This window comes from Mirounga angustirostris, unplaced genomic scaffold (genome assembly GCF_029215605.1).
Source record: "Mirounga angustirostris isolate CCGP_5_RB_7025 unplaced genomic scaffold, mMirAng1.0.hap1 SCAF_3, whole genome shotgun sequence".
Lineage (NCBI taxonomy): Eukaryota > Metazoa > Chordata > Mammalia > Carnivora > Phocidae > Mirounga > Mirounga angustirostris.
This window is the reverse complement of record NW_026991711.1, coordinates 49,461,035-49,749,392: the sequence shown is the minus strand read 5'-3', so window position 1 is coordinate 49,749,392 and position 288,358 is coordinate 49,461,035. Positions and strand designations below refer to the sequence as shown.

The 288,358-nt window shown below is 36.5% G+C and overlaps 1 long non-coding RNA gene across 1 annotated transcript; it reads right to left on the bottom strand.

The window, feature by feature from the left end:
- Window positions 1-150,159: 150,159 nt before the first annotated feature.
- LOC135363833 (uncharacterized) lies at window positions 150,160-278,009 on the bottom strand. The gene is made up of 3 exons (XR_010409983.1): window positions 277,817-278,009; window positions 269,516-269,638; window positions 150,160-150,471 (listed from the first exon to the last, which is right to left on the bottom strand). It is a non-coding gene; the product is annotated as an uncharacterized LOC135363833 (long non-coding RNA).
- Window positions 278,010-288,358: the final 10,349 nt, after the last annotated feature.

Below are 288,358 nucleotides of genomic sequence, written 5' to 3'. Positions count from 1 at the left end.
CAATATCTTTAATCATTTAAATCATAGAGATATGCCATGGCTATAAAGCCGTTTTTGTGTGGTTTTAAATTTAGCAGTGATTGTTGCTGAGCTCTAGGAAGAGAACTCCTTTCCTTGTCTAATTTAGAACACTAACCATAGTTAGGAAACAGAACTGTGGTACAAGTAAAGATCAGGTGGTTGAGAACAATTCGGGGAAGTCCAGAACTTACAGATATGTTCTGTGTAGTGTACAGTTCACTGCAAAGTGTGAAGTTCTTTACTGTGAATCACCGTAGGATCATCTAAAAAAAAAAAGAGAGAGTCTAAAGCAAGCCAGATTATAGAGCATAAATATGTATTCATTAGTTTGACACATCTAAACTACTGACCTTCTACCAGCACCTGGTTATGCCTGGTTACATTTTATGATGTGATTCAATTCACCTTGGAAACAGCTTAAACCCATTGCTCTATAGATACGCTGCAAAACTCACTTGTCCACGCTCTATGAGGACATATGTGTGTAAATGCTAAGCCTCTAGTTCCTCAGAACTTTGGCAGCACAACAGTGTGATAGACTGGCCGTCTGTGGAGTGAGATTCCCACATCTGTTACTCTCACTTCTTGCTGTGTGACCTTGGGCAAGTTACTTAACCTCTTTTTGCTTCAGTTTCATTGCCCATAAAAAGGTTATAAGGACATTAAAATTTATATGTTATGTAAGTCATATATATATATATATATATATAGTAACATACTATATATATATAGTAACATACTATATATGTATATATATATATATAGTAAATTTAATGTTTGCAAAGTACTTAGTATAACGCTTGACCCATAATGAATATTCAAGTCTGTAAAATAAGTAAGATTACCACCATAATGAGACAGTACAGCTCTTAAGGCTCTTAAAAATGGAAGTACAAGAAACAACAACAGGCATACACACACAAACATGACTATCAGGCAATCTTGTTTTGTGTTTCAGAAGATACTAAGTCAGGGTTCTCATTGGATCTATCTGAGCTTTTGTGCATAACAATGAATTATTCTGCCTCTGTAGTCAATAATGTTCAAGAGTGTATCTTCTTTCTCAACTATGCATTGCACTACAGTTAGCCAGGCTTTGACACTTCCTGCACTGGGCTCCTATGAGGTAATCTATCTGGGGCCTTCCCAGAAGATTCATTAAGTTGTATTGAACGTGTCTGCTTGCCTCATGGGCAGGGCAAGGAATACCAAACACAAAACACCTGTGCTCTCAAGTTAGCACCAATTCTGTTTCTTTAGCCAATTCAAGGTTTCATTTATTATTTATAACATGCTGAATGTGTTGGGACCTAATTATTTCTGAAAGTTCCGCATCCCTCACTCCATGTCATGTCAGTTGCAGCTGGCTGGAATCTTATCTATTCTTAGATTCGAATTTAAAGCAGAATATTCTCTGTGGATAGCCCTTGCCTCCTGAACGTGCTCCCCTCAGTAATCTATCAAAAGTGCAAATATGAGAGTGTTTAGGTCATGATTTATGATGTCCTCAATCTTCGCAAAATTTGATTAATTTTCGTCATCTTTTTCTAGGACAGAAGACAATAGTGTATTTAATATCATGCAATACTATTACGTTGCAAAAAGGTTGAGTTAATATATGCACACTAATCATTTATTTTGAAGTGAATGATATAATAGTGAAACATTAATAATCAAAGTGGTGTTTACATGTCAAAAAAGAGTGTACCTGCTCAGATATATATTCCATCAACAAGATTTTCTCAGCATCTACTATTGAAGACAGTGTTTCAAAAATATATATTCAGAGGGCAATTCAAAACCAGAAACATCCGTAAGCTCTTTAGGAATGCAGCTACCTGGCCCAGTGTAGACCCATTGATTCAGAATCTCTAGAGCTAAGGCCTAGAAATTGAAATTTTAACAAACACCGTAGGTGATTCCAATGTTTAAAACTCTCTGGTTGTCAAATATGAAAGTGTTCATTTTTCCAACTTCTCTAGTTCTTCAGGTATTTCAGGCAGCTGCTGGCCAGGCAGGGTGTGACTGGCAGACAGGACAGAACGGCTTCAATCTACATGTGTGTATTAATTTATCATCCCTACTACTTGCCAGTTTCACTGCTGGTCTCTTTGCTAGGACCTGAGAACACCACAGGGAGCGCAGACACAGGTTTTGCTCAGGGTTTGACTTGAAGTTCCCGGACGGCTGCCAGAGGAACTGAGGATGCAGGGACTCTCTCTTGGCAACTGGCACAGCATACCCCAGAGAGTACGGCTGGCCCAGATTCAGTAGTAAAACTGAGAAGAATAGCTCTTTATTTTTATCTCACTCCCTTACTTTAATTGGCTGAATGTGTCACACCTATGGCTTGGCGACACCGATGGCTTGATAAGCTCTGGTGACTTGAACTACTGAATTTCTCTGGTTTCCACTTGATGGAGAAGCAGCACTAGATCTCCAACTACTCTTCCTTTCTCTCTGCTGGTGTTTTCTATCTCCATCCTCTCCATGAAGCTATTTCTTGAAGTGTTGTTCTCAACTCCCTTCCCTCTCTCTACTCCCTGTTGAGGAGCATCAGTCTCTTTTCCATGGCTTCGACTGACAACTCCATGTTGGTGATGCACAAATGTTTATGTTTAGCTCTAATCACTTTAGAACTGAGACCCACTTTTCACTACCATCAACATTGTCACCTCCATACCCAATTGTAGCCTCACATTCTGCAAATCTGGAATAGAATGTATTCCCTTACCTCAAAAAGGAAAAAAAAATCCGGTCATAAATTTGGCCTTTTCCATCAATGGATTCTGTCTCCATCCTTCTCATTCTACAGTTTAGAAGTAGTAAACAACTTTGGCTTCTTTAGTCCCAAATTAATCACCAAACTGGGTTACTGCTATTTACAACAATTCTTTATAGAAATCTCAGGAAGCCTGGGACCTTTTGGACATAGTAAGTATTTAACTCTACAGTAGATAATACAGTATAGTGATTATAAACCAGACTTTGAAACAAGAGAAACTGGTTTGAATTCTGCAACACTATATGCTGCAGAAACACTGATATTAGTTAACCTTTTGAAACTTCCATTTTTCTTACCAATATGAATTTATTTATTCAACAAATATGGAGAACCTTGTAAGTTGCATTACTGTACTAGAATCTTAGTGTACTATGTTGGACAACATCTCTTCACTCATGGGGAATATAGATGAGTACTTTATTGTGATGAAAAGAAGTAATATATTTAAAACACTTGGCACACAAAGTAAATTCTCTGAAAATATTAATTCTCTTTCCCCTAAAATCTGTTTTCTGACCTTTGGCTAACATCTCATATTTCTGTGGGCACTGCAGGTTTTGTTTGTTCTTTCCTCATTAAAGCTGCCATACATAACTCACTTTACCTCTTTGGCTTCCCTCCATCAAGACGGAATACAAAGTGGGATGTAGTTGTCCCATGTTCTCTGATTCTTGCTTTCCTCAGAAGATTTGTCAATCCCTTTTCATTTTATTTTTCCTGGAGGTCCATTAGAAAAATCTTACTTAGTGGAGTGATATGGTCAAATTTACAAGATAGATTTTTGTGATTTTTTTCCCCCCATATGAATGGTGGGTGAAGAAGATAAGAATGGCTTCCAGGTTTCCTTCTTGGTTGACTGGTTTGATAGACATGCCACCAACTGAGATTAATATAAGAGTAAGAAAAAGGAAAGGGGACATAATTGTACATTTATTTGGAATTACTAACTTTGAGGTTCTTGAGGAACCTTTAGGTGAAGAGTTTAGTGGAAATTCAGATAAACAAATACGAAGCTTGGGAGAGAGCCCTAGGACTGCAGATAAAGCTTTGGGATATACCAACTTGAAGTTGGTAGTCAAAACTTTGGTAGTAGATGTTAATTTGTTTTAAAATATTATGAATTATGCACTGATCGTATACTAGGCATTGTGCTTGGAGCTAAGGCTTAAAAATTGAATAAAACTTGGGGTGCATGGGTGGTTCAGTCAGTTGAGCATCCAGCTCTTGATTTTGGCTCAGTTCATGATCTCAGGGTTGTGAGATCCAGCCCCACGTTGGGCTCTGCGCTTGGCATGGAGCCTGTTGAGGATTTTCTCTCTCCCTCCCTCTGCCCCTTCCCTCTCCCTCTCTAAAAAAAAAAATAAAATAAAATTGAATAAAATTCATATTGCCCCTGCCCTAAAGGAGCTAATACTCTGTCAAAGATAAAAAAAATCAAGTAAATATCAATCAGAGAAAGACAAGTATCATATGATCTCACTGATACGAGGAATTCTTAATCTCAGGAAACAAACTGAAGATTGCTGGAGTGGTGGGGGGGTGGGAGGGATGGGGTGGCTGGGTGATGGACACTGGGGAGGGTATGTGCTATGGTGAGTGCTGTGAATTGTGTAAGACTGATGAATCACAGACCTGTACCTCTGAAACAAATAATACATTATATGTTAAAAAAAATAGGAAGGGAAAAATGAAGGGGGAGAAATCGGAGGGGGAGATGAACCATGAGAGACGATGAACTCTGAGAAACAAACTGAGCGTTTTAGAGGAGAGGAGTGTGGGGGGATGGGTTAGCCCGGTGATGGGTATTAAGTAGGGCACGTATTGAATGGAGCACTGGGTGTTATATGCAAACAATGAATCATGGAACACTACATCAAAAACTAATGATGTAATGTATGGTGATTAACATAACATAATAAAATTTAAAAAATCAAGTAAATATAAATTGGGGAAATGTATGCATTGTGATAAAAAAATGCTTTATTCCATTTAAATTGGATGAATAGACAGAAATCCAGTGTACTTGAGTGAGAACAGGAGGGACCAGAGAAATTTGGATTTCAGGCAAAAACAATGAGAATCATTGAAAAGTTTTTAGTTTTTAACTCTTATGGGACATAGTGACTCCCAAAGGACTGACACATTGATCTTGTTATCATATCGGTAGGCAAAAGGCAAGAATGGTGCCCCAACTTCATTCTTGAGCTCTAGAAGCACATTTCCTGCGGGTGACTTTAGCAAACCATGGGGTAGGTATAGTATATGGGAAAAAAAATTGAGCCTAGGTAATTTAAAGTAATTAATAGTCAAGTACTACTACCAAGACTTCTGATCTTTATTTCAGTGATTTTAAATGCAGTATGGATTACCTTTACTTCTCTGGAAAATGTCCTGATTCCTGTGCATTTCAGTGTTTTATGTTTATCTTTCCATACCGACAAAAGCTTCCTTCACCAGAGTATCCGTGCTGGAATTTTCCAACACAGTGATCAGTTACCAAGGGATGTTCTTTCTGAACTCAGGTCTTTTGTAACAAAGGTTGTTGTAAAGATAAAGCTTGAACTTCAGCAGCCAAGGCAGAGCTTTCTGGCAGAAAATATTTCAGAATATGATTTTCAAAATTCAATATCATAGGTACTAATGACCCAAAGGTTGGGAGTGTAATTAATTATATGGACATGGATGAATCTTGAGCATAAGGTGGGGCACATCAGTTCAGGATGCCGTAAACTGAGATACAAAATCATCAGCAGTTTAAGTGAAAATCAATAATTTCAACAGAAACAATAGCAATAATATTATCTTCAAGGAACTGTATTCATGCAAATATAGTAATTGTAGCAAATAGAAATGGCATGTTTAGTATGTTCTATCACTATTAGACACTTTATATGAATTTCCCTCAAATAGATACTACTGTCATCTCCATTCTATATATTAAAAAAAAAATCTGAGAGTGAGCAGGTAATCTTCTCCTAGTTCACATGGCTTGAAAGCGGTAGGTCTAGGATTTGAATCACAGCTGCCCGGGTTCTGTGGTTTTGTGTATGTAAAAAATACTGTTGAAATGTAACACAAAAAATGGTGTTTGTCTTTATATTTTAATTATTGTCAGCTATTAAAATTCAGAGAACCACCAGATTGAAATAACTAGAGCTTTTTTTTTTACTTTAACCATCAAAACAATTTTTATATTTATGTGTACAAAGATTTATAAGATGTAAAAGGTGACTGTAGCCTGAGAACATAGGACAATATTTTTTATCTTCAAATACAGTCACAACTGTTGTTCAGTTATAAGTACTAAATAATCCCTTATCTTAAAAAACGACTCTCCATGTTCAAGGACACAAAATTATTATGTCCATATTGTCTACAATTTTAGATTGATTTCCTGTCATTATATTGTTGGCTTAGTTTATAATGGGTTGCATGAGTTAGTAAGTGTGACACCTGCTTGATTTGGTGTAGGGGAAAAAAGAGCTCTCTGATAAAAGTATACTACTAAGAAAAAAATCCAATAGTATAGTAAACTTTTCACATCAAAAGGATATAAGGAACCTAAAGTACTTAATGACTTAAATAGACACATTACCCATGCATTAGAAAAACCTTTATTTATAACTTTATTTAAATAATGAAAGCAGATGTATCAAAAAACTGTAGTAAGAGCCCAGAGGGAAAATATTCCATTTGCTGCCTGTTACTAAATTTGTGTGACTTCTCCAGAATGTGAGATAATATACTTAAATGTTGGTTTGTACACATATTTTAAGCATGTTTTATTGTATTAATATTTTTTAATTGGAAGTTTTTTTATGGCATCGGAAAGGAGAAAAGGAACTTTTTAAATTATTATTTAGCCACAGTTAATTTTATCAATTCTATTTTATTAGAGAAAATAATTACTAACATTTATTGAGTGTTTCCCCTAGGCCATTGCTTTACATGGATGAAATCGTTTAACATTCACAATGACTTTATGAAATAGGTGTTATGATTAAGTCATTATGTAACGAGGAAACTAAGAAACAGAGAGCCTAGGGAACTTGCCCAAATTCATATATTTAGTAAGTGATTGAGTTGAAATCTGGATCTAGTCTACTTGTTTTCTGAGCCAGATATTATAACTACATTAAACTGAAATAGATCTATCTCCATCCATCATCAGGGGCTGATGGAAGCTTTCTTTGGAGAGGCATATTTAAGTAATACAAGGACAATCCTATTTTAAACAATAAGCACATATGTGTATGTAGTGATGCTCTTATTACATTCTAAGATATGGACCACTGATAAAGTATTTTCTTTTTCTACTTTGAAAGAATTCTACTTAATTCTAATAAATGAAGAGTTCTTCAGGGTTGGTGTATTCTTCAGTTCTTATCTGCCCAGAGGCTAGACCCCAATCTGTTTGTCAAAGTTAACTCCAGGGAGTAGGATCGTAGGGGTGACAAAAGTGGAGGAGAACTTTACATGATGATGCTTTTATCGTGTACCATTTACTTTTTTGTAGTAACCATTTTGACTTTTGTAGTTAAAACAAAGGAAAGGTAAAAATTCCAGGCAGAGCCTACAGAGAGTGCCGCAGATGGAAGTTTTATTTCATGGATGGGAAAGCCGATGCTAAGAGGAGGTTGGTAAATTGATCAGGACCATCTAACCCCAAAGTCCATGCTGTTCCTAAGACCATAAAAGTGAGCAAATAATATAAGCTTAGAAATTCAGCCTTGGACTCCACTAGCTGCATAACTTGTATCAGAATCTACAGTTCCACCAGAATTTCTGGCATAAGTTTTTACAAGGCAGGAACTCTGTCATATTTACCTCCATCCTCCCGCAATATACGGCCTACAGCTAGAATTCAGTAGCTACTGAACTTGAATGAATTAAACAGAGTATTTGTATTTATCTTCAAGGCGACATACGGCTCTCCTCCTGGACATGTATTTGGAGATTTCTTGGCTCCATCTCACAGTCTCAGGTCAGGAATCAGATTTTTCCTGAAAAAAGAAATAGAGCAATCAATAACCTGTTTTTCAACACTCAGTTAAATGAGGAATTTTAATAAACATCCGGAAAACCACGTTCGAAATTGGTGGCAAGGAGAACAGTGTTCTCCTGTGGCACCTGGGATTCTCCATAGGAACTTCTAAAGGTGTCAGATGTCTCAGAGCATGATTTCTTCTGCTTGCTTTTCTCTCTTACCTCATCTCCTTTAGCTCTCCATTTATCTCCATTGCTTATCTGTGAGTCTCAATATGAGTAGAAAAATTTAAAAAAAGGAATGAGGATTACCATGAGGCATAAAATACTCTAGTTCCCTTTCCCTATATACATATCTGAGCATTGACAGTAACTGAAAGTGTCTCAGGCTTAAGGCATATGGCATATTAATTCTCTCAGTGTGACTGAACATCGGAACAATGTTTCTTTCTTAAATAACTGCATATGAAAGAAAAGAAAATGCAATTCAAACAAACAGGAAAATTCACAATCTGTTAATAATGATCTTCAAGAAATACTTTAGCAGCCATGGCAATTCCCACCCTGAAACTAACTTGAAAACACAGTGGTTTCATTCACTGTGTAAGGAAATTTAAATTGTATCATTTTTAAAACTGCCTAAGCATCCTAGTTTTCCCATAATTATCTTCCTCTTTCAATATCCATTATCTTTGTATGCCTAGGGTTTATTCTTAAAGAACCAAGCTTATAGCCATAAAAATAGAAATGCGTTTTTAGTAACTGTTGCCATTTTACTAAAAATATATTTGGATCTATAAGATTTCACAATTTCAGTACTCTTTCCCAATACCAAATGCCTTGAATTTCCTACAGTTGAGCAATGGAATAGTTTTGCATTGCTTTTCTAATTAAAGTGTAGAAAGTTAATAGCTTTGGACATCTCTGCAAAATGAGTAAATGTGTACCTCTGTCTTGACATTTCCTCCAGCATTGATTTGAAAACACTAAATGCATTTTATATTTGAGGAACCGGAGCACAAAAATCCACCTGGTAATTGTTTTCCATTGATATTCCCTTGGTGAGTTTGCATTTATAGGATAAGAATTGGCATTTATAATTCAGAGCCAGTCAAATTATAGAATTTGTAAACTGCAGCTCTTTATTTTTATTGGGATAACCTCACAAAGTGATTGGATGGTTTTGTACAGCCTACTCACTTATCTCTTATTTCAAAATTAATTAAAGAACTAACAATAATTTTGTCTATACAACAGAAGAGGAGAAATTTCTTGAGCAATTCACTTAAAACATGTCTTAGAAAACTTATTTTGATACTGTAGGACCAGAGCTGCACTAAGAAATCAACTTTACACTAAATATTTTAACAGAGAATAGGGTTCAGGTCTGGTCAGCAGGAGGGCTCCCCAGATTTGCGGTGAACTTAGGAACTTTTGACTTCACATAGGTGTGGAAAACATGAATAATGCCCTTACTATTGATTATATGCCAGGAGGAAAAAAGTCAGGGTAGTGCATCTTAGGAATGAGATTAAGCTGTGGCATAGGTCAAACTGTGGATAAATGAAATATCAGTTCAACAGTAACATACCTTCCTTGCCCAAGGCTCAGAGTCCAGACCAGTCCTGAGGGGTTCTGAAACCAGGGAAGTGCACACTGCATCCGTGTCTCATCACTTTCTATAAATTATAATTGATATATAGACAAACCCAAGTTAAAAGGAACATGATGATCATTTACCCTTAATGAAAAGAGAAGTTCTAAAAGGCCAGGACAAAATGGTAGTTAGCAAAGGATAATTACCGTAAACTTTGCTTTGATATTCTGGTTGTTGATAGTGTGCAATCGTTGGGATCCTCTCTTTTTCTTTTCCTTTCTATGTGAGTCAAATAAGATGGGTTCCAAAAGATGGGATTGGAATAATTACTCCATTTAATAAATGAACATAAAATGTATACAGTACAGGATTCTAGAGTGAGAATTGATGGGCTCTCTCCCAAGAAGTTTTATCCACTCCATTGACTGTGATGTCTACATAGTTGGTAACCGTCAATCTTAATCTTCAGCCTTGACACTTTATTCTGAGATTAGACTCTCAACATACACAAAATAAAGTGCATTACTTTCCATCTTCTCTTTCTCTTGTCATTCTGTTTCCCATATTGGCATCACCATCTATTTGTCCTTCTAAGCTAGGAGAATCAGTTGTTCTTCATTTTGTGCTATTATACCCCCTTGATCCTCCACAGTGATTGGAAGGAAGGCATATTTATGATAAGTCTCTGACTTCTCCTTTTCTTCTTGATTGCTATTGCTATACTCTGTGTTCTCACTGTCTTTATCACAGAGCATTGCACTTATCTCCAAACCACATAAGAAATAAGAGCCGACAACAAGGATAATGAGACTGTTTCTCATAAAATAATTATTTTTGGTTTTATTCAAGTATAATTAACATACAGTATTATTAGTTTTAGGTGTACAATATGATTCAACAATTCCATACCTTTCTCAGTTCTCAAAATAAGTACACTTTTAATCCCTGTTATCTTTTTGGCCCATCCCCCCACCCACCTCCCCTCTAGCACCACCAGTTATCCGTATTTAAGAGTCAGGTTTTTTGTTTCTTTTTTTTTTTTTCCTTTATTTGTTCATCTGTTTTGTTTCTTAAATTCCACATATGAGTGAAATCATATGGCATTTGTCTTTCTCTGACTTATTTCACTTAGCATTATATCCTCTAGGTCCATCCATGTTGTAACAAATGGCAAGATATTCTTTTTATGGCTGAGAAACATTCCAGTGTGTGTGTGTGTGTGTGTGTGTGTGTGTGTGTATCTCTTCATCTATTGATGGACATTTGTGTTGTTTTCATATCTTGGCTGTTGTAAATAAGGCTGCAATAAACATAGGGGTGCATATATCTTTTCAAAATTAGTGTTTTCATTTTCTTTGAGTAAATACCCAGTAGTGGAATTACTGGATCATACGATAATTCTATTTTTAAATTTTTTCCTTTGGTACAATAACTCTTTGTTCAGTGTAGAGAGAAAAGGAGACTTGAGGCAAGGATATGACTCAATAACTGGTTTCACCTGTCAGAATCCCCTTTACAACTGGAAATTCTATCAAGTCAATCAATGGAAGTGTTTTTTATTTATTTGTTTAATTTGATGTTGCTCAGAATGATTTTGTTTTGTGACTTCAATTTAAGGATATTTAAAACAGAGGCTACTTCAGATTCTGATCACTCTTTACACCAAGGTCTCCTGGAGGACATCTAGCTATCTTTCTTCGCATGAGTGGGCAGAGGGCTGATAAGGACATTCCCCAGCCTATCAGAACATAATAACAGTGATTATGGGAGTTAAATACTTAGAGGGTTCTCTGTGCTATCAGACACTCTGCTAAGGGGCTTTACACAGACTATCACAATTCATCCTCCCAGTAACCCTATGAGGTGGGTAATAGTATTATTCTCATTTTACAGACAAAGAAATTGATTTTCAGAGAAAATAATTAGATTATCCAAGGTCTCACAACTGGTAAATCTTAGCGATCCAGATTTGAATGCAGGCTGATTCCACAAATACCTTCTGTGGGTACAGTGGACAGCCATTATGGAATCATCTGCCTGAGTTCTAATTCTTCAGAATCTATAGGACTGGGGCTAATTTATTAAGTTCTTTGTGCATTGGTTTTCTCATCTATAACATGAGGTTAATAATATGTCCCTTATAGGGTTGGTATAAAGTTTAAATTCGTTAACATACATTTTGTATCAAAAATTAAGCCTAGTAAAAGTGGTATACACATTAAGTTTTTTTTATTTTTTATTTTACTGTCTACTCCCATCTATCCCATATTTGTTAAGTAGGACATTGAGAGTAGATTTGGATACATTTAGCTTTTAGAACCTCTGTCTACTATTTGCCTGAATCAGGGGAGCAGGCATAGTACTGGGGTAAAGGAATTGACCCTGTTATTTCCCAAGTTAGATTAAGTTGTGTAAAAATCACAAGATTTTAAAAGTTATTCTTTGTGGTTCACTGATTTAAAGATGCCCTTTGAATGGTTTACAGAATTCTCAGGGCAGGAACAGGAGCCCAAGACTAGAAAAACTACCCTTGGGAAATCTGACACTAATAATTATTACCAGAGTGTCTATGAGTGATCATGTGCATTCCAAGTACACATAGGAAGACTAGAGATTTTGAATTCTTTAGGTCAAACTTGTGGCATGTAATCACATGTTTTAAAGCAAAATGAAAATCATATCCAAAAACCACAGCAAAGAAAAATTGACATATTTATTAATTAGAGTTCTAGCCAAGTAATAGATCATATGCTCACTGAAACACAACCTTCATATTGTTTCTGGTTTGGGCATGTGAATGTTTTACTTTCTGTGTCCAAGTTAAAATTTTCTTAGGTTTTTTTTTTTTTTTTTTTTTTTTTATAAAAAGGAAGCATTATACACAATATGCACTTTTACTTCAGGTGATAATAAAAGTACATCTTTCACAAATGATTTAACTAGTTAAAGGAGGTAAAAACTGATCCCAATTAATGAATTGTCTCATTATTTTTTACTGTGGTCTTTAGCTGTGACAATTAGAGAAGACCCAATAAAACAGTGAAAGTCAATCAAATTATCTCTGCTCATTTAATTTTTTTGAAGTAGTTCATACATCTGCAAGCTTTAGTATACAAAAGCATTGCATTTATAGGATTGGTTCATTTTATTTATTTATTTTTTTTTTTTTTAAAGAATTTATTTATTTGACAGAGAGAGACACAGCGAGAGAGGGAACACAAGCAGGGGGAGAGGGAGAAGCAGGCTTCCCACTGAGCAGGGAGCCCAATGCGGGGCTTGATCCCAGGACCCTGGGATCATGACCTGACCAGAAGGCAGACGCTTAACCGACTGAGCCACCCAGGTGCCCCAGGATTGGTTCATTTTAAATGGATGTTAAAAACACTTGACAGTGAAAAGAATGTCATCCTGGGAGCCAGGAGACCTGAATTTTCTTCCTCTATTAATTGGTCATGAATGTCACTTAGTCTCTCCAGACCTCATTTTCCTCATTAGGAAATGGGCACAGTGCCTGGATAGCTCTTCCTAGGATTTACTAACTAATTCTTCAAGTTTTAGCTTAAGTATCACTTTTCTCATTTAAATCCTATTGTTAAACTTCTAATTTCATGTGTAATTTCCTTTGAGGTATTTAACGTCAGTTCAATTTAATTATGTAATTATTTATTTACTATCTATTCCACTAATGGACTGTAAGCTCCATATGATGGTAAGAACTATGTCCCTCTTCTATAGCATTATTGCACATAGTAGGCTCAATTAATATAAGGGTTATAATCAGGGACAGTAAACCTAAATATCCTCAGTCTGAATGTAAGACAGCTTAGTGCCTAGGAACTAGGTAAACTGGGGAGTGTCTGCCCCATATAAAGTTATTAAAATTTTAAGAATGCTACTCATGCCAAACAAAATCCTCATAGGGCCAAGATTTTCTGACTTCCAAGAGTAGGTCATTCAAACACCCAAGTGCCAATAAGAGAAAAGAAAACAAAATAAAACAAGAGCTTATGAGATGTGTTCTATCAGACAATTAAGAAAATCTTTCTGTAACGTGTTTCTTATTGCTCTCCTTTGGATAATCAGTTCTTTTTTTCGGTAATCGCAATTGCTTCTCCATGGAACCATTTTTTATGAACTTGACCTTATATTGCTACCTCAAAGTATTCTTATATCCCCATCAGTAACTATATATAAAGGATCTCTAAGCTAAATAAGGTTAATAAAATAACCTAACTTTTAATTGGCTGTGGGATCTCTTTTAATAATGAACTCTTATGCATTTAAACCTGCAGCTCTGTTTACAGCTTGTTTTGCTTTTAAGATGTCTATCTCCTTTCAAAGTGAGGTGTAGCTGTATGGATAAAAATGGTGCTTCTCGAAGAGATGGAATTGTCCTTTTTATTTCTTCAGTTTCTTATTACAGACTCGTGTACTCACTGTATACTGTGGATACACAGTATTATTGACCAAAATTGCAGTACTTTTAACCTTACTCTCAAATGCCCTTCAGTAAGAAAATTTAAGGAACATGAAAGGTAAATTAAAACTATGAACAGAAAACTAAAACTGGAAAATATTTATCAAAAGAAAAAAAAAACTAGACAAAAAGAAATTAGTTGTTCAATGCCCTGGACTGTGAAAACCCTTCATTTCTCATTCCAAGCGTGGAGATAGCATATGAAAGTGTAAGTCTGAACCTGTAAATAATCTTCTTCAAGCTAAAGATATTCTTTAAGTACAACATTAGATTCCTTAGATAAAACATTTGTTTCTGCCATGCATAATTAAAATGATTATGGAAATAGAAATGCATTAATCTAGAATAAATCGTTTATTTATTTTTTTTTTACAACCTTGATCCAATCATAGAGAACTCAGTGCATCATTAGTACCTGTTCCCATGACTATTAGAAAAAGTATGGACCCATTACCAATCTTGTCAATGAAAGAATACAAAAGAATATAGTATATAGCTTAATCTTATGCTGCACATAGGGTTTTTTTCTGTACTTTATGTTACCATAAACATAATTGTCATTAATAAAAATCTTGCCACTTGCAAAAAAGATGTAGGGAAATTCTGCAGATCATAATTCAAAATAAAGAAAATGCTTTTTGTGAGAGAGAATATCCTTAAAGATTAGAACTAAACATAAAATGAAATATCTAAATAAGACACAAATACCTAGTTTCAAAATGTATATTAAAAACTCTGAGGTCAAAATATTTTTTAAGCAATTTCTTATATTCTAATTTTAAGAAATAACTCTCAGACATAACAGAACTTTCTAGATTTACCTAAACATTTGAGAAACATTTAGGTTTTTCTAGATATAGAAATAGAGTTTTATCTAAATGTAGATTTATCATATAAATACAGTGAGGAGAAAATAATGCCACAAATGCAGAATTCTTTATCTCTGTCTTACACATTTAGTGGTAAATATTTACATTATAAACTTCATAATTTTTTTAGGAGTAGATTTCGAGCTAATACTTCCTTGGACATTGACCTTACTCTATTGAATAATTAAATGCTAAGCAAAATTCTTTTGAGAAAAGAACTTTTAAAAATTATTTTTTAGAAATAATCCTGAATTCAAACTGCTCTAAAAACTGAAGTCTAATAAAAAGCTTTCCATACAACCCACACAACAAACTATTCCATAAGGTGTTAAAGAAACTTTTTATTTCTAAATTGTGTTAAATGCATATCTTTAATTAAGTCTTCAGTGATTTTTTTTTTTTTAGTTTTATTATTTAAATTCAATTAGCCAAGGTATAGTACATCATTGGTTTTTGATACAATGTTCCGTGATTCATCAGTTCGGTATAATACCCAGTGCTCATTGCATCACGTGCCCTCCTTAATGACCATCACCCAGTTACCCTATCCCCCAACCACCTCCCTTTCTGCAACCCTCAGTTTGTTTCCTGGAGTCAAAAGTCTTATATGGTTTGTCTCCCTCTCTGATTTGTTCCCATTCAGTTTTTCCCCCCTACCCTTATTGTCCTCTGCACTATTAATTATGTTCCATATATGAGTAGTTGTGATCTTTAAGGTGAAATAAAATCTGAGGCACCTGGGTGGCTCAGTCGTTAAGCGTCTGCCTTCGGCTCAGGTCATGATCCCAGGGTCCTGGGATCGAGCCCAGCATCAGGCTCCCCGCTCAGTGGGAAGCCTTCTTCTCCCTCTCCCACTCCCCCTGCTTGTGTTCCTTCTCTTGCTTTATCTCTCTCTCTCAAATAAATAAATAAAATCTTAAAAAAAAAATCAGCACATTATGTTGTTATTGGCCCACACAATCTCTGAATTACTAGTATCAATTATTGGAATCTGACCTTCCAAATCTTTGTTTTCCATTGTAAAAGAACATTGCAAATATTTCAACATACCAAAAAAAAAAAAAAAAAAGAAAGAAAAACATCAACAATATGATAATGCATAATTTCAAGCTTCATATATATTTAATTTTGTTATAAAATCATTATTAATAATTTGACCATTGACACATCTAAAATTTAGAAATATCCCATATTTAGCATCTCTAAATTGAAAATTATTTTTTAGAAATAATTCTGAAGTCAAACTGCTCTAAAACTGAAATCTAATAAAAAACATTCCATACAACCCACACAACAAACTATTCCATAAGGTGTTAAAGAAACTATTTTATTTAAACATATTATCTCATATTCAGCTCATTGTATTTTGACTTATTTCACTTAGCATAATATCCTCCAGTTCCATCCATGTTGATTAAAATGGTAGGTATTCATCCTTTCTGATGGCTGAGTAATATTCCATTGTATATGTGAAACACATCTTATTTATCCATTCATCTGTTGAAGGACATCTCAGCTCCTTCCACAGTTTGGCTATTATTATAATATGTTTGATAAACACCAAAGGAGATGAAGGAAACAGAGAACATTGAAAGAAAGAGGAGCAGGGAAGAAAGTGGACACTATTAAAAGAAGAAAGTTTTCATTATTATGAAGTGAAACATTATTAGGAAAAACAGGTCCCTCGTAATCTTTCATTTATTTACTGTCCTACCTTAGTCACATATCCACTATACCCTTTTCTTTCCGGGACAATGAGAATAATTTTGCCAATTATCTCATAGAAATGTTTCTGTGTATCTAGCTATTATCTATCTACGCATGTTCTTTTCTGGAGTTACATTTCTCAGAGAGGAAATTATCTAAAATCAATCCCTGTGTCATTCTTGAATAAAGTCTAACAATAAATCTGATTCACAACTTTGTTAGTGTAACCTTGACTAGTGAGTGTGCAACTATACAAGCAGGAAAAGTTTCTCCCTGGGGTCACAATTCCTCATTCTGCATGTCTTTCTGCCCTAAGCTGTTCTCCATGAAGTTGGTTTGTAAGATCTCCCAAGCAATGCTATGTTGGTCCCCATTAAAAACCATGCTTTCATTTCCATTGACTGTCATTAAATAATCCCAAGATAATTCAGTGGAGAAGCAAATAACTATCAATATTAATCTGTTATTCTCCTAGATGATTCTGCATTTTAAAAGAGAATTTGTTTTAACCACTGTAAATATTTTTTATTAAAATTTGAAATGCATAGGCATTGTATAAGAAATATATATACTTAGATAGGAGCCCTTCTGGAAATTTACAGATCATATAAATGTACTTACCTTATATAAAAGTACTTACTAATCTATGGACAAGTTCAGTCATATTGGGCCAAATATCACTTCCACTTTAATGACTAAATCAGATTGCTTTCTCCTCCTTGCCTGCTGTTTCTCACCACTGGAACTAGAACATTCATTCTGTCTTCAAATCATTTCTCCTATCAAGTTTTATTGTATGTTTTATTTTTCAGTTCTAAATGATTTTTGCCACTTCTTGGAAGAGACCATGTCTGTTTGCCCACTGTTGTATCTCACACAATAGATGAAGATAATAGGCGCTCAGTAAATGTCTCTTAAATGAGTGGATGGTGCATAATTAGATCTCAGTGATGAAGGAATTCTAGAGCTATATCAAATAACCTTCCTTTGGTCAATAAAATTATGTTTTGATATGGGCAAAAGAAATAGCAGTTCAAGGATTTACATAATGAAAGACACAAAGTTGAAGTCAATTGACATTGGCATCCTGTGAGGTTAACAGAAGAAATAAATATCTAAAAATGAGTAAGTAACCAGTATAAACAGAAATGTCAAAAATCCAGACTGATTCTCAACCATTCAGTGACTAATATTTTCTGCCTTGATGCAAATAAAAATTAGTCTTTGAAAACTCTGGAGATAAGCACTAAAATGACATGTAATAGTTGATCATTTTAATTCAGACATGGCATGTACTAGTCTTAGACATCTCCTGATTGAATACCTTTATTCTTTCCAGTGACTTGATTTCTACCACAGGTATTTTTTTTTTCCCTCACGTCATTGCCGACTCACCTATTTCCATACACAAATTAACTAGCCAGTGTATGCCACTGCATTTCCAATCTCACAGAATCCTAGGTGGTATTATTGTGATTCCTTTCTCTACCTCAGACATTGTGAAAGGCATTAGTTGTAAAGTATTGTTGAGTTGACAGGTCTGGAGTTGCTGCTGACATTGTAGAAAAAGACTTCCCCAAAGGTTAAAACCTACGTTTTATCAAAGAAAACAGCAATGAAAGATTTGAACTATTGTGTCTTGAGTTTTGGCTGGCTGAGATACTCTACTGAATCACTTAATCCTTTTAATACCTGCCTATTTTAGCTTTTATATAAGCATCTGCTCATACAAAGCCTGCATCAAACTCCAAATCCAGGAACTATTAGAACTGCTTGTAAGACTGATGGACTGTTCTGTGAGCTGTGAAAAGATTGAGAAAATGAGGGAATCAGTATCATTGAAGCCCAGGAGGTGCAAGCACTTAGTTACCCGGTCTCAGCCTTCTTGCTTCTAACTTATTGGATTTCTTCTAATACCAGACTGTTTCTAACACCTAAGAACAAAATGGTGTCAGGAAAGCAGATACGTTGATGTAATTATTTTTGTTAAGCTGCTAGGCCTATTGATTGAGACTATCATAGGAAAAATACTATAGTGACTGTTGTGCCACATGATTTTGAAATCAGTTACCGTTGAGTTCATGTCTCATGTGACAAATCTAATGGAAAGAGATTGATCTGTTTAGAGCAAGGTAAGTACTTACTATTAAGATTTGATTTTGTTATGCTCTGAGTAGGATAAATGAGGAAGAATAGAGGCAAGTCATTCTGGTATTGCTTTCCCTCTCAAGCCTTGGGCAGCAATGGAAAATACCAGCAACTCCCTCCCACTCCCATTCCCGCAAGGAAATGAGAAACTGAGAGAGGTAAAGAGGATTGAGTCAGTAAATAAAAAATCTTTTTCCTACTGAATAGAAGGAGAAAATATAATCTAAAGGGCAATGCAAAAAAAGTCATCAATGCAAATTCAGTTTTTTTATTCATTAAAAAACTATGCAGCTCAAATTTTAAACATTTGATTCAATACACACACACACCACTATACACCACACACCAAACAAAGACCCCATCATCAGTGCATCTTGCTAGACTCCAGAGGATTATTATAGGGAATTCATTGAGAAACTATGATTAAATAAATACCCAGTACTTCATTCTTTCCTGTATATAGGTTTTCACAAATTTAAATCTGGGAATATGAAAACAGACATTGGCAGGTGAAGTCAGCAGCTCATGTCTAGGTAAATAAATTCTGTGGATAATCTGTTTTAGAAGTAAAGGACTAAGTGTTAGTGTAAAAATGTACCTCTCATGTTGTATAATTTACACTCTCTGCCCTCAAAAGTGTTAGTACCTAGTGAATGTCATTTAAAATTTAGAAACATTACCGTATTTTTATGGAGCTGTGACTTAAATACTTTATTTTCCTTTCTTGGTATCTTTTAATGATTCACTATTATTACCTTTCTATTCTGTGTTCCTATTAATGGTTCCCATGATACTAGACTGCTTAAATCTTCAGAACATTTAGAAAGAATATGAGTGATATACTTATCCTTTTTGGTTATCCCTGTATTCTACTCTAACAAGTTTTATGTAAGCAAGAATTTCTGTACTGTATTTCCTTATCTAGAGAATGGTATGTGTCTCTGCTAAATTTTTCAGAATTTTTTTTTGAGAGAACCATATTCAGATATTGTTGTGTAAGCATGACAAAAATATGTGGAACAGAAATGTGAGGAGTCTGCTACCCACCATATTTTCTTCTAACTCATAGAGTAGTAAAAACTCTTGATTAGAAGAACTGAATAAAATATCAAGTATAAATGCTTGCAAGTACCCCCATCATTTATTTCTTCATGAATAAGCCAAGGAGACATTCCCTACCAATATATAAGAAAGGGCATCAAGCCACACATATAAAATGAAAATCTTGCCATTTTGAAAAGACTGTATACTGGATAATGCAAATACGATTTGGATATTCATTAGGAATCCATGAGCCATGAAAAGTCAAATAGCCACAAATGATACATTCCGAAATAAAAGTAGACATTGCTCTATAAGAAAAAAATATGGAAACATTAGGTGAAAGTGAGTAGTGGTAACCAGTTAACCTAAGATGAATACAGGTTTACCTGCAAATGAAATGTGACAATGTCTGAGGCTTTCCTCTGGTGTTCCAGAAAAGATAAAAATGAAATAATCTTCCTTCAACTTAAGTGCCACATACTCACAGTAGACTGGATAATAGAAGTGTATTGAGACTTATTATTCTCAATAAAGATAATGTCAAACTGGATGGCCATTTAAGCATGAAAGTGATAGATAAAGGAGATTTTTTTTTTAAGTTTAAAGGTTTTTTTTTTTTCTAAATTTAAAATCCTTTTTAAAAAAATTATTTTTAAATTAAAAAAGTATTCCATGTTCTAATGACAGCACAAAAAAAGTAAATTCAAATGGAAGGGTTAGTGAGTGATCTCTGAATGATGCTGTGTTCATATTTCAAAGTGTGTTGACTGGCAGTGCTCTGTATTTCTTTAGTCAGACTCTGATTTCTCAGAAAGAACAAAGACACAGTGCTCTCTCCTCCTGTCTAATTGTATTTCCCAAATTTCCCCCTAAATTTGCAATGTATAAATATTGATTGAACTAACCCATTACAAGTGAGTATCTTTTTAATGGGTAAAACATTTTTAGCATGAACAATACTATATTAGTTAAAATACTTATCCTGTCTATAGGGAAGGAGATTTAAGAATTAAAGACAATTTGTATGTGTATGTGTGTGTGTGAGAGAGCGACAGAGACAAGAAAATGTGTCTGTGTATCCTGGGGAAATTTCTGCAAAGGTTTTGTGTTAGTGTGAGAGCATTCACAATGCTTACAGCTTTCTGAGATATTGGCCCAGACTAAAATGATTAAAGTCGTCTCAGGTTTCCAGTGAAAACAGATTGTATTTCAATGCTAGGCTAGACCTTTCTCTATATCTTTATAGCTTTTACGATCAAACAGATGACTTACTTTTCCCCCTACATTTGAATTTTAAAAAACTCTAAGAACCATGATTCTCGTATACCAGAATCTCATAATTCCCTTTAAAAATTGCCCAAATGTTCTCCGTAACATAGAGAGGGGATGAGGCTATGGATCAGACATCTGGAAAAGATGCTTTGTGCTAGGAAGAGGGGCTTGCTTGGGTTTGTTATAGTGGCTCATCCCCGGAGGGTCTTAAAGTAGGATAGGCAATATTTATCTGGACTAGTTGGGGTGTAGTTTCTTTCAAATATAAGAAGAGGCCCATAACTCAAGCTCTAGACCCAAAGAGCTATTAATACAGCACTGCACAATGATAATTATGATGATACCTTATACAATAGGGTGTTTACAGTGGCTCTGATCTCTGCAAAATCTCTTTGTTCACCATTATCAACAGTATCCTAGTCACCCAAATTAGTACCCCTACATCATTATTGATGCTTCCCTTTCCCTGATTCCCCACATTTTCCAAAATGTCTCTGGAATCTTTTACTTTCCATTTCTACTAGCATTGGCTTTGTTCAGCTCTAATCTCTCTCACAGAGAATTGTATTAAACTGTGACTGCTCTTGCAGACCCAGATCTCTACCTTTGTGTGTATGCTCTACAGCCATGAGATCTAATATTCTAAAATGCAATTCTAATCTCTGCGGTGGCCTAGCAAGTCATGGGTGAGGAGGACTCCTGACAGCTTTCAGGGAACTCCACACTCTTCACTCTTCACTGATCCAATCCAAGGCCCTCACAATCTGGATTCATTTTCTCTGCCCCACCCCTTTCTTTTTCAGTATACCAGTGGTAACACATAATTCAATGCCTAATGATACTCACCTAACAGTATAATTGGAAATGAACATAACCTGCATTTCTGATTAAAATGGGGCTCCTGGCATGCACCTCTTTCCTTAGATAGATGAGCCTTGAATCATTCATTATCTCAAAGAAATGTGTGTTGTGTCAGTCAGTGAGCTCAGCATTACTGGTGCAATGGAATGGTCCCAATTAAGGTGAGCAGGGGGAAGACATTCAGCCAGTGGCACAAGGTGAGCTATTGATATCAGATTAAGTTGGCAGAAGAGAGGCAGCTGGACTTAGTAGTGTGATGGAACAGAGGCAGGGAGCTAGCGGGGAGACACAACATAGATGTGGGCAAGAAGGAAGTTAAGTAGTAGCTCACACTTAGGGTTCAGGGTTTAGAATTAGTGCTCCTCAGTTATTCAACAGGTGGACTACGCCCGACTTTAGGTGGAGGAAAATGCATATTCAGTAATCAGCTTTATACACTTCCTTTGCTGATGAGTTTGGTTTTTATCTTGAATTACACATGCAGAGGGCACCGTGATCTGTTCACTACACCAGTTCTCAAATGGTCTTAACCTTCACCTTGTTAGAACTTCAGCACAAGTTCTCAGACCAGGGATGTTGGAAGGTCAATGATGCAGACTGACTGAAAAAGAGCTAATTAAATTATATCAGCAAAGGTCAGGATTTAACTAGTTGAGCTGAAGACAGTGGTTAGACAGTCCAGTTATGGAAATTTGAGGACTGGGCAAATAGAGTCTTGCAAGACTTAAAGAAGACTGTACCTATCAATGTTTAAGAACTATGAAGGGTCTGGGAATGTAATGTACCTACAAGCTAACTGTTTAGTCAGTCACAGTTTTATGGATGCTGGCAAACACAAGAAGGCTCCTGGGTCAGAGACAAAGGATTTCATTACTCCCAGTGATAGCAATAGTGAACTTGTGCCAGTTCACTGAGCCCTAGCTCCCTCAGAACAACACAAAGAAGGCCAGGTGACACCTGTTTACACAGTAGGTTGAGCTAAAGGAGTGAAGCCATGAGTTTAGGGAACCCAAAAACTATTAATGTGCAATAAGCCCACCTGGCCATTCTTCTGGAGGGAGACACTGTTCTGCCTTCCAAGGCTATTTGTTATACAATCGTAATTGGAAAGACAGTCTGGAACAAAGGCTGTCAGTGTCTTTGCTCACAAGATGTGAGCAAGAGTTACAGACCCACGGAAAATTGATTCCCAGCTATCAGCTGATTCAAGCCTTTGTTTTACTATTTAGGAAACTGAGGCTCTGGAAGGTTAAGTGATGCTTCAGGGAAACACAATCAGTTGATATCAGATTTTAAGTTAGACCTACATGCTTGGGTCTCAAATCAATTGAATAGCAAATCCCATTATAGCTGATCAAAGATTCCTCCAGTTTCTCTCACATAGTTCCCGTATCAGATGCATAATAGACATATTTTAAATTTTGAAAAGTAATGATGATTGATATTCACTGCTCCTTTCTTGTTCTTGTTATGGTTTTACTAATGCCATTTCATTAGCATTTACTAATGCTCCTTTCTTGTTCTTGTTATGGTTTTACTAATGCCATTGTCTAGAGTATTTTGCAAGAGATGATTCAAATTGGGCCACTTCTTCCCCAGTAGATTCAGAGATGTACACAGATTTCTCCTCCATAGGAAGGACATAGTTATTTATACAATGGCCTTTTCTGTCATGACATCGGGAACATTACCTGGTGATATTACACCACACAGGAGGATCCCTTAGAAGAGCTTCAGGCACCAATGGCAGTGAACCTCTCGGGTGGTAGATGGTGAGCAGCCCTTTGAATCATATAAAGAATGTAGTGATCTTTGGCAATTAACATCTCAAAATCATACTCTTTATCTGTAAAAGGAGCTGTCCATACCTCCTCAAAGTGTTACTGTCAGAATTAAATAGAATGAATTTACAAAAATTCACCAGAGACTGTGTTCTGAAAATTGTGAGCAGTTGTATACTTCATAAAAGCTGTCTTTAATGACAATCATGAGAACAGTAAGCTGATCAATGTGTCAGAGGTGACATACTATTTTTCATAAGATAAAATTTCTTATTGTGTGAAATTCAAAGAAAAAAATAATAAAAAAATACAGAAAAAACAAAACCAAGGTCATAGCAAGACAGTTTTTAAAAAGTTACATTTTTCACACCCAAACTCATTCTTATGGAAAACAACTGACTTCCAAAATAAACTTTTATTTTTGTAGAATAGAGGGTATATTTTATTAACTTGTCACTAATTTGCAATTTTCTCAAAATGTTGAATTTATAATGACTTAAAGGTGTTTTCTTCCTTTCATTAAAATTGCTGTTTTCTATTTCTGCCATTTATATGATGTTTTTCCAATTCCGTTATTGTTCAGTTAGTCACTGTACAAATGGAGTGTTTTAAAAATTCATATTTGTATGAACCATGTTAAATATATTCAAAAGTTGTGACTTATATTTAATTGATGTTAGCATAAAATTGGAAAACTATTAGAATTTAGAGTCAAATTATATCTATGGCATTACAAGATTATATTACCATCCTTCCTAAAGCCCAGATTTTTCCTGTTATTTTCACTAATGATTCTTTTATTCTTCCAATCACCCAGGTTTTGGCCTCAATTGTGGCTCTTTATCCCTTTCTCTCTTGCCCCCTTATATAGCCAGGGTTCACATCATTTCCATTATTCTTTATTTAGTCAACTTCATTTACTAATGTGGAAACTGAGGCCCTGGGATGTTATGACCCATTAGGGTTATCGAAAGAGATTGTATCATGTTTGGGACTACTGCTTCTTACCAATGTGTTCTGGCCTCCATATCTCTAATCCCGACTGCCCATCTTCATTCTCTGTCTACTCTGATCCATTCTGCATGTCACTACCCCATCCTAAAGTGCATATGTTGTCCTAGTCAAACACCATGAAAGGATTCCTGTGATTTACTAAACAAATTCATATGTATTAGCATAAAATTCAAGGACTTCTATGCCCTGGTCTCAGTATACCTTTGCAACTCTTTTTCCATCTTTTCTGTAATATAGCTCCATGCTTTTGTGCAACCTGACAACTTGACATTACCTGTACTTTCCCATCTCTGAGATGCTATTCTCTTGGCATGAAATGCTCCTCTACTTTATATCGAGCTGTCAAAATTCTACCAATACTTTAGGATCAGCTCAGAGTCTTATTTGAATCTTCAATTATGTTCTCTCATTTCCCTGAGACTTTCCATAACATTTTTGCATCGATCTTCTTGCAATGAATCACTTCTGCCTTCAACTGTATTTACATGTGCTCTTGTTATAGTCTATCACCCAATGATTCAAAAAAAAAAATTAGAGCCCAGATTATTTTGATTTTCCATTGATTCATACTATGCTGATAGATATAAGAAGTTTCTTCATTAAGTTTTCAGGAACATTTTTTTCTCTGAAATTAGTCCTCTCAAGTCTGATGTTAGATTGCCCTTTTTCCTCACCTTTCTTTGTGTATGTTTGCACGCTGCAATAGGAATGAGCGCAGCTCAGAAACCCATTCTATAGGAGGTGTTTCTTATCTACCCCAAGTGTCTGAAGAAAACATCCTTACAAAGAAAGCATAAATAATATAAAATAACAGAATCATCTGTGGGACACATTTCACAAGAAACCTGAGCACCAAACTTCAAAGGGTCACATCGAGTCAAAACAAAACAAAACAAAAATCACAAACTAAATGAGAAACTGATCACAAGCAGTATCAGTAACGGTATGGGTAACAGAAGTTGATTTGTAGTCTCTAAAACTCCACTAAGGAAATTCAGAAAAATCTCATCCCAAAAAGGGCACTATAGCTAGAAGGCACAGGTAAGTGTTGGGTGACAGAAAAATCATGGTCTGAGTCTTGAGGGAGGTTGACAGAGACCGAACACCTCAGCCTACTACTGGCTCCTTACAACTCATCATCTGCATGCACAGGACCATGTTAAAGTCACCTCTGAACATCCAAAATATTAATTTAAGTCTGCACATCTATTACAAATAATTTATAGCTGTCATCGGTGTTAGATTTGGTGGTAATTTCCCATCTCCACTTCCTAGGACATTGGAAAAAGCCACAGCCATGAGTAACAGGATAATCCCTGATCTGGTTCTCACTAAGGTTTTCTTCCTTTGTCCTTGGATATGTGTGATGTGCTGATCCTATTTTGTGGCTCACATCGGTCTGCAATTCACTCTAATTCATACCAAAGCTGGTGTGAGAGAAGAGAATTCACACATTATAATCCAATGTACATTACACTGCATTTCATCCAAAGCAAGTCAGATCTGAATTAAGATTTTCCTTAACCTATGTTCTGTAAGAGTTGGTTCCACTCCTGTTTGTTTATGCAAAAATCCATGAAAACACAGGAAGTGATTCCTTTGAACCAACAAATCGTGTGTGCATGTGTGTATGGTGTGCCTGTGTAGGAAGTACATGTGTGGAGTATTGTGGGAAAACAAGTTTTATTCTGGGAGCTACCTGGAAAAGTATTCTTCATTTGACAAAAGCCCTTTATCCCATAGTTATATCCTGTGAGCAAATGTAACCCCCAGGGGACACAAGTGCAGATTTTTTTTTTTTAAGATTTTAATTATTTATAAATTTGAGACAGGCAATTGGAGAGGGAGAGGGAGAAGCAGACTCCCTGATGATCAGGGAGCCCAATACGGGGCTCCAGGGCTCAATCCCAGGACCCTAGGATCATGACCTGAGCTTGATCCCACGACCCCAGGATCATGACTTGAGCTTAATCCCAGGACCCCAAGATCATGACCTGAGCAGAAAGCAGATGCTTAACTGACTGAGCCACCCAGGTGCACCACACAAGTGTAGATTAAATTGTTCACTGCTGCTTTGTCTTTGGTTCTTTGCTCCGTAGTTATAATTTGGGATCACATATAACTGTTCTCTGAATTGCTATAGCCCCTCAAGTATCCATGTCTCCATAATAATGACGCTTTCCTTTGTAACTGCTAAACTGAACTTTCAAATTGAGGCAAGACATTAGCATAAAAAAGATTAAAAGAATTCACTGAGTAATGTTTTCCATCACTTTGAACAATGTCAGCCCTATTCAGAATGCAGGCAGGAGCAATGAAGAACAGAGATAGGGTTAGCGTGGGAAACTGAGGCAGAACTTGATGTCTTTTACTTTATTATTTCCTACAGTATTTTACACTTTCCTGCTCTGCATTGTCTCAATTTTCAGATCATGTTTGGCGCTGGCACATCAACTAGATAAGTCTTGCAGCAGTACATTGCCCTTTTCTTGATTTGTTTGACCTACTACATTTCCTCTCTTAAGCTCCTGACAAATAGGCTACAGAATAAGAATTAAGAAGATGAAGGATTTCTACAGATCCTAGTTATTGATATTATTTAACGGTGTGCTTCCTTAAGCATGTTTGTAGGAGTCATAAACAGAACCTCTGTATTAAACATATTTTCACATTTCAAACGATTCTTAGCATTTATGTCATTCATGTTGTTTTTCCTCCACGTTTATGCCATTTAATCAGTCACAGAAGAAGTAGTGGGTGGTTAATAAGTTATTTACAGGAAAAGTGAGGCAAATAAGAATTGATGAAAGACATTTAACTGACATCACTAAAGAGAACCTGACAAAACTTAACTACTCAATAGTTTTAATAGTCATCAACTTCATACACTGTTACAGTTTATTATTTGATAAATATAATTCATTTTATTCTCTGCAATGTTTTAAAACTTTCTAGTAGAAACTTTCACCAAGGAATTTGAGACTGTATTTCATCTTGCACTACTTATATTTTCAAATATATTTTGTGCAATAAATCTGACATCTTCAGTAGAGGTTGGCTAGGATGGCATATAATTTATCATCCAAACTGGGACACTGTTGAGAGTGTGAGGGGACACCATTAATATCATCCTGGGATAAGTAGTGTAAAACCAAACTGCCCTGGGAAAACCACAATTTGCAGATATCCTAAGGTTGCATCAATGAATCAGAAGTAGAAAAAGGTCAAATTTACTTGACCTTCGACCTCTTATGGAAGAGAGTGCAACCAAAAAAAAAAAAAAAAGAGAGAGGGAGGGAGAAAATAGGGTCTAGAGACTAAGTTATTTGGTTAAAATCTTGACTCTTCCAGATAGTAGGTGGGTGACATTGCTCAAGTTATCTCCTATTTTAAACATTTAAATGTCTCCCTTTTAAAGTACAGCCTGGTGATGGTGTTAAGGAGGGCACGTACTGAATGGAGCACTGGGTGTTATATGCAAACAATGAATCCTGGAATACTACATCAGAAACTAATGATGTAATGTATGGTGATTAACATAACATAATAAAATTTAAAAAGTACAGTATCCCACACATACTGCACTGTATTAGAATAATTGAATACACTAGATTTCAATCCCCTAGAGCAGTGCTGTCCAGTCCATTTGCTACTAGCTACACGTGGCTTTTTTTTTCATGTGACTTTTTAAATGTAAATTTGAAATAATCACTATTAAATAAAATTCAATTCCTCAGTTTCTCCAGCCACATTTAAGTATTGAATGGCCACTTGTAGATAGTGGCTACTACATGAGGCAGTATGGATTAGGAGATTTCCGTCATTGCCAAAAGTTCTATTGCCAACACAGTGAGGGGCAGAATCATCATTACTTCTTGCCTAGACTCCTTCAAATCTTAAATAATTAATGTACATTCACTTTGGCGTCCTTGGATCTATTTTCCAGCAGCTAGAAGATTCTTTCAAAAGGTAGACCTTGTCAGTTCACTCACCTATCAAAATCATTTAATGGTGTTCTTTGTCTCTGCCAGGCCCAGGGTTGTCTACCTCCTCTATTCCTCCCAATTCTTACTTTTGAACCAGGTCCCCTTCTGCTTCGTGCTTCTAGCTCCATTGACCTTGTTTTACTCCTTGCATCTGACACACTCCCTCCTTCCGTGGGTCCTTTGCCCCTGTTGTTCTCACTGCCGTGAATGCTCTTCTTTCTGATACAACCTTGTACATCCTCCTCCAAGTCAGCTCAAGTGTCACTTCATAGGGGAATCTTCCCAGATCTCTCTGATATATTAAATCTCCCCTGGTAACTTTTAAACATCAAGAGTAATAATCTGTGAGTGAATGTTAATTCATCCTTGTATTTGAATTTCTTGCACAGTGCTTCCATAGGGGAGGCATTTGTGGAACAAGGCAAAGACCTGAAGCCTCCAGTAGCTCTACCAGTGTCACTGTAAAAAGCTACGGTACTTACTATAGAAAGAGAACAAAATCGATCAGAACACTGGGATCGATCTCCAGAGGTCATCAGTTTTCCTCTACTGTCTCATGTTGTCTCTGTTTTATATGAACTAGAATTTATTAATAGAATTTTTTTTATGTAAATGTGGACTAGAAGCCTGAGTTCCAACTGCCAATTATTTTGATAGTTAATATAATAACCAATTATTAATTCACACTACTTGCTGTAGGGAAGCTGTTGTGAAATGTCCATCTTCTGAGAGTTGAAATACAGTCCTGGTCCCAGGAGACCAAGTCCTTTTTGGGTTATTTGATCTGCTACCAAAAGAAACATTGCTCTGTTTCCCCCTCAGGGCTTCTGTCAGGCCAGTATTTTAATATGCTTGACATTTTTGACTTTACAGTTAATGTTTAAAAGAAATTGTAAATTAAATGTAAATGATTAATGGTGTTCAGCTTTATAATTGTATATTTTATTTACAAGTGACTTTTAAAATATTTTTCAACAGGATTTCGATGATCAGCTTAATAATTCATCAGTGTGTTTTATGTCCAGTAGTACTGGCTGTGAGGTTGTAATCGACAGAATAAAAAGTCCATTAAAGAATGAAATCACATGGAAATCAATACTTTGCTAAAAATATTTATCCATATATTCTTTAGAAGGAAGACATATGAAACTGTAAAAATTAAAGTAAATATAACTAAAATAAGTGACTACTACTTAGATATAATTGAACTATTGAAGGTTTCCATTGGGCATTATGTTTTCCCTCCTAAATGCTTATTAACATTTTCAATAATAGAACCTTTCAGTCTGAAATAAATATGCAGAATCCCTAAATACATGTACGTGGTAATGAGATTTCTTTATTATAAATATGTTGCTTTCTGCCTTTCATTTTCTCTTTTGCTGTCATTCTGCCTCCTTATTAGTAATTTTAGGTTTGATACGCATAAATAAGAAAAAGCTCTCCTTTGTTTCTCTCTTTAGTGTCATTGGCAGCTAGTGTCGCCTTAAAAGTTCTTCTGGGCCTTCCAAGATGCATAATAATGCTAATGCTAATATTAGGCTTCCATTTAGAGAGAACTTACTAAGCACTTTTGCGTACACTTTTATAGAAACATTATGAGGCATATATCATTATTTCTCTTTTAGAAGAGGCAACTGAGGCTTATAGAGATAAGGTAGCCTTGTATTAAGTCACATTAATGGTAAGAGACAAAGGCAAGATTGGGGCCTAGGTGATCTTGATTTTCATTAAATATTAGATATTAAGCTATACTGCTCAGTAAGTGATACTACCTAGTCTCACCATATTCTGGTGAGGGAAATTCAATTTCTATATTGTGTCTGTTTTTACTTATACTTAAGATATTTTATCATACAACTGTTGTTAAGATTTAGTAGGGCTATACTCCTGAGACTTGCTCAATGATGAATCATCAAAGAAAACTTAGGGAAAGTTCTTTGCTTTATTATCTCTATGCTCTGGCAATGAACCTCACTTCACTGTGGAGGATGGTTAATAGCACAGTGAGGTGAGATATCCTAGGTTTGAATCTTCGGTCTACTACTTATTTTCAAAACCCTAGGGGGAATGTTCTGCCCTGATTTTTCTGTTTTTAAAATGGGAATAATAATTATACTTATAGGATTGTAGCAAAGATTATATGTACAATTCTTTTTTTTTTTTTTAAGATTTTATTTATTTATTTGACAGAGAGAGCGAGCACAAGTAGGCAGAGTGGCAGGCAGAGGGAGAGGGAGAAGCAGGCTCTCCACCGAGCAGGGAGCCGGACGTGGGGCTCGATCCCAGGACCCCAGGACCATGACCTGAGCCAAAGGCAGCCACTCAACCGACTGAGCCATGCAGGCGCCCCTATATGTACAATTCTTTGAAGAGCGCCTGGTTCATACTTATCTTGATAAATACTGCGTACCATTACTATTATTGGGTTCATAAAAATCCTGATAACTGTTCCTATAAATAAGTGAATAGTTTAGAAATAAGAATAGGAGTGATAAAATTTTTCTTGGACCCACACTCAATGAAAAGCAATATATTGGCATTTAAGTATGAGGGTAAGTCCTGGTTATCTGTATTTTAACGAACTCCCTACATGATCTTAATTAGATCCAAGCTTGTGAATGTTTAGGCCTATGAAATATTTCAGGGGAGGTCAATTAATAGAAGACATAAGAACCTCCAGGAAAAAGAGAAACTGGGTAAATCAGAAAGGAGAAACTTAGAAGTCAGGTCATACATTTCTGGGGCTAATACAAAAGATGCATCTTCCATGTCGGGTGCGAGGAGTACTGTTGGTAAGGCTCTGGTAGGTCTTTCGAGCAGGAGGCCTACCCAGTTGGTCTGCTAGCTGTGTAACCAAAGCCCTGTGCATTGGCAAATGTTACTTCCCCAACCTGCATGCTTGCTTCAGAAAGTAAAAATATATATGTATATCAGGTCCCCCCTAATTTAAATAATTTGCTTGGCAAACCACCTTAAACCAGTTTAAGCTCATATCTGAAGATTCTCAAAGTAAGAAACAGAACATCAATTTTGTACTCACCAAGAGCATTCAGAGAAAACTGACTTAGGGCATCCATGCCAAATTGTTAATAAACAGATGGTGACCAAAAATACCGCTACTTCCCAAATAAAATAAGACTATGAAAATTTCTCACATTTTCCTCTGATGGCCAACCTCTCAAAATTTCCTCTCTTTGTTATTAGATTGATAGAACCCTAGAGTTAATAAGTTAATAGACTCTCAGAAATAATCCTAGAATCTCAGTATTTTCTAGAGTAAGAATGGTGACCCAGTAACTCTAAGTACTTTTGTTCCTATCTCTACATCTTTGCCTCTTTCATTAAAACAAAGGCATTCTTCCTGAGCCCAGCATTCTATATTTCTGTCTTCTCTGTCTGATTTTTTCTTCAGAAGGAAGAGACAAAGAGCAAATGTGTTTTGGTAAAACTTTCTTATTTATATCCCTTTAAGCCAGTCGTCTTTCACGAATTCATCTTTTTGTTTAGATTCCTCCTTGACTATTTGTCTTTCCATAGCTTCCTGAGGACACACTTACCTCTTAACTTGTGATCCGAATCAGTGATGTTATTCTCTATATTTCCAATAGCCACTCAGCTCTCCCCTTGATCTGTGCTTTTGAGAGAGCTCCTTTGTTTTAGATAGTGCTGCTTCCTCTTATTCTGCTCACCAATTTGTTAATGCATGCATCCCACCAGCTGGCAAAAAAAAAAGTCTTTGCCCAATGCATTAAACATTATGATATTTTGCCCTTTGACCCACCTTGTCCTTTAGCTACTCCTTTAATCCATCTCTGCACATCCAGGCTGATGCTTAAGGGCTCTCAAGATTCATAACAACATCTTGTGCTTGGGCACCCTATTTATTTACAATATGCTTTCAGCACATCCATATAAAATAGGCAAATAGCTCACTCCAGAACCACTTCTCATAATTTAGCTTCACCTTTATGTCCGCCTGTCTGTACTCAGTGGAGGTCTATCTTTTTCCCATTTAGCCTTTCTCCTGTCTGTGGGTCTCTAAGAGAGATATGTAGCCTGGCTCAGCTGCCACCATTCTAGTTGTAAAAATTCACACATCTGCTAGTTCGTCTCTCTCTCTTGGCCTTTTGCAAAGATGTACTTCGTAGAAAGTGTATTTTCTAATAGATATGTGCCAAGTTTTTTAGCAACGGTTAAAAAAATTATCTTCTGATTGCGTTTCCTCAGCAAATCATATGTTACCCTATTTCTAAAGTTTTCTAAAAGATTAAATGAAAAAAATCATTTTTAATATATGAGGCACTTTGTAAAAGTTATCAGAAGGATCTGTAAATTATTTCCGTTGATTGTGATTTAGACCATTTTGAGGTGAGCAGAGATTCTTACGTCCATTGTGTGCCAGCGGATTTGAGACCATTATCTCCATTTTATTAAGGAGGCAGTTAAGTAGTTTATCTGTAACCACACAGTTAGCAAGTTGTGGAGCAAGAAAAACCTAGGAGGCAGGGTTCTGACTCCGGTCCAAAAGATCAGGCACATAACAATTGTAAAAACAACAACAAACAACAACAACAACAAACTCAGGTGCGATATAATACATTTGTATCGTTTCTTCCACATCTTTCTAAAACTGCATTACAGTTGGGAGATATAAACATCTTTGAGGTACCCATTGCACCCACCTCTCCACAACTCTCACCATGGCTTTGCACTTCCCCTAATGCAGGTTTTGACAGGATAAAAGGTTACAGTTCAGCTGGACTCTGAAGCGTAAGCAAGAGTTCATTAGATACGAACAGAAATAAGGAAAGAATCTTCCAGGCAGACGTAACAGAAGTACCAAGGCACCACTAGGAGAGGCATTATGAAACATGTTTATCCTTCCAAAGCCAAAATCCATCAACAGAGGATGAGTCTGCCCTAAAGGAAAACTTACTTGCTAACTTCTGAAAACTCATATGGCATAATATTGTAGCCACAGAAGGATCCGATCTGTGCTTCCTCTTATGACTTATTGGCCATGTGAACAGATGGAAGCAGGGACAACTAATTTTTAAGTGCTGCTTTTAGTCTTTTTTCTGGGAAATATCCAAATCAGACATTCATTTTAGAATATACTAAAGCTCCCAATTTTAGAGGGCTTCATAAATTATAAAGAAGTTTACATAAATAATGTCACTGGATCCTTATCATAATCCTATGAATGATACTACTGTTCTTACTTACTTTGAGGTTTGGACAGGAAGGATTTGAAATTTTGAGCTATCCAATGATTTGCTTAAGATCGCAGAAGTAGAGGTTCAGAGTTGGGCCTAGAAAATAGATATTTGGACTCCCTGTCTGGCGTTCTGAAAATAAGCCAGTTCGTGACATTTCTTAGATGTAAAATTTCTTGGAGGTAAAAGATAAACAAAAGATAATCAGGAAAAGAAAACAGCTATGACAACTGTAAAAGGTCACTTTGTTTTCGCTAACCCAAGATTGTTTATTCTCACACATATTAGCATTTGTGGCCACTCTTCCTTTGTTTTTTTTCTGTTGGCATCTCCCCGCTTTCTCCTCTGGGTACCTAATCACGCCCAACTGGTCCTCCAGAGCCTTGGCTCTCCTGCTATTTTTTTCAACCTGGTTTCTTCCCCACTGAACGCCAGCCGGTGACTGCAGACCACCCAGGACATTTATCCCTGCCCCACTAAAGTGCACATCCTCATTGTTCTTCTTGGACCCTGAATCTGTGTATCCTCTGAGGGCTCACCTTGGCAGGGTGGCCCTACATCCTGGTTTGTCTGAGAAAATCACTAATAATGCCTGTTATACTAGCGTAGGTGAAAATGGCGCCCCCTTTCAGAAACTTTCAATTGTTTTGAAGGCTTTCAAAACACATATGGTCACCCCACTCCAGATAATTGGATAAATGAATTTGTGCTCTTGTGAGAATATAGGATGGTATCAAATAAATGCTCTTTTAATAGCCCACAGGTAAGTGTATTTGATGCATTTTAAAACTGAAAGTGAAAATAAAAATTGCCATATGTAACTTCAAGATTTTAACTTATAGGACAGATATTAATAATGTTCTTTCAAATTATATCTAGAGAAGAACATTTTTTTTTTTTAAATTAGAACGGTTCCCAAATTTTCAAATAAAGTCTGTTCTCAGATGAAACACTTTCTTCACTTGGCCTCTGAGAAATAGCATGCTACTTGTTTTCCATTTACTGTATTTTATGAACATTCTTTGTTTTCTGCTTTTTTTCTGGGTATTCCTCTGATTTCTTTGAAAATATTGGATCAGGTGCTCTACGAAGCAGTCCTGGGAGGTTTTTCTTTGTCTGTGTGGACTCCTAATACGATCTCATTCAGTCCTGTGGTTGTGTAACAACCTTATGCCAGTAACTCCTTCTTAATTTCAAAGTTTGAGACCCAGTTGCCTATAATATTTCGATTTTCATTTAATAGATTTATTTACAACAAACATTTCACACAAGAAACATTTTTTTCAGCTGCTAATAATGCAAAGAAAGCACTGCTCTGTGTGTGACCACAGGGAGTAAGACAGGGCCCTTACACTCACGGTGTTTCCATTCCAGGGTACTCACAAGGGTCTCAAATATGTCCAGAACTAGAACCCTTGAGTTCCCCTTCCCTTCTCCCCCCTACATAAACACAAACCTGCCTGCCCCCAAGGGTCCCCTATTTCAAGATAGAACCCCACAATTTACCCAGTTGCTCAGAAACATTGGAATCATTCCTGACTTCTCTCCTTTTCTTGTATTTCAAATTCCATCAGTTTGACACTTAACATATAGTCTTTTTTTTATTATTTTATGTTAATCACCATACATTACATCATTAGTTTTTGATGTAGTGTTCCATGATTCATTGTTTGCGGAGACGCTTAACATATAGTCTTAATCTCAGCGCTCCTCATAACATTCCTCCTTGCCACTCTAGACCAAGCCACCACCATTGACCACTTGGAGTTTGGCCATAGCCCCTTTATTGTCCAACTTGCTACCATTGACATCTCTTACAATGTATTCTCCCAATAGCACCCATAGTTATCTTATTAAACATGAGCCAGATCCATTCACCACTCAGACCCCTTCCCAACAGTGTTCCATAAAACCTAAATAGAATAAACTATGACCCCCTTCCCATGCCTGTAGCACACTATGCAATATAGCCATGACCTCTATAACCTCTCCTACTACTCAGACCTTTTCTCATTTTTCTCCAGTTATGCTGCCTTTCTGACTGACTATTCCTTGAACATACCAAACGTAGTCTAACCTTGCAGTCAATACATTTATTTCTTCTCAGTCTAGAAGGCTCATCCCCTGGGTTTTCGCATGGCTCACAGCTTTTCTTAATTAAGGTCACTGCAGATGTTACCTCCACAAAGAAACCGTCTCTGATTACCTGGCCTAGAGTATCTTCTCACTCCCTTACCTCCTCTCTATCTATTCCCATATACTATTTAACTTTGTTCCTAAACTATTGTAAATATTTTACATCTATATTTTTTATCTTGATTTCCCAGCACTCTGCTAGAAAGTTGCCACCATAATGGAAGAAACTGTAGTGCTCACTGTTTTCTCTTCAGCCCTGGAAAACTGTAGGCCATGCAGTAGAAATACCAAGTAAGATATGATGAATGAATAAATGAATTAATTCAAGAAATCTTAATAATCTCTGCATCACAGGACTTTACACAGAGGTGGCTCTGACATGAAATAAAACCCCAAGCTTGATGACAAATGAACATGCAGACAATTTCAGAGTGTCTTCCGATGCTTTCTTGTCTTAAATGACAGGGAAGGGCAGTTTTGTGGTGTGGAAGCTATATAAGATTACATTATGATTTCAAATTTTGTGACCTGAAGAAGTTACTTGACTCTCTCTACCTGAATTTCCTCAAAAGTTGTACCTATCTCACAGAGCAATTATGAGAATTACATGATATAATATGCCTAACATGCTTAGAACAGTGCTTGGCACATTGTAGATGGGCACTACATTTTTTTCATTCATTCTTCCTTTTTTTTTTTTTTTTAATTCATTCCTCATGGTAGTTAGCAAGTGATGTACCAGAGTTTGCGGTATCCTCCTGCCCCGCCATTGATCTTGAGTGACACTTGCTAGATGAGTCAAAATGTTTTGCTGGTCTGTGTTATCACTGGCTCAAATGCCATGCAGTTGTTTTCTGTGGGGAGATAATGTGTGGGCACTGTTCTACTCCTGTGGATATAGTGCACGGTATGGCTTTAATCCTGAATGGTCCACAGTCCTCCTGTTCCCAGTGGAAACGAGACAGTGCTAAGTGCTAGGTATGCTGTGATGTGCTCAATGAATCCCTGATGATCAAATGGGATTAGTCACAGTCTTTTTCTGCCTCCAGATATACAAACAGATGCAGAGAGGCTCACCATATGAGATTTGTGGCTTCATTCTCTTATTAATCTCTTGCTATTCTCTGTCATTTTCCCCTCTCACCTTTTGAATTTGGAGGCTTGAAATTGCCAGTTCAGCTGCTTTGGAGCAGGTGGATTAGTGGCGGTTTTATGGAACATGTGGATAACAGGGGTTTTGTTTGGAGAATGTTTAGATCTGTCTAAAAGAGGGATTGTGGCTGCTTTTACTACAGCTGCTTCTCTTCTCCATTTAACTCCAGACACCTCAGGAAGAAGCAGTAGGGAATAATAACAAATTACTTTATTCTTTTTATGTCAAACAGCAAGATTTTATAACAAACTAACTGAACTCCACCCTCTCCCGTCCCATCTCGGGGGGGGGGGGAAGGAAACTTGATGAATTCTGATGAGTATTTTCATCATAGATGTAAAGCTTTTAGTCAGAATTTCCACAGCCATCATTTGGAATTAAGCCATCATCTGTTTCTACTGCTAATAGAGCACTAACAGTGGTGGGAACATTAAAAAGTGGAAAATATGTGGGGGCGCCTGGGTGGCTCAGTCAGTTAAGTGTCTGACTCTTGGTTTCATCTCAGGTCATGATTTCCCTCTGTCCCTCGCCCCTCTCACATGCGCTCTTTCTCTTTCTCTCTCTCTCTCTCTCAAATAGTTTGTAAAAATGGAGAATATGTGGAGCAAATGGAGACTTCACATGTCAGTGCCAGTGGTGAGGCCAGAATGGGGTGAAGCTCTGCTGAGTTCCCATTCATCAACTTCCATGTACTAGGAGGAGAAGAGTCACCATGAGAATGCAGCTTATCATTCATCCTACTACTTTCCTACCAGAAGACTGGAGGACAGTGACAGCTCCAGGGAAGACCACTTTATAGAAAGTGGTAAAGATTTTTAGGGCCAACTTTCTACCCCAGAAGGTATGAAGATCCCAAACCATTTTTTCCATCAATAATAGGGAGCAAAATTATTATAATAACAGACTGAAATGAGTCAGTCTAACTAGGTGTGGTTCACCAGACCAAGAGCTTTTCATAGAACAAGATTATGTCTTTTATTTCAGTACCTTCAATACCTAGGATGTCATCAGTAAAGGTTTACTGAATGAATGAAGGAGGGAATGAGTGAATGAATGAATGTATGTATATATGTTCTGGTTTCAGCCCTGGCTGTAACTCCTTGTGATCTTGAAATCTGTTCATTCTTCTCCAAGTCCACTGCTGTGATTCTAGTTCAGGCCACCATCATCTCTCACCTGGATTTCTCCCCCGGCTTTATAACTAGGAACTAACCCTTTCAGTTTTAATCTCATACTTCTGCCTGAATCCCTGTTCCTTTTTCTGTACTGCAGACAAAATTACATTTTTTAAAATGAGAATTCTATCAGGACACTTCCCCACTTAGAACAGTCCAGTGGCTTTTTATCTCTCTTGGTTTTAAAGTCTAGATTTTAGTTTGTACATTTGGCTTGTACTGCCCAACATAATGCAGCCCTGCTAAATCAACAGCATTATCTCTCCCCACCACATCTGCATTCTGTGATCCAGCCATACGAAAAAACCTTAATGCACAGATTTTAAGACACATATTTTTTTTTTCACATTTTAATATACCCAATATGATGAATCTCGGTCAATTGCAGTATTTTCCCTTTCATTTTGATACACAAAATTATGATTTAGTTTATATTTGATGTCAACCTAGATTTAATAGATGAGATAGTACTTTCATCCTCAGCTCTAAATTCTGGCTCTTGCCATTTATAGGCAAACTCCCAGAGTACCTACCTGGTTAACATTCTTCTAGAGGAATGTCCCTTGGTTTTTATTGTCCCAGCTTCATAGAACATATATATCTCTTAATACAGTGTTTTTCAGTGAATGTTTATTTAAGACAAAAAATATATTTCTGTCCCCAAAGTTCAATGAAATGTTTTTTAACAAATGACTTGCAGGAAAATTCTTGAGTTATAATCCAAACACAGCTGCTAGAATGCCAGAGTAACTTTTATACAAACTGAGAAGTGTGCCAAATGTCACAAAGGGTATGTGCTCCTTGGAGACTGCTGCCAGGAAGAGATGTATGTAGCACAGTGTCTTCTCAGTGTGAACAATTCTGTGTCATTGTATGCCTGTCCTGAATGTGTTTCCACAGAGGCTTTCCTGTTTACCCCATAGTCTTGCATAGATTTTGCGATAGCATTGAAGTATGTCATGGAGAAGCAAAGGGATTGAGAAAGGTGATGAAAATAGAAGATGTTACCGACATATACAAAACTGTGTGAATAACATGAACTAGCGTACTGAAACCACCTTCACTGGTGATGAGAAAGTTCTCAACATTTTACAATGTAAAATGATTGTTTTATGATGTAGTCATATCTCTTTGCTTTAGTTCTATTTTAGGAAATTGCTTGAGGATTTTGGGTTGAGATGTGAAATAGATTCTTCAGTATCCTTTTGAAATAGTAGAGAGCCCTCCCTTTATCATGACCTCATCTTGTAGGCACATAGGTGACTTGCTTTGGCCAATGGGATGATGGTAAGTGCATGGCAAGCAGAGGCCTAAATGTGCTTGTCTATTGTTTTTTGGTTTGTTTTTTATGTTCTGTATACTACAAGGGTATTTTGGCATCTTAGAAGGCTTTTTGACTGGGGTGAGACAGCCCCTCTCCGAGTTAGCCAATTCTTAGAGAAAGCAAAGAGCTCAGCCTGAAGCAGGCCTTTGATATGTAAACTAACCAACCTAGAGGGTATAACCTTTATCTAGCCCCTACTACCAAAAAGGCAGTATTCCTCTGCCATGATCATCCCAGGGCTCTGTAGCAGGCAACTAGAGACCTGTCCTATAGCTTAGAGCCAGGCAAAATATTCAAATAGCCAATCCGAAACTATCTACCCAGCTCTGCCTCAGTTTTCTCTTGCTCTTGCTTTCTGCCTCCTGACCACCCTCAGGTTCCCCCTTGTGGCCCTGCAATTGCATGCTGCGCTTCCTATTTCTAGGACCTGTGATATAATAAACCTTTGTTTTCTTGACTCTGTCCTCTGTCCCCTCTTGTGAGCACACCTTACTTACCATCACATAAAAGAATACAGGGCAGCTTGTAGGGTTGGGCTTGGTCTCCTGCGCCACTGCCCTTCTTCCTGAAAAGATTATGCTTCCAGTAGAGCTGATGTTCTAAGAGCAACAGGACCATGGTGCAGTCTGGGAGTGAACCCACAGCTTGAACCAAGCCCCGTCCATCGAAGCCCAGACTAGCAAACCCCAGTTTATGTTTCGATGTGTGTAAGAAATAAATGCATATGTTTGTAAGCTAATAGGTTTGGGGATGGAGTATTACGCGCAGTTGTTGTGGAATAGTAGCTGATTGCTCACTGTGTAAAATATCATTTAATAAAGTAAGAGAGGCTGTTGGTTAGAAAGTTTTGTTCAGAGCATCCAGTTTTTGGAAAGAGCTGCTGATATTAAGCAGAAGATAGACCAAATCATCTCACATTCTTGCTACCAGTCTGAGTGACTGTAACTTATCTTTTATTTGTATATTTATCTCCCAATCACTTGACCTGGGCTAAGGGCTCTTTGCCTATGGCACCTTGTGTTCTCCTGTAGTATAGCAAATGTTAATCTAGCTGTTATCTAAACTATTTACTAGAATCTCACATACTTGGAGGATAGGAACGATTTGCATTCCCACCACTTAACATGATGCCTAGCACATAATAAACTCTTAAAAATTACTTGCTGAAACAAAATTAATTACCTCAATTCTGTCTCCAAAGAATATGTGACTTTATTTTCATGGCCACAGAATCCTTTTATTTATTTTTTTTTTGTAAATGATAGAGTAGGTCTAAATTATCTCTGAGATACAGTAACACATGTACATGTGCTAAGTTTAAAAAACATCATTTATGTAACCATAAAGCTTATATAAATTTATATAAACTTTTATCAGAAAGTGATAAAACCTGAAATAAAAGTAAGATTCTTACAATAAGATTAATCTCATATTTAGCTGTATTTTCTTGCTTCGACTATTATATATGTGTGTATACCCTTTTCTTACATTCATTTTCACTAATCATGAATTTTTATATCATTAAAATCTCATTCTACACATATGTTTGTATCTTAGGTTTCATTTAGATTCTATCATGTTCTCATTTAAGTAGAATGCTTAGTTTGTTGAATTTCAATTTCAAAAAAATGATAGTTTTTAATATTATGGATTTTTCCACACATTGAAGCTTTGGCTGTATCCCATTAGTCTTGGCTTGTAGTATTTTTTCTATTTCTTTTTTTTATAAATTTGTTCATCTGTTTATTAATTTAACAGATTAAGCACTCATACTGTTCCAGTGTGCTCAGCACTCTTTTAAGCACTGGAATTCCGGCCATGGGTGAGAGAGAGAAAGGTGTTATCTTAAAATAACACGGTTGGTAGAATCTGTACGCTACATGATGAACTATAGCTGGAACAAGAAAACTAGGCCTCTGTGTAAACATTCATTCCACCTTTCTTTTCGTCTCAAGCAAAATTTACTTGAGCTCCCACCTGCTGGTTTGAAGAACTATGTCTGGGTATTAAAGAAGTTTTCCTAGGTTCCTAAGGCACAGGTTCTAATGAACAGGTATTAAATTATTTTCCCAGGGACCTCCACAAGAAGCCATTTACTGCTGTGGTCAGTTGGCCTCTCAAAGCAATTTACGTTATCAAACCAGAACACTTAACATTGGAGTTGAAAAGAAAATGGTCACTTAACAGCATTTTATCCAAGAACAATGCATACTTTCCTTTCTTTACATCTCTGTAACTCGAGAGCTCCCTCAAATTGCTTTCACAAAAGTGAATTTAAGTCACAATTTGAAGAATAACTGCCTGCGACTTTAAAATGGCAGTTTTTTTGAAACTTTTCCTATTATTTAAAAAAAAATCTTCAAGAAACAGATGCTAGGCAAACACCACATTGTAATAGTTTAGATTTCTTCTTTGAACTGTAGTTATTTTGGAGCCTATGTGTTTTGGTTTTGTTTTAATAAAAAATAATATATTAAATATATATTTATATAATTATATAATATATTAAAATATATTTCACTGTGGAAAGCAAAGGTCTGGTATATGGATAAATATTTTTAATGTTCTATAGATGCTTAAAAATTTGCAGGTGGGGTAAAATCAGTATCCACCTGTGAATTCATATGTGAGGTAGACATTATAGACAGGAAAGCTAGATCATCAGCATGTGTTTAATGATGTGTGTGTTCAAGTATTTGGGGGAGTAGTATACTGATGTTTTTAATTTAGTTTGAAATGTACTTAATAATTAGATTGAGTAATGGGATGATAGAAGGATAGATAGATGAGTAGATATGCGATAAAGCAACTGAGCAAAAGTCAGTCAGTGAAAAATTCAGGTTGTGGGTTTATGAGTATTCACTTTAAAATTTATTTTAAAATTCTTTCCATTTTACAGTATATTTGAATTTTTAATAATAAAATTTTGGAAAGATGGTTTAGAGAAGTAGATAGCAACTTCTGGTAGCAAGTGAAGGGGAAGGTAGTAAATTAGTATACAGATCCTTGAATTAGAAGCCAAGTATCCTACTCTTTTGTTTCAGTTTGGCCCTTGGATGAATCACCTCAGTTCTCTGGGTCTCAGTTTCTACATCTACATTTAACAATAGAGTCTCAATAAATACTTGTTGAGTTAATGTTTAATAGATTAATCTGAAAATGGAAATGGAGAGATTAGATGACCTCTCTGGTTTCTTCCAGGTTTTCACTCATATGACAAATTTTTCCTGAGTGTATATCAGTTCACACATTTCTACGATGATTTAAAATATTTTAGCAATTTATGGGGTATAATTATGTACATTCTTTCAGTAGTGTATACCTTTAACTGATGAACTAAAATTTATATTTACAAATGAATGATAGCTCAGAAGTAGACCCCTGGAAAAGGCACATCAGTATAAATCAGTTTAGTAAGAAAGTCAGTGTCAAATATAGCAAGAGAGTTACACTATTCTTTTCAATGTTCCCCCCCCCAATTTAAAATGTGTAAATAAATGTACATATGCTTACTAAAGTTTAGAGTTTGGATCTAATAGTAATTACTTTGAAAGACTGTTCCATTCCATGCAACACATTTCTGTGCCAAAATGTAAGCATCCCTATTACTAATTGAAGTATAATTTGTTAAAATACCCCTCATAATTTATCTAGTTTGAGTGGCAGCGACATAGCAGTGGATAATGAATAAATATCAAGCACCTCCTTTGTTAACAGCTATGTTCTTATTTACTGAGATTCAAGGTGTGTAGAAGAAAGAGACAATTGTAACATGACACCCACAAATAGTAATAACATTATCTTTGGTATTGAACTAATGATAACCAAAAAAATTCCATTTTTATCAGGCACCCAGGGTGCACAATAAAATATTCATTTACCTTACACTGCATATAAAGCTGTTTCTTTCAACACTTTGTTTCTTATATAGGATTCTGTAATGTGGTTCCCATTGGTACATTAAGCACCAATGTAATTACTATCCTCATGTACAGCCATCTAAATTAAATACCATTAAATAAAATGTTCTCATAAATACTGTATATCCTTATAGAACTATTATCTACATTTTCTCAAAATACTGAGCTCAATTGGTCCATTGAAATTAGTGTTGTGTTCTCACAATAATGTGGGTAAGCCTAAGGCTTCATCCAGGAGGAAGAGAGCCTTATGGCTCTGAATTCACTGGAATACACATGATATCTTTGGGACTACTGTCTCAGAACCATGCTTCTTAGACCCTGCTCGCTTCCCTTTGTGCATCTTTTTTATAGTTACTTCTGTGAATCACTTTCAGCCATGATTCTTTTGGAGAGCTGGACTTTTAAAAGTATCTGTATAGACTTAGTATTTTCTCTGAGATACAGGCATTTAGCAAGATTGCCAATGCTTAGGAAATTTCTATAAATGAGCCATGACATTGACTTAGCACAATGATTCCCAAATTTGTGTGCACATTAGAATCCTCTGGGAACCTTTAAAAATGTTCCAAATCTTGGGATGCCTGGGTGGATCAGTTGGTTAAGCGTCGGACTCTTGATTTCAGCTCAGGTCATGATCTTGGGGTTGTGAGATCGAGCCTTGTGTCTGGCTCTGTGCTCAGCAGAGAGTCTGCTTGAGATTCTCTCCCTCTCCCTCTCTCTCTCTCCCTCTGCCCCTCCCCCCACTCACTCGCACTCTCTCTGTCTCCGATAAATAAATAAAATCTTTTAAAAAACTGTTCCAAATCTTAGGACGTACCCCAAACCAATTGAATCACGGTATCTAGGGATATGCCAAAATCATGAGCCTTTTTTTGAAGTTCCCCAGGTTATTCCAATATGTAGGCAAATTTGGGAATAATCAGTCTAGCAGTAATGATTCAAAATCTAAAGAAAATATGTATTCATCCATGGACAGACACTTAGGCTGTTTCCATATCTCGATGAATGGATAAAGAAAATGTGATACAGAGAAATGATAAAGAAAATGTTACATATAATGGAATATTATACATCCTTTCAAAAGAAGGAAATCCTGCCATTTGCAACAACAACTTGAATGAACCTGGAGGACATTATGCTAAGTGAAATAAGCCAGATAAAGACAAATACTACATGGTATCAGTTATATGTGAAACTGTCAAAAAAAAAAAAAAAAGCAAACTTCTAGAAGTTGAGAGTAGAAAAGTGGTTGCCAGGGGCTGGGAGATGGGAGAAAGAGGGAGAGTTGGCAAAAAGGTCCAAACTTTCTCTTATATGATGAATAAAGTCTGAGGATCTAATGTATAACATGGTGCCTATAGTTGATAACATTATATTTTATAATTGAACTTCGCTAAGAGAGTAGAATTTAAATGTTCCCAACAAGGACAAAAAATAAATATGTAAGGTGATGGATGTGTTAATTAACTCAATGGGGGAAATACTTTGACAATGCATATGTTTACCAAATCATCACATTGTACACTTCACATATTTTACAATTTTATTTTTCAATTATACCTTAGTAAAGCTGAAAAAAATGGATGGAAGGAAGGAGAGAAGTAAGGAAGATGTGTAAGGAGGAAGAGAGGGAAAAAAGGAAAAAAGAAAAAAATGCTATGGAGATTGAATGGTCCAAAGTTGAGTTTTTCTGTTTTTAAGAGGAAACATTTAAGGATAATATGACATTATAACTGTTAAGTCAGTCTTTTCTTCTGTAGATAAAAGTTTAAAGTTAAGTACATTTGAAGATAACTACCTTCACCTAGAAGGTTTAATTGCTTAGCAATATTCATCAAACTACATATATATATATGTAGCGATTTGGGCATTACTTCTGAAAGTAACAAGCTGTAAGATATGAATAATGGTTTTAGTAGGTATTTTGTAAAGATCATGTTGGGAAACTTTAATATGTGTATGTATATAAAATCATACTAAGACTTATCCCAAAACAGGGAAATTGACCATAAGAATTTGTAGATTATGTGTGTGTGTGTATATATATATGTATATATATATATATATACATATATATATACACATACGTGCAATTTTTTTTTTAAGATTTTATTTATTTGAGAGAGAGAGAATGAGAGACAGAGAGCATGAGAGGAAGGAGGGTCAGAGGGAGAAGCAGACTCCCTGCCAAGCAGGGAGCCCGATGTGGGACTCGATCCCGGGACCCCAGGATCATGACCTGAGCCGAAGGCAGTTGCTTAACCAACTGAGCCACCCAGGCGCCCCGTCATACGTGCAATTTTTTAAGATTTATTTATTTATTTGAGAGAGAGAGAGAGAGATTGAGAGCATAGAGCCTGATGTGAGGCTCATCCCAGGGCCCTGAGATCATGACCTGAGTCGAAATCAAGAGTCGGGACACTTAACTGACTGAAGCACCCAGGTGCCCCAGATTATGTATTTTAATAAAAGCAAAGAAAGAAGGCATGAAATTTTACTTTGTAGCATGAATCTTCGTGATTTAGTCAGGTAGGGGTCAAATTACACACAAAGAGTTATGCTGATTTTTGGAATTCAATCAGATTTTCCCTGTATAACTACGTTACTATGCAGAGCAAAGATATCACGTGGTTTATGTTCAATAGATTTTCTGATTATAATAAAGATACAGGACATATTTCTGGGTAATTTGATTCAGGCTCAGACTGGAAGTTGGAGGTTAAGCACATTCTAACCCTAATGCTGGTGCTCCCAATGTTCAGGCTCAGTTGTAGTTGTCATCCCCACCATCACATTTTTCCTTTCTTTGGTTTATTATATCCTGGTAACGTTAAGTCCTATCAGGGGGAAAAATATTTAAAGGGTGTAATTTTCTACAAGAATGTAAATTATATGGTTATTGTTTTGAATATTATTATTCAAACATCCAGAATGTTTAGTGCTGGGACATGAGGGAAAAAAAGGAAAAACTTTCATACCTAAGTTCTAGGAGAATTTAGGAATTCTAGAAGTGTGTAAATGAATATTTACAGGGACTGAGAAGATGATAATATTGTGCAGTTGGTCGGAATATAGTGAAATGCTCATGAATTTTTAATACAGGCATTTGCCCATATTATAGGTTCAAAGGAAACACTGGGCATATCAAAGTTTTACGTATTCACCTGATTGCCAAAGAAAATAAAAGTTATATCTTGATTGTGAATATTCTTGAATTGAGTGTAGATCAGGTAACTCTGTAAACGTCTTTGTTGGCTTAGTCTTGGCATATGTTCTCAAAAACTACCAATTTTTTTTAACTTAATGACTCACAGAATTATAGAAATTGGGTCTTTGAAGTTTCAAGGACCTTAAGGAGGAGTAAAATAACAGAGATCCTACCTCTTGGTTGTCTTAGGACAGACAGATGTTTTAGAACTTTCAGAGGTACTAACTGAAGGCATATCCATTCGCTGATTTAAGGGATTAGGTTGAAATTTTGATATTTTGCTTCCCTCCTCTATAGATAAACAAAAAGCAAAAACAGTAATTTCAGTCACCTCTCACTTGAACAAAAAGGAGTCAATATGTTTATATTAGCACTTAAGAATCTTGCCTGTAGGGGCGCCTTGGTGGCTCAGTTGGTTAAACATCCCAGTCTTGATTTCAGCTCAGGTCATGATCTTAGGGTTGTGAGATTGAGCCCTCAGTTGGGCTCTGCGCTGGGCAGGGAGTCTGCTTGAGATACTGTCCCTCCCTCTGCACCTCCCCCCGCCCCCGCCAACACACACACACACACACACATGAATCTTGCCTACATATGTTTTGTTTTGCACATTTAAAGTATTTTAAAATTACTCAACATTTTTAAAAATTAAAATTTTCACAATATTTAAAAAGTATTTTTAAATTTAAAATTGGGAGATTTTACCCAGGTATCCTGATTTCTGGTTTATCATGAGAAAGCCGCTGAGCCACTGCTGCTGGGCCTTCAGTCCTACAATGCGGTATTTGATTGGACCTAAGCAGCTACTACCCCCAATAGCTGAGCACATATTACCCAGTTTGGCATAGGGTCTGCCTGGCTTATCTCACTCATATACATGAACCGTCTGTCTCCTTAAACACACTTGAGTGTTTATTCACTGGAATTTGTACATAAAATTGTTATACAGGTAAATAAGGTGTGAATCAAAAATAGTGGTAAGTTCAGACACCCAGGATTCTAAATGACATCGCATTCTTTTTTTTCCACTCGCTGCAGAGTTGGCAGTGTTATAGTATCTGGCCTTTGGAATGTAGGCAAAAACAAAAATACTTCAGATGCTGGATGGAAAATATCTGTAAATCCCTAGCTGATGCCTCCAGTGCTGCCTTTGTTTGATTGGATTTATGGTTTTCTGAATTTTAGAACTATCACACAAGATGAAGGCTGTTCCCAAACTCATTGGTCTGTCCGAGCTGGTGATACAACTGCACCTTCAATTCCTCGTTAGCTAGCGAGGAGGAGAACTGGCGACAAAATCAGCTGGTGGATGGATGAATATTGTCAGAGAAATTTCAGAATTAGCTACTGCACTAAAATATGCAATGGTATTTGTATTTGACTTTCCCCTTGGTCTGCTGATGATTTCAGATGCTCCTATGATGGACAGCTCTCTGTGAGCTCAGATACACCTTTGTTCAGATGAACAGTGAGTCTGTTCCTTTCTTCCTCCCAAATTATTTGACTCTGACCCCCTGGCCCATGCAAAAGCCCAGCCTGAAATAGGAGTTAATGCCACCAAAGACAACCTTCAACCAATGAGCCTGTGGACCAGTGGACAAATACTCTAATGTCCTGTCCTTTAGGAGACAAGAAGACAAGGGATGGATTAGATTTTCTTTCCTTGAAAGTTCTACAAAATAGTCAAAAACACATACAAAAGGAAAGATTATATCCATATATCCACAGTCAGGTAGCAAGGGCATTTTATTCACTTGAAAATTAGTAGCATGCTATATATTACTAGGAAGAATGGTGCCAAGAGATAAAGTTGATGGGTATCATTTCCTTATTCAGTTTAGTGTACAGCAGGCAAAGTGGTATCTCTTTTTCTCTTTTTCTTTCTTTTTTTTTTTAAGATTTTATTTATTTATTTGACAGAGAGAGACAGCAAGGGAGGGAACACAAGCAGGGGGAGTGGGAGAGGGAGAAGCAGGCTTCCCACTGAGCAGGGAGCCGGATGCAGGACTGTCTCCTGGGACTCCAGGACCATGACCTGAGCAGAAGGCAGGCACTTAACGACTAAGCCACCCAGGCGCCCCATTTTCATTTTTTTTTTTTTTAAAGGGAGACAGAAATAGAAAACCACAGAGAGGAGAGAGACAAACATATGGAAGGAAAGGCCAAAGAAAGGATATGGCAAAGAGCAAAGAGACACAAACTGTACCTGACAGTTACATCTGGAGTGACATGGAAACATGTATGATAATTTAGGCAAAAATAACTTCCTGATTAGCCCAACATTTTAGAGCTTCAGTAGCATTTATTTGGAAGTAAAATTTCTCCCCTTTTTCAACCTTAAAGGGGGAAATGTGACACTGTTTTACTTTCATATATAGGATATATCCTCAGCTCCAAGAGTATGCCTGGCATGTTTCACTAGTTCTTCAATAAATTTATGCTGAATAATGACTGAATGATGTTTCGAGACCCTGAGTGAGATGCTCTGTTAATTGGTTAGTTCTTCAGAGTGTTTGGCCACTATTTATTATTTTTTCCCCGATCTATTTTCCCGGATCTATTTATTAATTGCTTTCTATCCCAAGTGAATGATGTGACGCTGATTTTGCTTTAGCCTCATCTCCCTGACAACTGAATTCAAATGAGAAATTACTGCTTCAGGGGCCCGGGAATGATATTTCTAATAAACTTGCCACCATTATTCATTAAATGAACAAAACACTTGCATTTTTAAATATACATTTCAATTTTAGTACTTGACCAATATCAGACTAAACAGAACCAACCTATTGATCCCATTTACTTACAGGTCCAACTAAGAAATTTGGCCTGGCTTCAAAATTGGGAACATTGGCTCAAATTTCAATAAATAATAAAAGTGAACGTCACTCAGTTGGTGTTCTTATTCTTCATGCTCCTTATTTAATTTTTTTAAGTTAAGTGTTTGATGTACCTTATGCATGTGGTTAAGTGCTGGGATGTACAGACAGGTGAGACACAGTCTCTCCCCATGCGGTAGACATCATCATCCCTTATGATCATGCAGTATTTGAGTTTCTTTTGTATGTTTGGGAATGTTTCGCCATAAAGATCTTGTTGAGAGTAAGAGATCGTTCCCTATGATAAAAGCTCGGCATGCCAGATTCATGCTGTTTCAGACTTCCTTGTAACAGAGACTCAAGCATGTGATCTAGTTTCTGCCAATCAGTGACATTTGTGCTGATTTTGACCCAGAAGCTAATGATACCAGAAAAGGGGACCATAGACCTCTCTTCCAAGGGAGAGCAGAAGTAGTGAAGTCTACAGAATCAAATTCCCCTGTATTAGTGGCAATAAAGAAACCCCTAATTCCTTGTGATTGGTAATCAAGGGTAGCTCTAATTTTTTTTAATAGATGAATTCTGCACATGGTTTTGGAAGTCGAATCTGATTCCATACATTCCACTGATGATTCCATAGATCCCCTATTAATTTATCTAGCTACATAGCATCTTTTTAAAAAATTCCTTTTCTACTTCTGTTATCCCAAATGCAATTATTGATTACAACTAAGAAGTCTGATACACATACATACACACACTCCTTTGAACATAGTACCATAAGACAGACACGGGCCTATTGTGATTTTGGTTATATTGATACATTCTTGATAATAATAATAGTTCTCTTTTTAAGATTTTATTTATGTATTTGTCAGAGAGAGAGAGAGAGAGAGCACAGGCATAGGGAGTAGCAGCAAGGAGCCCGATGCGGGACTCGATCCCAGGACCCTGGGCTCATGACCTGAGCCGAAGGCAGATGCTTAGCCAACTGAGCCACCCAGGCGTCCCAATAATAATAGTTCTTATGATGAATAACCCACCAATAAAGATCAGGAAACTAACATTTATTGAAAACCTACCATGTGCTTGACGTCACACTTACTAGTATTTTGCCTCATTTACTGGACTATAAATTGGATAGCTGCAAAAAAATTCTGATTTGTCTTTTTCTACTAAAGGATATTATAAAATTAAAATGAGAATATGCATGTAGTATGCACAACACAGTTCCTGGCATGTAGTGGATGTTCAATAAATGCCAGTTCCTTATAATTTCATATATTAGTATGTTTTCAAAGCAGTTCTCATGTTGATTTTATAGGGAGCATGATGGTAACAGAAATGTGAGGTAGACCTAACTTAAACTAGGATCCAAAAGATTTCATTTGAAAATGGGGAGATTATGCATTGAAAAAATGTACAGATATAGGTCATTTTATAATTAAAATTCAGAATCTCATAAAAATAATAGATTTGTGTGCCTTATTTTAATAAGGAAGCATTTTTTTCAACTTTACTACATATAAATTTTGTTTAAACAGTGTCAAGCCCAGGCTTCTCCGTTAAATTTAAACTCACATATATATATATAGCTGTCTTGTTTAACTCATTCCACTTAGTGAGTATAGACCCATGTGTTACTTTCCTAAGGCTACTGTAAGAAAGTATGACACTGGGTGACTTGAACAACAGAAATCTATTGCCTCACAGTTCTGGAAGCTACAAAAATGAGATCGAGGTGTTGGCAGGGTTGGTTTATTCTGAGGGTTGAGAGAGAGAATTTGTTCCATGTTCCCCTCCTAGCTTCTTATAGTTTGCCTGAAATCATGGATGCATCATACTGATTTCTGTCTTTATCTTTACATGGTGTTCTCCCTGTGTGAGTGCCTATGTGTCTAAATTTCCCCGTTTTATAAGAACACAGTTACCTTGGGCTGGGGCCCACCCATCTTAAGCCGATCATCTACAAAGACACTATTTCCAAATAAAGTCACATTCATGAGTACTGAGGGTTAGGACTTCAACAACTTTAAAAAAAAAAACTTTGATTCCAGTATAATTCACATGCAGTGTTATATTAGTTTCAGGTGTATAATACAGTGATTCAACACTTCTATATTATTACTCCGTGTTCATTATGATAGGTGTACCCTTAATCCCTTTCACCTATTTCACTCATCCCCCTTTGGTAATCATCAGTTCTCTATATCTAAGAGTCTGTTTTTGGTTTCTTTCTTTTTTATTGTTCTTCCTTTGTTTTGTTTCTTAAATTCTACATGAGTGAAATCATACGGTATTTGTCTTTCACTGACTTATTTCACTTAGCATTATACACTCTAGATCCACCCATGTTGTTGCCAAATGGCAAGATTTCATTCTTTTTTATGGCTCGGTAATACACACACACACACACCACTTTGTCTTTATCCATTCATCTTTGGATGGACACTTGAGTTGCTTCCATAATTTGGTGATTCTAAATAATACTGCAGTAAACATAAGAGTGCCCATATCTTTTCAAATTAGTGTTTTTGTATACTTTGTGTAAATACCCAATACTGAAATTTCTGGATCAAATGCTATTTCTGTTTTTAACTTTTTTTTTTTTTAAGATTTTTTTTATTGTTTATTTGACTGAGGGAGACACAGTGAGAGAGGGAACACAAGCAGGCGGGGGAGTGGGAGAGGGAGAAGCAGGCTTCCCACTGAGCAGAGAGCCCGATGCGGGGCTCGATCCTAGGACCCTGAGATCATGACCTGAGCCAAAGGCAGACGCTTAACGACTGAGCCACCCAGGTGCCCCTGTTTTTAACTTTTTAAGAAACCTCCAAACTGTTTTCCACAGTGGCTGCACCAGTTTCATTCCCACCAACTGTGCACGAGGGTTCCTTTTTCTCCATATTCTTGCCAACACTTATTTCTTGTGTTTTTCATTTTACCCATTCTGACAGGTATGAGGTGATATCTCATTGTGGTTTTGTTGATTTGCATTTCTCTGATAATTAGTGATGTTGAGCATCTTTTCATGTGTCTCTTGGTTGTCTCTATGTCTTTGGAGAAATATCTGCTTATGTCTTTTTTTTTTTTTTAAGATTTTATTTATTTGACAGAGAGACACACAGTGAGAGAGGGAACACAAGCAGGGGGAGTGGGAGAGGGAGAAATAGGTTCCCGCTGAGCAGGGAGCCCGATGCGGGGCTCGATCCCAGGACCCTGGGATCGTGACCTGAGCCGAAGGCAGACACTTAATGGATGAGCCACCCAGTGCCCCTGCTCATATCTTCTGCCCATTTTTTAATTAGGTTGTATTTGTGGTATTGAGTTGTTTCAGTTCTTTATAGATTTTGGGTACTATTTGTTGGCTATGTCATTTGAAGATATCTTTTCCTATTCAGTTGGTTGTCTTTTTGTTTTGTTGATTGTTTCCTTTGTTTGGGCAGAAGTTTTTATTTTGATGTAGTCCCAATAGCTTGTTTTTGCTTTTGTTTTCCTTGCCTCGGCAGACCTAGCCACAGGAGTGTTGTTATGGCCTGTCAGAAAAATTACTGCTTCTGCTCTCATCTAGGATTTTTATGGTTTCAGGTCTCACGCTTAGGTCTTTAATCCATTTTGAGATTATTTTTGTGTATGGTCTAAGAAAGTGATCCAGTTTCTTTCTTTCTTTCTTTCTTTTTTTTTTTTTTTGGCATGTAGCTGTCCAGTTTTCCCAACACCATTTATTGAAGAGACTGTCTTTTTCCCATTGCATATTCTTGCTTTCATTGTTGAAGATTAATTAACCATATAATCCTGGGTTTATTTCTGGGTTTTCTATTCTATTCCATTGATCTATGTATCTATTTTTGTGCTAGTACCACACTGTTTTGATTACTATGGCTTTGTAGTGTATCTTGAAATCTAGAATTATGATACCTCCAGCTTTGTTCTTCTTTTTCAAGATAGCTTTGGCTATTTGTCTTTTGTGGCTCCATAGGAATTTTAGGGTTGTTCTAGTTCTGTGGAAATTGCTGTTGGCATTTTGATAATGCTTGCATTAAATCTGTGGATTGCTTTTGGTAGTATGGGTATTTTAACAATACTTGTTCTCCTAATCCATGAGTATGGAATATCTTTCCAACTGACTGTGTCATCTTCAATTTCTTTAATCAGTGTTTTATAGTTTTCAGAGTACAGGTCTTTCACCTCTTTGGTCAAGTTTTTCCTAGGTATTCTATTATTTTTGGTGAAATTATAAATGGAACTGTTAATTTCCCTTTCTGCTGCTTCATAATTGGTGTATAGAAATACAAGAGATTTCTCTATATTTTGTATTCTGCAACCTTACCCAATTTGTTCAAAAGTTCTAATTGTTTTTTGGTGGAGTCTTTAGGTTTTCTATGTATTGTCTCATGTTATCTACAAATAATGAAAGTTTTTTTTTCTTCTTACCCTCTTGGATGACTTTTAATTCTTTCTCTTGTCTGATTGCTGTGGCTAGGACTTCCACAACTATGTGGAATTAAAGTGGGGAGAGAGCCCATCCTCATATTGTTCTTGATCTTAGGAGAAAACCTTTCAGTTTTTTACCATTGAGTATAATGTAACCTGTGGGTTTTTCATGTATGGCCTTTAATATGTTGAGATATGTTCCCTCTAAACCTACTTTGTTGAGGATTTTAATCATGAATGGATGTTGTACTTTGTGAAATGCTTTTTCTGCATCTATTGAAATAATCATGTTTTTTTATCCTTTCTCTGGTTGAGGTGATCTATCACATTGATTGATTTGTGATTATTGAACTACCCTTCCATCCCAGGAATAAATCACACTTGATAGTGTTGAGTGATTTTTTTTTTTTTAAGATTTCATTTATTTATTTGACAGAGAGAGACACAGCGAGAGAGGGAACACAAGCAAGGGGAGTGGGAGAAGGAGAAGCAGGCTTCCCGCAGAACAGAGAGCTTGATGCGGGGCTCCGGGCCTTGATCTCAGGACCCTGGGATCATGACCTGAGCCAAAGGCAGATGCTTAATGACTGAGCCACCCAGGTGCCCCTGAATGATTGTTTTTTATTGTATTGTTGGATTCAGTTTGCTAATATTGTGTTGAGGATTTTTGCATCTGTGTTCATCACAGATATTGGCCTGTAGTTCTTTTTTTCTATTATCTTTATCTCATTTTGATATCAGGGTAATGATATCAAATTACCTCATAGAATGGCCTCATAGAATGAATTTGGAAGCTTTCCTTCCTCTTCTCCTTTTTAAAATAGTTTGAGAATGATAGGTAGTAACTTTTCTTTTAAGTGTTTGATAGGATTCACCTGTCACGCCATCTGGTCCTGGACTTTTGTTTGTTGGGAGCTTTTTGATTATGGATGCAATTTCATTGCTGACAATTGGTCTGTTCAAATTTTCTATTTCTTCCATATTCAGATTTGGGAGGTTATATGTTTCTAGGAATTTTTCTATTTCTTCTAAGTTGTCCAATTTGTTGGCAGTAATTTTTCCTAATACTCTCCTATAATTTTTTTGTATTTCTCTAGTGCTGGTTGTTATTTCTCCTCTTTCATTTCTTATTTTTGTTTATTGAGTCTTCTTTTTTTAATGAGTCTGGCTAAAAGTTTATCAATTTTGTAGATCTTTTTAAAGAACCAGCTCCTGTTTTCATTGATCTGTTCTATTCTGTTTTTAGTTTATATTTCATCTATTTCCACTCTAATATTTATTATTTCCTGCCTTTTGCTGGGGTTGGGTTTTCTTTGTTCTTCCCAGTTCCTTATGTATAAAGTTACATTGTTCATTTGAGATCTTTCTTGATTCTTGAGGTAGGCCTGTATTGCTATAAACTTCCCTCTTAGAACTGCTTTTGGTACATACCAAAGATTTTGGACTATTCTGTTTTCATTCTCATTTGTCTCCATGTATTTTTTTATTTCCTCTTTTATTTCTTGTTTGATCCATTCATTGTTTTGTAGCATGTAATTTTATCCTCCATATATTTGTGTTCTTTCCAGATTTTTTCTTGTGGTTGATTTCTAGTTTCATAGTGTTGTGGTTGGAAAAGATGCATGGTATGACTTCAGTTTTGTTTTGTTTTGTTCTTTTAATTGTTGAGACTTGTACTGTGGCCTAACATGCGATCTATTCTGGAGACTATTCCATATGCATTTGAAGAGAATGTGTATTCCTCTGTTTTAGAATGGAGTGTTCTGAAAATATCTGTTACATCCATCTGGTTCAATGTGTCATTCAAAGTCACTGTTTCCTTATTGATTTTCTATATAGATGATCTATCCATTGATGTAAGTGGGGTGTTAAAGTCCCCTACTGTTACTGTATTCCTATCAATTACTTCATATTTGTTATTAGCTGGTTTATATATTTGGGTGTTCCATGGTTGGGTATATAAATATTTATGATTGTTGTATCTTCCTATTGAATTGCTCCCATTGTGATTATGTAGCGTTCTTCTTTGTCTCTTGTGACAGCCTGTTTCAAACTCTCTTCCATCTGATATAAATATTGGTACCCCATCTTTCTTTTCACTTCCATATGAATGATAAATATTTTTCCATCCCTTCACTTTCAATCTGCATGTGTCTTTAGGTATGAAATGAGTCTTTTGTAGGCAGCACATAGATGGGTCTTACTTTTTTATCCATTCAGTCACCCTATGTCTTTTGATTGGAACATTTAGTCCATTTACAGTCAAAGTAATTATTGGTAAGTAATGTATTTATTGCCACTTCGTTACTTGTTTTATGGTTGTTTTTGTAGTTCTTCTCTGTTCCTTTCTTCTCTTGCTCTCTTCTCTCATGGTTTTCTGGCATTCTTTAGTGGTATACTCAGATTCCATTCTCATTATTTTTTGCATGGGTATTACCAGTTTTTGATTTCATAAGTTGGTATATAATATCTTATGCATATAGCACTCTATATTAAATTGATGGTAGCTTAAGTTTATATTCATTCTAAAAGCACTAAATTTTTCTCCCCCCTCCATACACGTTTTAGGAATATGGTGTCATACTTTGCATCCTTTTATTTTGGGAATACCTTAACTGATTTTCATACATATATTTAATTTTACTGCTTTTGTGCTTCCTACTTTTCTTATTCCTGCTTACAGAGTCCCCTTTAACATTTCTTATAAGGCTGATTTAGTGGTGATGCATTCCTTTAACTTTTGTTTGCCTGGGAAGCTCTTTATCTTTCATTCTGTTCTGAATGATAGTCTTGTTGAATGGAGTATTGATGGTTACAATTTTTTTTTTCTCTTAGCACTTCCAATATATCCTGCCACTCTCTTCTGGCCTTCAACGTTTCTGCTGAAAAATCAGCTGATGGGGGGTGCCTGGGTGGCTCAGTCGTTAAGCGTCTGCCTTCAGCTTAGGTCATGATCCCAGGGTCCTGGGATCGAGCTCCACATCAGGATCCCTGCTCCGCGGGAGGCCTGCTTCTCCCTCTCCCACTCCCCCTGCTTGTGTTCCCTCTCTCGCTGTGTCTCTGTCAAATAAATAAATAAAATCTTAACAACAACAAAAAAATCAGCTGATAGGCATATGGGTTTCCCTTGTATGTAGTTGCTTTCTCTTCTCTTGCTGTTTTTAAATTCTTTATCACTACATTTTGCCATTTTAATACTATGTGTCTTGGTGTGGACCTACTTGAGTTAATTTTGTTGGGGGCTCTCTGTGCCTTCTAGAGCTGGATTTCTATTTCCTTCCCCAGATTTGGGAAGTTTACAGCTTGCATTTCTTCAAATAAATTTTCTGCCCCATTTTCTCTCTCTTCTCCTTCTGAGTTCACAATAATGTGAATGTTATTACACTTGATGGTATTGCTGCATTCCCTAGGTCTGTTCTCGTTTTTTTATTCTTTTTTTCTCTCTGTTATTCAGTGTGATTGTTTTTCATTACTCTGTCCTCCAGGTTGCTGATCTGTTCTTTGTTTCCTCTAGTCTAATGTTTATTCCATCTAGTGTATTTTTAATTTCAGTCATTGAGTTCATCTCTGATTGGTTCCTTTTTTTGTTTTCTGTCTCTGTGTTGAGAGTCTCACTGAGGTCCCCCAGTCTTTTCTCAAGTACACTGAGTACCTTTATGACCATCACCTTAAATTCTCTCTCAGACATATTACTTATCTCTGTGTTCATTTCGGTCTCTTGCTGTGATTCTCTCCTGTTCTTTCATTTGGGACATATTCCTCTGTCTCCTCACTTGTCAGCTCTCTAAGCCTGTTTCTGTGTGTTAGCAAAGTCAGCTACGTCTCCTACTCTCGCAAGTAGTGGCCTTATGAAGAAGAAGCCCTGTAGTGCCCTGCAGTGCAGTGTCCCCTCTTTACCAGGACCTGGCATTTCAGGTGCATCTCCTATGCGTGTTGTGTGTCCCCTACTGTTGTGGCTGGGCCACATTAGTCCAGTCTCCTGCAGTGGCTCTCTTTGCCTTTTGTGGGTGGGGTTTGGTGCCTGTGTGGTTAGTGGGCCGGTCTGGGACCTCTTTGGCCTTTAGTTGAGTCAGAGCAGATGTTTCCCAGAGCTACAGTTGCATCCAACTGCAGGGCACTCTCCCTGTGTTGTCCCCTGGGAAGCTGTCACTGGCAGGTGGGGCCTGCAATCACGGTGTGTGTCCTTACCACCACCCTGGGGCGGGAGTCACTTTGTAGCGGTGGTGGCCCTTCTTGGAGCTACTCGCACACTGCCAGGCTTGTAGTACAACTTTAGAGGGACTGCTGTGGAGGGTGGTCGGAAGAAGAATGGGGTTGGGGGGCAGGGACACCCGGGGGCCTGCAGCTACCTGGGAAAACTCCATCTCGGCCTGGTTAGAGAGGGCAGGCTCACAAAAGAGTACTGGGGCCTGGTGTGCTTTTAGCAAGCTACATGCAGAATGTTTGTGCTGTGCCAATTCCTTCAGGTGTCCATGTGTCTAGGCTTGGGGATGGGGGAGGGAGATGGCACCTGCCAGCGCTTTTGTTGTTGAAGTCTCCCAGAGAGCTCTACCCCTCTAGCAATGGATCTGAGATTCGTAGAATCTCCTTCTACCTCAGAGGCTTTTCAAGCTATTGTTTCTATGTCGTATACCCCCAGGGCTGTCTACACTAGGCTCCTATTGCCTTTATGATCATGTCAGAAGAAGGATCATTTTCTTCAGGACCAAAATTGTGGAAAGTGAAACCATAGATGAGGGCAGGGGGGAGCTACTGTGGCAACTTCTGCATATATGCAGTCATTAATTTTGCTTTCAAATGTAGAAGTTCCCCTTGGAAGAAAGTCACTACCTTACCCATTATCATTAATCATGTTGTGAATATATGTATTCAGAATATATATCCTGATAGAATATATATATTTTTGTTTCAGTATTCATAAGTAAAAATTTCTGCATAAAACTAATACTTACTAGGAGAAAAATGTACAAGGCTAAATAATCTAAGCAATCTAGATTGTTTTTAAAACTTCTTTCAAATACCTTATTTAAATGTAAATTAAATAAACTCTATTAATTGAGAGCTAAAAGAAAAATCAGCCTAAAATCAGAAAAAAAGCCATGCTAAGGAACATATACTCTGAATCAATATTCTAAATTTCTTTTTTAAAAAGTGATAATTTTATTTTTCATGTATATGCTTTTCTCTATTCAAAAAGTGTGAAAAGTCAGTGGGATTTTGCAGTCTTAAAAGAGTAAATAGACTGAGAATTGTAATAGCACATGTAAAGAATGAGTCACTTCTTGCTAAGAGTGGGAATGTCAACCCAATATCTGGGCCACCCAGCAGTGACAAGTTTTTAAAATAAAATGCAAGTTTGCAATTATAATTTTTAAATATAAAAAGAAATTATAGATTCATAATTATTTTATATAGACCTATTTTCTTCCTTTGAAGACTTCTAGGATTTATTAAAAATCTGAACCTATATTCTCATCCTCTCTGAGGAATTGCAGAACAAAAGTGGCAATTCTAATTTATACCTAGCAAGAGTGAGCACACAAAAGGGAACAGCTCATCCAAACTCAGGTGAGATCATTGCCTGAAGCTTGAATAGAAAGCCTGGGGTTTCTTATTAGCTAGTTCCTCATTTCTAGTCCCACCTTTAATCACATGTCGTTTTATGAAACCATTATATAGTGACTACAAAAGCTCTGTTAATATATGCAAATTAGAACAGAATTGCCCTTACGTCAATAAACCTGGTTAATTTGGGTGAGAATATTTAATATGACTGTCATTATTTCAAATAATACAACTTACTATTTACAGGTATAATAGCAGCTGATAACGATTTTGTTTTTATTTCTTTTCCCCTCCCCAGTAAAAGTGGTTCTCATCCTAGGTCTCCATGTGTATAAGCATTTGGTAGAAGATTTATATCTGGTTAGAGAAGTATATTTTTCCACCAAAAGGACTAGTTTACCTTCCTTAAAATAGCTCTCAGAATCTCCTTTTCAATTCTGCCCTTAAAAAAAAAAAATCTGACCACTTTTAATGCTACTAATATCCTTGAGCCTTAAGGAATCTACTTTAAGGAATCCACTGTAATGCTACAGGCTGTGGGAAAAGTCATTCCTGGAATCTGAAAGCCAGCTCACTACATTAACCATTTGAGTGGTAGGCAGGTAGGCATTTCTCCTGCACTCTTCAGAAATTTGACATAAGGGAAAAATGAACTTACCCCATCACAGAAACTGTTGTCAAGAGAATATCAAGGACCTACGATATGGTCCACAAATTTGCTGTAGTTGTATGATGCAGAAGAGCTCATCTGCTTTCTGCTGATCTGGAATCAGGAAGGCTGGGTCCCAACAGAAGGATCCTTTCATAGGGAGGTGAAAAGCCACCAAGATGTGCAACAAGCAACCAGTTATATGCTATTTTAGTAGGAACTGATAACTCTAAAAATCACCCTTTTTTTTTTCAGAAAAATCAGATCTTGATTAATTTGTAAAATTGCATACTATAATTGAATCTTCTATGCAGTTTGTGTTCAATATGTTTATGTTAGAACATTATGGGTTGCTAAATTTTATAAAAGAATGTCTATAAATGGGCATATTCACAAAAAATGCTGTTTTTGCCTTCAGTGACACTTCTTATATTTTCAGACTTATATTGCGGCTTGTTGTTAACAACAAAAAACATTGTGCTATAAAGAAGGAAACATTGTGACACACAGTTGTCTTCATTCCCATTCCCATAATCCTCCTATGACAATATAATTGCTGTTTAGTTAATAAGCCTAAGTACCAGTGATGAATGTAAGTTTATGTATGGCATATTGATGATAATATCTGAGTCGGATAAGCTGCCAAATGAGAGGCAACGAAAAAGAAATATTGCAGTCCAAATTGCATTTCAAATAACTATTTTTCTCTCTGTGCAATCAAAATTGTATAGTGTACAGTTATTTCCATAAACACCCATTGGTGCTGTGGAATGAAAATAATAACTTCATGGGATTCACAGCAGATGCTGGTAACATAAACTTACACACCTGCGGTGAATAGGATTTAGTAATTTCTCCATGATTAAGGAAATGTATGCTTACTGTTCTGCAATTGCAATGGGTTGTTTATCTTTTGTATTAGACTTGTAATTAATCATCAAGGCATGAACTGCTTGATGCCAGGTAGATTTAACATTCTGTGATGTAGGTTCGGGTTAGATACAGAATGCGTTGTACCATAAATGAAACACATAAAGCGCTCTCCAATTTTTCTTTGTTTGCCAGCCACGTGTTGGGTAAATGAGATGTAGCAAAAGCGAGAGTCTAAATCAGCAGTGAAAAGTGGGCCTTTCTTAGTTCAAGCTCAGTGGTAGATCTTCCTTTCTTGCACTTGTAAAGTTCTAATAGATCTATTTTGCCACTCTTAGTGAAAGGAGGAAATGGGTTTCTGCTAATGTAAGTGGGTAAAGTACACTTTAAACAATAACAAGATATTAAAGAAAACATTGTCACAGTCTGTATGAGGACAGGATCAAGCTGCAGCAATTCAGGTGTCCGCTAAGCAAGCCAAAGCTCTTAGCTAACTCTAGTAAAAGGTTCTAAGCAGAGTCTTCATGACGCGGAAGATGTGTATAAAGGACACTCTACCTCCTGGTAATATCAAAAGAAGTGAAGAGAGCTAAGCAGAACCATTAAAGTCTATAGATTGCTCGGAGTGTCCTGTTGTGAATAAGAATGACGACACACCTTAGAACTGTATGTAAAAGATGAAGCTTTCTTTTTCCAAACTTGTTATTCATAGATTATTTTGTAAACTAACCTTAGTATTATACTTTCACCATGTAGCATGTGCTGGAGTGGCTTAATCTGTTTGCATCAATATTTTAATAATTTGCATGGGTAAGGACTCTTTTCAGGAAGGTTTTAAAGACTAACAGTAGGTTCAATCCCTCAGAGCTTTGTATTGAGCTTTTTATTGACCAAGGAAATCACTGGAAGGTAAAAGAAAACTGACCTGTTCTGTCAGATAGCAGTAAGTAATTTAGAAATCTGAAACAGTAAAAAAAAGAAAAAAGGGAGGGGGTCATGAAAAGCATGTATAAAATAAACTTTCCCAATTTTACAACCATTTTATATGACTACATTAAGTTATCAATTCAGTCAAAAGATTGGATTTGTTGACAATGTGATAAAAGAATAGTGATATTCTAAAAACATCTGAAATAAAACAGTTTTTATAAAAAGCTATTCAAGATTCTTTTTAAAAGGAATGATTACATTTTAATCACTGCATTTTAAAACTATGGCTAACTATGGTTCATAGGCCAAAGCAGCGACTGCCTGTTTTTGTAAATAAAGTTTTACTGCTACGCAGCCAAGCCTGTTGGTTTTATTGTCTATGGCTGCTTGTGAGTTACAGTAATGGCAGAGTTCAGTAATAGTGACAGTTGGCCCACAAAGCCAAAAATATTTACTATCTGTTCTTTTACAGAAAAAAAATTTACCAACTCCTGGATAAATCCTTTGAATTTTACTTTTTAGTGGTCACTTCAATTGTGGGAAATGGCAACAGACCCAAATACAAAACAATTTCTAAATTTTGGTGGATTGTTGATTTAGGACTAGAATCGCCTTTATAAAATCAGAGAAAGTATTTTTTTTTAAATCCTTTTATTTAAATGATGTTAGTTCAGAATGTAACATTCTTTCTAACCCACAGAAAATCTAATGGGAAGTGTTGATTTAAAAAAATTAATTGAGTAACCTTATTATAAAACATATCCTCAGCCAGTGCCTTTTCATAGTCTAAGATGTTGAGTTGCAATTTTTAGGCAGTTTTTCCATACAGCAGACTTGTTTACAATTGACTAGCCCTAGGATAGTACTAAATTATTCCAACAATGCACACCTTTGGGGCTAGTAAAAAACCTTCTTGGGGAAAAAAAACAAAACAAAAACAAGCAAGGGCACATAAAAGTAACTTTTTCTTCTGGAAGGTTCTTCAAGTACATAAGCCTCATAGGCATAGGTAAACGAGAATTACTAGAAAAATAATAGGTAATGGTAGGAGATCCAAATAGAGGTAAAGAATAATCATGCTCATACTTTTTAATAAATATATCCCAACAATGACATCAAGTATCATGAACATCTGAAAAGGAAAGCCAATCAAAAAATATCTGTCGAGCAACCTGTGTCTGCTGGCCTAGATGTGTATTTTATTGCGTATTTAGAAAATAAATAAGCAAGCTTGTTTTGGAGAATTTGTGATGACCAAAATGTTCCCTAAAAACTGCAGGGCTACTTAACCATTCATTTTTACAGACAGTGGGTATGGTGAAAATGACTTTCTGAAAAAACAGCCCACAATGCATATTTAACATCTTAAAATGCTCTATCAGCTGCTTAGAACTCTGAGATGTCGGAGGTGTGTGTAACTGCCTCTCATTTAATAAATTGTCATTTTTTTTTCTAAAAAGAATCTAAAGTTAAATTTGTTCTTGCCTTTCTCCTGCCTCCCTAGTTCCTTGTGCCCCTGTCATTCACAGTACATGCTTTCTGCCCTCCCACTCTCTAGTTATCTGCCTGACTTGAAATTATATCAGAAACAATAGAGGAAAAAAAAAATCTAAGTTGTGTTTCAAAACTATATAATGAGGCAGTTTACTCCATAGGGATAGTCAGGATGTTTTTATTTTCCCCTCTGTATAACATTTGTAATCTCTGCTAGCTCTTGTTGGTATAGAGTTTTCTATAATCTTTTCTGGTTCAATATTTGAGGATTCTCAAAATGAATTGTACTTTCTTGTAGCAAATAAGCATTTCTAAAGGTCTGTGACTTCTGCTCCGAGTCTGGGTATACAGCAAGTAGCAGATGGAATTTTCACTCTGATAACTGTGAAGAACTACTCTCCACATAAAAATAACAGTGCAGATGAGATGTCCATTTCCAGATATGCTTCAGCCATGTTGGGAGTATAATACCCACAACTCTCTATTCTTAACGTACCCAGGTTTTAGAAGTTGTAACCAATGTACCAGGTAAAATGCAGGAAGTAGATGTTGTTTTATTAATGTGGACTCATATGAATGAGAGATTGCATCCTCTGGATAATTTGCTAATCATTTAAGTTAAAAAAAATCTAATAGTGTATTCTTCCTTTTATATCAGTGTTTCTTTGTCAATGATGATGCAGAGAAATTCAGAGAAGCTGAATTTAAAACAATATATATGTTTCTGGCGGTCTTACCATGTGCTACTTAAAAGTGAATACCAAATTACAATTGAGACACATAGCGGTGATTCCTCTTCTTTGGAAAGCCCATTTTAGAGCTTGGTCAAGGTTAAGGACAGCCATGTGGAAGAGTAATGAGAAGCATGGGCTCTGGAGATAAAATGATTGCAAAGTTTAAATAAAATAATGTTTGTAAGTACTTAGTGCAGTGCATGGCACATAGTAAATCCCCACAGTAGTGAAAATTACCTGTTGTTTTCTTATTACTACCCCTCCTCTACCTCCTCCTAATTTTTACTGTAGTGCATGATGAAGTTCGTTTTGAGGGAGCATATTAGAACCAGAATATTTGTCTTCTCCAACTTCACTATCTTGTTTGCACTTGGGAATTTTCCATGTATCCGATTTATACATAGTCCAAACTAATGTCTAATGACCCAGTGTACCAGATGATACCTCATTCCCTGACTTTTGTGGTTATAAATTACATATATTATATATTATATATAATAGATATAATTGGGATTAGTAAGATCTAAAGCATTGTATTTCAGGAAGTATGGGAAAGTGAGTATAGAGGTTAACATTAATTTAAGTAGTTACTTTTCCATTCTACATATAACTATATCTGCAGGCAAAGACATTAGATTCACTACCTGTAGTTACCCCTTAAGAAAGGGGGTTCCAGTTATGTACACCGGATTAATTGTCCAGTATAGTTTAGTGAGCAGGTAGGACTCTCAGTCCATAAAATGTGTAAATAATATGACTTTGCAATTTAGTTACTATTTTAAAACCCTAAAACTTAAGGATAAGTTAAATTTCATTCTGTTAAGAGTTCCCTTTTTTCAAAAGGTTGTGGCTAATTTCCAGGCGCTTACCTAGCGCCAAGTCTTTGTTGGGGGTGGGAGGGCTCTTGAATCACCTGTCCATTCAGGAATCAGCTAATGCCATTATGATCCATCATCTTCTATTGCCTCAAAAATCAAAGTTCTCTTTCAAAGTGTTCCCTGTTCCTCTCTGCATAGTATCTCAGGAGCTGGAGCGCTCTCCAGTAATTCTGTGCAGTGTTCTAAAACTACCAAAGGATTTGCCCTTTTGACATATGTGTAAAAGCTAGACGCATAGTGTTCATTTTCTGGTTTTCAACCTCTTGCATACCTCCCTTTTAGAGGAACCTGACACCTGATCAATTGTTTCTTTTAAGTGTGAGGGAAGAAAAGAGAAAATACCACATGGGGACAAAATTTAATATTTCAGACATTGTCTGTACACAGGAATTTGTGCACAATAGCCCCTGGGCCACATTCCCAGACCCTCCACCTTATCTGTCTAAGGCATTAGGGGTTTGAAGATCCAAGCCACAAATATGGTAATACATGAAGGGGTCACCTTTATGAAGCGAAGACCCCTCTGTATTCACTAGGATAGAGCCGTGGGGCTTTACTTATGATCTCTCCATAGTTGTGCAGAATTTTCCTCTCATGCAGAAGCTCTAAATGGAGAAGAGAAGTATGTAGAAAGAACCCAAATGTCCAAGATTCCGAAGGTAGCATTTTCATTGGCAGAACTTATGCACTGAATTTTTTGTGAGTTTTATTTGTTTGTACTTCTTTTAGTCTAGCAAACAAGAAGGGTTGAGAATATGAAAAATAGGTCTCTTTTATTGTGTTATATGTGTGTCTAAACATTTGAAATTGTACAGATAAGTCATGGAAAGGAATTCAACATGAAATGGAAACTTCTTGACTACTCTTAAATGGGCCAGTTTATAAGGTGATCTTATGAATCTAAACCTATAGCTATATCTAAATTCTAATCCCTTTAAATCATCCTTAGTTATATTGAGTTTCAGGCTGAAACACTGTTGGTAAGCATTCTGACGTGTCCAGGTATCAGAAAAATCCTTGAGGTAGGAAATTTGCAAGAATATGACAAGGAAGTTGGAATGCTACAGATCTTCTTTTTTTTAAATTTTTTTATTGTTATGTTAATCACCATACATTACATCATTCGTTTTAGATGTAGTGTTCCATGATTCATTGTTTGTGCATAACACCCAGTGCTCCATTCAGAATGTGCCCTCTTTAATACCCATCACCAGGCTAACCCATCCTCCCACCCCCCTCCCCTCTAGATCCCTCAGTTTGTTGTTCAGAGTCCATCATCTCTCATGGTTCGTCTACCCCTCCGATTCCCCCCCTTCATTCTTCCCCTCCTGCTATCTTCTTCTTTTGTTTTTTCCTTAACATATGTTGCATTATTTGTTTCAGAGGTACAGATCTGAGATTCAACAGTCTTGCACAATTCACAGTGCTTACCAGAGCACATACCCTCCCCAGTGTCTGTCACCTGGTCACCCCATCCCTCCCACCCCACCCCCCACTCCAGCAACCCTCAGTTTGTTTCCTGAGATTAAGAATTCCTCATATCAGTGAGGTCATATAATACATGTCTTTCTCTGTTTGACTTATTTCACTCAGCATAGTACCCTCCAGTTCTATCCATGTCATTGCAAATGGCAAGATCTCATTCCTTTTGATGGCTGCATAATATTCCATTGTATATATATACCACCTCTTCTTTATCCATTCATCTGTCGATGGACATCTTGGCTCTTTCCACAGTTTGGCTATTGTGGACATTGCTGCTGTAAACATTGGGGTGCACGTACCCCTTCGGATCTCTACTTTTGTATCGTTGGGGTAAATACCCAGTAGTGCAATTGCTGGATCATATGGTAGCTCTATTTTCAACTTTTTGAGGAACCTCCGTACTGTTTTCCAGAGTGGCTGCACCAGCTTGCATTCCCACCAACAGTGGAGGAGGGTTCCCCTTTCTCTGCATCCCCGCCAACATCTGTCGTTTCCTGACTTGTTAATTTTAGCCATTCTGACTGGTGTGAGGTGGTATCTCATTGAGGTTTTGATTTGGATTTCTCTGACGCCAAGCGATGTTGAGCACTTTTTCATGTGTCTGTTGGCCATTTGGATGTCTTCTTTAGAAAAATGTCTGTTTGTGTCTTCTGCCCATTTCTTGATTGGATTCTTTGTTCTTTGGGTGTTGAGTTTGATAAGTTCTTTATAGATTTTGGATACTATCCCTTTATCTGATATGTCATTTGCAAATATCTTCTCCCATTCTGTCTGTTGTCTTTTGGTTTTGCTGACTGTTTCTTTTGCAGATCTTCTATTTTATCCTCCTCACCTTTAAATTTGTTTTTAATAAAGCATGTCATTGGCTAACGTGAAGGAAGCTGTGGGTCTGATATCTACCCATACTTCAACATACATACCTCAGATTAAACACACAGAGGCTATAATCGATATTTCCCATAGTTAGGTGATATCCAAGAGATTATTTATTCATCTCACATCTCATGTTTATAGGCCATGTTCTCCTCTGACTTGAAGGCATGACTTTCAAGTGCTAGCACTCACCTTACCCATGACCAAAACACCCCATTATTAGACTGATTTCTTCGGCTGACTTTCCACTTGCCAAGCCTCATTTCTCATTTTTATCCTACAACATAAGTCATTTAGAGCATATTGGACTGTTCAACAGACATTTGTCAGAAGTTCTAAGCAGAAGGTTTGAAATATTTCTGTATAATATACCTTACTATTTTTGTTCTCTGATAAAGGAAAAAGAAGACCTATAAATACCTGCATTGCTTTACTCCTATTCATCCCCTCCCCAATCTTGATATATATTTCCTCTGTACTTCTCCTTTTGTAAAATTTCAGAAAAGAAAAAATCAAGGAAATAAAACATAGAAACATGAAGGAAGGGCACCTGCATATCTTAGTCGGTTGGGCATTGCTTGGTTTCGGATCAGATCACGATCTCATGGGTTGTGAGATCAAGCCCCATAGGGGCTGCACATTCAGCAGGGAGTCTGCTTGAAGATTCTCTCCCTCTGCAACCCCCTCCCCCCACCTCACAGGTGCTCTCCATGTCATAAATACGTAAATTAAAAAAAAAAAAGAAAGAAACATGAAGGAGTAAAAGATACACAGATCATGAGTCCCCAGGATTGCTTGCTCTGGGCCTATGGGAAGTGGTGTGGGAAGGAAAACATGATTAATCACAATTTAATAGGGAGATGAATCATATTATAATTAAATTCTGAGCATCAAATACTGGTGAAGTATTAAATGCAAAATTAATTGGGAAAGTGGGTTGTATCTACTAAAATCAAGCTTACCATGATTTTTTCTTAGAGCACGATTACTCTGATGCTTTATAGGGACATCATGGAAATGCAAATAAGTTGTTTTACGGATTTTAACCAAATTGTACGTTTTTATTTTGAGGCTCAAAAGAATTGATTCAATTAAGCTAACAGATTGACAGAAACAGATACCATGTGACAAGATGGCATATATTTAAAAATTAAGAACAGCTACTTATTTTGTTTTTACATATTATTTACTTTTGGTCTGGGCACTGAGAGAGTTCATAAAAATCCTGACAACACTGGCTTTGTAAATACATCTTCTAAAGGGGATTATTCACTCTCCAGTCTTACATCTGTCACTCTGATAGAATACAAAAGGACTGTGCAGGTTTGGGCAGCTTGTTATGTTTACTGTCACCAATATCCAAATGTGTGAATATAAAAAAGTTAATGTTTTAGAAAACAGTTTGTTGTTGTTCTTTTATAGTATGCATGCATTTTTATATCAATCTGTTTCAGAATAAACCATATTTCATCCAGAAATGGTATACTTCAAAGACTATGGTGTTGGTCAATGCATGTATTTCATTTTGTTGTATTAAGACCTAACATTAAGCAAAAAAATCTGCAAAACATTTTTGTTTTATGTTATTTGCATGACTAGGCACTTATTCTTATTAAAATAAGAAAGAAGAATGCATCACATATTTTAAAATACGAGTCATTATATATTTGCATTTTAATGCAAATACACAATGATTGAGGGTACGTAATTGAAATCACTTCTGTAACAATTGAAATACTTAATTATACTGTTGGTTCCACATGCAGGTATAATTATATTAAAGTCTATTTCTTTCCTTTTGGCTTTTATTTGCTTGTAAAAAATCATGGGCACGTTTGATAATATTCAGTTGTTTTGGTTATTAAGTTCTACTGACTAAAGATTGTTCATCAAAGTCATATTAAATATAAAGAACTTTTAAAAGTTAGCCCTGGAGATGTAGTAAATTTTTAGGCATTTCCTATTCAACATTCAAATAGAAAATCTGTTCACTTTTTAAATAAAAAATGAGAGAAAAAATGGAATTCAGCCTCCAATGGGAGCCTGCTTTCTATGAAGAAAAGGTATTGATTTTATCATGGTCTTATGAACAATGTCAAGTTGTAATTAAGTATTTGCCGAATAACTTTCATAGGGTGATTTTGCAGGCCTGGGGATCACAGAGACCATAACCTTCCTAACAGTATCCAGACCTGCAATTAACACCTGCTTCTGAATCAGAAACAAACTAAACCCTAATGGTCTCAAACATATAGATGAAATTATCTTTTCATCTATAGGCTTATTAATTCAGTACTAGCATAAGATTTTCACATTTGATTTGCATCGTGCACTGATTGTGTTAATTGGTACACTGGAATAACCCCTGGTGACTGGCCCTCTATCAAGTGATTTTACAGCTTGCTTAATCAAACTCCATCCTATATTCCCACTCTCCCCTCATGGCTACCACACTCATGTAGATCAGTCCACACATTAACTCACATAGCTTTTATTATTCATTCCACACATGTCTGCTTAATATACATTTTGCTTTCAAACTGATGTCTTCCAAATTTCCCAGAGAGGGTCATTTTCTCCCCAATTGGTAAAACATTATTTTTTTATTAATTTGAGGGATTATTATGAGAATCCAATGAGAAAATTTTAGTAATACTGTTCCACCAATTTTATAAAGGCCTAAAAATGTTCAAAGCATTGTAAGCTTTAGTTATTTTTTAAATGGAGAGGTCATGGCCTCTGACTAGATAAGGGTTTTCTCCAGTTCCCAGGGAAAAGAGATTGCAAGTGCACTCCAGGAATACTGCTTTGTTTTGGTCTATAATTCTGAGTACCTGTGTGGCTTATTTTCTTGGCATTCTGGGCTGAACAGTCCATGAACTTCAGGAACACATGTTGCCCTTAGCTTAAGTCTAGACTATGAACAGACCCACATAGATTGTTCTTAGTCTCCTTTCCCCTGAATGTTACCCTGTTCACACTTGGTCAATTAAAGTGGGAGGAACCCCTATGCCATATTACCTCACTTCCAAGAAGAAAACATTCAGTGGGAAAAAGCAGGGAATGGGGGTGATTTTAAACACTTGGTTCCTTTTGAAAAATTTATCATTATTATAATAGAACTGGAGATGGGGATATCAGATTCTCAGGATAGGATAGGAAAGGTGTCAATTGTAAAAGTTTAAAAATGTTCCTTAGATTTTTATATATTTTCCGTCCATCCCCTTTCCACTCTATACCCACTGAGGAGCATAGATACAGAAAATAGCCATCTAGGAGAGGATCTTGCCAAACTCGTTGAAAACCCTACATCCTTCAGCATAGCGTTTTTAAGATGAAAAAGGGCTAAACAAATGTTATAAAAATGAGATGGTTTTCTAAGTTTGTTTTTATTTTTATTTTTTAAGATTTTATTTATTTATTTGAGACAGAGAGAATGAGAGACAGAGAGCATGAGAGGGAGGAGGGTCAGAGGGAGAAGCAGACTCCCCGCCGAGCAGGGAGCCCGATGCGGGACTTGATCCCGGGACTCCAGGATCATGACCTGAGCCGAAGGCAGTCGCTTAACCAGCTGAGCCACCCAGGCGCCCCTAAGTTTGTTTTTTAAAAAGATCATATTAGGGCACCTGGGTGGCTCAGTTGGTTGGGTGTCTGACTCTTGGTTTTGGCTCAGGTCATGATCTCATGGGTTGTGAGATCCGGCCCTCTGTGGGGCTCTGCGCTCAGTGGGGAGTCTGCTGGAGAGTCTCTCCTTCTGCCCCTCCCACTACTCGTGCACATGCATGCTCTCTCTCTGTCCAAAATAAATAAATCTTTAAAAAATATATGTATAATATTGATGAAAATATAAATAATCCACCTAATTTACAGTTGCCAAACATGTAGGACAACTGTATGCAGTTGTATGCAGACCCAAAAGAAGAAAAGTGTCAAATTAGATATCAAAGAAAATATAATTTATGATTTATGACTACACAGGATTAGTGTTGTGCAAATATTTAAGACATAAGGCTCTGGAATACACATACTTGGCTTTAAATTCTAGCTCCACCATTACCCAGCTGTCTGATAAAGGACAACATTATTAACCTCCCCAAATCTCAGTTTCCTCACCTGTCAAATGAAATATTATTAGTTCTTACTCCCACAGAAAAGTTTAATGAGGTGATAAAAATATGGAACCTAGAACAAGACTGGGTTCAAAAAGATGTTAGTTTTCTTTCAATTAGTTCATGTGGAACTAGAGTCATATTTTAGCCTGTTATTTATCTGTCATATTTAGCCTATGTGCATTTTTTCAAAAATATATGTCATTTGTAAATTAATCTTAGTATTTCTAATGTACATGTTGAATGTTCTAGGCAGTAGTCTAATAAATGGCATGAATAAAGTATTGTTGATAAATGACCACACACTATGGGAATAGGGAAAATAGAAAAGGAATGCAACCTTTACATTCTGATAGAAAAAAATATCTTTTCTAAAAAGGTAGTATGAGATAAATTTAGAACACATATAAACATATATTATGTTAGTTAGTCAATGCTTACTGAGTTCCTAAAAGCACGGAACGCTTTTCTAGATGTAATGAGAGATAATAAAATGTATTAAAGGCACCAATCCTTGAAAAACAGTTTCTTATCATTTGGGGAAGATAAGATAGTAATTTTCGATTTTCCAGGCTGACTATTCAATTCTGCTTCACACTCCATTTGATGACAGTGAATGCATCACCTCTCAGACAGATGTAAACAGCTAGCAACATGGCAGAGTAATTAAGAGCAGGCCCTTGAAATAAAATGTCTGAATCTGAATCTTGGCTCTGCAACTTACTAGCTTTGAAAACTTTGGCCTCTATGTTTGTGTTTGTTAAATGGGGATAAAAATTAATACTCATCTCATAGGGTTATTCACAGGATTAGAGAGATGATCTTTGCTAAGGGGGTAGGTAGCATACAGTGAGCATATAATAAATGCCAAAATTAACCTAGCTGACTTGTCACCTTAAGGTTTCTATTTTCATGCCTTCACTGAGCTTCATCAGTCATTGAAAGAGTGCTTCTCACTTCTACTAGACTAGATTAAATGAAGATCTGGGTTTTGTCAATAGTGTGCTTAATTAAGCAGACCAGATAACAGTATCAATAAGCACTTGAAAGAAACCTTGTTATGGATAAACTTGAGGATAGCTAATATGGAATGTAGGGAAATGACTAAGTATGTGCTGGGCTCTTTCAGAAGATTATCTCAAGTGCATGGCCACTGTCTCATTGAACTCTGATGGTTCAATTATAGAATCTTTTTTTTTTCAAGTTACAGTATCTTTCGATAGGCTTTTACAACTCCTTTGTACTGTTCTGCACAATTTGGATCCCAGTTTGTGAATGTACCAGAAGTTCATCGGCAAATCAGTTGTTTGGAATTCAGAAGACATTTTTCAGCAGGAACAATGTTGTGAATGGTAGTTCTCAGTCCAGCCCAGGGGATTCAGATCTCAACTGGAGACTAGTATTATGTCAGACTACGCTTGACTGCCATTTATAACACTCACTTTACATTTCTAGTTAGTATGCTAGAAACAAATATGCCTGCCTGCAGCAGTGATTCACTCTGCACAACGGGACAGGCACACTGGTTGTTCTAGGTTACCAATGAATTACTTGTTAACTCCTCATTTCTGCATAAGATAATTTGCCTCTTTATTTCTGTACATTTGCCGAAGAGGACATTTGAATAATACAGGCTCATAGTTGGAAGAGAGTTTATATTCCTTCTAGTCCACATCATCAGATACGAACTCAACTCTTATTTTTCCTCTCTCACCTTCTCTGCCTCTTAAGCAGGTTTAGAGGAAGAGGTGAGGAGGGCGGTATATCCAGCAGAGGGGTGTGGTAGGTTGTCCTGCAGAGCGAGGGTCTTCAGGTCAATGACAACATTTTTGCGGATGCCCTCGCCTCTGCTCTCTGAGCCTCGAAAGGCTGCTAAAATTTTAGTTACTGTTTCCATAACTGTCAGTGACATTTGTCATATCAGTCCCCTCTCCAGATAGAGCACTGCTCTCCTTCCCATTCAAATATCTTTCCTCATCCCTGAGAAAAATATCACCTTTTTAAAATTCTATCTGAATGGGTGATTAATTTCATCATTGTCTTCTCTATGGGTGTAAGCATTTCCAGGATGTCAGTTTACAATTAAGATGGGGGGAAAAAAAAACCCAAATGTAAAAGTCTATAGCAGTGTCAAAATTGGATAGTTTCTTAATGGCAATTAGAATACTTTTCAAATTTTTGTTATTTTTGCTTTAAAACACACACATAGCAGAAATACTGTACACATTTCATTAGATTGTGCTTTTTTAAATGCTGCATTTCATGAAGCTTTAAAATGGATTTGGTATCAACATACTAAAGACTCCCACACTAAGCAGTACCAAGGTATCTGCTGTCATAACTGTGGCATGGAGACTTACCCCTAAAAATATCTCACACAAAAGTGGGGGAGACATTTACAGACAGCTTTGTCACTTAGACATAATCTCATAATACCTAGTCCTCGCTGCTGTGCTCATTATAAAATGATGCCCAAAATTTAGGGAGACTAGATTTCTTCAGTTAAATGCTTAACATCTATGGATGCGCTAGCTTTGGTGTTACTTTAACTTCTCTTTGTAGAGCATTGTGATCTAGTGACTTCCTCTTAGCTTTCTGCTTTTAAATGTTTGTTCTTGCACTTTGGCTTCATATTGTTTATCAGCAACAAAGGCAGCTTAGTGCCAAATGTGTAATACATTACCCAATACACTTTAGCTTTTATAAACTAAAGAATCAATGCAGCTGCATCATTCCACCTTTGACTTGCTGTGTTCAACAGAAATAATGTGTGTAAAATGGTATCACATAATGAAACTGCTTCTACCATTTTGACAACAGCCACAGTGCTCTGGACAAAGCAAGGTGATTAGTGATCTTGCTTACTCCTTAACTTCCCTCTGTTCTCCCCCAAAGTGGCCAAGTTGTGGGTAGGTAGTACCAGGTACCCCCAGTCAGCACTATTCTCTCTCCTCACTATATCCCAGATTTCTGTCCTTTTCCATCCCCAATTCCAGACTTTATCCTTTCACCTGTGCTCAGAGTTTTGCCTTCATATTTTGAAATAAGATGACACAGAAGAAGCAATGAGAATGTGCCCCGGAGAGAGCTCTCTCAAAATGCTATTCTTTCTCTTCATTTACCTCCAATTTTTCTTTCCTTCCCTTGTTCCAAATTAAGTGCATCCTTGTTCTCTACTGTTCAGGTAAGATAAAACAGCCAATAAAAAATAACAGTTACCTAACATTTGTCTTGACCCTGCTTCCTTCTACTGTCAGTTTCACATGGGGTGGTGTGGGTAGGAGAGTGGAGAAGGAAGAGTAGAGGGCTTAAAAGCTGGAGGGGAGAAATGGGCAGAGATTTCTGAAGGGGATTTTGGAGACCAGAAATCCTGGTTGAAAAAATGCCTGATAGAGTGGATTTTTATTTGTGACATGAAGACCAGTGCTGATTTTTGCTCCCAGGTTGATCCAGGGGAAGAAAAAAGGCTACCCTTGAAGCCAAGCCACATTGATTTAGAATCAGAAACTTAATCCAATATAAAGCCCATTAAAATACTTCCTCCAGATGCCGCTCTTTCTTCTTTCATTTCTGCCACCATTCACAAGAGTTCTATGAGCCTAGCCTCTTTACCAGCCTAAATTTATCACTATTCCTTTCAATTCTACCACAAAATTAATCTTCCTGAAACACTACTTAGAGGACACTCCTCTAGTCAAACATCCTGGAAGCAGGGAGATTTGGCTGCCCCCTGCTTAAGTTTGAAGTGTAATATTATTAGCCTGTCAATGAAAGACTATAATATATCCTTGACCCTCAGTCATTTATCCAACGGTTCTCCATTAGTTATCTTCTGCTACAAAAAGACTGAGCATTTTATCTAACTGAATATGGTTAAAGATGTTTCCAGACCATATTGATTTGCCAACAGGGACTTGTTAAGAAGTAGAATCCAAGTCATTGAAATAAATTCCTTTCCAAGTGAGCATTCTGTTCTTCTGTAATACCATTTATATCCTCTACATATCCACTAACCAGTCAAGTGTTAGCACAAATTGCATTAATGAAATTTCTTTCCTATTTAAAGAAATAAAAAAATAATATATTCTATATTCCAATGGCTCCTTCTTCTTGGCCAGTGGTTCTGAAAATGTGGTACCCAAAGCATCACTTGGGAACTTGTGAAAAATGCTACTTCTGAGGCCTTACCTAGAACCTAGAATTAGAATCTCTGGTGGTGAAGTTCAGACATCTGTGTTTTAACAAGTAATCAACCTGATTCTGATTATGCTAAACTTTGAGGGCCACTACTCCAATGCCTACTAGTTCAGAGCTCGTTTTTCAAAATAAAGTAAGATATGGTATAAAAAAACGACTTTTCTGGATCATACCTACTACAGAAAAAGTGAGCCTGAGTTACTAGTGTCTATTAAGAATATGAGACACTTGGGTGCCTGGGTGGCTCAGTCGGTTAAGCGTCTGCCTTCGGCTCAGGTCATGATCCCAGGGTCCTGGGATCGAGCCCCACATTGGGCTCCTTGCTCAGCGGGGAGCCTGCTTCTCCTTCTACCCCTCCTCCGCACTTGTGTGCTCTCTTTCTGTCAAATAAAATTAAAAAAAAGAAAATATAAGACACTGGTGTGCCTGGGTGGCTTAGTTGACTAAGTGTCTACCTTTGGCTCAGGTCATGATCTGGTGGTCCTGGAATTGAGCTCCATGTCAGTGGTCTCCCTGCTCAGTGGGGAGTCTGTTTCTCCCTCACCTCTGCACCTCCCCTCTTGCACGCGCTCTCTCTCTTTCTCAGATAAAATCTTTAAAAAAGAAAGAATATGAGACACTATCTGAAATTTCTGGAAAGTGAACCCCACACAACCTAGACTTTCCAAATAGATAAATCATATACACATCTAAAAATTCAGCATCACCATTCTTTTCCAGGTGTGGTTTGAAGAGCCTTACATGTATTAACTCCTTCAATCATCAAAATAAACAAATGAGAAAAGCAATGCCTGTATAGTTTAGGTAAAATAACAAACATTACAAAGCTAGTTGGGAAAAAGCAGGAATTTGAATCAGGTAATATAATATTCCATGCTTTTAACCACTACTTTGTGTTACCTATTAAGTAAATGTCCTCTGCCTAGCGTTATTTTATTTTCAAAAATAATTGTATCATAATCAGAATTTTAAACATTTAAGGAAAACTTGGAGTATTCTCCCATTGTGTTTTGTTTGATCTTTATTTACTTCCAATTGATAGTAGCTATATTGAGGCTCAGTGCATCTATATAATAATTTTATATAGTTATTGCATTGAGCACATCTATTTTTGAGTAGAATGCACTTTGCCTTATACTTTTATTAAAAAAATTCAGTGTAAATTCACTGACAAAGATGTTAGTTTTCAGTTTTAATGAATATCAGAAGATTGAAGACTGTAGATTTTTATTCCATGCAGACACAGTGATAGTAAATAAATCATTTCAGATGTTAAATATAAAAATCATGTTATTTACAGACTAGTAAATACCACCATTTTATTTTCTCGGGTTAATAAGTAGAATCTTTCTCTACAACATAGCTAATATATTTTAGTGTTTGTAAAAGTACTAATACGTAGCATATTAGAAATAAATTACAAATTGAATTATTATGCAGATTTAAAGTATAATCTTTGTTAGCTACATGTGTTAGCATGAATTGCTTTACAGTGTATCAAATAGAAATCTGATGCAAATTAACAGGAGCAAACATTCAGTAGATGGTCTGGACCAATCAATCTAGAATGTAGTTATTTTAAAGATTTTTTTTTTTAATGAAAATAGAAGCGACTTGTCTCATTTAGTAAATATTAAAATTAGAATATGTTTTTTTGAAAGTCATCCTTCCATCAACCCACTTTCATTTTAACAGTCTTAACAACAATGGCTTTTTTCCCGCCCAGTGTCCAATGCAAAGGCATTTGAAAATACAAATCAGTAATTCAGAAGTGCTGTGAGGGTAAACTGTCTCTTGGGGATTCAATCACCATTTGATTTAATGTTGACTGTTTAATCATATTATAAACTTCTCCAACAGGCCTGCGTAATTGCCTTCTTAGCAGAAAAGAGTAAACAGCTTACCTTGCAATTCCAGGTCCTTAAGAAGCCGGTTATATTCCCAAAAATATCAAAAGATTTGTCAGCACTTCCATTATCAACCTCTGCTTTTAGAGTTGATAGTTGGCTATAACATTTTTCTCTGGGCTTCCAATTGACATTTAATAGTTTGACATGGAATAAATGTGGTCATACTCTGGGAGAGGGTGGGGTTCTTTGCTATGCAATTCAAATTAGGTAAATTGTTATTTCCAGAATATGGCAAGGCATCATAATAATTACTGCCATTTATTTCCTGCCAGCCATATTATATACACTATATTGAATTCTTTTTAGACAACTCAGTAAAGAAGATGGTGTTATTCTTAGTTTGCAGATGAGGAAACTGATGCTTAGAGCAGTAAAGTCCTTCTCCAAGTTTATATGGTAAGCAACTGAGCTTAAGTGCAAGTTCAGAGTACCATGGAGCTTCATACTATGGGATTGCTGATTAACCTCACCCGTGCAGATGGGGTAAGCTCGAGGGACAAGAGCTAACAACAAAAAATAGGATCTTAACAATTCAACAGTCAACCTATTTCACCTCAATTGCCTGAGGCAATTGTCTTATTTCCTAGCCAATTACAGCTCCTATGGATATTTTTGCTGCCTATCTTTTTTTTTTTTTAAAGATTTTATTTATTTATCCATGAGAGACAGAGACAGAGAGAGAGAGAGAGAGAGAGAAGCAGGCTCCCAAGGAGCAGGGAGCCCGATGCGGGACTCGATCCCAGGACCCCTGGACCATGACCTGAGCCCAAGGCAGACGCTTAACCATCTGAGCCACCCAGCTGCCCCTTTGCTGCCTATCTTGAAGGGAAAATTTATACTATTAAGCCAGAATTAGAAAAAGACATTCCAATCTTGACAGCTTGCCAGGTTTCCGCAACAAACAACTATATGATTAGAGAAAATGAAATTTGGAAATAATTACTTTAATCCAAAATGTGAACGAATCAGTGTAGGTGTTTTTATTAAAAAGTTCACAATAGTTATAATTCACTAAGTTAAATAACAATTATCTCCCACATATGTTCTTTATGACTTCTTTAGCAAAAGCTCCGTAAATACTTTCTCACAGAGAAAGTTTATGCACCTGACATCAAGACTAATATGACAGATCACGTGGCTCAGCATGTTGGAAATTCATTTTAACTTACAAATACATCTAAAACTGTTCTGTGAATAAGTGCTGAATAGTGTTGATGGTTATGCTAATTCTGTGGCATCCTGACTTTGGGGGTGAAAGCAAATTCAGAGACAAGAAAAATGACATTCCTGTTTTAAAAGGCAGAATACGTTGGCCTGACTGAAAATTTGGTTTCTGCCCATTGTGCTTCTATGTTTCCAACTATGACCATCAACATCATCAACATTTATTAGGTGTCTACTAGGTGAGTAGTGCTATACAGGTTGTCCTTAGAAGGAAGTTAAGGCAGACTCCTATCTCCTTGATGTACCCTGTGTGGCCAAGACTTATTGATTTGATCTTTTAGCCCGTCTTCATGATTAATTGTGAAGTGATCAATTGGAATAACTAAGCGGTGTCGGGACTGGAAATTTAACAGCAAAAATAGCCAAATTGCCTCTAGCCATGTCCTTTAAACTTGTCAACATTTAACATCACCCCCTGGCTCTATGATGTTTTAAGTCCATTAGAGAGCCAATACCATCAAATGTGTCATCAGCAGAGATATAGGGATAACCAACTCTTAATGAAATTGAGACTGATTTCGTGTAGGGGAGAGCTGATTTTTCAATTTTTGATTGAGAGCATCTGATTAGAAATCTTAAGCTGATTAGAAATCTTTAGATGATATTTTAGATGATAGGTATAAACTTAATTGGTTTTTTTATTTCCACAGACTGCCTGTAATTTAGCAGTGGCTGAAAGGGAACCAGTATAAAAACAAAGATTCTAACCGTTCTTTTCAACCCCCAAACTGGAGGGTGTTAGTCACCTGAGGGAAAGTGAACTCAAAAACATATACATCTTATAAAAGAAAGTCATTACTGAAAGCAGTAATGCTCTAGCAGAGATACTTCATCAGAGAAGCTGACCCAGTTTTCCTGGCCAGAAGGCCACCGGGAAGCTTGTTCCTTGGTAAGCAGGACGGTTCTTATAGCCACAGTAGCAAACAAATCTGGGTTTGAATTTATATTTCTATTTTTCCCTGAATAAAGACATGAGTGATGAACGATGTATCTCTTATATACTTTCCGTTTTCTCATAAATCTTTGATGATTTCCAGAACCCTGTAGATTGTGGGCCTCCTAGGAAGTGAGTGGGTTGCCTGCAAGTCCCAAGTTGCTGGATTAAAAATGAAAATGCCCCTGATTCTGAAATCATTGTCAGGACAATTTGTCTTACACCATTTGGCTTGTCTGTGTCTGATCCTCATTGGGTGCTCTGCACATCTTATGACTTCTCCCCAGTCAGCATTTTGCCTTAACTACAGAAAACTGATAACTGATTTTTTAGTTGTCTTAATTGTGTTTTTGTCCCTGTCTGGTGGTCTTAGAGAACTGCCTAATACAAAGCAAAGAGCAAAACTTTAGGACAAGTATACCTGTGTGTCTGCTTCGGTCTCACTTCTTGTTGTTACACCTAACAAGGTCTTGGTTGGCCTCCTGGTTGGGTCAGAAACTGAAGGTCTAATTGCTCCTACACAAGGTCAGAAAATAGTCTGACCAGAAATGGTTATGACCTCAAGGAGCCACAGAGGGGCGGCAGTGATCCATCTTGGTGATTCAAAACCCCCAATTCTGCTCTTCTAGGAAGGAGGTGAAGTAGAAGCTGGGGTAGGTTATGGTGATATTTAGTATGATAGATAAGCTAATTGCTCACCACACCCATTTCTTCTTTCCGGGCACATAGTAGTCCACATTTCTCCGTTTCCTTTGCAGAGAGAAGTGGCCCTGTGACTGAATTCTAGCCAGCAAAATCTGAGCTGACATAATATAGAATGTTTCCACGTCTGAGACATAAAATTCTTCCTCCTATGAAATTTCCTAATGATGAGTGATGCTGAGCCACCTTTCACATACCAGTTGACCATTCACATATCTTTTTTGAAGAAATGGCTATTAAAGTTTTTTACCCATTTTTAAATTGGGCTATTGGTGTTTTGACATTCAGTTATAGAAGTTCTCATATTATTTTTTATGTTAACTGCTTATCACATATCGGACTTGCAAACACTTTCTCCTCTAGGTTGCCTTTTCATTTTGTTGATCATTTCTTGTGTGATGCAGATTTTTAGTTCAATATAGTCCCATTTGTCTATTTTTGCTCTTGTTGACTGTGCTTTTGGTGTCATATCCAAAAAGTCATTTATAAGAGAAATATCAGGAAGCTTATTCATTACATTTTTTTCTAGGAGTTTTACAGTTTCAGGTCTTTGTGTAAATCTTTAATCCAGAAAAATGGCCAACAAATACATGAAAGATGCTCCATGTCACTAATCATCAGGGGAACACCTGTTAGGATGACCGTTATTTAAAAACAAAAAAAGTATTGGAGAGGATATGCGGAAAGTGGAACAATTATGCATTATTGGTAGGAATGCAAAATGGTACAGTCACTATGAAAAATAGTATGGAAGTTCCTCAAAAAATTCAAAATAGAACTACCCTACATCTATCAATCCTATTTCTGGGTATATATCTAAAGAACTGAAGTCAGGATCCCTAAGAGATAGTTGCACTATCATGTTCATTGCATCATTATTCAATTAACCAAGATATGAAAACGACTAAATGTCCATCAGCAGATGAATGGTTAAAGAATATATTTTAGATACACAAAGGTCATTCAGCTTAAAACAAGAAAGATATCCTGCCATATGCAACTACATGGATGAACCTGCACAACATTATGCTAAATGAAATATTAAAACACAGAAGGACAAATATCACACGATTCCACTTATACAAGATACATAAAATAAGCTCATAGAAGCAGAGAGTGGAATGATTGCTGCTAGGGGCTGAGGGAAGGGGGAAATGGAGAGTTGTTCAGTGAGCATAAAGTTTCAGTTATGCCAGACGAATTGATTATAGAGATGTACAACATCGTGACTGTAGTTGACAATACTGTTTTGTACACTTAAAAATTTAAAAGCGTGGATGACGTATAAGTGTTTTTACTACAATAAAAAACAACAAAAACCCTCCTGTACAGAATTCTTTATACTCTTTCCCCACTCCAAAAGCTTGAGGCAGGGGCACCTGGGTGGCTTAGTTGGTTGGGCACCTGCCTTCAGTTCAAGTCATGATCCCAGGACCCTGGGATCGAGCCCCACATCAGGCTCCCTGCTCAGTGGGGAGTCTGCCTCTCCCTCTGCCTCTGCCTCTCTCCCAGATTGTGCTCTCTCTCACTCTCTCTCAAATAAAATCTTAAAAAAAAACAAAAACAAAAAACAAAAGCTTGAGGCAAAGATGAAAGGAAACTGAATCCCTATATTATCATTTGGATAATCAGGAAAATCTCTGGCAAACTTTAAATGATTGAGAAATAAAATTCTGTGGTATAAAAATGCTGAGCTTTGGAGGTTGTAGCTTTAAAGAGTTATCATTACCTAAAGTGATATGAGGAATTCTTAATCTCAGGAAACAAACTGAGGGTTGCTGGAGTGGTGGCGGGTGGGAGGGATGGGGTGGCTGGGAGATAAACACTGGGGAGGGTATGTGCTATGGTGAGCGCTGTGAATTGTGTAAGACTGTTGAATCACAGACCTGTACCTCTGAAACAAATAATACATTATATGTTAAAAAAAAAAAAAAAAAGATAGTAGGAAGGGAAAAGTGAAGGGGGGAAAATCGGAGGGGGAGACGAACCATGAGAGACTATGGACTCTGAGAAACAAACTGAGGGTTCTAGAGGGGAGGGGGGTGGGGGGATGGGTTAGCCTGATGATGGGTATTAAAGAGGGCATGTACTGAATGGAGCACTGGGTGTTATACGCAAACAATGAATCATGGAACACTACATCAAAAACTAATTATGTAATGTATGGTGATTAACATAACATGATAAAATTAAAAAAAATGTAAAAATATATATATAAAGTGATATAGCCATTTGTATGTTGATATAGGGTGTTGCCAAACCAAACACTGAATTATGTGGCGTTGGTTTAGTAGTCAAGGAACGCATGATAAGGACACTGATTTTAATCATGTGAAAGATGGAGACCTATGTGATGTAAGACATTTGGTAAAACAAGTGTTACCTGTGACACTTGGAAGGCACATCAAGGAACTACGGATCCTATAGACCTAGGGACAGGGACTGTGATTGGGAAGAGTCAATGTGTTGGCTTTCACTTTCGCTTTTTGAAAAATATTACAAGAAAGAGATAAATTCATGAAAGAATTTGTTATTTACAAGAAAAATTGAAAAGGAATAGAGAAAATCCAGAAACTAGGGCCCAAATGGTGGCAAAAATTATTATCCCAAAAGTAACAGATAAGATTTTTTAAAATGTCGAGGGACAAGGCCCAGGTAGGGTTTCTCTGATGTACAAAATGACTGAGCCTGTGGCAAAAATCAGGTTAACCGTGTCAACTTCTCATCTATTTTTTAGGTATCCCGAAATGATTTTTAAACTTTATTTTATATAGATTTAGTTTTGCTAGTTGACCATTAAGTCGAGGAAAAACAGAACATAGAGGAAAATAGCAAATAAATTTGACTTAAGCATTGTCTCAGAAAGGAATTTTAGTTTCTTTAGTGGACGTGGAATTCACTGGAAATTAGTCGGGAATCTACTCAGACTTCAAATTAATTTTATTGCCAAATCAATTCATGAATTTACTCCAAAAATGCCTTTGACTGTTTGACCCTTTAAAAAAAATTGAGTCCCCAAGATTGCACAAAGAGGAAGGTGTGTGAAAGGTTACAATTCCATGTGAATTAATTGAAATAGGAATACTTATAGACATATCTCAGCAAAAATTTTAAAGTATCATACTACAAAAAATTATCCCCCACTTTCTGACAGAAAAGGTTTCTCTAGGCAGGTTGAAAACAAAAACAAAATAAAACCACACTGTTTGTAAAGTAGAAGGAAAATTCCAACTGGCTATGATTTCTCATCTACAAACTAAATGCCTGAAGAAAATGGAGCAGTGGATGTGAATCAAGAATCTAACATCCAGTGCTGTAGCTTATGTGTGAAGGTAAGAAAATAGTTTTCTCAAATATGTTAGGCATTATATTATTTAATATTATTCCTGAAACTTTTCATTGAATATACAACATCAAAATGAAAGGAAAAAAAAACAAAACAAAATTAACCTGTCAAGAATAAGGGAGTGATGGTTTTAGCGGAATGTCCATGAACATTAAATCTATATAAAGTATAAAGATCGTTTTTAAGAGTGAAGATTTATTATTAACATAATAATTCATATTTAACTCTTATTTATAATGACCCAAATGTGAGGAGAGGATGGTAGTGAAGGGAAGTAAAACTGAGCTAATTTCCTTGTCTGAAAAGGTGGGACTAAACAAAATACTGTTACTCTCATGGCTATGAATTCTTTTTTAAATAGGTGCTTTTAAAGATGTAAATATAAATATTAATAAGACTAAAAATAGACAATAGTTTGCAATGTACTAGATGATATAAGTAAGTATAACCCTGGTAACACAAAGAAAACAATGGAGTTAGCAAAATATCTTGAAAAAAGAATAACAGGAGTGAAACCAAATATATTAATATTGATACCTCTTACATAATGAAATAAATAATCCTGTTAAAGTCAAACCCTCCAATAAGTTAAAACAACACAGCTCTAGATTTTTATAGTACGATTAAAAGCTTAAATATGAAAGGATATAAAGAGATTCTGGTCAAGCAGGGAATTGATCATATTTCATTACCTCTACTCTTTTTCCTTATATAATGATTCAATAATTCCATACATTACTCAGTGCTCATTGTGATAAGTATACTCTTAATCCCCTTCACCTATTTCACCCATCCCCCCACCCACCTCCCCTCTGGTAACCATCAGTTTGTTCTCTGTATTTAAGAGTCTGTTTTTTTTTTTTTTTTGTCTCTTTTAAAAGAGACATTTGTTCATTCATTTTGTTTCCTAAATTCAACATATGAGTGAAATCATATGGTATTTATCTTTCTTGGACTGACTTCTGGTTTATTTCACTTACATTGTACCCTCTAGGTCCATCCATTTGTTGCAAATGACAAGATTTCACTCTTTTTTGATGGCTGAATAATATCTTCTTTATCCATCTATTGATGAACACTTGGGTTGCTTCCATAATTTGGCTATTGTAAATAATGCTGCAATAAACACTGGGGTGCATGTATCTTTTTGAATTAATGTTTTCATATTCTTTGAGTAAATACCCAGTAGTGAAATTACTGGATTATATGATAATTCTATTTTTTACTTTTTGAGGACCCTCTATACTGTTTCTCACAGTGGCTGCACCAGTTTGCTTTCCCACCACCAAAGCACAAGGGTTCCTATTTCCCCAAATCCTCTCCAACACTTGTTATTTCTTGTGTTTTTTATTTTAGCCATTCTAACAAGTGTGAGGTGATATCTCATAGTTTTAATTTGCTTTTCCTTGATGATTAGTGACGCTAAGCCTCTTTTCTTTTTTAAATTTTTATTTATTTTTTTATTATGCTCAGTTAGCCACTCACTGTATGGTACATCATTAGTTTTTGATGCAGTGTTCCATGATTCATTATTTGCGTATAACACCCAGTGCTAATTGCAATACGTGCCTTCCTTAGTACCCATCACCCTAATACCCCCTCCCCCCAATCCCCTCCCCTCTGAAAGCTTCAGTTTGTTTCCCTGGGGTCCATAGTCTCTCATGATTCATCTCCCTCTCTGATTTCTCCCCCTTCCGATTTCCCTCCCTTCCCCTATGGTTCTCCACATATGAGTGAAACCATATGATAATTGTCTTTCTCTGCTTGACTTACTAAGCCTCTTTGCATGTGTCTTGGTCATTTGTATATCTTCTTCAAGAAAATGTCTTTTCAGTTTCTTTGACCATTTTTTTTAAATCAGAGTCTTTGTTTTTTGGTATTGAGTTGTATAAGTTCTTTATATATTTTAGATATTAACCCCTTATCAGATATGTCATTGGCAAATATCTTCTCCCATTCAGTTGGTTGCCTTTCTGGTTTTGTTGATGGTTTCCTTGGTTGTGCAATAGCTTTTTATTTTGCTGTAGTCCCAATAGTTTTTTTTGTTTCCCTTACCTATCTTTACCACTACAGTTAAAATACTATATATGTATATATACACAGATACATACACACACACAATAAACTCATTAAAAAAAGTTCTTAGAAGAAGAAAAAAGTGACACAATTTTAGATGTTAAGAAAAAAACCACCAAAAAACAGGGATAATTGGTTACAGACTTTGCAGGCAAAACAATGTTGAAAACTGGTACAAGCAAGTAGAAGTTTAAGAGAAAGTATAAACATTGAATGGCAAGATTCACTAGTCCCTTTCCTAACTTGGTCTCTTTAATCTTGGTAGCCAAATGTATTATTGTCCCTTCTGACTCCTCAAGCTAGCAAAGGATTAGAAGAGTTCTCCTCATCTGTAAAGCAAATGTGCGTGTGTACACATATGTATGTATATATAATTTATATTTATTAGCATGTAAGTTAATATTTTCTATTTTATAAGTTTAGATTTATATAAATTAATAAATCTATCAGTTAATATTTATACACACACAATATACATATACAAACTTGGAAATTACCCAAAGGAATTGAATGGCAACTTTGTTTTACAGTGAAGCTCTCTACTTGCCCATTCAGGGAGATCTACAACCAGCTTCCTACTGCTCAATTTAAGATGCCAAAGATCTCCAGGCACTTGAGGAAAGGTTCTACTATTATAGCCACAGACTTAAGGAAAGCCTCAAAAATCACTGAAATTTAATATCCTTAGAGCAATATGAGAAACTGTGACACCAATAAGACAAATACATGATGTTCATTAAATGGAAATACTTTTTCTTTTAAAAGTAGAAAGGCAAATCTTACAGAGACATATATAGCATGTACATAATTATTAGAAGGCTATAGAGCGGAAAGTAGCGCTAAAAGAGAGCAATGGGGAACACTAGAGAAAAGAAAATAAATGGACTAGTCCATGAAAGCCAACATCTGAATATTTTGAATTTTGGCAAGGAAGCATAGTAAAAATTTGTGGAAGAAATTTTCAAAGAAACAATTCAACACATTTTTCTTGAATTGAGGAATATGAGTGCCCAGATTAAGAGGATCCACTGAGCACCCAGTTTAACAATGAAAAAATCATATTCCAAGAGGTATCATTATGAAACTTCAGAAGAGAGTAGTGGGAAATATATTATACTAGAAGCTTTTAGAGGGAAAAAAATCAAAAGGCAACCAAACCAACCAAACTTATAAAACCATTTTTCATTTATAAGATTAAAAACAAAGGCATCAGACTTTTCAACAGCAACTCTGGGCACTTAAAAACAATGTAGCAATGGTTACAGAGTTCTGAGGGAGAATGATTTTCAATCAAAACTGTTATACCAGGGGCACCCTGGTGGCTCAGTCCTTAAGCGTCTGCCCTTGGCTCAGGTCACGGTCCCAGGGCCCTGGGATTGAGCCCCGCATCGGGGTTCCCTGCTCCGGGGGAAGCCTGCTTCTCCCTCTCCCACTCCCCCTGCTTGTGTTCCCTCTCTGTTCCCGTGTCTCTGTCACATAAATAAATAAAATCTTAAAAAAAAAACCCACAAAAACCTGTTATACCAGAATTCAAAGATGAATAAGCTGTAACTTTGAACAGAGGTAGAGAAGGAACTTATAAATGAGGAATTGAAGTCCTCAGAATAAGTACTTTTTTCATCATGAATTGCAGATGCTGCTCTATATAGTAATCAGAGTTCATGGTTCAGGTTCCTTGAGGACAGGTACTAGGCGGACTAGGAAGAAGCACAGGTGAGAGAGAAAGAGAGAGAGGGGATGGCGGGGGGGTGGCTGGGATCTACCTGCTAAATGACTAAGAGACAGTTTAACTTCACCGGTCCATATTTCTACTTTCTCAGTACAAATGAACAGTGGAATTTGGAGAAAAACTTAGTGTTCTTTTCAAACTTCATTTGAAGACAGTAACATTGTTTAGGTAAAACATGTTATATTTGAGATCTTTGATAGTATCTTCTTTGGAAGTTCAAAGTATTCTATTTGCACTCCTAGAGTACTACCAGGCATGTTCTATCACTTGTCTCAAACAGCCCATGGATGACTGGATATAATGTAATACAAATAATTATTCCTAACTTTTGGACCATGGTCCCTACTCCCTCCCTCACCTTCTATCCCCAAAAGACTTTGAAATTTCTCACCAGTCATAAACTGATTAAATGAGCCATATATAATCATGGTTATTTTGTAGGTTAGAAATGGTCAAATTTCACCAATTTAATATTTTATCATAATATGTGAATAAGTACTTTTTACGGACTAGAAAAATAATGTTTGGCAATTATGTGTGCCATTTTTCAACAGTGCTACTTTGATAAGTAAAATAGTTTTCAAAATATTAAAAACTGGAGGAAGCTATATAAAGCAAAAAATCAAATTACAGTATTTATATTAGAGAAAAATTATATTTCCAGGAGGAAAGTTCACAATGAAATTGTAACTGTCATGAGAATTTGAATTACAGGCCACTCAAAAAATTATATAAAATATAAATCCATAGAAACATAGAATCTGACCAAAAAAAGAAGGTACAAAATATAATATTCTAATACTTAATACCTTTTCTCACAATGAATGTGGGTATATTTCAGGAATGCAAGGTTGGTTTGACATTAACAATAAACTAATATACTTAATGAAGTATCTAGACCAAAAGCTAATAGAAATATGGTGTATCCAAAAAATATAATTAAAGATTTATTTAGAAAACATGCAATATCCTTGTGCCAAGCACTGTGTTTGATTTTAGGAGATACATTAATAGACATATAAATATTAATATATTTCTACGTGTCTTTTGTCACTTGTAACAAAATTAGAATTATCTAATTTACTACTATCCTGGAAAAGTTAAAGTGATCATGTAGGGACAAATTAATAAGTATCTCAAATGTACAGATCTTATTCTCTGAATAAAAATAAAACAAGAAAATGATAATATGGATAATTTAAATATGTTTCAAAATTGAGAACCTTTTATTTGAAAACATAATATGTCAAAATTTATGAGGCAATTAAACTATTAAAAGAAAATACACTTAAAGATATTGATAAATTAGAAAAAAAATAGGATTTCAGGGGCCATTTTTTAAAAAAATAATACAATTGGAGAAAGTATGAGTAAAAAATAAGGTAAAGCAAATAGAAAAAGCAGTAACAAGTTAAAATTATTCAGTAATTTGATCAGCTAGTTCTTTGCAAATATCAATAATATGATGGCAAATATATATGAGGGCAAATTTCTAACACTGAAAATGAGACTGATCATAGAGCCACAGATGCATATAACTTAAATATTGTAAAACCATCACTTTGGGTAACCCTGGACTGATACATTCAAATGTTTAATTTCCTGAGAAAAACATAAATTACCAAAATTAATTCAAAAGTAGAAAATGGGAATAATCAATTATTATGAGAAGTTTCAAAATAATAACTGTCAAAAAAAAATCCCTCTAAGTAGAATCTCCTTCATTTCTTTCATGGAAGAGAACTATAAAATTTCCTTTTTTTTTCCCTTAAGATTTTACTTATTTATTTGACAGAGAGAGAGAGCAAGAGAGCACAAGCAGGGGGAGGGACAGACAGAGAGGGAGAAGCAGGCTCCCCTCTCAGCAGGGACCCCAACCCAGGGCTCCATCCCAGGACCCTGGGATTATGACCTGAGCCAAAGGTAGATGCTTAACCGACTGAGCCACCCAGGCACCCTGAAAACTATAAAATTTTCAAAGAACAGGGAAAGCGCATTCATAGAGCAAAGAACGTATAAAATTTGATAATCCTTCATTTTAAAAAAAAGAAACCAGCATTACAATTGTAATGAAACCTGAAAAAATTACATGCAAAATATTCATAAATACCTCATTTACAAGTGATTTGGATTTAGATTTGAGCTTCTTACATGAGTTTATTATAGAGATGGTAGAATAATTGAACATTGAAGAGCCTATCAATGTAAACCATAAATCATTAAGTCATAGGCAAAATCATATGAGATGATATTTAATTAAATTCACTATTCCTTTCTGATAATGTTTAGCAAATTTAGAGGAGAGTATTATACTCTTACCATGATAACGTTAAAAATCTGAAGCCAGGGCGCCTGGGTGGCTCAGTTGGTTAAGCGACTGCCTTCGGCTCAGGTCGTGATCCTGGAGTCCTGGGACCGAGTCCCGCATCGGGTTCCCTGCTCGGCAGGGAGTCTGCTTCTCCCTCTCTTGCTCCCCCCTCTTGTGCTCTCTCTCTCTTTCACTCTCTCTCTCAAATAAATAAATAAATAAAAAATCTTAAAAAAAAAATCTGAAGCCAAGGGACACCTGGGTGGCTCAGTTGGTTAAGCATCTGCCCTCAGCTCGGGTCATGATCTCAGGGTCCTGGGATCCAGTCCCGCATCTGGCTCCCTGCTCAGCAGGGAGTCTGCTTGTCCCTCTCCCTTTGCCCCTCCCCCTGCTTGTGCTCTCTCTGTCTCTGTCTCTCAAATAAATAAATAAAATCTTTAAAAACAATCTGAAGCCAATTATCAACACTATATTTAAGATGAAATATACCTGAAGTGTAGGAAACTACTTTTTGGAGATGTAATATATGTTCTATATAAAAAGGGAAACAGGGGTCTGTGTTCAAATGCATGTGAGAAATATTTCTCCGTTCTCAGAGAGTGTGCTTTTGTATGTGTGAATGTAAAGGGGTCTAAGAAGACTTATAGTAAAATAACCTTTTTACCTTTGTTCAACTAAGCTTTGACACAGTAAGTTTTTTTTATGTTATCAAGTATAGTCTCACACTTTACCTTAGATCCTCAGATCTTAGAGCTGGAAGTTTGTACCCCTTTATAAACCACTATCTTCCCACCCCACCCCCAGCCCCTGACAACCACTTTTCTATTCTGTTTCTATGACTTTTACTTTTTTTTTCCTTTTTTGGATTCCACATATAAGTTACACAAAAAGGTACCTTTGAGCAGCATGAATATTAAAATCTTGTTGAACACTGCAGGTTACCATTTAAAAAAAATTAAGACTCAAGGCATGTCCACTAAAGCCAGGAATAAGACAGATCTTTGTAGTTACAAGAATTGTTAAGCATTTTTTTCCTCCCCATATGGAAATTCCAAACAAGAAAACAAGGAAGGAAGGAGGAGGGAGGGAGAGAAATAACCGAATGGCAGTAAAAAAGAAACAAATTTTTATCATTCTTAAATTTGCAAGATTGCCTTAATTCTAATTGCACCAATTGAAAAGCTTTTAAACCAAGAAGTTTACTAAAATAGCCAGTTATAAAGTCAATATATACCACTTAACATCTCTTCTGCATTTCCAGAAAAGATTAGTTACAAATTATAGTTGGAAAAAGCCTCATTCACAAGAACAAAATTTGTAAAACACCTAAGAAAGAATCTTACAAAAAATAGTGCTTGTATGTTAATAAAACTACAAAACTGTTTCTGAAAGTATTAAGAATTTACAAAAACGTACAAAAATTACTATGTTAAAAAAAGTACAGAACTATATTAATTGCTACAAAGAATATATAAATGGATTAAGAGCATTTGTCCTGGATGAGTACTCTTAATGTTGCAAAGAAGCAAATTGCCTCAAATCTTTAAATTTATAATTTTTTCAATCAAAATACATTTTTGGTTTTCTGGTATTCAAATCAATTGTCCAAATAAATGTGAAAAAAATAATTCTAAACCTTATCCAAAACAATTAAAATAGTATATCTAATAAATCATGGAAAAGAGAGGTAATGAAGGTAGTTTTTGCACTGTCAGGTATTAAACTCATTATAAATCAATAAACATGCCGTACTGATAAAAGAATAGGCACACATATAAATGAAATAGGGTAAAATGTCCAAAAAAATCATAGTTATTTTTTTTTAAAGATTTTATTTATTTATTAGAGAGAGAATGAGAGACAGAGAGTACGAGAGGGAAGAGGGTCAGAGGGAGAAGCAGACCCCCTGCTGAGCAGGGAGCCCGATGCGGGACTCGATCCCAGGACTCCAGGATCACGACCTGAGCCGAAGGCAGTCACTTAACCAACTGAGCCACCCAGGCGCCCAAAAATCATACAGTTATAATAGGAATATGGTATAAGTATTGTGTAACAGATTTAAAAAGCCATATTATGCCACTGTTGATAAATGAGAACAATGACCAACCCAGGGCAGATAAGGAGTTGGGAGAAAGCTTATCTCATAAACTCCCAAAGGGGAACGTAAACTGCAACAAATTTTCTGGGGAGATGTTCATCAGTTAGTTTCAAAACATTCAATTTGTATATATACGCCCTTTGGGCTCTGACTTCCTCTTGATCTTCTTTAACCAATATAAAATTTTTATTTCTAGTAATCCATTCTGAGAAAATAATCATGAATTCCACAAAGATAAATACTCTTAAGGCTGTTAATCTTGCTGTGGTTGAGACTATACACACACACACAGACTGAGAGAGAGACTATATATATATAGAGAGAGAGAGAGAGAGAGGGAGAGAACTTGAGTGTACAATTGTCCAATAGTAGAAGTTTGGTTCAGATATGTTTCAGATAAATAATAAAAATATAGCTATTAAGCTTGAGGGAATTGTATCTGATACGGAAAACTGCAATGTAGACTAAAATTTCTGGAGTATACAAATATTTATGTATATCCACACAACGAGAGATACACACAAACACAGAGACAAAGTCAGAAAGGCAATCCTTGCTTCATGGTAAATTTTGGTTAACACAACATGTTGGGTGTGTGTTTCTATCTCTGTCTCTCTCATAGAGAATGTCCTTTTTTGATTTTTGGCCATTCATTTCTCCACTCAATTACTTAAGTCCTCTGGATTTTTTTTTTTTTTTTTTAAGGTTTATTTATTTATTTGACAGAGAGAGACAGCGAGAGAGGGAACACAAGCAGGGGGAGTGGGAGAGGGAGAAGCAGGGAGCCCGATGCGGGGCTCGATCCCAGGACCCTGGGATCATGACCTGAGCTGAAGGCAGATGCTTGACGACTGAGCCACCCAGGCGCCCCTAGACTATTTGACTTTGAAAGTTCTATCAAACCCAGGACATTTTGTTCACTGTAGCCTCAGGTAGTCTTTGTTACAAGACTTTCCTTGTGCTGTAATGGGTCTGGTGAAAAGAAATCATATTTGACGTACCTCGCCCTTGCTGCAGGAGCTTTGGTGGTATAGGCTTCAAATCTCGCATGAAAACAAACCAACAAAAAACCTTATAAAACAAGCAATTAATAGTAATAAATTACCCAGTGTTATCCAAATGTATTAGAAGTTAAAAAGTGGAATGTTTGCGGGCGCCTGGGTGGCTCAGATGGTTAAGCGTCTGCCTTCGGCTCGGGTCATGATCCCAGGGTCCTGGGATCGAACCCCGCATCGAGCTCCCGGCTCAGCAGGGAGCCTGCTTCTCCCTCTGACCCTCGCCCCTCTCATGCTGTTTCTCTCTCGCTCGCTCTCTAAAAAATAAATAAAATCTTTAAAAAAAAAAAAAGTGGAATGTTTGCAAATTAAATTTATATTCAGTGCATTTATGGAGGAACACAATAATATTACATAATTTCTGTAATCTGTCAAAATGACAACTGTTAGGGTTTTTGCCAACTCTGCTGAATTTTTTTTTCTATTTCTGTTTTGTAAGTAGAAGAAGCCATGGGAAAAATATATATATTTGAATGATTATAGGAAAATAAGAAATTCCCTTCCTTAAAATAGCAAAATGATCATTATTTTACTGATAATAAGAGAAATTTATTTTCCTAGACACATTTTACACATAGTGTCCCTTCAGGGTCATAAACACAGTGCTTAAAGCCAGAAATATCCGAACATATATTTTAGTCTGATCCACAGTGAAAAATTTTGACTCAAACTCAAAAAGAAGAAAACCTGTGATCTTATGTGAGAAGTTGTCCTAGGTTTTATTTTAAGGTAGATGTCTAAATCTGTCATGGAAATGAAAAATTATATTTGCTCATTTTCAAGTATTGATTCAGGCTTTGAGGCTTAAAGACAATGATGTCCTAGCTTGTAGAAAAATATAATTACTTTGCTGATTCTATTTTTCTTCTCCTGGTTTTCTTCCTCTCCTCACAGCTTTGTCCATTTTATCTGTTCAGAAAAATAAGCCTGAGAGCTTACATACACAAAGAAAAGATAAAATGTCACCTCCAGAACTCTCATCAAAGGCAAACTCAAACGAAATATCCTAACAAAGGTAAATGAACAATGCACTAAAACATGGTAACAAATATGTAATGAGCTACAAAAAAAAAAAAAAAAGATTGATAATTGCACTTGAAATCTGTGGAAATTATAGTGTCCCTGATCCAACCAGGAGACTATTTTGCAGCAGTATTTTGTGAGCAGAGCTCTCCTGTGGGATCGGGCTGCAGAGGACATTTTAGTGGGAGGAAGAGAGCAATAGGAAGAGGAGTCTGATTCATGTTCAGCATCTCAAGTGGAGGATAGAGTGCAAGCACTGAATAATGAAACAAAGACAAGATATTCAGCATGCCAGGAAGGTTACTGTTAGAGAGCTGTTAGAATTATTTAAAAAGGTCAGTCTATGAATAAACATGCTTCATCAAGGTCTCTTACACATGCAAAGAGAGATGCTAATGAATAATAAAAGAGTAATGGGGACTGGTGAAGAAATTAATGTTAATCTTATCCAAAGCAGATACAAATTAATATTGGAGCAACATTTTTGTAATCACTTCTCAAGGCAAAAATTCAATTAATGTGACTATATCAATATTTCAAATCTTAGTCCCTTGAAAGTATACTTGTCTCTCTTCATATAAGCTTGCTCTCCTCTGTGAACAGCTGTAGCTCATCTTGTCAATACTTGGGGAGATTTCTAAATGGTGTAGTTGGAAGAAATTGGGACCAGTTCTATAAACCACAGAGCTATGATGCAGAATTGCTTTAGGGCACATTTCAGTTAGGACGTTCACTTTAGAGAAGAGTAATTACTCTATAGAAAATAGATATGTAAGCCCAGAATGGTGTGCCTTACTTCATGATTTTATTTACTGTTTTATACACACACACACACACACACACACACACACACGTGGGAGAAAGCTGCCTGTAATTTCTAGAGAACACATATTTTTATGTACATGTTTATAGTCACAGAATATATGTATATATATATAATATGACATATGTTGTATAATATATAAATTTACATGTATTTACCCATATACTATTTGTGTTTAAATAGCATCATAGCAAATGGATCAGCGCAGGAAAACACATCGTAACAATACCAAAAGGAGACTCTGGTTCTACCAGTGAGGAAATAATTATGTAAACCGAAGTTGAAATAGATTTCTGATTCTGAGCTAAATTTTATCCTCTGTCTGCTTTGAAGACAGGAAAGAGAAATGAATATTTTCCTAGGAATTATTAATATATCTGAATTTTTTCCACTGGAGGCTTATTTTATCTCATATCTTTTTCTTTTTGTTGGTAGTCACTAGATACATTTTATATAGTGAGTCTTTCCTCTTGGTTGGCATACAATAGAAATGCCTGTCATAGTTTGTTTAAGGTGTCAGAGACTTAGAAAAAGTTTATGAAACTAAATGGACTCCTTGAATAGTGTTTTGCAGCTGGGCAGAATGTGTTGTTTATGTTGTAATGCCCTGACAGGTTTATATAATAAGAGGTGCTAACGCCACCGTACTATGATAGATTGGGCTTATTTGAAGCATGGTGCTGTAGACAAATAGGCTTACATGCTGTTGTTTGTAAAAGCAAATGACGATCCAAAGCAAGTCACCCTATTAAAATAGCTGTCTGGACAATCTCACTTCTGTACTTTTAATAGACAGTGTATCATCCCCATAATGAAAGAAACACGAAATGGTTTCCATACTGAATGAGTTCCCTAGAGGTGCTGGGATTTGTCTCATTATATAAAGCTCTTCCGTCACCATTGCGATACCTCCCTTCTCATCTTGGCTTCACATCCGAGTGGAGAATTTCCTGTCAACAGCTTTAGCCTAGCTAAACCTGCGTAACATAGAAGAGGGAAGTGCTGGAGATAAGATTACTTTTTTTCCATTTATGTAGAAAATGAGACCCAGTATTCCTGCCTGAGAAGGATTACTCACTGACGGGGAGAGCATTCTGCACTCTCATTAAAAAAGGCAGTCTACAATTTTATTTTATTTTATTTTTTAAAGAAGTGGGATATGGCAGGAGGGACTATCTGAGATTTCATGCTGTTAAATTCACCAGGGGGAGAAAATCACCACTTGTGTATTCTCCTCAGATGCCTTTGGTAACTAACAGCCCAGTACTATACTGATAGCTTCCCATGGCCAGGAGTCCTACCACCTGCCTCAATAATTTTGACTGGAGGAAGAAGGTTAATAGGACAGAATAAAATGAACTTTGTCAAGGAATACTAAAGTTCAGTTACTAACTGACAAGCCCAAGGATTTTCTGAGAAAGTATGTTATTGTGCTGCTCTGTGATTCTCCTTGCGTTTCTGCTGCTTCTCTTCGCTTTCGTTCACAGATTGTCCTTTGGGCAGCCAATATGTCACAGCAGAGTTATTTCCTCTTGTCCTACCCTGTTCCTTTCTGTCATCGTCACCATCATTGTCATCATCACCACCAATTGTCGGGTACTTAAAACTCATTATACATTTTACAGAATTGTACATTTTACCCCCCAAAATGGGACTTTGAGAGGATAATTAACTTCTATAAGTTCACACTCTTAATAAATGGGAGAAGTAAGCTCCAAACCCATATTTGAATCCAAAGACAGGGCTTTTAACCAATCTGCAGTACTACCTCAACAACAATGTCCTGATGCTGTTGCTTTTTCAGGCATAATTCTTCCATAAGATTGTCTAGTTATCATGTTCTATACTTAAATTACCAGATTTGGGTAAATTGCCCTGTGGGACAGATATGCCTTAATAAGCCTCCTCCAGGATATCAGGCTCAAGGAACAATGTGCCTTGATTTAACGTGCAGTAAGAAGAACAAATTAGCATTCATGGATTTGTTCTTTGACAAGTAATCAAGTGGTTTAATTTTATTTGATACTGATTTCCAAATGGTTATTCTGGACATATCTTTAAAGGCATGCATAGCAATGAAGTGAAGCCTGTTTTTTTCCCTTTGTTCATTTTATTAATTTCTCACCTAGCAATTTAATTTTCTTTGCAAAAAGGATGTGCAAAAAGAGTTTACAATTTAACTGCTGATGGAAAAGGTAAAAAAAAAAATGTGTAGTCCTATTATTGCTTTTAATAGAGGAATTGGACTAATCAGACAAATGTAAGATAAATGAAGCAAAATAAAAATGATCAAAGAACTTAATTCCTAAAAAGAATGAAATCCTGCCATTTGGAAGGACATAGATGGAGCTAGAGAGTATCATGCTAAGTGAAATAAGCCAGTCAGAGAAAGACAAATACCATATGATCTCACTCATATGTGGAATGTAAGAAACAAAACAAATGAGCAAAAGAAAAAGAGAGAGAGAGACAAATCAAGTAACACACTCTTAACCATAATGAACAAACTGATGGTTACCGGAGGGGAGGTGGCGGAGGGGGGATGGGGGAAATACATGATGGAGGTTAAGGAGTGCAGTTGTCCTGATGAGCACTGGGTAATATATAGAATTATTGAATCTCTGTATTATACTCCTAAAAATAATATTATAGAATATGGTCTATAGAATATGGTGGAATAAAAATAAATATCTTTAAGATCAACATAGAATATCAAAGCTAGATAGCCTGCCACTAAAAGCCAGCAGATAAACTATTGTGTTATTTTCATGGATATTTTTAGGTTGGTTGTTTCCCAGAATCCATCATCTTTGAGGGAATTCTCTCTTCCTCCTATCATGCAGCGATAGTTGGACTGTAATTCAAGGTCTATATTGGCTCTCTCTATGAAGTTAAAAGGACCTTGGCAGTTCCTTTAAGTCTTTTCCCTTACAACTCCAGCACTGCAAAGGAGTGTATAATCAGACCCTCTCTCATGGGACACTGACTCTTAAATGAACAAGGCAAAGAGATAAAGTGATTGGGTTTTATTCTAACCATGGTACCCTGGTGACTGGGGGATTCCTGCTCTAATAATTTCTTGAACTTCCAGCCTCTGTGCTTTGGAGCCAAAATATAATGCGAAGAGGGTTTGGGAAAAAGAGGAAGAGTAGCTCTATTGCTCTTTGCAAAGGAGGCTGCAGCAGGCTATGGCCTTCAGGAACAACAAGCCCTCCCAGAGGAAGGGGCTGGGGTTCTTTCGAGGGAAATACAGGCTCTAGCCATTTTCCACAAGACTTGTGTATGTGCTGACAGCCTCATTCTTCATGCTTTCAGCGGGTGTGGACTTCTGAGACAAAAGGCTAAGAAGGGAGGAGGGGAGGTTTGTGGAAGAGAGGAAAAAGGTTACTTTAAAATTGAGCTTCACTGAAGCATTAGTGCAGCTATTTTGATTTTTGTGTTCAACTTTTAATTTTTTTAAAAGATTTTATTTGTTTATTTGACAGAGAGAGACACAGCGAGAGAGGGAACACAAGCAGGGGAAGTGGGAGAGGGAGAAGCAGGCTCCCCGCCGAGCAGGGAGCCCGATGCGGGGCTCCATCCCAGGACCCTGGGATCATGACCTGAGCTGAAGGCAGACGCTTAACGACTGAGCCACCCTGGTGCCCCTCAACTTTATTAACGAGGTTTTACCGGGACTCTCCCAAACTTGGTTTATTAATTTTACCTCTGCATTAGTAAGATCCCTGCTATCTTTCCAGTTAATTCTTTGTTTAGATGGGGTCACTTTCTATTGCTTTCATCTAAAATAGTAAATGGCTAAAGTTCCAAAAGCCAAATACAGATATCCAAATTTTGTGGTTAAACAGATATAATTTATGCTTTATTAAGGACAATTCCATGCCCAAACCATTAAGATAAGAGGAAACCAATTTGATGACCATATTCTTTAAAGCTAATTTACTATCCCTATCTAATCAATTCTGAAGGTCCATCCCTCCAAAATCTATCTCATACCTAGCTGTTCCTCTCTATCATTACTGCCAAACCTTCATCCAGTACACCATTTTCTCTCTTTGCTTAGCAGGTGCAATATCTTTTTATTTGCTCTTCAATTTTTGCTCTCCTCCAATCTGATATCCACTCAGCACCCTTGGAAATACTTTTAAAATATAAATTTTATCATTTCACTACCCTGTTAAACTTCTTTGATAGCTGCCAGTTGCTTCAGATAAAATTCAAACCACCATGCTCTGCAAGGCCTTGGATAATCTAGCCTGTGGAGCACTTTTAAACCTCATCTGGTACACTCTATTCGCAAGCCACTTCTAATTTATTTCAGTTTCTGAAAAATTCCAAAAATGTTACCCACCTCAAGCTTTCAGCTCTCAGCTAAAATGAAACCTCCTCAGAAAAGTCTTCCCTAACTAATCTGTTTTCACTTACTTGACCTTGTTTGTTTACTCCATTGCTTTATCATATTTTAAGGACATGTTGTTTTTCATTTGTTTATATTTTGTGTAGGCAATGGAATGTAAGATCCATGAGGACATATTGACTCACAAATACATCCCCTGTGGGTGGTGTAATGCCAGCCCATAATGTCCTCTCAGTAATTATTTTGTAAATAAATAATATATGTTTTCTATGTAGATCAGAACTGAATTGCTTTTTTGATGATAACACAGCATATTATCTTCTTGTCCTTAAAATGAAAGTGCTTTTTGTTTTAATTCCACATTTCATGTTTTAGTTCTTGAAAATTTTATATAAACCTTCATGTAAACTTGTCTTCACAGATTATAAAATGAGTAGTATTTGGAAGTGTTAATGCCTATTTCCTTTGTTTTGTAGAACAGTAATGAGATTAAAATGAAGACAGTATAAGCAGGAAATCTACTAAAATTTCACCAGAGAATAAGCTTATAAAGTACTTACAGTGTTAAGGGAAACTTAGCAAGTCTCCCCTTTACCTGTAAAGCTTTTCTGTGTTGTGAAAAAAACAAGATTCCAAGATCTCAGAGACCGTGAAATGCTGCATTTGAACTACTGTGTGCTTTGTCAGACAAATCTCCCTGTTGCTCCTTAGAACAATACACCCTAAAGAAATTCTCATTATGAACTTAGAGGGAAAGAGAGCACAACACTTTTGAGAGAAATAACTCAAATTATTCTACTTGGGAGCAATTATATATTAAAAAATAGTACATAAAGAGTACTGTGCTCTTCTCTTTCTACCCCAACAATACACATACACACAAATGAAGAATGAATAGAAATTAAAAGGAAATGTGTGCACAACTACAATAATAAGAAAATAATGCTCTAAGAAAACAAAAATTGGGAAAAAATCCTGTGCAAATAAAATATGCACTCTGATTTCCATTTTAAATATAATTTTCATATTTAAGTTGTAACAATGTTAAATATGATATGATATGCCATTTGTTGAATCTAGTCTGGGCAAGGAGATTAACAAAGAGGAAAGTATCTTAGTCTTTGATTTCTCTTTGTTTTAAAAATACAGTGAAGATATTGCTTCTATGAAGTAGGCATAAAATTTTATTATTGGAAAAGGAAGAAGATAACACTGACAAGCTCTGTTTTTGTTTTATCTTATTTAGTGTTCTGATCACATCATTTCATCTAAAATATCACTAATTTTGATTTAAATTATTTATAAAGATGCTACCAATGATTGTTTTTCACATGGGTGATACAGATGTTCTAAGTCAAATTTAACAGGCATTATGAAATACCTTCTATCTAAAAAGTATCAGGCAGAGGTGTTTTCAAAGGCTCTTCTCGAGTAAATCTCAGTTTACCCGGCTAAATAGGACCTGGAAATACCTTCTATCTAAAAAGTATCAGGCAGAGGTGTTTTCAAAGGCTCTTCTCAAATCAATCTCAGTTTACCTGGCTAAATAGGACCTGCACAAATTAGGCGAGAAGTTCAGGCTTCTCAAAGATGGATGAGGGTAATCAGTTAGAGGCCAAGGTAAAATGCAGATTCTGTTTAAGTAGATCTAGTACTGAGCCTAGAATCTGCATTTCTTTTTTTTTAGATTTTATTTATTTATTTATTTATTTATTTATTTATTTATTTATTTATTTATTTATTTATTTAAAGATCACAAGCATGGAAGAAGGGTAGAGGGAGAAGAACACTTAACGCTGAGCAGGGAGCCCAATGTGGGACTTGATTCCAGGACCCTGAGATCATGACCTGAGCCGAAGGCAGACACTTAACCGGCTGAGCCACCCAGGAGCCGCTATAATCTGCATTTCTAATAAGCATCAAAGTGATGCTTATGTTGCTGTTATATGGACCAAAGTTTGAGGAGAAAAGGGTACAGAAGAGAGTGGGTTGGAAGTGGGTCTCAAAGAGGAAGCTTTCCCTTAATCAGAAAATTGCATTTACAATAAATATCTGTGGCATATTGAGTGGAGATATTCTAGAAACACATAAACTATGTCAGTAAAGGAATACAGGTGGAAAATTGTCCATTTGGGATGGAAATTGATTGCTACTATGACTTTTTTTGGACTGAGGGGTATCAATCACTTGCTCTGTGCCAGGTAATGTGCAAGGTTTTACTAAATATACTTGGTGTACCTCAAGATTTACTGATGGTTAATGCAAATATATAATTTTGAAAGTAGTAATCAAAGACCACCTTCTCAGGAAATTGAATATTTTTCCAGAATTCCTCTTCTCTGATATTCCTGACCAGTAATGCTTTCAGATGTAACTACTAGGCCATTTTATGAAGTCTTATTGCAAATATAATTATCACCATCCTATTCTTTTGCTATGTAAGCCCCTACCTGCTTCATTATGCCAGAAGGAAAGTACTCCCTGCTTCTTGTGGTCAGCCTTTTGGAAGGTGTTTCCACAACAGAGGGAGTAGGATCGCTATATGTTGTACTTTTATTTCTCAGAGTAAACAGAATCCGGGGGGCGCCTGGGTAACTCAGTTGGTTAAGTGTCTGCCTTCAGCTCAGGTCATGATCCCAGGGTCCTGGGATCGAGCTCCGCATCGGGGCTCCCTCCTCAGCAGGGAGCCTGCTTCTCCCTCTCCCTCTGCCTGCTGTTCTGCCTACTTGTACTCTCTCTCTCTCGGTCAAATAAATATATAAAATCTTAAAAAAAAAATAGAACCTGGGAGTGAAAAGAAGAACCCAGGTGGATCTCAAGTTGGAGCGACCAAGTCATGTCAACTATAATCATTCCAGGCCCTGCCCCTCAGTTTGGCCCTTTCTTCTAGACCTATCTCCTTATTTTCTCCCTTCATCTGGCTTCCTGCAACAACTCCTGGTTCTTCAGATAGGTCTGTTAATAAGGACAAGTTCATGTTCTTTTGCACTGTGCTCCTAGACCCTGTATAAATCAAAACATGTAGCTGGATAATGTTTCAGTAAAATTATACAGTCTGTGACATTTTTCTATACACTAGAACTTCGAGTTACATTCAAGAGGTTGGTCTAGTTAGAGCACTAGGGTCCTTCTAAAAAGTAGTCACGCCAGTGATGTAATGCTGCCCACCGATCTGAGTCTCTGGTCTGGCTCAAACATACTAACTTCTCACTTGTGCACTATCATTTAATCCTAGCAACCACCCTATAAACTAGCTATCTCCATTTCAAGGAACAATTTAAGCATGGAAAGCATCTAAACCTGGAGAAAATAAATAACATTCACAAAGTCAGATAGCTAGTAAATGATAAAGCCAGAAATGTTCACCCACTTGGATCTGGAAGATAACACTGATCCTAGTGAAATAATAACTGATATTTCTTAATCATTTGCTATATGTTGTTCAGTGTTCTGAGCACCTGACATGTTGCACGTGCTCCTCACAACAAACCAAGAAGGTAAGAGTTTTATAGGTGAAGGCATTGAAGCACAGAGGGGCATCGCAAGGTCACATAGCAAGTAAATGGAAGAACTAGGATTCAAACTCAGGCACTGTAGGTGTAATCCCGTACTCTGAACCACTGCCTCTCTGACTTTCTGTGAAAGATGTATTAGAGTGGACTGAAACTGGAGATAAGAGCTCAGGGTAATAGGGCGCCCGGGTGGCTCAGTTGGTTAAGCGACTGCCTTTGGCTCAGGTCATGATCCTGGAGTCCTGGGATCAAGTCCCACATTGGGCTCCCTGCTCAGCGGGGAGTCTGCTTTTCCCTCTGACCCTCCCCCCCCATGTTCTCTCTCTCTCTCCCTCATTCTCTCTCTCTAATAAATAACTAAAATCTTAAAAAGAGAGATCAGGGTAATAGATTATTACTGAAGTATTACCTAACCAGAGGTGCTGGATAGAGGCAATCGTGTGCAGTATGGTATGAAGCAGCTGGTTACAGGAACTTTAGCACTGTGGAAATCTTTTGTCAGCATGGAGAGAAGGTCAAAATGTACAATGCCAGCCCACTAAATTGAGTCTACAGAATCCTGGGAACCAAACAGAAAACAATACTGCAGTGAGATTAGGTTGAGAGAATCATGAGGAAGGATATGAATTGCCAAAGCTGAAGAGAGACTCAAAAATGGAGAATTTCTCTGAGAATAAAAGATGGTGTTGAAAGCATGAATCTTGGGTGGTGGTGTGCATCCAGTCTAATTTCTTCCAACTATGATGTAGACCCATTTAAAGTTTCAGTTCTCACTTCCCAGAATTTCCCTCTTTCTGTTTTTAAAATAAAAATTATATATATTTAAGGTATATAGCATGATGATTTGATATACATATACATAGTGCAGTAATTCCCACAGTCAGGTTAATTAACATATCCATCTCCTCACATAGTTACCATATTTTGTGTGTGTGACAGAGGACCTGAAATGCTTCTTTGCAAATTTCCAGTATTCCATGTATGAGAGACTAAAGTCTGGTTTCAAAATCTGCCACAAGGGGAAATAAACAAAATGAGAGGAAGTCAAAGTGTGAACTAACTTACATGGAAGAAGAGCAGTCCATAAATGTGAGAGGCAGGGTATAGAGCATTGGAAAATTCTACGTGATTCCTCACATGCAAGAGATAAGATAAAGAAATGAATCGAAGTTGGGGATGCACTTTTCATCCATCACTTCCAGGATCTACCATTAGTTACTCCATCTGCTTTGGTAGTATATCTGAGTCTCCCACTAACTTCTTGTGCTAGTCAGGGGAGTATCTCAGCTTTAACCCACTCTTCAATGACCTTTGATGCCGGGGCTGGAACCACAAACCACATTCTGTTTTTCCAGTTGGCTCCCTATTATGCTCTGCTGATAGGTGGGCCCTGGAGGGAAAATAGAAGATTGGAAAGGGGAGAAGAAACTTGTTCCTTCCTCCTCCTGTCACTATTATTCTAGCAATGTGTCTTCACTTCGGCAGTAGCAATTCATTCCAGTTAGTAGTAGTTGAATTCATTTTGAAGTTTGTCCAAGATTTGCAGAACCAGCTTCATTGCATCCCCTTAGAGATACCAGCACAAACCAACTATTTTGACTAACAGTTCCACGGGGCCCCTCTTCTGAGGTTAGAGGCAGCAGCACAGACCTGGCGGCATCCTCTATTTAGCAGCCCGTGTTTCAGCTTCGCAGAATCCTTCCTGGAAGCTCCTAAACTTCAATTTCGGTAGTTCTAAAGCTTTGTCTCGGCCCTAGGGTTGGAAGCTGCCCCCTGAAATTGCTACCTCTGTGATAGCTTGCTCTCTTCTTGACTCTAGTTCTTCAGTACCTAATTAACAATCTTTTCACACACACACACACACACACACACACACACGGTTTTAAAAAATTACATGGTTTCTGCATCCTAAGTATACTCAGACTATTAACCTCTGAAAGTCCTAGAGACTTAATTTCATTATTAAAAAGAAGAGTTTTTACTGGACAAAGACCAATGTTCCTTTTAGCTGTATGTTCTATGACTATTTGTATGGACTTCATAGTTCCATTCTTAAAATATGTGTTCACAAATTGGGTAAAAGAAAAGTCTTGGAAGTCTTATTTGGTTTTGCACTTACTATTTTGTTTATAAGGACTATCAGACTAGCTAACAGTCCCATCAAAGACCCTCATGAGGATAATATAAAGTCACAATAAATTTCAGTGAAATTCAGAGGAACACACACTAGATGCATGTAGTGTTGGTGCAGGGATGCTAACTGGGCAAGGAAAGCACAAGTCAGGACCTGAGCCATCATAACCAGAGAATAAGAAAGTAATTGTTATTATTGTTATTATTTATTGAACACATTGATACCTGACACATGTTAATTCTTTTACACATGCTTAATCCATTCAACAACCCTATGTAGTTGTGGTGGTATTTTTTATTAACCTCTTATTGTCAATGAGGAAACCAAGGTTTACATAGCTTGCCTTTTATCTGTAATCAGTGAGGAATAGGGCTGGATTCCAATACTAATCCAAGTTGTTCCAAAGCCCCTTCTCTTAATCATTAATTTTAACTCCCTGCCCTGGACCAGGGAGAGGGTAGGACCATTAATGGGGCCAAAAGATAGATTATTAAGAGCAAAATATTAAATACAAATGTTACATACATCAACCTCTGGTTCTCAATATACCTTTATTGCTATTTTTTGCATTTGAATATGTTATATGGCCTTTAACCAGTCACTCTTTTATCATTTTTTGTTATATTCTCAAGTACCAATTTTCTATCAATGATCATATCTATGCCTTAGTTACCCAGGAACAATACTGAAGTAGGTCCAGCACCTAAAATACATAGTGCTGTGTGAATTTACTTTATTCTTAAATCCTAAAAATTAATAACTTATATCCGCATGTGAATTTGCTTATATTCTGTTAAACTTTGATTCACATACATTAATATGTGTAGCTAGCTACTGCAAACAAAGCTGAGTTTGTTGGAAAACTCAAAAAAGAGACTGATCCAGACAAAAATTATATGCTTTAGTCTTAGATAATGACTAATGAACAATAACTAATGTTTCTAATTAATACCAAGCAAGACATCATGAAATTTTGTCCAAATGTATGGCATATATGCATATAACAAAGAAACTAACACCGCTAATAAGGCCATATTATTTCAATCTTGACTTTGTTTATGATGTCATACTTTTACATAGTAAACCAGCAAAAGTATTGGTGAAAATGAACATGAACAAATTTCTAAACTCAGTTCCTTGTCTAGAAATTCAAGAAGATTGGAAGATACTATGTGACCATCCATCAGGGAAGGTATCAGGTTTAATAGGATGGCATCTATGAAGTACTCAGAGCTTCTGAGGGAACCATCTTGCATAAACATGGGTTATTACTATTATAAAGTGGCAAATGGTCCTGGGCGTGTGGTTAGACTGTTAAGAAACTCAATGTAAAAAAGCAGTAAAGAAAAAAAAAAAAGAGAGAGAAAGGAAAAAGAAGACTAAAGAATATTAACAAAAAGGAAAAAAAAATGCTGTTTTAAGAATTAGAACCAGAAGTCAAAAGACCAAAATTTTATAGGTTACTGACCGGATGCTGATCTTTCCCCCTTTGAGCTCTTCTGGCGGCTGTGCAAATGCCTGGAAATCTAATGAGGACCGTCTTTCTCAAGACATATCAAACATCCCACCCTGAGACACAGCCAAAAATACCACAAGAAAGAATGGCCCTTCTCATAGTATCTCAGCCTTCCTTTTCCAGATGGATGGTATAATAAAAATATTCTTCCAATTATTTCAGGGGCTTAAAAGAAAAAAAAAAAAAGATACAGCTTAAGTTCAGTTCTGAAGCTGTCAGCGAAGCTATTTTTGAACGGGTTGGCCATTCCTTGTAAAGCTTCTTTAAAGAAAACTTCTCTGCCCTGTTTTAAAAAAAAAATATTAGAGGGAAGGCAGAAGATTCACCCCCATATCATAGCAGCAGTGGAAGAAATACAGTGTGGAAGTTTGTGAAGTCATTTGAAATCTTGAAACACTCAGACAAAAGACAGGTAAATACAGGAATACTGAACTCAATTTTGCAGCAGCATCAAAAGTACTCCTTTGTAAGATTTCTTTAGAGGATTGTTTGAGGGTCAAAGTCTAAGCACTACAATGCATTCCTTCCTTATTTCTCTCCCTAGAGCAGATGACCTCAACTCTTCTTCAAAGGCTTCTCATAAATAAGTCTATGCAAATGGCTACCTAAAATGAATAGTAGAGTATCAGGGACCAAGGACAAAGTTGAACCAGTGGAATATGCTGCACAGTGTAGATGGATACGCTCATTCAGTTCATCTTCTGTTAGCGTGTGAACATGTGAAGGGTGTGGTGTCATCAGTCAGCATGGAGGAACTTCTCTCCTGTGATACATGTTTTGTCTGAATACAAATTTCTTTAAGTAAGAACAGTGCTTGGTGGTAACTGAATTATAGAGAAGTTATATCTTTCCAAAATTGAATCAAAAAAATGATAAGGTAGTTAAGGGAACTAATTCAATAAGGCATTGCAGTGCATCTCTGACGTGTAAAAACACTCATATTTTTACCCTTACCTGAATTTTATGATTATAATGGGCAAATCTGTTTTGTTCTCTGAATAGATTCAGAGCAGAATCTTACAATCTTTCATGTGGCAGAGTGGGTAAATACACATGGACAGTTTAATTTATTTCGTGGTTAGTGGTTAGAACCAAATCCAGTAGTTCTTTTATTCTGGCTACCACTAGTACATGATGAGTAGTCAAGAAGAGATGGATGAATCCTTTTTTACTTAGAATGATCTTTTGAAAGGAGTCAGTAGCAATGTCTTGCCCCCAGAGAGGATTTCTTTGAAAATTATTATAAGCTGCCTAAGCACTAGGGGCGCCTGGGTGGCTCAGTCGGTTAAGCGTCTGCCTCTGGCTCAGGTCCTGGGATCGAGCCCCACATCGTGCTCCCTGCTCAGCGGAGAGCCTGCTTTTCCCTCTCCCTCTGCCTGCCGCTCTGCCTACTTGTGCTCTCTCTATCTCTTGGTCAAATAAATAAATAAAATCTTTAAAAAAATTTGCCTAAGCACTAAAGGTTCTCTGGTTTCTATATGGGATGTTTTTCATTTATTTATTCAAATGTATTACACTTTGTTATGAACACATCCCTGTTTGTGAGTTTATTACCCTTGGTCTTAGCTTTTACATAGCACTTCTATTTTTAAAACGATATGCTGCAGTCATTTTTACTAGTTATTCCTCACAGCACCCTGGTGAAATAGAACATTATTGTGCTTATTTCATAGATAAAGAACAAACTCAAGCAGGGCTTAGAAGTATGGCAATTTTTAATTGATGCATTCAGAATTAAGGGATGTGACTTCAAGGTTCATTGTTTCACCAGGTGAGCCAATAAAAATGTTTTGAAAAAGAAATGAGGGATTCAAATGCACTTTTTCTCTCAGTTCACTTGAGATTCGTGTATGTTTGTTGCCTTCCACTACAATAAACATGTATGTGGGTAAAATAATTTGTCACAAAATGTCCTCAATATACATAAGTATACACATATATTCAAATACTCAACTAAGAAAGCATGCTTCCTAAGAGAAAGGCTGGATGAATCAGTTGCTATTTTTATTTCAGGATTATCTTCCAATTCCTCTTTTTCCAGGACATAACATCTCTGGAGGAGGCCATACTAACTTTTTTTTTTTTTTGCAAACTGTCCATTTGTTTTCTGCAGCTCTTTCTGCATCGATATGTATGGTTGACATTTACACCTGTTCATCTCCCTACTCAAGACTCAGTAGTGGCCAAGACCACAGATCCAGCACACTTTAGCCATATTAAACCAGTTATTTCAGCACTATCTACCCCGAGAACACTTAATCAAGATCATTAATTCCAATTGTTATTCTGTTGTACAGCTGGGAGAGAGTCTATCTAGTTGGTTTTTTAGTCTCAGAGCTTTATTGTATTCCAAGTAATTAACTCAAAAAATAATGAAATATGTAAAAGAACATAATAGATGGTGGGGATGAAATTAATGTAGTAGGTCTAAGTGAGGTCTCAATATATGTAGTGATATTTTCCCTGGGTAATAGGATCACTTGATATTTCTATTAGGTTTTACAGATTCCCAGGCACTTTTGATTATTTATGCAGTCTCATATTTATTACTGAAAATGACTGTGCCCACTTAAAACTGTCAGTCCTGCTTCAGACTCACCTCTCACCCCATGCAGACCAGACAATGACTCCATTATTTTGGCGGAGTGAAGAGTGCAGTTTGCTCTTTCATGTCCCCTACCCATTTTCTCTCCCATTGTCTATGACGTGTGTTGGAGTGGTTGGAGAGGAATAGGAAAAATAAGGCTTACTTTAGTAATTCATTTTCAACAGCTGTTTCCTTATCAAGACCAGCATTCTTAGCTTGTGTAGGAGATATGGCTCTCTCATTCTGTTGGTCATCCCTCTTGACCTAGCTCACTTTCAAAAGGTGTGCTGTTCATTAGTGGAGGTCTTACCAGGCCTCGCTTACATAGGACAGAATCTCAGTCAACTTTCCTAAGTGTTTGTGGTCCCACGTTTCCATCTGGTCCCTACCAGGCAGCAATGAACTGAAGTCCTCCGATGAGATCACAGCAAACCCAGAACTCAAGTCTCATCTGCCTCAATCTCTGTCTTGCACTGCCTCAGTCTTGTGTCTTGGAAACCTGTAACTCCTAAGATTCCCTGCCTTCTGTCTTCTAGTCTGACTACAGGCAATCTGTCTACAGTTCTCTCTCCCATACTCACGCAGCATATGGACATAATGGTATATGCTGATTGCACAGCAGAAATCCAGTAGCAAAACAAAATTCTAAAACTTCCTCCTTCAGGGATTTGCAAATCTTCAGGCAATTCTCTTAACAGTCCCTTACTAGTTTTTTGGGAAAACAGTAGAGCAACTTTCACAAACAATGCACTTTGCTCAAAGGCAACTTCTTCTCACACCTGGTGACTCTTACTCTCTTTGGTAATGGCTTGCATCCCAGTTTTCCCAGACAGCCCTGGGGTCTCACAAGGAAGTGAATTTCTTTCAGTGCTGCCTTTAGAATTTAGTAACTCTTTCTCAACTGTTCAGTAGCTTACAGAGCAGAGTTTAGGGGGTAATGCAGTGATTAGAAAGTTCTCATATAGTTCTTCACTCTGTCTTGTTACATGTGTACATATGAATAAGACACTGTTAGTTTCTTCACAGCATGTTCTAATTGATGGACAAGCCACGGCACATAAACCCTGAGAATTATAAATTGAATATGACCACATACCAAAAAAAGAATAATTATTTGTGAAGGGGTAGGTAAGGCAAGGCATCCTGGAGAAGAAATATTTGAATGATGCAATAAAGACTGAACAAGACCAAAGAAAGTTGTTCCATAGTTCATCTCCCCAGATAAGGCAGTGACTCTTTAAAAATAATATGCCAATTTTTATCCTTCTCCAGTATCAAAGCAAAAATTTGCACCAGACAAATAAAGGCAAGGAAGACTTTATCTTAGACTATTATAATAAAGGGGAGAGATGAACTCAACTTCACAGAAACAAAAGACAGGAGGGTTTTTAAGAACTGTGTTGAGCTAGTGGAAACATACTGGAGGACAGTAGTGGGAGCTTGATCAGTGGGAGGTATTGAGCCCATGGAGTTATTCCTTTATTTGCAAGTACTTTTCTCTGTGATTTTGTTTGTTAACTGGTACCCATCTTAGGTTAGTCCCCTATCTTAGACTTAGCCTAAATTGGGCTCCTACCTGCCCACAGAGATGGGGAGATAAAGGTGTTTTCTCCTTTGAGGCTTAGATTTCCAAAAGATGGTTCCCAGGACCTGGGGAAGACTCCCCCGGATTGAAAAACTTGCAAGAGGCTGGGAGAAGACTTACATGCATATCAAAAGGGCAGAAAAAATTTACAGTTGCAAGTTTTCTAAAGTAAATTCTCCAGGAAAGGGGAGGTCAGGGGCCTATAGTCAGAAAGAACCCTGAGTAAAGTTAGGCAAGGTAACGGAATGTTAAGACCATCTTGGTCGCCATTGTTTATTGAGATAGAGATTGAATATTGGCAAATGGATTAAACTCTGAAGGGGAGAGGGGGGCAGACTTTGGTCACCAACTTTCCAGAAAGGAAAGAGAGAACCTATGGAGGTCCCTACGTTTTTATGTTAAGGGCAAGTCCAAAGTAGTGGTCTTTCATGTGGCTTGTAGATCAGGGGCTTGTATATTTATTCAAATATATGGATAATGACTAATGCTTTGGAGCATTATGAGTTCTAGTTATAGAATCAGACTGATGGTAGTGAAATTTATTTGCTGTGAAATCTGGAAAATGTACTTAATGTTTCTACTATGAATAGATAATTCTACCTATCTCATAAGCATATTGAAAGAACTAAATGAAACATTTTAAGGGAATTTTTCCATACAATGATTGGCACTGAATAACGCTCCAGAAAGGGCATGTATTTTTCGAGTACCCAGATGTGGTATCTGCCCCTAATTGGGCTGCTCCTTAATGTTTTTCTCATTTCCTCATCTGAAACCCAGCAAATAAGCACACTATATTAAGCCTACTCTTGGGGGAAAGACATAGTAATCTCTTTGATCATATCATGCTAATTTATTATTAACATTTATCATTATTATTGTTCATTATACTTTATATTCACATGGAATTTATAAAATGAATTTTTAAAATGGTAGATTATCACAGGTGGAAGTGACCTTAAATGGACTTACTCCAAAATATAAGAAGGTTTTTACATCTTCTCTGGAACACTCTATCATTCCTTTAGACTTTAAAAAATAGTATTTGAATAGTTATTTTCATCAAAGCTTTATATAGCCTTATCACCTTACCATTCTGAATCTTTACAGAAGCTGCATATTACATAAGCACTAAAGGCTTTCGAAGGAAAAATCAGTAGAGCAACGTTAAACTCATTGCTCAAAATAATCCCCAACCTTCCTCAGGCCATCAAAAGAAGAAATTTTTCTTCATAACAAGAGTCCTGCTATTCTATGAACCCTTTTCCCAAATAGAGATTTTTTTGGATTTCTAGTTTGCCTTAAATGCCAAGCTTCCTGCACGACTACTACTGATTGCCTCAGCAGGAAAGATGTCAAATAACCTCTCAGCCTAGAAAGTAAGGCTGTAGCTCTTGGTCAATTACTGGAAACCCAAGGTCAACTAAAATACCAGTATAAATATGACCTGGATGCAGTGACTCAGATTATGTTTTGATTTGATTAATTCTCATTGAGCAAGAAAATAATTATTTTACAAATGCGTACTATGTTCTCAGTACTTTTTGATGTACTTATATGATCACCAAAGAGAAGGATTGATATTTGCTATAGATTGAATGTGTGTGTCCTCCTAAAATTCATATATTGAAATCCTAACCCTTAATATATTAAGAGGTGGACATTTTTGGGGTGAAGGCCATGATTAGGTCATGAGGGTAAAGCTCTCATGAATGGGGTTAGTTCTCTTGTAAAAGAAGCTCCAGAGAGCTCCCTGTCCCTTCTGTAGTATGACACAGCAAAAATTGAACATTTATGATCCAGAAAGCAAGCCCTCACTAGACACCAAATCTGTTGGTGCCTTGATCTTGAACTTCCCAGCCCCAGAACTATGAGAAATAAATGTTTATAATCCACCCAGATAACGGTACTTTTGTTACAGCAGGCCAAAAGTACTAAGACAGTATTATTGTCACCATTTTTTAAGATGGGGAAAGGTACTCCCAAGATTAATATGAGATGAGAATGTATTTGCATCCAGACATCTGAAAGTTTCCAACAAGTATTAAGGAGGAAGACAAAACAGAAAATAGGTGGATAAATCCATGAGGGAAGGATTACTTTTGGAAAAGGGGATAGACAGCATGGGTCTTGAATATGAGTGACATGTCAGAGAAAATTGAGCGAATCTGTGAAGGAAGAATTGTCGTCCCCTCCTATAAAGAGAAAGCCCATTTGTTGATGTTCAGGGAAGATTCACTCTTTTGTTTAATGCTTCTGGGATTTAAATTAATAATTTTAGCAGATGTTTTACTCCTTTGTGATTCAAAAAGAAAAAAAATCACTTTCAACTTTTTTTAAAGAGACATTCAGCAAAATATCAATTAAAAATAAAGAAGAAAATAAGTTGTTATGTAGGCAGGAAGTAAATATTCCAACTTACTACTACTAACTAATTAAAAGCAAGTGGCTCCCTACAAGTTAAAAAAATAACAATAAACCCTCACAAATGCTTTAGATAAAAAGCAAAGAATCACAATAATTAATTTGATTAAGTATCTAGCTCTGGAGATATTAAATGTGTTATTTCTTCTGCGTGATAGAATTAAATACAAAAACTAAAATGCCTCCTATTGATACGCTCTTTAGAATTAAAAAAGCTGAACCTACTTAGGTACAAAAGACTTGATACATACAAATCACCAGAATAAAAAAAATCTCAAAGTATAAAAGTCTTTAAGTGATTTCCTTTACAATTCATAAAATATGCCACAGGTAGCCATCCGGTCTAGAAAAAGCTCCAACAAGGAGAAATATGTTCATGAAACTTGTCATGAACAAGAAACCTTGCAGCTGTGAGACTTGCAAAGAGAGAATTACAATAATGTAGCCTGCTGGCAGTTTAGCTTAGCCAGAATCACTGAAAATATGTATGTGATATTAAAATTCTGATGTCTTGTTCTTGTGTCAGAAATGACAAGGGGAAAAAAAGAAACCATTGTCATGACAAAAACCATAGGACCACACAAAATGGCCGTAAATGTCATCAAAATGAAGACAGTATGAGCTTATCTTCCTGAAATGTTTTCTTCACACTCTAGCTAAAATTAGTTGAAAATGGGATTCTGCTGTATTTAAAATAGTTTTTTCCCCCAGCTTCATTTAGGGAAAAAATCTTCTCTTTCTAGGGAAAGATTCTCCTTGCGGGAAACTATAAAATTTCATGTAGCTTTAATCTCAACAATCACTTTAGTGGCCAAATTTAAAGTTCACAGTAATTTATTCCTTTATGTCTAGTCATCTGACCTGGACGCAACTATTACTTTATTTATTTGCTCACATCTGACAGAGAGAGAGATCAAGACTTGAAAACTCAATCACAAAAACATCTATAATAGTGCTCTCATTTTCTGATATAAGAGAAGTTGTAGAGTTCAACAAAACAAAACAAAAAAGATCCAAGCACTCTCCCTTAATTCTCTATATTCCTATTAATGCTATATTTAATATTATATTAAATTGTTCTAAGATTTGCTTTCTTCAATGGTAATATAATGATTCATATTTATACTTTACGATGTTGCTGATATTTAGAAATTTATAATTAATTGTTGTAACCTTTGATTAAGTGTTATCATAATCATAGCCTGGTTTGAGTGCAAATTAGCAAAACTTTAATGGGGGTCCAGTTGAAAATATATATCAAAATTGACCCAAAAACTCTACTTATAAGAATTTATCCTACAGATATACTCACATGCTTTTAAAATGTTGTATTTACGTTGATTAGTCATTGAATCATTCCTTCTAAGGCAAAATATTGGAAACTATCTAAATATGTCTAAAGGATGGGTTTAAATCAATAATGGTATAATTACAAAATGGAAAATTATGCAGTCATGTAAAATAGTGAGGTTGCTTATTTATGTTTTAATATGAAAAGATCTATAAGATATACTGTTAATTAAAATAAATACCAAAGATTTCATTAAAAAAATATGTAAAAGAGGAATATGTATACAAATATCTCAAAGAACACATCGGAAACTAAGATTACTTTTTACTATTCAGGGGAACTAGGTGAATGAAGAAACAGTAAGAGGAATAATTTCCATTTAATTCCCTTACATGTTTTTAAAATTTTCCATTATATGAATGCATTACTGGGCAAGAAAGTGTTAACTTAGCTGTCTGCACATTTCCAAGAAAGTTTTGTCTTCAGGATTGGCCTTTGGTAGACTCATGGGATATAACTTCTTAGATCTTGATATATTCTGCTTGAGAAGAATGATTTTGTATGACTGATGCCTTCCTTAGGTCACACTGTATTGATGGTAAATACCTGTTTTTGTACGCCTGAGGCATTGAGTCATGCCCCACCAACTTGACCAGATTAGTTTATCCTAACAATGTGATTTATTGTGAACACCTGTTTTATGTCTGGGGAAGTGGAGTGTGGTAAGACTGGAATCTGAGTAGCAGGTGCTACATACCTAGGTGACTGATCCCTAATAAAAAAACTGAACACAAGAGCTGGGTCAACTTCTATGGCTTGCAACGCTTCATATATATGTCATATTGTCGTATGTGTCAAGTCTCATATTTTTGCTGGGAAAACTGAGCAAGTCCTCATGTGACTCAACTGGGAGGGACACCACTGAGCGCTTGTGCAGTCTCTTCTAGCTTTTGCCTTGATTTTCCCTTTGCTGATTCTAATCTGTATCCTTTCCCTGCAATGTAGTATAACCATGAGTATAACAGTTTTTCTGAGTCCTAGGAATCCTTGTAGTAAATCAGCCGGTCTAAGGATGGTCTTGGGAGCCCTGACATAATTGTATATTCCCAAATTCAATGTAAAGCATTTTAAAGTTTAAATTGCCTCTATTAGAGTCAACCTGATCAGCAAGTGAAGAGTTTATTGAACTCCTACTTTATTTTTATTTATTTATTTATTTTTAAAGATTTTATTTATTTATTTGACACAGAGAGAGCACAAGCAGGGAGAATGGCAGGCAGAGGGAGAAGCAGGCTCCCTGCTGAGCAAGGAGCCCGATGCAGGACTTGATCCCTCGACCCTGGGATCATGACCTGGGCCAAAGGCAGATGCTTAACTGACTGAGCCACCCAGGTGTCCCAAACTCCTAGTTTAACCAAGTTCTGTGCTAGGCATTGTGAGAAATCCTCAAATAAGACCCTCATCAAGTGTATTGGCTTATTGAGAGATACAACTGAGACAGTGAAATTAATAGTTGACAACAGAAGGGGTTATGATTATTTCATACATAGAGAATGGATCAGAGGCTCTGAGCTCCTAGAGTTTGAAGATTATTGTTGTTATAAAAAAAATACAAGTGTTATTTTATGGAACTGGTTCTTTCTTCCTGAACATCTCCTTTGCTGTCCTATTGGTGCTATTTGTTTTAATTACATTGTCTCTAAATCATTTCAAGGTAAATATTTACATTCCCATGTTAGCCTGAGGCCAAAATCATGCATTTAGGAAGTGGTAGAAGAGGACTTCTGGTCAAAAGTCTCCTATTTTATATTTGTTAGTATAATGCTGATACAGCCTAGTAATTTAATTATATATGATTGCATTATCTAAAGTTTCAAGCTTTTTAAAAAGAATTCTTAGGCTTGGAGAGATTAAGTAACACTCATCTAGAAAGAGCCAGACTCAAAATATGAACCCCTACCTATTTGAATCTGAAGATTATATTTCCTCCTTTTGGGTTAAAGTGTCCTATGAAGCTACATAGTTTCTATAAGTAAGATTTTATAAGACAGACCACATTTATTTGCAGGGAAATAGCAATAAACTTATTTTTAAAGTTTCACAAAAATAGAACATTGCTAAAAATACATCTGGTCTTAACAAGAATTTTCAGTAATGCTATATTATCTTTCAATGTAAGTTAATTGTAAAGGAGGAAACAGTTACAGTAGTAGACTTTAAGTGGTATAAAATATATGCATATAAAACTAATATTACACAAAAACTATATATATGTTACAAACAAAAGAATATGAAACAACTATAGCATTCTCTAATTTCAACTAAAAGTAAATGAAGGACTCTAGATACATCTCAGATTTTGATTCCTTATCCCTGAAATATCTACTTGTACTTTGAATGTACTGCTATGTGTCACAAGTAATCACGCAAACAGTAAAAAGTTGTCAAATTACATTAATAGTGCATATATGGCAACATTATAGTTGTTAACCTAGGTATTAATTTCCAAGCAATTTCTTCAAACCTCTTAGATGGAGGCAAAATGCAACTTTGTTTGATGACCCCCATCTTTGCATTATTATTGAAGAATCCAACAGAAATTTAGATTACTAACTAAATTAAACATATTAAAAGCTTATCTGAAACTCCAAATTATAGCCTTTGAAGACTCAAAAAGTCAGAAACACAAAGACAGCTATATTTAACTGATTTAAAAGAAAAAATAACACAGCTGGAAATTGATCATAAGACACAACGCTCATAATGCAGAACTGCATGTAGTTTTCACATTACATTACTGTAATGTCCTAAGGGAAATGTATGTTGTCTTTCAGTTTTAACTTGCTCAGAATGCTTGGATAGACATTAGTGACATTACAGTATTAAAAGTAAGGTGGCTCTGGGCGCCTGGGTGGCTCAGTCGTGAAGTGTCTGCCTTCGGCTTAGGTCATGATCCCAGGGTCCTGGGATCGAGTCCCACATCGGGCTCCCTGCTCAGCAGAAAGCCCGCTTCTCCCTCTCCCACTCCCCCTGCTTGTGTTCCTGGTCTCGCTATCTCTCTGTCAAATAAATAAATAAAACCTTAAAAAAAAAAAAGTAAGGTGGCTCTTATTTTTAATGGAAAGAATGAAGAACTGTTTGAATCTTGCCATACTTTATAAGCAATAAGCAAATATTACCCCCAAAGGCCAGTCAGATACAAAGATTCTCTGAAGAGCAGATTAGTCAAACACATGCTTCTTTATGATAAAAATTGGTACTGAGGAAAATGATAATACTCTCTGAGCCATCAAAATTTTCCTAAAAGATAGTCCATAAATTTAGATTACAAATCTAGTAAATCAAGGCTGTGGGACCAAGATGGTGTCACATGCTAGGATTTTACACATACTGAGGTAGGACCTTGCAGGGGGAGTGTTGCTGTGGAAACTGAATTAATGCTTATATATAGCCTGCCTTGAAACTTTTAAGAAAAAAGAAATCAGCATTAGTAAGGCAGGAAATATTCCTTAATCTTCCATTTAATTTCATTGGCATTTAAACAATATTTCGGAGGAATGGAAGTAATTCAGTGGCTTCAGTGATGTGTACTCAGCATGAAGAAGGAACAAATAATGGTGTAGGAATAGCACTTATTTTTAAGAGACTCTAAAATTGGTTTTAAAAAAGGGTTTTTTTAAAGATTTTATTTATTTATTTGACAGAGAGAGACACAACGAGAGAGGGAACACAAGCAGGGGGAGTGGGAGAGGGAGAACATAAGCAAGCGGAGTGGGAGAGGGAGAAGCAGGCTTCCCGTGGAGCAGGAAGCCTGATGTGGGGCTAGATCCCAGGACCCTGGGATCATGACCTGAGCTGAAGGCAGACGCTTAAAGACTGAGCCACCCAGGCGCCCCTTAAAAAAGGAGTTAATTGATATACTTATCCCAATGTTTTTTGTCCTTTTTGTAATTTTTATGTAAAATTTAAGATACAACACTTTCAGTTAGAATAAAGATACACACTGTCTCTGACTTCTTTATAACTGTCTATTTTAATTGAGAAAACAAAATATTTTATTAAGTGTGTATCAGGTGCCAGCGATACTCACCAACCCCCCACCCCCGCCTCCCAGGAAATAAAAAACAAATGAAATGTCCTTTAAAAGCCCTTTTAAGTATATGATGAAGGATTTTGTATCTAAAAGTTTTAGGAGTAGTCATAAAAATGTATAGCATATTTGGTCTGTGATGTTAGATTCAAATATCAACTAAGGAGAAATTAAATTTGAGAACTAAGAAAGGAAACAGTGATACTACATTTGGAATTGGCAACCACCAGTTTGTTCCTTGTATTTATGGGACTCTTTCTGCTTTTTCTTTGTTCATTTGTTTTGTTTTTTAAGATTTCATATATGGATCAAATCATATGGTATCTGTCTTTATCTGATTTATTTCATTTTTTTATTTATTTCATTTAGCATAATACTCTAAGTCCATCCATGCTGTTGCAAATGGTAAGATCTCATTCTTTTTTGTGGCTCAGTAAAATTATGTTTGTGTGTATATGTGTGTGTGTGTATAAATATATACACATATTTATAGATATATCACATTTCTTTATCCATTCATCTATCAGTACACATTTAGATTGCTTCTATATCTTGGCTATTATAAATAGTGCTGCAATAAACATAGAGGAGCATATATCTTTATATCTTTTTGAATTAGTGCTTTTATTTTCCTTGCATAAATGCCCAGTAGTGGAATTACTGGATCACATGGTCATCCTATTTTTATTTTTTATTTATTTTATTTTATTTTTTAATTTTTTGTTATGTTAATCCCCATACATTACATCATTAGTTTTAGATGTAGTGTTCAGTGATTCATTTTTTGCGCATAACACCCAGTGCTCCCTTCAATATGTGCCCTCTTTAATACCCATCACCAGGCTAACCCATCCTCCCACCCCTCTCCCCTCTAGAACCCTCAGTTTGTTTTTCAGAGTCCATCGTCTCTCATGGTTCATCTACCCCTCCAATTTCCCCCCCTTCATTCTTCCCCTCCTGCTATCTTCTTCTTTTTTTTTTTTTTTCTTAACATATATTGCATTATTTGTTTCAGAGGTACAGATCTGAGATTCAACAGTCTTGCACAATTCACAGTGCTTACCAGAGCACATATCCTCCCCAGTGTCTATCACCCAGTCACCCCATCCCTCCCACCCCACCCCCCATTCCAGCAACCCTCAGTTTGTTTCCTGCGATTAAGAATTCCTCTTATCAGTGAGGTCATATGATACATGTCTTTCTCTGTTTCACTTATTTCACTCAGCATAATACCATCCATTCCATCCACATTGTTGCAAATGGCAAGATCTCATTCCTTTTGCTGGCTGCATAATATTCCATTGTGTGTGTGTGTGTGTGTGTGTGTGTGTGTGTGTGTGTGTACCACATCTTCTTTATCCATTCATCTGTCGATGGACATCTTGACTCTTTCCATAGTTTGGCTATTGTGGACATTGCTGCTATAAACATTGGGGTGCACGTACCTTTTCGGATCCCTACTTTTGTATCTTTGGGGTAAATACCCAGTAGTGCAATTGCTGGATCATATGGTAGCTCTATTTTCAACTTCTTGAGGAACCTCCATACTGTTTTCCAGAGTGGCTGCACCAGCTTGCATTCCCACCAACAGTGTAGGAGGGTTCCCCTTTCCCCACATCCCCGCCAACATCTGTCATTTCCTGACTTGTTAATTTTAGCCATTCTGACTGGTGTGAGGTGGTATCTCACTGAGGTTTTGATTTGGATTTCCCTGATGCTGAGTGATGTTGAGCACTTTTTCATGTGTCTGTTGGCCATTTGGATGTCTTCTTTGGAAAAATGTCTGTTCATGTCTTCTGCCCATTTCTTGATTGGGTTCTTTGTTCTTTGGGTGTTGAGTTTGATGAGTTCTTTATAGATTTTGGATACTAGCCCTTTATCTGATATGTCATTTGCAAATATCTTCTCCCATTCTGTCGGTTGTCTTTTGGTTTTGTTGATTGTTTCCTTTGCTTTGCAAAAGCTTTATATCTTGATGAAGTCCCAATAGTTCATTTTTGCCCTTGCGTCCCTTGCCTTTGGTGATGTGTCTAGGAAGAAGTTGCTGCGGCTGAGGTCGAAGAGGTTGCTGCCTGTGTTCTCCTTTAGGTTGTTGATGGATTCCTGTCTCACATTTAGGTCTTCCATCCATTTTGAGTCGATTTTTGTGTGGGTGTAAGGAAATGGTCCAGTTTCATTCTTCTGCATGTGGCTGTCCAATTTTCCCAACACCATTTGTTGAAGAGACTGTCTTTGTTCCATTGGACATTCTTTCCTGCTTTGTCAAAGATGAGTTGACCATAGAGTTGAGGGTCCATTTCTGGGCTCTCTATTCTGTTCCATTGATCTATGTGTCTGTTTTTGTGCCAGTACCATGCTGTCTTGATGATGACAGCTTTGTAATAGAGCTGGAAGTCCGGAATTGTGATGCCGCCAGCTTTGCCCTTCTTTTTCAACATTCCTCTGGCTATGTGGGGTCTTTTCTGGTTCCATATAAATTTTAGGATTATTTGTTCCATTTCTTTGAAAAAAGTGGATGGTCTTTTGATGGGGATTGCATTGAATGTGTAGATTGCTCTAGGTAGCATTGACATCTTCACAATATTTGTTCTTCCAATCCATGAGCATGGAACGTTTTTCCATTTCTTTGTGTCTTCCTCAATTTCTTTCATGAGTATTTTATAGTTTTCTGAGGACAGATTCTTTGCCTCTTTGGTTAGATTTATTCCTAGGTATCTTATGGTTTTGGGTGCAATTGTAAATGGGATTGACTCCTTAATTTCTGTTTCTTCTGTCTTGTTGTTGGTGTATAGGAATGCCACTGACTTCTGTGCATTGATTTTATATCCTGCCACTTTACTGAATTCCTGTATGAGTTCTAGCAGTTTTGGGGTGGAGTCTTGGGGGTTTTCCACATAAAGTATCATATCCATCTGCAAAGAGTGAGAGTTCAACTTCTTCTTTGCCAATTTGGATGCCTTTTCTTTCTTTTTGTTGTCTGATTGCTGTGGCTAGGACTTCTAATACTATGTTGAATAGCAGTGGTGGTAGTGGACATTCCTGCTGCGTTCCTGACCTTAGGGGGAAAGTTCTCAGTTTTTCCCCATTGAGAATGGTATTCGCTGTAGGTTTTTCATAGATGGCTTTTATGATATTGAGGTATGTACCCTCTATGCCTGTACTCTGAAGAGTTTTGATCAAGAAAGGATGCTGTACTTTGTCAAATGCTTTTTCTGCATCTGTTGAGAGGATCATATGATTCTTGTTCTTTCTTTTGTTAATGTATTGTGTCATGTTGATTGATTTGTGGATATTGAACCAACCTTGCAGCCCAGGGATAAATCCCACTTGGTCGTGGTGAATAATCCTTTTAATGTACTGTTGGATCCTATTGGCTAGTATTTTGGTGAGAATTTTTGCATCCATGTTCATCAGGGATATTGGTCTGTAATTCCATTTTTTGATGGGGTCTTTGTCTGGTTTTGGGATCAAGGTAATGGTGGCCTCCTAAAACAAGTTTGGAAGTTTTCCTTCCATTTCTATTTTTTGGAACAGTTTCAGAAGAATAGGTATTAATTCTTCTTTAAATGTTTGATAGAATTCCCCTGGGAAGCCATCTGGCCCTGGGCTCTTGTTTGTTGGGAGATTTTTGATGACTGCTTCAATTTCCTTAGTGGTTATAGTTCTCTTCAGGTTTTCTATTTCTTCCTGGTTCAGTTTTGGTAGTTGATACATCTCTAGGAATGCATCCATTTCTTCCAGGTTATCTAATTTGCTGGCATAGAGTTGCTCATAATATGTTCTTATAATTGTTTGTATTTCTTTGGTGTTGGTTGTGATCTCTCCTCTTTCATTCATGATTTTGTTGATTTGGGTCATTTTTCTTTTCTTTTTGATAAGTTTGGCCAGGGGTTTATCAATCTTGTTAATTCTTTCAAAAACCAGCTCCTAGTTTCGTTGATCTCTTCTACTGTTCTTTTGGTTTCTATTTCATTGATTTCTACTCTGATCTTTTTTATTTCTCTTCTCCTGCTGGGTTTAGGTTTTATTTGCTGTTCTTTCTCCAGCTCCTTTAGGTGAAGGGTTAGGTTGTGTACTTGAGACCTTTCTTGTTTCTTGAGAAAGGCTTGTATTGCTATATACTTTCCTCTTAGGACTGCCTTTGATGCATCCCAAAGATTTTGAACAGTTGTGTTTTCATTTTCATTGGTTTCCATGTATTTTTTTAATTCTTCTTTAATTTCCTGGTTGACCCATTCATTCTTTAGTAGGATGCTCTTTCGCCTCCATGTATTTGAGTTCTTTCCGACTTTCCTCTTGTGATTGAGTTCTAGTGTCAAAGCATTGTGGTCTGAAAATAGGCAGGGAATGATCCCAATCTTTTGGTACCGGTTGAGACCTGATTTATGACCTAGGATGTGATTGATTCTGGAGAATGTTCCATGGGCACTAGAGAAGAATGTGTATTCTGTTGCTTTGGGATGGAATGTTCTGAATATGTCAGTGAAGTCCATTTGGTCCAGTGTGTCATTTAAAGTCTTTATTTCCGGGTGCCTGGGTGGCTCAGTTGGTTAAGCGACTGCCTTCGGCTCAGGTCATGATCCCGGGGTCCTGGGATCGAGTCCCGCATCGGGCTCCCAGCTCGGCGGGGAGCCTGCTTCTCCCTCTGACCCTCTCCTCTCTCATGCTGTTTCTCTCTCGCTCGCTCTCCAATAAATAAATAAATAAATAAATAAATCTTTAAAAATAAAATAAAATAAAGTCTTTATTTCCTTGTTGATCTTTTGCTTAGACGATCTGTCCATTTCAGTGAGGGGGGTGTTAAAGTCCCCCACTATTATTGTATTGTTGCCAATGTGTTTCTTTGCTTTTGTTATTAATTGCCTTATATAATTGGCTGCTCCCATGTTAGGGGCATAGATCTTTACAATTGTTAGATCTTCTTGTTGGATAGGCCCTTTAAGTATGATATAGTGTCCTTCCTCATCTCTTACTACAGTCTTTGGTTTAAAATCTAATTTGTCTGATATAAGGATTGCCACCCCAGCTTTCTTTTGGTGTCCATTAGCATGGTAAATGGTTTTCCACCCCCTCACTTTCAATCTGGGGGTGTCTTTGGGTCTAAAATGAGTCTCTTGCAGACAGCATATCGATGGGTCCTGTTTTTTAATCTAATCTGATAGCCTGTGTCTTTTGATTGGGGCATTTAGTCCATTTACATTCAGGGTAACTATTGAAAGATATGAATTTAGTGCCATTGTATTGCCTGTAAGGTGACTGTTACCGTATATTGTCTGTGTTCCTTTCTGGTCTATGTTGCTTTTAGGCTCTCTCTTTGCTTAGAGGACCCCTTTCAATATTTCTTGTAGGGCTGGTTTTGTGTTTGCAAATTACTTTAGTTTTTGTTTGTCCTGGAAGCTTTTTATCTCTCCTTCTATTTTCAATGACAGCCTAGCTGGATATAGTATTCTTGGCTGCATATTTTTCTCATTTAGTGCTCTGAATATATCCTACCAGTCCTTTCTGGCCTGCCAGGTCTCTGTGGATAGGTCTGTTGGCAATCTAATGTTTCTACCATTGTAGGTTACATATCTCTTCTCCCGAGCTGCTTTCAGGATTTTTTCTTTGTCTCTGAGAGTCGTAAGTTTTACTATTAGATGTCAGGGTGTTGACCTATTTTTATTGATTTTGAGAGGGTTCTGTGCTTCCTGGATTTTGATGCCTGTTTCCTTTCCCAAATTAGGGAAGTTTTCTGCTATAATTTGCTCCATTATACCTTCTGCCCCTCTCTCTCTCTCTTCCTCTTCTGGGATCCCAATTATTCTAATGTTGTTTCGTCTTATGGTGTCGCTTATCTCTCGAATTCTGCCCTTGTGATCCAGTAGTTGTTTATCTCTCTTTATCTCAGCTTCTTTATTTTCCATCTTTTGGTCTTCTATATCACTGATTCTCTCTTTTGCCTCATTTATCCTAGCAGTTAGTGCCCCCATATTTGATTGCACCTCATTAATAGCCTTTTTGATTTCTACTTGGTTAGATTTTAGTTCTTTTAGTTCTCCAGAAAGGGTTTCTCTAATAACTTCCATGCTTTTTTCAAGCCCAGCTAGTATCTTTAAAGTGATGATTCTGAACTCTAGATCTGACATCATACTAATGTCTGTATTGAATAGGTCCCTGGCAGTCGGTACTACCTCTTGTTCTTTTTGTTGAGATGATTTTTCCGTCTTGTCATTGTGTCCAGAGGAGAATAGATTAATGAGAGAACAAAATGCTAACAGGGTAACAACGTCCCCAGAAAATATACTCTAAACAAATCAGAAAAGACCTGAAGCAGTGGGAAAAAAAGGGAAAGAGAGAAAAAAGAAAAAGAAAAAAAAACAGAAAAAGAAAAAGAAAAAGATAAAGATAAAAACAAACAAAAACAACAAAACAAAACAAAAAAACAGAATATGATCAAATATGATCAGGCTGGTATATAGATCAGTGCCACGCACTAGATTTCGGGTGTATTTTGGTCTGTTAGAAGAAAGTGCCTCCCAAAATTTTAAAGAAAGAAAATCTTATATATGTACAAAAATAAGGTTTGATATGATGAAGGGATGGAATATGACTGTAAAGATGGAAATTATAAAAAATTTTATAAAAGGAATTGATAAGTTTTTGAAAAAAGAAAGAAGAGGATTTAAAAAAATGGAGAGAATGTGATCAGGCAGGGGAGTAGAAAAAAAACCATACACTAGAGATTTAGGGTATATTTTGATCTGTTAGAGGAAACTATCTCAAAATTTTAAAGAGAGAACAACATATATATATATATATATATATATATATGCCAAAAATACAGGTAACTACTATGAAGGGATAGAATATGACTCTAAAAATGAAAAATAAAAATGTATTTTAAAAAAGGGATTGATAAGATGTTGGTTGAAAAAGGGAAAAAAAAATAAAATAAAATAAAAAGGACAGTTAAAAAAAAATTAACTTTGAATGACTACAGAATCATGGTAAAAAAGCCATGGATTCTATGTGCAGTATTCCCCTAGTGCTGGAGTTCTGTTCTCATTGATGGGTAAACTTCGTCTTGTCTGGCTGTTCTCGCTGATCTTCTGGGGGAGGGGCCTGTTGCCGTGGTTCCCAAATGTCTTTGCCGGAGGCGGAATTGCCCCCACCCTTGCCGGTAGGGGCTAAGCAATCTGCTCGGGTTTGCTCTCGGGAGCTTTTGTTCCCTGCAAGCTTTCCGTGCAGCTTTGGAGGCGGAGAATGAAAATGGCGGCCTCCCAATCTCCGCCCCATAGAAGCCGAGAACTCGGGGCCCCACTCCTCAGTGAGCCCCAGAGAAAAGCCGCCAGTCACTCCCGTCTCCCTGGTCTCCGGCCGCACTCTGTGCTCACCCGGCCTGTGACTGCGCGTTTCTATCTCTGGCACCTGACCCTGGGTGGAGTCTCCAAACCCAGCAGATCCCTGCGGTGCACTCCCGCGCGGCTCCTCCTGGGGAAGGAAGGTGAGTCTCCCCGGATCTGCCGCTTGTTGGGTCCCTGCTGGAGGAGCAGTGGCCCGACTGTGCCGCGGATCACGGTTTATGGCCACCCCGAGCTGAGAGACCGCACCTAGGCTCCCTCTCTGTAGCCGGCTTCCCCGCTCTGATACCTGGGAGCTCTGCTGCACTCAGGCACCCCCGGTCTTTCTGTGACCCTGAGGGTCATGAGACCACACTGTCCCGTGAGGGTTCCTCCCCCTGCTTAGCTGCTGACGTCCCTCAGCAGAGCAGACTTCTAAAAGTTCCGATTTTGTGCTCCGTGGTGGTTCTATCACTTGCCAGAAGCGGCGATGGAGGCCCCTCCCCCGCTGTCTATCCTCCCAAATATCACGTCAGATTCACTTCTCCACACGTCCTACCTTCCAGAAAGTGGTCGCTTTTCTGTTCAGAGAGTTGTTGCTATTCTTTTCTTCGATCTCCTGTTGAGTTTTTAGGTGTTCAGAATGGTTTGATCCCTATCCAGCTGAATTCCTGAGACCAGACGAAATCCAGGTCTCCTACTCCTCTGCCATCCTGCTCTACCCCCTCAGTCATCCTATTTTTAATTTTTTTGAGGAATCTCCATACTCTTTTCTAAAGTGGCTGCACCAATTTACATTCCCCCAACAGTGCATGAGGGTTTCTTTTTTTCCATATCTATGTCAGCACTTGATATTTCTTGTCTTTTTGATACTAGCCATTCCAACACGTGTGAGGAAGTTATCTTATTATGGTTTTGGTTTGCATTTCCCTGGTGATTAGTGCTGTTGAACATCTTTTACTGTATCTGTTGGCCATTTGTATGCTGTCTTTGCAAAAATTTCCATCCAGGTCCTCTGCCCATTTTTAAATCAGATTATTTGCTTTTTGGTGTTGAATTAGATACATTTATTTATTTAACAGTTTCATTACATTGTACTCCATGAAGCAGCTCTTGCTCATGCTCATTGTCCTAACCTAAAGTCACTAGAAGTACTCAGTAAATATCCATTGAATTAGTAAATATGATTTGACTGAAAAATAAAGTCAGTTAAGATTCCTTTTGGAGAGTATTATCTAAGAATGGCTTTTGATTTCTAATTTGCAAACAATATTTTTTTAATTCAGCCAAAAAGACTAATAATTGTGTATTTATTTATTTTTTTCATCATGATAAGTGTTCTCTACTCCCAGCTCCTATTTCATCCATCCTTCCCCCCTGCCCCACCTCTCCTCTGGTAACCATCAGTTTGTTCTCTATAGTTAAAAGTCTCTCTGGTTTGCCTCTCTCTTTTTTTCTCCCGCTCTTTTTCCCTTTGCTCTTCGGTTTGTTTTTTAAATTCCACACGAGTGAAATCATATAGTGTTTGTCTTGATTGACTTATTTCACTTAGCATTATACTCTGTAGCTCTTGTCCATGTTGTTGCAAATGACAAGATTTCATTCTTTTTTATGGCTGAATAATATTCCACTGTGTGTGTGTGTGTGTGTGTGTGTGTGTGTGTGTGTGTGTACCAACTCTTCTTTATTCATCTATTGATGGACACTTAGACTGCTTCTATAGTTTGGCTCTTATAAATAATGCTGCAATGAACATAGAGATACCTGTATCCCTTTGAATTAGTGTTTTGTATTTTTTGGGTAGATACCCAGTAGTGTGATTCCTGGATCACAGGGTAGTTCTCTTTTTAATATTTAAGGAATGTCCATACTGTTTTCCACAGTGGCTGCACCCATTTGCACCCACCAATGGTACAATACTTGTTTCTTGTGGTTTTGATTTTAGCCATTCTGACAAGTGTGAGGTGATACCTCATTGCAGTTTTGATTTGTATTTCCCTAGGATGAGTGATGCTGAGCATCTTTTCATGTGTCTTTTGGACATCTGTGTGTCTTCTTTGGAGAAATGTCTGTTCATGTTTTATTTAGATTAATTACATTATTTTAATTAGGTTATTTTTTGGGTGGTATATCAGTTCTTTATATATTTTGGACACTAACCCTTTATTGGATGTCATTTGCAAATATGTTCTCCCATTCAGTAGGTTGCCTTTTAGTTTTGTCGCTTGGTCCTTCACTGTGCAGAAACTTTTGATTTTGATGTAGTTCCAATAGTGTATTTTTGCATTTATTTCCCTTGCCTCAAGAGACAGATCTAGAAAATTGTTGCTTCTGGTTGATGTCAGAGAAATTACTGCCTGTCCTCTCTTCAAGGATTTTTATGGGTTCAGGTCTCACATTTAGGTCCTTAATCCATTTTGATCTTATTTTTGTGTGTGGTGAAAGAAAGTAATTCAGTTTCATTCTTTTGCATGTGACAATCTAGTTTTCCCAACACCGTTATTGAAGAGACTGTCTTTTCCCCATTGTATATCCATTCCTACTTTGTCAAATATTAATTGACCATATAATTATGGGTTTTTTTCTGGGTTTTCTTTTCTAGTCAATTGATCTATGTGTCTATTTTTATGCCATTACCATACTGTTTTAATTACTCTGGGTTGTAGTATAACTTGAAATCTGGAATTGTGATATCTCCAGTTTTATTTTTCTTTTCCAAGATTGTTTTGGCTATTTGAGGTCTTTTGTGGTTCCTTACAAATTTTAGGATTGTTTGTTCTAGTTCTGTGAGAAATGCTGTTGATATTTTGATAGGGATTGCATTAATTCTGTAGATTGCTTTGAGTAGTATAGACATATTAACAGTATTTGTTCTTCTAATCCATGAGCATGGAATGTCTTTTCATTTCTTTGTGTCATCTTCAGTTTCTTTCATTAGTGTTTTATAAAGAATCGTTATTAATGCTTCTTTAAATGTTTGGTAGAATTCACCTGTGAAGCCGTCTAGCCCTGGACTTTTGGGTTTTTTTTTTTTTTTTTTTTTTTTGGAGATTTTGATTACTGATTCAAGTTCATTGCTGGTAATTGGTCTGTTCAAATTCTCAATTCTTCCTCTTTAATTTTCGTAGGTTGTATCTTTCTAGGAATTCACCAATTTCTTCTAAGTTGTCCAATTTATTGATATATAAGTTTTCATTATATTCTGTTACAGTTTTATTTCTATGATGTTCATTGTTATTTTTCCTTTTTCATTAGTGATTTTGCTTATTTGGGTCCTCTCTCTCTCTCTCTGTCTCTTTTTTTTATGAATCTGGCTAGAGGCTTATCAATTTTGTTGATCTTTTCAAAGAAACAGCTCCTGGTTTCATTGATCTGTTCTATTTTCTATGCCATTTATTTCTACTCCAATCTTTATTATTTCCTGTCTTTTGCTGTAGTTGGGTTTTGTTTGTTCTTCTTTTTCTAGTTCCTGTAGATGTAAGGTTAGATTGTTTATTTGAGAATGTTCTTATTTCTTGAGGTAGACCTGTATTGCTATAATTTTCCTCTTTTGGCTATATCCCAAAGAATTTGGATCATTATGTATTCATTTTCATTTGTTTCCATGTAATTTTTGATTTCTTCTTTGATTTCTTGGTGAACTCATTCATTGTTTAGTAGTGTGTTATTTAGCCTCATGTATTTATGGTCTTTTGAGTCTTTCATGTGGTTGATTTCTAGTTTCATAGCATTGTGGTCAGACAATATGCATAGTATGACTTCAATTTTTTGAATTTGTTGAGACTTGTTTTATGGGGTAATAGTGATCTATTCTCAAGAATGTTCCATGTGCACTTGAAAAGAATGTGTAGTCTGTTTTAGGATGGAATGTTCTTTTTTGTTTTTGTTTTGTTTTGTTTTATGTTCAGTTAGGATGGAATGTTCTGAATATGTCTATTAAGTTCGTCTGGTCCAGGGTGTCATTCAAAGCTACTGTTTTCTTATTGATTTTCTGTTTAGATAATCTATCCATTGATGTAAGTGGGGTGTTAAAGTCCCCTACTATTAATTGCATTCTTGTCAGTTACTTTCAGTTTGTTATTAACTGTTTTATGTATTTGGGTGCTCCCATGTTAGATGCATAAATATTTATAATTGTTATATCCTCTTGTTGGATTTTTTTATTATATATGCCCTTCTTTGTTATTACAGTCTTTATTTTAAGTCTAATTTGTTTAATATATGTATTGCTACACTGGCTCTCTTTTGACATCCATTTGCATAATAAATATTTCTCCATCACCTTATGTGCAATCTGAAATGAGTTTCTTATAGGCAGCATATAGATGGGTCTTGCTTTTGTTTGTTTGTTTTTTTAATCCTACTATCCCCCTATGTCTTTTGATTCATGTGTTTAGTCCACTTACATTCAAAGTAATTATTGATAAGTATGTATTTATTACCATTTTGTTACCTGTTTTATGGTTGTTTTATAGCTTTTTTCTGATCCTTTTTTGTTCTCTTTCATGGTTTGTTGGGTTTCTTTACTGATGTACTTGGATTCCTTTCTCTTTATTCCTTTCTTATCTATTACTGGTTTTTGACTGTGGTTACCATTAGGTTTGTATATAATACCTTCTGCATATAGCAGCCTATATTAAGTTGATGGGCACTTAAGGTTTGAACCTATTATTTTACTCTCTCCCCCCAATGTTTTAAGTATATCGTGCCATATTTTACATCCTTTTATTTTATGAACCCCTTGGCTGATTTTTACAGAAACATTTATTTTTACTGCTTTTGTGTTTTTGACTTTTCATATTATCACTTATGGTCCTTCCTTTCCACTCAGAGTCCTTTTTAAATTTCTTTTAGGACGGGTTTAGTAGTCAAGAATTCCTTTCGGCTTTTTGTTTGTTTTTGTCTGAGAAATTCTTTATCTCTCCTTCTATTCTGAATGATAGCCTTGCTGGATAGATTATTCTTAGCTGCTAATTTTTCCCATTCAGCACTTTGAATATATCATGCCACTCCTTTCTGGCTCAGAAAATTTCTGCTGAAGAATCTGCTGATAGCCTTATGGGGTTTCCCTTTTATGTAACTGTCTTATTTTCTTTTCCTACTTTAATTTTTTTTCTTTATTGCTGTTTTCTGCTACTTTAATTACTGTGTGTCTTGATGTAGCCCTCCTTACATTGAATTCTGGTGGGGATCTCTGTGCTTCCTGGAACTGAATATTTGTTTCCTTCCCCAGATTAGGGAACTTTCAGCTCTTATATCTTCAAGTAAATTTTCATCCCCCTTTTTTCTCTCTTATTCTGAGATCCCTATAAGGCAAATGATATTTCACTTGATGGAGTCACTGAGTTCTCTAAGACTATTCTCAATTTACATAGTTTTCATTCCCCTCCTTTGCTCAGCTTGGTTATTTGACATTACTCTGCCTTCCAGATCATCAAGTGTATTTTTAAAGTTCATTTATTATATTCTTTTCTCTGATTGGTTTTTTTTTTTTTTTTTAAATCTCTGTGTTAAGTTTCTCACTTATGTCCTCTACTCTTTTCTCAAGTTCATTTAGTATCTTTATAATCATTGCTTTAAATTATCTATCAGGCATGTTACTTATACCTGTTTCACTAAGGTCTCTTGCTCTGCTTTGGTCCTGTTCGTTCATATGGGAGATATTTCTCTGTCTTCTCATTTTGTCTGACTTTCTATGTCTGCTTCTCTGTGTTAGGAAAATCATCTACTTCTCATGCTCTTCATGACAATAGCCTTATGAGGAAGTCCTGTAGTGCCCTGCAGTACAGTGTCACCTCTTCCTTGGCACTTTCCAGGGCCTGGTACTTCAGGGAGTGTCTGTTATGTGTGTTGCATATGCTCAGCTGTTGAGCCTTAGCCCCTTTTTTCTTCAGTCCAGTTGTCTGCAGAGTCTCTCTTTGCCTATTTTGGGCAGTATTTGGTCCCCAGCAGGGAAAAGGTGCATTTTAAAAGGTGTGTGGTGGTCTGCTTGCAAAATAAGACCTGCCCCCACTGCTACCAAACTGAGGCCCTGCAAAACATGTGGGTCAGGAGATGTGATGTTGGCAGGGTTTACACTAGGCAAGCTTGAATGGGAAGAGTGAATCCCTGGAAGTCATGGGGGGGCATGCAATGCTTGGTGAAAACATGTTAGATTAACAGTGTGGGCATAGTGCTGGTTCCCATAGGTGGCCCTTGTTTATGTTGGAGGGTGGGAGGGTGGTAAATGGTGCCTGACAGCTCCCTTGTTGCTGGAGGGGTCTCCCTGTTATTCCTGTCTCTGAGTTGAGTAAATCACCCTCCCTCCTGTCTGCCCCTAGTGTTTTTCAAATTGCTGGTTCTAAGCCTTATCTGCATGGGCTATTTGTCCTGTTGTCTCTTTAAGGACAGGGACGCTGCTTTCTACTGACCTCCAGGCTCTCCCAGAGCTCATCCTGCTGATTTTTTAAATTCCAGGGTTTAAGTCCCACTAAAGAAACTTAGGAAAGAACTCATGAAAGCCCCTCTCACTTTCAAAGGCAAATGTCATGGGGATTTGTCCTCCCTGTTCATGAACTCCCCAGTATGAAAATCTGTTTTTCACCCTTCTCCATGCCACCGGCTCCCTCCCCACCGTGGACAGCCAAGGTCTATTTCATTACCAGGTCACATCTTCAGCCTTTCTACCTTTTTCAATGTGACCTCTTCTCTACATTTTATTCTGGAATTCTGCCAGTCTTCAGATAGTTTTCTGGGCTATTTATGTTAATGTCAATGTTACTTAGTTGTATCCTTGGGATGGTGCAGGCTTAGAGTCCTTCTACTCTGCCATCTTCCCAGCCAACCTGTGCATATGCATTTAAAATCAAAGGTATGCTGTATGTCATGTTTCTAAACCTTAAAATATAATAAACATATTTTAAGAGATGCTTCACAGCATTTTGACATAGGCAAAATTAAACATATTACTGGAATATGTTAGTGGTGAAAGCTGTTGTTTTGATTTGCACATTGATGGGTGTTGGCAGAAAATTAAGGGGAATATCTCATAATATTCACTTTCTGTCTTTTTTGTTAACAAACGTGTTCTAACAAGTGAGGCATGGCATTACATTGTGGTAATGACTACATTTATTGATATAATACGCAATGGCACATGTACTAGTAAAGAAGAGTTATAAATTCATTTAATTACCTTACAAGATATATTAGATGGACATTCAACATTCTGTTCAAAATAGAAATTAAACAGACTGATTATTCATTTATGTATATTTGTAATATATGCAGGGAATTGAAAATCTTTACTCTTGGTTATTCTTTTCTAGAAATTGAGCCAGATTAACTAATTTAAAATTTGCGATGTTTCAATCTGAATTATATTTATTGTTAAATTTTCATGAAAAGAGATGGCTTCTCATACAAATTTTATTTAAATTATTTTGCTTAAATTACCCAATTCCTGTGTTTGGACATGTTAAACTCTTGCTCTCTTTTTCCTAATCTATATAATTTACTTACTACCTTTTGTAAGAAATAAAGTGACAAGATATGTGTGGGTTGAGATGTTCTTCTGCTCCATTGATCCATGTGTTTACCTTAAACCCAATACAACACTGTTTGATGCAGTTGCTTCATAGTAAGTCTTGAAATCAGGAAGTTTAAATCATCCAACTCTGTCCGTGTGTGTGTGTTTTAATTCCAATATAATTAACATACAGTGCATATTAGTTGCAGGTATACAATACAGTGATTCAACAATTCTATACATTACTCTATGCTGATCACAATAAGTGTACAATTAATCCCATTCACCTATTTAACCCATTATCTCCACCCACCTCTTCTCTGCTGACGATTAGTTTGTTCTCTATATTTTAAGTTTTTTGTTTGTCTCTTTTGTTTCTTTTGTTTCTCAAAGTCCACATCATGAGTGAAATAATATGGTATTTGTTTTTCCCTGATTCACTTATTTCACATAGCATTATACCCTCTAGATCCATCCATGTTGTTGCAAATGACAATATTCCATTCTTTTTTATGCCTCACTAATATTTCATTGTATATATATACATGACCTCTTTCTTCATCTTTGGATGAACACTTGGGTTGCATCCACAATTTAGCTATTGTAAATAATGCTGCGATAAACACAGGGATAAATATATGTTTTTGAATTAGTGTTTTCTTATTCTTTGGGTAAATACCTAGCAGTGCAATTCCTGTATCATAGGGTAGTTCTATTTTTAATTTTTGAGGAATGTCCATACCGTTTTCCACAGTGGCTGCATCTGTTTGCATTCCTGCCAATGATGCAATACTTGTTTCCTGGGTTTTTGATTTTTGCCATTCTGACAGGTATGAAGTTATATCTCATTGTGGTTTTGTTTGCATTTCCCTGATGATTAGTCTTGTTCATCATCTTTTCATGTGTCTGTTGGCCATCTGTATGACTTCTTTGGAGAAATTTTTCTTCATGTTTTCTGCCCTTTTTTTGTTGTTGTTGTTGTTTTTTGTCTTCCACCCATTTTAATTGGATTATTTTTGTGGTGTTCAGTTGTATAAATTCTCATATATCATGGATACTAACCTCTTACTGGATATATCATTTGCAAATATCTTTTCCCATTCAGTAGGTTGCCTCTTACTTTTATTGATTGTTTCTTTTGTTGTGCAGAAGCTTTTTATTTTGTTGTAGTCTCAGTAGTTCATTGCTTTTGTTTCTTTTGCTTTAGGAGACATATTTAGAAAAATGTTGCGATGGCCAGCGTCAGAGAAATAAATGCCTAACCTCTTTTCTTAGACTTTTATGTTTTCAGGTCTCACATTTAGGTTTTTATTCCATTTGAGTTTATTTTTGTGTATGATGTAAGAAAGTGGTCCAGTTTCATTCTTTTCATATACACAATTTGTTCTCAAACTATTCCAAATACCAGATAATTTTTTTATTTTTCCAAACACAGTTTGTTCAAGAGATACTTTTTGCCACTGTTTATTCTTTCCTCCTTTGTCATGGACTAATTGACTACATAACTGTGGGTTTATTTCTGGGCTCTTTATTTTATTCTATTGATCTACATGTCTTTTGTTTTTGTTTTTGTTCCAGTACCATACTGTAATGATTGCTACTATTTTGTAGAATATCTTGAAATCTGGCATTGTCATACCTCCAGTTTTGCTCTTCTTTTCAAGATTGCTTTAGCTTTGGGAGTCTTTTGTGGTTCCATACAAATTTTAGGGTTCTAGGTCTGTGAAAAATACTATTGGTATTTTGATAAGAATTTCATTAAATCTGTACATTGTTTTGAGTGGAATAGACATTGTAACAATATTTTTCTCCAATCCATTAGCATGGAATATCTTTCTGAATGATTGTGTCATCTTTAATTTCTTTCCTCAGTGTTTTACGGTTTTCAGAGTACAGGTCTTTTACACCCTTAATTAAGTTTATTCCTAGGTATTTTATTATCTTTGGTGAAATTGTCAGTGGAACTGTTTTCTTAACTTCTCATCCTGCTACTTCATAATTAGTGTATAGAAATGCAATGGATTTCTATGTATTGATTTTGTATCCTGTAATCTTAACTAAATTCATTTACTATTTCTAGTAGTTTTTTGATGAAGTCCTTAGGATGTTCTATATATAATATTACATCATCTGCAAATAGTAACAGTTTTACTTCTTCCTTACGCATGTGGATGCATTTTGTTTCTTTTTCTGGTCTGATATCTGTGACTAGGACTTCTATGATGAATAAAATGGTGAGAGTGGATATTCTTGTCTTGTTCCTGATCTTAAGGGGAAAGCTCTCAGTTTTTCACCATTGAGTATGATGTTAGCTAGGATTTTTCTATATACAGCGTTTATGATGTTGAGGTATGTTCCCTATGGTCCTACATTGTTTAGGGTTTCTATCATGAATGGATGTTATACTTTGTCAAATGTTTTTTCTGCCTCTATTGAAATGATAATATGGTTTTTATCCTCTCCCTTATTGATGTGATGTATCATGTTGATTGAGTTGAGAATATTGAGCCACCTTGCATCCTGCGTATAAATCACACTTGATTGTGGTGAAGTTTTTTTTTTTAATGTATTTTTGGATTCAGTTTATTAATATTTTGTTAAGGATTTTTGCATCTATATTCATCAGATATAATGGCTTATGGTTGTCTTTTTTTGTAGTGTCTTTATCTGGTTTTTGTATCAGGGTAATGCTGTCCTCAAGAATGAATTGGAAAGCTTTCACTGCTCTTGTAATATTTGGAATAGTTTGAGAAAAATATTTGAATGTTTGGTAGAATTCACCTGCGAATCCATCTGTCCCTGGAATTTTGTTTCTTGGGATCTTTTGATTACTGATTCAATTTCATTGCTGGTAATTGATCTGTTCATTTTTTTATTTCTTCTTGATACAGGAACGAGTTAAATATTTCTGGGAATTTCTCCATTTCTCCTAGGTTTTCTAATATGTTGGCATGTAATTTTCATAATATTCTACTTTAATCCTTTATATTTCTGTGGTATCACTTTATTTCTCTTCTTTCATTTCTCATTTTGTTAATTTGAGTTCTCTATTTTTTTTTCTCTTTCTGGATGAGGCTGGCTAAAGGTTTATCTATTTTCTTTATCTTTTCAAAGAACCAGCTTCTGGTCATTAATCTGTTCTATTGCTTTTTACAGTTTGTATGTCATTTATTTCTGCTTTAAGCTTTATTTTTTCCTTCCTTCTACTGGGTTTTGTTTGTTCTTTTTCTAGCTCTTTTAGGTGTAATGTTTTATTATTTGAGATTTTTCTTGTTGAGGTAGGCCTTCATTGTTATAAACTTCCCTCTTAGAACAGCTTTTGTTTCATCCCAAAGATGTTGGACTGTTCTGTTTTCATTTTCATCTGTCTCCATGTATTTTTTAATTTCCTCTTTCATTTCTTGTTTGACCCATTCATTGTTCAGTAGCATGTTATTGAACATCCATATATTTGTGTTCTTTCCAGTTTTTTTTTTTTCCTTGCCATTGATTTCTAGTTTCAAGCATTTTGGTTGGAAAAGATGCATGATGTGACCTCAATATTTCGAATTTGTTGAGACTTGTTTTGGGGCTTAACATGTGCTCCATTCTGGAGAATGTTTCATGTATACTTGAGAAGAATGTGTATTCTGCTGTTTTAGAATGGAATGTTGTGAATATATCTGTTAAATCCATCTGGTCCATTGCATCACTCAAAGCCCCTGTTTCTTTGTTTATCTTCTGTTTCGATGATCTATACATTGATGTGAGTGGGGTGTTAAAGTCCCCTGCTATTTTTGAGTTTCTATAGATTACTTTCTTCATGTTTGTTATTAGCTGCTTTATTTATATGTGTGATCCAATGTTGGATGCATAAATTTTTATAATTGTTATATCTTCTTGTTGGATTGTTCCCTTTATGATTACACAGGGTCCTTCTTTGTCTCTTGTTACAGTCTTTGTTTTAGTCTATTTTGTCCAATGAAAGTATTGCCTCTATGGCTTTTTTTTCATTTCCTTTTGCATGATAAATGCTTTTCCATCTATTAATTTTCAATCTGCTTGTGTCTTTAGGTTAGACATGATTCTTCTGTAGGTGGCATATAGATTGGTCTTGCATTTTTATCTATTCTGTCACACCCTGCCCTTTGATTGGAGCATTTAGTCCATTTACAGTCAAAATTAATATTGATAGGTATGTCCTTATTGCCATTTTGTTATTTGTTTTCTGGTTGCTTTTGTCGTTCTCTGTTCTTCTCTTGCTCTTCTCTCTCACAGTTTGCTGGGGTTTTTTTAGTGATATATTTGGATTCCTTTCTCTTTATTTTAGCATGTCTATTACTGGTTTTTGATTTGTGGTTACCGTGAGATTTATTCACAATATCTTAAGCATATAGCAGTCTATATTAAGGTGGTGGTTACATAAGTTTGAACACATTCTAAAAGCACTAAATTTTTATTCCTTTCCCTGCCCCACAGCTTAGGTATATGTTACCATTCCTTCTATCCTTTTATATTATGAATCCTTTGACTGATTTTTATAAATATACTTTACTGCTTCTGTACGTCCTACTTTTTTTCTTACTCTTGCTATGGTTTTTCCTTTCCACTCACAGAGTCCCCTTTAACATTCCTTGTTAGTCTGATTTAGTGATGATGAATCCCTTTAACTTTTGCTTGTCTGGGAAAATCTTCATGTCTCCTATTCTGAATGATAGACTTAATGGATAGAGTATTCTTTGTTGCAGGTTTGTTTGTTTGTTTTTTTCCTTTCCTTTCCAGTACTTTGAATATATTGTGTCACTCCTTTCTGGCCTGCAGAGTTTCTGCTAAAAAATAAGCTGATAGCCTTATGGGGTTTCACTTGTATGTAACTGTTTTCTTTTCTCTTGCTGTTTTTAAGGTTCTGTCTTTATCACTACTTTTTGCCATTGTCATTAGTATGTGTCTTGGTATGGCACTCCTTGGGTTGATTCTGTAAGGGGCTCTCTGTGCTTTTTTTTAAGATTTTCTTTTTACTTATTTGAGAGAGAGAGAGAAAGAGATGGAGAGCACAGAGGGAGAAGAAGACTCCCTGTTGAGCAGAGAGCCCAATGTGGGACTCAATCCCAAGACCCTGAGATGATGACCTGATGAGCCAAAGGCAAATGTTTAACTGACTGAGCCACCTGGCACCGTCTCTGTGCCTTTTGGATCTGGATTCCTGTTTCCTTCCCAGATTTGCAAAGTTGACAACTTTTATTTTTTCAAATACAATTTCTGCCCCTTTTTCTCTATTCTCCTTCTGGAATCCCTATAATATGAATGTTGTTATACTTGATGTCACTGAGTTCCCTTAATCTATTCTAATTTTTTCTTATTCTTTTTTCTTTCACTTGGTCAGTTTGATTTCTTTCCACTACTCTGTTGTCCAGGTCATTATTCTGTTCTTCTGTTTCTTCTAGTCTACTCTTTATTCTTTGTATTATATTTTTAATTTCAGTTATTGAGTTCTTTAGCTCTCATTGTTCTTTTTTTATGTTTTATATCTCTTTGTTGAAGGTCTCACTGAAGTCCTCTACTCTTTCCTCACGCCCACTGAGTATCTTTATGACTATTACTTTAAATTCCCCATTAGGCATATTATTTATATCTGCTTCATTTAGCTCTCTTGCTGTAATATTGTCCTGTTGTTTTATTTGGGAAATATTCCTTTGTTTCATCATTTTGTCTAAGTCTCTGCTTCTATTTCTATGCATTAGGAAAGTCAGCTACATCACTTGGTCTTGAAAGTGGTGGCATTATTAAGAAGAGTTCCTATAGTCCCCTGCAGTGCAATATCCCCTGTTCACCAGAACCCAGTGCTTCAGGGCTATCTCCTGTGTGTGTTGCATTCACCCCACTATTATGGCTAAGCCATTTTTGCCTTCAGTCCTATCATCTGCGTTGGCTCTCTTTGCCTGTTTTGGACAGGGTTTTGTACCTCTGTTGTTAGTGTGTCAGTCTGGGGTCACCTTGGGCTTGAATCTAATCAGACCATGCATTTACTAGAGTTTCTGTAACACCAAACTGCAGGGCACTCTCCTTCTGTTGTTCCCTGAGAAGCTTTTCTTGGTGGGCAGGTCCTGCAGTCAGACCAGTTGTCTGTCCCCAGCCCACTGCTGGGGTCACAGGGAGACTGGTATGGATGGTTATCTTCCCATCTCCTGGGGCAGAAGTCACTTTGGAGTAGTGCTGGCCCTTATTGTGGCTGCTTGCACATTGCCAGGCTTGTGGGCTCATTTTGGAACAACTCCTACAATGGGCATGTTGGAGGGTGTGTCCACAGGAGATCATGGGTGTTGGGTGCACAGTGCCTGCACGGTCCTCACTGGTCTGTTATAGAAGGGGATCTGTAGCTGCCTGAGTAAACTGCCAAGTCTGGCCCGGTTGTAGGGGGCAGATCTATTTGTACCCCTTGCACCCTGTTAGCAAGTTAGGTGGAGAGTTTTGGTACTACACTGGTTCCCACAGATGTCAGTGCCTCTAGGCCAGGAGGCAAGGAAGGGAAATGGTACCTGCCAGATCCTTTGCTCTGAAGAAGTCTCCCAGTGATCTCTGCCCCTCCAGCACATGCTCTGAGATTATTAAATAAATCTTGTATACCCTAAGTGTTTTTCAAACTACTGCTTCTGTACTGTATCATATGGGGCTGTTTCTTATGCTGTCTCTTTAAGGGCAGGGACTCCATTTCCTTTTCCCCTCCAGCTCTCCCAGAGTGGAGCCTGCTGATTTTTAATGTTCTAGGTGTTTAAGTTCCATCAACTGTAAAAACTCATGAAGTTAAGCCCCTCTGGTTTTCAAAGCCAAATGTTATAGGAGTTCATCTACTCAGTGTGGGTCCATAGTGCCTGGGTGCCCATTGTGGAGTTTACTTGTCTCCTTTCTCCATGCTTGCAGTGGCCCTCCCTCCCATCGACCATCTCTTGAGTCAGCTTGGTTCCCAACTGTGTCTCCACCTTTCTGTCTTACCATTTTCAATGTGGCCTCTTCTTTACATTTAGCTACGGAGAGTCTGTTCTGCCAGTAATCAGTTTGTTCTCTGGTTTATTTACACTGATGTGGGTGTTATCTAGTTGTATCCATATACTGAGGTGAGCCCAGGAGCTTCATACTCCCCCATCTTCCCCAGAACTTCTCTTTGTGTTTTTAAATGTCAAGACAAATTCCTTTAGATCCTTTGTATCTCCATATCAATATTAGAATGAACTTACAAATTTTCTTTTTTAAAGTCTACTGGGATTTTGGTTGTGATTGCATTGAATATGCACACAATTTAGGAAGAATAGATGTTACGTGTCAAGTCTTGCAGTCCTTGAATATGGCATATCTTTTTTTTTTGTTCATACTTTCCTTCTCAGAAATGTTTTGTAGTTCTTAGCAAAGATACTTCACATTTTCATTAGATTTAGTTACTTTATGTACTCTGTGCTATGTAAGTGCTATTATTTTTATTTTAAAATTGTTGATTGGATACTGAAATTAATTTTATACTAATCTTGTATCCTGTAATTTTCCCAATATTAGTTATTATTCTAATAGTTATTTTGCATATTCCAAATGATTTTAAATATATAACTGCAGCTTTATTTTCTTCAATCTTTATTATTTTAAAAATTATTTATATTGCCTTATAGCATTTGTAATGATTTTCAGTACAGTGATAAATAGAAGAGGTGAGCACCCAGCAGATATCCTTTTCTTTTTTATTTAAGAGGGGAATGCTCAATGTTTTCTATTAATGGTGATGTTAGCTGTGGGTTTTTAATAGATGTCCTTTTTTCAGAGTGAAAGTTCCCTTAATTCTGAATACTGAGAAATTTTAAAAAAATTTATGAGTAGGTGTTGATATTTTTCAATTTTTTCTTTATATTTTAGTTATCATTGTTATAATTTAGTGTGCTATATTACAGTGATTGGTTTTATTATCTTATTTATTTTTTGAGTATAGTTGGCAAACAATGTTACATTCATTTTGGGTGTAAAACATAGTAATTCAACATCTCTATATGTTATGCTATGTTCAACACAAGTGTAGCTACCATCTGTCACCATACAAAACTATTACAATAGCATTGACTATGTTCCCTATGCTGTACCTTTTATTCCATGGCGTTCATTCCTTAACTGGAAGGATGTACTTCCACTCTCTTTCACCCATTTTGCCCAATGATTGATTTTAAAATGTCAAACCAACCTTACATTCCCAGATTAATCCTATTTGGTTATGACACATTACCTTTTTGAATCTATGTTCATGAAGGTTATTTTTCTCTGATTTTTTTCTTTTTTTTTAAATGTCTTTAACGTCAGAGTTATTCTGGGATCATCAGTTGAACTAGAAATTATTCTTTCCTCTCTATGTTTAGAAAAACTTTCTTCATGACTTGTGATATTTCTTCTAAAAATGATAAAATTCACTTAGACATTTTGTCCTTGGCTTTTTGTGGAAAGGTATTTGAATATGAATTCAATTTCATTAACAGATATAGTACTTAGGTATTTATTTCTACTTGTACCAGTTTTGGCAAATTATATTTTTCAAGAACTTTCTCCATTTGATTTGTCTCATTTATTGACATAAAGTTTTCCTTAATATTCCCTAATCATTTTATGTCTCTGGAATTTATACTAATGTCTTCAATTTCATCATTGATACTAGTAGTTTTTGCTTTCTCGCTTTTTTTTTTTTTTTACATCTTGCTAGAAGTTTCTGGGAGTAATTCACTTTATTTAAAGAATCAACTTTTGACAACAGAACTTATTATTTACTTAATCTATTGTCTATGTCATTAATTTCCATGTATTTTTATTTTTCCTAATTTCTGAATTTTAATTTCCTCTCTTTTTCTAATTTCTTAAAGAGGAATCTTAGGTCACTGATTTCATAATATTTTATATAGACTTTTAAAGCTATAAAATTCCCTCTAAGAACTGTTTTAAATACATTTCAAAATTTTATGTTGTGTTTTCATTAAAATTTAAATATTTTTTAATATCCATTGATTTTTTTTATTTATGTGTTTAGAATTGTGTTGTTTAATTCCCAAAATTGGGGGGATTTTTTTAGATGTCTTACTACTACTGATTTCTAATTTCTGCTATTGTCTCAGAACAAATTTTGTATTACTTGAATTCTTTTAAATTTGTTTAGAATTGTTTTATGAATAAATATACATTCTGTCTTGAATAATGTTCCATGTACACAGGGAAATAATGCTTATTCTACACTTGCTGGGTGCAGGGTTTTATAAATGTCAATTTGGGAAGTTGTGGGATAGTGTTATACCTTTACTAATTTTTAAATATTTTTTTATCAATTACTGGGAAGAATTGTTGTATCTCCAGATATAATTATATATTTACCTCTTTTTTCCTCCTCCACTATAAGGAATGAGGCAAATGAGATTTGATTGTGAACAACTAATTCACATGCAAATTTATGAGGATTTCATAAGAAATTTCTTAGGCCAAGTGTTCTTGGAATTTATAATCTCTCAATCCTAGGGATCATATCAATTTCAAAATCAAATAAAACATTATTATTCTTTTCTAGAGAAATGGAATTATATTATACACAGGATGTGAGAAATAGTATGAAACTTAACATTTATAAAAGTCTGAAAGGAAATGACTAAATTTCAATGTGAATAGCATTAAGAAAAAAAATCCTTAAAAACTGTGGAAAATACTAAAGTTATTGTTTGTTTAACCAAGGTCTGCCAAAAATCTCCCATGTTCTAAAAGAGTTGGATGAGTGATTTGGGGCAATTAGATCAATAAGGTGTCCATTTCCAAAAAAATAAAATTTTAGTGTGTTCAAATTATGTTTGTTTTGAAATAAGTAGAACTGATAAACTCACATTCATTGACCATACATACAAATAAGCCTTCCAAACTTACTTCCCCACTAATCTTTTTAAAAATGTGTACATCTCATGAGTAATTTCTAATAGTATTATATATATCACTCAGTTAATGTAAGTTCATTTTATATTTAATAAAACAAAATATTTGTAAAGAGTTGGAGCTTGGTATATTTGACTATTTTTGTATGAATAGATCAATCTGTAAGTGTACAGTAGTCACTATGTATTTTACTTAATGGCTGTATAAGCATAAAGGTATAATCAACACATTTATGAATGCTATGTCTATGTTCCACTTTTGGGGGGGGGGTTGTTGTTTGTCAATGAGATTGTGCTCAGTACTCTATATTATAGAACTATAAGCCTCTGTATTTAGAACCTTCTTTAAAAAAGAAGTCAGTCAAATTTTCTAAATAGCAAAGAGTCAGTATTTTAATCACTAGAATTTGTCTTTGTGCTTCAAAAAGGACACATTTTTAAAATTTGAGACTTTTCCCTCAGCTCTGAAACAGAAACCTAAACATAATTTAAACCTCACTTTACTGTCAAGGTGGTAACTATAATCCTCAAAGTTTAGCCACTGCTGTAAGCATTGTGCAGAAGCTGATGTTTGTGATGTTGTATACCACCTAAAAGAGATTGTGATTGCATCAGTTGTCCTTAGAAAACAATTCCTAATTGACAGTTTATCCTTGGATCACTTGTTGCTAATTTCATAATTGATTATTCAATGAACATAATACTTATAAAGCAACTACCGTATACCAATTACTTGTCAATGTATTAGAGCTGTGTATATCTTTGTGTTAGTCTTTGCTCTCAAGAAGCTTGCTTTCTATTTGAGCAGAATGAAAAGTCTGTGTTGGCCAACCCTGTCTATCCAAGTCCAACAATTCTGCAAGATGAGGTATTTTACTCCTATGATCTATGAGAAAATTGGGGCTCTGAAATGGTCAATAACTTGATGTATACCAAACAGTGGTGAGTGGAAGAACCAAATTCAGATAGTTCTCTCTTTCAAACTTATGTTCTGTTTTCAGTACTTCCATGTCCCCAAGGGCTTTGATATACAGTGAAGAATCTTCAATCTTCTCTCAAGGGAAGACCAATTTTCTGCCTTCTCTGTGAGAATGGCTGCTTATTTCTGCACTCTTAACCTTCTAAGGCAGCCAGTGATACCACTTTATTATCATCATTGCCATTTTCTTCAAATTCTAGATCTCCAGGATTGAGAATTCCTTCCAAGTTGTCTAATCTAGACCCTTCCTTGTACAATTAATGCACTCAACCTTAGCGAAGCAGAGACTTCACAGGGAGACCACTGTTAGCACCAGAAACAGCATTTTCTCTAGACTCTTAGCAACATCCCCTTTCCATCATACCATGCCATTCTTCCTCAGCTGTATTCTCTATGTTCTTCTGTTTCCTATTCTTTATTATTGCTTGGTCTTCAAATAAATAGGTTTTGATACAGTCCATTATATTTGCCATCAGTCCATTATATTGCTATATTTTTCCCTACAAGGTAAATAATAGAGTAAGCATATTGTTCTGATTTTTAGTGTTTGTTTATATGTTACTGGATGCTTTTACATAATGATCCTATTTAACAAGGTCTGTGTGTTCTCTATGATTAGGCTAGTTTGCACAATTAAGGTAAGATTTGAGTTAACACTTACAAAGCTAAATTTACATAGGTCTATGCTTCTAGGACAATAGACTGTTCTAGTTCAACTTTAATTTTTAACCACATATCTGTCTGAAAATGTGTTCAGTTGTTACATAGTTTAGAGTGATATTTGCTTATTATAAAACGGTTTTGCTTCTGCATAAGTCTTATCTCTGATTTATAAAAAAATAACTATCTCTAGGTATTTTCATTGGCTCTCAATTTTACTGATATCTCAACCAAAATAGCAACTGCTTTTGTATAAAGTGCAAAAACAAACAAAAAGAGAGGGACCCTCTTTTTACTGATCAATTTAAAAAAGAAGAAACTCCTTTCTCTAGGTTGACAAACTCCACACCCGGTCACAAAGGGACCATGACTTGGCACCTAGATACAGGGCACCTAGACGCAGACTAGATTTAAGACCCCATTCCTTCCTTTGGTCAGATGTCTGTTTACAACAAAATACTGGAGGTATTTTCAGAGTATTTTCAAAAGACCTTATACTTAATGACTAGCCAAGCATTTCTAAATACTTCAGTAGGAGGCAGTGGCTTATATTTATCAATTCAGTTTGGATATTATCTGCTAAAAATGCCTAAGTAATTTAATACCCTTGATATAGTTTCTAAAAGATTATTATAAACGAAGATTACATTATTCATTAAGAGTCTTGGAGATATGTTTCATATAAAAACAAACACTAAAAGGGATAGAAGCTAACATTATACATTCTTCCAATCCTAGAGAGAGTGAACATACGAAAATGTGGGAGACTAATCTCTTTCATTGTTACGTTAATGCAAACTTGCATCTTTGGCATTCTTAATAGCATTACATGCATAGATTTTTTTAATTGCCCTTCTGTGTATTAGCAAGGACTAGTCATGTCTAATTGCCTATGCACTCTCAGTGAAACTTTATGGCCTTATGAATTGTCCCTGTATCAGACTGCCATAGGGTTTTTTTTCTGTATTTTCTAAGAAGTAATGTGTTTCTAAAAACTGAACTAAGATTTTAAAAACCTGGGAACTCATTTAAGATCTGCCATTTACCAATCAAATAAACTTTAAAAATTGACAACCTTTATGAGGACCACATTTCCATTTATAAATTGGGGCAAGAAATACTTGCTGTGGCTTCCTTTCTATGGTTAAGTTGTTTGGAGAAAATTAAAGTAATATGTGAAAGTATTTTAAACTTGTGAAGTCCTATGTAGAAATAAAATGTAATTATTTGAAGTCTATTAGGTTGTACTTTGAAAAATGGCTTGACTTCTTATTGACATCATTTATCATACATGAAATGTGGTCAGCCAAAACACATTGGAATATCATCTTTTAGCTAATCCACTTTTATCAAGTTTTAGCCCAATAAATCATGTACCTACATTTTCCAGTGTGTTGATTCCAAAGGTGTTATTTAGTTCTCCATGGCTAGAATGTGGAGGATCATGCTTCCTCCTGAATGAATGAAAAGAATTTTCCCTTATAATACTCAAAGTATATACTGAATACAGGTGGGAAAATGTGGTAAGCCATCCATGGCATTTTTTTTTTTTTAAATAACAGTTTATGTTCATTGGGTTGCTTTTTTCTCCTATCCTCTTAAAGCAAACTGTTTCATACTATACTTCCAGGGAAATGTTGGTATACTTAGTTCTTTCATAAAACTCATTCACATACAGATAGCATTCATACTTCAAGGCTTAAAAACCACTTAGTGAAGTCCTAGGGATTAAATAGCACAACCATTTCCTTACAATGCCTTTTCAATCACTGAGATCCTACATTTGTCTGTACTATTTTTATTAGTAGGCATTATATATGTACATAGTGATAGATTCATATAATGAAAATTGTTAACAGGGAATGTGTTTCCCTTTAATGCTCTCTCTCTGTATGTCCAGTCTTTTGCAGAAATATCCAATCAACATTGACTTGTGTATCATTTCAGATGTATCTCTGAATATCTAAATGGTATCATAATATATACACTCTTACAACTTGCATTTTTCCTGAATTATGTATCTTGGTTGTCACTGATATCAGTTTTTTTTTTTTTTTAAGATTTTATTTATTTATTTGAGAGAGAGAGTGAGAGGGAGAAAGAGCACAAGAGGGGGGAGCGGGAGAGGGAGAAGCAGACTCCATGCTGAGCAGGGAGCCCGATGCGGGACTCGATCCTGGGGCTCCAGGATCATGACCTGAGCCGAAGGCAGTCGCTTAACCAACTGAGCCACCCAGGTGCCCTGATATCAGTTTTTATAGATATTTTTAATTTTTCAATGGCCATAATAACATAAATCCATTATATGTTCATATGTAACTTATTTAATAATCTCTTGACCCATTTATGTTGTTTTCAATATTTTACTACCATAAACAATATTGAGATAAATATCCTTATGCAACTGTCTTGTGCTAAGGTGTGAAAACACCTGCAGGATACAATTCTAAAAATGAAATGAGTATCAAATGTTATATGTGACTTTTATTTGCCTACTTAAAGCAAATTTCCCTGCAAACAGGTTTTCATTATGTGAGCCCATGTACCCCCATTCCATCATCAACACAGTTTATAATCAACCTTTCATACTTTGCAATTGTGATAGCTGAAAAACCATGTCTCATTTTCAGTTTTGAGTAAATTTTACTATGGAATTTTTATACAGCATCTTTCATATGCTTAAGTCTTTTGCATTTATTTTTGTATAAACCATCTTTCACTGTCCTTTGCCCATTTTTCTATAGGAATTTTCACTGATTTTCATTGATTTCTAATAGCTCCTAATAAATTAAGAGTTATATTTTATCTGTCAAATGGTTCAAAATCTGTATTTAGTGTGTCACTGATTTTTAATTTGGATAACACCTTTCATGCAAGAATTTTTAAAAATTTGTTTAGTCAGTTATCTGTACTTTAAGACTTCTTAGTTTTGCATTATATTTGAAAAGATTCATTCACTATAATTATGAAAAAAAATCTTCCAATTTTATTGTATTTTTACCATTTAATTTTTTGCATTTAATTATTTTATCCACCTGTTTATTTTGTACTAAGGAGTGATCTAGATTTAAATAAATAAATTCAAATTTATTGTGTTTTTTTCAGGGGGTTCAGAAATTTTTCCATTTCTATTCATATAAGAATGAATTATTTCTTCAGGAATTAAAGATTACCTTTATTATAAAGTAAAGTAACTTTCTGTTTGGGCATTTGTTCCTGAGTTTCTACTAATCTCTTTGATTTTTTGTGTATAAGTACACGGTTGCTCTGGTCTCTAAAACTATATACATATTGAAATATCTTACAGGGCTAGTTCCTACAAAGTATTCTTCTTTTAAAGAATCTTCCTGGCAATTCTTGGAAGTTTTTTACTACAAATAAACCCTATAATTAGCTTGCTTGGTTACAAATAAAGATAATTTTGGCATACTTTTTTAATGCATTAAATTTATGATTCATTTATGGAAAACTTGTATCTTTATAATACAGATTCAAGGAAAATGAATGCCTTTCTATTCAACTACTCTTTTAAATCTCCCATTTCATTTTAACTTTTATCTTCTTTTCCTGTTAAGATTTTCCAAAGAAGGTTCATCTTACTCTTTTACTATTGTAAATGGCCTATTTTCTTTATGTTTTCTAGGTGTTTGAATATATATGTACATATATATATGCATGTGTGTGCATGCCTATTTTATATTCCATAATAATTTGTCAGTTTATTTACATGTAATTTTAAGGTAAAGTTCCATCACTTCAAATATCTGTAACTTTGATTTTCTTCTCTAATCTAAATATGTCAAATAATTCCTCCCAAAAATGTAATATATTTTTGATATCAGAGTCCTTTAAGTGTTCTTGCCTTTATTGGCAAAACTTCTAATTCTCCATGGAAAATGATACTGGTGTTTGCTCTGTCTATATCTATATTGCTATACCTATATCTACATAGCAATATATACATACATGCGATGCAGGTTTTATAAGTATGTAAATATATATAAACTTCTTTTTATTTTCTTACACCGTGTGCCTTTCACAGCACTTGTATGTTACTCTTAAAGGACAGCATGAAGGCAGGTGGATTCTTCTGGGGCTCAGTCAAGTCTTATATAGGATTTGCTGAGTTATCTAATTGTAGAAAAGTAAAATTCACAGGCTCCCCCCTCTAGTTTATGTAAAGTAAAGCTCCTTAGGGCAGAGTGAATGTGGCATTGTGGTGAAAGACAGAAAGGTTTTCTCTTTTGAGGAGGAGAGTTGGATGATGGAAGGTGAAAATGAGGATTTTCTGTCTCAAACAAAAGAACATGTCCCCTCATTGATAAGATAAAATGAAAGAGTTATAGCCCAAGTCTGCTACTAAATGTGACATTCAATACATTGCTTACCCTTTTTTTCTCATTTAAAATATATGAAAGTTAGAGTAGATAATGCCAACGTATTTTTCATATTTAACATTATTCAAATGCTGTCACAACTCAAACTTTAAGGTGACTACATGGCAAACTAGATTACGAGACGAGATTATAGTCTCCATTTATGCATCTTTATTCCCTACAGGTTCAAAATTTAGGGAAATAACATACTTCAAAGCTTCTATTTCTGCTTATTTGATCCTCATTTTCATTTGTATGAAAAATGGGAAATGAATTCAGAATATATTTGTTTAATTTTGTATTCTGCCAAGCTTTTTTCTAATTTTGTTGAAAAGTTTAAACTCTTATATAAGGTTAAGCTCTACTGAGATGCAGATTTCTTGGAAATTAAAATAAAGGATTGGAAAAATAGTTTGTTTGACATGGAGAGGGCGGTCCTAATACTTCTAGTTTTTCTTAGACAGTAAATCTCAATGTTATATTGGCTTAACATAATGTCATCCAGGATTGTGATGAGATCTTTTTCTTCTGCTAAGCAGGTGCATTCATCATTATTACTCTTGCCAAGTCATTTTAGTGTGCAGAATTTGAAATACCAGTATATCTCTATACATTGCTTTGTGCAGGGCACATTCTTGTCACCAGTCAAGCTTGAGGTCTAAAGAGTGGAGGCAGTGAAACGTGGGCTTGCCACACAGCTCTCCATTGAGTTTCTTGAAAACTTGATTCAGTGTCACCCAAGAGCCTATGAAACATGAGCAGTGAGGAAGGATCACTAATAACAAAGTTCTGGCAAGCAGCCAATCTTTCTGCAGTGAAGCTCTGCTCACTTTAATGTAGCTCCACTGGGCTGGATACATGTGGAGGATGGATGACAGCAGGATGCTCTAACAGCTGCTAGGTGATAAGCTGAAGTGGGCCAATGCATGTGGGCAGGGAAGGAGGAGTACAGATATTAGAACTTTTGCTAAAGGGCTGCTAACACCACATTGCACCATCATGGTGCTGTCTAGTTGTAGACCAATACCAAACAATAACATCAGAGAATCCATCTTGGCCTATAACTTCCAGAAAAGAAGTATTTTTTTTTTTTCTAAGTAATATTAGGAAGCCAAAGAAACAGAGACATAGTTCTGAGAGCCGGACTGACTTTTATTTTGACATGCACTCCCTTAAACATGTAAACAGACAGATATCTAAATGTTTTTATTTTTCTTCTATAAAATCAGCAGGTTCCACATTTCCAGCCTTCAGAATATGTTCTTTTAGCTTTCTTTTCAAATCCTGTAAATCAGCATGAGAAAAAGAATGGCATGAGCTAAAGCAAGGTAATAAAGTCTGCAATACTTTTCTAACAAATAAGTCCTCTCCTGGAGGGCTTTGTGTATTTTTGGAGATTAAATTAGTCTTAAGTTGGTGCTAAGGCTTAACGTTGTTGTCTGAAAGAACAAGCATTATGTTGGGAGAGAAATATACTGAAGAATTTTTAATGTTTAGAGGAAATATACTATATCTGAATGCCCATTTATGTGCATCCAGTTATCATCAAATACAATAGATCATGACTTACTGGTTGAATGACACATTCCTTGACTCCTAGTTTGAAGCTGATTAGGTGATTGTGTCATATATTAAAGTACAGTTTACATATAGGACTGGATTTGATGCAGTTTGTGTTTTTTGGGTATTGTCCTTAAAATCAAGATATTTCAGACATCTTCCAAGCCTGTAATCAACAACCACTATCCATTCATTGACTTACATTTTTGTTGCACACCTACCATGTATATGACACAGTACAAGGGATGGAGTGTACAATAGTGAATAAGAAATATGTAACTTCTAAACTCCTTGAACTTGCATATTTATTGTTTAAAGCCTACTTTATTTGGTATTGTTCAGGAATACCCAGTTATATAATACATGACACCTGTTTATAAAAGACCAACAGTTTCACTGGAGAAGTATAAACCATATGAAAAGTAAATATGAAATGATATGTCATAATTATGAGTTCTTCAGAGCACACCCACTTTTTGAATAAAAGGCCAAAGAATAAATATAATTCGTGGGCCAGAAAGTCTCTAGTACAACTACTCAACTCAAAAAATTGCCATAGACAATGAGCAAAGTAATGGGTGTGAATTTATGCTGATAAAACTTTATTCGTAAAAGGAGATAGTGGGCTAGATTTGGCCCATTGGTTATAACTGCTCAATTCCTACCTCAGAAAATAATTTGTATAGGAGTTGGGAAAGTGGGGTGTTTACAACATAATATTAGAAGATACACTGATCTTAAATTCTGGAGAGAAGGTAGCTTATACTCATTTTACAGTATTTCAGCAAAATAATTGGAATATACCCTACATCTTCTTTTTTTTTTTTTTTAAAGATTTTTATTGATTTATTTGAGAGAGAGAGAGAACATGAGGAGGGGGTGGGCTGAGGGAGAGGGAGAAGCAGGCTTCCCGCCGAGCAGGGAGCCCGATGTGGGGCTCGATCCCAGGACCCTGGGATCATGACCTAAGCCGCAGGCAGACACTTAACGACTGAGCCACCCAGGCGCCCCACCCTACATCTTCTTATTGACAGTGCATGAATTCATGTATCTGGAACCAAACTCTGCTACCCACATCAAATTTAACTCTTATCTTTCCTAGCCCAGCTCTTTCTATATGAGACTATGTCCTTTGGTTTTTAGCTTGATTCTTAGAAAAAGACTTACTCCCTGAATCTCTAAACACTCAAAGGACAATCACAAATTGACTGCATTAAGTCTTAGGTTCTTTGTTTATTTTTTTAAATTCTTCTAAAATTAATATACAGGGTTATATTAATTTCATGTATACAATATAGTGATTCTACAATCATACATTACTCAATGCTCATTACAATAAGATTGTATCTTTTTTTAAGCAGTATCTTTTTAGTTTTTTAAATTTAAATTCAATTAGCCACCATATAGTATATGATTTATTTTTTTCTTATTATGTTAATCACCATACATTACATCGTTAGTTTTTGATGTGGTGTTCCATGATTCATTGTTTGCATATAATACCTAGTGGCTCATCAGATCACCTGTCCTCTTTAATGCCCATCACCCGGCTACCCCATCTCCCACCCCCCTCCCTTCCACAACCCTCAGTTTGTTTCCCGGGGTCAAGAGCCTCTTATGGTTTATTTCCCTCTCTGATTTCTTCCCATTCAGTTTTCCCTCCCTTCCCCTATAGTCCTTTGTGGTATTCCTTATATTCCACATATGAGTGAAACCATATGACAATTGTCTTTCTCTGACTTATTTCACTTAGCATAATATCCTCCAGTTCTATCCATGTCGATGCAAATGGTAAGTATTCATCCTTTCTGATGGCTGAGTAATATTCTATTGTATATATTAACCACATCTTCTTTATCTATTCATCTGTTGAAGGACATCTCAGCTTCTTCCACAGTTTGGCTATTGTGGATGTTGCTGCTACAAACATTGGGGTGCATGCCCCTTCTTTTCACTACATCTGTAACTTTGGGGTAAATACCCAGTAGTGCAATTGCTGGTTCATAAGGTAGCTCTATTTTTAATGTCTCGAGAAAACTCCATGCTGTTTTCCAGAGTGGCTGCACCAGCTTGCATTCCCACCAACAGTATAAGAGGGTTCCCCTTCTCCACATCCTTGCCAACATTTGTTGTTTACTGTCTTGTTAATTTTAGCCATTCTGACTGTTGTAAGGTGGTATGCCATTGTGGTTTTGATTTGTATTTCCCTGATGGCACATTATGTGGAGCATTTTTTCATGTGTCTGTTGGCCATTAGTATGTCTTCTTTGGAGAAGTGTCTGTTCATGTCTTCTGTCCATTTCTTGACTGGATTATTTGTTTTTTGGGTGTTGAGTTTGGTAAGTTCTTTATAGATCTGGATACCAGCATAAAGGGCTGGTTACAGATAAAGGCTGTAATGTCATTTGCAAATATCTTCTCCCATTCCATAGGTTGCCTTTTAGTTTTGTTGATGGTATCCTTTGCCATGCAAAGCTTTTTATCTTGATAAAGTCCCAATAGTTCATCTTTGCTTTGTTTCCCTTGCCTTTGGAGATGTGTCCTGCAAGAAGTTGCTGTGGCCAAGGTCAAAGAGGTTACTACCTGTGTTCTCCTCTAGGATTTTGATGGATTCCTGTCTCACATTGAGGTCTTTCATCCATTTTGAGTTTATCTTTGTGTATAGTATAAGAGAATGGTCCAGTTTCATTCTTCTGCATGTGGCTGTCCAATTTTTCCAGCACTATTTATTAAAGAGACTGTCTTTTTTCCATTGGATATTCTTTCCTGCTTTGTCAAAGATTAGTTGACCATAGAGTTGAGGGTCCATTTCTGGGTTCTCTATTCTATTCCATTGACCTATGTGTCTGTTTTTGTGCCAGTACCATGCTGTGTCAATGATCACAGTTTTGTTATATAGCTTGAAGTCAGGCATTATGATGCCCCCAGCTTTGGTTTTCTTTCTCAACATTCCCCTGGCAATTTGGGGACTTTTCTGGTTCCATACAAATTTTAGGATTGTTTGTTCCAGCTCTGTGAAAAATGTCAATGGTATTTTCATAGGCATTGCATTAAATGTGTAGATTGCTGTAAGTAGCATAGACATTTTAACAATGTTTATTCTTCCAATCCATGAGCATGGAATGTTTTCAATCTCTTTATGTCTTCCTCAATTTCTTTCATAAGTGTTCTGTAGTTTAAATGGGATCGATTCCTTAATTTCTCTTTCTTCAGTCACATTGTTAGTGTATAGAAATGCAACTGATTTCTGTGCATTGACTTTGTATCCTGCCATGTTGCTGAATTCCTGTATGAGTTCTAGCAATTTTTGGGTGGAGTCTTTTGGGTTTCCACATAAAGTATCATGTCATCTGCGAAGAGTGAAAGTTTGTCCTCTTTGCCAATTTGAATACCTTTTATTTTTGTTGTTGTTGTTGTTGTTGTTGTCTGATTGCTGAGGCTAGAACTTCTAGTACTGTGTTGAACAACTGGTGGGAGTGGGCATCCCTGTCGTGTTCTTGACCTTAAGGGGAAAACTCTGTTTTTCCCATTGAGAAGGATATTCGCTGTGGGCTTTTCATAGATGGCTTTTATGATTTTGAGGTATGTTCCCAGTGTCCCTATACTTTGAAGAGTTTTAATCAAGAAACAATGCTGTATTTTGTCAAGCGCTTTTTCTGCATTGAGAGGATCATACGGTTCTTGTCTTTTCTTTTATTAATGTGCTCTATCATGTTGATTGATTTGTGAATGTTGAACTACCCTTGCGTCCCAGGAATGAATTCCACCTGGTTGTGGTGAATAATCCTTTTAATGTACTATTGGATCCTATTGGCTAGTATCTTGGTGAGTATTTTGGCATCCATGTTAATCAGGGATATTGGTCTGTAATTCTTTTTGATGGGGTCTTTGTCTGGCTTTGGGATCAAGGTAATGCTGGCCTCATAGAATGAGTTTGGAAATTTTCCTTCCATTTCTATTTTTTGTAACAGCTTCAGTAGAATAGGTATGATTTCTTCTTTAAATGTTTGCTAGAATTCCCCTAGGAAGCCATCTGGCCCTGGACTCTTGTTTTCTGGGAGGTTTTTTATTAGTGCTTCAATTTCCTTGCTGGTTATTGGTGTGTTCAGATTTTATATCTCTTCCCGTTTCAGTCTTGGTAGTTAATAAATTTCCAGGAATGCATCCATTTCTTCCAGATTGTCTAATTTAGCATATAGTTGCTCATAATATGTTATTAAAATTGTATTTCCTTGGTGTTGGTCATGATCTCTCTCATTTATGATTTTATTGATTTGGGTCCTTTCTTTTTTCTTTTGGATAAGTCTGGCCAGAGGTTTATAAAGATTACAGCAGAAATCAACGAAATAGAAACCAGAAGAACAGTAGAACAGATCAATGAAACTAGAAGCTGGTTCTTTGAAAGAATTAATACAATAAGTATACTCTTAATCCCCTTTATCTATTTCATCCATACCCCACATACCTCCCCTCTCATAACCACAGGCTTGTTCTCCATAGTTTTCTTGCCTCTTTATTCCTTTGTTTTGGTTCTCAAATTCCACATATGAATGAAATCATACGGTATTTGTCTTTGACTTATTTCACTTTGTATTATACCATATAGATTCATCCATTTTGTTGTAAATGGCAAGATTTCAGTATTTTTAATGGCTGAGTAATATTCCATTGTGTGTGTGCGTGTGTGTGTGTGTGTACCACCTCTTCTTTATCCATTTGTTCCCCGATGGACATTTGGGCTGTTTCCATAATTTGGCTATTGTAAATAAAGCTGTAATAAACATAAGGGTGCATATATCCTTTTGAATTAGAGTTTTCATATCCTTTGGTTAAATACCCAGTTGTGCGACTGCTGGATCATAGGGCAGTTCTATTTTTAAGGACCCTCTATACTGTTTTCCACAGTAGCTGCACCAGTTTGCATTCCCCTCAACAGTGCATGAGGGTTCCATTTTCTCCACACCCTCACCAACATCTTTTGTTTCTTGTGCTTTTGATTTTAGCCATTTTGACAGGTGTGAGGTAATATCACATTGTGCTTTTGATTGGCACATCAATCATGATGAGTGATATTCAGCATGTTTTCATGTGTATGTTGGCCATCTATATGTCTTCTTTAGATAAATCTCTTCATGTCTTCTGCCCAGTTTTTTGGATTATTTGTATGTATGTATGTATGTATTTATTTATTTAGGTGTTGAGTTATGTAAGTTCTTTACATATCTTGGATACCAGGCCTTTATCAGATATGTTATTTGCAAATATCTTCTCCCATTCAGTAGGCCATCTTTTAGTTTTGTTGGTTGTTTCCTTCACTGTGCAGAAAATTTTTATTTTGATATATATTTCTGCCTCTTTTTAAATGATTATATGGTTTTATCCTTTCTCTTGTTGGTGTGATGTATCATATGGATTGATTCAAGAATATTGAAGCATTCCAGGAATAAATCCTACTTGATCCTGGTGAATGATTTTTTTTTACATGTATTGTTGGATTCAGTTTGCTAATATTTTGTTGAGGATTTTTGCATCTATGTCCATCAGAGATATTGGCCTGTAGTTTGTTTGTTTTGTAGTGTCCTTATCTAGTTTGGGCATCAGGATAACGCTGCTTTCATAGAATCAATTTGGAAGCTTTCCTTCCTATTCAGTTTTTGGAAAAGTTTGAGAGTTGTAGATATTAACTCTTCTTTAAATGTTGTATAGAATTTGCCTATGAAGCCATCTCACCCTAGACTTTTGTTTGATGGGCATTTTTTGACTACTGGTTCAATTTCATGCTAGTAATTGGGGTCTGCTCCTCTCCCTTCTCTGTGCCCATGGTGTCCCTCCCTCTCATGCACAGTCTTGTGGATCAGTTTTGTTCCTGACCACATTTCCACCCTTCCTACCCTTTTCTATGTGGCCTCTTCTCTATGTTTAGCTGTGAAGAGTCTGTTCTACCAATCTTTGACATGTTTTCTTATTTATTCACACTGATGTAGGGGTTATCTAGGTTTATCCTAGACCAAAGTGAGTTTAGGATCCTCCTACTCCACTATCTTCCCTGGAATTCTCACATCTTGGTTTTGTATTGGTTGGCAAGCACAGACTTCTGTAGTTGACAGTGAATGAAAATAATAAGAAAAAGAATGAAGTATAGGGTGTGTGTACATAATAGTAGAAAATGGGCTATGATGGAAAAAGAAAAAAATAGGGAAAATTCTCAGAGATTACCACTAATCCTCTTTCAAAGAAGCACATTAACCTTCTTCAGAAGGTCCAGATAACTGCAAGCATGCCATTCCCATGGATAGAAATGATTAAGACTTGGATGATGTTAGAGTTGGGTAATGCCATCTCAATGGAGAGTGCATGGAAAAATTACTTATTAGCTGTAAGTTTATGAATATTTCACTAATCTGAATATACTTTCCTTTTCCATAATACTCTCTATAGTATCCATAATTAAGCATTAATAATTTAAGTTGGTCTTTGAGGATTTCCAATTATAGTGTTAGGATTGCAGAACTTTACCATTACTATTCTTGCTTTGGTAAGTTGTTAATTAAATAATCTACAAATGATTTGTTTTTACGTACCAAATGCATTTTAAATAAATGCACTAGCAAAATGTCTACTTGTGTATTGCTCGGGATGATCTGGGCAAGATACTTCTAAAAGATCTTAGCCCTTTATGGTTTTGAATGTGTCCATGTTTTCCAAGTGACATGCCTCCTGCCAGGCACTTTCCCTTAACATTCTGTGCATTAACATCCTAATGTAACATCCTCTGCCTGACTTTTATCTCATCCTTCAAAGGAATTTTTCTTGACCTTCCCAAGCAGGTTAAGTACAAACCACGTCTTCTTACTTAGCACTTTCATACTTGTCACATTGACTTCTATTTTTTTATGCTTTTCCCTCCATTAAATTATGAGCCCCGGCACACAAAAACTCTTTTTTGTCTCAGTAGCCACTAGTTATGATTGGTACATAGTAGGCACTGAATAAATATTTGGAGGGACAAACGAATGATAAGTTTCTACTGTACTGTGTGTTATATCCCAGAGTGACAAGAGCATTTTTTTTCTTAGTGATAGTTAATACCCTCACCTTCATATCTAATTTATTCATGTTTGTGTTCAACACACAGTTGGAAATAACATATAGGCATTATACACACCATCATCTATAGTGGTAGTATTTCTGATCTTAGACAAAGAAAACTGGAGCTCATTACTGTCATCATCAGCTATGGTACTTTGGGTAGGGCACTGAACATTCTGAGCTTATGTTTCTGTATCTGTCAATAGGATGATAACAGTATTCTCCATCGTGGTTCTGAGGATGGAAAAGATAATTCTGATAATGGCTTTTACATCACATCATGAAATATAAACCATCATGATTATTACATTTCTGTTCATATTCAACCCTAAGTATCACCAAGTAAAACATTGTTAAAAGCCTCAAGGATCAGGATCCTTGGAATTTATATGAAATATTATTCCCAATAATTACCTATTTGCCCTTCATTCTTATCTTAACTGTTTTACTGGATATTATAATTGCTGCAACAGCTACACATTTTCATAGTATTGTCTATTTCTGCCTTTGGTTCTGAACCTCTAATAACAAATGTAGAATTAAGTTTCAAAATAATTTTCTAGCTAAATAGAACTCAGGGACTAATCATGGTTCTTTAGTTTTTATGAGAATGATTGGTCTTTGGATAGAGATGTGTTAAACGATCAGTTTACAGTGAACATATTTACCAGGGATTGGATATGCATGCCAGGCTTCTTTTCTAGGTATTCACTTTGCCAACAGAATAATGATTCTGTCTTTCTCTTGCTTGAAGGAATATGGCTATGCCTCTAGCAGATTCATGCTGTTTAACTCTGCATATCTACTATCTGTGAAAGACAGTTTGGTCTCCAGAATGTTAACTCACATTTACAATGTTTGCAGGAGCTTGCAGTGCAGGAGTGAATCTTTAAAGTGACTTACTGCCACATTCACCACCCATCCTATTTAATAAAATGGTACAGTGGAGGTGTTTTAAAAGTCACATTTGTTCTTCAAATCAGAAGAAAAACAGCACATTTCTAAAAGCAGATAGTTTAAGGAGCAGAAGGAATTGCTAGGTCATTCACATAGATCTAACAGAAAACTGTACCATACGTAGGTGTGCAAATTTTTTTTTCAGCTAACGTTCTTAATTTATATTGGCAGTACTTGGAAAGGAGATAGTAAAGTAGATCTTTTCAGACAGTGGGGCCAAATCTCGTAGTAGGACAGAATTTTTCATCTCCAAATATACCAATAACATGGTCACAGTTTAACCCTGGCTAAAAGTAACAAGAGTTTTAAATTTTTTGTTTGAAGATGAGTCTTGTAGCTATTCATATATTATAAATTTCAAAAGAATGGAGTTGGGAAGGAAGTAGGAGAGTGGAAAAGTATAATATATTGGTCTCAGGCATAGGTATGCTTAGTTCTGAGACTGAGTAATGATAAGGCCCTTGAAAGAACAGTCACTGGGAACAGCCTTTCAATAAGTCAGCTTCCATGTGGAAGACTTTCTAAAAACATATTGTCCCTGGGGAAAAAGGCCAATTCCAATCTTTTCTTTCCACGTTTGTAGACAACCCTTCTAAACTAGTCAATTTGGATGCATGAAAAGAGCTTCTAACAAATAAAATTACGTTTCTTCCATTCTGAATGTTCTATAATTGGAAATGCAATGAGTAAAATAAGTTATGGCAGTAAAAATGATATGGTCATTGAGTCAGGGGAGGGGTAACTTTATAGGCATTCAGAAAAGGCCTATTTGAAAATGTGACAGTGGAATCTTAAAAGATGAGTAGGAGAAAGCCCTGTAGATAGGCTGTGTAAAGGTCCTGAGGGTGCAAATAATTTGCTCTGGATTTGGAATATAGTGAGAGGAAGGACAGAAATGATGAGGTGGAAGCCTGATCTTTAGGGCTTTAAAGCTATTATAACCAGTTAATTAAGAACTCTCAAAGCATAATGGATAAACATAAAACTTTTATTTAAATCTGTCACAAGATTAAACCATGTTCTGGAAAATCCATTTCTTTCTGTTCCTAAGAGGTGTCTTTCTGGTCATATTTTATTAAAATCTGTCCTGGCTACATTAAAACTTTCAGTCATACAAAGAAATGGAAAGATGTTCTGTGCTCATGGATTGGAAAAGTAACTATTGTTAAAATGTCTATACTACCCAAAGCGATCTACATATTTAATTCAATCCCTATCAAAATACCAACAGCATTTTTTCACAGAGATGAAACAAACAATCCTAAAATTTGTATGGAACCACAAAAGACCCTGAATAGCCAAACCAATCTTGAAAAAGGAAAACAAAGCTAGAGGCAACACCATTGTGGACTTCAAGTTATATTATAAAGCTGCAGTAATCAAAACAGTATGGTACCAGCACAACAATAGACACATAGATCAATAAAACAGAATAGAGAACCCAGAAATAAAACCATAGTTATAGGGTGAATTAATCTTCAATGAAGCAGGAAAGAATATCCAATGGAAAAGAGATGTTCTTTTCAACAAATGGTGTTGGGAAAACAGGACAGCTATATGCAAATGAATGAAACTGGACTACCTTCTTAGACTATATAAAAATAAATTCAAAATGTATTGAAGACCTAAATGTGAGACCTGAAACCATAAAAATCCTAAAAGAGAACACAAGCAGTAACTTCTTTGACACTGGCCATAGCAACTTCTTTCTAGCTATCTCCTGAAGCAAGGGAAACAAAAGCAAAAATAACTATATGGACTACATCAAAATTAAAATCTTCTGCACAGCAAAGGAAATAATCAACAAATCTAAAAGGCAACCTACTGAATCAGAGAAGATATTTGCAAATGACATATCTGAAGAAGGGTTAATATCCAAGATATATAAAAACTTATAAAACTCAACACTCCAAAAATGAATAGTCCAATTAAAAAATGGGCAGAAGATATGAATAGACCTTTTTCCTAAGAAGGTGTCCAGATGACACATGAAAAGATGTTCGTCACTGATCATCAGGGAAATACAAATCAAAACTATAATGAGATATCACCTCACACCTGTCAGAATGGCTAAAATCAACACAAGAAACAACAGGTGTTGGCTAGGATGTGGAAAAAGGGGAACCTTCATGCACTGTTGGTAGGAATGCAAACTGGTGCAGCCACTACGGAAAACAGTATGGAGGTTCCTCAAAAAGTGAAAAATAGAACTACTCTATGATCTAACAATTACAATACTAGGTGTTTACTCAAAGAATACAAAAATACTAACCCAAAGGGATACATGTTCCCCAATGTTTATAAAGTATTATCTAAAAAAATAAATAAAAGTATCTACAATAGCCAAATTATGGAAACAGCCCAAGTGTCCATCAACTGATGAATGGATAAAAAAGAGGTCACACACACACACAATGGAATATGATTCAGCCTTAAACAGGAATGACATCTGGGCGCATGGGTGGCTCAGTTGTTAAGCATCTGCCTTTGGCTCAGGTCATGATTGGGATGGAGCCCTGCATTGGGCTCCCTGCTCCATGGGAAGCCTGCTTCTCCCTCTCCCACTCCCCCTGCTTATGTTCCCTCTCTCGCTGTGTCTCTGTCAAATAAATAAATAAAATCTTTAAAAAAAAAAGAATGAAATCTTGCTATTTTCTAGGACATGGATGGAGCTAGAGAGTATAATGCTAAATGAAATCAGTCAGAAAGACAAATGAGCAAAGGGGAAAAGGAGATAAAGTCAAGCCAAGAAAAAGACTCTTAACAATAAAGAACAAACTGATGGTTACCAGAAGGGAGGTGGATAAGGGATGGGTGAAATAGGTGATGGGGATTAAGGAAGTGCACTTGTGATGAGCACAGTGATGTATGGAAATGTAGAATCACTATATTGTACACCTGAAACTAATACTACACTACATGTTAACTAACTGGAATTTAAATAGAAACTTAAAAAACAAACAAAAACTCTAAACTGGGAGAAAAAAAAAACTTTCAGTCATATATTTGAACCATTTGTTTCAAAGTTCTAGCCCTTCTTTCTCCCGATGCTAGGGTGTAGGTCCTTCCCAATGTTAAGAGTAGGGAGGTAGGAGAGGAACAAGGACAAATGGTCCTTACTTTATTGCTGCATCTTGTTTTTAGGCCCCTTCCTGTCAACTCTCACCATGTCTCTGACCTACACGGCTGGCCATCAACTTCTGTGTGGCAGGCACTCATCTGCTGGCTCCTACACAGCATGTGTGACAATTCTTTGGAGGCCCTTCAGGCTCTCCCCACTGTCCAGGTGGAGCTCTGGGAGTTCTGACTCCTCCTCAGCTGGCCTTTTACCACCCACACTGGCAGTCTAGCTGCCAGAAGATGAGCATGCAGGCTCCTTGACTGCCAGCCAGCCATCACTCTGGTTATTTTCTCTACTGAGAAAGGCACAGAGGAAGGTCAGCAAGTTCACTGCCTACACAGAAATCCAACTGGGAAACAGAATGCCAATGTTGCTTTGGGGGCAGCAACATCAGTGATTATCTTGCAGTCTCCCTATCATCTCTTTGGGGAGGTGGATACCTCTCCTGGCAAGCAGAGCACTGTCTATAAGGGTCAATGATATTGGCAACCACCTTGCTTTCCTTAGCCTTTTAAGTATATACATTGGGAAGAAAAATGGGGAAGTGGTGGCTGTTTTTGGCATTTTGTGGCTCTGACAAAATTCAAACCAGTAAAGTTTAATTTAATATTCAATTACACTTGAAAAATAATAGGAGTATTACAGGTTTTGGAATAATTGGCCCATGTTCAAATCCTGGCTGATGGGTTTGCTACACGTCTACTCTTACAAAAGCTAAATTTTCTGTGCTTTAAATTTTAACTTGTAAATATGGGGAAAATAATTATAATGACCTTACAGGTTTAAAAATGTGGGTGGTTTAATCCCTCTAAAGCATATACAAGAGTGCTGGCATAAAGTAAGGACTCAATGAGTCTTAGTTCTTAGTGAATACTTTTATGAGGTACTCTGATTAATAATTTTATGTGATCTCTCTGACTACTAAATGAAACATAGACTGGACAAAAGAGAGCAGGGCAAGGACGGAAGTGGAAAGATCTTTAAGCCATCAGATAGTGGAAACTTAAGTGAAATCCTACATAAATTTGGAACAGAGTGGTACAGGTTGAGGTGGTGATGTAGTAATTCTCATTATGTGTTCTAGGTATAGCTGTCAGGACTTGTGGGGGAATCTTTTATGGGGCTTGAAGAAAGGAATCAAGGATGGCTCTGACATTTTCAGCCTGAGAATCTAGAAAAGCTCTTGGGTAGTTAAGGCCATGGGGTTATATGAAATCAGAAAATGAAAAGAAACAAAAATAGATCAGAATGGAAGACCCTTTATTGTCTTTATTCACAGATGACATAATGTTCTACAAGGGATTATTCAGAGACTCTACCATAATTAGATTTTAAGAAATGATGTAGATGTAAAAAATCTACATGAAGAAATAATGTTTCCTACAGGCAGAATAATGGATCCCCAAATATGTCCACACCTTAATACCACCTATGAATATGTTGTCTTACATGGCAAAAGAGACTTTGAAGATTTGATTAAAGGACATTGAGATGATGAGATTATCTTGGTGGGCCCAATAATTTGAGTCTTTAAAATCCAGGAACCTTTTCTGGCTGGATCAAAGAGGGATCACTGATAGGAGGGTATGGCAGCATGAAAAGGATCTGATGCCCATCGCTGTTTCCAAGATGTAGAGGGCTATGTACAAGAGGACTCTCAGTGCTAAGGGTGGCCCCCATAACTAACATCCAGCAAGGAAACCGAAATCTCAGTCTTATAGCTACATGAAATTGAATTCTGACAATACCTGGATTAACAAAGAAATGGATTCCCCTGTAGAGCCTCCAGAAAGGAATGAAGCATGCCAACACTTGTTTTTATTTTATTTTTATTTTTAAAAGATTTTATTTATTTATCTGACAGAGAGAGATAGTGAGAGCAGGAACACAAGCAGGGGGAGTGGGAGAGCGAGAAGCAGGCTTCCTGCCGAGCAGGGAGCCCGATGTGGGACTCGATCCCAGGGCCCTGGGATCATGACCTGAGCTGAAGGCAGACGCTTAACGACTGAGCCACCCAGGCACCCCAACACCTTGTTTTTAGCTTAGTGAGACCCTTACCAGATCTACAGAAATGCAAAACAACTAATTTGTTACAACAGGAAGAGAAAATGACAGTAAATTCATAGTTATGTAATCACAATCCAGTTCCATCCCAAGTAAATCCCATGTACTATTTACAGTTATTCTCAGTGCTGACTCGCACCCCAGGCAACCACTATCTGCTATGTATATGAATTTAGTTTTACTGGACATTTCATATGAATTATGTCTTTTGCATCTGACTTCTTTCATTTAGCACAATGTTTCTGAGGCTCCTTCATGTTGTAGGATATATCAATATTTCGTTCCTTTTCATGACTGAGTAGTAGTCTATTATGTAGCTAAGCCACAATTTTATCCCTTTACCCCTACATGGTAACTGGGCTGTTCAGACTTTTACTGTTATGAATAAACCTATGAACACAAGTCTTGGTGTGGACCTAGGTTTTATTTCATGCAGACACCCAGGAGTGTAACTGTCAGGTCATAAGTTAAGTTTATGTTAACTTTTTAAGAAACAATTCAAAGTGGCTATAGTGTTTTACATTCTCATTAGCAGTATATGAATATTCTGGTTTCTCCATATCCCCTTGCCTACACTATTGGTTATCTTTTTAACTATAGCTATTCCTAAGGGTATGAAGTGGTATTTCGTATGATTTTAATTTGCATTTCTTGATGGCTCTTGATGCTGAGCATCTTTTCATGTGCTCATTAGCCATTCATATACCCTTTTTAGTGACATGTCTATTCAGTTTATTTGCTCATTTTTAATTGTATTGTTTTTTATTATGGTTTATGAGTTCTTTATATATTCTGGATACGAACTGTAGTGGGAAAATTGGATTTTCTCATGAAAATTATTTAGACATTTCCCTGTTACCATCCACAAATAATTAATGAAAAATGGATTATATGCCAAAGTGCAAAGGTTAAAACTATAAAACTTCTAGAAGAAAATCTTTGTGAATTCATTTTAGGTCAAGAAAAAAAGAAAATATATGTAATTGAAGACATATCATATATAAAGATATATACATATATCATATATATATATATGCTTCACACATATTTGCTCCTAATCTATGACTTTTCATTTTCTTAGGGGTGTCTTTTGAAGCCAAAAAGTTTGTTTTTTAATGAAGTCCAATTTATATTTAGTTTCTTCTTTTATGTAGCATTATTTTGGTATCACATCTAAGAACCCTTGGCCTTTTTGGAAAAAAAAAAAAAATCTGGGTTTTGATAGGGATTGTGTTGAACCTATAGATAAAACTGGAGAATTCTCAGTGATAGTGATCTTTCCAATGCATGAATATGGAATGTTTCTCCACTTATTTTAGATCTTTGAAATTTTTAGCAATGTTTTATTGTTTTCAGAGGTCTTGAACTCTATCTGATAAATTCATTTTCAAGTATTTTATTCTTTTTGATATTCTGAATTAAATTTTTTTCTTAATTGCATTTTCAGAAGTCATGCATCCTTATAAAATGGATATTTGATAATTTGTGGGAACAGTGGGAAGAGTACAGCGTTCTTGTTAGCATCAGAGGGTATCTTTGGAAAGTTTGCCAAAACTAGATTTTAAGAGGCTGTATTTAAATTCGGACCTATACACAAAAATAACCTAAACCAGTGGTGAAGAGAAAGTAAAACTAGAAGAAAGGAAACTGTAAAATGGAGATCTTTGCAAAAAAGAAAAAAAATGGCCAAGGATGGGTGTATTGTGAAGGGCCTGGTAGGGACAAATATGCTTTCCAGGTAAGCTTGTGGTGAATATCTACCTTATGCATAGTGAGCCAAAAATAAGATATACTCTTCAGAGCCTATCACCTGTCTGGCCTATTTGAGGGGGACAGGAGGTACTCACACAAATGAATGATTTAACAACAACAACAAAAAAATTGGCATGAGGAAATGGTTTTCATTTTAAGCAATATTTCTGACAAATCATCAATTTCTTTTAATATTTAGAACTTTACTAAGTGCTTCCTGTATTTCATTTAATATATAGAAATTTGCAAAGGCTTGGTTTATAGCTTTACAGTGAAGCAAAACTTAATAAATAAAAATACATTCATCTACTTTTGCTGAACACTTCCCAAATGGTATAGAGTTGTGGTGAGCATTAAATGAGTTGCACAGTGCAAAATAATTGACAAAAAAAAAGTTAATTAATGTTGACTTCCCTTTATCATTCATATTGAGTATTTATTTATTGAAAGTAAAATTATGCTTGACATTCAGAAAAGATGTTTCTTCTAAAGTTTTTTTTTATATTATGAAGGCAAAATTAGGATAAAAAATACCAACAGCAATTTCACAGTACACATCCTACAAAAAGGACAAGAAAATGAGCCTGCAATTAGATAAAACTGCATCCCTTTTAAAGAATTGTATTATTAAATATTCAAGATTATGTGCATTAGTGAGGACATAAACTTAAAGACATACCTTTTCGCAGGACTTCTGACAGTAACCATTAGAGAAACATTAAATGAAACATTGAAAGGGGAAAACAATTCAAGAAATGGACCAATTTGAGCAACTCAAAAGTACTGCTTCAGATGGCACATTTAGAGAACAAAAGACAAAAGAGAATCAGAAGCAAAAAAATCGTTTAAAGATGAAGTGGCTACTGTCCATTGATTGAGAGGTCACACTTTAAATCATTTTGACAGCTGAGAAAGGAAGAAGAATATAGTTTTCCCAGAAGGTAGTTTTTTAAAAATTTTTTAAGTAACTTAATATAAAGAAAAGGACATCGAAGCTGAACCAAAAATGACTAAGAGATTTAGTTGCAGAAGATGTGACCAACATATGACTAAATCCAAATAAAGAACATTTAAAAACTGGATGCGAAATAGATGAAGGGAACAACTCCCTAAATTGGCATTTTCTGACTCCTTTGGAAACTAAATCTCCCTCTTGCAATATTCTGCCCTTCCATTTAGTTTCAGTATAATCTTTTTTCCAGCATGATCTGGGTTTATGACAAATTCTATTTTTTCTTAGCAGAGGCATTTATTAGATATATTGCTTATGACAAATTCTCTCAAGATTTCGACTGTAAAAAATAGCAACACCAAAACATGCTTTGAGCCATTCTTCAATCCTCATTTTATAAATCCTAAATATATAAATACTAGCTACCAAATTTGTTGTGTATTTTGTAAAATATATTAAAGGTAAATCAGTAAAATGAAGTATGATTTGCTTTTCATCTTACAGATTTGTGATCAAACAGGGTTGGCATTCATATTATAGCTTGGGAGATTTTTTTCTTGGTTTCATTTTGAAATGTTCAGTGGTCCTGCCACTTGGGCTTATGCTACATGCAGAGAAACCTGGAGAAATTAAAGAATTATCTGGATGATTCATGCAGACCCAATTTTCATCTGAATTATACCTATGTCAATAAGCATGACTGGATATGAGTTCAGTTTATGCTACTTAACCTCACTAATGTTCTATTCCATTATAAGCTGTGATAAAAACAAAACTGATGTAATAGTAATTCCTATGTAAATTAAATGAGATAATGCATGGAACATCTTTAGCATAGTGCCAGAAACAGTAGTCATTTGGCAAATGTTAGATGATATAATAGTCATAGTAATAATAATAGATGTGCTATTAGTACTAGTAGTTACAGTGAGAGTACTAGTTATAGCAGTTGTAGTAGCAAATTTGGTCTGGATTATCAAAAAATATGTATATATTTTTAACTTTTATTCTTGAACCTCAGGCTGCATCACCTAATAAATGAGAATCTTTATATGTGAAGTGAGGAAATTAATCATAATAATAATGGCCTTGGCTTGCACTGTTTTTAACCTATGACTGATATTTTACATGTACTCTCTTTTATCTCCAAAAATATTCCAAGGAAGGAATATTAGAGAAATAGTTATAAGTGGCTAGTTATAAGTGACTAACACATCTGTACTGGGCTTCATTTTGAAAGGGGGATGGTGCAATGTATATTGGAAACCATGGGATTATCAGGGATGGAATTGACCTCAGAGTGTCTCTTGATTCTGTCTAGGCTGTTCTTTGCTGTTACAGATATATTTCCCTTCATCAGAAGCATGTCTGTAGTCAACTGTGGCTTAATGTCTTGCAGATATCAGAACAAAAGGAGAAGGGACCCAGTCTCCTTCATCACCATGTTGAGTAAAATAGTGGAGAAAATGAGTTTGGTCCAGCCTTAGTACTATTCTCATCTCTTGGCAGCAGTCATTCTTGGAGGTTGGAAGTAGGGTTGGGGTTGATTTAGCATAGCTTATGTGACATGACTACCTTGTGTCCAGGAAGATGGGATCTGTAATTTCAGGAATACAGGAAGGATTGCTAGGCACCAAGAATGGTAAAAATTACAGCATGTAATCACAAGGCCTTATTTATAGTTAGAAAATTAGGGTTCTGAGGCAGTGAGTAATTTTAAACCATTAGAGTTATGGTGAGAATTCAAATTGGCATCTTTTTCACTGTAAACACATTGTCCACTGTGGCATATTGCTGTCATTGTTTCATGGATAGTATTTGTATAATGAGTTCAAGTAGTGGGTATTAAAAATCAGGTCCGAGAATCCATATGGGGTTCTGAAATATAAGTACTCTGTAATCCCAATTCTCTTGATAATTTGCAAACCTTCACTGAGTGCTTCAAAAAATAAAGCTTCGTCAAATCCACACTGAACTGATGTATTTTCTTAAATGTCCTAGATTATATTCATTCAGCAATAGCCCAGTTGCTAGTTATAATTCATTTTATCCATCTTAAACAGTTACATGCTTAGCAGATCTTCCCATTAGTAATGCCTCTCCCAAACCTGGAGAATGTTTGCGTTTTCTTTTCTATTTTTTAGAAGATTTCATTGATCTCCTGAGAGGGTGTATATATATATATATATATATATATATATAACATAGCTCAATCATGATTATCTGCTATCTTAGCATTCGTGGCCATGGTTAAATAACAAGTACAGGATATTTTTTGAACTGTTTTGAAGATCCTGAAACTGTTCAATATATATAAAATAGAATTATTTAATTTACTGAAGAGTCTGTGAAAATATCCATTCTATATCTTCTTTACCTTTTTAAAATTTTGACCCTAAAGTCATTGACTTAATCAGTTTTCTTCTTCAAATTTAACCTGGTTATTTGGTTTGGATATACATGCTCCTTTCCCAGGTGCCTTTTGAGAAATCACAACAAACTAACACAGTAATACATAATCTATTATGTCTTGTGGCATGATCAATAATATAAATAAAATGTGTCTTGATGTAATTTGCTTTTTGAGATGTTAGTGGTTACAATTTATTAAGCTATTTGTAAAGATTAAGTAAGTTCTGCTGTACCATTACCTGACTTTTCCTCCTATGTCTGCCATAAAATCCTTTTGTTGCTACTGTGTAAATTGGTGAACAATGTGTAGACTAGTGTAATCATCACCCTTTGGCTTAATTGCAAGCCCGGTGTTAAAAATGTAATTACTCTATCTTCCAAGTAGATAAGAAGTTCAAATTTTGCACCATGCAAAAAAGTCCTGTTTTTAAAGGAATTCAAAAGTTAATGTTATCATAATCCTAAATAGATGAAGCAATGGTGAAGAAAACTGCAGAGCAAATACAAAATTTAATAATGGCCTTCCAACAGCTTGCCTTTCAAATTGCTAGGAATTCATTAAACAATGGTTGAGCAGCACTGACAATTAAATTACTCTCATATGAGGTATCTAGCCATATTATGAATATTGCATACTACATAGCTCACATTTCTAAAAGGATGTAGACAACAAATTGGATTTCAGATAATTAACATGAGGCTTGAATTCAATCTCCAGACACATCCTACTCTGTTTCCAAGCAAAAATAATTGGGATGTAAGTGTATAAAGAGGGTTAACATTAAAAATGTTAAAGAAAAAAATAACATAGAGCTTGTTGCTGCATTAGGAGTTTATCACACCATAGAATATAGTAGAGAGGCAGAAACAGTAATAGTGACCTTATGGAGTTGCAAATATTTTGTATAAATTAAGCCTTTTAATGCTCACCTTCTATGAGGTGGCTACTCTTCTTTTCCCCCACAAATGGTTAAGTAATGGATTAAATCATGCTGTTAAGTGTGCTACAGCTGGGAGTGAAACCTATAAAGTCTAAATTTATCACCACTGCTCCACTGATCTTTTAAGACCCATAGAGAAGTTATCTTTCACATTTTTACTACTGGACAACTTTTTCATTGATGTTTGCGTCTGTATTTCTTCTTAAAAAACAATGAAAACATTATATTAAGAATACTTGTAAAAACTGAAAACAAAACAAAAAATACTTAAAATGAGTGCTCCATGTAGGGCTGTTTTATTCACTCACTGGGTGGAGCCCCCAGGAAGTTGGAAAAATAAAAAGAAGTACAGTGGGAGCAAAAGTTACGGAGAACAAAGTTGGTGCCTTTTCTTGTAGTGTGCTTCAGTTGTTTTTTGAAATTTTTTAATTTTAGGATAGTTTTAGATTTACACAAAAATTGTGAAGAGAGGTTAAAGTTTCCACATACCCAGTTTCCCCTATTATTAACATCTTATGTCAGTATGGTACATTTACTACATAATTATTTGACATTGATGTATTATAGTTAGCTAAAGTGTATTCCTTATTTAGACTCCCATACCTAAAGTCCTTTTTCTAGTCCAGGATCCTACCATTTAGTTTTCATGTAATTTTAGGCTCCTCAAATTTTCCTTCTTTTGATGATGACAATTTTGATAGCACTGGCTAGGTATTTTGTAAAACTCACTCTACTGGGTTTGTCTTGTGTTTTACTTACAACTAGACTATGGTTATAAAGTACCATTTCCATCACATTGTACGAGAGGTGCATATATAATCAACATGATTTAACAATTGTTGAGGTTGTTCTTGCTCTTGAGGTACTGTTTGTCAGGTTTCTCCACTGTAATGTTATTCTCCCCTACCCTCCTCTTCCATACTGTTCTCTTTGGAAGGATGTCACTGTGCTTTTTCTGTTGGCTCTCATGTTCTTTTGACATACTTTCATCACAGTGGAGTTTTCTGAGTACTTCAAAATGCTTCAGGCTCATTTTGTATATTTGATGCCCCATCGGTTGACTTTTAATGTCGCTGCATGTTTTATGGTAGACCTTTTAAAAAACAGATTTATTGAATATAGGTTTCTCAAGCTCCTTTGTAATCTTTGTTCTCACCTTTTCTCCCCTTCTCCTTCCTCAAACACCAGTCTGCTTTCTGTCACTATGAATAGTAGTGAATTCTCTAAAAAAAAATTTTGAGTTATATATATTTTTCAATGCCTTATTTCACTTGGTACAATTTTTTTTCATCCATGTGTAGGTTGTATAATTAATTCCCTTTTATTTCTGAATAGGACTCCAATGAATATGAATACAATTCATATTCACATTCTCCCCCCATTCATCTGTTGATGGACAGTAGAGTTGTTTCCAGATTTTGATTTTTACAAATAAAGCTGTTCTAAATGTGTGTACCTATGCTTTCATTTCTCTTGGGAAAATATAGGAGAAGGGAATGGCTGTTTTATATGATAGGTATATGTTTAACTTTTAAGAAACTGACAAGCTGGATTTTTACAGACCATGGTGGTATCATTTTAAATTCCTAGGAGCACATGTGTGAAAGTTCCAGCTGATCCATATTCTCACCAACACTTGGTATGTTGTCATTTTTTGTTTTAAACATTTTAATACATGTGCAAATGTTCTCATTGCATTAGAAAAATACAAAGTGTTGAATCTCATTATGTACGTATTTCTTATCTGAACATCTTCTTTGATAGAGTGTTCAAATATTTGACCTTTTGAAATTGTATTTTCTTATTATTGAGTGTTGAGAGTTCTTCATATATCCAGGGTATAAGCCATTTATCAGCTATTGATCTGTATATATTATCTCTAAATGACTTGTCTTTTCAATTGAATTTTCAACTCTCTTAACAGTGACATGTAAAAATCAGATGTTCTTTTATTAAGTCTAATTTATCAATATTTTTATTTCATGGTTTGTGTTCTATTTAAAATTTTCCAATCCACTGTCACAAAGATGTCTTGATTTGTTTTCTTCTACAAGTTTACAGTTTTAGATTCAAAACTTAGGTTCATAATCCACTTTGCATTTTGGTTCAAGGTTTATCTTTTTGTATATGGATTTCTAATGGTCCATCACTATTTGTTAAAAAGACTATCCTTTGCTCACCTTTGCTAAAAATAAATGACTAATTGCTGGTATACTTCTAGGCTATTAATTCTGTTCCATTGATGTATTTATCTTGATGGAAATGTCACACCATGTAGACTATATTTTAGTAAACATAATTATCTTACATGTTATTAGTAGAAAAATAGTTCAGTGTCCTTATGACATTATAATCAGGATACACGTTACTATTTATTCTTGATAGTTTAATATTATAATAGTAGAACTCAATGTCTATGTAAACCTTTGAAGTATATTAGAAGAAACTATAAATATCTAGTTGAAATATTTACTATAGTTAGCCATTTTATTAGGTTTTAAGTTGTAATATTAAAAGATAAGATATACATGAAGCACATGTGATAAATTGGAATCTTACACTATTTTTATGACCTATTGTAAAGACTGGGCTCTGGAACCATTCATTTCACTAATTCAACTAACACTTAGAGAACACTATGGTATTCCAGCCACTGAATTAAGAGTCTGGGGAGAGATGTGTGTGTGTGTGTGTGTGTGTATGTATATACACACACATATATATACATGTCACAGAGTCTACCTTTCAGAAGTTCACAATAGACAGAAAAAGACAGATATATGTGACATACTATTACAATATTATGTCTGTGTTTTCATTAAAAACTATGTTAAACTTCTAAAAAAGAAATTTGATCATGGCATTCCAGGCTGATCTGTGTTTGCATCATTCCTCCTATATTCTCTACATCTAGGCATTTGTATTCTCTGTATTGCTCTATTCTGTTTTACTCAAATTGAAAGTATTAGGGGCCATCAAAATTATGAGAATTATATCTAGGATCAACAATTTTCAAATGAAAAATTATATCTCCAGAGAACCATAACCTTCAACTTATAGGCTTTAAGTTTTTTTATTAAGCCAATCTGACTTCCCCTGATTTGAGTCTGGATACTTCCATACAGATTACTATATTTAATGTAATTGAACTATAACATGTAGTATAATCAGCAGTCCTCATGGTTTGGTAAAATCAAAGCAAAATGCAAAAAATCTACAAGACATGACTAAAATTTGTGTTGGTCTGAAAATGACCGTAGGTCATCCTAATTCAAATTATATAGAAAAGATAAAGCTATATAGCAGCATTTTTTCTGTTTAACAACATAAAGTAAAAAGACTCCAACATTAAAATAGGGCACTATGAGAAAGAACATACAAATATACAACTTCTAGAATTCAAAAAAATAATGTATTCCTTTAAGTAAATGAAATAAACATACTAGGAACAATTGAAAATAGAATTAGTTTGGGAAAATTGCCAAATAAAAGATGTTTGTTGGAAATATAAAAGAAATGCTAAGAGAAATAAAGGAAAAAATTGAAGTGAGTTATGTTTAATAATGTTTACATAACCCATAATGAGAAAAAAATAGGGGAGAGGCAATCTTAAAAGAGAAATTGGCAAAATATGTTCCAGAATTGTAAAAAGGCTTAAATCATCAAAATCAGACACAAAGTGAGGACTAAGACTAAAGACAAATTCCTCAAAGAAAGAAATAAAAGAAAGCTTACCTACAATAGTCAATAACCACTGTACTACACTGACATCTAGCTAGTCACAGCAATAATAAAATCCAGATGATAATGTAGTACAATAGCAGCTAAAACTTTTAACACATTAATAGTATAGGTTAAATATATTTTTAGACAAGATTTGAACCTTTCTTTAACAAGCCCTCAATGTAGGAGATAAAATAACATATACTTTAGAAAGAAAAAAATTAAACTTTGAAGAATGGAGTGAAATGCAAGAAGTAGTGATGAAAGTGGGACTTGGATAAATTTAAATAAGTATTTCCTAGAAATACAGTAGTAATTATAATAGCAAATGTTTGGAGTATAAGACAAGATAGAAATATTTTAGTGAGTTAACATCAGAGAAAGAGGGCATCCTTTTATTAAATTTTGACTGTATAGGAGGGGGGAAAAGATGGCAGAGGAGTAGGGGACCCTATTCCAACAGGTCCCTGTAATTGACCTGGCTATCTACCAGGCCACTCTGAACACCCATGAAATCAGCCTGAGATGTAAGAAGATATTCTGTTTGTAGAAACCCAGATCTATCACAGGCAGTTGGTTTCGAGGAAGTGGGGAGCTGTGATTCTGTGGGCAGATATCGGAGGATAAATGGAATGGGGAGGTAGCTGAGCAGTGGGGATCCTACACTGCCAGTGAGTGATAGCCTCCTGCGCTGGGGACTGGGCACAGACTCGCAGACCGGTAGCGATGGGGAAAGGACATTAGGGCAGCCCCCCCCCCGATGGAAACCTGGAGGAGCAGGGCCAAGCCTGCAAACTGGGGATGGCTGGTGGTTTTAGAAGCAAAAAGGGCAGAGACGTGCCCCGACCAGGAGGTGAGGACTGGGAGTGCTGCTGAGGGGTGCACAACCCAGGACGGTGCAGTTTATAGCAGCACAGACAGAAACGGAGATAGTGTGGCCTGGAGAGCTCACTGAAGAACAGACTGTGATCTCTCTGCTCTGAGGCAGAGGGTTGGAAATGGTCTCTTCTGCTCTGACTCTTGGAACAGATGCAGAAAGATCCCAGGGAAAGCTGCCAGAGAACAAAAGCCCCCCCCAAAACCGGTTTTCACTGAGCCCATTCCCCATGACAGGGGGCAGGGCAACTCTGCCCAAACAGGGTTGCCTGGGTAACAGTGTGGCAGGCCCCTCCCACAGAAGACAGTCTGGGAAAACAAGTGGCCAGCAACCTTAAGGTCCCTAGAAAACAGGTGCATCTTGCTTGTGTTGTGGTCAATAATTTGGACTCTACACATTCCCTCAACAGAATGACTAGGAGGAGGAACCCCCAAAATAAGAAAGACTCAGAGACTATGTGACTTATGCCACAGATTTACAAATGGATTCAGATATAACTAAGATGTCGGAGATGGAATTCAGGCTAGCAATTGTGAAGACAATAGCTAGAATGGAGAAATCAATGGCAACAAAGAGTCTCTAAGGACAGAATTGGAAAGCTGAATTGGTAGAACTTAAAAATGCTATCAATGAGATCCAATCTAATCTAAATAATCTAACAGGGTAAGCAGGGCAGAATAACGAATTAGTGACCTAGAAGACCAATTAATAGACAAAAAGGGAAAAGAGGAGGCCAGGGAAAACAACTCAGAATCCATGAAAATAGAATCAGAGAAATAAGTGACACCATGAAATGTTCCAATGTCAGAATTATTGGAATCCCTGAGGGGTTGGAGAGAGAGAGGACTAGAAGATATATTTGAGCAAATCGTAGCTGAGAACTTCCCTAATCTGGGGAGTGAAACAAACATTCGTGTCCTAGAGGCAGAGAGGACCCCTCCCAAGATCAAGGAAAACAGGCCAACACCCCGGCATGTAATAGTAAAACCTGCAAATCTTAGAACCAAGGAAACCATCTTAAGGGCAGTAAGGGAGAAGAGATGACTTATGTACAGAGGGAGGAACATCAGAATAACGTCAGACCTATCCACAGAGACCTGGCAGGCCAGAAAGGCCTGGCAAGACATATTCAGGGTACTAAATGAGAAGAACATACAGCCAAGAATACTTTATCTGGCAAGGCTGTCATTTAGAATGGATGGAGAAATGCAGAGCTTCCAAGACTGGCAGAAACTGAAAGAATATGTGACCACTAAGCCAGCCCTGCCAGACATATTAAGGGGGGTTCTGTAAAAGGAGAAAGACCCCAAGAGTGATATAGAGAAGAAATTTACAGGGACAATCTATAAAAACAAGGTCTTCACAGGCAACATGATGACAATAAATTCATATCTTTCAATAATCACTCTCAATGTGAATGGCCTAAATGCTCCCATAAAACGGCACAGGGTTGCAGATTGGATAAAAAGACAGGACCCACCCATATGCTGTCTACAAGAGACTCATTTTGAACCTAAAGATATATCCAGACTGAAAGTGAAGGGATGGAGATCCATCTTCCATGCCAACGGACCTCAAAAGAAAGCTGGGGTAGAAATTCTTATATCAGACAAATTAGATTTTAAACTAAAAACTGTAGTTAGAGACACAGAAGGACACTATATCATTCTTAAAGGGTCTATCCAACAAGAAGATCTAACAATTGTAAATATCTATGCCCCCAACATGGGAGCAGCCATCTACATAAGCCAACTGTTAACCAAAATAAAAAGTCATATTGATAACAATACGTTAATTGTAGGAGACCTCAATACTCCACTCTCAGCAATGGAGAAATCAACTAAGCAGAAAATCAACAAAGAAACAAGAGCTTTGAATAACACACTGGACCAGATGAACCTCATAGATATATACAGAGCATTACACCCTATAACAACAGAATACTCATTCTTCTCAAGTGCCCATGGAATGTTCTCCAGAATAGACCACATACTGGGTCACAAATCAGGTCTCAACCGATACCAAAAGACTGAGATTATTCCCTGCATATTCTCAGACCATAATGCTTTAAAAATGGAACTCAATCATAAGAAAAAATCTGGATGAAATTCAAACACATGGAAGCTAAAGACCACTCTGCTCAAGAATGTGTGGGTCAACCAGGAAATCAAAGAAGAACTTAAACAATTCATGGAAACCAATGAGAATGAAAACACATTGGTCCAAAACCTATGGGATACTGCAAAGGCGGTCCTAAGGGGGAAATACATAGCCATCCAAGCCTCACTCAAAAAAAGAGAAAAATCCTGAATTCATCAACTAACTCTACACCTTAAAGAACTAGAAAAAAAGCAACAAATGATGCCTAAGCCTTTCATTAGAAGAGAAATAATTAAGATTAGAGCAAAGATCAATGAATTAGACACCAGAAACACAGTAGATCAGATCAACGAAACTAGAAGCTGGTTCTTTGAAATAATAAGATTGATAAACCACTGGCCAGATTTATCCAAAAGAAAAGAGAAAGGATCCAAATTAATAAAATTATGAATGAAAGGGGAGAGATCACGACTAAGACCAAGGAAATAGAAACAATTATTAGAAATTATCATCAACAACTATATGCCAATAAGCTGAGCAACCTAGAAACCAATAAACTCTCAAGACTGAAACAGGAAGAAATTGACAACCTGAATAGGCAAACAACCAGTAACAAGATTGAAGCTGTGATCAAAAACCTCCCCAAAAAACAAGAGTCCAGGGCCTGATGGATTCCCTGGGGAATTCTACCAAACATTCAAAGAAGAAATAATACCTGTTCTCCTGAAGCTGTTTCAAAAAAACAGAAACTGAAGGAAAGCTTCCAGACTTATTCTATGAGGCCAGCACTACCTTAATCCCCAAACCAGGCAATGACACCATCAAAAAGGAGAATTTCAGACTGATATCCCTGATGAATATGGATTCCAAAATTCTCAATAAAATCCTAGCTAATAGGATCCAACAATACATTAAAAGGATCATCCACCACGACCAAGTTCTGATTTATCCCTGCGATGCAAGTGTGGTTCAACATTTGCAAATCAATCAGTGTGATAGAACACATTAATAAGAGGAGAGAGAAGAAGCATATGGTCCTCTCAATTGATGCAGAAAAGCATTTGACAAAATATAGCATCCTTTCCTGATTAAAACCCTTCAGAGTATAGGGATAGAGGGAACATTCCTCAAGGTCATGAAATCCATCTATGAAAAACCCACAGCAAATTATCATCCTCAATGCGGAAAAGCTGAGAGCCTTTCCCTTAAGATCAGGAACACGTCAAGGATGCCCACTCCCGCCACTATTGTTCAACATAGTACTAGAAGTCCTAGCAACAGCAATCAGACAACAAAAAGAATTAAAAGGTATTCAAATTGGCAAAGAGGACAAACTTTCACTCTTCGCAGATGACATGATACTTTATGTGGAAAACCCAAAAAACTCCACCCCCAAATTACTAGAACTCATACAGCAATTCAGAAATGTGGCAGGATACAAAATCAATGCACAGAAATCAGTTGCTTTTTTATACACTAACAATGCATCTGTAGAAAAAGAAATTAGGGAAACGATTCCATTTACAATAGCACCAAAAACCATAAGATACCTTTCAATAAACCTAACCAAAGAGGTAAAGGATCTATACTCTAGGAACTACAGAACACTCATGAAAGAAATCGAAGACACAAAAAGATGGAAAAACATTCCATGCTCATGGATTGGAAGAATAAACATTGTTAAAATGTCTATGCTACCCCAGGGAATTCAATGCTATCATGATCGAAATTCCAATGATATTTTTCAAAGTGCAGGAATAAACAATCCTAAAATTTGTATGGAATCAGAAAAGACCCCAAATCACCAAGGAAATGTTGAGGAAAAAAAACAAAGCTGGGAGCATCACATTGCCTGATTTCAAGCTATATTACAAAGCAGTGATCACCAAGACAGCATGGTACTGGCACAAAAACAGATATATAGACCAATGGAACAGAATAGAGAGCCCAGATACGGACCCTCAACTCTATGGTCAAATAATCTTCGACAAAGCAGGAAAAAACATGCAATGGAAGAAAGACAGTCTCTTCAATAAATGGTGCTAGGAAAATTGGACAACCACATACAGAAGAATGAAACTTGACCATTCTCTAACACCATACACCAAGATAAACTGAAAATGGATGAAAGACCTCAATGTGAGACAGGAATCCATCAAAATCCTAGAGGAGAACATAGACAGTAACCTCTTTGACATTGGCCACAGCAATTTCTATCAAGATACATCTCCAAAGGCTAGTGAAACAAAAGCAAAAGTGAACTTTTGGGACTTCATCAAGATAAAAAGCTTTTGTACAGCAAAGGAAACAGTCAACAAAACAAAGAGGCAACCCACAGAATGGGAGAAGATATTTGCAAATGACCCTACAGATAAAGGGCTGGTATCCAAGATCTGTAAAGAACTTCTCAAACTCAACACCCAAAAAACAAATAATCAAGTCAAAAAGTGGGCAGAAGACATGGACACTTCTCCAAAGAAGACATACAAATGGCTAACAGACACATGAAAACATGCTCATCATTATTAGCCATCAGGGAAATTCAAATCAAAACTACATTGAGATCCCACCTTACACCAGTTAGAATGGCAAAAATTGACAAGGCAACAAACAACAAATGTTGGGGAGGTTGTGGAGAAAGGGGAACCCTCTTACACTGTTGGTGGGAATGCATGTTGGTATAACCACTTTGGAAAACAGTGTGGAGGTGCCTCAAAAAATTAAAAATAGAGCTACTCTATGACCCAGCAATTGCACTACTGGGTATTTACCCCAAAGACACAGATGTAGTGAAAAGAAGGGCCATATGCACCCCAATGTTCATAGCAGCAATGTCTGCAATAGCCAAACTGTGGAAAGAGCCAAGATGCCCTTCAACAGATGAATGGATAAAGAAGATGTGGTGTATATATACAATGGAATATTATTCAGCCATCAGAAAGGATGAATACCCAACTATTACATCAACATGGATGGAACTGGAGGAGATTATGCTAAGTGAAATAAATCAAGCAGAGAAAGTCAATTATCATATGTTTTCACTTATTTGTGGAACATAAGGAATAGCATGGAGGACATTAGGAGAAGGGGGGAAATTGGAAGGAGAGATGAACCATGAGAGAGTGTAATGCTAAGTAAAATTAGTCAGTTGTAGAAAGACAAATACTATATGATTTCACTTGGTTTTTTTTTTTTTAAAGATTTTATTTATTTGACAGAAACAGACACAGCGAAAGAGGGAACACAAGCAGGGGGAGAGGGAGAGGGAGAAGCAGGCTTCCCGCAGAGCAGAGAGCCCGATGCGGGCTCGATCCCAGAACCCTGGGATCATGACCTGAGCCAAAGGCAGACACTTAACGACTGAGCCACCCAGGTGCCCCTATATGATTTCACTTGTATGTGGAATTCTAAGAAACAAAACAAATGAGCAAAGGAAAGAGAGGGAGAGAGAGACAAACCAAGAAACAGACTTATCTATAGAGAACAAACTGATGGTTATCAGAGGGGAGGTTGGGTAGGAGGATGGGGGAAATAGGGGATTGGGATTAAAAAGTACACTTACTATGATGAAAAAAAATAAAATGATTTTTTTTTAAAGAGAACAAATATAGTGATGATCAACAAAAGTAAATATACCAACAAAAGAAGAAACACACACAATTAGAAAATGTAGTTTTGAAAGAAGCTACTATTTACAACACTTCCAGGAAATACAAAGTAGAAAGGAATAAATCTAATAGACATGTAGAAGTCCTTGGAGGAACATTGCTTTTAGAACTGTAATATCCCTTTGGAGAAAACTTAGACAATATGTGTCCACACATGTGCTTTAAGTCTGAACACATTTTTCCGAGTGCCTAAGTGGAGAACTGAAATTCGAATTAACATTCTGCAGGGAGGAAGGTGGGGAGAAGTATTTTGGAAAAGAAAATCTCCCCCCTCCCCCCCCCCCCAAAAAAAAAGCATGTTGTTGATACTAGAGAGCAGAGTGGAGAGAGTCCAAGTTAAAGCTTGGAATGGGAACCTGAAGTCAAATTTTACAGACATTTTATTAGTCTAAGTTTTGAAGTTTATACCTTATATTTCATGCAGTGGAAAGACATAGGTTTAAATAAGTGAGTGACCTGAAAGGTTTGCATTTATAAAACAACTAGAACTCTGCTTTGTGGATTGAAAGGGGTATGAAGAATGAACGCAGCACAGTCTCTGCCTTCATTCATTCATTTTTTCAGCCGGTCAGTCCAGTCCACTCTAGACAATAGTCCCTGCCTTCAAAGAGCCTTCTTTGTACTGGAAAAGGAGACAGACACTGAACAAGTGAGCACAGTAGATAGCTTTTCAAATGGAAGTAAATTCTGTGGAAGCAGAGAAGGGGAGTAGAAAGTGCAGGGGGCCAGGGCAATTAGAAAAGGCCCTGCTGATAAAGTGACACTTCGGTAAAGACTGGCAGGAGAGAGTGAAAAATGGCTGGGGGTAAAGAGGGTTAAATTGTATTTCATTTAATTTTTAACCTGAGAAATACTAGAATACACTGTACTTCAAAGAGCCCAGTGTCTGTGGGTAGCAGTTGAGTAGTAGTTTCAGATACCCACTTCTTTTTGGAGTTCTCTGCACTTTTCACTTCTAGTTCTTAAAGAAAGCTTCTAGTTCTCCCAGGGGACTCTTCACCAAAATAACTTTGCTTCCTTCCTTATTGCTCTGTAATGGCTGTGATGTAAAGGACTATATGCTGGACTTCATGCATCCTCAGACCCTGCCTACAGGATAAATAAATGACTGTAGAGCTCTGTAGATTGAAAGAAAAACCTTATTCTTATTTACATCCTTAAAAATGTTTGCTTTGAGGAATATATTCTTGAGGTATCTTTCATGCTCCTTTGAATTAATTTGTTCAATAGTCATTTAGAAGTTACTTATTGATCCCTGCAATGTACCAGGCACCAAGACCAGTGTTGGGTTTTCAGTGGTGAAGATAAGCATGGCTCCTTTGCTGATAAAGCTTCTTAGAATTTAATAAGAAAGGGTACATATCCTTAACAGCCACTATAAGGTACTTACATTCGGAGAGGAAAGCTATTAAATTAAATAATGTGTTTTGATTCAGCAAACCAATGTGAGTGCTTACCTCCTTGACAAGCATTGTGGCTGAAGTAACATAGATGAACGAGACTCGGTTGCTGCCATAATGGAGTCATAATCTAGCAGAAGATATTGACTACAAAACTCGAGTAGAATCAATTACACTGTGATTGTGTGACTTGAGTCTGTGGGAGCACAGAGAAGTGAACAATGTTATCTGTTTGAAACTTTGGAAAAATTCATGTGTTACCTGGGAAAGTTATGTGTTATCTAGGTCTTGAGTCTGGAACTGATTTGCTAAGTAAGATCTCTCCAGGACATTCTCAGTGAAAGATAGAATAAATCAAGTCCAGCACGTAGACACCTTGAGTGATTTTTCAGAATTATTAACCAGCCTTAATATCCATTAAATATTTAAGGAACAGCATCATATCATCTAAAATGTGTCAATGTCTAGCAAGTAGAGAGAATTGCTATGGGAATGTGACTCCCTTATAATTGGGATTGCAGGTGAAGCTATTTCTCTATTTTAGTCTTTTTTATAAAATGGCATGAGTTATAGTGGTCAATATAAGCTTACAAAAATAATTGCCTCTTCGGTACATTAGTAAAATAAATGTAGTTTTTTTTTTTTTTTTTAATATCCTCAAAAGCAACTCTATTATATTCTTCCATTAATTGCCATGAATTAGCTTAACCCAAAGTCAATTTACAAACTCACCCATCCTACCTCTATGGATTCAGCATCAGCCATAATTGTTTTTTATTCTATTTCATTGAGAAATTTAACCCTGTAGAGGCCTGCTTCCATTATAGTACTGCTCATTCTGTTAAAGTATGTCATTGAGCTTGTTTATATCTCTGGTACAGAGTGCAAATTGCATGCAAGAATGTGTTCATTTATGCAATTTGCATTTTTCTTCAGAGTTCATGACCTTTCATTAAACTCTCAAAAGGAACTAAGACCTGATAAAGGCTCAATAGCACTTGAAATTCTTTTTACATTTTCTGGTTCTTGGCAAACTTGAAAAGACTCCAGTCAAATGTTTTAATGAAAGCAATAGAAGTTCCTTTAAAAATTAATAAAAATATTAATTAAAAAATATATTTTATAGAGAGAGCGTGGAGGTGGTGACGAGAGGCAGAGGGAGAGAGAATCCTAAGCAGGCTCCATGCCCAGTATGAAGCCCAACACAGGGCTGGATTTCACAACCCTGAGATCATGACCTGAGCTGAAATCAAGACTCAGATGCTTAACCAACTGAGTCACCCAGGTGCCCCTAAAATATTTTTCTTAAATCAAAAAAGAAAAAGTTACTTCTCATGGAACACAACTCATTCATAATGTCTATCTTATCAGTGGTCTGTAGATTACTTTAGATTGTCAACTGCTAATGTCTGAGATGGAATTCTATTTGTGTAATATATCTGGTATTTTACATAATATGCATCACATAATTGGGTCTCCATAGTTGTGGGAAATTTGAATGAGTAAAACACGAGTTCCCTTTTCTCTTCAATGTTCCTGGCTCAGTAAGTGTAGGATAACATATAAACCCTAATCGTGATGCCTTGACATAGTTTGTTTTGTGGCTATATCCATTATGGGATATAAAATATTTAGTTCATAATCCCTGGTCATAGTAAATGTTTGAATAATATAAATGCATAATAACCACTTAATTAAAACTAACAAATCAACATCTATTTGCTATAAAAGCTATAGCTGCTTTTCTTTACTTAAAAACAAAATAATGAACCTATTTCACCTTTAGGTATTCTATTATTTGTAACTCTGTTTTCACCATTCATGACTCATTTTATTGTCCTTTAATATTATAAAGTTGCCAGTGGGGAGTCTGAGCTGAAATGCCTGCCACAAGAGGATATGACTACATTTTAATGAAATCAGCAGAAGTGGGTCTCAGTGAATTTTCATCATAATTTAAGGCCTAGTTGAAACATGATAAATGATCCTTGTCTCTGATCATTATGCCACCTGAACAGTGATATGTCATTCATGTCTTCCCATTGTACTTTTGGAACTGCCACGGGGGGTAGCAAATGTACAATAAATACATCCCTTGATTAAATTTATATTTCAGAAAAATTCAATGTGTTAGAAAAATAGGAGTACCAAACATAAATATAGTTGAGAATACTAAAATAAAAAAGATTTTACTGACCACCCTTGGCTCCATCCCTCATCCTATGGCTCAGAAACAAAGATCCAGGTATGTTGAATATTTTCCCCAAGATTATAACCAGTTACTGTTTGATCTAGAATTAGTACATGGGTTGTTAACTCATATAGTAATCCCATAAACATTTATTGAGTGATTGCAATGTTCCAAGCACCATACTAGGTGTATACTGATTTAAAAGACAAATTCTGCTTTGAAAGTCTTTGGGTCAAATAGGAGTGACTGACATTTTAGGAATAATTGCAATACAGAGCAAATAAGAAGAGCTCCAAGACAGTTTATATACATGGTTCAATCAAGCCATAGAAGATGCAAACAGGTCATTCTCATGAAATCATGACATCAAGGAAGGATTCATACAGAGGAGATGGGTTGAAAGACAAGTAAATATGATCTAAAAGAGGAAATGACTAAAGGAAAGTCATCAAAGTAAGTGGGGAAGTGATACAGTAACGTAGTAATACATTTTCTATTTATAGAAATATTTCTGGCTGCAATATGGAAGTTGGATTGGAGCAAGAAGGGGCATAGGCAGAGTAGCCATTAAGATGCTTTTGTAGGTATATAGGCAAGAAATTATGAGGCACTGGGAAAATAAAAGTGATAAATGACATGGTAAATATGAGTATGACTAAGGATATGAAAAATACAGAAAAGGGCACCTGGGTGGCTCAGTCGGTTAAGCAACTGCCTTCGGCTCAGGTCATGATCCTGGAGTCCCGGGATCGAGTCCCGCATCGGGCTCCCTGCTTGGCAGGGAGTCTGCTTCTCCCTCTGACCCTCCCCCCTCTCATGTGCTCTCTCTCATTCTCTCTCTCTCAAATAAATAAATAAAAATCTTAAAAAAAAAAAAAAAAGAAAGAAAAATACAGAAAAACAGGCAAAATTTGCTCCCAGATTGTTGGGTTGGAAAATTGAGTGAACAGTGAGGCTATGTGAGGCAGACTTCCAGAATTCCATGTCTGTGGTAACTGGGACATAGATGTCTTGGCAAGTGTGCCAGAGCAAAGGAAAATCTTCAGGCTAAAAATGATACTTCCGTCTAGGCCACTGATTTTATTCAGATATAAATACTTTAGAGCATTATTTTTGTACTAATGTAAACCCATATATGTATGAATTATAATGTCTTTATTTTAAGAAACAAAACGTTAAGGGATTTTGTAATTTGAGCTATGTGACTTAAAGCAATGAATCCTCCACAGATTTAGAGTTATTGAAATTTCTGCCATCTGGGTTCTTTAGTAGAATATGTGAGTAAAGCTTAAAATACACAGGTTAATTCATCCTGGTTGCTGAGAAATGTGGTTGTTCTGTGTGATTGTTGCTGTTTTTAATATTTGTAATGCTGGAGAAAGTCATGTATTTGTTGTTTCTATTTTATAATGAGAAAAGGCCTTCATACAGGGTTTCTGGGTTGCCAAAAAATATACAGAAGATCCAGCTAATCATTGATTTTTTTTGTTGTTAGTGTATGTCCTGAAATATAAAATCCAAATTTAAGGGGCAGCCTGTATTTTTTTACATTGGACAACCCATTTGTTGTTGATAGACATTTCCTATTTGCAGACTATGAGATTTAGTGGTGTTTTAAAACATCTTTGTTTTTTTAAACTTGTTACTTTTTAAAATTTTAATGAACCACGTTTTAAAATCTGGTTAAAAATGTATTTATTCTATAGAAGTAACTGGTACATTTACTTAGTGTTTACATAACTTCCCAGGTTATGGTGACTTTCTGCTCATTTTGATGAACTGAGATAAAATAATTTTCATTTTATTACTTTTTAAACCCTGTTCTCATAGGATTTCTAAAGGAAATTCACATGATCTACACATTCATCTTTGGTGGTCTGGCCCCTTAAATGTCATTCCTACTTTATTTTTCTCACAAGCTAATTATTTGCTACAATCAAATCTAGTAATTCTAATAGTAGCAGTTACTATTGCTACTCTAAGACTCTAGTAGTAATGAATTAACCATTCTAAAGATAATAATATGCTTCCTTAGCCACTTTGCCACAATTGTAGATGAAGTACTACCACTAATTGTCAGCTGAGACTAAGTATAGACAAAAAATAAATATATATGTATATATTCTGATAATTTATAGCTGAGTCTGTGTTATAATTTTTAAAATAAGAATTACTGGATTCTGGGAAAGTTGGTAGAGTAGGAGCAACCTAAACTCAAATCATCCCCTGGATACAACTAGAAAACACCTACATCAGTGTAAATAATGCAGAAAGTCACAGAACAGTTAAAGGTAGAAAAGTGGCCACATTGAAAATGATAGGAAGGGTGGACACATAGGAACCAAATCAGACCTGCTAAGCTATTCTAAGGAGGGAGGGCCACTGTAGGCATGGAAAAAGGAAAGCAGCAGACCCCTCATCAGGCACAGGAGACCCATACTGGGAGATGAATCCCCATAACATCTGGCTGTGTAATCCAAAGGGACTTAACTTCTCAAGTTCTTACAATCAGTGGGACTTACCACCTAGAACTTTGAAAATCAGAGGGCTTGGCACTGGGAGAGCCTGGAGGGCAAGAGGAAACTGAGTCCCAACCTTAAAGGCACAGCACAACACAACAGGCCTGCTGAGATACAGCATAGAAGCAGCACTTCAAAAAAAAAAAAAAAAAAAGCCTGAGGCATATGGGAAGGAGATGTGTTTACTAATCTCAGCCTGTGCTGGAGAGGCAGAGATCTTTGGGAGACTTCTGTAAGAACAAAGAGCTGGAAGCCCCCTTGTCCAGCCTGGATACATGGACATTTGTAGGAATGAGCACAGCATACTCACTTTCCATAGATTGCTAAAAGTGTACCCCACCCCTACACTCCTCTGTGGACCCAACCCTGCCCACAATAAGAAAAGAGAGCTATTTGCAGATGACTGGACTGAAGGCAAATGTAGCTCAGCCAAACATGGTGGATGCAACACACATAACAGACACTCCTGAAATGCCAGGTCCCAGTGAACAAGGGACATTACACCACTGGGCACCTCAGGATATCTTCTTCACAAAGCCACTACTTGCAATAGCAGAAGGTATAGCTGACTTTCCTAACACATAAAAACAGACTTAGACAAAATGAAGAGACAGAGGAATATGTCCCAAATGAAAGAACAGGAGAAAATAACAGCAAGACATCTAAATGGAAACAGAGATAAGTAATATGCCTGATAGAGAATTTTAAAAAATGGTCATAAAGAGACTCACGGGACTTGAGAAAAGAGTGGAGGATCTCAGTGAGACTCTACACAAAGAGAACACATAAAAAAGTACAGTCAGAGATGAAGAATTCAGTAACTGAAATTAAAAATACACTAGAGGGAATAACAAGTAGCCTAGAAGAAGTAGCAGAACCAATCAACAAGTAGGAGAGAGTAATAGGAAGCAATCAAGCTAAATAGGAGAAAGAAAAAATAAAACATGAGAATAGATTAAAGGAAATCAGTGACAGCATCAATTGTAATCACGTTTGTATTTTAGGGATTCCAAAAGAAGAGAGAGAAAAAAGAGAAGAAAATTTATTTGAAGAAATTATAGATGAAAGCTTCCCTAATCTGGGGATGGAAACAAAAATCCAGATGGCGCTGAGAGTCCCCAAAAAAGGAGATTCACACCAAGACACATAGTAATGAAAATGGCAAAGAATAGTGATAAAGAGAAAATTTTAAGAGCAGCAAGAAAAAAATAACTGTATATAAAGGAAACCCCAGGAGGCTATCAGCTTATATTTCAGTAGTAACTTTGCAAGCCAGAAGAGAGTGGCATGATATATTTAACCTGCTGAAAGGAAAAAGCCCGCAGCCACTAATACTCTATCCAGCAAGGCTATCATTCAGAGTAGAAGGATAAAGAGTTTCCCACACAAAAGATAAAGAAATTCATGACCACTAAGCCATCTGGACAAGAAATGTTAAAGGAGACTCTATGCGTGGAAAGGAAAGACCCTAAATAGGAGTAAAGACAAAAACAAAAAAAAAGTAGGATGGACAAAAGCAGTAAAATTAAGTGTATCTATAAAAGTCATTCAAGGGATTCACAAAACAAAAGGATGCAAGGTATGACAGCATATACCTAAAATATTAGGTGGAGGGAGTAAAATTGTAGTGCTTTTAAAATGAGTTCAAACTTAACAATCTATATATATATAAACCTAATAGTAGCCCAAAATAAAAAACTGGCAAAAGATATGCAAAAAATAGAAATCTATCACTAAAGAAAGCCATCAAACCATGAGTGAGAAGAGAACAGAGAAGAAAGGATCAGAGAGGAGCCACAAAAACAATCACAAAACAAGTAACAAAATGACAACAAATACCGATCAATAATTACTTTGAATTTAAATGGTCTAAATGTTCCATAAAGACATAGGGTGATGGAATGGATAAAAAAACAAGACCCATCAATGTATGGCCTATAAGAGACTCATTTCAGACCTAAAGACACATCATACAGATTGAAAGTGAGGGGATGGAGAAATTTTTATAGTGCAAATGGATGTCAAAAAAAGTCAAGGTAGCAAGTTTTATAAAGGACAAAACAGATGTTAAGACAAAGACTGTCATAAGAGACAAAGAAGGATAAGGTACAATAAGAAAGGGGACAATCCAACAGGAAAATATACCAATTGCAAATATTCATGCACCCAACATGAGAGCATCCAAATACATAAAACAGTTAATAGAGACTCCTGAGTGGCTCAGTCGGTTAAGTGTCTGTCTTTGGCTTGGGCCATGTCCCAGGATCCTGGGATAGAGCCCCACATAAGGCTCCCAACTCAGTGGGAAGCCTCCTTCTCCCTCTCATTGCCACTCCCCTGCTTGCACACATGCTCTCTCTCTCAAATCAACAAATCTTTAAATTTTTTTTTTTAATTTAATACAATAATAGTAGGGGGCATTAACACCCCACTTTCATTGTTGGGTAGATTATCCAAATGGAAAATCAACAAAAGGAAAATGACACACTGGACCACAGGGCTCTAACACCAATCATCCTAAAACAACAGAATATACATTCTTTTCAAGTGCACATGGGAACAGTCTCCAGAATAGATCACATATTAGGTCACAAAATAAGCCTCGACAAATTCAAAGGGTCAATGTCACACCATGTACCTTTTCTGACCACAAAGTTATGAAACTAAAAATCAACCACAAGAAAAAATCTGGAAAGAGCACAAATACATGGAGGTTAAATAACATGCTCTTAAACAGTGAACAGGTCAAGCAAGAAATCAAAAAAGAAATAAAAAATTACATGGAAACAAATGAAAATGAAAACACATTGGTACAAAATCTTTGGGATGCAGCAAAAGCAGTTCTGAGAGGGAAGTTTATAGCAAAACAGGCCTACCACAAGAAGCAACAAAAATCTCAAATAAACAACCTAACCATACACCTAAAGGAGCTAACAAACAAAACCCCAAACCAGCAGGAAAAGGAAATAATAAAGATTAGAGCAGAAATAAATGATGTAGAAACTAAAAACAAAACAAAAGAAACAATGGAACAAATCAGTGAAACCTGGAGCGAGTTCTTTGAAAAAGTCAAGAAAATTGATAAACCTCTAGCCAGACTCATCAGGAGGAGGAGGAGGAGGAAGAAAAAGGACCCAAATAGACAAAATCATAAATGCAATAGGAGAAATAACAACCAACACCACAGAAATACAAGCAAATGAAAGAGAATATTATGAAAACCTTATGCCAACAAATTGGACAACCTCGAGGAAATGGGTAATTTCTGAGACATATGTAACCTCTCAAAATTGAATCATATGCAGTGGAATATTATGCAGCCATCAAAAATGAAATCTTGCCATTTGCAACGACCTGGATGGAACTAGAGGGTATTATGTTAAGCGAAATAATCAATCAGAGAAATCCAATTATCATATGATCTCACTGATATGTGGAATTTAAGAAACAAGGCAGAGGATCATAGGGGAAGAGAGGAAAGAATGAAACAAGACAAAACCAGTGAGGGAGACAAACCATAACAGGCTCTAATCATAGGAATCAAACTTAGGGTTGCTGGAGGGGCGGGGGGGGGAAGGATGAGGTACCTGGGTGATGGACATTGGGGAGGGTATGTGTTGCAATGAGCACTGGGTATTATTTAAGACTGATGAATCACAGACCTATACCGCTGAAACAAATAATACATTAAAAAAAAGAAAAACTGAATCAGAAAGAAACAGAAAATTTGAATAGATCAATTACCAGATGAAAGTGAATTAGTAATCAAAAAACTCCTAACAAACAGAAGTTCAGAAACAGGCAACTTCACAGGCAATTTTTACCAAACATTGAAAGAAGGGTTAATACCTAGTCTCAAAACAATTCCAAAAAAATAGAAGAGGAAAGAAAACTTCTAAATTCATTTTACGAGGCCAATATTACTCTGATTCCAAAACCAGATAAAGACACTACAAAAAAAAACAGAACAGACCAATATTTCTGATAAACATAGATTGAAAAATCCTCAACAAAATACTAGCAAACTGAATCCAACAATACATTAAAAGATTATTCATCATGATCATGTGGGATTTATTCCTGAGATGGAAGAGTGCTTCACTATTCACCTATCAGTCAATGCTATACATCACATCACAAGAGAAAGGATAAAAACTATATGAATATTTTAAGGGTGCCTGGGTGGCTCAGTTGTTTAAGCATCTGCCTTCAGCTCAGGTCATGATCCTGGGGTCCTGGGATCCAGCCCCGCATTGGCCTCCCTGCTCAGTGGGGAGTCTGCCTCTCCCTATACCTCTGCGGCTCCCTGTATTTGTGCTCTTCTCGTTCTCTCTCTCTCTGTCAAATAAATATATAAATAATCTTAAAAAAAACCTCTATGAACACTTTAATAGATGCAGAAAAACATTTGACAAGGTACAAGATCCTTTCATGATAAAATCCTTCAACAAAGTAGGTTTAGAGGCAACATACTTCAAAATAATAAAGGCCTTATATGGAAAACCCACAGCAAAAATCATACGCGATGGGGTAAAATGGAGAGCTTTTCCTCTAAGGGCAAGTAGAAGACAAGGATGTCCACTCTCAACACTTACTTACTTTCATTCATTCATTCATTCATTCATTCATTTATTTATTTATTTATAGCATGAACTTGTGAGTAGGGGGGGTGAGCAGAGGAAGGGAGAATGAATCTCAAGCAGATTCTACACTGAGTTCAAAGTCCTACTCAGGACTCAATCTCAAGGCCCTGAGATGATGACCTGAGCCGAAACCAAGAGTAAAACGTTTAATTGAGTGAGCAACCCAGGCACCCCATCAACACTTTTTTCCAACAGAGTACTGGAAATCCTAGCTATAGTAATCATACCACAAAAAGAAATAAATACATCCAAATCTGTAAGGAAGTAAAACTTTCACTATTTGCAGATGACATGATATACCATATAAAAACCCGTAAAGACTTCACCAAAACCTGCTACAACTAATAAATGAACTTAATAAAATCACAGGATACAAAATCAATATACAGATATCTGTTGCATATCTATATATGAAAAATGAAGCCTCAGAAAATGAAATAAAAAAAAATCTCATTTACAATTGCATCTAAAATAATAAAGTACCTAGGAATAAGTTTCACCAAGTGGTGAAACACTTGTGATCTAAAAACTATAAAACATTGATGAAAGAAATTGAAGACAACACAAATGGAAAGACATTCTATGCTCATTGATTGGAAGCATAATTGTTATTAAAATGTCCATACGACCCAAAGCAATCTACAGATGGAATGCAATATCCATCAAAATACCAACAACATTTTTCACAGAACTAGAACAGTCCTAAAACTTGTATGGAACCACAAAAGAACTTGCATAGCCAAAGGAATCTTGAAAAAGAAAAACAAAACTGGAAACATCATAATTACAGACTTTAAGTAATAATACAAAGCTATAGTAATCAGAACACTATCATATAGGCATAAAAATAGGCACATAGGGGCGCCTGGGTGGCTCAGTCGGTTAAGCATCTGCCTTCGGCTCAGGTCATGATCCCAGAGTTCTGGGATCGAGCCCCGCATCGGGCTCCCTGTTTGGCGGGAAGCCTGCTTCTCCTTCTCCCTCTCCCACTCCCCCTGCTTGTGTTCCCTCTCTCGCTGTGTCCCTCTCTGTCAAATAAATCAATAAAATCTTTAAAAAAAAAAAAAATAGGCACATAGATCGATGGAACAGAATAGAAAGCCCAGAAGCAAACTTACAATTATATGGTCAATTAATATTCAACAAATGAGGAATGAATATATATATAATGGGGAAAAAACAGTCTCTTCAACAAATGGTGTTGGGAAAAGTAGACAGCCACATGCAAAAGAATGAAACTGGACCACTTTCTTAGACCATACACAAAAATAAACTCAAAATGGATTAAAGACTTCAATGTGATGCCTGAAACCATAAAATCTTAAAAGAGAACACAGGCAGTAATTTCTCTGACATTGGCCAAGCAACAGTTTTCTAGATATATCTCCTGAGGCTAGGAAAAGAAAAGGAAAAATAAACTATTGCAACTACATGAAAATAAAAAGTTCCTGCACAGAGAATGAAACAACCAACAAAACTAAAGAGAACCTACTGAATCAGAGAAGATATTTGCAAATGATGTATCTGATAATAGGTTAGTATTCAAAATATATAAAGTACTTAGACAACTCAACACCAAAATCCCCCAACACACACATGAAAAGATGCTCAACATCACTCATCCTTGGGGAAATGCAAATCAAAACCACAATGAGATATCACCTCACACCAGGCTAAATCAAAACTCAAGAAACAACAAGTGTTGAGGAGGTTGTGGAGAAAAAGGAACCCTCTTGCATTGTTGGTAGGAATGGAAAGTGTTGAAGCTACTGTGGATGACCTTATGGAGCTTCCTCAAAAAATTAAAAATAGAACTACCCTATGATTCAGTAATCACATTACTGGGTATTTACCCCCCAAAATGCAAAAACACTAATTTGAAGGGATATATGCACGCATTTGTTTATTGCAGCATTATTTACAATAGCCAAATTGTGGAAGCAGCCCAAGTGTCCATAAATGGATGAATGGATAAAGAAGATGTGGGGAATATATATATAATGAAATACTATTCAGACTTAAAAGAATGAAATCTTGCCATTTGCAACAACTGGATGTTTCTAGAGAGTATAATGCTAAGCAAAATAAACCAGTCAGAAAAAGACAAATACCATATGATATCACTTATGTGTGGAATTTAAGAAACAAAACACATGGACAAAGGATAAAAAAACAAAAACAAAATGCCCAAAACAAGAAAAACCTATAGAGAATAGGTGGTTACTGGAGGAGAGGTAAATATACTTATCTTGATGAGCACTGAGTAATATGGAAGTGTTGAAAGGCGCCTGGGTGGCTCAGTTGGCTGAGCATTAACTCTTGATTTCAGCTTGGGTCATGATATCAGGATAATGGGGTTGAGCCCTGTGTTAGGCTCCATGCTCAGAAGGGAGTCCTCTTGAGGATTTCTCTCCCTTTGCCCCTCCTCCTGCTTTTGTGTGCTGTCTCCCAAATAAATAGATAAATCTTGAGAGTGTTGAATCACTATATTGTATAGCTGAAACTAATATAGTATTGTATGTTAACCACATTGGAATTAAAATTTTAAAAATAAAGTATCGGAAGATTTACTAACAAAAAATTGCTGCAAATAAAAGTTAAATGTTCTTACTGATAAATAGATAAATAAATATAAGCAAATGAAGTGATCTGTTAATGAAGTCATTGGGGGAAATCCTTTCACAATGTATACATACGTCAATTCATCACCTTGTACACTTGACATAGCTTACAATTTATTTGTCAATTATACCTCAGTGAAGCAGAGGGGAAAATATTTATATTGAGGTAGGTAAAAATTAAATGCCTAAAAGTAAATTGGATTCATCTTTCTCCTCATTGACAGGAAAATGTGGATCAGGTTGAAGATTCTTCCTTTTTATAAATTCTGCAGGTAAATAACCGGGCAATTTCTTCGGAATTACCCTAAGACTTAATGACAGTATAATAAATATCAGGATGACTTCTAAAAAACAGGAGGTTTTTGTCTAAAAACAAAAATTAAAAAAAAAAAAAAATCCCAGGGCGCCTGGTTGGCTCAGTCTTTAGGCCTTCAGCTCAGGTCATGATCCCAGGGTCCTGGGATTGAGCCCCACATCGCGCTCCCTGCTCAGCAGGGAGCCCACTTCTGCGTCTCCCACTCCCCCTGCTTGTGTTCCCTCTCTCACTGTCTCTCTCTCTGTCAAACAAATAAAATCTTTAAAAGAAAAAATCCCAAAACCTTGAATCTCCTCATCAGCAGAAGGGGTCACAGGCAGAAGTGATGAAAATAAAAATAGAATATCCCTCATATCTCTTTTAGCTATATAATTCTATAGTAATTCTCATATAATCATGACCATACTTTTTTTCTATGATTCTTTATTCCAAGAACTTTTGATACTTATAGTGAATGACTTGAAGAAGTATCTTTTTTAGTCACAACATTGGCTTTAATTAAAAATGTATGACAGGGGCGCCTGGGTGGCTCAGTTGGTTAAGCGACTGCCTTCGGCTCAGGTCGTGATCCTGGAGTCCTGGGATCGAGTTCCACATCGGGCTCCCTGCTCAGCAGGGGGTCTGCTTCTCCCTCTGCCCTCTTCCCTCTCGTGCTCTCTGTCTCTCATTCTCTCTCTCTCAAATAAATAAATAAAATCTTTAAAAAAAATGTATGACAGAAAATCCATCATTTTAGTAATGTACTTACTTTGTGTCTATTAAGGATAGCCTTTGCTCCCAATAAAGTTATGTAGACACAGTTGTTCTCTAGTCATTATAACATAATTTTCTTAATGAGATGGTTTTACTTTCACTTCAAAATGAAATAAAATATATTTTATTGTACTCTCCCTGGGTCTATTGAAATTATGAAAAGCATAATGCTTATTAATGGCAAGTGAAGAAAGCAATGGCTGATATTGTCTTGTCCTTCCTGCCTGCCTCTGAAAATGATAATTACAATTTTAATTTGAACACTAGGCATATTTTTAAAAATTTTCACCATGTGATACTTCTAGGTTGTACTATACACTTATTTTTTATTATGAATCATACAGGCACTATAGTTTGAATTAAATTTTTCAATCATAAAAACATTTATAGTACTACTATTGATTTAAATATTAAGAGTTTCAAGATGCAGTCTTTCCCAGTTAGTGATATTTATGGTATAGACTTTCATAAGTTTAATGACCACCATTGCAGAGAAGATTACTGCTATTACAAGCTTTAAAAGGGTCTGGCTATTTTCTTATAAGCAAATGCTATGCCAACAAAGCTCAGCAATGTTATCTGTTTTCATAGGATTTTTCTAAATCGAAGATCACATTTTATTGAATGGTGAAAATATATTATGTATGGACAAAATCAGTAGAGTGAATTAGCTAAAATTAAAAACATTTTTATTTATATACACTACCACTTATCTTAAAATGCATTATATTTTCAATTATTTAATTTGAATATATAGTTATCAAATTATTTTGAGAGTTATATTATTTTTAAAATATTGTTTCTAAAATCTATACAGATTCATTGAAAAAAATGGTTACCCATAACAAAGTTGCAGTAAAAGAAAACTTAAAAGCCTTAATTTAGACATAGAGGTATGGCCTTAACCTTCAGACTAATGTTCTGAAAATTTTATGTAATTTTATATTTCTTTCTAACCTCTTTATAATTCCTCAAAGAATTCTTATTGCATATGTATTTGCTTAGAATGTTTTGTTAATAGCTTCTTTTCAATATGGTTTTTAAAACTTCTTACAAAAGGTAGTCTATAAATACATTACATCAATTGTAAATCACATATTTAGTAAAATATTCACCAGCTGATAAATTTTTCAGTTATTTGTATAATTTTAGCCAATAGTGGTAATAGATCACTTCATTAACTTTCCTTTTTGTTTTTCTTTTCATTATTCTTAAATTGCCCTAATGCATTTTATTCACCTCTGGTCCTGTGTTCCATATCCACCTCTGTGAATTCTGAATCCCAGGTTACTAAGTGATGCGTGGTTTTGCCTCATGTCCTGGATGGATCAGAGTAATGATTAATTGTAGAAATAATATTTTCTGGTGATAGTCTTTATTAAAAATTCTTCAGGGGCGGATGGGTAAATGGCAGAGTAGGGCACTAAGCTTACCTGGTCCCACTGATACAACTAGATAACACATCAGTGTAAATAACCCAAAAAATGACCCAAAGAGTGGCAAAACAAACTCTACCACTAAAGGTAGAGAAGAGGCTACATCAAAGAAAGTATGAAGGTGGAGACACAGTTTGGGAGTGAAATGGACCGTAGCCATCTGGAGTGGGGAGGGAGCCAGTGATGCAGAGAAGGGAGAGAAACAGACTATCACACTGAGGAGCCTGCACAAGGTAGACAAATTCCCATAACATTTGACTTTGAAAGCAAGAGGGGCTGAATTTTGAGAGTTCTTATAACCAGCATGACTTAAAGCTTGGAATTTTAAAAATCAGTACACTAGGCTCTGGTAGAGCCTCAAGGATGTCAGGAAGTCAAGTCCCCACCCCTAAAGAGATAGCAGGACAAACAGCCAGTGGAGATATGGCATGGAAGCAGCAATCTGAAAAATGCCCTGGGCAGAAGGGAGGGAGATTACTGACTCATCGCAGAGCTGACCCTGAGAGGCAAGAATCACCAGAAGACTGCCCCAAAAACAAAGGAGCTGGTTGATGCCATTTTCCTTGCCTCCCCTCCTCCCCCCACCAACATAAACACAGGACCACATGTAAAAAACCACAGTAAAAAACACAGAAACCAGCACAGGGTTGACACTCACTACCTAATTTGCTTACACCAAATCCAACACTACCAAAGATCCACCTCTGCCAGTTATACTTGCCTCAGTCCTAGCTTCTTGATCTCCTCCCCTAGAAGACCAGCACAAACCCTCACCAACACTTCATCTCCTGACCTGTGCATTTTGCAGTCCTCAGTTCTGCCAGCAGACTAGCACACCCCTTATTAAAATGTGCCCCACCCAGACAGGGACCAAACACAGCCTAGGCAAAGGGAGCTTCTGTAGACAACTGAAGGAAAAAGAGGCCAGCTCAACCCAGAGTACATGCAACACACATGGGAGATATGCCCTGAAGCACCAGGCCCTGGGGAACAGGAGGTACTTCACTGCAGGGCACTATAGGGCCTTTTCTTCATAAGGCCCTTACCTTCAAAAGCAAGAGATGTAGCTGACTTTCCTAACACAAAGAAACAGAGTTAGAGAAAATGAGGAGCAGAGTAATATCTCCCAAATGAAAGAACAGCACCAAAGCACAGTAAAAGACCTAAGCAAAACATATACAAGCAATATACCTGATAGATTTAGAGTAATGATCATAAAGATACTCATTGCACTTAAGAGTCAAGGACATCAGTAAGACCCTTAACAGAGACAAAAAAGCACCAATCAGAGATGAAGAACACAATAAATGAAGTTGGAAATTAATCAAGGTGAACAAATGAGAGGAAAAAATATGCATATTGAGAATAGTCTTAGGGAACTCAGTGATTCCATCAAGCATAACATTCACATTATAGGGACTCATAGGAAGAAGAGAGGAAAAAAGGGAGCAGAAAGTATATTTGAAGAGAGAATAGCAGAAAATTTCCTTAATCTGGGGAAGAAACAGATATCCAGATCCAGGAGGCACAAAGATCCCCCCCAAAAAATTGAACCCAAAGAAGTCCACAACAAGACACATAGAATGAAAATGGCAAAAAATAATGATAAAGAAAAAAACTTCAAAGGAGCAAGAGAAAAGAAGATAGTTACATACAAGGGAAACCCCATAAGGCTATAGCAGATTTTTTGGCAGAAACTTTCAAACCCAGAAGAGAATAGCATCCTATATTCAAAGTGCTGAGTGGGAAAAATCTGCAGGCAAGAATACTCTATCCAGCAAGGCTGTCATTCAAAATACAAGGAGATAAAGAATTTCCCAAAGAAAAGTTAAAGGAGTTCATACTACTAAATCAGCCCTTTAAGAAATATTAAAGGGAACTCTTTGAGTGGAAAGACCATAAGTGATAGCATGAAAAGCAAATCACAAACACAGTAAAAATAAGAATGTCTATAAAAATCAAGGGATTCATAAAATTAAAGGATGTAAAATATGACACCATTTACCAAAAACGTCAGGGGAGAGGGGAAATGAATGGGTTCAAATTTAAGCGACCATCAACTTAATATATATGGCCATATGCAAAAGATGTTATATACAAACCTAATGGTCACTACAAGTTCAAAAAAAAAAAAAAAACAGTAATAGATATGTACAGAATAAAGAGAAAGGAATCCAAGTATATCACTAAAGAAAGTCAACACCATGGAGAAGAACAAGAGAAGGATGAGAAAAGAACTATGAAACAAGTAACAAAATGACAATAAATACATATCTATCAATAATTACTTTGAATTTAAATCAATTAAATGCTCCAATCAAAAGACATAGGAAAACAGGGTGTATAAAAACAAAAACAAAACCCACAACACTCATGTGTATGCTCCCTGTAAGAGATTCATTTCAGACCAAAAGACACTTACAGATTGAAAGTGAGGAGATGAAGAAACATTTGCCATGCAAATAGATGCCATAAGACCAGAGAAGAAATATTTATATTGAACAGAATAGACTTTAACACAAAGACTGAAATGAGACAAAGAAGGATAAGATACAACAAGGTATCTTTATTTTCTTGTTGGATTGTCCAACAAGAAAATATACCAATTGCACATATTCATGCACCCAACATGGGAGCAACCAAATACATAAAAGAGTTATTAACAAACATAAATTTACTAATCAATAGCAATACAATAATAGTAGGGGACATTAACACCCCACTTACATCGATGGGTAGATCATCCAAACAGAAAATCAACAAAAGGAAAATGTAGCTTTGAATGACACACTGGACCACATGGCTCTAACACCAGTCTCTTCAGAACATCCCATCCTAAAACAACAGAATATATATTCTTTTCAAATGCACAGGGGAACAGTCTCCAGAACAGATCACATATTAGGTCACAAAATAAGCCTTGACAAATTCAAAGGGTCAATATCACACCATGTACCTTTTCTGACCACAAAGTTATGAAACTAAAAATCAACTGCAAGAAAAAATCTGGAAAGAGCACAAATACATGGAGATTAAATAACATGCTCTTAAACAGCGAACGGGTCAAGCAAGAAATCAAAGAAGAAATAAAAAATTACATGGAAACAAATGAAAATGAAAACACATTGGTACAAAATCTTTGGGATGCAGCAAAAGCAGTTCTGAGAGGGAAGTTTATAGCAAAACAGGCCTACCACAAGAAGCAACAAAAATCTCAAATAAACAACCTAACCATACACCTAAAGGAGCTAACAAACAAAACCCCAAACCAGCAGGAAAAGGAAATAATAAAGATTAGAGCAGAAATAAATGATGTAGAAACTAAAAACAAAACAAAAGAAACAATGGAACAAATCAGTGAAACCTGGAGCGAGTTCTTTGAAAAAGTCAAGAAAATTGATAAACCTCTAGCCAGACTCATCAGGAGGAGGAGGAGGAGGAAGAAAAAGGACCCAAATAGACAAAATCATAAATGCAATAGGAGAAATAACAACCAACACCACAGAAATACAAGCAAATGAAAGAGAATATTATGAAAACCTTATGCCAACAAATTGGACAACCTCGAAGAAATGGGTAATTTCTGAGACATATGTAACCTCTCAAAACTGAATCAGAATGGAACAGAAAATTTGAATAGACTGATTACCAGAAATGAAAGTGAATCAGTAATCAAAAAATTCCCAACAAACAAAAGTTCAGGAACAGGCTGCTTCACAGACAAATTTTACCAAACATTGAAAGAAGAGTTAATATCTAGTCTTCTCAAACAATTCCAAAAAAATAGAAGAGGAAGGAAAACTTCCAAATTCATTCTATGAGGCCAGTATCACTCTGATTCCAAAACCAGATAAAGACACTACAAAAAAGAGAGAACAGGCCAATATTTCTGATGAACATAGATTGAAAAATCCTCAACAAAATACTAGCAAACAGAATCCAATAATACATTTAAAAAGTTATTCACCATGATCAAGTGGGATTTATTTCCAGGATGCAAGGATGGTTAAATATTCATCTATCATTTAATATGATACATCACATGAGCAAGAGTAAGAATAAAAGACATATGGTCATTTCAATAGATGCAAAAGCAGCATTTGAGAAAGTAGGTCTAGAGGGAACATACCTCAACATATTAAAGGCCTCATGTGAAAAACCTACAGCAAGAATCATACTCAGTGGGGAAAAACTTAGAGCTTTTCCTCTAAGGTTAGGAACAAGAGAAGGTTTCCACTCTCAATACTTTTATTCAACAAAGTACTGGAAGTCCTGGCCACAGCTGTTAGGCAACATAAAGAAATACAAGGCATCCAAATTGGTAAGGGGTAAGAAAAACTCCCACTATTTGCAGGTGACATGGTACTATTATGTAAAAAAAAAACCCTTAAGACTCCACCAAAGAACTACTAAAACTGATAAATTAATTCAGTAAAGTTGCAGGATACAAAATCAATGGACAGAAATCTGTTGAATTCCTGTACACTAATCATGAAGCATCAGAACATGAAATTAAGAGGAGCACCTGGATGGCTGAGCATGTGACTCTCAATCTCTCAGGGATGTGAGTTCGAGCCTCATGTTGTGTATAGAGATTGCTTAATATAAAAAATCTTTAGAAAAAAGTGAAATTCAGAGAACAATCCCATTTGCAATTGTACCAAAATTAGTAAAGTACCTAGGAATAAATTTAACCAAAGCTGTGAAAGACTTGTACTTGAAAACTATAAAACACTCATGAAAGAAATTGAAGACTACACAAACAAATGGAAAGACATTCCATGTTCATTGATTGGCAGTATAAATATTATTAAAATGTCCATACTACCCAAAGCAATCTACAGATTGAATACAATCCCATCAAAATACAAACAGCATTTTTCACAAAACTAGAACAAGCAATCCTAAAATTTTCTTGGAACCACAATAGAACTTGCATAGCCAAAACAATCTTGCAAAACAAAGCTGGAGGCATCACAATTCCAGACTTCAAGTTATACTACAAAGCTGTAGTAATCAAAACAGTATGGTACTCACACAAAAATAGACACATAGATCAATGAAATAGAACAGAAAACCCAGAAATAAAACAATTATATGGTCAATTAATATTCAAAAAAGGAGGAATGAATATGCAGTGGGGAAAAGACAGTCTCTTCAACAAATGGTGTTGGGAAAAATGAACAGCCAAATGCAAAAGAATGAAACGACCACTTTCTTAGGCCGTACACAAAAATAAACTCAAAATGGATTAAAGACCTCAAATGAGACCTGAAATCATAAAAATCCTAGAAGAGAGCACAGGCAGTAATCTCTCTGACATAGGCCATCAAACATTTCTCTAGATATGTCTCCTGAGGCAAGGGAAATAAATGCAAAAATAAACTATTCAGATTACATCAAAAAGCTTCTGAACTGTAAAGGAAACAACCAATAAAACGAAAAGGCACCCTAATGAGTGGGAGAAGATATTTGCAAATGACATATGTGATAAAGGGTTAATATCTAAAATTATATAAAGTACTTACAGAACTCAACACCAAAAAACAAAAACTCAAAACAATGGTCAGAAGACATGAACAGATATTTCTCCAAAGAAGACATACAGATGGCTAACACACTCGTGAAAAGATGCTCAACATCACTCATCATCAGGGAAATGAAAATCAAAAGCACATTGTGCTATTACCTCACACCTGTCAGAATGGCTAAAATCAAAACACAAGAAACAACAAATGGTGGAGAGGATGTGGAGAAAAGGAATCCTCTTACACCGTTGGTGGGAATGCAAACTGGTACAGCCACTGTGGAAAACAATGTGAAGTTTCCTCAAAATGTTAAAAATAGAACTACCCTATGATCCAGTCATTGCACTATGGAGTATTTACCTAAAAAATGCAAAAACACTAATTCAGAGGGATACATTCACGGCTATTTTTATTGCAGCATTATTTATAATAGCCAAACTATGGAAACAGTCCATATGTCCACTGATAGATGAATGGATAAAGAAGTATATTTAATGGAGTATTATTCAGCTATAAAACAGAATGAAATCTTGCCATTCAGAGCAGTATACATGGATCTAGACAGTATAATGTTAAGTGAAATATGTTAGAAATACAAATAGCGAATGATCTCACTCATGTGGAATTTAAAAAAAAACAAATGAGCAAAGGAAAAAAGAGACAAAACAAGAAACAGACTCTTAACTATAGAGAACAAACTGATGGCTTCCAGAGGGGAGGGGAGTTGGGAGATGGGTGAAATAGGTGATGGGGATTAAAGAATATACTTATTAAAAAGAAAAGTACACTTATCTTGATGAACACTGAGCAATTTATACATTTATTGAATCACTATATTGTACACCTGGAATTAATACAATGCTATCTGTTAATTGTATTGGAATTTAAAAATAAATAATTTTAAATATCTTCATATTCAAGGTTTTCATTTCTGAACACATCCATTAGTAGGTGTTGACTGTCATGAATCCCACAGATGTAAACATAAATTTTTTTAAAGATTTATTTATTTATTTATTTATTTATTTATTTATTTATTTATTTATTTATTTGAGAAAGAGAGCACAAGCAGGGGGAAGCAGCAGAAGGAGAAGCAGACTCCCCACTGAGCAGGGAACCTGATGTGGGACTCGATCCCAGGACCCTGAGATCATGACCTGAGCTGAAGGCAGATGCTTAACTGACTGAGCAACCCAGGTGCCCTAAACATAAATTTTTTAAAGTTGAGATTATTTTAGTTAAGGATTTGTGAATTATAGGGATGGAATGATTAGTTACAGAAGTGGCTTCCTAGGAAATTACTTCACATCTATGTAAATCGAGGTCTTCTGAAAACTTATTACCAGGTTTTATCATCACCTGAAAGTTTCTTGGATTTTATGAATTTTCCCAGATGTATAGTCCTGAACAGTTTTACATTTCAGAGTTTGAGGAAGGATGTTTGTATCCCTTCTGTTTCACGCTGTTCTATTTTGCTCTCACCTGAAATGTCCTTTGAAAATATATGAATTAACTTATTTAACAATGTGTCCTAATATGGTGTCTGAAATTAATTCACTAATCCACAAATTAAAATAAGGCCTAGATATACCAGATGTTACAGTGGAGTTCTGTTTTCGTTTTTTTTTTTTTTTTCCAAAGATTTTACTTATTTATTTGACAGGGAGAGTGAAAGAGCACAAGCAGGGGGGACGGTAGAAGGAGAGGGAGAGCACAAGCAGGGGGGACAGTAGAGGGAGGGGGTCCTCAATCCCAGGACCCTGGGATCATGACCTGAGCCAGAGGCAGACACTTAACCATCTGAGCCACCCAAGTGCCCCTGGAGTTCTGTTTTCAAATGAGTGACCCATTATCCCATGAATGATTATTAGCATGAATGAATTTTTCAGATTAATGCACTTGAGCTAACCCAGGAAGGGGACCTCAACTGATAAATGGGACAGAGAGGAGTCCCATTTTGAAGGTAGAGTTTTGTTGTAAGAAGTATAACATGGATGTTAGCTAATGAAGGTAAACCGAGGCTACATTTGACACCACAGTTATGAGGGGTGAATATAAAGGTGTGAAATGGCTTCACAGCTTTCTAAGAATTATGAGTGTCCAAGGGACTATGAAAGAGCAAAACTATGTGAAGCATTAAAGAACATTACTCTTATTTACTTTATGTAGAAACTGAAGTAATCAACTTTACATGTCATCCATATTGTACCAGATTGTGTTATTTATTTTTAAAACTGTGTAAATAAGAACATGTATTGATTTCCTGCTTTTCACGATTTTGGCAGTAGGATTTCGTTTCTCAGATACAATTTTTAAAGATTATACACCTAACCTTGTAAGTAGAGTGGTCATCAAATATTGTAGGAAATTGTTCTACATATCCATATTACCCATCTTTGTCTGATTTGCTTCCATATGTTTATGTACATTGCTTTGCACATTTTGCATTTTACCCATGGGTACTACAGGGGTGTCTTGAAATATTAACTAATATCTCTAACAGTTTTTGACATTGCATGATCCCTAAGGAAAACTATGGTTGTGTACTCTATGTCTACATTAATTATGACTTTTACTTATGCAAATTTGATAAGTCATTGGAGAGTGGAAATGGTGAGTATGTCAGATATAAAGTGAAATCCTTTCTAGTTAATTGATTTTTCATTTGCTTTCCTGCATTAAGAGGAATTGTGTTAACAATGAACTTAACTCAGCCTGGGTTTTATTCCTTTGATCTATTGCTTCATGAAATCTATCTCTTCCTTTCTTTTAATATTCAGTAACTGCTTACCATTCTGCCTTTTATCCTCTGACCTAAGCTAATTAGTTTTCTTCACTATCATAACACTACAATAACTGTTATTTCTACCATTTCTCCTTAGAATGATACAAGTATAATAAAGAGTTCTGTGATTTATATTTTAACTGTATAACTGCATCAAAATGTGAAACTCTGAGAAGTGAATCAAACATATTATGCATGCAATGTAACGCATCTCATCTGTTTCTCATCTTAAAGCTCCTTAGATCTTCTTAGGACAACATCTTCAACATACAAAATGATATTTTGAGGAGAGCAGACATTTCAGGGAGTCTAAATTTAAAGTTAGAAGATTATCTCTAAGGTTGATCTATTGGAATTACTTATCTGAACCAAAGTAATTCAAGTAATTCAGGTGTAGTGAAACACTTCTAATTTTAAATTCAGAGGCATTAAGGAGTGAGTTGGATTATTGGCTATAGCACTTAGTTGATCCTCTTTCTTATCATCCTTGACTTTTAAAGCCTGGCCTTTTTAAAATGTTCTTCAGAAATCCATGTGCTCACAGCATTTGATTCATTAATTTTGAAAGACAAAGGTCTTTTAAGTGATAAGTTCAGAGATACCTAAAACCCACGTGTGAACACACACAATTAAAAGAAAGAACTCTGTAAAAATGCCATAATGAATCAGAAGTCCCAAAGTGAATCTTGGATAAAAGGAGGGTGATCATATTTTACAGGCAAGTCTTTTTGTTTTGTTTTTTTTTAGAGTGAATCCTCACTAAATGGATCCTTGAAGTTAGAGATAGGTAGAGGATAAAGGACTTCCTTTGTATCTCTATAATTGTTTTCAATGCATATATGTGTAAGCCCTTTATTTTTGTTATTTATTAGCAAGTGCTAGAAAGGGATAAAGAGAAAACAGATTTTTATAGATATCAAGCTACATGTCTAAGTGGAGCAGGTACCTCATCATGGCAGTCTAGGCATAAGCTACATTTTCAAGATATAGTTCTTTCTTCTTTTTTCTTCTTTTCCTTTCAGTGTTTCTTTCTTTCCCTCTTGAATGATATTACATTTAGCAAGAGTAGTGGAGAAATTGTTGCTATTTATTAAAATCCCAATCCCCATCCATTACTCCCTATTGTAATATATATGTGTGTGCATTTATAATGCACATATCTACAGATGAACACATATGTAATACGTAATTGTATATCATGATCTGCACAAGATACTGTTTCAGATTTAGAATTGTTTATAAGCTGAGTTCCTGATGCTTAACTAAATTGTATTCCAGCATTGATGTGAACTATTTTCAACTAAGTAGCTATAATGGGTTTACATATTTTAATCTGTTATCACAAAAAAAGTTGTTTACTTGACTTTGTTTTCCAATTATATACAGCTTGTTTTCCACTGTTCTGGCACGGTAGATGTAAAAACCTGCATCATTATGTTGTTTCAAACCTAAACAATTTTACCACTCAGCTGGAAGGAAACAAACCAGTAACTACTACTTGATCTGGGCCCTTGAGACAGAATTAGAATTATTCCAGGGAGATGAGAGAGAAAAGGAAATGGCCTCTGAGACTAGGGAGGAATGTTCAAAAACAGAGAAGGGACAGGGAGAAGAGCGCTCTGCTGTGAGCAGGGGTGGTGGGGGACAGGTATTGGACAAGGTGGGAGACACTCTCCATACATAAGCAGTGCCCCCATCAGGGAGAAGCCAGTCAGGCTGAGAGGTGGTTATGTTACTGCATTAAGAGCAAACATGTTTCTAGGCAAAGAGGAAAGAACAAGTAAAGAGTCAGAGAGGATCAACTCTGAAAAAAAGAAGAAACCATCATCACCAAGTCTCAGAAGACAAGAAAGAAATGGACTAAACACAAAGGAATGCAAAACACATCTTAGAAAAGTGAAGACACAGGGATTTCACCCTTGGTACACTTTTGCCATTCATTGGTACACATTTGCCATTCATTGCAGACAAGGCTAATTGACTATAACATGTTTTTTCCAGAAAAACCTGACCAGCCCCAGAGTCATTCACAAGTCAGAACTCCAGGAACTCCTTATCCATCACTACCAGCAGAGGATATGGAACCTATTTGCTATCTTAGAAATAATATATGAGAGTTAAAGAGGAGTTGTAGATAGAAGTCACTAATGTTATCATTTTTACTTTCAAGCCTGTAGATAAATAATTTTACTGTTTTGTTCCTGGGTGGGTAGTTTATTGCTTGCACAGTGGTGGGATAGTGTCTACATACACAGAGTTTATAAGGCTGTGTTTCTCAAATTACGGTCTGCAGACCACCTCCAGCAAAATCTCTGGATTCCTCTGCTAAGGCATGCTGAATGAGAATCCAAGGTGGGGAGCAAAGGAGCTGTGTTTTCAGTAAGCACCTTGCATGAACCATGACACACCAAAGTTTGAAATACATGAGTACAAGGAACACTGGTCTGGATAACCTTCCTGAGTATCAGCACTCAAACAGCAAATGCTGACAGGGCCAACCTGGTTTAGTTACTTTTCTTTAGTGATACTTAAGTTTCTTTTAATTCACAGCTTTAGGAAGGCATCAAACATACTAGCTGAGATGAAATTTAACAGTAATTGTGTTTGCTAAACAAGTAATATATACACTTGCACAATACTCAAATAATACAATCGATATATTTTTTTTTCGATGTTAACTACCAATGATTTAGACTATGAAGGTGAAAACTCCATCAGCCATAATTAGGGAATGCATCCTGAGTGGATTCTTTTTCACTCTTAGCCTGCTGGTTGTTATGTCACTGTGTTAGTCTTATTCCTTCTGCTTATGTGTTCTGTAACCTTAATAGAGTGCTGCCCATTGTAAATTCCTAATAAAGACTTGTTAAATTAAATTGTGCTTGATTTTCCCCTCTGGTGATGCAAAACAAAGTAACATGCCATCCAGAGTTGTGAAGGAAGGAAAATAGCTTTTCACAGGTGGCTAGATTCAAGCCATATCTTGTTTAACATCATATTCAGAGCTACTAATAGTCCAGCTAAATCATAAAATTTAAAGCCATATCCCTATTTTCCTTCACTTTTCCTCTATATATACTTTTTACCTTTTGCGCCTTTCCTCACTTTATTACTTCTGCCTTTATTCCCCCCTATATCCTACCCCTTCCTCATGTTTGCCTGTCTAGATGAAATATTTTCAATCTATGACTATCCACAATGCATTTACCATTTCTCTCATAGCAGTCAAATATACCTTGTTTTTCTCATATTTATGGAAGTATAATTTCTTGTTTATATATAAATGTGTCCAAAACTAGATTATTTTTCCTTCCCCAGCACCTAGGTGTACACACTAGGTACTCAATTATATTTATCAAAACTAATGAATTAATAAATAATCAAGAACGCCAGCTCTGGGAGGATTATATAAGGACAGATTCCTTTTTGCCTCATTGTAAAATGACCTTGCTAGAAAAAGTTTGCTCTGACTTGGACATAGAGCCACTCTATGAATCCTGAAATATAACTGTCTTACATTTGCAAAACACCAATGGATATTTTTGAGGTTTTCATTTGTGCATAGCACCACGGTTACCAGTTAAACACACCAAGTGGGGAGAGAAATTCAAACATTTCTTTGTGACTCATTGACATTCCACCTAAGTAAGCTCTTCTGCATTTGTTTTAATTATTCTTTCTAGAATTTTTAGAGATAGTTAAGGAGTTATAATGCCTAAAAGTCTATAAAAATAAAAAAAAATTAACAATGGACTATAAATTTTATGACAAGGATGGAACATGAGATAGGAAGGACATGCTATGTATTTAAATGCTTTTAAATACATTGTCAGAGCTGCTGTGAGATATGCTCAGTCTATGGATAGGCATTAAAATGAGTGAGAGACTGAGGTTCCGCGAAGCTCAACCAAGTATTCCAAATGACTCTGGGGAAAAAAAAAAAAAAAAAGCCCAGAACTTTTAATACTTCTTTGAAAACATAAATTTGGGAAAAATACATTTCTTAGAATATTTCAGTCTTATGGCTAATATATTACCCTGAAGAATAGTCTCCTCTCTTGCCTAAATGCCAAAGACTAAACAGTAATTTATTCCCTGAGGTAGTGGATATTGAGGGTATTATGGGGCTAAAAATTATGAGAGATGAAATAGTTACTTCACTAGAACTTTTTTCTCAGGATTTGCTGTATTATACACCACCCTATCTCCCTAATTCATATTATGACACTGAAAAATACCAGGTCGTCAAATTTAGCTATAAATTACTTCACACCCCTAGAAGCACTGGCATTCCAGAAAGTAAATTAATTTTTCACTTTTGGTTTCAGTTTACTGACTTTTGGTAAAAAGGTTATGCTAATTTTTCTGGTCAAGTGTTAGTTGATGAGTCCCATAGGGCACAGTTAAAATGCTACAAAGAGGGGCGCCTGGGTGGCTCAGTTGGTTAAGCGACTGCCTTCGGCTCAGGTCATGATCCTGGAGTCCCGGGATCGAGTCCCGCATCGGGTTCCCTGCTTGGCGGGGAGTCTGCTTCTCCCTCTGACCCTCCTCCCTCTCATGCTCTCTGTCTCTCATTCTCTCTGTCTCAAATAAATAAAATAAAAAATAAATAAATAAAATGCTACAAAGATCTCTTGTCTTTTATCAAATATCTTTAGGCGATTGTGAAACCAAATGAATAGATTTATCCTACTCCACCCCCAAAATAGTGGGAAAAGAAAACAAAAATCTTTACCTTATTACTGCATAATAGCTGTATGACTATATATTTAGCCTCTATTTTACATTTGAGTATATTGTATTTAAACAATTTTAAAATGTACAAAAAATAATACAATAAAATGGAAGCTATCCTTTAATGTCACCCTTTGGAAAGGAAATTAGGAAGCTGTTCTACATATTTTCTCTGAATCTGCCTTGAAATATGCATAAATTCACATGACATTTTGGTAAATGTATTTCCCTAAGAAGATTCCATGCATTTCAGGAAGTGTGTAATTTGGCAATTATTAAAGAAATTATTCATTTCTCATGTATAAAAAATAGTTGCATTAAATACATGTAACCTGTCAGAATGTGACTCATGGTTGCCTCCAGCAATAGCAACATATGTGCTCTGCTCATTCAATTTAATAATACATTTTCAATAATAAATAAATTTGGTCATAGATTTGTATTATGTGCTGGAACCTAGAAATAGCTCTCTCTCCTCTCCCTCCCTTCTTTCCTTCACCCTACCCCCAATCTCTCTCTACATCTTCTTCTTTCTTTTTTAACACAGTACTCCACAGAAACCAGCGTGTTTTGAAAAAAATAAAACAAGTATCATGCCAACAGAAAAATAAATAGTCCAAAAGGAAAATGGGCAGTAATGAATATGATCAATTTTTAAGAATGCTTCCTTATAATTTTATTAATTTTTTACATCTCTAATCTTCTTTTATCCTAATAGAAACCTGAGGATCCATAATATTCCTTTAACAATTCAGCATCAGTGGAAATCAAGGTCCCCTGAGGTCAAGTGATTGGCCAGTTCATACAGGAAGTAGTATTTCCTGTGGTAGGGAAGAAAGAAGGCTGTTGGCGTTAAGAAGCAGAAGAAACCTCTGGTGGGAAAAAAGGCTGCAGCTACCAAGAAACAACCTCTGAGAAGTCTGCAGAAAAGAAACTCACTACAGAAAAAAAGAAGCCTGCTGCATAAACTTAAATTTGTTTATTCCATTAATGTTGAATCACTTTGGACAGACCTGATCAAAGGCAGTGAGAAACATAGAAAGAAAAAAGAAAAAAGAAAAGAAAAGAAAAAAAAGTAACTAGTAGCGTAGTTTGAGAATAGTTTTCTTGACTTCGGTTTCATATTCTTTCTATGGAACAAATAAATAGTTGATATTGGAATGCTAATTCTCTCATTTAATTGTGCTAGCTTCATGGCTTGTCCTTTATTTATTCTTGTTTAAATTTCTTTTCCTTTACCTCTGTCCTAAATACAGAAATGTAAGCAGTTAAAAAGGGTTTTCGGGGGCGGAGCAAGATGGCGGAGGAGTAGGAGACCTGGATTTCGTCTCCTCTCAGGAATTCAGCTGGATAGGGATCAAACCATTCTGAACACCTACAAACCCAACAGGAGATCGAAGAAAGGAATAGCAACAACTCTCTGAACAGAAAAGCGACCACTTTCTGGAAGGTAGGACGTGCGGAGAAGTGAATCTGAGGCGATATTCCGGAGGATAGACGGCGGGGGCGGGGCCTCCGTCGGCCGCTTCTGGCAAGTGATAGAGCCGCGGAGCAAAAAATCGGAACTTTTAAAAGTCTGCTCCGCCGAGGGACGTCACTCTGGTGGCTAAGCGGGGGGTGGAACCCTCCGGGACAGTGTGGTCTCAGGACCCTCGGGGTCACAGAAAGACCGGGGGTGCCTGAGTGTGGCAGAGCTCCCAGGTAACGGAGCAGGGAAGCCGGCTGCAGAGGCGGAGCCCAGGCGCGGGCTCTCAGCTCGGGGTTGCCATTGACCGTGATCCGCGGCCCAGTCGGGCCCCTGCTCCTCCAGCAGGGACCCAACAAGCGGCAGATCCGGGGAGACTCACCTTCCTCTCCTGGGAGGAGCCGCGCGGGACTGCACCGCGGGGATCTGCTGGGTTTGGAGACTCCACCCGGGGTTGGGTGCCAGAGATAGAAACGCGCGGTCACAGGCCGGTGGAGCACGGAGTGCAGCCGGAGATCGGGGAGGTGGGAGTGACTGACGGCTTTTCTCTGGGGGCTCACTGAGGAGCGGGCCCGAGTTCTCAGCTCCTCTGGGGCAGAGATTGGGAGGCCGCCATTTCACTCTCCGCCTCCAAAGCTGTACGGAAAGCTCGCAGGGAACAAAAGCTCCGGAGAGCAAACCCGAGCAGATTACTTAGCCGGGAGGGGGTAAGGGCGGGGCAATTCCGCCTCCGGCAGAGACATTTGGAAACCACGGCAACAGGCCCCTCCCCAGAAGATCAGCGAGAACAGCCGGCCAAGACCAAGTTTACCGATCAATGAGAACGGCAGAACTCCAGCACTAGGGGACTACTGCACATAGAATTCATGGCTTTTTTACCATGATTCTTTAGTCTTCCAAAGTTAATTTTTTGTTGTGGTTTTTTTTTTTTTGAATTTTTCTTTTTCCCTTTTTCAACCAACATCTTATAAATCCCTTTTTTAAAAAAAACATTTTTATTTTTCATTTTTAGAGTCATATTCTATCCCTTCATAGTAGTTACCCGTACTTTTGGCATATATATATAAGTTGTTTTCTCTTTAAAATTTTGAGATAGTTTCTTCTAACAGATTAAAATATACCCTAAATCTCTAGTATATGGTGTTTTCTACTCCCCTGCCTGATCACATTCTCTCTTTTTTTTTCTTTTTTCTTTTTTTAAATCCTCTTCTTTCTTTTTTCACACAACTTCTTATCAATTCCTTTTATAAAATTTTTTATAATTTCCATCTTTACAGTCATATTCCATCCCTTCATCATACCAACCCTTATTTTTGTACATATATACGTTTTTCTTTCTTTAAAATGTTGGGAGGCACTTTCTTCTAACAGACCAAAATAGACCCCAAATCTAGTGTGTGGCACTGATCTATATACCAGCCTGATCATATTTGATCACATTCTGGTTTTTTTTTGTCATTGTTTTGTTTTGTTTGTTTTTGTTTGTTTTTATCTTTATCTTTTTTCTCTCTTTCCGTTTCTTTTTCCACTGCTTCAGGTCTTTTCTGATTTGTTTAGAGTATATTTTCTGGGGACATTGTTACTCTGCTAGCATTTTGTTCTCTCATTAATCTATTACCCTCTGCACAAAATGACAAGATGGAAAAAATCACCTCAACAAAAAGAACAAGAGGTAGTACCGACTGCCAGGGACCTACTCAATACGGACATTAGTACGATGTCAGATCTAGAGTTCAGAATCATCACTTTAAAGATACTAGCTGGGCTTGAAAAAAGCATGGAAGTTATTAGAGAAACCCTTTCTGGAGAAGTAGAAGAGCTAAAATCTAACCAAGTAGAAATCAAAAAGGCTATTAATGAGGTGCAATCAAAAATGGGGGCACTAACTGCTAGAATAAATGAGGCAGAAGAGAGAATCAGTAATATAGAAGACCAAATGATGGAAAATAAAGAAGCTGAGAAAAAGAGAGATGAACAACTACTGGATCATGAGGGCAGAATTCGAGAGATAAGCAATACCATAAGATGAAACAACATTAGAATAATTGAGATCCCAGAAGAAGAAGAAAGAGAGAGAGGGGCAGAAGGTATAATGGAGCAAATTATAGCAGAGAACTTCCCTAATTTGGGGAAGGAAACAGGCATGAAAATCCAGGAAGCACAGAGAACCCCTCTCAAAATCAATAAAAATAGGTCAACACCCTGACATCTAATAGTAAAACTTACGAGTCTCATAGACAATGAGAAAATCCTGAAAGCAGCTCGGGAGAAGAGATACGTAACCTACAATGGTAGAAACATTAGATTGGCCACAGACCTATCCACAGAGACCTGGCAGGCTAGAAAGGACTGGCAGGATATATTTAGAGCACTAAATGAGAAAAATATGCAGCCAAGAATACTATATCCAGCTAGGCTGTCATTGAAAATTGAAGGAGAGATAAAAAGCTTCTAGGACAAACAAAAACTAAAGGAATTTGCAAACATGAAACCAGCCCTACAAGAAATATTGAAAGGGGTCCTCTAAGCAAAGAGAGAGCCTAAAAGCAACATAGACCAGAAAGGAACACAGACAATATACGGTAACAGTCACCTTACAGGCAATACAATGGCACTAAATTCCTATCTTTCAATAGTTACCCTGAATGTAAATGGGCTAAATGCCCCAATCAAAAGACACAGGCTATCAGACTGGATTAAAAAACAAGACCCATCGATATGCTGTCTGCAAGAGATTCATTTTAGAACCAAAGACACCCCCAGATTGAAAGTGAGGGGGTGGAAAACCATTTACCATGCTAATGGACACCAAAAGAAAGCTGGGGTGGCAATCCTTATATCAGACAAATTAGATTTTAAACCAAAGACTGTAATAAGAGATGAGGAAGGACATTATATCCTACTTAAAGGGTCTATCCAACAAGAAGATCTAACAATTGTAAAGATCTATGCCCCTAACATGGGAGCAGCCAATTATATAAGGCAATTAATAACAAAAGCAAAGAAACACATCGACAACAATACAATAATAGTGGGGGACTTTAACACCCCCCTCACTGAAATGGACAGATCGTCTAAGCAAAAGATCTACAAGGAAATAAAGACTTTAAATGACACACTGGACCAAATGGACTTCACAGACCTATTCAGAACATTCCATCCCAAAGCAACGGAATACACATTCTTCTCTAGTGCCCATGGAACATTCTCCAGAATCAATCACATCCTAGGTCATAAATCAGGTCTCAACCGGTACCAAAAGATCGGGATCATTCCCTGCCTATTTTCAGACCACAATGCTTTGACACTAGAACTCAATCACAAGAGGAAAGTCGGAAAGAACTCAAATACATGGAGGCGAAAGAGCATCCTACTGAAGAATGAATGGGTCAACCAGGAAATTAAAGAAGAATTAAAAAAATACATGGAAACCAATGAAAATGAAAACACAACTATTCAAAATCTTTGGGATGCAGCAAAGGCAGTCCTAAGAGGAAAGTATATAGCAATACAAGCCTTTCTCAAGAAACAAGAAAGGTCTCAAGTACACAGCCTAATCCTCCACCTAAAGGAGCTGGAGAAAGAACAGCAAATAAAACCTAAACCCAGCAGGAGAAGAGAAATAATAAAGATCAGAGCAGAAATCAATGAAATAGAAACCAAAAGAACAGTAGAAGAGATCAACGAAACTAGGAGCTGGTTCTTTGAAAGAATTAACAAGATTGATAAACCCCTGGCCAGACTGATCAAAAAGAGAAGAGAAATGACCCAAATCAACAAAATCATGAATGAAAGAGGAGAGATCACAACCAACACCAAAGAAATACAAACAATTATAAGAACATATTCTGAGCAACTCTATGCCAGCAAATTAGATAACCTGGAAGAAATGGATGCATTCCTAGAGATGTATCAACTACCAAAACTGAACCAGGAAGAAATAGAAAACCTGAAGAGAACTATAACCACTAAGGAAATTGAAGCAGTCATCAAAAATCTCCCAAAAAACAAAAGCTCAGGGCCAGATGGCTTCCCAGGGGAACTCTACCAAACATTTCAAGAAGAATTAATACCTATTCTTCTGAAACTGTTCCAAAAATAGAAATGGAAGGAAAACTTCCAAACTCATTTTATGAGGGCAGCATTACCTCGATCCCAAAACCAGACAAAGACCCCATCAAAAAGGAGAATTACAGACCAATATCCCTGATGAACATGGATGCAAAAATTCTCACCAAATATTAGCCAATAGGATCCAACAGTACATTAAAAGGATTATTCACCACGACCAAGTGGGATTTATCCCTGGGCTGCAAGGTTGGTTCAACTTCCACAAATCAATCTACAATCCATTAACAAAAGAAAGAACAAGAATCATATGATCCTCTCAATAGATGCAGAAAAAGCATTTGACAAAGTACAGCATCCTTTCTTGATCAAAACTCTTCAGAGTATAGGCATAGAGGGTACATACCTCAATATCATAAAAGCCATCTACGAAAAACCTACAGCGAATACCATTCTCAATGGGGAAAAACTGAGAGCTTTCCCCCTGAGGTCAGGAACGCGGCAGGGATGTCCACTATCACCACTGCTATTCAACATAGTATTGGAAGTCCTAGCCACAGCAATCAGACAACAAAAAGAAATCAAAGGCATCCAAATCGGCAAAGAAGAAGTCAAACTCTCACTCCTTGCAGATGGTATGATACTTAATGTGGAAAACCCCAAAGACTCCACCCCAAAACTGCTAGAACTCATACAGGAATTCAGTAATGTGGCAGGATATAAAATCAATGCACAGAAATCAGTGGCATTCCTATACACCAACAACAAGACAGAAGAAAGAGAAATTAAGGAGTCGATCCCATTTACAATTGCACCCCAAACCATAAGATACCTCGGAATACATCTAACCAAAGAGACAAAGGATCTGTACTCAGAAAACTATAAAATACTCATGAAAGAAATTGAGGAAGACACAAAGAAATGGAAAAATATTCCATGCTCATGGATTGGAAGAACAAATATTGTGAAGATCAGTGCTACCTAGAGCAATCTACACATTCAATGCAATCCCCATCAAAAGACCATCCACTTTTTTCAAAGAAATGGAACAAATAATCCTAAAATTTATATGGAACCAGAAAAGACCCCGAATAGCCAGAGGAATGTTGAAAAGGAAGGGTAAAGCTGGTGGCATCAGAATTCCGGACTTCCAGCTCTATTACAAAGCTGTCATCATCAAGACAGCATGGTACTGGCACAAAAACAGACACATAGATCAATGGAAGAGAATACAGAGCCCAGATATGGACCCTCAACTCTATGGTCAACTCATCTTTGACAAAGCAGGAAAGAATGTCCAATGGAACAAAGACAGTCTCTTCAACAAATGGTGTTGGGAAAATTGGATAGCCACATGCAGAAGAATGAAACTGGACCATTTCCTTACACCACACACAAAAATACTCCAAATGGTTGAAAGACCTCAATGTGAGACAGGAGTCCATCAAAATCCTAAAGGAGAACACAGGCAGCAACCTCTTTGACCTCAGCCGAAGCAACTTCTTCCTAGAAACATCGCCAAAGGCAAGGGAAGCAAGGGCAAAAATGAACTATTGGGACTTCATCAAGATAAAAAGCTTTCACACAGCAAAGGAAACAGTCTACAAAACCAAAAGACAACCGACAGAATGGGAGAAGATATTTGCAAATGACATATCAGATAAAGGGCTAGTATCCAAAATCTATAAAGAACTCATCAAACTCAACACCCAAAGAACAAAGAATCCAATCAAGAAATGGGCAGAAGACATGAACAGACATTTTTCCAAAGAAGACATCCAAATGGCCAACAGACACATGAAAAAGTGCTCAATATCGCTCGGCATCAGGGAAATCCAAATCAAAACCTCAATGAGATACCACCTCACACCAGTCAGAATGGCTAAAATTAACAAGTCAGGAAACGACAGATGTTGGCGGGGATGCGGAGAAAGGGGAACCCTCATGCACTGTTGGTGGGAATGCAAGCTGGTGCAGCCACTCTGGAAAACTGTATGGAGGTTCCTCAAAAAGTTGAAAATAGAGCTTCCATACGACCCAGCAATTTCACTACTGGGTATTTACCCCAAAGATACAAAAGTAGGGATCCGAAAGGGTACGTGCTCCCTGATATTTATAGCAGCAATGTCCACAATAGCCAAACTGTGGAAAGAGCCAAGATGTCCATCGACAGATGAATGGATAAAGAAGATGTGGTATATATACACAATGGAATATTATGCAGCCATCAAAAGGAATGAGATCTTGCCATTTGCAACGACGTGGATGGAACTGGAGGATATTATGTTGAGCGAAATAAGTCAAAAAGGGAAAGACATGTATCATATGACCTCACTGATATGAGGAATTCTTAATCGCAGGAAACAAACTGAGGGTTGCTGGAGTGGGGGGTGGGGTGGGAGGGATGGGGTGACTGGGTGATAGACACTGGGGAGGGTATGTGCTCTGGTAAGTGCTGTGAATTGTGCAAGACTGTTGAATCTCAGATCTCTACCTCTGAAACAAATAATGCAATATATGTTAAGAAAAAAAAAGAAGAAGAAGGTAGCAGGAGGGGAAGAATGAAGCGGGGGAAATCGGAGGGGTAGACGAACCATGAGAGACGATGGACTCTGAAAAACAAACTGAGGGTTCTAGAGGGGAGGGGTGTGGGAGGATGGGTTAGCCTGGTAATGGGTATTGAGGAGGGCACATTCTGCATGGAGCACTGGGTGTTATGCACAAACAATGAATCATGGAACACTACATCTAAAACTAATGATGTAATGTATGGGGATTAACATAAGAATAAAAAAAATACATGATCAAAAACACAAGATAAAAAAATATGGATTTTTTTTAATATTCTAATCATAACGGGTGACTCGAATTGCTTCATAAACCACATTTTCTAAATCACTTTAGCAGCTGAAAGGTCCTGTTTATGTATAAAACAATGTATTATTTTCATGTAGTCACTTTTGTACAGAATAAAAAAGATTTTGAGGAAAAAAAAATAAAAAATAAAAATAAATAAAAAGGGTTTTCTTGCTTTGGTCTCAAAGCTGAAGACACAGTCCTCAATCTAATGGGCTGAACTGTACTTTGTTAAATGCCAAGGGGATATAGGAATAGGGAGTGACTGAAAATGAAGATCTAGAGGCTAAAAAAACAGGACAAATGCAGATAATACTATAGATTTTTTTTAAAACAATGAAGCAGGGCAAGCAAAACAAACTCAAATCTTGAAATGTACAATGTAGCTTTTAGGGTGAGGGGAGCTAAGATTTTTTTTTTTTTAAGTAGAGTTTCTTTCTTTCCTTCCTTTTTTTTTTTTTTTTTTTTTGGTAAATTAGAAGGATGGGCTGTGTAAAGGGAGTGCTATGGCCAATGGCTTAAAGTTTCAATGTGTTCTTAATGTGAAATCGTCATTGCTGAGGTCTCAGGCTATAAATGTACTTGTTTGTAAAGGAGGTATTTAGGATTTTGTAAGGCATATGATTGCTTATAAAGGGCATAGCATAATAAAAGCAGAAGTTTGATTTAGATGATTAGGAGCCTTAACCCCAGCTTTACTCCTGATTAAGCACATGTTCTCAGAAAGCTGAGGTTCAAATTTTCAACTAGTGAAAGGATGAAGAGTTGTTGTACTATTTAAATGAAATAAAGCTCCTTAAATATTTACTGAAATATTCTCTTTTTGTTCCCTCTAGATCCAACCTTGCTTCTCTACCTTGCAGTTTATTGATACTTTGTTGACACTATTGAATTACTCTCCCTTCTGGTATATTTTGGATTCATACAATGAAAGTTAACCATAGGAGAAAGGAAAGTGCGAGAAGAAATTGATGTAGGTATTTCTTCCCCCAGGTCCCTTCCTATGAGGTTAGTAGGGACTACCGTTCTGTACCGAAGGAGGAACCTGGTGTCCCAGCAGATGCCCCTCTCACACCCCCCAGTTTCTACTTCTTCTGGGTCCTGATAAATCCTCCTACCCCGAACTCATTCACCTTAGGGTAATAGTGACTTTCCTGCTATGATTATCTCCAGAGTGCCCCATTATTACTTGTTGACTTCCTTCAAACCAGCTCACACCTTTGTAAATAGTCCCTTTACTAACTTTCTTCAAATCCCCCCCGCTTTTGGGGGGGCGGGAGGTTCAGAGGGAGAGGAATAGAATCTCAAGAAGGCTCTATGCCCATTGCAGAGACTGACATGGGGCTCAATCTCACAACCCTGAGATCATGACCTGAGCCGAAATCAAGAGTTGGACCCTTAACCAGCTGCGCCACCCAAGTGTCCCAAACATCCCTTTTTGATATGCCATCTGTTCTCCAACCGGGATGCTGATGGAATCATTATTATCATTATCATAATTACTGAAGAGTGGTCTCACTGAATGCCACGCCAACTACTCCTATGAAGGAGATTCCTAGTAACTGCCTTGCGATTGTGAGAGCTATCAAGTGACACATGGAAATGCAAAACCATCAGTCTTGTGATTAATCCTCTAAAGTGTCAGACCTCATAAAAGGATTAAAAAATGTTCATATCTATTGAAAAATGAACCAATTTACTAATTATATATGTATATTTGATTAGATATTGTTGAAAATTTCACAAACATTTATCTATCAAATCCTCTCATTTTAAATGTAAAAATAAGACAAAAATAGGTTTTATCTTTTCCATTATGAGAATCTTGACAAATATGTTATATATGTCACCCAGAGTGGGTAGGATGGGGACTGGTGGGAAAGAGGCCTCTGTCTTCAGCTCTGAGGAGGCAGGCCAGAGTGATTACAGCTGTGAACAAGCTCATCCTGCCCTGACCCGTGCCTCTGACTCCAAAGGCAGACTCACTATGGGGACTAGTTTCATACTTGCTGGGATAAACAGCAGCAAACAAAATCTATTCCATTGCATGACAGAAATACAAGAGATTAAGAATTGGGCTTAATGAATTAAAAAATTTTGGCAAAAGATACAAAATAGAATAGGATCAAAATATATTTTTAATTTAGAATGCTACAAACCACATCAGTTAAATAATTTTAGTAGCCTAACTTTTAAAAACTACCCACCAACTAACATTTTTCAGTCACCTTTCTGAAGCAGTTTAATACATATCAGAAAATATCAGCTGATTCACCTTTATAAAGCCAGAGCAAAATAAATTCGGATGAGAGATTCTCCTCCTAGTAAATGTTGAGAAGATGAGCATTCATTTTCCTGATGTTTCCTATCAGTGAGATTTCCAATAACCCACAGTTTCAGGCAATTCACTCCTTCTACCTCATTTGGTTGACCCAGGCATTGGGATTGATTGCTACAGGTTTAATATAGCTACAACTAATGGGTTGTAGATTGTTTTAGAATCAAGCCTTGCTTGAAATGTCTATTAAAGTTTGCCCCAGGAATCAGAATGTCAAAGCACTTGGGACAAATGACTTTCTCCAAGTCAGGTGTAAAAACAGTTCCTAACAAGATAGCATAGTACTTGTTTATACCAGAACTTACTAAAGTTAATAAAAACAAACCAAAAATTAAAAATGTTCACTAGTTTTAAGCGATAAGATTTGGGAACATCTCTAGAGGTAACATGTATTATTTCACAGGCCATTGTTGAAACAATGGGTAACATAAAATCCTGAAGGTGTGTTGTTGCTTTTCACTTAGAATGCCGGCAGTGGTTTTGCCATGTATGCACACAGACATCACAGATATCAGTCTGATAATCTTGAACCTCCTTCAAATGTAGACGTTTTTAAATCATTTGAACTTTGGTTTTTCAAGAATGAGCATCTTATGGATTTAAATACCAAGGGTGAGGACAATAAATTGAATCCAATTATCTAGGTCTTATCATGGAGGCAGAACTTGGTCTCTGATGATATTTTTAAATAATTATTTCTTTGTTGTGCCAACTATAATTTGTTTCTTATAACTTGCACTGACATAATTACTTCAAAATATCTAAAAGCTAATTTATTTTCCCAAGACATAAGTTTAGTGTATCTTAATGCATAGTGAAAGCAGTTATATAAATGAAGTCTTTGTACTTTTTAAACAGGAATAAAAGTGAAAAGAATACCAAAAATTCTCAAACTGTTTAGCAGGAAGAATTAGGTAGGGATGCGAAATATAATTTTGAAAAGATTTTACTAATAGAGCCTAATACATGTGGTTGTTGCTGAGGGTGATATGTGCTGATTTAACTTAACCTATGACTAATTATAATTGACTCACTCTTACAATAGAAAATTGTGACAAATTCTCATCTCTGTGCACAGAGTCTGAAACCTACCTGTTAAGTTTAATTCAGGAGATTATTACAGGTAACATAACCAAGTATTTCGAAACATACTTATTTAAAAATACCATACATTCAAGTATATCTCATTAGATTTTTATATATCTGAGAGTATTTGAAAAAAATTACACTGTGAATAGATTAAAATCTTAAACTTAAGATCAAAATGTTAAACCAAATTGTTCATGGCTTAACATCTTACATCCAAGTATTTCTTCTCAATGTATCCGGTGCTTTGACTAGTGCATTAAAAAGCTACTTTGCCTAAATATTCAAGAGATGCAAGAATGAGCATTTCTTTACCTCAGTAGGTTTCATACTTCCTCTTAAGAAGGATTATCTCTTTGATTAAACTCAGACTAAAAATCAGTGCAAAGAAAGAATTAAAAACTCCCAAGCTTTCAGAACTCTTTGAATATGGGTAAATGTGTGAAGCGGGAAGAGGAGGTAGAAGGATACTTATATTAATTGTGAACAAAGATGCAGCCTTATTCTTGTGACTGTGCAAAATTGTATTTTTTTTCAGTATGGGATATTAAAAAAAAAAAAAAACAAGATCATGAGAGCTTTAATATAACAACTAGTCATTTTCCTTCAATCACATGTTTTCTACTTAGTTGTACTTCTGCTTGCCCACGTGATTTTATTTGTTCATTTCAACATGCAAAAACCATTGCATCTTATAAAACATATATTTCCAGTTGTCTTTTACTCATGTGTTATTTTGGCCTTGGGTTGAAGGTTTTATTTGATTAGATTTGCTTTTTGATAACTTGCCATCTGTGATTATTTGAAATCAGTGTGAAAATAAAAGTATGGTAGTGTGTTTGTTGTTGTTGTCAATTACTTGTAGTCCCTCCAGGTGCCTTAGTGCCTCTTTTTGGGGGGGAAATTGGGACAACAGAGGAGAACCTAAGGGAAAAATATAGTATGAATAATACATAATTATCAAATGTCTTTGTACATCAAAATTAATTTGTCTAGTTTAAGTAATATAAAATTACATTACCAAATTATATTTGCTATATTTAAGTATAAGAACATACAGTAAAAAATGAGCATCAGGTTTTTAATAAATGTTTTGAATTGCCTGAGGGTGCTTTGATCTTCATAACTAGCATGGTGATTTTTAATAAGTTAAGTTCATGTGATTGATTTCCTAACTTTCCTTGTGTATCTATAAATCTTACATTCCTTTCTAGGAGGAGAACAGAAAGCCCTGGCACATCACAGAACAGGAATCAGACCTGTTGCACAACCCTTTCAAGCACTTAAAGCTGTAAATAGGCACCACTAAATCTACATGGAATCAGGAAATGTTTCAGGCCACTGCACCCCCTTACTGATCAACCACCCTGTCCCTTTAAAGCCCTTTTGGCTAGGCAGAAACCACAGAGCTGGCTTTTGGACTAGAGTCTGCCTTCTCCCTAGGTGGCCAGCCTCCTGAATAAAGCTCATATTCCTTTCCAATCAACAGTCATCTCTGGAGTATTGGCCTTTTGAGCAATGAGCAGCCAAACTTGGGATTTGGTAACAAATTATTTGGCAAGCCAGCCAAAAGCCCATGCCCCTGTAGCATCCAGTTCCCCTGGGAAGCCCAAAGCACAGCAGTTGTTTGGGACAGCTCTCCAGGGCTTCCTTGTGCATTTCCTGGGCTGGTAGCTTGGATGCCCACAGGAGGTTAGCTGCTCAGGGCTAGCTGGATTGGAGGGAATCTGGGGAATCTGTCCCTGCAGCTGCCCAGGCTCCTTTTGTCTTGAGGAAATTCACTGTTGATAACCAGCACTTTCTCTTTGACTTGAATGGAAAGGAAAAGAGCATCTTGCGCAAGCAGACAAGCTTCCAGCCTGGGTAAGTTTGTTAAAAGTGCATAGCAACAATTTCTCTTTTGTGAAGTGTTGGCACTTTTGTTTTTGTTATCTGTGCTTTTCCATTTTGGAAGAGGCTCAACATTTGGAAGAAACTAAGAACTTGAATAATGGTCATTTCCCTTGGGATTTGGGGCAGCTCTGTCTTTGGTGTGTGTGTGTTTATGTTTATCATCTTTGGTGTAATGGGAGGTTCTATCTTTATCCAGTTGACCAGCACACTGGGTCGAATTTTGAATAAATGGAAGGAATATAGTCAGTCTATAGTCTATGACTAAGGAAAAGCGGATTTTCTATTGTAATACCGCCTGACTGATGTACTATTTAGAATCGGATGAGAGGTGGCCCCCAAATGGATCTTTAAACACCATTTTACAATTAGAGGTGTTTTGTCAAAGGGCAGGAAAGGATGATGAGATACCCTGTGTTCAGGCCTTCATGTCTATATATAATAAAGATGCTGCCCAGGAAAACAGTGTAAGTTAATGGTGCAGAGACAAGGAGAAAACCCCCAAATTTTCCTGATAATGCATATTAAAGAGAGGAGGAGAAAGAATGTATGGCCAATCTATTTCTACCATCCCTCTGCCAGAGCACTCACCTCTAATTCCTCCTCCTATTGGGGTTCCAGCTTCACCATCCTATGGGACGGAATGAAGGAATCCTGGAACTGTCTCTCCCTAAGACCTGCCAGGGCACCCAGTTTAGACAGGTAGCACCCACTGTGGGGACTAGGCAATATCCTTAAGGCAATACCCAGTAGAGGGCATTGATGCTCAAGGCTTCCCAGATATTATTGGATATATATTCCTTTTTCAACTTCAGACTTAATGAATTAGAAAAATGCCAACCCCCCTAAGAGAGAGACCCCCAAATGATGGTGGAACCCTTTTTGAGCATTTTTGCAACCCATCAGGTCTACTTGGGCAGACGTGCAGTCTTTATTGGATATCATGTTAACCACAGATAAAAGATGGCTAGTATTGGCCAAAGCAAATGAGGAAGCCCAGTACCTCCATCCCAGACCCCAGACCCAGCACCTGCCGTTCCATTGGTTGAGCCCAATTGGGACCCAAACCAAGGGGGTTTGCCTTGACTTGAGCATTATCGACTGTGCATCTTGGCAGGTTAAGTAAAGGGTTCCCAAGCAGTGCAGTTAGAATAAGATTCAAGAATTGAGACAAGATCTAACTGAAAATCCAGCCTGATTAGAAAGGATTTACCCAGCTTACTGGAAATATACAGATACAGACCCAGAGCCCCTGGAAAATGTCCACATGGTAAACATGACATTCATAGGGTAGAGCGTGTCTGATATAAGGAGAAAGCTCCAAAAAGAGAAAGAGGTGGTAGGAATGAAACCATTATAGCTAGTTGATATAGCCTATGAAGTATTTATTGCACATGAAGAAAAAAGGGCTCAACAGGCCATAGCCTTTGTGGAAACTGTGGAAGGCAGGGATGGGAAAAAGAAAAGTGAGCTCTAGGAAGTAAAAAAGGAGCTACTGGTGAGAACCAGTGCCACTACTGCAAAAAGGGAGGGATCTGGAAAGGGGACTGCCTGAATATGAAAGGAAAACAAAGGCAGGAAGGAAAGACAAGGTGTAAAGAAATGATGATGGAAAGAGAGGAGGATGGCAAGTGAAGAAGCTCCTTACCATCTGGCTGATCCAGTGACCATTTCCCCTCAGGAGCCCCAGCTACAGATGCCAGGGGGAACAAGTTGATGGACTTCTTCGTGGACACAGTGGCCACAAATAGCATCTTAAATACTAAATTGACACAAAATGCCCAGAAGACAGTCTCTGTAGTTGGAGGTCTCAGGTCAAGCACAATAATGACCTTTCCTGCAGCCACTGAAATGGTGATTTTTCTTTGATTTGCTGATTTTTGAGTCGTCGTTTTCCTTCTCTGCCAGAATGCCCTATCCCACTGCTTGGACAAGACTTGCTTTGTAAACTAAACACTCAGGTAACTTTCTTTCCAAAGAAGCAGCACCTACAAATATAGGTCCGTCCAGGTAAGATGCTTCAGTTATAAGCTGTTCTTACTCAGGTTAAGACACCAGAAGCAGAACTATTCGCTCCTGAAACCAATAAACAAGTGAGTAAAGTGGTTTGGGCAGGGATGCCTGGGTGGCTCAGTTAAGCTCAGTTAAGTGTCTGCCTTTGGCTCAGGTCATGATCCCAGGGTTCTGGGATCGAGCCCCACGTTAGGCTCCCTGCTCGGCAGGAAGCCTGCTTCTCCCTCTCCCACTCCCCCTGCTTGTGTTCCCTCTCTTGCTATGTCTCTCTCTGTCAAATAAATAAAAAAAATCTTAAAAAAATAGCTGGTGATTATGAATGGCTCATTGTGCTAGATCTAAAGGATGCCTTTTTCTGCATTCCCATAGAGGAGAAGACCCAATTATTGTTTGCCTTTGAATGGTAGGACCCAGAAACCAGAACAACCTCCCAAAAGTATTGGATGGTGTTACCACAAGGATTTAAAAATTCCCCTGTCGTGAGTCACTCTCATAAAAATTCCCCCATGATTTTGGCAAAGGATTTGAGAATGATAGAATTAAATGACTGAGTTTCATTACAATATATAGATGATTTGTTCATTGCTAACCCCACTTAATCAACCTTGTGTAGATAATACTATTCTGGTTTTAAGTCATTTGGCAGACTGTGGGTGTAAAATATCACCTCATAAGGCCCAAATTTATCAATAAGAGATTATTTATCTTGGCTTTTGGCTATGTTAGGGACAATGTATTCTCTTAGAAAACAAGCAGTTATATCTCTAAAAACCCCCAGAAATCATTGACAACTCTGAGTTTTAGAGAAAGGCTTGTTTCTGTCAGATCTGGATTCCAAATTATAGTTTGATATTCAATCCTTTATATGAAGCCTTAAGAGAATTGGATTCAGAGCCTTTGAATCTGACTATGGAATATTAATTGGCATTTGAGACAATAAGGGAAAAACTAACTGCCCCCGTTCTAGTGTTACAAGACCCTAGAAAGCCCTTTAAGCTATACATGCATGAAAGGCAAGGTCATGGATTGGGGATCCTAATACAAATGTTTGAGGATACTCCACAACTGGTGGCCTATTTCTCTAAGCAATTAGAACCCACAGACAAAGGAGAGCTTCCCTGTTTGACGGCTGTTGCAGTTGCTTGTGACATACTATTAAAAGTAGAAAAATTAACACTTGGGCAAGAGATAATGGTGTATGTGCCTCATCAAGTATTAACCCATTTAGAACAGAAAGGGGGATATTGGCTAATGGCAGGAAGAATGAGCTGATACCGAGCTATATTGTTAGACAATCCAAATGTGACTTTACAACAGCAGCATTGAATCTGACAACTTTGCCGTCTGATAACTTGAACAACAACACCTCAAGTGAGCATGAATATGTTAAGATAATTGATGCAGTATATTCTAGCAGGCCAGACCTCCTTAATCAAACACTACCTGCACCAGATTATGGGTTATTTACAGATGGTAGTAGCTTCATGGACAATGGCAAGCAGCGATCCAGATATGTGGTGGTCACATTGGTTCAGGCAATAAAAGCACATGCTCTTCCTCCAGGTACCTCCTCACAAAAGGCAGAAATGATTGTTCTAACACAGGCTCTTGGGTTATCATCACAAGGGGAAAAGGTAAATATATACAGACTCAAAATATGCTTTTCTGATAACTCATGCACATGGGGCAATTTGGAAAGGGGATTATTGACCTCTCACAACAATAATATTAAACATTTGCAAGAAATCTTGCAATTATTAGAAGCTATCTATCTGCCTGTTGAAGTAGCAATTATGCATTGCCCAGGGCACCAGAAGGGGAATTCTCAAACAGTGAGAGGTAACCAGTTGGCAAATGAAAGAGCCAGAAAAGTTGCCAAATCTCACATTTCATAGCAGCCCTGATTCCTCAAGTGGATCTCTCTGCCTTAAACCCCAGTACAGGCAATGAGATGAAGAGCGAGCACAAGAAAATGGGGCTTTACTCCAGCAGATCCACTGCTTCATTAAAGATGAACTCTCATGGGATGATGCTTTTACCTGAATACGTAGTATTACCTATTACCTGAATAGTATATCTAGTCTTAAAGCATCTGCATGAAGGATCACACTCCTGGAGGAATGCTTTATTGGATTTTATTAAGCCTCATATGAAGGGGCCATATCTACAGAAAATGGCCCATACAGGCACCCAGAGATGCCCTATATGTGCAAAGAATAATCCAAACAATGAGAGATATCTACCAGGCCAAGGGATACAATATAAATTGGAATGTCTTATTGAGGATTGGCAGATACACTTTGCCCAAATGCCTAGGACTACTGGGAGTTTTAAGTATTTACTGGTATTTGTAGACATCTTTTCAGGATGGGTTGAAGCAGTCCCCACCCAAACAGAAAAAGCTTCAGATATTTTAAGATTCTTGCTAAAGGAAATTATTCCTAGGTTTGGTTTAGCCAACACTATTCAGAGCTGATAATGGATCTGCCTTTCTACGTGATGTGGTACAGAAAGTAAGTGCTGCTTTACAGATCAACTGGAAATTACATGCTTCATGGAGATCTCAATCAACAGGAAAATGGAAAAACATGAATCATACATTGAAAAAGACTTTGGTCAAAATCTGTCAAGAAACTAACCTGAAATGGGATAAGATTGTACGTATTGCTCTGTTCTGCATTAGAGTTGCCCACAGAAGTGGGCTAAAATTAAGCCCTTTTCAGATTATATATGCAAGACCCTTGCAGTCCTTGCAAGACCCTTTCAGGCCTTGGCACTTTTAGACTTAGAAAGGAAAATAGGATTCAACAGTACATACAACAATCAAATATTAACTGTTTTGCACAAGTTTGCCCTCTCCAGGTCTATGTATCTTTCAAATGAATCACTACAAACTTTTAGCCTGGAGATAGAATACTATTAAAGACCTAGAAAAATCGAGGACCTGATCAAGAGATGGCTAAGAAATGGGTGGGCGTTATGATGTCTTACTAACCCCTCATACCTCTTTAAAACTTGCAGGCAAAAAGTATGGATACACTACACCAGAGTGAATAGGGCTCCACCTATTGATGACAAAGAGGCCACTGAATCCTCCCTCCGCCTACCCCCCCCCCCCCCACACACATACACACACACTGGGAAAGCTATCCTATACAGGATTTAAAATACCTCTTTAGGAAAGGAAATCCATGACAACTATGTTCATTTTGTTGGCCATATTAACCATGTCTTCTCCCTAGGTTGGAAAGACAATGCACTAGTTCAGGTAATTCAGAATTTGGTTATAGTTACAGAGGCTGCTGATTGCTGGATGGGTCATCCAAAAGCCCAATAGATGCATGGTCCACCCCATTTATAACACTTCAGAAATCCCCAAAGGCAATTGGTTTCTAATCAGTAAGGGCCAAACAATGCATATGGTTAGAATAGCTAGATTCTCTCAAAATGATCATGAGACACCCCGATGTATCATAGTTCCTCCAATTACTGTACTAAGGAGGTTATCTTCAAAGGAGAGAAAACAGACATGCATTCCCCAAGTAGATATCACATGGAACCACCTCCCAAAAGGGAGCAACTCCCTATGTGTAAACAGCAGTCTGTTTCCTTCCAGCTATGGACAATATTCATAGCCAGGTTCAGATGGGCAGAGAGATTGGATAGAACGAGCTGCCCTGTTGGTGAACTGATTCTCATGGAGACCTGAAGAGGACTCCACCTTTTGTTTTTGTGCTTAAGCTGGGTTTGTCTTTATTTGCAAATTAGTCTGGGCCACAGACTTATTACAAAATCTATCACCCCAAAACAGTGCTTTATGGCCATCCTGATGATCTCCTTCTCCCCCCATCCTGCTAACAAAACCAAACATTGGGCTAGCTCCCTAAAAGTATTTCCCAGACTGACCTGTGACCTCCCAGACAATATCCTTGATGGGGATGAATATTTTTTTGGTTATATATTGTTGCTGTGGTGGGGGGCCTGCTGCCCACCAACATGTGCTTCTCAGTTTGTCTCAAACTCTAACCATTGGCTAATAAAACTGCCAAATATTTGGCTGACTTAAAAAATCATTAGGTTCCCTTGCTCAAGTCGTCTTGGATAACTGTATAGCCTAAGACTATATCCTAGTGAGCAAAGGGGAGTTTGTGTTGTTAATTTGTCTTGCTGCACATATATGAATACCTCGTCAGAGGTGGAAACCAGTATTGATAAAATCAGACAGCAAGCCATGTGGTTGCAGCAAACCCTCGATTACCACACCACCCTGTTCCAGGGAGGATAGGCTTGGTTCACAAACCTCTTCTCCCAGATACCCTCAGGACTTAGGTCCACATTACAAGGCATTCTAAAATTAGGACAACCTCATACTAGTGGTACTACGTGTATACATAGGAATTGAACTCATTACAATTTGTGTAAAAAAACTGCAAGCAAGCCACATTGGCTGTGCATAAAGAAATGCTTCAAACCCACATTAATATATTGCATCCCAAGGTTCTGACTATGCTCTATATCAGCACAAAGAAGCTACAGGAGATGGACCTTCATCCCTAATAGATATGGAATGGTAAAATTGACAGTGGGTAATTAAGGTCCCCTTGATTTTTGTAACTAGCGTAGTGATCTTTAATAGGAGCTCTTAAGTTCATGTGATTGATTTCCTAACTTTCGTTGTGTATCTATAAAGCTTACATTCCTTTCTAGGAGAAGATAGAAAGCCTTCACACATCACAGAACAGGAATTAGATCTCTTGCACAACCCTTTCAGGCACAGAAAGTTGTAAATAGGCACCACTAAATCTACATGGAATCTGGAAATATTTCAGGCCACTGCTCCCCCTCTCTGATAGATGACCCCCTGTCCCCTTAAAACCCTCCTGGCTAGGCAGAATCTCAGAGCTGGCTTTTGGACAGAGAGTGCCCAGCCTTCTGAATAAAGCTCATATTCCTTTCTGATCAACAGTCATCTCTTGAATATTGGCCTTTTGAGTGACAGGCAGCTGAATCTGGGATTTGGTAACATGCCCCTCTGGTAGTTGGAGAGCACTGAATTAAAAGTTATCAGCCCAAATTCTCTCCTCCCATCTTCTCAATCTTTATATCTCCTATTTCTTTTATATCTTATTTGCGAAGCCTTGAATTCTGGAAGACTAAGAAGTCTTCCTTGTTACCATTTGAATTTTGATACAAAGTCTGTTCCAAAGAGCATCAAAATAGATAGGTTTATCAGGTACTCACATTCATGCCCTTTTAAAATAATGTTTTATGTAATATTTTGTAGTATTTGTAGATGGACTATCTATGAATAGTCCTTCTTGAAATAGTTTTATACTTTAATATAAATTTTTTAATGCTTTATATATTTAAATTGTCATCCTCATATGTAGAAATGTTGGATGATTACATTAAAGGAATTTAGAAAAGGAACATTATTTATTATCCACTATACTTAAAGGCTAAAGGTGCTGAAAACAATTTTATTAGTTGTCTCTAATTAGAGTTTAAGGTAAACGATAAAGAAAACTCCCCATAATACATCCTATGCAACAATACAAAATTATATCTAGTTTGCTGCTCAAGATTAAACATTAAAGAAAAGAAAAAGAAGCATATATCAACATTTACATCAGCAAATGCATTTATCTTCAGTTGATTAGAGCAAATATGGGCTTTTCAGACAATGTGGCTCTACTGAGTTGAATTTACTTCTTGGTGTTAAATTCTGTACAATAAGAAGCAAAGGGATCTCAATTTAAAGCCAAATTCTTCTATGCAGCACATTTTATATCTACCTGAATTCCAGCTTATGTGCCTAATGAATGAGTTACAATGTTCAAGCACCCATTATTAATGAGAAGATGAAGTTAGACAAGATGGGGCTGCCTGATCTTTGCAGGTCTCCCAGAATCATGATGCACTGCCTTTTAAGCATGCATCTTTAAGAATCACAGTGTGTGGAAGGATGGCTTAGGTTTCAAAACGTCCCTCAATGATGAAAAAGAGATTATCTGTTGTGTCAGGACCTCCCAAGAAGCTCTTCTATAAATAAGGATGACACACACCATATAAGACTCTTCCCCTTGGAGAAACAAGGATCAGACATATGCCTGATGTGTGTTTCATAGAAATGATGAAGTTATTATGCTGTGGCCTATTTGAGCAGTTTTGAATTAGAAGCATTAGAACAAATTCTGTGTGTCGGAAATTGAGTGAGTAAACTCGTGTTGAATAATGAGGATGATAAATTAAAGAATATATGTGTGATTTATCACTCCTTCCTAGAGAACACCTTTAGCAATAGCAAATGTAAATTAAGATGACACTACAAAACAGATTAGTGGAGAATAGCATGCAGAATTCCAGAGGGATTAACAATGAGGACAGGAGGCATTTTAAAAATCACAGAAGATACTCAAGTGCCTACTGGTCTTGGAAAGAATCATATTTATCTAGTCCCTTTCATCCAAGAATCTCACTACATTTAAATGTATTTCAAATTGATTTTCACATGCTAAGGCATCCATATTGTAATTTAAATCCAACAGATCAAAATAAAAATCAGGGGCGCCTGGGTGGCTCAGTTGGTTAGGCGACTGCCTTCGGCTCAGGTCATGATCCTGGAGTCCCAGGATCGAGTCCCGCATCAGGCTCCCTGCTCGGCGGGGAGTCTGCTTCTCCCTCTGACCCTCCCCCTTCTCATGCTCTCTCTCTCTTAAATAAATAAAAAATCATGGGGCACCTGGGTGGCTCAGTTGGTTAAGCGCCTGCCTTCGGCTCAGGTCATGATCCCGGAGTCCCGGGATCGAGTCCCGCATTGGGCTCCCTGCTCGGCAGGGAGTCTGCTTCTCCCTCTGACCCTCCCCCCTCTCATGCTCTCTCTCTCATTCTCTAAAGAAAGAAAGAAAAAAAAAAAAATCAAAGTGCCCTATGTTTATTAAAAACTACAAAACAGAAAGAAAACTACTAATGAATCCCTGTTGGTGAATTATTCACAAACAGACACAATTCAGGGAAGAAGAGCAGAAAACACTGTGCTTCACTAATACTGTGTGGCAGGATAATTTATTAGAAAATTCATTTGTGTTTTACTTCCTCTGCTAAGGAAAAATCAAAAAGAATGAGAGTTCACTGTGTTTTGTGCTCTACATTTTTCCATCAGTTCTGACTAGGCCCCTGTGTTTCTCTACCTCAGGGGCTTTTCAGGGCCTAAAGCAGAAGGTGCTTGAAAATAACCTCTCTTTCTGGTTTTTGTGAAAGTCCAAACCAGGGGTCACAAATTCAGACACCAACAGAGCTAGGCAGGCACTTAAATGAACAAAGCAGACTGGGTTTAATTTTTTCCACATAGGCTCAATTTGGTTCAATATTTATCTATGCAGGAATAGTTTTGACTTTCACTAAGGAATATATTTCTTCCATTTTCTAAAAACATATTTAGAATTTTGGTCCATTTTTCTTCTCTTCTATTGATAGTGTCAATGAAAAATTGATCCAGAGTTAAAAGGCAAGGAAAATTGTAATTACAGGGCAGGACTGTTGCCACAGGAAAAAGAAATTGATGTCAACTTTGCTGAAACATAAGGATGCAGGATTTTTAAATGCTGGGACAAGCTAATGAAAAATATAGGGGACCACTGGGGAAGGCTGGTCTATGTGGTTCGGCCATTTGTGTGTTGTCAGCTATTGAATTGAGGCTCCTACCATCTCACAGAGATTGGATATAGAGGCACTAATTCCTTTGATGATTACATTTTGAAGGGATGGCCCCCAGATCCTTAAGAAAGACTTTCTGGATTATAAAAATGGGCAAGAACTTGAGAGAAGATTTACATCTCAAAGGGGCAGAGAAAGAATTCACAATTGTAAGTTTTCTAAATAACCTCACACACACACACAAAAAAGGAGGTCAGAGACCTACAGCCAGGAAGAAGCCTGTATGAAATTTAATCAATCTGAGGGGAATGTTAAAGCCTTCTTGGTCAACAGTGACATAGCTGTAGGGAAATATTTCTCTTATACTAGGAAACAGCAGTGCAAATATGGTTAAGTGTCGAGGACCATCAGGTTAATGTCCTGGGAGATGCTAGTTGTCCTGAGGAGGAAATCTGAAGCCTGCAAGGCTCATCTGAGGGGGCAGCAGTGCTCTGCTCCAGCTAATGTTATCAGGAGGAACTGCATACCTTGTTTTGCCAGATCTGTCAGTTTTCCAGCAGTATCCAATTTTATCTGGGCAATTAAAGTTTTTCATCACTTTGAAATACTAGTAATAGAATAACCTGGCCAGCAAGCCACCAGTCAATCTATCATCTCTGGCCAAATTTCAGAAAGAAATATATTAAGCATCCTAAAAAGAGAAGAAGGAGAGAAAACTGCCCTTTTTGCCCAGGGCTTGGAGAAAGAAGTGAAAAAGAGAAAAGACAGTTGAAGAGGAGGATTAAGGGCTGCCTGCATGGGTAATGGATCATGAAATCAACTTGACTCCAAGCTTCCCTTCCCCTAAAATTATGGAAGCTTAAAGCTTGGAGTCATGTAGATTGGATTTAAAGTAAAAAAGAAATTTGCTATTTCCTGCACAGTGAAATTTGTGGAGTCAGAATCGTACCCAGGGATAATGCCTATGTGACCTTACTGTTATTGTAGGCTACTTCATATAGTAGGTATGTTCAGTAAGGAAAGAAGGATGTGATTCATATTCTACCATCCAGCAAAATAATAATAATAATAACAATAATGTTATGTTTTCTATAACTCATGTCATTTACTTTGTTGACCTCCATTCCTATTTATGGGGTACAGTGCAGGAGCTGGAGGAGTTCAACTTGTCAAATCAGTTTTGCCATTTTTCAGACTTTCTCCTTTACATTCTCAGTCTCTTTTGAATCCCACAGTCAGAATTTTAAAGTTAAACCTTCAAATCAGAGTTCTCTCTCTTATTTTAAAGGGGTCCTCTTTTCTCCTCCCTGTTTTCCTTTTTTTAAAGTGGCCTCTGGGTACAGGAAAACATATATTCTTAGTGAGAAAAAGAGTCTCACTGGTGTCCATTAGCATGCGATTGTTCTGGTTCTGTATCTTGGGACTCGAACTTATAGGCAATATTGTATCACAAGGACCAATACATATAAAGTTTAAGAGCACAGGCAGTAGGACAATATCAGCTGGATTCATAGCCCAGCGTTGCCACTTATTAGATATATGACACTGGGAAATTATTTAAATTTCCTGCATCTTGATTTTGTCCTGTACAAAAGAGGGATAAAAATAGTACTTACTCACAGAGTTTTAAGAGGATTCAATTGTTCAATATGATTCAATTATTTAATTTGAGTGCCTGATATATGTCAAGCTCTAGCTAAATATTATCTCTACGACATTCCGGGACTGATGCCAGATGAAGGGTGGTTGGTGGTGATGTACTAACATCCTTATGGTTGTTGCCATTGCCTCTGACGAAGACAATACATACACATGCACAGTACCTTCCTTGCCCCAACCATGGCTATTATAGTCAATATCTTCTTAATTGTACCAGAAGTTCTTAGCTATCTTCTCCTCACCTAGTCACCACAAAAGACATTGGTAGGTTTGGTTAACTCAATTACAATATATAACTCAATGAGTATGACTGATAGGAACTTAGAATCTAATTACTATGAGAATATTATAAAATTATTTAAACTTTTGTCATTTAAAATCAAACTACTTATGGTATGCAAGAAAGCAGATTAAGAGCTAGGGATGGGGAGGGGGTTATTCAGAAATTATAAAAGCATAATTCCCACCTTTTTAGAGTTGTCATCCAGAAGTGGAGACAAATACATTCATATGCATAATACCAGAAAAAAGGCAAATGCACCTTAGTTCAGGAAAGCATTATAAACTCTGATACCCACAGAGAATAAAAAATTATGACTTGCCAGTGAGAAAATGACTCTAAGAAGTGGTAGAAACATACAGAGTTTAAAACATCCATAGGGATTCAATTATGAGAGAAGCAGCACAATTAAAATAGGGTAAATATCATTAGGGAAGATGTGATAATTTTTCCTTTTCTAATAATTCTTAATTTGAGACCTGTTTTGGGGTTGAGACTAGATACAAGGATTGGTTGAGTTACATCAATGAACATCAAAAGACATGGTCTTAGCCCCCTGAGCAATGAAGAGGCTTCAAAGGTGCATGAGTGTGTGAAGACTCACATTTGTCTTTAAGGATAAATACTCCATTGATAAATGTAAGATCTGAAAAAAGAAAAGTTACAAACGTGGACTAAGTAGAGTTTCTCCTGCAAAATTTTTCCTAATGGGCTTTTTTTTTTTTTTTTTGAGAAAATGGGTACAGTTGGAATCTATTTCTTTATGTTGATTTGTAGGAAATTGTTGGAAGAAAAGTGTGCATAAGGACCTAACTGGTTGCATAAGTAACAAGTTCCCTTTGCTGAGTCTTCTTCACGTCTCCAACTTGACTTAATAAATAAATAAATCTCACAATAACTCTGAGTTGATTCTGAGTGACTTAAACTCAAAAAGGTAAAATAAAGACTAAATTAAATGAAAAAAAGTATTATTAGATAAATAAATAGAAGATAAGATAAAACTCAGAACCTATTGTCACAAAAGCAGCAAAACGTGAGTGTTGATAGAGAGCACTAAGTATGTGCAACTGGACAGAATTTTAGTGATATGAGTTAGAAGAAGCTCAAGACTATCAAAACTGTTACTTTGCCAGAAGGTCATGGTAGTCACTACTTCATATAAAGTTCCATTAGTGATAATGTGTTGATCCCAGAAAATGTTTATATATTATTGTAAAGGGGTTTTCCCCAAATATAAATTCAACTCCTCAAGAAGATTTGGAATTTTTTTTCCCTTCTTTTATGTTGCAGTGTAGAGGATCGAGTTGATTATATTCCTCAGTTCTGATCAATGCTCATTGTTTTGTCTTTCCCTTTATTACTGACTGCCCTTCCTTTCCTGTATCCACCAGCAAGTTTTGTTGTCATAAAATATGTATTGTTATTTTGTGTGCATATATTTTAATATACATGTTGATTGTGTCATAGGTTTCATTAATTAAGCATTTTCCCCACTAACATATTTTCTTAAGTTTTTAATTCCAGTTAGTTAACATACAGTGTTATATTAGTTTCAGGTGTGCAATATAGTGATTCAACACTTTTGTACATTACCCAAGCCTCATCATGACAAGTGCACTCTTTAATCCCCATCATCTATTTCACCCATCCTCCTACCACCACTCCTTTGTGGTAACCATCAGTTTGTTCTCTATAATTAAGAGTCTGTTTCTTAATTTGCCTCTCTTTTTTTCTCCCTTTGCTCATTTGTTTTGTTCTTTAATTCCACATGAGCAAAATCGTACGGTATTTGCCCTCTTTATTTCATTTAGCACTATATTCTCTGCCTCCATTCATGTCACTGCAAATGGCAAGATTTCATTCTCTTTCTTTAAAAGATTTTATTTTTTTGTCATAGAGAGAGCACAAGTAGGGAGAGTGGCAGAGGGAGAAGCAGGCTTCCCGCTGAGCAGGGAGCCCTGACATCAGATCCCGTGACCCTGAGATCATGACCTGAGTCAAAGGCAGGTGCTTAACCAACTGAGCCACCCAGACATCCCAAGATTTCATTCTTTTTTATGGCTGAGTAATATTCCATTGTATTTACATACCATCTGTACTTTATCCATTCATCTATTGATAGACACTGGGTGGGGGAGGGCTTCTATATCTTGGCTATTGTAAATAATGCTGCTATAAACATAGGGGTGTATGTATCCCTTTGAATTAATGTTCTCATATTCTTTGGATAAATACCCAGTAGTGCAATTGCTGGATCGTAGGGCAGTTCTATTTTTAACTTTTTGAGGAAACTCCTTATTGTTTTCCGTAGTGGCCACACCAGTTTGCATTCCCACCAACAGTGTAAGGAGGTTCCTTTTTCTCCACATCCTCGTCAACATCTGTTGTTTCTTATGTTGTTGATTTTAGCCATTGTGACAGGTGTGAGGTGATATCTCATTGTAGTTTTGATTTGCATTTCCCTGATGGTAAGTGATGATGAACATCGTTTCATGTGTCTTGACCATCTGGATATCTTTTTTTGGAGAAATGTCTGTTCATGTCTTCTGCCCATATTTAAATTACATTATGCTTTTTGGATGTTGAGTTTTATAAGTTCTTTATACATCTTGGATACTAACCCTTTATCAGATATGTCATTTGCAAATATCCTCTCCCAGTCCATAAATTGCCTTTTAGTTTTGTTGATTGTTTCCTTTGCTGTGCAGAAGTTTTTTATTTTGATGTAGTCCCAACAGTTTATTTTTGCTTTTGTTTCCCTTGCCTCACAGGACAGATCTAGAAAAATGTTGCTCCAGACTAGAATTTTTATGGTTTCAGGTCTCATATTTAGGTCTTCAATCCATTTTGAGTTTATTTTTGTGTGTGGTCTAAGAAAGTGGTCCGGTTTCTTTCTTCTGCATATGCTGTCCAGTTTTCCCAACACCATTTGTTGAAGAGACTATCCTTTTTCCATTGGATATTCTTTCCTGCTTTGTTGAAGATTAATTGATCACACAGTTATGGGTTTATTTCTGGGTTTTCTATTCTGTTCTATTGGTGTATGTGCCTGTTTTTATGCCAGTACCATACTGTTTTGATTACTACATCTTGGTAATATAGCTTGATATCTGGAATTGTGATGTCTCCAGCAATTTACTTTCCTTTTTCAAAATTGCTTTGGTTATTTGGAGTCTTTTGGGATTCCTAAAAATGTTAGGAGTGTTTGTTCTAGTTCTGTGAAAAATGTGTTGGTATTTTGGTAGGGATTGCATTAAATGTGTAGATAGCTTTGGGTAGTATGACATTTTAACAATATATGTTCTTCCAACCCATGAGCATGGAGTGTCTCCATTTGTTTGTGTCATCTTCAATTTCTTTCATCAATGTTTTATGGTTTTCAGAGTACAGGTCTTTCATTTTTTTGGTTAAGTTTATTCCTAGGTATCTTATTTTTGGTGCAATTGTAAATGTGGTTATTTTCTTAATTTCTCTTTCTGCTGCTTTGGTATGGGTGTACAGAAATGCAACAGATCTCTGTCCATTGATTTTGTATCCTGCAACTTTACTGAATTCCTTTATTAGTTCTAGCAGGGTTTTATTGGTGGAGTCTTTAGGGTTTTCTAAATATATTATCATGTTATCTGCCTATAGTGAAAGTTTTACTTCTTCCTTACCAATTTGGATGATTTTTATTTCTTTTTGTTGTCTGATTGCTGTGGCTAGGACATCCAGTACTATGTTGAATAACAGTGGTGAGAGTGGACATTATTTTCTTCTTCCTAATCTTAGGGGAAAAGCTCTCAGTTTTTCACCATTGAGTATGTTAGCTGTGTGTTTTTCATATATGGCCCTTATTATGTTGAGGTATGTTCTCTCTCAGTCTACTCTGTTGAGGGTTTTTATCATGAATGAATGTTGTACTTTGTTAAATGCTTTTTCTGTGTCTACTGAAATGATCACATGGTTCTTATCCTTTCTCTTTTTGATGTGATATATCAGGTTGATTGATTTGCAAATATTGAACCACCCTTGCAACCCAGGAATAAATCCCACTTGATTGTGGTGAATGATTTTTTTAATGTATTTTTGGATTCAGTTTGCTAGTATTTTATTGAGAATTTTTACATCTATGTTCATCAGGGATATTGGCCTGTAGTTCTTTTTTAGTGGTGCCTTTATCCAGTTTTAATAACAAGGTAATGTTGTCCTCATAGAATGAATTTGGAAGTTTTCCTTCCTTTTCTTTTTTTTTTTTTTGGAATAGTTTAAGAATAGGTATTGACTCTTTAATTTTTTTTGAGACTTTATTTATTTGAGAGAGAACACAGGCAGGGAGACGGGCAGAGAGGGAGGAAGAGAATCTCAAGCAGACTGCGTGCTGAGCTGAGAGCCCAGAGCCTGATGCAGGGCTTGATCTCACAACCCTCACCAACACTTAACCAACTGAGCCACCCAGGCGCCCCTTAACTCTTCTTTAAATATTTGGTAGCATTCACCTGTGAAGCCATCTGGTCCTGGACTTTTGTTTGTTGGGAGTTTTTTGATTACTGACTCCATTTTGTCGTGATTATCAGTCTGTTCAAATATTCTATTTCTTCCTGTTTCAGTTTTGGTAGTTTAGATGTTTCTAGGAATTTAGTCATTTATTCTAGTTTGTCCAATTTGTTGGCATATGGTTTTTCATAATATTCTCTGACATTTACTTGTATCTCTGTGGTGTTGTTATTCCTCCTCTCTCATTTGTGATTTCACTTGAGTCCTTTCACTTTTGTTCTTAATAAGTCTGGCTAGAGGTTTATCAATTTTATTAATTTTTCAAAGAATGAGCTCCTGGTTTCATTGATCTTTTTTTTTTTTTTTTTTTTTAGTTTCTATATCATTTATTTCTGCCCTAATCTTTATTATTTCCTTCCTTCTGCTGGTTTTAGGTTTTGTTTGTTCTTTTTCTAGCTCCTTTAAGTTAGGTTGTTTATGTGAGATTTTTCTTGAATTTACCCTGTATTGCTACAAATTTCCCTCTTAGAACTGCTTTTGCTGCATCCTAAAGATTTTGGATCATTGTGTTTTCATTTTCATTTGTTTCCATGTAATTCTTTATTTCTACCTTTATTTCCTAGTTGACTCATTCATTGTTTAGTAGCATGTTATTTATCCTCCAAATATTTGTGCTCTTTCCAAATTTTTTTCTTGTGGTTGACTTCTAGTTTCACAGCATGTGGTCAGAAAAGATGCATGACATGGTATTTTCAATCCTTTGAATCTGTTGAGACTTGTTTTGTAGCCTATTCTGGAGAATGTTCCATGTGCACTTCAAAAGAATGTGTATTCTTCTGTTTTAGGATGGAGTGTTTGGAATGTATAGGTGTTAGAGCCATCTGGTCCAGTATGTTATTCAAAGCCACTATTTCCTTGTTGATTTTCTGTTTGTATCATCTGTCCATCAATAAATGGGGTGTTAATGTCCCTACTATTATTGTATTGTTATTGATTAGTAAATTTTTGTTTGTTATTGACTGTTTTATGTATTTTGGTGCTCCCATGTTGGAAGCATAAATAGTTATAATTGTTATAACAATTGTTATATCTTCTTGTTGGATTGTCTCCTTTATTGTTACATAGTGTCCTTCTTTGTCTCTTGTTACAGTCTTTGTTTTAAAATTTAGTTTGTCCAATATAAGTATTGCTACTCTGGTTTTCTTTTGTTATCCATTTGCATGATAGATGTCTCTCCATATGTCTGTAGGTCTAAAATGAATTTTGTTGGCAGCATGTATATGGGTCCTGTTTTTTTTAATCCATTCTTTCACCCTAAGGTCTTTGGATTGGAGCATTTAGTCCATATCCATTCAAATTATTGAATTACTTTATCTTATTATCTTATTATTTGTTTTGTGGTTGTTTCTGAAGATTTTCATTAATCTTTTCTTGTCTTTCTCTCTTTCATGTTTTGCTGATTTTCTTTAGTGATATATTTGAATTTCTCTTTATTTTTACATATTTATTAGTAGTTTTTGATATATATGGTTACCATTAAGTTTGTATATAACCTCTTCTGCATATAACAGTCTATATTAAGTTGATGGTTAATTTTTTTAATGTTTTTAAGTTTTGTTTTATTTAAATAATCTCTACACCAAATGTGGGGCTTGAACTCACCACCCTGAGATCAAGAATTACATGCTCTTTTGACTGAGCCAGCCAGGCACCCCAATGGTCATTTACATTTGAACCCATTCTTTTTTCCTCTCCACCTCACATTTTAAATATATGTTATTATATATCCTTTTAGTATGTGAGTTCTGTGTCTGATTTTTTTACAGAAATATTCATTTTTACTACTTTCATGTTTCCTATCTTCATATTGTCGCTTTTGGTCTCTTCTTTCCACTCAAAGAGCCCCCTTTAATACTTCTTGGAGGGATGGTTTAGTTGTCGTAAAGTCTTTTGGTCTTTGTCTGGGGAGGTCTTTATCTCTTCTTCTATTCTGAATGATAGCCTTGTTGAATAGAGTATTCTTGGCTGCAGATATTTCCCATTCAGAACTTTGAATATTTCATGCCTCTTTCTTCTGGTTTGCAAAGTTTCTGTTAAAAAATATCCTATTAGCCTTGTAGATTTTCCCAGTAAGCTACTGTCTTCCTTTGTCTTGATTTTAATTTCTTTTTCTTTATCACTATATCTTGCAAATGTAATTACAATATATCTTGGTGTGGGTCTGCTTTTGTTGATTTTAATGTGAGTTCTCCTTGTCTTCTGGATCTAGACATCTGTTTCCTTCCCCAGATTAGGAAAGTTTTCAGCTATTATTTCTTCAAATAATTTTTTTGCCCCCCTTTTCTGCCTCTTCTACTTCTAGGACTCTTATAATGCAAATGTTGTTACACTTGATGGAAACACTGAAATCCCTAAGTCTATTCGTATTTTGCATAATTCTTTTTTCTCTCTTTTCTTCAGCTTGATTACTTTCCATTACTCTGTCTTCTAGGTCACTAATTCTTTCCTCTGGTCCTTTCCATCTGGCTGTTCATCCCATCAGCATGTTTTTCATTTCATTTTTTGAGCCTTTTAGCTCTGCTATGTTATTCCTTATTTCTGGTTTAAGGGTCTCACTTATGTCTTCCACTCTTTTCTCAAGTCCAGTGAGTATCCTTATGATCATTGGTTTAAATTCTCACCAGGCATGTTACTTTTATCTGTTTTGCTTTGATCTCCCACCATGTCCTTATCCTATTCATTCATTTGGGTTAAATTTCCCTGTTTCCTCATTTTGTCTGCCCTTCTCCATGTCTTTCTGTTGTTAAGAATGTCAGCTAGGTCTTCTGCTCTTAAAAGTAGTGACTTTATGAAGTAGAGGTTCTTGAGTGCCCTACAGCGCAGTGTCCCCTGTTCACCAGAAACTGGCACTTCAGGAGAGTGTCCTAATTGTGTTGCTTACACCCTGCTGTTGTGTCTGAGTCACTTTTCCTTTCAGTGCAGTCATCTGCACTGACTGTCTGATGTGGTCTGTGCTTGCTCTCTGTGGTGTTAGTGGGACCCAGGCAGGCCAGTTCTGATGGGGCATGCCCACTGGGAAACTTGGAAGCAGGGTGGCAGTGTTAGCAAAATTTGTACTGGGCCACTAGTCCAATGCTGGATCCCCTGAAGCCCTGTGGCAGCTAGGGGGTGGCCAGGGACACAAGGCTGGGTATAGCAATGGCTGTGTACCCAGCAGTTGGACACAGTATACACAGATTTAACAAAACTTGCCTTGAGCCTAGGGATGAGGCTAGCAGGTTTGGAGTGGGTGAGTCCTCAGAACTCATGGGAATGGCACAGTGCTAGCACGTTAGGTAGCAAGTGTCTGTGCAGCTCTGCTTCCTATACATGGCCCTGTGTGTATCCTGGAGGGTGAGGGAGGAAAATGGCACCTGACATAAGCATTAAACTTTTAAATTCTCTCCATGTTTTTATGTGTAGACATATTCCATTGCTTCTGACTTCTACTTAAATTCCATGGAGTGTATTAACTACACTTTATTTATCAATTCTGACAGTGATGGACACCATGATTAACTCTAATTCCCTACACTCACAAGAATGCTGTCATGAATACTCTTGTTTGTTTCCATTAGAAATCTCTGAGAATCTCCCAGGAGTGGCATTGTTGGGTTATAGACTGTACTTACTCATACAAATTATAAACAATGTGATTTCGAGAATGGATATGCCAGCCTCCTGTCTCACCAGCAGTGCGTGGACATTCCTATATTTCTACATCCTCACCAACACTTGCAATAACCCAGCTTTCTAATGGATATAAAGTGATATGTCATTGTGTTTTCATCTTTAATTCTTTAATTATTATTAATAAACAAATTTGAGCATGTCTACATATACTTGTTAGCATTTTTGTGTTTTTTATTCTGTGAAGTGCATATTCCATTTTTCTAATAAATTGATACACAGAAGTTGATATGCAGAAATTCATTGTTTACTCCACATATTAGTCCTCTCTATTATTTTCAGGCCTTGCCAAAATAACTTTTCAATCTATAATCTGTTATTTGGGCCCTGGTACTTTTTTGCTGAGCACAAATGCTTAAGTTGTTTTAATAAAATTTTCAAAATTTTAATCTTATTTTTTGCTTTGATTTTTTTTTTTTTTTTAGAAACTCTTTCCCATTCCAAGGTAACAAAGGTCAGTACATTATCTCAAGTTAATTTAAAAATTTATCACTCACATTTTAACTTTTCTAAGTTTTACTTTGAAGCAGCTGTATACATGCAATCTCATGGAAATCGTTTTACATGTATTTTAAAAAAGGGTAAAGTGAAGTTAAGAAGAATGGATAAAAATTCATCTTAGACAAAAAAAATAAGGATGTGTAGTTCTCTGATAGAAAAGAATACAAAGAAGGGTGTATTCAACAGGATCAAATCACATAAAATTTGTTAAATAGTGGTCTTATGGACTGAATTGTGTCCTCCCACCCCCATTCGCATGTTGAAACCCTAATGTGACTATATCTGGAGATGGGGCCTTTAAAAAAGCAATTAAGTTAAAGTGAGGCTATTGGGGTGAGCTTAATTCAATCCGACTAGTGTCCTCTTAAGAAGTGGAGATTAGGATGTACAGAGAGAAACAGGGATGCCCCTGCACAAGGAAAAGACCATGTGAGGATAAAATGAGAAGAAGGACATCTACAGGCTAAGGAGAGAGGCTTCAGGAGAAATCAAACCTGCTGACACCTTGATGTTAGTCTTCCAGCCTTCAGAACTGAGAAAACAAATTTCTGGTGTTTAAGACACCCAGTCAGTGGTACTTTATTATGGCAGTCCAAGCAAACTAATCCAAGTGGATTAACATGGAAGTGAAACTTCAGATTGCATTTCCAGAAAATATTCCTGCCACTAATTACCATTGGAATTGTAAGACAATTACTCCAGATGAATGATGAAAATAACATCCCTTGAAAAGATTTATAGCTACTAAGTGATAGATACTAAGCATCTTGTACGTCAACTGGTGTTTAACAAATGGCACTGTGGGTTGTTAGCTCATTTGTAGTACTAACTTCCATGTTCTATTAACTATTGTTCATTGTTTACTTAGCTTAGCTATGCTGTTATAAGAAGAAATGTGAATGTTTGGCCTATATAATGGAGCAGAAAAACAATGCAGCTGTACATAAACAAAAGTAGCTATTAGCTTAATTGCTCTTAAATAACAATTTTAAACAAGCACTGGTCCACTCTACTCAAATAAACCGTTTATTCCTTAACCAAATATAAATTGAAGAGCAACTTCTATTTCTTAGTTCTCTTGATTCTCTATTTCCCATTTAATAAATGGCTCTTTATTGGGATAACAGTGACTACTCTCCTTATGCAAATAAAAGTGAAGCATATTTCCACTTGTTATCAATGCTGACAGCAGAAGCTTAAGTTCAAAATGATGTTTTTTTTTCTTAAATAAACCTCTTTCAACCTTTAGAAACTCTGTTGGTCTGAGATAGGTTTCTTAATATATTCAATGCTTTGATGATAACCAGTGCCTGGTCCGTATGCAACTGTCAATAAATACACATGGTGAGAAAAAGCATTATGAAATAACTCAAGATAAAATTTATTGGTGAGAACTGGAGCCCCTATCATCAGTCAACTGTCTCCTTTCATTTCACCTAGCTATATTGCTTTTAATTTTTATTTAACTTACTAAGGAGCATATTGCAGAAGCTAAAGAAATGGTAAGGACTCACTCATTGGATGGAATGCACAAGCCTCCTGCCCTTAACTGGACTGAAGTTTACCTGAGTAATTCTTATATACTTAGATGATGACACCTTCTTAAAGTGGTGATAAAACACCAACTCTGTCCAGCGTTAAACCAGCCAGGCATAGAGGACAGCCACCTTCTCTCATCCTCGTTGCTGTTGATAAGATTATATATCACTGGGACAACAGCATGTCTAATTCAAAATATGAAATGCCTCTTTGTTCTCTCACATACAGTGAGGAAGAAAATTTCAAAGTTTTCCAGCTCTCTGGGAGTAATCATGACAGGTTGATTCTCACCAGATGACAACCCTTTTACTTGGTCCTATCAGAATATGTGCACTGTAAACCAATTGGAAATGCATTCAGATGATCTGACTTTTAGAATCTTATCTTTATTTTCACAGAATAGGGTCAACAGCTGGGAGTAACATATGGAAGGGCATATGAAGGTAGTCTGTCTTTCTCATTCTTATTCTCTTGTTCCCTGCCCCCTTTCCTCACTCCTTTATAGCCTTCATTCCTGTTACCTCATAGTGCAATGAGCATAACTGGTGTTGTGTTGATCTGGATTCAAATATTGACTTTGGCAATTAATATCTGAGCAACTGTTGGTAAGATATTTAACTTTCTGAACCTTAATATCTACATCAATAAATGAAGTTAAGAACATAGTGTTGTTATAATAATTAATTAAAATTGTGTACTGAGACTTCAGATACTTAGCATAATGCCTGGAAAATATGTGTCTCTTAATAAATGTTAGTATGTTCAAACTCCATCCCTATGTAGGAAAGACATTTTATAGATCTCAAAGATTATTAACACTGAATCTCAAGGATATCTCAAAAGGAGATGAATTTGTTTTGATTCAAAAGACAGTGAGAATTCAATGTTTTAGAACTCAAGATGTAAGCAAGAGTAGACACTGCATTTAACCTGAATCTTAATATGTGCATGTAATACCATAATGAAAGACAAATATATTTCCTACTGTCTTACTACAGAAAACATCATTCTGTATTTTTTCTTATTAACTCTTTAATTGGCTCAGTTAATATAGTTTTAAAGTTTCCAATATTACATTGTACCATGTGCCATTGCAAAAACTGCTCTAAAAACTTGTCCAAATGGTAGAATAATGAAATATGAGGATGTTGGGATATACTAGTTGTGACATCAAGAACACCTCCCCCTGATAAACACTTTTCTAAATTTATACCATGTCCTTGACTGCACATGTACTAGCCCATATGTCAGGATTCTGACTTCCTTTTGAATTTCTGTGCTTTTAGTTTTGGCTTGAAATAGCTTCCCGAGTCCCTCCAGAGTAAGGCCATGTTTCTCCTTGTTTTGTTTTTTGGTATTGACTTACCAAAACCCTGTTTCTAGTAATGCTGATAACCTTCCCATAAATAGATCACCACACTTGGGTGGGCTTTGGATCTTTTTTTCTTCCATGGAAAGCTTTTATTTGGAAACCTTTGAACTCTATGCAAATCAACTTTTAAACCTTCTGCTGGCCTGAGGAAATAACTATTTGGGTGATTCTCAAAGTATGTGTGCTGAAGGCCCAGTTTATCTGATTGACTTTTTAAAATTTTCTAATTTATCACAGATGGATACTTTAAAAAAAATACTCTGATGTTTAATTTTACTTTACTTGACCAGGTCATGAAGTGCCCAGATACTTGGTCAAACATTATACTTGGTATTTATGTGGAGTGTTTCTAGATGAGATTAACGCTTAAATCGTTACACTGAGTAGAGCAGATTGTCCCCCCTCTTTATTAGGGTGGGTCTCACCCAATCAGTTGAAGGCCCGAGTACAACAAAAAACCTGACCCTCTTTCAAATAAGAAGGAAGTCCTTCTGCTTGACTGATTTTGAGCTGGGATATTGGCTTTTCCTGCCCCCAGACTTAAGCTGAAATGTAAGCTCTTTCTGGGTCAAGCCTACTGGCCTTCAAACCGGAACTACACCATTGGTTCTCCTAGTCTCATGCCTTCAAACTCAGACTGGAACTAAGCCATCAGCTCTTTTATGTCTCCAGTTTGCTGACTCATCCTGCTGATGAATTACCTCATAATCTCATGAGCTAATTCTTTATAATAAGGATAGTGGACATAAACATATAACAAATTTATATAGAGAGAGATATACAGAGATAAATAGATATAGATCTTATAGATTCTATTTCTCTGGAGTACCCTGACTATACATATAATAAAATTATCTCCTATGAAAATGAAATAAATAAAAACAAGACATGCAGAACACAAGATCCAGTTTTATTTTTTAGTATTTATTTTTTAGTATTACAGATGTGAAATTACTCTGTCAAATTTCTATAAAAGTTTTAAGTGCTTTCTCTCAATTTTTGTTTTTACTTTATTGGGAACCATTAAAGAATAGCTCATGGGTGCACAAAGGTCTATAGCTTAAATTTAAGCAGCACTATTCTAATATATTTTAATAGGTCACTAGTGAATACAGATGTAAACTTTTCTTTTGAAGGAAGGAAAGGTTGTATAAAAGTGATTAAATTGCCATAGATCCTTTACAGTATTAAACACATTCTAAATATATCCAGTATTGAGTTTTCAATATTTTGTTATACTAAACACATAAGTGATAAAAAATTGGTAAGACAAAAACATTTCCTTAGTGAAAAGAAATAATCCTGCTTTCAAGGAGGAGTGGATGATAGGAAACATTTAAGTAAAAATGCATATAAGCAAAAATGTAGTACATATGAAGTTGCCAAGATGTGTGACATTTTATTTAGAAAAATTGGAAATTAGTATTGTTTGAAAGACTGGCCTTTTTGCTTAAACTCTACAATCCTTATGGAAGATATGGGATAAAATGGAATTTGTAGAATGAGTAAGCATTAAACAAGTGAAAACGAGAAATAGCATTCCATGAAGAAATAAGAGATGATTAATAACATAGCAACAGGCATGAGCATGTGTCCATAGAAGAATAAGGAGATGTATCGCCAAAATGTTCGAGAGAATTATTCTGGGAAATGTTAATTGAGGCCAGGTAATGGACAGTTGTGCAAAAGCAAGATGAGAAGATTGAGGCTACTGATAGAAATAGTAAGTCTCAGGGGTTTTGAATAGGACAGTGGCATACTAAATGCTGTATATTGGTATTGAGGGGGGCCCTCCACTGCTATCAGGAAAAAAAAATTGGAAGTCAGGAAAAATCAACATGATGGTGTCAACAGTTATATCAGATAATGGAGATAGAGTTAATGACATTCTCAACTAATATTGGGTTTTGTGTGTTTTTTTTTTTAAAGATTTTATTTATTTATTTGACAGAGAGATAGGGAGAGAACACAAGTGGACAGAGTGGCAGGCAGAGGGAGAAGGAGAACCAGGCTCCCCGCTGAGCAGGGAGCCAGACGTGGGGCTCAATCTCAGGACCCCAGGATCATGACCTGAGCCAAAGGCAGCGGCTTAACCGACTGAGCCACCCAGGCGCCCCTATATTGGGTTCTTTTATCATCAAAATAGGTTTGGGAATCAGTGAATATGCACTTTTCACTTCTCAAGAGCAAGGGTATTTGACATCAAAGGAAGAGAATAAATTCCTCACATGAAGTAGACTTTGAGGTCTTTGAGAGTTAATACTCATGGTGGTGATGGGAGTTCTTCCTTAGGAAATTTAGAAGACACCTTGCCACAACCATGTCCAGTGAAAAGCAAACTTGTACCTAATTTCCCAGTGTTTTCCATGCACTGTGACACCAGAACTCACACCTCATTTTTTTGGAGCTATCAGAAGGACAGCCCGAAAGAGGTAAATGCCTTTAACATCTGGCTGAAACCTGACATGCTTTTATAACATATAGAGATAGGACTCTATTGTTACGTGAGCAGCAATGGAGAGGGTACAACAGAAAGGGTGAAAGCTGACACTGCAAGAATTCTAAAACAGAAACTAGAAAGGCAGAGAGAAGAAACTATAGGAGTTCTAAAATAAGAATTAGGAGAATGCAGTTGGGGCTCCAAGGGAGGATTTATGCAAAAAAACCCCTCTAAAACCCAAAAGAGTAAATAAAGCCTTGCCTTCTCTCTCCTTTTCCCCACAACCTTCTAGTCTTTGTCCCTGGTTTTGTGTGTAACAGGTAGTGAATTAGCTCAATTTCCAACTTCTACACCCTCACTGTTCTACTGCTTGTAATAGAAAAATAAGCATGTCCATCAGAGGTCACTCTGTGCTAATCCAGAAAAGTTGTCAGGCAGGGATTGGGATGGGAGGGGACACACAAGAGAAGGATGGCGTATATTCTTGTGGTCTGGCAGATCACAGACTTTTCTTTTAGGGAGATTTAATAGGCAGTAAAGTCTCTTCAAACTTAAGAGACCAAATTGACTTGTTTTCTGAGACTAGTAAGTACCTCTCTAGAATTAAAAAAGAGGCTAGGCCACAGGACTTTTACTAGAAAGACTATTCTTGTGTAAAATGAAGAGCATAAGGACATCAAAATCCTAAAACAATATAGTAATATCAATTAATTCCACGAACAAGTATTTACTGAACATTTATGTTCATAGCACTGTATTAATCATTGCCACTGAGATGATAGTTAATCTGGAGAGACAGAAATGACAAATACAAGGTACTATACATTGTGATACATAATTAAATGCTAAATTCTGTGATGCAGACATTAGGAGTCATGAAATGAGGGAAGGGGCATCAGTGTGGGGGAGATAAGGGAGCAAGGAATTCTTCCAGGAGATGAAGCAAAGTTAGCCATAAATGACAAGTAATATGTGAATAGGCACATACAATGGAGGACACAAGGATCCAGTTATGGATGATTATATTCAGAACTCCAGGTAATCAGCATATGATCCTTTTCTTGGAATAAGCTGAACTTCTTCCAAGTCCAAGGGAACTGAGAAAATTCATCACCCCTCACAAAGAACTATCTCATAGTCTTAGCGTATTCATTTTATTGCTATAATTTGTGTTAGGGTATTCAAAATGTCACCTCAATTTTAAAAGTATACCCACGTGATTTATACATCAGATTTTTTTTTTTTTTTTGGCATCCCAAATCTCAACTTTCCTGTTCACACTTCCTTATTTGTTCCCAGTCTCAGACTGCCACAGTGAAATCTGGTTCCTTGCTCCTGTTTTATTGCTTTTCCAATCATTGATAAATACAAGCAAAAAGGGACAGCATAACTTATTTACAGATAAGATGCTTACTGTTTATGATCAATAGTGCTATCTCTCTTGAATCCAGCAGCTCAGCTAGAACCATAACAGCCAGAATTTATTACTAGTAAATTAATATGATGTTCCTCTGCCATGCACCTCTTTCAGAATCTGCATAGTGTAAGGATTACCATCATATAATGAAGTCCATTCTCTTCTAGATATCTGCATGGTTTTGGATATTGCAAACCTGGGAGTTGATTTTTTCACCAGAGAATCGATACTACATTTTCAGTGAATGGCATGTATGTCACTTAGTGGTAGCCAAGGTGGCCAGTCCTAAAGTGGTCTTGAGAGTGAGTATATGTTGTAAGAGAAATTACTTAAACATTTAAGGGCAATATTTTGAAACTAAAAAGTGATTTCTTTTCCCTGTCATGGGTGCAAATAAGAAGCATTCCATTCACAAACTGAGACTCTTTTCCCATTGATTTGTTTCCTAGGGGATTTTATTATCAGGGATATGGAGTTCTGCTTTAATTCCTAGATTCCTATGATTGAAACTCCTTGGCATGTCTCAGGAACTAGAGCATGTTAGGCCAACAGAGAAACAGTACTTGCCCTAAATAGTACTTGGATGATCTTTGCTTTGATTTTGATGGATCATGTAGCAATCTCTGTGAGTTTTAAGCATCTACATCTTCAGGGTTCCTGGTCACAGCTCTAGTCCGTTACCCTAACAGGTCCAAAGAATGTATGTAATGAAATACTTTCTTTTGCCAGGGTAATTAATGAAAGATCCTAAGGCTTCTAGGAGATCCATGAAAATGGATAGCATCCTTGATGGGTTTGCTGCTTAGAGATCTCAGCAGTATCTACCTCTGTCATAATGTATAACAAAAAAAGAAAAACACTGGAAAACGGACTTGTTTCAGGAGTTGACTGTGACATTTTCATAATCAGATAGGAGAGTCTATCATTGTTATAGCAACGGGACACTGCCTTCCTTCTGAGACCACCTTGGTGGAAATGATTTTAAGCAATTCATGTTCTCAGCCGGCCTGCTTCTCACACCAATATAGTCTCAGTGGCTTGTATAACCAGAGAAAACGAGTTTGCCTTTTCCTTGATGGCTCTGGAAATGTGACTCAAAGGGGTTATTCATAGAGCAAAATGGCAATGGGATGAGTTGATAGACTTATCTGAGTCATTTAGAAATTAATTATAAGTCTTTGGTGTTATCTTAACAGTGAGAGATACATAGAGCTGTGAGCTGCCGAGTAATAATAGCTGCTTTTACACTCAGAAGGGCCACCTGATGTGATGGCAAGTGAACTACTGTCATCTGCTTGAACATATGCACGGGCATCTATATGGGAATTTTGCCTCGTGGGATGACTTTGTTATTGAATCTTACAGGACACTGCACTGTTCATCAAAAGATCTAAAGTTACTCAGATAAAGCATTAATGGCACACACAAGGCAACATTGAAGCAAAGTCCCCTAACCCAAATAAGTTGAATGACAATGAACCAAACTGTCCATCCACATTTTGTACTGCTAAAAGATTTTCTACTGTTGCATTTGTCAATGTAAACTTTTCCCAAAATACTTGTAGTTCCTTCCAAGACCAAATTTTATTCTAATGATCTTTATTTGGTAGGCATACCTTTCTAAGTCTCTTTAATTTGTTGATCTAATTTAGTTATCATGTCCTATGGTGTATACATTCCCTTTTTGAGTAGATATAGACAAGTTTCCTATACATATCTGCTGCCCTTCTCAACCAATTTTTTTTAGTTATGGTGATTCCCAGAGGGGAGGTGGATGGGAGAATGGGTGAAATAAATAAGGGGGATTAAGAATACACTAATCATGATGGCACTGAGTGATTCGGAGAATTGTTGAATCACTATATTGTGTATACCTGAAACTAATACAACACTCTATGTTAATTACACTTAAAAGAAAAAGAATGATATGTGCTGAAAAAGTTGTCTACAAAATATAAAGTCATGGCATTGGCACTATTTTTGTAGTAGAGAAGATCATGGATTTGGGGTTAAGTTAGATTATAGTTTAAATACCACATCTACTACTTGCTTGCTGACAAATTTTGGATGATTGAGACTTGTTAAATTTGAATTTCTTCATTTACCAAATGTGTAAATATAGTATTATATTATGTCATATATTAAACCAGTAGGGCTTTTGTGAGGATAGTTTGATTTTAGAACAGTTCTTTGAACAGTATCTAGCTTAATCACTCAATATTTATTATGAACTATGGTTAAAAAATATAATATTTATAGGTACCTAAGCTACATTTACTAAGTAAGGGTAACTACCTAGATTCACTAAATACTCTTCTTTGTCAGTATTCTATCCAGAACTAGGGACAAAAAGTCAAGTGTTTTTTACATATTTAACTTCACTCCTTGGTATTTATTTTTGGTGATCTGGGTTCAGTTTTCTTCAGAATAATATTATATTTGTCATCAAAGAATCATGCCTAGAGTTCTGAGGTCATGAGTTTTATAATTGTATTTTACTCCTAAAACTTTAGACAATCTCCAACTATAGTATTTACTTATGATTTCACAATTTATAAATTAATGTTTTTGATTCATTAAAAGGAGTAAAATTATGTCCACCTTCAAATAAAATTCAACCCAAGGGATAACTGTGAATAGAAACTGTGTCCACTGAATTGTCAAAAATTAGTCATTTCTGTTTTACATGATTAACTAAAACAACTGACTGGTGACTTCTTGGAAACGGTGGTCCCTCCAGAGCCACCCATGGGTCCCTTGGCACCCTAGTTGGAAAGCAATGCTCTACATAATTGACAAATAATTCTCACTCATGAATAAATAACTGTGCTGACCTCCAGGCTGTTGCCCATAAAACATGGTACAAATTCCTTCTATTTTTTACTTTTTAATCTTTCTTAAAGTATTTTACTATTTCTCCCTTCTGTCAAAACATATCAATGTTGTTTTGAAAAACTTTGATCCATAATGCCACTGTTCCACCTTTTCTTCCTTTTCTGTATAAATATCCATCACTGCTGACATTTAACATTCACGAATGATTGTAGCAGATTTCACTTATGCATGATTGGGTAGGATTTTCTATATTTAGACATGTGTTTGGTTTACCAATAAAATTTCCCAAATTCTTTATATTCATAGATTGATATGTTAAAGCAATCATGTTTATTTTTATAGAATAAATTTGACTAAGATATTTAAAATACTTTTCCTCAGGTTATAAATATAAATATATGCTTTCCTGCCAATTAAAACAAACTAGTAAATCATTACAATAGACATTTCACAAAATCTTATATAAAATACATTCAGAGAATTTGAATTAAAAGACCCGAGCAATGTCTTTTGATAAAACTGGATTGTACTTCAGCCTGACACCTTTATATCTGTTGGACTGCTTGTTCTTGTAATATTTCACCCACTATAGAATTAGCCTTGAAAGATCAGATGAGACTCCACATTACAGCTCTGCACAAACGTGGCCACCAATGTAGTGTTGACTCAAGAGTTAGCTGGGGTTTTTTGTTTTTTGGGTTTTTTTGTCTATTGTAATTGAAGTTACCTGTGGTTAATTCCTACAGAAAATTAAAGTTGGTTAGGACCCATGATATTTTGGTTTAGATACTAAATTTCCTCTGTATAATTGACGAAATTATCTGCTAGTCCAGAAATATCTTTTAATTAAAATATTTTGGTCACAATACATCCATATCCACATATTGGGGGGCTTGCCCTATAGTTTTATTTATCATAAACCACCATTTGGTTAATTTAGACCCAGGGACAACTCTTACTGACATACCCAAAGGACACTACCACAGCATCATTCCCTCTAAAGTCAGTCTTGCTGCTTAGGCTAAAAGGAGAAGGATACACACAAACATACACTCACACATGTACATATACACACATATACATGCATACATGTACATGTGCGCACATATATGTCCTGTGTTTGTATGATGTGCATTGATGAGCATACATATACATGCATAAATATATCTGCATAATGCATAATTGCATAAATTACACATTTTATTTTGGCTATCAAATAACCTAGCAATCATAAGTCACGGGAATTACCATTTAAATCAAGTATGGAGGTCAAGGAAGGAGAAATGACTATGTATCCAGGCATGAAGAGCAACCAGTCCAGAGGGCAGTGGAACCAGCGCAGGCCTATGGGTTGAGAGCAATGTGTCCACTCCTGCAGGTTGCCTAGCTCTGTCATGAGCCCTTTTTGTGTAGTACAACTGTCTAGATACGGCCGCCCCAGACACGCTTTTTCTCAAGACTCTCTACTCAACCACTGCCGCTCATTTTTATGGGTGCGACATTCTCACAAAGTAAGTTGGAGTCAAATTCCATAGATATATTTGTAACTTGAATGGCTATTCGTCCTCTGTTCTCGATTCTTATTTATTGTTATGTTCCTCTGAATATGAAGCAGAACCCACTGACAGCACATACAGAATCTTTATGTGCCTTGCCAAAAGGCATCCCCTCTGGGCAGACCAAACAGAAGAAGGGATTAGTCCCCCACCCCCTCCCAGAGAATGCAGACTATTTCACAGAGTGCAAAGCTGAGTGAGCTTAGTGCAGGGAAGATTTCTGCCCCCACCTGCAGGCTCTCAGCCAGCCATCTTTGTGCAAGGCACAATCGCAGAGACCGATGTGTCACCCTTAATGAGAAGCCTGCACTGGGCCACAGGACTTATGCTATAATAACTTGTAATGGCTTAACCTAAGTTAATTTTCTTAGACCCCTGCTGTAATTCTTAACATAACTAGTCTGTGTTGTTTTGGGACCTTGCCAGAATCAGGGAGAGCTCTCTCCTTTTTACAAATCTCCCTGTTAATTAATTGCTTACTTTTTCAAAGCTCTGAGATGAAATTTCAGAACATTATGAAGTAGAAATAATTTGAAAGATCTTTTTTTTTCAAATGCCTTTTTGGAATCTTTCCAAAACAAATGGGGTTGACAAAGAGGTTTGCCAAAGTCAAGTTTAATGGCCACTATGTGGCAACTACTTCAAAAGAGGCTATTTCCCGTCCTCTCCTCTGTAATCTTCTCAGAACCAGAGATTTTCAACAGGGATGACATCTAATTACTACATTCTCCCCCCTTTTTTGAAACCCTTGAAGCAAGGACTTCTGTCGTCTCTAAAATAAACATTTAAAAGTAGCAGGCAAACAGAATTTTAGTTGGAGGGTAGGTAGAAGAAAAGACTTCCATTACTCTTTTTCCCCTCAAACAGCATGGATAAAATATCTCTTGGGCTGGAATATTCATAGTAGAGACAGCTTATTTATCCTATTTCTTCCCCAAGGAAGGAAAAAAAAAAAAGAACTGTGGTCCGGCTCATGTGCAGAAAGCTCCCTCGCTGAAGCCAGTAGCATTCCCAACTACGCTTAAGGTATAAATGACTTTAAGGGCTTTGGTATTATGCTGACCTGCATTCAAATCCTGCCTCTGACACCTTGAGGAGAGAGTTAAGTTTTCTGGAGTACACAAATCAAGTTACTAAATAATGTTGTTTCTGAATATAATGTAATCCATAATTTCATTGACTACAAAATCCTCTAGGGAATCAAAATGGTTTTCCCATTGTCTGAAAATATTTACATGTTTGAAATATAAAATACAGCTATGAAAGAGAGCCTTCTGAGTGACTGTTTTCATTTTAAGCAAATGAAACTTCTGCTGACTTTGGCAGCACCTACACCAGAATTGGAAAATACCAAGGAGATCTTTGTGGCCACAGGGCAAGGTTGATCTGGACCCCCTCAAGTGAAACTCGCTGTAAAAATATATATAATGATTTATCTAAGACTCATTTTACTAAAATCCCTTTAGATTTAGTAAGGTAGATATCTACCATTGGAAATAAATCAAACAATCTGTGAACCAGGAAGGTAGATTTAGAACATGTATCAATGTTCAGGGGCAGCACATGTATAAATGCTCTTACTGGCTTGATCAAGAAATAAATATCTTTTGACTCCCTCCAAAGTAAAGGAAGCTGAAAGAAGCTGAAACATGAGTTGCAGGATCCTCCCAACTTGAGTTGCATACACAGCAATCTAGTGACAGAATGCAGAATGTCGGTGACTGTTAAGCTCCTTTCTGCCTGTTTGTTAGTTCTCACAGTTTATGTTGACAAACGACTTGTAGTCAGCAAATTCTTATTTAGAAAAATACCTGTGGATGTTGTTTCCGGTGAAATACAGGTGAAATACGGATGTTGTTTCTGGTGAAATACATCACCTCTATTTACTTATGCAAAATTAGGAAGTTACATACATAGAAAAGCTGTGGGATACACAGCAGTGGGATACCTTAATAATATGCAAATAAAATCCTCATGATGCTGCTTATAAAGATTTTAAAATAATAAAAAGTCCAATTAAGGCCCCATATCTCTCACACCAATAAAGCCTGGTGAAATACATTAAACCGGAGATGAGAACTATTTATTGTCACAGAGAGAATGACAACAGACACTGTCTGTATGAGTGTACTTTCTGAAGCAATAATTGGTTAACAGGACAATTTAGATATCTTACTTAAATTGAGTTTATATTTCACTCTGAATTTCAATATTACATTAATGACTATTGTAATGAACTCATTAAATCTGAAAGTCAATGTTAATTTATTATCAGAGGACTTTTAGTGAATTACATTGGCAGGTGAGAAAAAATGGTTTAATATTATCTATTTGATTATTTCCTAACCTAGGTACAGATTATAAAGAAGTTTCTGGTTGCTAAATTCTTATTTCAGTTGTAATTACCTGATATTGAAGTACATTTTTCAATGGAAAATCATAGTAAAACTATCCATGACTATCTTTACCACATCCTTTCATGGAAAAACACTTCTTACATTTAAAGTTTGCTTATGGAATAATAAAATCCAAATATTTAAAAAGGTTTGGGTAGCGGGTGGGGAACCAGTGTCCTGATTACCCCTCCTTATCCCTGCTTCCCAAACACCTCATGGGGAATTAATAACGAAACTTTTTTGGCTATTTGCATTTCTAAAGTTTACTTGCATATTTCTAAGTAGTATGTTCTGATGTGTTTTAATTTTTTTAAAAATGTATTATCTATGATTTCTTTCTGTGAAAGTTATAGAACCTATATATAGGTTCTATTCTAGAACCCACTTCTACTATCACTCAGTGAGCAAGTGTGCATCCACATGCCCCTGTACATATGTAAACATCTATACACACTTCACCTCCTCCTATGCTTTTTATATAATTTTATTAACGTGCTAGGAAAATTTTGTGTTTGTGTTATTAACACAATGTAAATATTATTCAGCGTTAAGTCATGCAGTTCACTACGATTATATTTTCTTTTTCAAACACATTTCTGTTGACTCTGGGGGTAAAAATTGCCTTGCTTATCTCTTGCTTCATTTTCTTTGTCACTATCAGTATTCAGCTGAAAACCCTACAAGGGAAGTATAAATCTCTGTACAATTTATTTTAAAAATCACATAATCTATCAGATAGATATATTATTTTCTTGGCTGTATCTTTTCTAGAGACTTTTATATCCGTCTTATATCTGGACTAGCTACTTTCTAGGTCTGCTGCATGCTGTCACTCTGGGAGGACATTTGTTCTATCCTACAATCACCATGTTATTATGCTATATTACTGTATTATTATAATTATTTTAGAGAACTTAGCAACATGGTGTGAATGGGAAAATTTTTGAAAATGTGTATACCTAAGGTTCTTTTTTTTTTACTCTTCACCTCATACATGACTGAAAGTTTAACTAGGTATTAAAAGCTTTTTGAGAATCATCTGACCTCCAAATTTTGAAGATAGCATTCCTTTATCATCTAGCTTTTTACTGTTGAGAAGCCTAATTCCATATGTTTGAGTCAGACTGTTTGACTGTTTTTTTCTTTCCCACAGGTGTCCTCAAAATCTCCTTTTTATTCTCAATTATTTATAAATTTCCTGATGATGTACTTTGGGTCATTTCTCATTCACTTTCCCAGGCAATTGATAAGCCCTTTCAATGTAGAGAGTCATTTTTTTTTTTTCTCTAATATTTCTTTGGTGATTTCTTTCTCTTGTTTTCTCTGATCTTATGTCTGGAGCCCCCCCTTAGGGAGTAAGAAAGCTCTGTGAAAAACGGAGCTCCTTGATCAACCTTCTAATTTTCTATTTTCCATTTCTTGGTCTTTTCTGTCTGCCTGCTGAGAGAGTTCATCAAAAAATAGAGATAGACATATACAAAGAACCCTTAAAACTTTGTTATTTTCTGAATTTAACTTTTATTTTGTTCAAGCATTCTGTTTTTGTAACCCGGATGCAAAATTTTCTCCCACCTCAGTGAAGTAATTGCAGTGCTTTTGCTTTGTTTTGCTCCCCTTCCTGTTTTCTTCCTGTGTCCTCAGTGTGGCTTTCCTCTTTTCACTTTGTTCTCTCTTTCATATTAGAGGCTTTCCTAAAACACCTGCCATTCCAGGACTTCCACTCATTTTTTTGGGTGAGGAACTAAATACAGACTGAAACCCTGGCCATGGGCAGGGCTTGCTGAGTGATGGGTTGTGAAGCGGGATGTCCTGGACTCCAACTGCTGCCATTAACAAATTACCTCCAAATCTGTAGCCTAAGCAATACAGATTATTCTACAGTTCTATTGGTTAGAAATCCAGCACAAATCTCACTGGACTAAAATCAAGGTGTTGGCAGGGCCATGTTGCCTTCTAGAAGTTCTAAAGGAGAATCCATTTACTTCCTTTTTCTACCTTCTGGAAAGAAGCCGCCCACATTCCCTGACTCCTAGACCTCTTTCTCCATCTTTAAGTCTAGCAATGGTGAGTGGATCCAATTCTTTTCACATCCTATCATTGGAACCATTCTTCCATACGCATACCTCCTACTGACTACTGCCAGGAGAAGTGATCTGCTTTTAAGGACCCATGTGATCAAATTGGGGCCATCTGGATAATATAGGATAATTTCCTTATCTTTAATTTATGATCCTTAATCACATCTGCAAAGTCCCTTTTGTCTTGCAAGGTAACATATTGACATCATCCAGGGATTAGGATCTAGAGATCTTTGGAGTCCATTATTCCACCTACCAGAAGGGAATCAAGCAAGAGCCAACTGTTCTGTTGGTAAATAGTTTTTAGTAGTTGTAGTTCTTTGCTATTTGAGTGAAATTTATATATATATATATATATTCTCCTTCCTTTTGTATATAACCCTGTCTGCCAGCTCTCTAGAGGACTCAAATGTGGGAAAGTGATGGGGGTACAAGTGATCAGGATGCAGAGTTCCTTCATCTGTGCCCGGGGCACTTGAGATCAGGGACTTTCCCATGCAATCTCTGCAGAAAGCAAACCTGCAAGTGTACTTAGAGTTAGTGGCAGGCAGGCAGTTCTCCACACAAAATGGATATGGACTGTGAACGAGTTGTGTTATTCTTCAATCCTGCACTCTGAATCTTCCATGCCAGCCTCTTGACATCCACAAGCCTGTAGTCACTTAGCTTTCAGCTTTCCCACATCTGCTGAGTTACACTGTAAATCTGCTTTCTATCTTCCAAAATTTGGTTGACATTTCTCATCTGCTGTCATTTCCTTTGCTATACTCTGGCCTTATCATTTTCGAACAGTTTATTATCATTTCAGTGAGTTTACAGGAGACAGTGAAGGTCAAGGTGTATGTTTAATATATCACTTGAAACTAGATTTCAGTATGCATAGAAGTTAATGAAAACATACAGTTCCTTAGGTCTCCCTATTCATAGTTTTTGCAACATTGTTTGCTTAATACGGAGTCATTTTGACAGGGTAGTATTCTGTAGTATTATGCATGGTATGAAGGATTTACAGTTTAGATATAGCTAAAATAATTTTATGCAAAACAATCTGTCATTTGATTTGATATGTATAAGATATTTATTTTGAAAGAAGAGTGGAATATTGAACTCCAGGGAAAAAGAGAGGATTGGTCATCATAAGATGATAAAACTACCAAATAAAATGCATCAAGTTTTTAGTATGCCATCATTACAATCTAAGTATCTGCATCATCCTTACTGAAATCCGTTGACTTATCTTGATAATTTTGTTTTTTCTAATTTGATACATGTTTTACACCAGAAGAAATGCTGTTGTGTGTTATTAGAAAAAGAATGGTAAATAATTATAATAATCTATAGAATCTTTAACTTCCTTTTTTAACATTATTGTAAGAATAAGTAAAATAAAATTCATTTTTATGATGTATCAAAACAAAGTATTTCTCAAAATAAAAAGTAGGGCCAAATACTAAAATTCATATGTTTTCTTTGCTTCCTTGAGTTTCCTTTTAGAGCGAATGATATAAATATTAAATAATTGGATCCAGTGTATAATTTGGAAACAAAACTTTTTGCAAGTTCAATTAAATTTAAACATGAAAAAACAAATTGCTAGAAGGCATTTGGAATGCCCCAGGCTCAGACATAATGAACAAACCCTGTCTGATCTCTAGGGTATTACCTTTGGTAGGCTTTTTCTTTTGTTTGGAAACTTTCATTTTTCTTAAGATTCTAAAATTACAGGTTGTCAACACATATGGTACATCTTGTAATCTACAGCATGTAAACAGTAGGCAAAAAAATACATGCGTTTGTAAATATTAGTGAAAATAAAAGAAAGAGTAACTACTAGTCTTGAAAAATAACATTATAGAGCCTTAGATTCATGATAAAGGAAAGTATAAGGTAAAATGGGATATCTGCAAAACAAAGTAGTGTAGGAAGTAAGAAAGCCGAGACAGTAAATTATAGGCTGGGGGAGAAAGTATCACTTTGCTAAGAGACATTGGAAAAAATCAAGTTAAACGTCCCTAAGGCGCGGTTAGCTAAGGTGTCCTTCAAGGAGGTGGAGACCAGATAGGAATCATGATAGCAGGAATTAGTCCCCAGGCAATACCAAAAGGCATGTGACTCTGTGTAATCAGTTTTGGGTAGTCTGTTCACTAACAAGGCACTAACCAAGAAACTATGGTGTAAAGGGGAAGGAGATACTTGGGGTGACCAAAACTCAGCAATTAGATTTAAATGTAGGGAAGAGCATTAGAGCTTTAAGTAGGGGAATTGTCATATTATAATAGAGGTAAGGGAATATTAAGTTTTCGAGACAACATATTATTAGGTCTATGTCAATGACACTAATTCCATGCCTTCACTTACAGTGAGACCTGATGGCTGATACATTTCCTACCCAGATCAGCATTTTTGTAGTAAGTCCACAAGTACACTTCAGATAGAAGAGTTGGGGAAGGTAGGGACTGACAAAAAGAAAAATCCATCAATCTCTACAAAGTTTATTTTTCGAGGCTTTGAATTAGGTGTATTTGGATATTAGTTTAGTCCCAATTTGACAAGTACACTAGGTTGAATTTCATGATCAGGAACTGAATATTTGACTTAGGATATTGACAAGCTCAGTGGTTCTTAATCCTAGCTGTGTATTAGAACCACCAGAATCTTAAAAAACAAAAAACAAAAAACAAAAAACCAATGCCTGGACCTTCTTAAATCAGATTCTCTGCAGGTAGGGCTTCAGCAGCACTAGTTCTAAAGACACGCTGGGTGATTCTAATGTGCATTTAGGCTGAAAACCACTGGACTAAACAAACCATTAAGAGGTCATTATTTTCCCTGAGATTGTGATTCAAATGATTTTTGGGAACAAAGGTAACCTTGAGAAATTCTGGGAAAATTGTTTAGTTCTGTAAGTTCAAGTAGAGCAAAGACCAAGTTTGCAAAATTCAGCAGTGAATAAAACTCTGAAAATCACCCTGCAAGTTTCAATTATTTTTTATAGTTCCTATGCATTTCTATAACATACCCAGAAGCTACTCTGATGTCTCTTTTGCAAGTCCACTGAGGAAAAACAATACCTTTTTTTTGCAAATTGTTTCTCTTCTACACACCAAGCAGAAAGGAGGATAGAAGCTATTATGTTGATATTTTAAGGAAAAAAAAATTTCCAACCATACACTTTAAATATCTTGCTAATTGAAGCAAAAGTACTGTATTTTTTCTCTTTCCTGTATTATCTGGAAAACTACCTTGATTATGGACTCTGCAGGCATAGCAACAGCCTTCATCTAGAAAAGCAGAATTCATGATTTATTCACATCTGTAATGCTAATGAGTCATCAGTGTATGAGGAAAATTCAAGTCCATCAGTTATTCCAAGGGTACTGAAAGCTTTCTTTACATCTAGCTGTTCATCTCTGTGACATTCCTGGAGGGCGTCTTTTGATCGTTGATTATTATTTGAGGTGGCAGGGGGCAGGCAGCTTCAAACGAAGCAGCTTCTTCAGCCAGAACTAACAGTCTTGGGAAGATGCTTCTTATTCAAAATATACCTAAGTTTGTTGATTGTGACCACAGGAATTTGGGGATATTATGAAACAGTGTATACTAGGAAAAGAAGAAAAGAATGAAGTAATACAATCTCAGAGACAAGTTAATATGAAGAATTAGGCTATTTCCAATCAGAGAGATTTGCCAAAAATACAATTTGTGAAGGATGTGACTAATTCTCTCTTTGAATGGAATCAATGAATTCACCTCTCAAAATGTAAAATGGTAGTATTACAGAATAGAGGTTTCTCCAAAGCAGAGGAGGAAAAACTGGGTACGAAAGTAAACTATTTTACTTCAACCCAAACAGTCCAATTTTTATTTACTTCCATACTGGTATGCTAGCCTTTTTTGACAGAAACATTTTGCTACTGAAACAACAGTAACAACTCTAATAATGAAAGTTATGAGACCCACGACTGGAAAGGATCCAATTCGAGTTGCACATATAACCCTAAAATGTGTATCTAAAATATGTAAAGAGAAGTATCAGTGTCTAACACAAGCTAGCACATGGTTAGTGTAGACTGCTCACCTCACGCCATGCAAACATATCCTGCTGCCCTTTTCTGGACTCTGCCCTTCCATTCCGCTATTTATTCCCCCTTTCCTCTCTTTTCCTTGGCAGTTAACTATGAAATGTGGTGTTAACACCTCTGCCATGACTCTGTCCCCACTGGACACTCCTAGGTTACCATACCCACTATATGAGGCAAGTTTAGCTAATTTCCCTTTCTCTTTATTCTAGCTCTTTGGAATTCTTGTACTTCAGTTTCACTTGGTTTGTGCAGATGCAAAAATATTGACGAGGTCAAGAACACAAATAAATGAGGCTCAGAGCTAAAAGCAAAACTACAGATGATCCGATTTGCTGTGTTTCAGGCACTTACTAAAGTAGCTAGAGAAAGGCTGCTATTTGCTACTGCCTTTGGGTACCTATAGAACCAGCAATTGCAAAATATCTGTGGGAAGTCTGCAACTGAAAGGGAAGCTAATCATATTACAAATCTTATATCCAGAATGAAATTATTTTGTAAGAAGTCACACATCTGTGAACCATTCTCATAACTGCATCGGGGTGTACATCTGTTTGTCTTAGTTTGCTCACAAAACCTAGTTTTCTGATGACCTAGCAACTCTAAAATTTAAATCCCTAAAAACTCACTGAAGGGCTACAAAGGAATCAGAGCTGGAATCCACTCCAATCATCTGCTCAAGCCCCATTTACACAGATCCACCATGGAAGCATCAAAAGGATACAGAATAATATCTTTAGAGCTGAAAATGGAAATTGCTTCTTGGATTTAAACTGTAATGATCTTATTCCTCTATAATCCCTCGCTAGGTAATTTTGCTTTGTTTATTTTCCCTGGAGGATCAACCATCATTTCTTATATGTTCTTTCTTATTCTGCATTTCTTTTGAAGCAGAGTCCTCACATCCTTAATCATATACTTGCAAATACCTAGTAAATAATCATTTAGCCTTCTCTTTCACAGGCTAAACTGCCCATTATGTTTAGAGAAACTAATCGTTTGTATTGCATTATGATATTGATTGATCAGTTGGTTGACAAACCGAGTTGCTCCTACACTTTCTAGGATTCTTTGACATGCCCATAGTTTCTATCTTGTGTCTCCTATCTGAACCCTCATCAGCTGTCAACTCCCTTACAGTGCATCAATCCAAATTGAATAAATTTTCATGACCGTTGCAAAAGAAATAATTCATTGCAAATGAAATAATTAACTCTGGCCTCTGCATTTCAAGTTTCCTAGGTTCTATCAGCATTTTGAGTGAAAGTGCAAGTCACGGTCAGCATGCTGGACTCTGACTTGACTTGACTTTTATCAATTTTCCACCACCTTTATCAATGTAATTTGATGCACATTCCTAAGTATACTAAGTTGGCCATGTGTCTGATCAACTTAATTTTGGTTTGGGTGGTTCATTGTATTGTTTTACGACTGCTAGTATTTTAGTTCAAGAATTATATTTTAGGGCGCCTGGGTGACTCAGTCAGTTAAGCGGCTGCCTTAGGCTCAGGTCATGATCCCAGAGTCCTGGGATCAGAGCCCCACATTGGGCTCCTTGCTTAGTGGGGAGCCTGCTTCCCCCTCTGCCTGCTCCCCCTGCTTGTGCTCTCTCTCTCTCCCTCTGTCAAATAAATAAAATCTTTTTAAAAAAATGAAAGTTAAAAAAAAGAATTATATTTTAATTACATAAAACAAGGTATATTTCTATGATCTTCAGGTGTATATAACAGATAAGACATACTACTTGTTCTGCAATCTCCATTGTTAGAGACTGTCCGCAAATTAAACATGTTAACACTAACCAGATTATGGTAGCTACTCTAAACATTGTATAAAAATCTATGATAAGTTTTCATGTACTTAAAACTCAATAGCAACCAGTATTTGGAAATCATCAACTTGGATTTTTCCAAATGCTTCATGAGAGATTTACCGGGTCTGTAAGCAAAGATTAACCAAAGGTCATGTAGTACTGTCATACTAAAGAGACTAGAGAAGACACTGAAGAAGTGTGCTGGGCAAAAGCAATTAACTGCGCCCTAAGGCAGACAACAGAAGCCAAACTATTGGCAGAGAGGGCTGATCAAGGACCCTGGTAACAGGAAATGATCCCACACCAGACTGCGAGTTTGATGGGAGAGGCCCTTCAAAATCCCATGACTTTATTGGATCATCATCATCCGCACAAAATATGCCTGGCTAAACTTTTGTAAGCCCCTTTTTAAATAAAAATAAATTATGTCTGTAACTTTGTGATAAGAGTTCTTTCTAAACACGTGTGATTCTTTGCTCTAAAAATATTCTTCATTAACAAATAAAATCATCCAGGATCTTGATGATATGTGGACCTCGAATTAAAGAGTAATGTACCACACACAGAAAAAAATAGATAACACCAGTAAAAAAAAATCAGCATCTCTTAAAGAAATATGGCCCTGTGAAGCAAGCTGTTGTAAATGCTAATTTGCATATCTGCCAATTGTCACCCCTTCTGGGGTATAGCCACAGCCGCAAAACCCTTCCCCTGGCATTAACACAGTTACTTATTCCCTCAGTTCTCCTTTGGTTTGGAACCCCCTGATCTTAGCTCACTACAGGAGTATAGCCAGAATTTTTCCATCGCAAATGCCTTTTATTCAATGGTTGATAATCCCCTTGTATTCTAGGTGGCACTTTTCATTTTCCTGGTGAGTGCTCCAGAAGTAGTCTAAGGATAAACATCCTGTGTAAGGATGTTTAAGGATTACATCCTGTGTAATACATTTTGCATCCCCAGAACCTCGTGCTCTAAGTAGAAAGCAGTTACACTCACACCGAAGTGATGTTGAACAGAATTTCATTTATATAATCTTCCTGATTCTTATATGATCTATATCAAATAGCCACAAATAAGCATTGACTGATGTTTTCCCAACGCTTCTCTAAGCAACGGAGAGATATATCGATAACTAAAATGGATTTGGAAAATTAAGCCATGCCCAAAGACACTGAGGATCATCCTAAGAGAATGGCATAGTTGAACCCTATGATAGCCTGTTAACTGAAATAGCAGCAGGGAGGAAGACAATGCCTCAAATGCTCACACAGTTCCCAGACAGTTTGAAACATTGTACTGTCATGGGGACAGAAACCTGGTCCCAATTAGAGTCACTTTACAATATTTATTTTCTTTTTTTTTTTTCCTACAATACATACTTCCTCTTTTTAAAGAGAGTCAGCAAAGATGGAGTGCCCACACCACTTTGGAAGCCTATTCCTATGTAAATAAGAGCATTTGTTTTATTCAGATTCCCACAAACCGTGTCCTCCATCCAGTAAACATTCGAAACAGCAGAGCTATAGACTCTAAATCACTGTGTGCCATACCAGGCACTAAAAAAGAAAAAAAAAAATGTATGTCGAAGCGGAATTGTTTAAAATTAGACAGCACCAAAGCATCTGAGTATATGCCATAGGGAACAATTTTGCTTTGCATTAGGTAGCAGGATAAATACTTGTGTATCCTAATTTTATGATTTTTCTTCCATGGTAATGACATTCTGAAAATGGGGTACTGCTTTCTTGGGAGTAGGCAAACTGCTACATCTGCTGACCTACAGAAAATTTCTGAAACATGAAAAGCCTAGGGGGAATTCAGTGCCAGGTGGCGGCAAGTATTTCCTCTCAAATGGCTGTCACTGCAGGTGAACAGCCACAGCCACTGACAGGGATCTGGAGGGCAGCTCCAGTACAGACAGTAAAAGTTGCCAGCATTCTTTTGAGAATCCCTACTGACTTTTGAATATTCAAATTGTAGTTCCCTTGAAGTGAACTACATAGGCAACTTGAAGGAATGGCTACCATGAATTTGCTATTGCTTTAGCAAGTTGCAGTTTTAAGTGGCCCTTGTGCCAACGACCTTGCTTACTATGGCTTTTCACAGTCAATAAGGACTTATCCTCAGCTGCTCAGTTTCTAGCACTTTGTTGAGATCTTACGCAAAAGATATGAAAGTATTTTCCCCTAGGGAGCTTTTAATCAAGTTATTGTTTCTTAACTGATTTTAAAATATTTTTTATTAAGGTAAAATTAACATGAAATACAATTAACTGTTTTAAAGTACACATTTCAGTGATATTCAATGATATTCATAATGCTGTACAGCAACCAGCTCTCTCTAGCTTCAAAACTATTTCATCTCCCCATTGAAATGCCCAGTACCCATTAAGTAATCACTCCCCCACCCCCATTCCCCGGTAACCCTTAATCTACTTTCTAACTCCATGGATTGCTTGTACTGAATATATTATGTTTATATTTATAGAAATCATACAATATGTCTTCTGTTTTTGACTTCTTCCACTTAGCATAATGTTTTCAAGGTTCATCCAAGTTGTAGCATGTATCAGTATTTTGTTCCTTTTTATAGCTCAATAGTATTCCATTGTGTATATATATATGCCACAATCTCTTTATCCACTCATCCACTGATGGACATTTGGATTGTTTCTACCTTTTGGCTATTAGGCATAATGCTACTATAAATATTTATGTGTAAGTTTCCCTGTGGACATATAATTTCTCATAGGTATACAATTGGGAGTAAATTGCTGGGTCATATGGTAATGCTATATTTAACCTCTTAAGGAACCACAAAACTGTTTTCCACTATGGCTACACTGTTTTACATTCCCACCACCAGTGTATAAGGGTTCATGTTTCTCCACATCCTTACCAACAGTCAATACACATAAAATATTGATATAACTAACCCTTATCATTTTACAACTTTGTAGCTAAAGATCAAAAAAGAACTCTCAAATCAACAACCAAATATTGTACCTTAAGAAAGTAGAAAAAGAAGAGCAAACTAAACACAAAGGCAGCAGAAGGATGAAAATAATAAAGATTAGAGTGGAGATAAATAGAGAACCGAAAAAAATTGAAACAACAAAAACAAAACCTGTTTCTTGGAAAAGAACAACGAAATTTACAAGCCTTGAGTCAGACAGAGTAGGAAAAAGGGAAAGACACAAGTAATTAAAATCAGAAACGAAATCACTACTGAATGTAGAGGAATAAAAAAGATTATATGATAATAATACGAACAACTGTTCACCAAATTAGATAAACTAGATCAAATGGAAAAACTCCTAGAAACACACAAATCTTCAAAACTGGCTCAAGAAGAAATAGAAAATCTCAAGAGACCTATAACAAGTAAAGAAATTGAATCAGTAATCAAAAACCTCCTAATAAAGAATAGTTCAGGACCATATGGCTTCACTGCTGAGTTCCACCAAACATTTAAAAAATTAACACCAATCCTACTTAAACTCTTCCAAAAAATAGAAGAGGAGACACATTTCCTAACACATTCTAGGATGCCAGCATTACCCTGAACCAAAGCCAGACAAAGATACCACAAGAAAACTACAGACCGATATCCCTTATGAATAGGGACACAAAAGTCCTCCACAAAATACTGGCAAACCAAATTCAATAACACATTAAAAGGATTAGACTCTATAACCAATGGGATTTATCCCAGGAATACAAGGATTATCCAAAATAAGAAAATCAGTTAATGTAATACATCACATTAATAGCATGAAGGGAAAGAAAATTATATGATGATCTCAATAAACACAGAAAAGCATTTGAACAAATGAAACACCCTTTCATGATAAAAACTCTAAGCAAACCAGGAATAGAAGAAGACTTTCTTAATTTCCTTTTTGGCAGGTTAGTTTTGTTGTTGTTGCTGTTTTCTTTCCTTCTGTCAATTATTGGCAACTTTAAAGACAATTCCCTTCGATTTAAATACATACTGTATTCATCAGTTATTGCCAAAACAGTGATGCTTTAAATAAAATTTCCAAATTCCAAAACCTGTAACTCCCCAAAATAATCCTTTATTATTCTTTCTCAGCTGAGAATCAACTGGGTTTGGCTCAAAGCTTTAGGCTGGGTCTGTTTGACCTTATGTGTCTCTTTCATTTATCTTAGACCGGTGAATAACACAGACCAGTCTATCCAGGGCGAGGGCCAGTTCTCCTTATTGAGAGATCATGGAGATTCAAGATTATAAATAGCAATACATGCTGTTTCTCAAGGCCTTGGTTCTAGACTAGCACATCTTCACTTTTGCTCAAATATAATTAATCAGGGGGTGGAGGGGGGTATATTGCAAGCCCAACATCAATGGAGGAGGTAAATATACCTCACCCCCTCTGTTACACTGCAACATCACATGGCAGCAGTGGATAGAGAATTGAGAATAATCCAATCCACCAAAGATCCTGTCATAATAATAATGCAATATGGAATAAACAGCATAAGGAAGGGGAGAGAGAAAAATACCAGGAATGAAGGGTGCTCTGTAAAGAAATATTTATATGAAAAATAGGCTAATTTCTGCAATATACTACCTAAAAATGTCATTGGCTTAAAAAAAGAAAAAAAAATTCTCACTTACTCAGAATCAAGTATGAATGTTCCTGATCTGCTGGCTTTTTGGGTGTCTCTCATCTGAGCAGTGACTTTGGTATTCGGGCTGTTCCCATTTTCAAGTTTATGCTTCTGTCTTCCATCTTGCAGCCTGGAAGGGGAGAAGAAAAGAAGAAAAAACGTTTACCAAAAGCATTCAGGTTATTTAACCATTTTGCCATGGAAGTGACTCACCACTTTGGCCACATTCTATCAACCAGAACAAGTTACATGACTTCACCTACATGCAAAGGTAGGAGCTGGTAAATGCAATCCCTGGCTGCACATTAAATAGTGAACTACATCGCTGCTCCAAGGGCAGCAGGATCCCTGGTGATCTCCTAGCTCTTTGGCTTAGAAGAATGGAATATAGATTTTTGACTAGTAATCCCTGAATTTCCCAAAGTTAATGTAGAATAGAAGCTTTGTAATTGCAACTAAACTCTCTTTTGGTTTTATAAGAAAAACAGAGTGTGAAAATTGGTTTAAGTCAAACTACAATGATTTCTAGATGAAAAATCAAGGGCCATAATAATCACTAGCATCTACCTAATCTTTTGTTTTACTATTAACACATATTATTTATCTTTATCCCAAATTTTGTACATTTTTGTTTACTATAATACCAAGAGCAACCACTAGAAATAACTTTACAAAGAGATACACTCAAAACACTATAAGTAAGTCATAATGGAATCCTAAAACATGTTTTAGTAACCTACAGGAAGACAATATAAAATAAATTTAGGTATAAGAACAGAACAAATAGCAAATAAATAATAAAATATCAGACTTAAGTGCTAACATAACAATAATTATCTTAAATGTAAGTGGTCTAAATATACCAATCAAAAGACAAGGATTAGCAGAGTGGACAAAAAGCATGATCTGACTATGTGTCTTACAAGAAACTTGCTTCAAATTAGAGGACAAAAGTAGGTTTAAGTAAAAGGATGGAAAAAGCTGTACAAATGTTAAGCACACAAGCAGGAGTAAATGGCTATATCAAATGAAGACTACAAAGCAAATTACTAGACACAATGATGGACAGCATTGCATAATGATTAAAAGAAAAAGGACAAAATCATTGCATAAAGGTGCACAATGCTGAATGTGTACCAACCAACCAGAGACTCAAAATACATGAAGCTAAAACTGCTGGAAGTAAAAGGGAGAAATAGACAAATCCACAATTATCATTGGGGACTTCAACACCCCACTAGAGAACAGTCACTCAGGATTTGGGTTCTTTCTAGCTTCTTCCTTTGCCATTCTCTAGAGAATTGCCCTAGGTTAGAAAAGTCTAGGTTACATATCCATTCATATTTTAGAATTAGAAAGAAAAATGGGACTAAGTCCAGGGAAAATTATTTTATGTATGAATGTACTTAAGCTAGAGATAGTCAAGACATTTCACACATCACTCTGTCCAATTTCCTATGAGTTTGACATTGATCTAATGACCATATCTGGCCAAATGGGAACTATAATCTCTAATTGGATGCCCTATACCCAGAAACAAGGAAAGAATAATTATTGGCTAGTTTATGAAGAATTGTGACATAGGGGATAAATGTGGGTACACAAAAGTCGTTAAGTGTAAAGTAAGAATTTTATGGCTAGGACAAATAGAAAAAAAAAAATAGGTCACAGACTTAAAAAAAAAAAAACAACTAAATCAGATGTTCACACCAACTTAAAAACCAAGATTACTACAGTGGTTAAAAAATAACTAAATGAAATCTGTAAGAAACTTACTCGAAATATAAGAATGTAGATAGGTTAAAGAAATATAAGCTGTATCTTTATCTGGAGACATAGCTGTACCATATGCAAAAATTTAATGATCTTTTACCTTAAAATGAGTGCATTTTGTGTACTTTACTCTCAGACTATTGGACAGACAGGTTTTATTCAACATGTCTGGGTTGCTCAAAACCTGCATATTCCAAAGAAAGGCCTATCTATCTTCAGAAGTGACCCTCAGCCCACTCTTGGAAGATAACTTCTGAGCTTTTGAATATTCTGCCTGACATGAGAGTTTTGTATGCCTGAAGCTTTTGGCCTGGTAGTATTTAAAACGAATACCTGTTTTTGTATGCTTGGAACTTTGAGCCATGCTGTACCATTTTGACCAAATAAGTTTACCTAACAATATGATTTATGGTGGATGCATGTTTTTGTTCTGGGGTTGAAGAATGGGATAGTTAGAGCCTGAGGTCAGTCATACAGGTGCTACATGCCTATGTGACTAAAACCCAATAAAAACCGTGGACAGCAAGACGTGGTTAAGCTTCCCTGGTTGGCAACACCTTGCCAGTATTTTCAGACATTGTTGCTGGGAGAGTAAAGTGCATCTCTACATGGTTCTACTGGTGGGGCAGACACCTAGAAGCTTGTACCTGTTTTCTCCTGGAATTTGACCATGTGTTTCTTTCCTTTGAGGACTCTGGTTTGTATCTTCTATGGAAATAAACTGTAAGCATGAGTATAATGGCTTTTTCTGAGTATTTTATGTCCTTCTTACATATCATCAAGATTGTGGTTCACCTTTTCAACAAACAGGTGAAAAAAAGTGAAAAGATGTAATGAAGAAAAGAAATAAATGTGGTTTTTTTTTTAAAGATTTTATTTATTTATTTGACAGAGAGAGACACAGCGAGAGAGGGAACAAAAGCAGGGGGAGTGGGGGAGGGAGAAGCAGGCTTCCCGGGGAGCAGGGAGCCCGATGTGGGGCTCAATCCTAGGACTCTGGGATCACGACCTGAGCCGAAGGCAGACGCTTAATGACTGAGCCACCCAGACGCCCCAAGAAATAAATGGTTTTAAAAGAAGATGTTAGAGAGTTAAAGAAGAAAAGACTCAACTATAGAGAACAAACTGATGGTTACCAGAGGGGAGATGGGTGGGGGGATTAAGGAGTGCACTTGTTGTGAGGAGTACCAGGTGTTTTACGGAAGGGTGGAATGACTATATTGTACACCTGAAAATAATATTTACACTGTATGTTAACTGGAATAAAAACTCTAAAAAAAGAAAAGCAATTTATTTATTTATGTCCTTAAAGCATTATTAAAGCAAGGAAGAATTTAAAATCTATGCAGTCCATAGTTTTAATAGGTCTTTGCAAAAGGCTTCTGACAGGGATGGGTGTGAGCCATGTACCAAAGTAATTTAGAAAGGAATAAATGATTTCTAAAGGACAAAATAATAATAGGCATGATTGAAGAGACTGATTTAGAGTTTCTTTGAATATCAGCCTTTATTTATAGAAATCCTGTTTTGTTCTTACTAGGAACAGAATAAAAGTCTATTTAGTTTCCAAAATACCAGCTAAAAATATATGTATCTTTGTCATCTCATGTTTAGTCTCTGATGAATTAGAACAATCCATTCACCAAGTATTCACGAAGTATCACTTAGATTGTTATTTTGTCATGCCATTAAGTATACTCAACTTAGTGCACTCAGTTGAAGGATGCAAGGAAAAATAAGATAGGACTCCTGACTTCAAGATTCACTGTCTGTTTGGGAAAATAGACATGCAAATACATAGGTCTATAATTGAAGTATCAGGAACTTTGGTGACACAAAGTAGCAGCATCTACTTCTACCAAGAAATCAGAAAGGAAGTTACTAGAAAAATAGGTGATGATGCATGTACATGGATTCTATTTGTCTCTTGATAATGTATGGGTGAGCCACTAGGAGTCCTAGGAATGAGACCCATTCATTATCAATGACTGACCTGTTAACTAGGAAATCATACCAAATACAGTGGCCTCTTACAGCATCTTTCTGGCATAAATTTATGGTGTTTATAATGGTGGCAACTTAGATAATAAGAGGGTAGAATTAACAAATAGAAGTGATGCTCAAATTTATATATCAGTATACATTTCAATAGCTTTCTCCCTTCATGCAGGTTTAAGAGTTATAAGGAACAAAAATATTATTACACAAAGCAAATCCAGATACTAATATACTTGTTTACAAAGCCAAGTATGTGTATATGGTTTCCAGGAAGTCAGAAGAAACAAAAAACTTTATTTAAAAAAAATAAAACTTTTCAATATCATCACATTATTTTACCATACTCCAGAATTGTACTAGGTAGAGGGAACATAAAATTAAACAAAATAGATATGGTTCCTAACTTCACAAAATCACACATAATGGAGGAAGCAGAAAACTTAAAAAGCAATTATAATACATTATGTATTATTGCATTAGAAGTGCCATGACCTCCATAGACTGGGAATAATTACAATATTACTAAAATATGTAGCAGTAAAATAAAGCAATTATCAAAACTAACATAAATAGGGCATAAGTCCCTAGGAAATTCTTCAGAAGACTAAACACTTAAAAATGGGGCTCATTCTATGATTATATTCAATTTTTCATCTCTTCCATATGCTTTATATATATTTTAAAGCAGGAAGGTCAATGAGACTTCCCTTGAGAGCACCAGCTAAGCTCTATTTGTACATACCATCAGAGAGACAATGCTGTCACGCAGATGGCCCCCTGGTCTGGGCAGCTTGACGAAAGTGCCTTTGTGTTCCTAATTAACGAGTGAACAACTGTGCCAATTGCTTTGATACATTTGAAACCTTCCGATCTCAGACTTTTGATGAACTGTTTATTCAGGAGCAATACCTGCCTGCTTTATTGGCCCCAGCACACCACTTTTAAAGGGCAGAACTGTAGTGAGATTGACAAGGATTCCTCAGTTCCAAGAAAGAAGATCATCAGGAAGCACTAACCATATTCAGGTAGTCTACTTTAGATCTCACTGATGAAAGGATAAAAGTCCACGACTATAGAGTGCAAATATTTTCTGGCAGTAACTCAATAGATCTAGAGCTCACAGTTCAGTAATGAGCTGCCACACCAACTCCTTTGATTCTGGGATTTCTCAAATCGGTAGCAGTGTTTAAAGAAGCAAGGTTTCCAGGATCTTAACTAAACTCTTGAAAAGATTAGTACTAAATTAGATGCTGACATGGAGAGTAAATTAGAACATCAAGTGATACTAGATTAATAAATGTTAAAGAGTATGCCAAATTATATTTAGCATACAAAAGGAAAGCTAAATGTTAATAAAGCCCAGAGTCCCAGACCACTTTTGTGCATATAAATGTGTGAAATGTAATGGGAGGGACAAATGTTAGCTTTTTAAAAATTTCCTTGACTGAATGTAATGTAGACAGTTTTGAGGCCATGTGATAAATGGCCTTTTCCATTTATGGGTCCATCATTTTTTTTTAATGACATTTTTCAAAATTAAAAATTACAAACCCTCAGGTATATATTTGGGAAGGCTCTTTGTAGGTTAGAGAGCTGGAGTTCTACATCGGGACTAATGGTTATGATGAAGAAGGAAAGAAGTGATAACAATGTCTAATCCTAAAACAGATTTGAAAAGTAGTCAATGTGTTTCATCTTAATAAAGGAGAGTGTTTAAATCAAGATATCTCAACCTTGTCCCTATTGACATTTGGACTGGATAATTCTTTGTTGTGGGGGATGGTCCTGGGCATGGGAAGATGTTTAGCAGCATCCCTGAAATCTTCTCTCTAGATACCAGTAGCACTCACCCTCATCGTTACAATGAAGAATGTCTCTAGACATTGCAAACTGTCATCAGGGCAAATTTGCTTAAGAACTACTGGTTTCAATTAGAGACAAAGGACTTCTAGTCTGCTGTATAAGATGGTGCAGAATTTAAAGACAACAGATGACTGAAGGAGAACTTGGCAATGTAGTAAGAAGAAGGGAAACTGTTTAGGGATCTCAGGACTAGAGGAACAATATAGCAACATGACTTGTAAATTTCTATCCAACAGAAGAAAACAATCCAGGTTCATGCTTTTCACCCCCTGACCAAAGAACTAAACGTAGGTAAGGTAAATTCATTTCTTGCCAGGATCCAATGAGGGTCCCACCATCAACACAATGCTATTCCTGTAGAACTGGCAAGGAGGTTCACAGATTGCTTCATTTGCCATACTGACAGTTAGACAGCAGGGAAAGAACTCTCCATCTGTATTAGGCTTGAGTCTCCCCTCGTCCCACTTACTTAGTGACACTACATGGAAAGGGGATAGCAGGACACCACTGGCTGGTGCCTAACAAGTTCCTGGCTCATTATTAGAATGGAGATGATAGCAAATAGAATCTGTGAATTTAAGGATAGAGCAATGAAATTTGCCCAAACTGAACAACAGAGAGAAAAATAGACTGAAAAAACTAAAAAGAAAAAAACTCCAAAAAAACAGAGCCTCAGGGATCAGTGGAAACATATCAAAAGATGCAACATGAGGGGTGCCAGGGTGGTGCAGTTAGTTAAGCATCTGACTCTTGGTTTTGGCTCAGGTTGTGATCTCAGGGTTGTGAGATTGAGGCCCATATTGGGCTCCATGCTCAGTGTGGAGACTTCTTGGGATTCTCTCTCCCTCTCGCTGTGTGTGCTAGAGGTGTGTGCTCTCTGTCCCTCTCTTTCAAAATAATAAAAGTAAATCTTAAACCAAAAAAAAAAAAAAAAATTAGTAAACTCCCCACTGTGTGTGCTCTCTGTCCCTCTCTGTCTTTCAAAATAATAAAAATAAATCTTAAACCAAAAAAAAAAAAAAAAAAAAAAACCAGCAGCAACAACAACAACCAAAAAACGATGCAACATGAGTATCACTGGAAGCCCAGAAGGAGAGGAGAAATGGAGTGAGGCTGAAAAAGGATTCAAATAAATTATGGCTGAAACTTCCCAAATTTGTTGAAAGACATAAATCCATATATTTAAGAAGCTGAGCAAACCCCAACAGGGTAAGGTCAAAGAAATCCACACCAAGATACATCATAATTAAACTTGGAAAAACTAAAGACAACAACAATAAAATCTTGAAAGGCAGCAGAGAAAAATAACACATTACTTATAGGGAATTGTATTAAAATAATAAAAGTTTCTCATTGAAAACCAAGGAGACTGGGTTGCCTGGGTGACTCAGTTGGTTAAGTGTCTGACTCTTGATTTTGGCTAGGATCGTGATCTCAGGGTCCTGAGACTGAGCCCTGAATCAGGCTCTGATTGAGGAGTCTGCTTGAGAGCCTCTCCCTCTGTCCCTCCCCTGGTGCTCTCTCTCTCTCTCAAATAAATAAATAAGATAAATCTTAAAGGGGCACCTGGGTGGCTCAGTCGTTAATTGTCTGCCTTCGGCTCAGGTCATGATCCCAGGGTCCTGGGATCGAGCCCCGCGTTGGGCTCCCTGCTCAACGGAAAACCTGCTTCTCCCTCTCCCACTCCCCCTGCTTGTGTTCCCTCTCTCGCTGTGTCTCTGTCAAAAAATAAATAAAATCTTAAAAAAAAAAAAAAAGATAAATCTTAAAAAACAAAGCAACAACAAAAAACCCCCCAAAAAACAAACCAAAACAAAAAAACAAGGAGACTGGGCTTCTGGGGAAGAGAGCAGAATAGGAGGATCTTAAGCTTACCTCATCCCCCAGATACACCTAGGTAATATCCACATCAGTGTAAATAAACCAGAAAATGACCCAAAGTCCAGCAGAGCAGGATCCCCACAGCTAACCATAGAGAAGAGTTCACATCAAAGAGGGTAGGAAAGGCAGAAATGCAATTGGGAACCAAACAGCCTCTTGAGACTATTCATGGGAACAAGCAGAGGGGAGAGGAGCAGAGCACCTACCAGGTACACCAACACCCAAGGCACAGGAGGCCATACTGGGAAGATGCATCCCCATAACATTTGGCTTTAAAAACCAGAGAGGTTAACTTTGCAAGTTCTTAAATTCAGTAACACTTAACACCTGGAACTTTAAAAATTTGCAGGCTTAGCTCTGCTAAACTGAGTGCCCACCCTTAAGGAGACAGAAAGAAACCCAGTCCCAGTCCACTGAGACACAGCACAGAGGCAGCAGTTTGAGAAGCACCTGGAGTATGCAGGAAGGAGATTTGTTTACTAATTTCAGAATGTGTGCTGGAGGAACAGGGATCTTTAGGAAACTATTCAAAGAACAAAAGAGCTGGCAAGCACCCTTTCCCTATCCTGCCCCCTCCCCCCCCCAGAATAGATACATAGACATTCTCCACCTAGCTTGCTAACACCACATATCCTGCCCCCAGGCTCTCCTGTAGCCCTGCCTTATCCAAATTTCCCTTGGCCAGAGCCCAAGTAGTGCTACAAGCATGGCATTGTGCAAGCAGACCCAACAGGGCCAATACTATTCCACAGTGAATCTTGCTCCAGGAAGAGAGGAAGATAATTACCCTTACCAGTTCGACTGTGACTATAGCAGCTGGCTGGGGGCAGACATCTGGTCTGACTGCAGGTCCTATCCAACAACAAAAGCATCTCAGGAGATAACACAGGAAGAGTGACCTGTAGTTCAGTGCAACTGCAGATCTGGAAAAAACGTGGTCTGACCCAACTCAGACCCAGTGTGGACCTAGACTAGCTCATTAACAATACATGGTCCAAACCCTGTCCACAATTGGCAATGAGAGCTATTGCAAACAACTGGACTAAAGGCAAATGCAGCTCAGCCACAACAGTAGGGCACATGCAACACACATACAAGACACCCCTGAAGTGCCAGGTGCTGATGAACAGGGGACATTGCACTGTAGGGCACCACAGAACCTCTTCTTAAGGCCACTACTTCCAAGAGCAGGAGACATAGCTGCCTTTCCTAACATAGAGAAACAGGCAGAGAGTAAGATAAAGTGAGGAGATAGAGGGATTATGCCCCAAATGAAAGAACAAGACAAAATCATGACGAGAGGTAAATGAAATGGAAATGAGTAATATGCCTGATAGAGAATTTAAAAGTAATGGTCATAAAGATAAGCAGTGGACTTGGGAAAAAAGTGGAAGATCTCAGTGAGACCCTCAACAAAGACATAGAAAATATATAAAAGAATCAATCAGAAATAAAGAACTCAATAACTGTAATTAAACATACACTAGAAGTAATGAATAGTAGACTAGAGGAAACAGAAAAATGGATTAGTGACCTGAAAGACAGAGTGGTGGAAAGAAATCAAGCTGAACAGGAGAGAGAGAGAGAGAGAAAAAAAAGAATAATAAAAAATGAGAATAGATTAGGGAACTAGTGACATTATCAAACATAACAACATTCTGATTATAGGGATCCCAAAAGGAGAAGAGGGAAAAAAAAGGGGAAAGAAACTTTATTTGAAGAAATAATAGCTGAAAACTTCCCAAATCTGGGGAGGGAAACAGAAATCCAGATAGAGGTGGCACAGGGAGTCCCAGCAAAATCAACCCAAGGAAAATAATCCTAAAATTTGTATGGAACCACAAAATACCCTGAATAACCAAAGAAGTCTTGAAAAAGAAAAACAAAACAGGAGGCATCACATTTCCAGACTTCAGGATATGTTACAGAGATGTAGTAATCAAAACAGCATACTACTGGCACAGAAGTAGACACATAGATCAATAGAACAGAATACTGAGCCTAGAAATAAATTCACGAGTATATGATCAAGTAATCTATGATGAAGGAGGTAAAAATATACAGTAGGAAAAAGACAGTCTCTTCAATAAATGGTGTTGGATAAACTGGATATTTACATGCAAAATAATGAAACTGGACCACTTTCTTAGACCATACACAAAAATAAACTCAAAATAGGTTCAAGATGTAAATGTGAGACCTGAACTCATAAAAATCCTAGGAGAGCACGGCCAGGAATTTCTGACATAAATCACAGCAACATTTTTCTAGATATGTCTCCTGAGGCAAGGGAAACAAAAGCAAATATAAACTACGGGTACCACATTCAAATAGAATGCTTCTGCACAGCAAAGGAAGCAATCAGAAAAACAAAAAGACAAGCTACTGAATGGAAGATGATATTTGAAATTTGCAAATGATATATCAATAAACAGTATCCAAAATATATAAAGTATGTACACAATTCAATACCAAAACCCCCCAAAATAATCCAGTTAAAAATGGGGAGAAGACATGAAGAGACATTTGTCCAAAGAAGACATACAGATGGCCAACAGACACATGAAGAGATAGGTCAACATCACTCATCATCAGAGAAATGCAAATCAAAACCACAATGAGATATCACCTCACACCTGTTAGAATGGCTTAAGTCAAAAACACAAGAGAAAAGAAATGTTGGAGAGAATGTGGATAAAGAGGAACCAGTGAACACTGCTGGGAATGCAAATTGGTGCAGCCACTATGGAAAGCAGTATGGAGTTTCCTCAAAAAATTAAAAATACAGGGGTGCCTGGGTGGCTCAGTCAGTTAAGCATCTGCTTTCTGCTTGGGTCACGATCTCAGGGTCCTGGGATTGAGCCCCACATCAAGCCCCACATCGGGCTCCCTGCTCAGTGGGGAGCCTGCTTCTCCCTCTCTCTGCAGATCCCTCTGCTTGTTCTCTCTCTGTCAAATAAATAAATAAATACAATCTTAAAAAAATACAATTACCATATGATCCAGTAATTTAACTACTGGGTATTTACTCAAAGAATACAAAAACATTAATTGGAAAGGATATATGCACCCCTATATTTATTATATGTTTATTATTTACAATAACTAGAATATGGAAGCAATTCAAGTGTCTGTCAGTAGATGAATGGATAAAGAAAATAATGAAATATTGCCATTTGCAATGACATGGATAGATCTAGAGGGTATAATGCTAAGTGAAATAAGTCAGAGAAAGATAAATAGCATATGATTTCACTCATATGTGGAATTTAAGAAACAAACCAAACTGAGACGAATAAAAAAACAGACTCTCCACTATAATATTTAAGAAAATATTATAGAGAACTGTTGGTTACCAGAGGGTAGATGGGTGGGAACATGGGTGAAACAGGTAAAGGGAATCAAGAGTCACTTATAATGATGACCTCTGAGTAATATATAGAATTGTTGAATCACTATACTGTACACCCAAAACTAATATAACACTGTACATTAATTATACTGGAATTAAGAAAAAACATAGAACCAAACCAAAAACGATGGAGACCATGAGGATGTGCCATAACACTTTTCAAGTGCTTAAAGAACTACGAACAGTCAATTCTATATTTGGAAAATTCTGTGTTTGGAAAATTCTATATTTAGGAAATATATTCTGGTATTAAGAGAAATAAAGATGAAATAAAGATGAAAATAATTTTAAGAAAGAAAACTAAAAGAAATATACTAGTATATCTACCCTATAAAAAAAAAGCTAAAAGATGTTCTTTCCACAGAAAGGAAATGATAAAATGATGAAATAATCTTAAAGCATCAGGAAAAAAGAACAACAGAAAGAGAGGGAAATGGGTCAATATAATAAATTATAGATACATTATGGTATGAAACATAGAACGGTGGAGGCATTATTTTAAAGGCATTGCATAGTCCAAATTTAGAGAATGAGATTATGTTTGAAAACTAGAAATGTCTCTTTGTAGATGCTATAAGAGATATCCTAATGTTTTCAGGATGGAGCTTATTTGCCTTCCATTAAATCACCAAAAAAAAAAAAAAAAAAAAAAAAAGAGAGAACATTTGATTTCTTATTTCTCAGGAAGAACTGAATGAACCAAAGTCTAACCAGCTGAAGACTCCACTAGAACTCCAAAGCATTACCCATTAATTGAGAGACTGGAAAGACATTTGTAGACAACACATTTTGGTGCAGAATAAATAGGGAAATGAGGTATATAAGTCGACAGTTGGCTCAAGAATTATGTAATAATAATTATAATGAGCTGCATATTCATCTTTGTGTTTCAGGGATTTTGTAATTGTCTTCATTTCTAAAAAATGTATTTTATTTCTGAGTCAATCTTGGCTCCTCAAACCCTCTTCCACATTCTGACTATATCACAGGAGGACTGATACTCTTGTATACTCATGTCATGTTAGTTCCATCAATGGGAACCACTGGTGGGAATTTATGTGGGAGGGGGAAAGAAACTAGGGAAATCCTTCCTCCCTCTCTGACTTAGATGGTTTCTCCAGCAGATCCTGCCCCTGTGTCTCCTCTTGGTTGTAGCTCCCTCTGTGTATTTTTCATGCTATTAGCTCACTTGGGGTGACTTTGGAAACTAGGCTCCTTTTTATTGCCCTTGAGCCTAAAATGGTAGTGGTTTCCTGCTGTTGTTACTCTGTCCATGTTTGACTTGCAGATACTCTTTCATCTGTGAAACTAATTCTTGAATTGAATTCACTATGTTAAAACAAATTGATTTTTGTTTATTGACAGATATACCTCAAAACCATGAATTAGAGAGCAGAACAAAACTAGAGGTCATTTAGTTCAATTCAATTCTGTATGTTGTAACACATAATTATTATTTTTGTTGTTCTTTTGACATACATATAAGTAAAAGCTAAAATGAGTAAGAATTTTTTGGAGTAAAAGAAAAAAAAAAGAGAGCATGATCCACTATTTTTCTATGCTGGGATAAATTTGACTCTCAAGCCCACATTCAAATGCCTTGAGAATGGACTCATCTTCTTCCAGGCTCAGGATCTCTGATGCCTGAAATATCTATACCAAATTTTTTCTAAGGATCTTAGGGACTCTTCATCATTCCCAGACCATCCCATGCCCACATCTCAGATTGTATGACTTCAACAAACCCAATAGAGATATTTTGTTATCATGAATTAATTTGTTATCACGATTAGTAACTAAAATGCATAATGGCTACTTTTGATATCGTTCATTTTCTAAATAGATTAATTAAAGCATTAAATTTTCAAAATATTTCTATATGAACTGTTTTGAAAACTATGACTAAATAAACTAAACATGAAAAGAGAGATTTTGAGGGCATGAGCTACCTAAGTTTGACTACAGAATCTGGAAGCTCCATATGGTACTGGGACAGGGAGAAGCTGACAAAAGTAGTAGCAAGACTGCCAACATGAAAATTAGTATAACAAGGTCATTTACAGACATGGGTTTGTGAAAAGTTCTTAGTGAATGAAAGAAATACATTTAGGGAAAATAAGAAACCATACAATAAGCTACAGAAAATGCTTTAAAAGATAGCATTCAAAATGCTCCCAAGGTGACTTGTACCTCATGAATAAACATCAGGATAGCTTTTGATACATTTATGACTATTCATCTCTATGTCCCAGTCTTTGGGATCTGTAGGAAAAGAAAGAGCAAGAGTAACCGAGAAACAGGTGAAATTCCTTTGGTCAATTCTCCAGTGAGATCTGTTTCTCTTTTCCTCCCATTTTCTTGGGGACTTCTAGTTCCCCCGTATTGCTCTTCTTATCCTCCCTCCCCTGTGCTGCAATCCTTTGTTAGCATTTACTCTGTTTGAGCCTCCTCTTCTTGAAAAACCTCAAATCCCTTCCTTGAACATACATTCTCATACAGCTTCCAGCTGCTTCCTCTCACAAGCAAATTTTATTGAAGATACTTGTTTCAGTTGATTTCTCCCTTTCCTTGCCTCCTATTTCCTCTACTACCCACTGTAGTCTAGATTCCTTCCCTGTCATTTCTATTAAACTGTACATGGTATCTCTTGGTTACAAAATTCATTGAGCACTTGAGTGTCCTTACCTTACTCAAACATTTGGAAGTATTTGGTGTAATTGACCCATCTCTACTTCCTGAAGTGCTTTTGCCTTTGGTTTCCATGATATGATATTTCCATTTCTTCTTAGATTTCTTTGAGAGATCTTTTACTTCTGTCTATCTTGTTGTTGGTTCACAAACTAGCCCCAGTACACAGAGGGCACAGAGAGAACAAAGAAGAGGCAGACCACTCCAGACTGGTGGATGGCAGGTTTAATAAACAAGGGAATTCACTAACGAGGCTTGTCTTCCACAGCTGCAAGAAAATTAGACCTCTGCTCCGCCCACCAGAATCTTAAAAGGGCCTTAACTGGGTTCAACCATATATACTGTCCAGATAGTCTCAACAGTACATTACCATCTCAAGGTTGTGTCCTTGGGGCAGCATGTAGCGTGGGGAAGGCAAGCAGATTATACATTTCAAAGTTGGGGAGAGAGGGTGAAGAGCCTCTGCGGGGTCCAGCTTGCAGGTTAACCTGAGGCCATGTCCTCTGGATAAACCTCCAACACCTGTTAATTGCTGAGGTTACTCCCAGTTCAATGTTTTTTTTTTTTTCCCTCTTTTTATGGGTAGTTTACCCAGTTATTATCTACTGACTGCTGAGTTGTTATCTACACATTAATTCATCTTCTACATGACCCTTATCCCAAACAAAACTTCTCACAAACTTTGTTCCTTATTTTCTATCACCTTCTTATGTTGCTATAAAAAAATACATAAATTCAACTACCTAAACAGAAACCCATACATAATAATTGACTCCTATTTCTCCTTCTCTCTTCAATTATCAAGTATCTGGTTTCAACTTTGATAACCTAGATATAGTATTCTCCATTCTCTCTAATCCATCACTCTAGTTAGAGACATCATTATCTTTTACCTGAATTCAGCAAACATCTCTGAACCCACCCTCCTTTATCCAGCTTTGCTCTCCTCTTATCAAGTTTTTCTTCACCCTGCAGACAATGCTCTCCCCAAACATGAATATGATTTAATTTACAAGCCTTATTTAATTATATCTTGATTCTAAGTCTTTTAATTCATGAGTAGGTTGTTTCATGAATGCATTTCAGATAGTTCAAGTATTATTACACTTATTTGTGTATTTGTACAAATATCATAAATACATATATAAATATATATTCAGAGATTAAATGCATATGAGAACATTTATATTTTATGTAAACAAAAAACCCTCATGGCTAACAAAATTAAGTCATATTAACATTAAGTATGGTCTAAAGAAAACATAATTTTAAGTATAAAATGTAATTATCAATGCCTTTTTCTGTTCCTTAAAGCAAGTCATGGGAGCAATACTTCCAGAAATGATTTGAATCTAAGATGGCTTTCTAAAATGCTGTCATTCTCCATTTATGCAGGCCATTTGATTTCTCCTTCCCTCCCAAAAATATCTTACACAAAAATTCCCCCAAATCTTTTCCTGTTAACTAAAATTTAGCCTAATCAAGCCCAACCAGCTGAGCATCTTCTCTTGGAACACAAGTTAAACGGAGAGCAGGTGTCACCAAGAGTAACTCTAGCCAATGAGAACCAAAGCCAACAGCTCATGCTGACATGGATATCCCAGCTCGTCTACAGAGAGGACAACAGTGGAGAGAGCAGAACAGCTACCCCTTTCCATCACTCAGGAGGGTGTTTCCCTGTTTCTTTCAGCCTTGCTTCTCAGTTCTGTGTTCCATTTCTAAGTGATTCCCATCTTTGACCTTATGATTCTTCCGTCATGTCCTAAGACTCTCTAGTTGATTTCACCTTTTCACAAATGTAACATTTGGTGGATCCTAGTACATGGCCTTTGAAATACCTTTATCTGCCACACAAATGTACTTGCCTTTCCCAATTCTGATTATTATTTTAAAAACATTTCCCAGTACCTGAGTCAAACATTTTTGCCCAAGCCTTTTTTCTTTCTCCTAGTAAAATACTGTTTACTCAATATGTAACACCCTTCCTGTCCTCCTTATACAGTTTAATCTTCTAGGCTATAACTTGGTGTGCCAATCTTTTACTCCCATCTGTAGGCAAGTTAAAAAAAGATATCTTCACTGTATCACTGAAGTCTTTCTTGTTCATATCCGTGTATCAAGTCTATATGATAGAGTGGGCCACTTAGGATTATAGTGACTGATTTGTGTACTGGGTACTGACATTAATGGGAAATTTTATATTCTACAATTACATTTTCCAAGTAGTACTTCCATTGTTGTAAATAATATCAACCCCAACTAATAAGACATGGAAGGATATATATAGTACTTTCCCAATACACTATTTTCCAAAGTTAAATATGGATATTTTATGAAACCGTGTTTGCTTTTTTGGATAAGCTATTCCAGATAATGTTCATAAGAATTTTTTTCCCTAAATTAATAGTTTCTCACCTCCTAACAGGCAAGATTAAAGTTTGGTTGGGGTTGGGGTTGGTTTGTTATTTAAACTCTACCAAAATTCTTATCTGAACTGATTTCTCCATGTCTAAGGTTTCTGGTCTCCATTGCCCTTTTAATTGTGCTTTTTACAATAAAATAAATACTCATATTTTGATCAGAGCAGATATTGTAAAAATGAGCATAATTTAGAACCATGGATAATATAGAGGTTATATATCTTACTTCTTAACAACACAACTGACACAATGACATGGAATAAAATGATTAGAATCTAGCAAGCTTATTTGTTGAGTTTATTACCTCTCAGAATTCTTGGTTTAGTTATATAAAAACAAAACAAAAAAACTCTCAAGATGGAAACATTTTGTTTTTTTCCTAACTATCTCTGAGATTGTGTGAACTACATTTGTGTCTTGTAGACTACCACTTGGCCTGATTAAGTTTTCTCAGAAATAAGGGACCAAGAAGAATCAGGACCATGACCTCAAAATTTATGTCAGAAATGGGAAAGCTTGTTTTAAAAATCCTGCCATCGTAGCCTTCTTCATATGCAAATAATCTTTGTTTAGAACTTGTGTTGTATCCAGTGACCCACCTATGGGGGGACTTGCATCTGCACCTTTGAATTTAAGCATCTTGTGTGCATTAGTTTCCTAGGGCTGCCATAACAAATTACCACATACTGGGTGACTTAAAACAACAGAAATTTATTATCTCACAGTCCAGAAATTCAGAAGTCCAAAACCAAGAAATTGCAAGTTTGGTTCTTTCTGGAGGCTCTGAAGGAGAAACTGTTCTATGCTTTTCTCTTAGCTTCTGGTAGTTGCCCGTGGTCCATGGTGTTCCTCATCTTTCAGATGCATCACTCCATCCGTGCTTCCATCTTCATATAGCATGCTTCCCCGTATGTCTCTGTATCTTCACATGGCCTTTATAAGGATATCAGTCATGGGATTTAGGGCCTACCTTAATCCAGTATTACTTCATCTTAACTAATTATACCTGCAAAAAGCCTATTTTCAAATAAGGTCACATTCTGTTGTTGCAGATGGGTATAATTTGGGCTGGGCAGAGGGGGACACTATTTAACCCAGTACACCACATTACCTACTTTGATCAATAAAATGTGAGCAGAGCATGTTGTATATTCTGGGTTTAAGTTTTAAGTGCTATAAGTGTTAACACTTTGTTTGCCATGCTCTCTTACTTTTCTCCTGACTCTGCCAATGTATTAAAATGGAATCCCCATCAGCCCAGAAAAGAGCCTCTGCAGTGACATATGATGTAACAGGTCTCATGTATGAGATATAGACATTATTGTTTTAAAACTCTAAGATTTTCAATTTTTTTTTTCTTTCACAGAATAATTGGCTATAATGACTGATAAAAAAAAAAAATAGTACTGGATCAGAGATGCTTCCTTAACAGACAACTTGGAATATCTGGCACTAGCTTTGAAGCCAGTTATTTGGTAGCAAGGGAATTTCTAGAGGCTAGAAATATGCTGATGCATGTCATGCAATAATTCAATATTTAGAAAAAGTATCACGGGGCGCCTGGGTGGCTCAGTCATTAAGCGTCTGCCTTCCGCTCAGGTCATGATCCCAGAGTCCTGGGATCGAGCCCTGCATCGGGCTCTCTGCTCAGCGGAAAGCCTGCTTCTCCCTCTCCCACTCCCCCTGCTTGTGTTCCCTCTCTCACTGTGTCTCTCTCTGTCAAATAAATAAATAAAATCTTAAAAAAAAAAAAGAAAAAGTATCATATGTGATAACTTAGGAGGGAGGTAGTGTACCCTCTAAACTTTATCTTGAAGAGGTGAAAAACCAATGGTAGTAGCCTATTGCTTGTAAGTTGCACTTGCCAGGATAACGGAAGAGAGATGAGCTCAGAAAAGACCTAGCTATTTTGAAAGGAGAATTTGAAGAAAACAGAGAATACAGAGTCAAATGACTTTCTGTGTTGCAAGTTTAACTGATACTCATCTTTACTTATTATATATATAACTGACAAAGCAATTGAATAAAAAAGGCCAATTATAACTCAGGCTTAATATCAATATCAGGGTGCAGTTATCACTCCCATTTAAGAAAAACTCCTAATGGATATAATTTTCCCAGCAAATTCTTTCAGTTGGAAAAATACAGCTTAGAGAAAAAAGAAAAACAGCATTCCTCTCCTATGGAAGCACAATAGGCTCAAGTTGTCCAAATTAAATCCAGGGAAAGAGACATGGTTTCAGAAGAATTGGTGTGTCTATTTTCACATGAGACTCACAGCAATCAAAAAGACAAGAAAACAATTAACTTTTTGATAGAATTGTACAGACAAACAAACCATGGACCTAAAATCATTGTGGGTTTTTTTGATAGTTAAAACAAAGGCTGACCTCCCCAAATTCTATAGACAACAGGCAGAGATGACCAGCTACAAAGAAGTTCATATGATATCATTAAAAATCTCACCTTCTTATTGGCAAAATCAAATCATCCTAGAAAATTCTCCATTAATTGTAGCTATAAATAAATTTAGCTAAACATAAAAATTCTTCATTATTTTTGCAATGCAAAAATGCATCATATTGTCTGGTAGTTATTGGTAATTATTGATTATTTCTAATATATATAACATAAGAATAAATATACATACTTCCTTTTATGTTTTCCTGTAATTGGAGAAGCAGTAAGCTAACAATGGTCACAGATTTAAACATTTGCCGGAGGGGCGCCTGGGTGGCTCAGTGATTAAGCATCTGCCTTCGGCTCAGTTCACGAACCTGGGATTGAGCCCCACATCGGGCTCCCTGCTCAGTGG